Source organism: Alosa pseudoharengus, unplaced genomic scaffold (genome assembly GCF_046254945.1).
Source record: "Alosa pseudoharengus isolate Yale_2024_CS ecotype anadromous, Long Island Sound unplaced genomic scaffold, YU_APseudo_1.1 YU_APseudo_1.1_scf_8, whole genome shotgun sequence".
NCBI lineage: Eukaryota > Metazoa > Chordata > Actinopteri > Clupeiformes > Clupeidae > Alosa > Alosa pseudoharengus.
Window position 1 is genome coordinate 34,128,110 of NW_027468870.1, and position 286,248 is coordinate 34,414,357.

The 286,248-nt window shown below is 43.1% G+C and overlaps 16 protein-coding genes and 3 long non-coding RNA genes across 28 annotated transcripts; 12 read left to right on the plus strand and 7 right to left on the minus strand.

The window, feature by feature from the left end:
• Positions 1–1,317: 1,317 nt before the first annotated feature.
• On the minus strand, positions 1,318–16,562 carry nherf4b (NHERF family PDZ scaffold protein 4b). The gene is made up of 10 exons (XM_076274342.1): positions 16,481–16,562; positions 15,277–15,304; positions 14,712–14,776; positions 14,167–14,378; positions 13,452–13,656; positions 13,134–13,270; positions 12,837–13,038; positions 12,182–12,378; positions 11,551–11,766; positions 1,318–2,030 (listed from the first exon to the last, which is right to left on the minus strand). The coding sequence occupies exons 2-10, from the start codon at positions 15,288–15,290 to the stop codon at positions 1,806–1,808; spliced, it is 1,473 nt and encodes a 490-aa protein (XP_076130457.1). The 5' UTR covers positions 15,291–15,304; positions 16,481–16,562; the 3' UTR covers positions 1,318–1,805.
• On the plus strand, positions 8,049–10,342 carry LOC143112094 (uncharacterized). The gene is made up of 4 exons (XR_012984670.1): positions 8,049–8,172; positions 9,182–9,383; positions 9,922–10,012; positions 10,160–10,342. It is a non-coding gene; the product is annotated as an uncharacterized LOC143112094 (long non-coding RNA).
• Positions 16,563–17,515: 953 nt separating the features above from the next.
• abcg4a (ATP-binding cassette, sub-family G (WHITE), member 4a) lies at positions 17,516–48,798 on the minus strand. The gene is made up of 16 exons (XM_076273520.1): positions 48,742–48,798; positions 48,355–48,637; positions 40,772–41,024; positions 33,445–33,562; positions 27,881–28,013; positions 27,657–27,707; positions 27,295–27,440; positions 26,666–26,789; positions 26,218–26,332; positions 25,793–25,938; positions 24,732–24,830; positions 24,216–24,384; positions 23,415–23,515; positions 22,942–23,100; positions 22,383–22,501; positions 17,516–20,810 (listed from the first exon to the last, which is right to left on the minus strand). The coding sequence occupies exons 3-16, from the start codon at positions 41,013–41,015 to the stop codon at positions 20,573–20,575; spliced, it is 1,962 nt and encodes a 653-aa protein (XP_076129635.1). The 5' UTR covers positions 41,016–41,024; positions 48,355–48,637; positions 48,742–48,798; the 3' UTR covers positions 17,516–20,572.
• Positions 28,459–30,886, plus strand: LOC143112433 (uncharacterized). Its single transcript, XR_012984743.1, has 4 exons — positions 28,459–28,733; positions 29,854–29,919; positions 30,105–30,279; positions 30,660–30,886. It is a non-coding gene; the product is annotated as an uncharacterized LOC143112433 (long non-coding RNA).
• A 1,860-nt stretch (positions 48,799–50,658) lies between the features above and the next one.
• On the plus strand, positions 50,659–52,477 carry LOC143112752 (cobalamin binding intrinsic factor-like). Its single transcript, XM_076275019.1, has 4 exons — positions 50,659–50,968; positions 51,310–51,454; positions 51,676–51,809; positions 52,310–52,477. The coding sequence occupies exons 1-4, from the start codon at positions 50,896–50,898 to the stop codon at positions 52,369–52,371; spliced, it is 414 nt and encodes a 137-aa protein (XP_076131134.1). The 5' UTR covers positions 50,659–50,895; the 3' UTR covers positions 52,372–52,477.
• Positions 52,478–53,678: 1,201 nt separating this feature from the next.
• On the plus strand, positions 53,679–57,310 carry LOC143111489 (cobalamin binding intrinsic factor-like). The gene is made up of 4 exons (XM_076273737.1): positions 53,679–53,866; positions 54,775–54,919; positions 55,146–55,279; positions 55,673–57,310. The coding sequence occupies exons 1-4, from the start codon at positions 53,707–53,709 to the stop codon at positions 55,732–55,734; spliced, it is 501 nt and encodes a 166-aa protein (XP_076129852.1). The 5' UTR covers positions 53,679–53,706; the 3' UTR covers positions 55,735–57,310.
• Positions 57,311–66,075: 8,765 nt separating this feature from the next.
• On the minus strand, positions 66,076–72,057 carry hinfp (histone H4 transcription factor). The gene is made up of 11 exons (XM_076274453.1): positions 71,987–72,057; positions 71,455–71,502; positions 71,106–71,273; positions 70,778–71,004; positions 69,823–69,934; positions 69,570–69,722; positions 69,315–69,392; positions 68,859–68,979; positions 68,631–68,769; positions 68,152–68,276; positions 66,076–67,622 (listed from the first exon to the last, which is right to left on the minus strand). The coding sequence occupies exons 1-11, from the start codon at positions 71,997–71,999 to the stop codon at positions 67,262–67,264; spliced, it is 1,545 nt and encodes a 514-aa protein (XP_076130568.1). The 5' UTR covers positions 72,000–72,057; the 3' UTR covers positions 66,076–67,261.
• An 878-nt stretch (positions 72,058–72,935) lies between these two features.
• Positions 72,936–79,443, minus strand: dpagt1 (dolichyl-phosphate (UDP-N-acetylglucosamine) N-acetylglucosaminephosphotransferase 1 (GlcNAc-1-P transferase)). The gene is made up of 9 exons (XM_076274417.1): positions 78,623–79,443; positions 78,134–78,254; positions 77,557–77,770; positions 76,632–76,778; positions 76,025–76,109; positions 75,224–75,412; positions 75,030–75,117; positions 73,751–73,906; positions 72,936–73,421 (listed from the first exon to the last, which is right to left on the minus strand). The coding sequence occupies exons 1-9, from the start codon at positions 78,775–78,777 to the stop codon at positions 73,356–73,358; spliced, it is 1,221 nt and encodes a 406-aa protein (XP_076130532.1). The 5' UTR covers positions 78,778–79,443; the 3' UTR covers positions 72,936–73,355.
• A 615-nt stretch (positions 79,444–80,058) lies between these two features.
• Positions 80,059–98,766, plus strand: c2cd2l (c2cd2 like). Its single transcript, XM_076274008.1, has 15 exons — positions 80,059–80,391; positions 81,069–81,500; positions 89,943–90,038; positions 90,201–90,320; positions 90,603–90,713; positions 91,084–91,197; positions 91,376–91,481; positions 91,732–91,864; positions 92,193–92,257; positions 92,468–92,589; positions 92,821–92,980; positions 93,244–93,345; positions 94,089–94,222; positions 95,448–95,688; positions 96,752–98,766. The coding sequence occupies exons 1-15, from the start codon at positions 80,356–80,358 to the stop codon at positions 97,000–97,002; spliced, it is 2,223 nt and encodes a 740-aa protein (XP_076130123.1). The 5' UTR covers positions 80,059–80,355; the 3' UTR covers positions 97,003–98,766.
• A 1,128-nt stretch (positions 98,767–99,894) lies between these two features.
• On the plus strand, positions 99,895–100,552 carry h2ax (H2A.X variant histone). The gene has a single exon (XM_076273635.1). The coding sequence runs from the start codon at positions 99,984–99,986 to the stop codon at positions 100,410–100,412; it is 429 nt and encodes a 142-aa protein (XP_076129750.1). The 5' UTR covers positions 99,895–99,983; the 3' UTR covers positions 100,413–100,552.
• A 572-nt stretch (positions 100,553–101,124) lies between these two features.
• Positions 101,125–108,969, minus strand: hmbsa (hydroxymethylbilane synthase a). The gene is made up of 14 exons (XM_076273634.1): positions 108,776–108,969; positions 106,571–106,624; positions 105,926–105,998; positions 105,339–105,388; positions 105,109–105,164; positions 104,800–104,877; positions 104,603–104,680; positions 104,038–104,113; positions 103,770–103,883; positions 103,116–103,154; positions 102,544–102,663; positions 102,376–102,429; positions 102,192–102,278; positions 101,125–102,037 (listed from the first exon to the last, which is right to left on the minus strand). Exons 1-14 carry the CDS (start codon positions 108,806–108,808, stop codon positions 101,867–101,869), a joined length of 1,083 nt encoding a protein of 360 aa, XP_076129749.1. The 5' UTR covers positions 108,809–108,969; the 3' UTR covers positions 101,125–101,866.
• Positions 108,970–109,413: 444 nt separating this feature from the next.
• arcn1a (archain 1a) lies at positions 109,414–120,819 on the plus strand. The gene is made up of 10 exons (XM_076274205.1): positions 109,414–109,589; positions 112,097–112,360; positions 114,603–114,782; positions 116,269–116,474; positions 116,588–116,752; positions 117,692–117,857; positions 118,052–118,199; positions 118,485–118,593; positions 118,724–118,928; positions 119,053–120,819. The coding sequence occupies exons 1-10, from the start codon at positions 109,587–109,589 to the stop codon at positions 119,140–119,142; spliced, it is 1,536 nt and encodes a 511-aa protein (XP_076130320.1). The 5' UTR covers positions 109,414–109,586; the 3' UTR covers positions 119,143–120,819.
• A 134-nt stretch (positions 120,820–120,953) lies between these two features.
• Positions 120,954–165,056, plus strand: phldb1a (pleckstrin homology-like domain, family B, member 1a). 7 transcript variants are annotated; one of them, XM_076274198.1, is made up of 23 exons: positions 120,954–121,193; positions 122,046–122,210; positions 132,934–133,038; positions 135,140–135,263; positions 136,885–137,055; positions 141,041–141,169; positions 145,218–146,560; positions 151,183–151,428; positions 151,668–151,814; positions 152,028–152,165; positions 152,891–153,019; positions 153,889–154,044; positions 154,328–154,438; positions 154,653–154,742; positions 157,062–157,205; positions 157,472–157,594; positions 157,755–157,854; positions 158,664–158,952; positions 159,504–159,594; positions 160,381–160,527; positions 161,541–161,760; positions 162,944–163,029; positions 163,191–165,056. In XM_076274198.1, the coding sequence occupies exons 2-23, from the start codon at positions 122,184–122,186 to the stop codon at positions 163,329–163,331; spliced, it is 4,257 nt and encodes a 1,418-aa protein (XP_076130313.1). In that variant the 5' UTR covers positions 120,954–121,193; positions 122,046–122,183; the 3' UTR covers positions 163,332–165,056. The 7 variants fall into 7 exon arrangements, with proteins under 7 accessions (XP_076130313.1, XP_076130314.1, XP_076130312.1 ...); XM_076274199.1 differs by lacking the exons at positions 120,954–121,193; positions 122,046–122,210 and adding an exon at positions 124,836–125,102; XM_076274197.1 differs by lacking the exons at positions 120,954–121,193; positions 122,046–122,210 and adding an exon at positions 131,878–131,923.
• On the minus strand, positions 161,662–191,251 carry stk36 (serine/threonine kinase 36 (fused homolog, Drosophila)). The gene is made up of 21 exons (XM_076274204.1): positions 190,515–191,251; positions 190,288–190,428; positions 190,038–190,115; positions 189,513–189,643; positions 189,003–189,252; positions 188,788–188,881; positions 188,497–188,663; positions 187,597–187,730; positions 187,176–187,317; positions 186,702–186,824; positions 183,898–184,071; positions 183,675–183,766; positions 182,974–183,037; positions 182,646–182,756; positions 182,390–182,464; positions 182,171–182,285; positions 181,933–182,059; positions 181,572–181,749; positions 179,990–181,372; positions 178,028–178,125; positions 161,662–161,749 (listed from the first exon to the last, which is right to left on the minus strand). Exons 1-20 carry the CDS (start codon positions 190,596–190,598, stop codon positions 178,057–178,059), a joined length of 3,732 nt encoding a protein of 1,243 aa, XP_076130319.1. The 5' UTR covers positions 190,599–191,251; the 3' UTR covers positions 161,662–161,749; positions 178,028–178,056.
• atf5a (activating transcription factor 5a) lies at positions 169,509–175,535 on the plus strand. 2 transcript variants are annotated; one of them, XM_076274515.1, is made up of 4 exons: positions 169,509–169,853; positions 171,532–171,777; positions 172,111–173,341; positions 173,623–175,534. In XM_076274515.1, exons 2-4 carry the CDS (start codon positions 171,636–171,638, stop codon positions 173,807–173,809), a joined length of 1,560 nt encoding a protein of 519 aa, XP_076130630.1. In that variant the 5' UTR covers positions 169,509–169,853; positions 171,532–171,635; the 3' UTR covers positions 173,810–175,534. The 2 variants fall into 2 exon arrangements, with proteins under 2 accessions (XP_076130630.1, XP_076130631.1); XM_076274516.1 differs by lacking the exon at positions 169,509–169,853 and having other exon boundaries at positions 171,741–171,859; positions 173,623–175,535.
• A 561-nt stretch (positions 191,252–191,812) lies between the features above and the next one.
• LOC143111663 (POU class 2 homeobox associating-factor 2) lies at positions 191,813–196,875 on the minus strand. 2 transcript variants are annotated; one of them, XM_076273926.1, is made up of 5 exons: positions 196,768–196,875; positions 194,543–194,643; positions 193,254–193,296; positions 192,810–193,096; positions 191,813–192,455 (listed from the first exon to the last, which is right to left on the minus strand). In XM_076273926.1, exons 1-5 carry the CDS (start codon positions 196,814–196,816, stop codon positions 192,039–192,041), a joined length of 897 nt encoding a protein of 298 aa, XP_076130041.1. In that variant the 5' UTR covers positions 196,817–196,875; the 3' UTR covers positions 191,813–192,038. The 2 variants fall into 2 exon arrangements, with proteins under 2 accessions (XP_076130041.1, XP_076130040.1); XM_076273925.1 differs by having other exon boundaries at positions 191,813–192,479.
• Positions 196,876–199,676: 2,801 nt separating this feature from the next.
• On the plus strand, positions 199,677–200,676 carry gig2o (grass carp reovirus (GCRV)-induced gene 2o). Its single transcript, XM_076274158.1, has 2 exons — positions 199,677–199,794; positions 199,911–200,676. Exon 2 carries the CDS (start codon positions 199,916–199,918, stop codon positions 200,540–200,542), a length of 627 nt encoding a protein of 208 aa, XP_076130273.1. The 5' UTR covers positions 199,677–199,794; positions 199,911–199,915; the 3' UTR covers positions 200,543–200,676.
• A 134-nt stretch (positions 200,677–200,810) lies between these two features.
• Positions 200,811–220,334, plus strand: snx19a (sorting nexin 19a). Of its 2 annotated transcripts, none has more exons than XM_076274156.1 (11): positions 200,811–203,266; positions 203,437–203,575; positions 204,565–204,665; positions 205,198–205,314; positions 205,408–205,532; positions 206,613–206,706; positions 207,137–207,305; positions 207,845–207,968; positions 217,938–218,122; positions 219,160–219,247; positions 219,629–220,334. In XM_076274156.1, exons 1-11 carry the CDS (start codon positions 201,710–201,712, stop codon positions 219,756–219,758), a joined length of 2,829 nt encoding a protein of 942 aa, XP_076130271.1. In that variant the 5' UTR covers positions 200,811–201,709; the 3' UTR covers positions 219,759–220,334. The 2 variants fall into 2 exon arrangements, with proteins under 2 accessions (XP_076130271.1, XP_076130272.1); XM_076274157.1 differs by having other exon boundaries at positions 219,582–219,686.
• A 37,191-nt stretch (positions 220,335–257,525) lies between these two features.
• On the plus strand, positions 257,526–261,177 carry LOC143111848 (uncharacterized). The gene is made up of 5 exons (XR_012984621.1): positions 257,526–257,570; positions 258,568–258,638; positions 258,769–258,852; positions 259,203–259,292; positions 260,444–261,177. It is a non-coding gene; the product is annotated as an uncharacterized LOC143111848 (long non-coding RNA).
• Positions 261,178–286,248: the final 25,071 nt, after the last annotated feature.

A 286,248-nucleotide genomic window follows, 5' to 3' on the forward strand; every position in this document is an offset into this window, starting at 1 on the left:
AGGCTGTAGTAGTGTGATGAAATGATGTAAGAAATAGCAGTGATGAGGGAGACGGTTGTGATCATCAATAAGACAATTGTGTCTTTACACGATAGGGTCTATCGCAGCCACCACACTTGGCAGGAGTTACATCCTACTCCTTATGTGAGGTGGCTGGCATAGAAGTCGCTCCCCTCAGACGTCTTCAACTGAGGGCAGAGCTGCATGATTCAGACCTGTTGACTTCACTGGGTCTTCAAGTGGGCACCCCACTTCACCGGTGTTTCGTCAACTAGCCCACGACACCTCAATGGGGCTTGACAGCAGAACCAGCCTCCTGGAACTATTCCCTTGGCCATTCAGGACTTCACCACTCAGCTCTGACCCCCACCCTCTCTGCCAGCCTGGTTTAGCCATCGCTCACTCCTTTAGCCACAGCCATCTGGATGCTGTCTCTGCCTGTTTTGAAATGTTGTTTACCAGGTTCTTGCGGGTTGCCCCTTTCACCCCAAGCACCCCCAATGCTCTCCAAAGTGACTGACCCGGGAACCCCCTGCAACCCACCTCCATCGGTAGATTCCAGGCTCTCCAACCCCTCTGCTGACTCTCAGAGATGAGGGACTGATACTTCCCCAGCTTGCGTTCATGTGCTTCCTCAATCCTTTCCTCCCATGGTACCATCAGCTCTATTAGGGCCACCTGCCTTGTTGCTTAGGACCAGAGCCCAATATCTGGTCGGAGGCTGGTGACGGCAATCTCCTCTTGAAACTTGAGTTTCCTTCCAAGGTCAACTCTCATTTCCCAGTCCACTGCCGTACCAAGGATCCCTGAACATCTGTCCTACTTGCCTGCCTTTTAATCTTCTAAAGCTCAGTATTTATAGCAGACTAGAAAACAGTCGTAGGTTATTTATGCCGCTATATATTGTGTGTTATTTTATGTAAAAACACTTCAGTGGCTAAACTTGTCATTGAATGTTGTTCGCCTATTTTCAATCAGTCAGTGCAGCAAAGTTCTGGAGAAAAAAGAAGCCATCTGAATAGCCTATTCAATAATAAATACTAGAGCGCCCATACATTTAAGTCTATATAAAAAGCAAGATAATCAGGACTACTGGGCTGGGACATATTTAATGTAGGATAGGTTCAAACCAAATCAAACATGTTTGGCTATTAGCCCACAGGAAAGATACCAAGACAATGTAAACAGAACATAATATCTATTGGGAGAAGGTATTCTAAACATAAACATTTAATTAAAACAACATTGAAACTTTAAATGCAGTAGTAATATACAGATACATGTAGGCTATATGAAAAGAGGGGGGGGGGGGGGGGTATAACCAACCATAATTATCTTTGAAACATTTCAGACCAATAAAACACACTTGGTATTTTAATCAACTGGAGATTGTGTTTTATCAAAAATACTGATGAGGTTAGAATCTATTTGTATTTTGAAATATTACAATGGAACTTAGCCTACTTCTTGAAGCAGGCAACAATCTAGTGCATCAACATCTGCAAATGTGCAACATCTATGATATGGAGTGATACATACTATAGTTCTAAATTCAATTTATTTCTAAATTATGTGCTGTGCAAATTCAGGCAGTCTTGAAACAAGGACTCTTTAACTTTAGCATAGCATAAACCGTTCTGAAAGGTATGAAATATGGCTACCGAGTCCTTTGAATGTGCAGACTTCGTTCAGAATGTCAGAGGAAACATACCTTATGACTCAAAGTATGAACACATTTTTTAAAACCAACTGTCTCGTTAAAAATATAATAACTGTAGGGTGCATACTTAATTAGTGCATGTTAATTAAGAGCCATTAGCTGTCTGTTCGGCTGTGACGACATTCCTGCTCTGCAGCAGCTTCTCGTATCCCAGGGGCTCCACGACCAGCAGAGAGAGAGAATCACCAGCCTCTTTAATAAGCACGATCACATCCTCCAGATACTCCTCCTCCACGTTTGTTCCATTCACCTCCATCACCACATCCCCTTTCAGCAGCCCAGCTTTCCCCCCAGGTCCCTCTGCCGCTACCTGCAGGGAACAAGACAGGGGATACTGCATTGTCAGAAAATGTTCAACACATATTAATGACTTTTATAAGTTTGTAAAATTAGTTTAGACATTTAAACATTTTTCCATCTTTTGCCAGTTGAAGTGTGCAGTATAAATTATGGGGGCTCCGCTAGGCAGCTTGCAGTGGCTCACTAAGGTTGCCATCCATGTAAGCTTCCATACACTGAAAAAAGTGATTTTGATATGTAGTAATTTTTTCTTAAATGAAACTGTATTTATATACTCAATTTGTTTGTGTTTTGCAAAAACTCATTTCAGATAAGTAATATCTGCAAGAAAAAAAGGGGTTTGCTTCAGATTTGTTTGTGTTTTACAAAAAACTAATTTCAGTTAAGTAATATCTGCAAGAAAAAAGGGTTCTATTTCATAGTTACAGACCGCCAGAGGCGATGAAAACATAGTGGAAGAGATCATGCGCTCGCGCATTGGCTACGAGAACTTATTGATTGGTTGTCATCTGGTGACATCATGACGCTACAATATATAAGCCTACAGATTCGTCATGATCTTTCTCTTTTTCATTCTCGCCTGGCTGAGAACTGTTTTTGACTTGAACTTGGGTTGAGTAGTACATGCTCCCCCATTAGCTGTTGTTTATCAACACAATCAGATTCGGAATCTTCGCGTCTCCCGACGGATAGCCTACCCTCAGCTTCCAGGATCTGGTTGGAGACGTTAACGTTACCGGCTTGTGGATATACAGTAGCAGTGACTGAACTTTTCTCTGGTAAGTACACTATTTCGGCCAGCGAGTACCTATTGGTATCCAGGGTTCCCTCGCTTGGTTTTTCACTGCTATTCCCAACGAATACCCTTGGTGTCCAGGGTCACTTCGTTTGTTGACAGTAGTAGCTAACTTATGACCAGTGCTAGCTGCAACGAAGGTGAGTAAGCTAGCTACATTATCGGGCAAGCCAACAATTACTTCTATTCCAACGAACACCCTTGGTTTCCAGGGTTCCTTTGTTGGTGTAGATAATAGCTCACAGCTATTACATCTGCTATTAGTTGCTAGCCCCGCCTAGCTTCAGTGGATATTGTGAATTAAGTTAGCTCGACTCTTGATTACCCGCCGTGTCAGCGCTGAACCTCCGTGACATGGAGCACTCTGCCTTTTGCACACAATGCTTTGCTGGAATGGACATGTTGGATGGCCATGACCGCTGTCCATCCTGTTTGGGCATGGAGCATCTTATGGAGGCGCTATCTAACCCCTGCCCTGAGTGTAGCATGATGCCCCTTGAACAACGGCAAATCCGGTTGTCAGTTGCCTATCCAAAGGCATCGGAGATTTCGCTTAAAGCTGCAGGCAATATGCGTGGTGTCAAACGTAAACATTCTGAAGACCTGGAGCAAACGACATCCAAGCGCAGATCTTCTTCTGCTAAGTTAGAAAAGCGAATGGATGAGCTTGCTACTACTGTTCTGAAATTGCAGGCACTCCTATCGGATCCTGTCATCAAAGCCGCTGAAGACCACACCGATCAGACTGGCGGTGTAGCACAGCATAGTGCCCACACTCTCCCATTGCTTAATGATTCCTTTCACCGGCAGCCACAAGAAGTGGATGTTATGTCGGTGGCAGCCTCAGAATCTCTCTTTATTGATCCCAATGGTCAGCCACCCACTGACACACCGCTAACGCCATCACAGCGGTCCTCATTGCACTCAGCGAGTGGCAGTGAGTATGAAAGTGACACATCTTCCGTACACTTATCAATCCGTGACAACATCAAAATGGCGCTTGCCAGGTTGAAACTGGACTTGCCCCAGGCCCCAGTGGGCCCTACCAACCTCCTGTGCCGCTCAGTGCCAGGGCCAAAGGACGTGCAAGTGCCTCACTGCAAAGACTTCACTGAAGTTGTGTCTTCAGCATTTCAGTCAGCTTTGAATTTTCGGCCTGATCGTGCTGCTCGCACGTTGGCGGCCATGAGCGCGCCAGATACCATCGGTCTTGGATCAATGCCGGCATTGGAGCCCTGTGTAGCCTCTCTCATCGTGTCGCCCGATGAAGCCCTACGCCAGGATGTGCGATGCCCCAACAAGGAATGCAGGCGCACTGATGGCATGCTGGTTAAAACCTACAACACGGTTGCAAGACTTGGACGTGTGGGCAACTCAATGGGGCATTTGCTCCTGGCCTTACATTCTACTTTGGACACAGCCACTCCAGACGTTGCTACGTCTGGTCTGCTTGATGTCTCTCTACAGGCACTTGGTGCAATGGCCAGCGAATGCGGGCGAGCTCTGGGTCTCCTTGTCCATGCGAGACGACAGGTCTGGCTAGCACAGTCACCCCTGCCAGAAGTGTGTCGGAACAACTTGCGCCAGTTACCGCTGTTGCCTGGCCACCTGTTTGGGCCAGCTGCGCAGGAGGCATTGGAAAGGAGGACGCGGGTGACCGAGTCGCGTTCGCAACATGTTCAGCGCCGGCCGCCCTTCAAGGAGCCACAGGTAGGCATATCAGCACCCCACCAGATGCCTACTAAGCGGCGTGCACCAATGCACAATCTTGGCCGGCACCCCTATGGCCAACACCGCAGGTCCGCCCCGCCGCCACCCCGTGCAGCTATGGGCGCACGACCACAACCACCGCCTGCAAGGCAGCCGCCCTTTCGGCGCCCCCCCAAGGCCAATGAATCCACAGGTAGACGCTACTGACTGCTCAAGGTCGGCGGTGGCTTGTTTTTCAACACTTCAGCTGCAATGCTGGAGGGCAATAACAACAAACAGTTGGCTGCTCGAGACTCTCGAGAAGGGCTACCGCCTGCAGTTTCGCCGCCGACCTACACCGTGTGTTCATGTTCGTCCCACCATAGTGAAGGACCCTCTTCAAGTTCTTGCCCTTACTGCGGAAGTTCAGCAGCTGTTACAGAAGGGTGCGATAGAGGAAGTAGACCCTCAGGTTCATATGGAGGGATTCTACTCCCATTATTTTCTGGTTCCAAAAAAGGATGGGGGGTTCAGACCCATCCTGGATTTGAGACGCTTGAACATGTTCCTCAAGCGCTTGCCGTTCCGCATGTTGCGAACAGCAGATGTGATTCGAGCCATAGAACCAGGTGCATGGTTCATCACAATAGATTTAGAGGAGGCCTATTTTCATGTGCCCATTGCGGGGGAGCACCGGCAGTTTCTTCGGTTCAGTTTTCTGCAAAAAACGTATCAGTTCAAAGTACTCCCCTTCGGGCTTTCCCTTGCGCCCCGTGTCTTTACAAAGTTCATCCAGGTGGCTCTAGAACCCTTACAACAGGAAGGCATCTTAGTGCTACCGTACCTGGACGACTGGCTACTGTGTGCAGCAACCCCAGAGCAGGCGACAGCCAATGCCAATCGCCTTTTACGCCATGTCACAGCCCTAGGCCTCAGGGTCAATTGGGAGAAAAGTTGCCTTGTTCCTTCCCAATCGGTGAATTTTGTGGGCATGCACCTGGATTCCAGGACAATGCGGGCCACTCTCACCAGAACCAGACTGGATTCAATTCAACATGCCCTTACAAGAATCCGCACAGGATGCAGGATACCTTACCTTCAACTACTGAGACTGGCAGGACTGCTCACAGCAGCAACCGCAGTCATTCAGCTGGGACTACTGCACTTACGACCTTTTCAACGGTGGCTGATTGCGCTACGCCTGTCTGCAGTGCACAACAAGCAGACCTTGGTACGAGTGACAGAAAGTTGCAGCTCATGTCTACTTCGCTGGCGTCGGGAGGACTTCCTGCTGTCTGGAGTGACTATGGGCCCACCTCCTGCACGCAGGGAGGTAATCACGACGGACGCCTCCCTCATGGGCTGGGGCGGTGTGTGGCAGCATCGAGGAGTGAGCGGTCAGTGGGGTCCTCACATGAAACGATGCCATATCAACTTTCTGGAATTACAGGCAGTCTTCCTGACTCTGAAACATTTCGAGCATGTTCTGGTGGGAAAGCATGTGTTGGTCAGGACAGACAACACTTCAGTAGTGTTTCATATAAATCATCAGGGCGGCACGAGGTCCCTCCCCTCCCTTCAGCTGACACTGGCACTTCTGACTTGGGCGGAGACACGATTTCTCTCTCTGCGTGCGAGACACCTTCCCGGCCGCCTCAACACCGTGGCAGACACTCTGTCCCGGGGGGGCCCGAGGCCAGCGGATTGGTGTTTACACAAAGGGGTGGTGAAAATGATCTGGAACACTTACGGTGCAGCAGCAGTGGACCTGTTCGCCTCGAAACAGACCACACACTGTCCCCTGTGGTATGGGGAACAATTAGAGTCTCTGGGCAGGGATGCTCTGGCCCACGAGTGGCCGAACCTCCTGCTTTATGCCTTCCCTCCGATACCACTGATCTGGGCAGTGTTGAGTCGTGTCCAGGAAACAGGCCACAGGGTGCTTTTGATAGCTCCCAGGTGGCCGAGCATGCCATGGTTTCACTTGTTGCAAAAGTTAACAATGGGACCACCGAGTCCTCTGCCCTTGAGGAAGGACTTATTGTCTCAGATGGAGGGCTCTCTGTGGCACCCCTGCCCGGACAGGCTAAAACTTTGGGTCTGGCCGCTAGGGGGAACCAGAGCATCATGGATTGTTCAGAAGGGGTTCAACACACTGTTCTAAATGCTCGTGCTCAGTCCACGAGGGTAATGTATGCTAGCAGGTGGAAGCTTTTCAGTGCTTGGTGCGCGGCTCACAATCTAAGCCCTGCTGAGTGTTCTGTGGCAGCAGTGCTTGAGTTCTTACAACACCTCCTGGATGAAGGACGGACTCCAGCCACGTTGAAGGTGTATGTCGCTGCATTGTCAGCCCATAGGGCTCCTATAGACGGGGCTTCCTTAGGCGCTCACAAATTAGTGGTGGCCTTCTTGAAAGGCGCACAAAGATTGCACCCACGGCCGAGAGTTGCCATTGCCTCCTGGGACTTGCACACTGTTCTCAACGGTCTATGTTTGCCTCCATTTGAGCCGCTGGAACATGCTGACATTAAATGGATCTCATTGAAAACAGCCTTTTTATTGGCAATCACATCTGCCAAAAGAGTTGGGGAACTTCACGCCCTCTCAGTAAGTGCTCTGTGCATGCGATGGGGACCAGATGACAACCAGGTTACTCTGTGGCCTAACCCTGCTTTTTTGCCTAAGGTGCTGTCCCCGCAGTTTGCCAATCAGCCTATTACTTTGGCTGCATTTCAGCCTGATGAAGGATCACGCTTACCATTGTGTCCAGTGCGAGCCTTACGGCTGTATCTTTCAGTGACTGCGCAGTGGCGCACGACAGACCAACTGTTTGTGCGCTTCGGGGCCTGTCAGAAAGGGGCGGCCATTTCGAGACAGAGGCTGGCGCACTGGGTGTCGGACGCTATCGTTTCTGCGCATCATTCTGCTGGCAAAACGGCTCCCACATCTGTGAGGTGCCACTCGACGCGTGCTATCGCGACCTCTTGGGCAGCTCTGAAGGGCATAACTCTTGCCGACATCTGTTCTGCGGCTGCTTGGTCTACACCCTGCACTTTTTCAAGGTTTTACCGGTTGAACGTGGTTCCGCTTCCTCCGGTCTCTGCAGCAGTACTCCCTAGTGAGGACTAGGATTGTTGCGTTAACCTGTGTGCTTTAAATAAAGTTGTTGAACTGAACTGTGATGCTTGTGGGTCTTTATTCCTCGTGACTTGGTGGTATAAGTCTTCCACTATGTTTTCATCGCCTCTGGCGGTCTGTAACTATGAAATAGAACGCTGGTTACAACTGTAACCGTGGTTCTATGAATAGTGGAAGACCGCCAGAGTCCTTGGTCACTCGGATGGCGAGAATGACCTTGGAGAAAGATCATGACGAATCTGTAGGCTTATATATTGTAGCGTCATGATGTCACCAGATGACAACCAATCAATAAGTTCTCGTAGCCAATGCGCGAGCGCATGATCTCTTCCACTATGTTTTCATCGCCTCTGGCGGTCTTCCACTATTCATAGAACCACGGTTACAGTTGTAACCAGCGTTTTGCTTCAGAGGCAGTGCTGCGCATGCGTTTATTTGGCTGCCAAAAGATGATTGTCCTCCATTTTGCAAACGGTTCCGTTGGCTTGAAGGGATCTGCACTTGAAATCTTCGCTTTTGACTTTTAACGGTAAGTGGTATATTATTAAACGTCATTTGACAGTCAGTTTACCATTACAAATTTGGAGTGTCTTTAATTGCCTTATTTGACACGATAGAGCTGTTTTCTTGAATATTTAAGAAATCGTCTAGCATCCCTTTACCTAGCTGCTAGCAGTTCTACTCCAATATAATGTTAACTGGGCTAACAAGTTCATCTTACTTTTATTACCTCCTCGACGTAATTGATTGAATAACTTCAAAATGAATATATACCTTAATGTTAGACAATTTAGGTCGTTGAAACTCAGTGGACCCATTAAAGTTTGTACAGTTAACATTAGCTGCTAACTGAATTGGAACACAGATCTTGCCTGAAATATGGTTGACCTTAACGTTGCTAGTTAGCTAACCGAACACGTTATGCAGCAGACCAAACACGTTTTCACCGACCTCTGTGGAGTCAACTGACACTTAACTTGAGCAATGCCGAGTTTGCAAAATACATTTGTTTGGAGACTCAGAATGCAGGCCAAGGTACATGTAAAAAGGAAAGAAATAGGACGCATGTTTTGTGAGTGATTAGGTTAGGTCATAACTCGGACAATGTTGGGCAAAAGCCACATTTACGCTAGGTTTAGAAACGTGTTTATTTATTCTGTCAGTAATGGAGTACCACTATTTCATGTCATCGCCAGCGCTGAATATGCATGGTGGTGGTGGTGGCATTTCTCAAACTCAACAGCAGTGCAAGATCTGGACAGGCTGATGCTACGCACCTGTTAAGCAGATATTGCTTGAACATTTTATTTGTTCCATGGTGTTGAAATTCGAAATGTTTTCCCTTCAAGGGGACAGTCAGACCAACAAGCAGGGCTGTGTAGCTATTGTTGGTAGATTGTAAGATAATGTGTCAAATGTCAATTAAATGAAGTGTCAAAATCGTTTGATTAACTAGTACCATTTGTGTATGTATTAAATAAGTATATTTCATAAATGTATACTTTATATTTATATTATAAATGTGTTTCTATCTTTAGTTACAGGTATTGAGAAATGTCCTTGCTTGATGACTGGATCAGGAAATGCCTGTGATGCTTGGGTATTCAGGCAAGCTACAGGTCAAAGATGCGTAACCTTGGATGTCCAGTGACCGCCGTTTTCCAGAAGAAGAAGGTCATAAGTTCCAGAAGAAGGTTTAAAGGACATAAAATGACCAAACATTTGAGGATTTTGCAAGGTGTAAGTTTGTATTACTATTATTGTTTACTTCTCTTACATATTACATACAATGATCACATTGGATCTGTTTCTGCTATTTGCAACTGCCATCACTTATAGTCACCCTACTCACACATTGCTCTTATGTTCCTTATTACAACATAGCGACAGATAGAGGCATTATAATTTTGTGTCTAACTATAACTGGACTCCTCAGGGTTGATACGACTACATGAGTCGTCATACATTTACCCACTCACTCATTTTCCCGTTGCTCACATTGTTCCTTCCCCAACTGGTACACTCACTTATTAGCCTGATGTCGTTATACTCAATTCCTGTCAGAATTTAAGTCTGGCGCTGCTTCGTTGGGATGTGATTATGGGGTGTGTTTCAACCAATACAGGGGAAAGAAATGCTTGCCAAATGCCTGTTTTCTGTTGCAAAGCACTCTGAACTGAATCTTCCGTATTAAAAGTGCTTTATAAATAGAGGTTATTATTATTTAGAGTATTGATTGTATTTTCACAAAATAATTAATATCCCTGTATCTGAACAGACAGAGACTGTACATCTGAGGAGGGAGGCAGCCATCAAGACCCCGTGCCTTTATTTTGGTGAAGATGATGATTCTCTCATACATGTACATGGTAAGTAACACTAACCAAGGGCATGTTGAAATTGCAATAAAAATTGCATTTTTATGCCAATTTTTAAGCCAAAAACCTTTAAGCCAGCTCCCAGCTCGTACCTTTTCTCAAGCGTCAACCTAAAGCAGCTTTTTAAATTTTGTACAGGATATCCATGGCAAGGAGGTGTCAAGAGAAAACCACCCCTTGGAACATGAGGACATCGGCATCGTTGTGGATGGAGGCATCATTTTGGAGGAACCTTGGTCTGTTGCACAAGGCTGTGCAGTGAAGCCAGAGACTTTCTAATGAGGAGACACAGCACTCAAAAAATCCTCCAATCATGTGTTGTGAACTGCTGGAGTAAGGTTGGTGTCGTGAAGCCTTGCGCACGCGCATTTCTGCCAAATAGGATGCCCGATGAGTGCCAAAAAAGCATTGCATTATGGCTGCCGAGTGCAGGGACTTGCCTAAAAGGACTTTGGTGAAGCTAGGGGTCATATACACATTGAATCAATGTTGAACTCTTCAATACTATTACAAATTCATGCAAAAAGTTGTCATTCAGATGGATGGTGATAAGCTCCTACCCAAGGTTCTCAATCTTAAGAACCAAATCATTAGATGGGCAAGTGGGCCTCTTCTCTCTCTTCCCTGCTGTCTCTCTCTTTCTCTCTCTCTCTTTATCGTTCGTCCTCTCTCTCTGCACACTTTTACACACACACACAGTCATGATTGACTTGATTTGAAAGATTCAATAAATGGTTGTGAACCTTTCTTTCTTTCTCACTGTCTTTCTCTCATTCTTTCTTTCTCACTGTCTTTCTGTCATTCTATCTCGGCACATTTACTTACACACGCACGCACACACACACACACACACACACAATCTTTCACTGGTAAGGTGTTTGGCTTTGGTCAAAGGTTCACAACCATTTATTGAATCTTTCTTTCTCTCTTTTGGTGCTCACACTCTCTCTCTTTGGCACTACTGCCTTTGCTTTTGCTTTGGTTTGAGAGCGGGAAAATTATTATTTTTTAGAGCAAAGGGTCACAATGTGTGTTCATATGTGTGTTTCTGTGTTGAACATTTGTTTTAATAAAGACAGTTATACCATTTCTGTTTGAGATTTAAGTTAATACTATTTAACCTGAATTTGAAGTTTAACTTAATTTTTACCAATGAAATTACATACAAATATTAAGCAAATTCAACTAAATCTATATGGCTGGATGTAGCTAAATTAAATTGAGTGCAAATGGTTACCTAAAAAAAATTAAGTAATTCTTGCATTAGAGAATATTAAGCAAATTGGTTACCTAATACTAATTTTTACTCAAAATATTTGATTGGAGTTTGCTTGGCTTGATTTAGTTGTAACTACTCAATTTAGTTTAGCTTTAATTGCAAGAAAATATTAAGCAAATTCAACTAAATCTATATGGCTGGATGTAGCTAAATTAAATTGAGTGCAAATGGTTACCTAAATAAAATTAAGTAATTCTTGCATGTCATTTTTTTCAGTGTAGTTTTGTGTGGGTCTGGATCAGTGCAGTACCTGGCTGATGTAGGTTCCCGGTTTCTGGAAAATGCATCCCAAGTGAAAGCCATAGCCGCTGGGACCCTTACTGAGGACACAGACCCTGGGCTTGGGAGGCTCGTCTGCTGGGGCACACTGAGGGTCAGTGCAGTGGTCAGCAGTCTGTTGGAGTTCAGCACTTTCACTCGGCTCAGCAGATGTGTCTTCATAAAAGAGTAATGGTGAAAGACCGAGCTGTGGAGAGAAAGACGCAGAATAAGTGTTGTAATGGTCTGTCTATCTGTCTGTCTGTATCTAAATATCTTTGACGTAAAGACAAAACATAACATTTGAGGTTATCATCTTGGGCTTTTGGAAGCACTGATCAACATTTGCTCACCATTTTATTGATGCAACTAATCAATTAATCAAGAAAATAATTGACAGATTAATCGGCTATGAAAGTAATCTTTAGTTACAGGTCATATACTTCAAATGACCAGACAAGGTCGAGGGTCACCATATCTTGGTCCTACATCCTAATTCAGATCTGGCTGTTTTTGGTTTGATTTTGCTCTAAGGTCAAGGTCTGCTCTGCAGTGGCCTGCCTGGCCTGGTTTTTCTTTGGGTCTTTCCTTTCAGTGCATCAGATCAATATTATGGTGCCTACCCTTGTAAAGAAATCCTGTCCTTGTAGGCTAATGATGGTCAGTGTGACCTGCTGGCCACTCTGACGTATCCTGTTGACGACATCATTGTGCTTCAAATTTGTGATGAGTTCCTCATTGACCTCCAGCAGTATCTCCCCTTCCTGTATCCCTGCTCGCTCTGCTGGGCTGTCAGGGTCCACCTCACGCAGCACATGTACTGTGAACCGTCATGCATGCAGGTTGCAGGTTAAATAAAGATTGATTTCAGTACATAGACATGACAGACAGACAAACAGCAAGCAATTACATTTTAGTTCAATTCTATAGATTTATATTATAGTATAATATTAACAATAGACACAGGGCCCTAATTTGTTTAGTACAAAGGCTGTAAGCAAGTACTCGCACATGAAATACATAATGTGAGCATTGAGCTGACTCATCAATGTTTGCGCATCAATATCTTGCCCGTGGTGTTAAACTAGCAAATATATTTTGTCTAGTTATTAAATTAGCTTTAGTTAGACTTAAGACTTTCCACTTTGCCCATCTGATCAATCAAATTAAGGCCCACAGTCTCAAAGCACTTTGAAAGTCCTAGGTCTGAACCTTGACATGAAGCTTGTCTTGGTGTTGTGCTGTCCAAATGTGTTTGCTTGGTGCTGTGTTCCTTACTGTTGTGTTTGGAGGGCGTTTTCTCCAGTCTCAGCAGGAAGCCGTATCCTTCAGGGGCCTGGACAAGGTGCAACTTTCGGGGCTTGTGTGGCAGATTGTGAGGGACGGCCATCGAGGGGAGAATGGGCATCCGGCGCCTCACGTAGGTCTGCTCACTTTTGCTGTCAATCACCAGGACTGTCATTTGATCACATTTCTTCACCTGGCAGCATGGGGTGAAAGGTCACCATAGAACACATTTACTGTATATACAGTGGACTGAAACGTCCATTTTTGATGCCCCAAACCAGGTCTTACCATCTTGCTGATGGCTGAGTGAGAGAGTTCAGACACGGTGGCGCCGTCCAGCCAAATCAGGTGGTCACCCTTGCGCACGCCCGCCTTTTCAGCCGGACCCCCACTGGATGGGCTCATAGAAAACTTCCCCTTCTCCCCTTCACAGCAATAGAAATGATAATAGAAATGGTAGAAATCACCACATGAAGGACACCCAAAGTGTCCTAATACTATTCCTTCAAATGAGCTGTAAGCATATCTATCTCTGTCTGTGATTACAGCTGCACACGCCAGAGGTACAGAGATCAAGGCCTCTATTAGCTAGTATGTGGGTCCTACCCTCTATGGGGAGAATCCTGAGCCCAAGGCCCTGATTGGAGTCTCTGGCGATGTGGCAGAGACGGGGTGGGTCCCAGTCCTCTCCTCGCTGGGCTCTGGCCAGTGCTTTGAGGTCACAGCCCTGAGCCACGGCCTGATCGTACGCCTTCCCATCCAACAGCAGGAGACACAACTGTGTCCCGCTTATGTGGATCTTCCTTGCCACCTTATTAGGAGAGGGGGGAAATGGACAGCCAGGATAAAATCAGGAAGGGAGTTAATGGGTTTCACTGACCTCTGAAGACTGGAATCAGTCCCCACCACTATTGTTTGATCAGGTTTCATAGGAACTTCTGTCCTCCACTGACACAGCTTCCACTTCTCTATCGGTCTCTCTCTCTCTCTCTCTAATGCAGGGGTTTCCAACCTTTTCTGTCAGGTGACCCTATTTTGATGTCACAAAACGTTGGCGACCCCAATCATTCACATGTTACATGCAACTCATCTCTGCTGTAACAGGCAGTCTTGATTTTCAAGCATGATTACATCAATCAAAGGCTGTCTAAGTTCATTTATTACGTAGCTAGATTGTAATGAAGGATCCATATTAGTTTCATGAGGTTTTTAATATTTGTTTTATTTAATGTATTGCAATGTAATGGTCAATTTTAAGATAATTTTAAGACCTCCCACCACCTTCTCTCTCTCTCTATCTCTCTCTCTCTCTCTCTCTCACCTCAGTATGTTTTGCGTCATCCAAGAAGCTCTCGTTGACCTCCAGAAGCCGGTCCCCATCTTTCACCCCGTTCCGCTCGGCCACCCCCCACGGGGTCACCTGCCGGACCACGTGACCCAGGAGGCCCCTCTCCACACGCAGGCGGAAGGCGAAGCTCTCCCTCTCCTCCCGTTTCAAAATACACAAGCGGGGCGTCGGGGTTACAACAGCCTCTGAAGGAAAAGTGACGAGAATTCTGTGGATTTGTCTAACTTCATGTGGTTTGTTTTTGGTCATGTAGTGCATGAGGCGATTTAAAGAGGACACAGATCTGCCGTCAGGAGGGTTCATATGGTGCAACTGACCACCCAAGGGTCCAGGGAGGGGGCGCTCATGGAAAGGTCTGTGTTCTACTGGTTGTGCTGGAGTGTGTATGGATAAGGGGCCTAATTTGCTATTTTGTCCATCCATAATTTGTAGCAGCTGGTTTAGGAGGGAGTAAGTTATAAAAGATATGAAATCCCAATGAATCTGTTTCATGTGCTTGCACTCAACCCTGCACGTACCTGACTCAGCCACTTCAGTCATTGCTGGGTTGTCAATTCCCTCCTTTGGGTTGAAGGTGAATTTGCTGAAAGAGAGTTTATGGATTTCACGTGTGTCCAATTCTTTGAAACATTTTCAGTAAATGTACTGTACTGGTGAGACAACATACAGTAATGAATAAGCATAATAATCAGCATTTTTACACCTACAGATTATGTTTATAACCTTGTGCTAAAGTTACTCAAAAGACTTGGGGACTTTATGTTACTGATCTTCAATGGAACAACAAAGTACAAGGCAGATAATGGTTGTGCTTGATCCAGCACGTGGAGTCTTATCACTACGATTTGGGTGCTCAACCAATAGCGTTAGCACTGGTCAAAGATAGCCGAACCAGATAGCCAGGCCATGGGAGGTTTCTCAGGACTTTGGCCAGGTGTTCCGTTGTATAATTGTCTGTTATGTTCCAATAAGTTTTCACTATTGTATCAATATCATTTCAGTCTTTCTCATATGTATGAACACAGAAGCAGCAATAGCAACGAGATTCAAATTTCAAGAATATAAAATTTCACTGACACTTACTCAGTCACTTCCATGGTATCTGTCCACTCTGTTGAAACAAAGACATTTCAATGAAAGACGTTCGACGTAGTGAAAGGAACTCTTCAAGTTGGACTAGTATGAAACAGACGAGTCAAACATATCAGATACTATCACACACAGGCTGCTATGAGACCGGTGCTGGCTTACTACATCAAGCAGTCTCAAGGTAGGCCTAGTCTTTGTCCTCCCATAAATCAACTAATTAACCATGACCAAAAGTTAATCAGACATACATTTTTTCTGATTATGCCCCTTTAACTTTCATCATCTGATGAAAAGGCAAGCCTTATATTTGTTGATTTGAAATGCTATTGTAGTAAAAAAATGGTATGTTTATTTAGAGTGTCTGTAAACAACAAAGCATTCCACCCATCCGCCAGGCTTGTCTGTGTGCATCTCACTGGTTTGGTTTGGTTTGATATGCCCCCACCCCATCAGTGAGAACAGCAGTAGGATCACAGGACCGTGGGCAGTTTTGATTGCACTAATCATGAGGACATTCCTCAGGCCAGAGGTGATGGCTTTCACAGTGTAAACACCCTTTAGCCAATAGTAACAATTGTGGGCTTGGAGATCCTGTCTCTCTGGGTGTCGCAATCAGGGGAACACGCCCCCTATTCAATGTCAGGTTGTGTAAAAATAAAGTAAGAAGCAAAATGACCTCATTAGGTAAAAAGTTGAACTCTGCCATTACAGAGCAGTTGTAAAAACAAGGTTAACAGCCTCTGAGGAGCATATGTCAAAGAGCCATGGCAGATGCCATGATTGTTTAGCATCAGGTTAGCTTGTGTTTACTTTTCCTCTCCATAAACCTGCAGGACCAAGTCACAAAGCTAATATAGTGGTATAAATAAAGCTCTGACATGGTTTGAACAGCTCTTGCTGCAGGGAAACAGGACTATCCGACCACAACAGAGAACAATGAGGACAACAGACGAGAGTATACGTTGTATGTGAGTTGCTATGCCCTAAGAAACAGACAGGGTAAACTATTTACAGTTTCATGGCATCTGAGGATTTAAGGTGTGAACACATGAAGATACTGTGCTCACAGAAAGAGAAAATGCAAGAGACAACAGGCACTGTTATGAAGAGGAAGTGAAACGGCATTGAAGTGTCCAATTGATAATACAGAGAGAGAGAGAGAGAGAGAGAGAGAGAGAGAGAGGGCGAGAGACTGTACCTGGAGTGTCATTGCAGGCCTCTTTGCTGGCTCCTCTGTCTGTGTGTGTGTGTGGGTGTGCGTATGTGTCTGTGTGTGGGTGTGTGTGTGAAGGGCAGGGGCAGTGAGTGTTATGAGGCTAAGATAGCAGGAGTAACATTTCAGGCCTCAGATAGGCGGGCCCCCTCTCTCCGTCACCTCCACTGATCTAACCCCTCCTCCTTCCTCCTCTCTCTCTCCTTATGTAGAAAAAAACCCTGCACAGGTTTAATGTTTAATCTGTGCTATTTGGGAGAGACTTATCACGTCTTCCCAACACACTCCCCTTGTGCCCACAAACTGACCCCCCCCCCACACACACACACCTTACACAACCTTATGAAACTTTATAGCTTATCCTCAGAGAATCTCTACAAATGAAACATTGCTCAAGGCCTTCCAGACCAAAGTCAGGTCATGCGCCTGTTCAGCTCAGTTAGAGCAAGGCAGAGGCCCTCTACTGTTGTTACTTCCCATCTTCAAAGTATGATATATATATCAGTCATGAACGGTGGAGTACAGAAGAGCAAGGTGATTAAAATAACTAGAAGCCACACACCACTGTAACAAAACACCTACGTTTGGGAGCGAGAGGCTATCAAAATCACAGCTCAATGCAAGTCATTTGCTATGTAGTCAATCCAAATGGACATTTGTTTTACTGTATCATGTCTCCTTACACAACTTGCAACAGGGGCTCAAAATCGCCACCAGAGGTCACCCTTACTCAGTGGTAAATTAATTGATCAGACACACTTGTTTTTGTAATCTTATATTGATTCCTTTGGCTGAAAACAACAAACCACAAGTTATCTTCCCTTGTACGTTTTTAAAGAAAGAAACATGACATGAAATAAATACATAATCAGGCCTTTTGGTAAGGCTGGTCAATAGATTATATATAAATGCATTTATTGTAATAATTTAACATATGTAAATACATAGAACTTTTTTTTATTTATTTGATGAAACAAATATATCTTAAATGAAATGAAAGGAAAAGCAAGAGGAAAGCAATGTCAGGACATGAGAGACTGCTGGGAAATAAAGCTTGTGTAAAAGCTTACCGCTGTGTAGACAGCTTTTAATAGAGAATGATCTATACAGTTCAGTGTATCTGTCAAATATTACAACAATCCATAATCTGCAGCATTTGCAATCATACATACGTGAGGAAAGTTTTGAAGGCTTTTAATATTTGTAAGGCATGCATACTGCATTGCTCAAATAGTGAACCAGATTTCTGGAGGAAACCAGGTGGAGTAAGAGTAATCTCGAGCAGAACCTCAAAGAATCTCAAATAGAAAAAATCTCTCGAATTCACAGCCACACAGGAGTTCCTTTTTGAGCCCCCAAAACCTGGTGTCAAAATACCAGTTTCCCAATACTTGTATTACACACATACAGTTTGAAGGGGGGAAAACATGTATATAGAATTGAAAACAGAGGACAATCAACATTATAGTTGTGAAATGTCTGACCACCACAGGACACAGAAGTATTCGGTTATAACATACAATAACACTCTCTAGGCACAGTACTTTACTATTGCTATTAGAAACAGATATTATCCTATTCTCTAACAGACAGCTGTCATCCACTTATGTCACTTGAGCCATCCAAATGTCTGTCCTGATTCGGATACTTCAGTCAAATCCTCCCTCGTGTGAGTTGTTAGACTATCGCTCCAAAACTGTAACCGCATCCCGTTATTGCACTATGGTCCTTGCCTAACCTTGGCGTGGTTTTACACAAGTGGAAAGACCAGCCCTTGTCTTTGGGAAAATACATGAATCAGAGCTGTTTCAGCTGTTCCATACAGATCTACCAACTGTGATGTGGGTCACTAAATGGCTTTCAGCCAGCACTTAATATCATTGGGTAAAACACTACTTTTCTGAATACCTGCATACAAAAATTACAGAAATTCGAATTCGAAATGATTGAAAAGCATGGGCTCCTTGTGACATCGTTTTTTTTTTTGCTTCCGAGATCATGCTGTCCCCAGTTCCAGACTCAACTAAGCAGTACCCTCCATATTCATATAAAAATAAAAATAAATACAAATTAATCCAAAATCATTTGAGAAACATTAACAAAAGTGCATATATGTACATACATTTTTGTTTACGCATCACACATCTACTGTCATTGTGTATATAGTCAAGGTTATTATTAGTAGTATTATAGGACAAACTAAGTAGCAGAGTCAAGAATCATCAGAGATATTTTCATAGTTTCAACATTTTTTCATTATAAACAAAGATCTTTGCATTGCACTGTTGTCAAGAGGAGCCTCCCTGGAGTGTACAGCATATGGGTGAGATATATAGGTGCAAATCATAAGCATCGGAGTTTACTACTGCAGTCACAGTAAACCAAACTGGCCGTGAGACAAATGATTGGCCAACCTAGCATTTCAAGTATCCAACAGTGTGGCTAACGACACTGGACATCTGACAATCCTTACGAAAATGACACATAAAATAGTTGCACACAAAGCCCATCCACCAAGAAAGTCATGTCGTGAACACAGGTAGACTGGAGCGTTTCCTGGACTAAGAGAATACGGATTCATGGAAACATTTTCAGTGAATACTGTAACTGTGAAAATAAATGCAACTACTCAGTAGAAGTAGAAGGTTCAACTGATGACACAATGGCATTCACTAGGCTTTGGAACATTGTGTCGAAGGTTCAACCTCTTCTTGTAACTACAACTAAACACAGGTATTCTATACAGTGAGATGTTATGGTATCACTTTAGAGAGACATTTTTATCAACTGCAAGGTTCAGTCTGTAACAGTCTACATTTATAGAAAATGATTGGAAATGTTGAGCAGGGAATTGAACCAAGAAAAAATCATTGCTGTTGTTGTTGACACAATCTCTCCAGGTTAGTCACCAAGTGTTAAAAAAGGAACACATTTTTGCAGATGCAAACCTTTCCTAATGAATCAGTCATGCTCCTGGGGAAACGGTGGATATGCTGGGTGATCCCGTTGCTGGGACAAGCTTAGTTAATGGTTAGTAATGATGGGGATGAGGCGTTGCATGGCGTCCCATGACAACTGAGAGCTCACCTCTTCCAGGGTATGCACCTATTCACACTCACAGCCACAGACGAATAAGGTGGAGGTGTCCTCTTTTTCATTCTCTCTCTCACATTGATGAACTAGATCAGACATCCACTGTGCAAGTCCATCCATTTCGGTGCAAACTGGGCCACTGGACAAGCAGTTCATGTTATCAATGTTGGAATAAAGAAAACAATGAAAGCCTGTGAAGTGTGGAATACATTGTAGTCCCCACATCAGGTGCCACTGACGTTTCTGTCCGAAATGCAAACCATGAGAGTCCAAAAGAGGCATTCGAGAGTGACTCTTATTCCAAGTACACACCAAAAACCACGCAAAAACGTTTGAGTACATACTTACATGGCCGCAGTGCCATCTGTTAGGGGCATAACTTACATCCCTCGTGTTCTGTTGAGAGTCCTGGTCTTTAGGGCAAAGGGCTAGCGGCCAGTCCACATGCTACTGAAGGGCATACATTTGTTTTTTTCCATTGACAGAGACAGTGCATCCAACCCCTTCCATAGAGAATCATGCGTCGCGAATCAGTTCCCAATGTATTTACACTGTGTTAAGTGATGATACACAATGATTATATAAAAAGGTAGATTTGACTGAGAAACTAAAGGTAGAGACTTTTAAAAAAATAAATGCAGTGAATAAAAAGTAAACAAAACACTTCATCGTCTGAAGATAACAGAAAGGACAATACCTTCAAACAAAACATTTTAGTCATGTATTGAAAAAAATACATGGAAAAGTTTTCAAATTAATTCAAGTCTGATTGTTCAAGTCTAAGATTTATACGAGGTACAAAACAGATTCAAAAGTAATTTGCATTGGTTGGTGTAAATGTGTAGTGTGTGTGAACGTGAGTGTGTTTGTGTATGTCAGAATGTGTGTGTTTACTTTGTATGTGTGTCTCTTTGTACAACATCCATTCATGTACGTTGCAGTGCCTATTATCAAAGAGTGATTCTGTCGGAGCACTGACCGCGGTCAGCGTTCAGACTTCACTTTGTAGCGCAGCACAAAGTAGGTGGCCAGTCTGAGAATCACGAAGAAGGCTCCGAGCACCATGAAGTCCACATAGAGCTTGGCGTCCTCCACGTCCAGCAGTTGGAGCACCTCCTCCGGCTTCTGGAACTTGCAGAAGCCAGAGGGCATGGTCCCGGGGCAGGCCAGCTCTGACCGGTTCATCCCGTAAATGGACAGAATGACTCCCTCGAAGCCATACCTGAGAACGAGATCAAAGGAGATCTCAGTGCCAGGTGGCCTTCAAATACATTCCAAAAATACATACTGTACAGATGTAGGGTTTCATATTTAACTATATCATATTTAAAGGACAGGTTCGGTATTTTACACTTCAAGCCCTGTTTTCAGATAGTTTATGATTAAATAGAACGTTTAAGATTGAAATTTGGACACATGCTGCTGTCCTGAGAATTTTCGGTTTCTGTGGTAGCGCCCCCCCTCCTCCAGAACGATGCATAGGTGCACTGGAACAATCCTTCCTAAAACGCATTAAACTTTCGTTTACAAAGACGTGAAACTCACCGAGTGGTCAGGGGTGTTCACTGATATGCTCACACAAAAATCGTTGCAAAAGATTCTTTCCAACAGGTTTTATCGTAGTTTTTGTCCAACTCCATTGACTTGTATTGGATGTGCTGTGAGGTACGGTATTACTCCGCTGCCGGAAACGGATATGGGGTTGTTTGTTTTCTTTCTGTAGTCTTATGCAGTCGCGGTATCGTAGGCTACTACGCTATCCAAATTATTGTCACGTCCAACCGTGGCTAATGCTAAAATGTCTTGGAACTTGCACGATGTGAATGATAGCCTACGTGAATCATTACGTTTTCATCATGAAAGTTCCACAGCCAAAAAAATAGTAAACGTACAAAATTATGTAGCCAAATTATTCATGTAGGCTAGGGTTAGTGTGAACATGACAGGTTATGGACATAACAAATAAGTTCTTACCCCAAGTTCTTCCAACTCTGTCGTCCCAGGAGGTAATGTGGGAACCGCTGTATTTCTCAGGCAAAAGAGCTTTTTGGGCGATTTCTTTTGACCTCCAGCGAAGTTCAGTAAAATGCAGACACGGTGATCAGCTTTCTGCAGATTCTCAACAGGTGTGCTCACATCCAACCCCAGAAATTCCAGCCACAACTTTAGCCTTTCTGGATCGTTGAAAGGAAGTCTGTGACAACTTTTTTTGCCACAAATTTTCCCGCTATTCGGAACTGCATAAATCGCCTCATTTTTAGCTGTCTGTTGCAAAATACTTCAAGACAGCGATATTCTGCTTCTTCTGTGTATTCAATGAAATGCCAGTGGTTTGCTTGTAATTGGCAAGACGGTGTAAGGTGCATTATCGCCACCAACTGGGCTGGAGTGTCTATTATTCGGAAGAATGTACGGGTGTGAGGCGTTTGGAAAAATAGCTCCACAGTTTTACAACATGGTAATAACCTGTTGGAAAGCGTCTTTTGCAGCGATTTTTGTGTGAACATATCAGCGAACACCCCTGACCACTCGGTGAGTTTCACGTCTTTGTAAACGAAAGTTTAATGCATTTTAGGAAGGATTGTTCCAGTGCACCTATGCATCGTTCTGGAGGAGGGGGGGCGCTACCACAGAAACCGAAAATTCTCAGGACAGCAGCATGTGTCCAAATTTCAATCTTAAACGTTCTATTTAATCATAAACTATCTGAAAACAGGGCTTTAAGTGTAAAATACCGAACCTGTCCTTTAATGGCTATTTTCAGTAGCATTTTTGTCTTTTCCAGTGGACACACCTGACATAAGACACATAGGAGCTCCATTGCAGGTACTTGGGGATGGTGTCAAAATTCACAAAGAAGCCAGAGAACAAAAGCACAGGGATGGCGGTGACTGGACCCACGAATGTGGCCACCTACGGGCAGAGCACAACAGTCAACAGTCATAAGGCAATGAAAAAGCACACGGTACTGTAGACACAATAGGGTTCTTTGTCTTTGGCTCGTGGAGGAACCACTACAGGCCCCAGCATTCAGCTGGTATGGTTACACCAAAGTGTTTAGACTGTTGTTATACAGAACCATGAATGGGCTTTGGGGAGGTTTTTCAGTTCTCATATACAAGGAGTACACAGGCTTCTCCAAAACGGCTTCTCCAAAGTTAAAAACTGCTTACAATTCTTCAGCAAAGTATTCTACAAAAAAGATTCCTGCCAAAGAGGACAAGGGTGTGTGTGTGTGTGTGTACGTGTGTGTGTGTGTGTACGTGTGTATGCACACATGTGTGTGTGTGTGAGCGTGTGCATGTGTGTGTGTGTGTATGTGTGTTTGTGTGTGTGCACCCTGCACCCTGTACCTGCAGGGACGTGGACGCAGCTCCGATAAGGAGGCCGAGCGACTGGGCCACTAGAGCAGTGGAGGTGGACAGGGCCATGAAGAGCAGATACCTGGCCGCCTCCGGGGGCTGCTCGGTCATCCAGTACACGATACTGCAGTACATGATCGGACAGATGATCTGAGATGGGAGAGAGAGGGTGAGAGAGAGAGAGAGAGAGTGAAAGACAGAGAGACAGAGAGAGAGGGTGAGAGAGACAGAGAGAGAGAAAGAGACAGACAGACAGATTGTCCAGTTAGTGTTAGAGGCAAGACTTGAGACAGAGATATCACTATGAACTTGACTATATTGTATCCATTGAAACAGCAAGGTACAACTAATGAAAGAGGAAAAGGATGACTGGAACAATTCAAATGAAAATGAAACTGGGTGTCTCCAGTAATTAGGGCCTTCTAAGGAATCATACAAATAAGAAGGAACTTAAGATGACCAACCTGGAATGGTATGTCTGCCATGGTCTTGGCAAGGTAGTAGGCCTTCAGGCTGTACCAGTAGTTCAGGTGTTCTCTAAGAAAAACGGACATCTCCAGGGGAACTGTTACAAAATGACACACACACACAAACACACACACACACACACACACACACACACACACACACACACAGACACAGACACACACACACACACACACACACACACACACACACACACACAAAACATCTCAACATCAACCATGTTGTTCATCCTATATCGTTGTCGATCCTCTATAAATAAAACACCTCTTTTGTCAGCTCATTAGTGTAAACAAAGCTCGCTTTCAGACACATCACATTGGACATAAATTTCCACTCGTTCTGGGACTGCAGTGCTGTCCGTCCACACCTGCACAAACAGAGTCACTTAGCGGTGGCCACAGCACAGGCTATCAGGAGTGGATATATCGGAATGTTTCCTGCAGGGTTCCCACCAAATCTTACTGACAACATATCAAAACCTTTCCATGACTTTTCAATGACCTTGAATGAAAATTACATGAATTTCACAGCCTATATGTATAAAATTGCTTACTCTATGCCACAGGTTGGGGCTTATGAAATGCGACTTTGACAACAAGATTGGATAAAATGTGTTCTCTCCCCTACCATTATATATCTATGAAAGAAGCAATCAAATCCTGTGATATACGCTATCCCTACCAACATCCCTTGTATGACTATGAGTATTCAGCGACTTTTCCAGGTTTTCCATAACTGTGGAAACCCTGTTCCTGGTGCATAACCAGGTGAGTACTCACAGGTAAGTACGGTGGGCATGAGGGCGGCGAACATGAGGAAGAGCATGGAGAAGAAGAGGAAGCCGGTGTTATTGAACACCTTGCTGGCGTCGTTCCCAATGTTCAAGTACAGGAGACCAATCAGAACGCCTATGCAGATGTGGGACATCACCCTCAGGTGGGTCAGTACCTGTTAAAACAAAAGACACTTTCTCTGTAATGGAGATACATATGGCAAATTACAAAAAAATAACTAAATCCATAAATTCCATGGCTATGCAGCATTTTAAGCCCCTATAGAATTTTACAATATTTAACATAATGTTATTATAGAGACCTACATAGTATACATACAATGGGCACATAAAATGATTGAATCTCTTCTGTACTCCCATGTCTCCTATCTGAATCCCTGATGTGGTTACCACCCACATCTGGCTGAGTTATTGTTTAATACTGTACCCTCACTCTCTTAACCCACTTCATTCAACACAGGAAGGAGAGTATGGGAAGTTTTGGAATCAGCAGCAGGCTTACCGTGTCCCGACATATTGTGATGAAGGTCCTCTTGAAGAGAATGCAGAACTGATTCAGGGTACTCGTGGCAAAGGTGTGCTTCTCAATGTGTCCTGCATCCTGAATGTGCCAATGCACAGTGGAAACGGAGGAGATCAGAGAATAAAACATATTCATACACACTACTGCAATATATTACTGTTAATACACTGCATTTATCTATATTATTTTTAATACTCTTATAATGTTACTGCTACTACACTGAACATATCTGTACATGTTGTTCATACTGCATATCCATATCTATATTCTGCTCTTATAAGGTTACTACTAATACACTGCACATATTTCTAGTTAATTTATATTACTGTAAACCATTCCAGCTTCTTAACTGTATACTATTGTCTACACTGCACAATATATCTTATACTCTATGCACCACCTGCGTATACTGTGTATACGGTGTATGTCACATTGCACTTTTTTGCACTTCTGGTTAGACGCAAACTGCATTTTGTAGTCTCTGTACTTGTACTCTGCATAATGACAATAAAGTTGAATCTAATCTAAAACAACACTGCCTTGCCAAATCTCTTGTGAGTGATATGCAACTAACAGACAGGCTACACCAGGCTCACATCTGAAGCGTTCTGTTCACATAGCGTAAAAATAATTATAGAAGGCTGGTCTAATTTGTTTGAGTATAGGCACCGCTATCATGTCTGGTGTAGCCAGTTCCATTGATGATAGCTGAAGCTAATTGTTGCAGCAGATGCTGCGTGAACAGAACGCTTCAGTTACGTTCCTGGTGTAGCCTGCCTCTAAGAGTCACACTACTTTTTTAGTTCTTTCACAACAGGGACTACTGAGGATGGGATTAGACTGAGACATCCGCCTCTCTGTTTATTTTCATCAGTCTTTACACTCTTTGGCCTCTTGCTGATCAGTGTAAAACAGTTTTTTTAGCATCAGTCTCTGTTTGCAGATTCTTTCATCTGTTCACCTGATCTACAGTTTTGGGTTTCACGCACCAGGGGGAGACATCTGCACGCTAGACCTACGTGTGACGGAGGCCAACTTACGGTGTGACATTGAGAAGGACAGGAGGAAGCCGGGTCGTTCTTGTCGCTGGAGTTCTTCTTCCCCTCCTCAGTGCAGAGTCCTCCCTGCACGGCCTCGAAGAGGACAGGATTGAGGTCCCCGTACTCTCCACTGGCCACCTCGATAACTGCAGGGGGGTAAAGAGGTGAGTGACACTCTATTGAATATGCTGCTCGCACCCGCTGTTTAGCTTCCAAAATCCGCTCGCTGGCAAAATACCTGTGGCTGTGGTCAGCACAATTTGATACCCTGTCTGCCTCATTTACACCCGGAGATAACCAACACACTCACAAACGCACACATTATCTCTCTCTCTCTCATACACATATACATACATTTACACAACAAAAACAATACACACTAGTACTTCCATATGAACCACACGCTCTCACTGTGAAACACTCACTGAAGTCTGCAGGATTGTGGTAGGTGGGGCAGTGCAGGCCCAGGTTCTTCAGGTAGGGGATGAGGTAGGTGACAGTGCCCTTGTATATGCACTGGCCTTGGCTCAAAATGTACAGCTGGAGAGAGGACACATACATCATTATGGCGCCTCAAAGGCAGAGTAAAGCAGACGTAAACACAACTTACTGCCACCAAAAATTACAGTGCATATACATAATTTTTGCCTCTCTTATATATTATATCAGGCATGGCTAAATCAGTTCATATGTTAAGCACAACTGGTAACACTACCACACAATTCAAACAAATATGATTCAAAGTGATGACAATTACGAGTTGTAAAATACAGAAAATATCACCAAATCCATCTCTTCAGCCAAAACCCGGACTATGACTGTTGGAAGTGTATAGCTACACGACTGCCAAATTTATGGACCAGGGTCACTGACCTTATCGAACATCTCGAAGAGCTTGGCGCTCGGCTGGTGGATGGTGCAGATGATGGTCCTGCCCCCCTGTGCCAGTGACTTCATTAGGGAGACCACTTGGAAACAGGAGGAGCTGTCCAGGCCACTGTCACAACACCACAACAAACTCACATCAATCCTGAGATGCACATCGCCGCTAACAACAACGCGAGAGGTCAACTGATCTGCCCCGGTCAAGAGGTGCACAGATTAAGCTGATAATCGTGGCCGACTGGTGCTAGATGTGAAGAGCGATACGTCACGATTAAGAGACATATACCTGAGGGACGCTGTCTAGGGCCTTACATGGTTTTTCTTCTGTCGACAAAAGCTGGTTAAATTAAAAGCTTCGCTAGACGAGGTACTTCCTAAATGGCTGATGTCACACACAACACACCACTTTCATCTTTCAACAGGGCAATCAGTTACATTAATCAACTCTCTGCTGATGGAATTGAAACACCACTTTCTAGATTTTTTTCGCACGATTTACACTCGGTCCAAATGAGAAAGCTTCCCCCCCCCCCCTCCTCTTCTCTCCTGCCCTCTCTGACTCGGACTGAGATGTCCCATCTGATGCTTTATTTGGATCCTGTCTGGACGCAGCGTACCTCGTGGGCTCGTCAAAAAACATGACGGGCGGGTTGTTGACAAGCTCCAGGGCGATGGCCAGCCTCTTGCACTGACCCCCGGACAGAGAATGGGTTCGAGTCTGGGCACACTCCTGCAGGCCCAGAGCTGTCAGGATCTCATTCACCTGTCACACACACACACACACACACACACACACACACACACACACACACACACACACACACACACACACACACACACACCACACACACACACATAATAAGCATATGCATATGTATACAATATATATGTATATATATTGTATGCAGTAAATAGATGCAGTATCCATTACAAATAAACATAAACATTTGTAAGAACTTAAAAAGTGCCTACAACATACCAGCTCTTTTTTCACCTCCATACTTTCATTGAGCTTAAGGTTTGCTGACACCTGTATGGCCAAAGAAACAACCAAGTGGGATCAGTGGTAAGGTGATAACCGTCATGAAATGTGATATACAGTGGTTGTGATTGATGTATAGCTGCTGAATGTGTTTCAGTGGGTGACATGATATCATGACGGACATTTTAAAAATTCATGAGTCCATCACAGGTTGACCTTACCATCATGGCCTCCCGGGTGGTGAGGTTTGGCAGCAGCATGTCGTCCTGCATGATGTAGCAGGACATCTTCCGGAAGGTGCGCAGGTCCCGGGGCTTCCCATTCACCAGGATCTGTCCCTTCATCCCCGTTTCCCTGGAACCACATGAGAGAGAGAGAGAGAGAGAGAGACAGAGAAAAGGTGAGACCCTTTGAGACCCTTTTTAGTATGCCGCGTGGCAATGCCTGGCTCTTTCACTGCAGTGGTGAGATGCTAACCACAGGTTGGAGCGTCCACTCTGCCTGCATGAGCAGCGCTGCGCGGAAGCCCAGGAGCACTGCGGAGGCAGCGGCTGCATCTCGAGTTTTGGCGCCGGGTCTTCTACTCAGTACCACACGCGCTGATCTCAGCAAAACCACCGGAACAATACACTGTTCATAGTTATACTGACACCATTCCAGCAGCACTTATATAACACTCTTTGCCTCAGCCGCTGCACAATATACATTCCACACACAAAAATGATACTATATTATATTTTGTAATTACTTATGAACGCAGAAAACGTCCCCAGTAATACACGCTTTTCATTGCAACTACACTGTAAAAAGTTTCTGTAAATTTACACCCAGATTCCAACATTATTCACCGGTTTTCTTTAATAAACAGGACTTTCCGGTCATTAGTAAGACAAATATGTAAAATCAGGCTCCAACACTGTTATTTACCACGCCCGTAATGTTTATTCTGGAACACACGTACTTCCTGTTATCTATTAACGTTACCTTCGTTCTGGTGATGGGAAGCTGTCTGCTGAGAGAAGACGATACGTTGGAATCATACCCAAACCCATCGAAAGCTATCAACACAATAAGGTGAGTTTATCTGTCACCTTTGACCAGAAATACAACGTTTGAAAGCACACTGGTCATGTTTATATTAAGTTGTATAATACAACATCTCTGAATGTTACCCTGCTGAAACGAAGTTAGTAGCAGTGCTATTCAGCTAGCCAAGACCGCGCTTTCGCCCTTCTTAAGCCATGCGTTATCGTTATCACTACACTTGTCGATCAAATTTTACGTTTCTTCATTGCAATCTGGAGCCATCTAAATGTATTGGTATGTGTAGGGTATGCGTAGTTTTTGAAAGTTTAACTCGCGGGATTTACCTGCTATAACACGTGCTTGCTAGCTAAGTCTGCTTAGCATCATCAGTTTAATAAACCAGTGGCCAAATAAACAATATGGCACAAACGGATCAGTGTTGACTGCTGCTTTCAGTGTTTACTTGTATGCATGGATTTCGCCCGTGCTGGTAATTACTTAAAGTTGTGTTAAGTTCTTCAGTTTAGAAAGCTAATGATAGTTAGTAGCCTAGCAAGCACTCCATAGCAGAGGTGGTTGCATGACATGCGTATGGTATTCCTCCCAAGTTCATTTGAGCTAGCAGCATGCAACAGGAAGATGTTTACATGTCAGATATGTGGGCATCAGTCCACTGCGTCTATTTATGTGAGCCATACCTAAATTCATGACAATATACCCAATATAGACCTTCCCTGCTGTGTTCCAGATTGCCAAATAAAATTTAAGAGACATGCAGGTCTTGGATTTCCCCTGGGGATCAATAAAGTATCTATCTATCTATCTATCTATCTATTTATCTATCTAGGTCTTTAGACGCACATGTATAGTAACCATAAACAATGTGGTTTTGATAAGACGGACACTATTTCAAAAGCAAGCCCCCTTACTTTGCACACACATTCCTCACACAAACATCTTATCACACCCGCCTCATCACTTTTAATCATTCAACGGCAGACACACACACACACACACCTTTCATACTCACCTTGCGGACAACTCACATTCACTCACTCCTTACATACATACACACACACACACTCAGAGATTACATTCACTTTCTCACTCACACACACACACACACATCACGAAGAGTTGTTGAGTGCCTTTCTTTTCTTTTGCTAAGGGATGTGCGACCGTAGCTGATGTTGTCTTCCAAGCCTACCTGTGACGCCTCGCCTGATATTACTAGGTATGTTTGTTTTCATTCACTAGAGTAATAATGATCAACATATACATATTTAAATCAACTTTTGAACACTAAATGTTTTTTTTTCTGTATTGAATTTTGTTTGGACAAAATCCTAAAATGAATCTAATCATAGTTGACATGTGGATCTATATCTTAAATTGAATATGATAAATTATTTTTTTCAGGTGAACTACAAGGTAATCATCAAAAGTGGATGGTCAGCATTGAATCCTTAATCGTTTGTGAAGGGTCCAACCTCGCCACATTTCTAACAGGCCTTGCGACATGTTTCTCCACCTTCTACATTCTGAATCTGCAGTATCAGTAGGAGGCAGCGTGCACCCTTGAATTCATCCAGAGGTAAGTTCATGTCACACTTTCGAACCAGAATTTGTTTTATGTGTGGTATGTATTGGGGGGGTTGTGTAGTAGTCTACTATGTAGTTATAAGCACTACTATGCAGGATTACACCCTCTGTAGAGAGCAATCATGCATAGTACTGCTGTAATAACCACAGAACACTATACTTCTACTTCATACAACTGATTCAATCAAATATAAATGCAGTTACAGTAAGTAATAAATGTCAGTTAATTTCATTGTGAGAAAAGTGTGTTAACGTTACAAATTCACATCCGATTCATTCACTTTGGCACAATTTTCCTCTACATGAATCCTAGTGTACCCTATCAGTTTTTGTAACACTCTCTTTCTCTCTCTCTCTTTCTCTCTCTCACAGAAAAAAGGCCCAGAAGAAGCCTAAGAACAATCACTAATAAGTAAAGTGAATGTTATACTTGATTTCTCATGAATGTTACTTGATTTCCTCCCTGATTATCATTTATACTCATCTCTGTACTTTAAATTCTTCTGGACATAATCTGTCAGTTTATTCATTCTCACATGTACACAAGCCCAATGCGATGCAATGATATTGATAATTATCTGTGATAATTATTCTGTATCTTATTTCATTTTGAAATAGTACTACTGTAGATAACATGTCTACATTTTACATACATATGTGATTCACAAGCCTAATGCGATGTTTTTATTTTCCATGATAATTCTTTTGTACCTTATTCCCGATTTTTGAAATTCAACTAGATCACGTGTTTACATTCATACGTGATACACGAGCCTAATGCGATGTTTTTGTTTTTCATGATAATTCTTTTGTACTTTATTCCTTGTTTTTTGAAATACGATTTTCAAAATACAACTAGATAGCGTGTCTACATTTTAAACGGGCCTAATGAAATGTTTTTGTTTTCCATTGTAATTCCTCTGTGTCTTATTGCCTGTTCTTTGAAATCCGATTTTCAAAATACTACTATGTATCTACATTTTACATTCATACATGATACACGAGCCTAATGCGATGTTTTTATTTTCCATGATCATTCTTCTGTGTCTTATTCCCTGATACTGAAATACGATTATAGTCAGTCTACATTTTCCAAAATTACTATCTTGCTTCATGTCCCTTCATCTTTCAAAAAGATTACTTTACTGTTAGACTGTCAAGTAAGTGCTGTGAAATAAAATATCTGTTAAATTACAAATAAGTAACTGATGTGAAAACATGGATTTTTATCTTTAAAATGTTGATTTGAGAGTGGATGAACTCAATATATGGCACTTGTTTCCTGTAATTGTAAAAAAATAAAGACCTGTTGTGTAACTAACGCGAAGATCACATTTTTTTCTTGTTACCCAACATGAAAATTATGTTATACAGGAATTTAATGTTATGGTAGTCTGCCGTTAAACAACGGGAAGCTCCTGGAAATCCTGCCAGTTGTTTCCTGTTAATTTACAGGAAATTAATGTTGTTATTTTACATTAACTTAATGTTAAACCAGGGCACCGTTAAATAACAGGAATCTCCTGGAAACTCTGCTGCCAGTTGATTCCTGTTTTTTTACGGGAAAATTTCTTACAGTGTATAGTTTGTCATGGTCTACAACTCATAACCATTCTATGATAATAAAGCAATATACAAATCAATTCATTTGCTGTATGGCACCATTGATCTATTCCCAACATGTGCGAACAGGAAGTACCACACACAGCTGTGTCACACGTGGCATGGAGAGACAACTGCAACATGGAGTCAGTGGGAACACTCAACAAAGGCAAAGAATGGCATTATGATTACATGCACCTAATGACTCCCTCTTGCTACTGAAGCCAACAGACATTCGCTCTGTCATCGGCTATGAGGGGCTCTTGTGAAATCTTTACTCCAGTACTTTAACATAATTATTTGGTTTTGGAAATTGTAAGGTTTGCTATGCCATACAATTACAAACATGTCTGCCTGTATGCTTTACTTTGACTGATGCTTTTCACACATGAACTTCTTTAACCCATTCACTGCCACAGCCATCTCCAGCCCCACCTTTGCCAACACAGGGGGTGTGAGTTTGACAGCGTATTTTGCCGAGAGTGCATGTGCACTGTGGCCAAAGCGAAGTCAGACGCACAAAGTGGGCCGGCCTAAGTCAATTAATAAAAGATAGATAGATAGATCAGAATTGAACACTGGTTGCCTGTGATTTGGTTTGTTCAATTTCACTTCATGAAAGGTCTTCATGTTCCCGCCTTGTCGTAGATTTCCGCCACCTATATCGCCCCACGAACTCGGGCCCAAAGACTGTGATTGTTTTTATGTCCCGTGGTACGAATCTAAGATCACTAACAGTCGAAAGAGAGTGGCATTCTATGAGATCAATGGAATTATTTTTGTAAAGTTACCATGGCTTACTGTAAGTTCTACTATAATTGGCCCTGGTCCACTGTATGTCGAAAAAAAGTTGTAAAATAAGAGAGTAGGCTACAAGACAGGAGACATGGAGGAGGTGTAAGAGGTATGTGCTGCTGGGTAACTAGGGGGCTTTGCCTGGTCTTGTCTTTGGGCTGTGTGGGACTAGACATGTCATAAAACAAACAAGAGTTAGGCAAGACACGAGAGAGACAGACAGACAGAGAGAGGGGGAGGGAGATGAGAAAGAGAGAGAGAGAGAGAGAGAGAGAGAGAGAGAGAGAAATGAGAAAGAGACAGAGAAAGGAAATTACAGAGCATGGAATAGACAGATGGATGGCAGTGGAAGAACACAGCTGCAAATTTGTATAACAATGGCCTCCAGGTGCCGTTCCAACCTCTGACTTACTACAGAGGAACAATGCAGACCCCTTCAGGGTATTGCTACTTTCATCTCCTGTTTTTTTTGTCTTTTTTGTGTCTCCATTCATCTTTTTCTCATTTTTCTCAATTTGTTTTACACCGGCCACTCTCTCTCTCACACACACACACACACACGCGCACACACACACACACACACACACACACACACACACACACACACACACACACACACACACACACACACTCACACACACTCACAAACACACACATACTGTACACACATACACACATAGACATACAGAAAATCCATCATGTCATTGCATAACAGCACAAGTGTAAAATGCTGCACATTTACAGCAGGAATGTCGCTCACCTGTAGCCTGCAAGGATGTTCATCAGGGTGGACTTGCCCGCTCCTGACGGGCCCATGATGCCGATTAGCTCTCGGCTGCAGAACTTCCCCGACAGACACTTCAGTAGGGCCTTGTATCCTGGACACAACATTAACAACATGATGCATATTCAAACCTTATTGGTTATCACTCATATAACACATATAAAACAAGTATGTAGCGCTACACAACTAGCTCTAGGTTGCAAGCTGGCAATTTTATTTAAAATAACAGCTTTGGTGTGCAGTGTTTTAAATCAAGTGTTTCAGTCCTAAAACACATATGTTGTTGAGCTCAATGAACACCATAGAATGAAATTATAAAATTACATTTCACAACATAACAGCAATGAATATCTACAATGCTATATAATGACAATGTAAGGGTATGTGTTGTGATATTATGTGCTATAGAAATGACAAAATAGATGACTGCTATAATTTGTCATGGCTTAGTACCATGTTTCTTCCTCTAGATGGTTGGGGAATTTAATAAGAAACCCTGCTTTCATGTATACACATACAAAGGCAGCACTATGTGGCAAGTCTTTACAGAAACCTCTACGGTATGCACTAGTTCAGACCGAGATGCCTTAGGGAATTAAGTTCCAATATCATGTCTGCAGAGAGCGGGGGTACAACATGTGCTGTATACAGTATATGAAAATGCAAGTTTAAAAAAATCTCTCCAATATAGTGCACCTGTGACTGTTGCCTGAACTTATACACAGATTATGTGACTCAGAGACTAGCGGAGGCAAACACTCAATGAGGGTAACCTTATAAATAAATGAGAGAATCTTGACCAAGGTCCGTGGAAAACAGCAGTGGCAACGGATGAGTGGGGATGAGAGGGGAGCCCGAGAGCTGAGCTACAGAGGAGCTGCAGGGGAGCCGTGTGGACACAAGACAGGCAGAGTGCTAGGTGAAGGAAAGGATCAATACAGAGACTGGAATGCAGAATCTCCCGTGTGGGGAACTGTGTGGGGAAGCTGATGACAAGATTTAAACAACTATAGCCACTGTCATCTGCATCTGCAGCGGAGAAAAATTAGCTCTTCTCCGTTGAATGAGAAACAGCCTTCAGTGTGTTATACCTAAAAATGACATCCTTTTGACATCTTGTGACTATATCTGGTGAGAATGTTGCTTATTGTCTAGCTGAATCATTCCATATATCACATTTCTCAAACATTTCTGAGGCTTTAGAAATAACCCCCACATTTGCACTGCAACACATGCAAGCCTATTTCTGTACGCTGGTAAGACGGGACTCCTTTTCTTTGACTCTGATACAGTATATTGACTTTTTCAGGGGGGATCCTCTCCTTCTTGCATTGAAGCAGTCTGGAGCCAAGGAGAGAGAGAGAAAGAAAGAGAGAGAGAGAGAGAGAGAGAGAGAGAGATGGAGAGAAGGGTGGGTGGGAGGCGGGTATCTCAGGTTCCTTAATTAGACACTCTTCTGTCGGCCTGCCAGCACCTCCTCATGATGGCCATTACAGTAGCTCTCGGTTCTAGAAGCTCTCATCTCCCTTCCTCCTCTCCTCCTCCTCCGCTGTCTCTTGAACGCCCCTCACCGTGCGGCGATGCCTCCATCCAGCACTGAGATAGACAGGGGCGCGGCCTCGCTCATAAGAGCCCATGCGCTGCGTTACATACTGATGAATCACCCCCCTGGGAGGCGCGTGGCGCATACTGATGACACGGGCCCCCGCACTGCCACTCTTGCATTCGGATGCGTCCCCATCAGATAAGCCCAAGTTAAATCAGTGTCTCATGCTGATGATGCAAGCCTGCCATGGTCTGTGTCAAAGTCACACATGACGAGCAGCGCTTATGTCACCCACTCCTAAAAATACACCACCCAAAGTGATCCTTCAAGGCAACTGTTGATTTGAAGTGTCAGTGGGTGATTTGCTCCACTGCAGAAGACCCGGTCATGACGGGAGGTTAGTCCATGGTGGATATCTAGAACTTTCTGTCACCATAAGACAGGGATAAGAGAGAGAGAGAGAGTACAAGTCTACAAAGGGAACATAGACATCTGGACATCTGTGGTCAAGAGCTCTAGCACAGCCTCAACACAGTGGCACCCACTGTAGACAAAGATGGTGATATACACAAACCTAATAACTTGCAATCACCCTTGTATCTCCATCATCGCTGAGAAAGCTCAGTGGAATATAATGCACTTATTTTTGCTGAATGGTGTGGAGTCAGCATATTGTGTGTCATGTCTGTGCATCTGCAAGCGAAGCCCATTTTTACAATTTACAAAACCACAATAAGTGCTCTGGACTCTGAGGAAGACACAGTAGTGTCGAAACGTCAGTCAAGTGTTTGTTTGCACTGAAATAAAAAACTGCAAGCTATCAGTGTGCTCCAGCTTCCTCTCTTCATGAGAAGTGCTTCTTATTGGTGGACTTTAAGATGCATTAAACTGGTTTCTAGCAGAAGCACATCAGTCTGATGAAAAAGTAGACCTTACAGGACTGGTGGAAACAAGAGCGAAATGAGACGGGCCATTTTTCAGTGCGGCACTGCAATGACATATCTGTCAGAAAGCATTAATGTAACTCTTAATGGAACCACATTCAATCAGAGTACAGCAGGTCAGTCAAGAGAAGATTTGATTTGGCTTTGTATTAAGAAATACATTCTTTGTATTCAATGGCAAGGTGACCAGTGGGGAAGATATCACATGAAATGCCTTACACATCTCTCCCATGAGGATCAGTTTTGTGAAATATCGGTAACTAAAAGCCTTTCGTTATTACGAATAACATACTCAACGCTCCAATTTAAAAGGCTTAGGTGGTAGTAGCCCAGAAGGCCCATAATACATTAAAATGGCAGAGAGGACAGTAGAGGGGTGAGCTGGGAAGGGGGAGAGACTTCCCGCTTGCCTCATGACATAAAGCCTCTCTCTCTTTATCTGTCTCTCTCTCTCTATCTCTCTCTCTCTCTCTCCCACACACACACGTAATGGTTCTTGCTTCACCCTGAGTCAGAGGCTCGAATGAGAGTGAGCCATTAAAGCTGCCCCGGAGATTTATACCCCGGCACGTGACGCTCGGCCGTGGAGCCACCCCGTTCCCGCTGACACTGTGTCCCCCATTCAGGAGCCGCGGGGTCAGGGAGACGGGGGGGGGGGGGGGATGTGTGACGTGGACGAGCATGTGAGGTGGAGGTGGAGGTGGAGGTTGGGGGAGGGGTGTAGGGAGATACTTCAGCTTCAGAGCTTCCCTGGGCTATCGACCTTTATTTCCTCTCAATCTTTCATTCCATGCACGTCACACCCTTGTCCACTGATCAGAATCAAACTCCATTTGGAACAGGATGTATTGCTACTACTGATATAGGGAGGCTAACCTACAGTGACAAGGTTTGCGTTGTACCTTGAATGAGAGTAACTTTAGATAAAAGCATCTGTGAAATGAATGAATGCAAATAGTTGTAAGAGACAGACATACTGTATGTATAGCTCTCTGAATGAGCTACATGTATCTATCTACACATCGGAACAACCCAAAACATACCTGCAGATTGGCATAAAGGCAACATGCTGTAACAGATGCAGAGTTAAGGGCAAAAATGTACCACCCCTTCCCCCCACCCCTCACCCGAATGCCCCCTACGCCCCCCACTTTTCCCATATCTCCTTACTTCTGGTCTGACGCTGCATACGTGGCAGTTAAATATCTCCATCATAGATCTCCCCACCTTTGCAAAATTCGCCTTGGAGGATGTCGTCACCGCTAAACGCCATCTCTGGAGCAGAGTGAGCCTCTCTGTGCATTCCTCATCTCTCACCACAGCGCTGGTCTCTCTCCAACCCCCCCCCCCCCCCCCCCTCCCTCTCTCTTTCTTTTTTCGACCTCACCCTGGATGAGACCCACTTGTTCTCTCACTGAGGAGACAAGACCAGGCAGAACCCCGGCGTTTTATCTATGGTACATTCCGAAGTCTGTGACATCCACCCTCTCCTAGTTCCTGCCGGTGACAGATACATGGCATACAGGCCCTCCAGGTATGGAGAGACAGTCGCCTACCTGTTTTTTTCTTTTGTCAAAATGTCAAGTACCTGTTCGCAGAGAGAGCCCCTGTCTGCTTGTTTCTGGGGGCTGTCTGCCTACTCATCTGGAGTGAATATCAGTGAACTGGGGAGGGGGGAAAAATCTATAAAAAGCTCTCCCACTCGCCAGGTGGCAAGACAACAACACATCGCTCATCCGCGAGACCAAAACAAACAAACAAACCAAACAAAAACAACAGCAACAACAAAACAAACAGAGCATAAAGCGCAGTGTCATAAAAGGCACAGTCCATTTATTAATTAGGTGGGGAGGGCACGAGATGGCACTTAATATTTCATGAGCGGCTCGGCCCAGAGAATGCCCCGGCCGCCCCGGCCGCTCCATCCGACTCCTCAGCCTCCGCCACACAGACCCGGTAGCAGACAGCAGAGCCCCTGGCCCGGGCCTGACTGCTGAATTATTTACTACGTCTAAAATCTGCTGAGCACAGCAGACCCAGGGCCAAGCCCAGCAAGAGCACAGGCACCGCTGTGCGCGAGTGTGTGTGTGTGTGTGTGTGTGTGTGTGTGTGTGTGTGTGCCCTATGAGTGGGTGGGGGGTGGGTCAGGCCAGGGAGAGAAGGAGACACGGCGTGAGAGAGAGAGAGAGAGCGAGAGAGGGTTTCTGGATGTAAGAAATACGACCAAAATCATTGCAGCTATTGATTCCAACAGAGCGACAGGGCTAACATTTCCTTTGCAGCGTGTCACAGAGACAAGATTTCCAAACGCCCACTCCTCTCCCGACACCGAGCATCAGCTCTCACTAGCGCAGTGCAGGTTCATGCCAGAAAATATCAAAGGATGATTCATTATCTTGTGAGTGTGTGCCTGCTGTGCGTAAGTGTCTGTAGAGAGGGACAGTGTGTGTGGTGTGTGTGTGTTGTGTGTGTGTGTCTGTGTGTGGGTGTGTGTGTGTGTGTGTGTGTGTCTGTGTCTGTGTGTGTGTGTGTGTGTGTGTGTGTGTGTGTGGGTGTGTGTGTGTGTGTGTGTGTGTGTGTGTCTGTGTGTGTGTGTGTGTGTGTGTGTGTGTCTGTGTGTGTGTGTGTGTGTGTGTGTGTGTGTGTGTGTGTCTGTGTCTGTGTCTGTGTGTGTGAGTCAGAGTGATTGAGAGAGATGACGGATACAAATGACAGTGCTGAGACTCTGAACTTCCTTTGTTATTTCTCGTGAGATATTTTCAATGAAATCTTGTTGTGATGAGGTGACATTGAGCCTTTCCCTTGTTTCTCTTGTGTAAGACGAGAGACAGACAGGAACAAAAAGGTGTACAGCACAAGTGTGACATCCAACATGCAACAGCTAACACGATTTGCTTGCAATAACAACCATCACTCTCTAGCATACGGGGAGGTTAAAGCAACACCAAAGAGTTTTTTGTACCTTAAAATAATGTTTCCAAAATCGTTTCAGTGGTTCATCAACTCGTAACAGGGTGAACGGCACTTCTGCATTCGCTTCGCGGCACTCATCGACTATAACCGCACTATGTAAGTTTGCCAGATCGGGTAGCGGATCTGTAGTTCGATGTAATGAGACATAAGAAACTACAAATTTGACTTGCATCTGATGTCGCAATACATCGTACTTTCATAAAATCATGCAACATATTCTACCTTGTCTGTGGACATCGTTATTTCCAAAGCCGGTGCTGGATAAACAAATAGTGCGTGCGACAGAGGAAAAGTTATTTGGTGTTGCTTTAAGCCAACTAAAATTGTGTGCAGGCACAATTACAGTGATGGGGGTTGAAGAAAATAATAACGAAGCAATAATCTTAAACTAAAACTAGTCATATTCCAAAACTTTAAACTCTAACTTAAGTCTTCAGTGGGCAAAACTCCACTGGTGTACAGCATAAGTGTGATGTCCAATATTATCTGATTGCAATATAACACAATTGGTTACAATATAACAGTAACCAGAGCAGCATATAGAGAGAGTTTGGCCAACTAGGGAATCGAATGGTCTGAGCTATCCTGTTATGCGATTGGTTCCGAGGTGGTCATTTGGTTCATGGACGCCATGTTAGATACCAACATTCATCAGATCCCCATTAGTGCAGACAATACGGTAAAAAATATAATAAATTGTTACAAAATAACATAAATTATTGACAAAATGCCCAACTGTTGCGTGTCTGGCTGCAGTGCAAGTCCGGGAAGCGGGAAACGATTGTTCCCCCGTGACCCAAAAAGGACAAAAATATGGGAGCAGAAGGTCAAAAGAACTGGAGGGCAAATATTCAATTACTCAATGTTGTGTGAGGTAAATGTCAATTTCTCTCTTCAACTTATGATGATAAATTACATTGGAAAAATATTATAACACCATCATTAATGTATACCATGCTTTTTGGCCTAGGTCCAATCACTAGCGATCAGATCATCGGAATCACATAACGTCTTAGGCTATGTTATCGGAAGGGCTTATTGATAAAGATAATAGCCTACTGATAATGCAATTAAAGTTACAGTTACAATTTTTGCCATTGAGTACGTTTAACCTGTCCTTGGCGATGGATGACCTATGAAAGGTTACGTCAGGACTTGGGAGACTGAAGAGGAAAAGAAAGGTAAACACTGCTCTGAGACTGATTAGGCCACGTGGTCACTCATTTTACAGGCACATTTAAAGGTGCTCTAAGCGATTTTAGGCTAAAACATTTTATGTCACTTACTGCAAACATCACCTAACCAACCGCTAGCTGTCTGTGTCCTGAATACACTGTAAAAAAAATGCAATCTCTATGGACAGCCCAGGCTCCAAAAACAGCAACAAAAACAACCTGGGCAAACCTAGCCCATGAAAACATAACAAACTGTTCCAGCAAATCACAGACGAGATGCCTGTTTAGGAGAGTTTCAATTGCACGGAAGCAGCACGGGAGGGAGGGGGAGGAAGTAGCGAGCTAGCTCTCTGTTTTGTCAACAGAGTCAACAGAAGTGATGTTGCCCAGCATCGCTTAGAGCACCTTTAAAATAAGGTAAATATACACTGCAATATTTCTGTAAGGGCCTTTTACATATTGACAAACGATGATGATAGTAGTATTTATATGCCTGTTAATGGTAAATATAAGCCATTTAGCATAGGCTACATATCATAGCATATTCACCCCATAGGGTCACACTGTAGTATATTCTGACGTTGGTCTCCAACATGGCGCCCATGATTTGAGTTGGTCAAACTCTCTCTCTATATGGCTCTGACAGAGACCAGTGGCCAGCATACCTCTCCTCCTCCAGCAGGGGCCCTCGCGGATAATGTAGGAGACCTCCTTGAACTCCAGGTCCACCGCGGAGCGTCGGGGCAGGTGGGAGAAGCGCTGGGCCTCGGTGATGTGGTTCTCCACCTTCTTCAGGTGTGTGAGCAGGGCAGCGTCCGTCGGCGCAGCAGGCGGCAGCACTCCGGCCGGCTTATTGGTCTCCACCATGGGGATGGAGACGGCGACCGCATCCCCAGGCCTCTCCGCCATGCCGGCAGTCTGGAGAGAGAAAAAGGGAGACAGAGAGAGAGTGAGTGAGGGGAGGAGGGAGAGATAGTGAGAGAGGGGGAGAGAGAGTGAGAGAGAAGACAGAGAGAGGGAGAGAGAGATTTTAACATTCAGCCCAGCACTCCACCTCAGGCTCACTGTGCAACATTTTAAAACAGAATAAAAAGGCATGCCCAAACAGGACACAGAATATACTGTATCACATTTGAGTTTTTTTTTTTATTTAAATGGAGCTCTGAGTATTGTTTTTTTGTTGTTTTATTACTTTTATCCATATGAGTCAACATTTCTATTTCCCTGTGAGCACAGCACATGGGTGAGAGGGGAGATAATGGTGCCTGTGAATGGAGGCTCGTATGGGACATTTGCCAAGAAGATTCAAGGATGAATTGAATCAAAGGCCGACACTGCTTTTGCTGCTCAATTGCGCCTTTCTGAAGAGACAGGTGGGAGGCTGCACTATGAAGAGAACCATAGCATGCTGTTCATGCACAGCTTTAACGCTATAGTGATTACTGTCACTATACAGACATTCTGCACTAGAGAGCAACAGTGAGGCTTGTGTTATATGAGATACAACACATTTTATAGTTTGTTCAGTTTGACACAATTCAGTGTAATGTCATCACATCTTCTTTACCTGCTGCTGATTTCCTTTGGCTAATACAATGTGTTTCAATCCCATGGTTGGTTTTCAGAAGGTCTTCTTCTGGATTGACGAATGCTTCTCCTACGGCTCTAATGCTGCCCCTTTACATTCTCATCATCATGACAACACAACGTCTTTTGAAATACCACACAACCACACAACCACACAATAAATCTACAGTACAAAAGAATCTACAGTACTTGCACAATAAAAAGGTAAAGACTGATGAGGACTGATTGTAATGCCATGTCTTTGATTTCAACTGTTCTTCCTAACCCAGGAAAGTCTCAGGTAATATGGCTATCCTTTGCTATATGGCAAAACCTCCTATGCAATGCCTCTAGACCTTTTATATCATTATTATTATTTATACATTCCCCTTCTTCTTTTCTTTCTATTTATTATTATTATTATTATTATTATTATTATTATTATTATTATTATTTGCCTTTTGTATCTTTTATTGTTCTTGTTTTGTTATTTTGATTATTGTTGTTGTATGTTTTGTAACTCAGGGCATTGCTGTAAAAGAGCTTGATGCTCAGTCAATTTCTCCCTGAATAAAAAATGGTTGATGATTACAGAAATATTGTTTGGAAATACCATGCAACTGATCTATCTAACTGATCTATTGTCTACTCTGGTAGAATAGTTTTGTAGCATATCCTTTGGCTTCTCCATATCCACCTAGTGCTGCCATTTCTTCAATTATACTTCTATCTTAACAACCTGTCTTGCTGGCTTTGAAAGGGAAGATGAATAATTAAGCATTCTGCAGGACTGTTATCTTGCTAAGGGCTACAGTAGATAAGGTCTAGAGGACCTCGAGATTCACATAGAGCAAAGAGGCTTAACTATAGTTAAGGATACTCTCCTTATCTCTTGAAAAATAAATAAATGAATACATGCATTATTTACACAAAATCCTGTTGGTGTCTTGTAAATGGTTCAACTGCTGAAAGAATTAGATTCCACGGCTATTTGTACCTAAATACAATCAGAAATAATTGTCTCGGCCCATTGAATTACCTGGTATTTGAATGACACTTCACAAAGCAGCATAGAGAGCAATCCAGGTAAACATTCCATCAGAAATTAACATTCCATAATCAAGTTTGAGAGAACGTACCATGAGAACATGCAAATACAAATTCCACTCTGCCAAGAAGAATCCCTCGCTTGATGCCTGAGATTAGGAGAGTCCTTGAGTCTGGAGTGCAATCTATTTTAAGAATGAGCACAATTTAGATGCGTAACACATATGGATTGTCTGCTCTATCTTTTTCTCCACTGCCACTGGAGTTGAACGAGGGCCAATCATTCCAGGAACCTTCAGAGGTAGAAGGCCCACAAATGCCACAGGGATTTGAATCACCTGAGAGGTAGGGCCTTCCTCAGAGCCCCACGCATAGTCTCTCATGGGGCCCAACATAACTGCCCACTCCCCCTAGTCAAACTGGTGGCCTTTGTGTTGCTCTGAGTTATGGTGTTAGTGAGGGCAAGAGAGAACTTGCCCTCAATTCAGACACACACACACACACACACACACACACACATACACACACACACACACACACACACACTATAGGCTACAGCAGACACCCAGTGCATTGGGGGTGATCTCAATGAGCATCACAGGATACATCAGTGGAGGGAGAATCGGTGGGCAGATGCAGAGGATGAGTCATTGTCTTATATCACCGAAAATGTTGCTGCTACAATACAGCAACCCCCCTCTCTCGCCCGCCTAGGAGTAAACTACAGAGCTGGATTCGGATGCGGAATATTAAAGCATGGTCTCTGTGTCGGCCCTGGGTCTTTAGCCACTGAGGGCAGGTATGCGTGAGGCAGCCGTGATCTGATTGTAGAGGCCAGACATGCAGAGTGAATATCAACTTACGTCCCAGAGGCGGCATGCTGGGGATACTGCTGATTCACAGGAACATTCCAGATAAGAGAAAATACATAATGGCTCATGTACACGCGAGTGCGTACGTACACAAGTACACACACACACACACACACACACACACACACACACACACACACACACACACACACACACACACACACACACCCACACACAAATCCTCTGTGGACAGCGACCAGCATATAAGAAGCTCAGTTTCTGCCTGAAGCAAAGGCATTTAAAGGCCACCAATGTGACAAAATCCTGACCCAAATATAACAACAAATCCCAGGTTGGATCTGTCAGTCTGAGTGTATTATCAAGTGATACGCTTGACTGCACGCATTTGACACTTAACAATACTGTCAAAGACTTTACAGTTCCTGGTAAATAGCACAATGTAAATAAATATGAACCGAAAAAACAGAACTGAAATAATTTTCATGGTGAAGCTTGACAAATTTCACGTTTCCCAAATTATGCTTTAGTTCTTTGGTCCTATTTTTGTGCTCATAGTGCAGTGTAGGAGCAGCAGTAACAAAACCACCATCAACAAGTCACAACTAAACTATAAACATGAAAAGTAGCCTAGAGCGTGTTATTATGTGAAAAATGGAATCATCATGCGCAATCCTGAATACTGTCTACTCAAGCTCCGGATGTTTCTCTAAACCCTGGATTCCCATCCTGCGCAACCTGAATGGGCTGCACGTCAACAGAGTCGACTTCATTTTAACAGCAGAGAGTGTCTTTTTTTCAGACTGCACTTCAAGTCCATTAGGAACATCCTCTCCAATCTACGCACCTTGTGATGTCTAATAGAATGGCAACATGATCTGTGATCTTTTGCTCAGGAAGCCAGTAGACCAAACAACACAGTGACTCCTAGTCCTGGGCAGTACAGAGTCGTAGAAAAGAGCTGACCACACGCAACAGGGGGGCACCTTGTTAAGTCACATGAGAGCAGAGTAAAGACACTATGGGGCAGTTTGTGTCTGTGAGTAACACGCTTGGTCAAGCGAACGGGAAGAGAAAGACGAGTCTGGCCCTATTGATTGACCTCCCATTAGTGGATTTCCATTACTGCTCTGCCTGGGGGGCTCCAGAATGCAACATTTGAAATGCTGTGAAATCTTTCGTGGTAGGCCCCTCACTGCCCCACCACCACCACCACCCTCCTCCACCCGCCTCCACGTCTCGTTTCCTGCACAATGGCGACAAACAAGGCCATTTTGCTGACAGACGATGTCTTCTATGGCCGTGTAGCATGTGATAGTAGCACACACGGGACAAAAATAATACACAAACTCCTCTTCGACTGAGATCACACCTGTGTTGACGTGTCTTAATAACAGAGAGGTGAGCGACTTGACCTCTCTAGCTTCTAATGTCATCCACTTCATGAAATGAGAGGCTTATGAGAGCAAGTCGGGGTGAAGCCTCCCAGAAACCAAAGCAATTTCATTCCTGAATGGTGTTACGACCCTGTGGTCATATACAGTACATATATAAAATATCTGTTCCTTGTGGCTTGTGGCTTCCTTGTTCATTTTTGTCTTGCAGATTGCCTCTTTGCCAGTTTGCTGATTGCCAGTGCAGCTTAATTAACCAATCCCAGTCATTGGATGTTTCAGGCTGCTGGCCCTTTAAAAGTTCAGCCATGACGTCAGCAGGGGCGCGCTCTTCTGACTTTCTTTGAGACGCCTGCCACGCCACTCCTCGCCACCTTCGGGCCCAGCCTCGGGCCAGAGTTGTTTTTTGTTCTGCCGCTTCGGCCACTCCCGGGGTGAGTGGCCGGGAAGTGAACTGCGGCCTGTTCAGGCCTACTTTGGAGGCCTGGTGATTTTACATTTGTTTGCCGTACTTTTTCATTAACCTTAAAATTGAGCCTTAGTTCCCTAACTTATTGTATTTTTCTTATTAATAAATATAATTAACTTTATATCTTTTGTCTGCCCGTTATTGCTCTTTGTTATTTCCCTAAGCCCTAGACAATGGACATAACAACGGTTTATTAAAGACATTTGTCTACAAACCCAAAATCTCTAAAACTCTCCAAACCAGAGTTCTTTGAATACAATATGAGGTCATACACAGGTAGCCTATTTAAAGTAAAAGACACTTCCACCATCTTCTTGTACATTAGGAGGCAAAAAAAAATTGAGATGTACAGATAGGGATGACTCTCACGCCATTAAAGAAGATGAAAGCAGAGACATACTCCTAGCAGTCACAGTGGCCCAATGGCCTCAGTCTTCCTGCAAAGGAAGGAAACGGAATCTATTTCTCTATGGCCACAACATCCTTACATCAGGAAACAGCCGAAAGCTCTCCAGTTTTCAGGATTCTTCCATAGAAAACACTCTTTACTGTTAGCAAAAGAGTTGAGCATTTAGCAATGGTATATGCGCACACAGATGATTTTCCACACCCACACCCCACACAACTGCATCTGACAAACTATGATGGAAAATACAGATTAGTGCAGAGGAGACACAACCTCCTTAAACTAGAGGACAGATTATCACTGAGCAATGCATAGAGAGATCTTTCATATCAGTGCCATTCTCCTTATTAGAGGTAAACTCCATATAGAATCAAAAGCATCAGTGAATCAAAAGCATCAGTCAAAGTCATAAAAGTCTGATGTGTGCCTTAATGAATCATCTGCGTAAAGACCGATTGGGACGCTGGGACCTCCAGAGTGACGCTTGGGAAGGAAATGAATTAACCTTACATTTGAATGGACCCCACCCCCACCCCAAGGCTGGACAATCTGTTTCATTTCTACAGCTGATAACTGCACACTTCCTCCTTCAAGGAGGCACGGAGGCAAACACCCTCCCACCATGCTAGGACATACGCTGTGATAGGACATATGCTGTTTCTGTGCACAGTGTTCCTCAATCATCAAAGTGGTTCAGGCCCTGTCCTGTTAGGAATCTTGTCATTTGACAAATAGGCCCAATAGAAAATTACTGTCTAATCTGTCGGTGTTCTCACTTTCACAGCTACACTGAACGTAAAGTAAAACAGCCAGAGAGAGAGAGAGAGAGACAGAGGGAGAGGGAGGGAGAGAGAATAAGATGTCGGGAACTGAGATGGTGTCAGAAAAACATGTAAAAGCAGCTTGCAAAACAACGAAAGTAAAATCTATAAAGAGGCCAGCATAAATAGACCATGACCAGTAAGTATAAGTATAGTATAAGTATATATACTCTTTTGATCCCGTGAGGGAAATTTGGTCTCTGCATTTATCCCAATCCGTGAATTAGTGAAACACACACAGCACACAGTGTACACACAGTGAGGTGAAGCACACACTAATCCCGGTGCAGTGAGCTGCCTGCATCAACAGCGGCGCTCGGGGAGCAGTAAGGGGTTAGGTGCCTTGCTCAAGGGCACTTCAGCCGTGCCTACTGGTTGGGGTTCGAACCAGCAACCCTCCGGTTACAGGTCCGAAGACGAAGTGCTAACCAGTAGGCCACGGCTGCCCCAATAGGAAGGGCAGTGATGTTATTTCCAACAGTGAACCACCACTAGTCACTTTTTAAGGCAGTAAAATATTTCAAATGTGCCTCCGACTTTTTGTTGATTGCTCCCTTTTTATAAGTGGTTTAGGGTAAAAGTGTCAGCTAAATACTACATGTAAATGTAATGAAGGGATTCAGTCCAGTTCCGTTTGATTTAGAAGCTCAAACAACAATCATGCTTAAAACATCCTGATGGGTCCTTGGGAAAGATGAAAGATATCTGAAAATGCTGAATTATCTTTTCTTAAATCACATTCCAGGACATTATGATGAAACAGGAATAATACAGTTTGATATTACTTTTCAGCAACCAGAAATCTAACATGAAATGAAATCCAACATTATTTGACACCGAGAACTCGAAGGGATGCAGCAGAACATAGGTAAAGTAATGGAAACAGGGAACTTAAAGTGTTTAGAGCCAAGCATTCAGAAATCCTCCTCCTATTCCTAAGGTGCCTATGGTGCACTGCCTATGTAAACATATTAGAAGATGAATGGAAATGGTTGTGTAAGTTATAGAAAACACCAGAATGTAGGAAAAGTGCAGATGCAGATATGCAATACTTAAATTGATTACTACTGTGCCCCCCCCCCCCCCCCTCTATTTATCTATCTCTCTGACACACACAAAATGAGAGATTTTTCCTACTAGAACTTCATAGGTCTATTTTCCCAGACAGATTCAACTACAGCATTTTTTGGTGTGCGAGGGAGTGTCTCAGAATTGCCTATGGACAAATGTGTTGGATAGATATGGAAATGTGCTTAATAAGGATATTCCTGGCCTACAATAACACAATTTCATACTGTCACAAAAGATGGAAAGATTGCTGCTTTTTAAAATGGTATTCCAAATGGTCAATGGATTTACTCTACACACACATACTCACACAGTAAAAGTAAACCTATGTTATTTTCAGATCGGCCTGCTACAAAAACAATGTGGGATTTTAGTTGTATTTTGTCCATTTCCGGACCACAAATAAAATATATTAAACCTCTTATACAAATGGATTATGAAATGTCCATTGTAATCAGATGTATCTGATGTATTTTCTCTAAACTTCACCCCTCGAGGTGGCCGTTTTACTATGGGTTAGGCTATCTAAAGGTAGACCACCACTACCGACCGACCACACACACACACACACACACACCAACAGTCTGCATATAAATCTGTCAACAAATAGATGTGTAATGGCGTCAAGATAAAAGAAAACATCTTACTTTTATATGATTAGAAATTCAGATGACAGTAGTTCTGGACCACTCCTGGACACCGTTTTTCAGGGCGACGTCCGTTTCATCTTTAGGCTAAAATCACCCAATAATTCAGCAACAGGAGAAGGGCCCAGAACCGTGGCTTGTAAAATGATGTGCACAGAGTGTCAGGGTCCATTGAACGCACAATCCCGTTTAACAACGAAGGAGCCGTTTTCCTCCGAGAAATCTCCTGTTCCAAGGGGCATAGCGTCCATAAAGATTACAATAATTCCAGAAGAATGAACCCCTGTCCGAAACAAGTATGACAGTTATGAATTATTTAACAAATGCAGCATCCTAATTGCCGAGTTCATTTAGGAATGGTTCAAATAGGACTCTAAAATCACTTACATGCAGGATCCAATTGTCTAGTTTCGGTCCCGTGTTCCCATGTTGACGACCAGTCTCCTCTTTTCCTGTCATGCACCGCAGTAGTTCGATAGCACGCAGTGCCGTTTCACCGGTCAGTGCATCTCTGACACGCCCGCCGGTCTGGGTATGGGGCGTTACTGTAGGGTTTCGTTAGAAAGATGGTCCGCATACCCGAGTTGAATGAGCACAATGAAAAGAAAATGGGTAAACAGTGCCTTATTCTCGCATCATACGGAACATTCATGAGCAAGTCTGTCTGTTAATGTTAATTATGCTGTGTTCGCCACCAACTCCACACTGCCATGGACCACGTCTGTGAGAGGTTTGGCAACATGCCAACACATCATCTCTGAGGAGGCTAGGATCTTAAGTTTAAGTTCTCCCTGATTCTCACATGCTTGAGGGCTGGTCCAGTCACAATGACCTCCCCCAGAAATTACATCACTATGCCTACCATGAACTCACAGGGTGGTCCGTGCTGTACATGATACAGGGGCTTCACTGTGTAGCCTGAAATATGCTTACAGCTTCTTGCGCAAAATATTTTTGGCAAGTGGTCGTGTGATGCGCACGGCATTACGAGCTCTTTAGTACGTCGGAATTTGAAAACACTCAGGATAATTATCTGCTGTGTTTGTCATACCAATACCCATTGCCTAAAATCTAGATTGCACAAAGACGTTTATTTTAAAGGCCTGTCTCTTTAAAATCCGCACCTGCGCATCCGGTGCTGCTGATGCTGCAGTGCCCGGGTTATTTTCGGTGAAATTGTCGGGGTTACTAGCGTTCATACGACGCCCTACATCATGAAGCAAAATAAAAAATCTTGATTTTACACTTTCTGTTTATTCTCATGTCTCTTTCCATTCCATTTCAGAAAGCCAAAAAAAGCCACAATGAAGCAATGAACAATGAACAATGAGACTGCCACTGCGCTCACGTAGCCAATGTAGCTTAGTGTCCTTTCAACTTACAGTAGCCTATATCCTAAGCTAGCCTAGCAGTCCATGCAGCAAACAAGGATGTTTGACTCTCTAAAGTCAAGTCAGCTGGAAATATGAAAGAAGTGTGATATTTCTCAAAGGTCTCATCACAGCCTTTTACCTTTTTTTGGGAATATCTTCTTTTGTCAAGTTAAAACCACATGTGATTGCAGGAACAGAACATTGGATTCAATGGGGGGGGGGGGGGGGGGGGGGGGGGGCATATTGTTATCTTCTTATGCTAGACTGGCTGTCACTCTTGCCTGTTCTATGAATAGTGCAATTCTAGCGGCGCCCAGTGGCCATGTAGACAAGAAAGCCCTGTCCTGCATGTTAAAACTATAAACATTGCGATATTTAAATTTTTAGCTGTGACTGTACAATGGTCATGTGGTTTTGCAAAACCATGATATATCAAACTACAACATCTTTTCTACCATTCTTTTATACTGTTGAAGGCAGTAGGCTGTGGTCATTTTCACATAGGCTATTGTACACATCTACACAAATCCTAAAAAAGACATAATGTTCCATGCTAATCAAGCATCAGTTTTTGAGTCAAGTGTTCAAACTCTTTTCATTTTGTTAAATACAGCGGCCCTAAACGTAGTCAGGTTAATCTAAAGGTGCGGCCTGTGAGGGGTCATGTAGTTCACCTTTTCATGTTGTGTTTGTCTCCACCTATATATTTCCAGCTAAGTATCACTGAGTAATGGGTGAACTTTCTGCATGTTTCACACTCTATTGTGCACAGACAAGTCTTATTTTATTCTCAAGAGAACATTAGGTCAGAAGGCCAAGGTAGATGATCAAAGCACTAAGCCGCGGCACACAGCGTTTGTTTACCCTCAGCTCTGAAGAAGGCGTTATGAAAGCTAGACGAGGAAAAAAAGGGGAGGCACAAGATCAAAGGAATACATTCATCTTGTTTCAATCTCTCTAATAGTGCTCTAATATTCTTGGAAAGTTCTCTGCTGCATTTCAAAACTTTGCACAAGGATCCAGCTTGTATTGATTACTTGACAAACACTGATTGAGTGGTAGGCTACATTGTTATGGGCAGGGCAGCAGTGTATAAAGGAGAGAGCCCTCTGTGGATGTAGATGCAGGGGGAGAGCACAGGTGAGCTAAGCTCCTACGGCGGTGCAGAATGGCTCTGAGACTCGACTCTGCTCTCTGCTGGGCAGTTCTGGTGCAGCTGCTCGGTCTGCAGATCCTGGCAGGTGAGTGATTGCTGCTGATGCCAAACATCTCACTCTCCTTTATACTCCGCTTTATAAATATCATACGGGCTGGCAAGCTCAAGAATGTGTGAAGTTTGGTACACAGGCAAATGATGATCTAAGTATAACAGTGTGAAAAGCATCAAAACCAGTAATCATGGTGATGGAATTAAGTGTGAATTTTGGTGTCAGTCTTACAGTGTTGTGTACCAAAAAAACACTACATGTATTGTTTTAACCTTTATTTAGCACCCAGTAACTTCTAGTTGGTAACATTTGGTCTACTCTCCCTCTCATCCTCTATTCACTAATTGGGTTGACCTTCCACCTTTCTCATTAAGAGCCCTTGAAGGAGGCACCAATTAGGCTCTCTGTGGTCAGCGATGTCTCCAACGAGGCTCCACAGCTTTACCACACCTCAGCTCTGCCCCGCGGTTCGCTCCTGGGGGCTTTGAGAAGACTACAGGACGCAAGCAGTGATTTCAAGTAGGTCTCTTACAGCTATAGGACACGTTACATAGGACGTCGCAGACTGGACTAGACTTAAATTGGAAATATGATTCTATAGTTACCTTGTATACTTTTTCTAGTATAACCAGATAGGACTATTGCTTATGATCACGACAGCAACAGTATTGACAGTAATGATAAAAGATTTTTACTCTTTAGCTTGAAGCCCATTTTTGCCTCAATGTCTTTGTCTACAGATTTACTGTGACGGAGGATCCTGACTATGGTTTTTACCTGGAAAGCGTGAACGGTGTGGCTGGAAGTGAATCTGACCACACCTTCTGGCAAATACTGACCGATGTCCATGGAAGCCCGACCCCTATAGATGTTGGTCAGTAGCCTACCTTGAGATCCTTTGTTTAGACAACTAAAGAATATCTATTCTCTGATGAGGTAAAGGTAAATGTAGATATGGCTTACAGAAAAATCTCTGTTTTGCTGTAAGCCATACTCGAATTTCCTTACAAAAACTAGTAGTGTTAATGTCTGTAGTGTATAGTATCTTAGGGTTAATGTCTGTAGTGTATAGTATCTTAGGGTTAATGTCTGTAGTGTATAGTATCTTAGGGTTAATGTCTGTAGTGTATAGTATCTTGGGGTTAATGTCTGTAGTGTATAGTATCTTGGGGTTAATGTCTGTAGTGTATAGTATCTTAGGGCTAATGTCTGTTGCGTATAGTGGTTAATGTCTGTAGCGTATAGTATCATACGTAATGTGAAAACATAGAATAGGTATCTTTGGTGTGAAAATTGATGTATTTTATCTCTAGTGATGCCATACTATTATTTTATATAATATGATGCAATTTAATGTATTTATTATTTCTGCAGGAGTTGGTTGCTATACCCCAAAACCTTATGAACACATCATTCTGAAGTTAACAACTTGGTGAACAAGAAGTATGAGATGACTCAAGAGTCAAGACGTGATAGCCTATTCAAATAAACGTCCTGCTTACTATAAATAAAAGTGATTGAACAAAATGCATCATTACAGAATAAAAGCAAATTGTGCAGTGTCATTGAATCTTGTGTCATGCTGTGTGAAGTGAAATAGGCCTGGTTGTTGATTGACCACTGTGAGAAAATTACTACCTTTTTAAGAAGTTAACACATTTCCTGTGTATGTTTGAAATTACTTCCTTTCAATCATTGTGAAACAAAGAGACTTTGTGATATATTGCCATTTCTAACCTTCCTCATTCTCTCCATGAGGAAAAGGTTTAACAAAATAAATACTTCTGGGTAGCAGTCATTTATCTCTTTATCCATATGCAAACAGGTTTGTTGAGTACTTACTCTTTTTTAGGTTGTGTGTATCTTACATTATTACATTATTCATCATTTAGCAACTTACAGTGAACTAACTTCAGTCCTCTTGGAGTAACTTGGTGTTCAGTGTGTCTTTGTTAGGGTTTTATGTTATTTCAATTCAACAAACATTTCAAGATATAAATTGATATGGAGGTATTGAAAGACTTTGGAACGGTGTGTGCATCCAGGTTTCACATTGTGAATAGAATTTAAAACATTTTTTAATCCCTCACATCTTGTGTATATACAGTATAACCATATCTGTCTTGTGTAATAAGATTAATAGATCAGTTTCTATTATTTGTCTATTTTTGCATTCAAAAACAAATTGTGAATTCATATATTACTTGTTCATTCATCTGCACCTTCTAGCTTACCTCTGCATCTCAGTCACAGTGCTGGGCCCCAAGTGCTCCTCCTGAGACCTTATCCTAGAGTTGGGTGACCCCTGACAAGGTTCACACATTGTAAGTCTGTAAAGACATAAGGTGGATAAATGAGACACATACCTTTAAATACTTATTGAAGAGTCCTATCAGAGAACTGTTAAAGTGCTTCTTTGGACCCATATTTTAAAATGCTGGTTGCAACCTTTATACTGTATCTGAAACCTGTCAGTTCAAATGAAGGTTTTGAGGTTTTTGAGGGCCAAAAGTGGCAAACGTGTGCTTTATAAACATAAATGTTGTTCACTCACTTTTAAAAGTTGAGAATTCTAAAGTTTATAACTTGGAATGCAATTGAGATGTCTTAGCACCTGGTTTTAAAGGTGTCATTGTTTGAAAGATTCCCAGGGCACACTTTTAAGGATTGAGGAACACGGAAGTGCGTATAAAGGAACTATGTAATGTAACTGGAGCTGATAGAAAAACATTTGACCATGTCTCAATGACAGGTCGCAATGATAGATCGCAATGACACTTCCTTACCAACATGTACTTAAGATACACTTGCAAGTGAACGACCTGCACCATTGGGTACTGGGGCACAAATTCACATACAGAATGGCTCTGAGATTCTTCAATGTTATCTGCTTCGTAGTTCTGTTGCAGCTGGGACTCCAGATTACCGCTGGTGAGTAAAATCCTGGATACTGGCGTGTGGGCAGAATGTGTATTTCAGCTATTATTCATTAATTTATGTTAAAAGTAGGGCTCTCAATTGAATAACAAATTTAATCGAATGAATTACAAACTCTGTGATTAATTAATCTAAATTAATCCCATATTTTGCTGTGATAGTATTTTAAATATTTAAATTCAAATGAATCATTATAATCAGCATTAGTGACATTAAAGTTTAAAAACTCTTTTATTATTATTTTCACTGTTCAAATAATGGCCATAATAATCTATAATATGACCTAATATGCTGAGGAAATAAATTCAAAAGTGCTTCGGGAAGAAGTTTTTTTTTCCACATATAAGGCATTTCGGGCCACAGATATAACTAGGGGACACAATGAAAATAAATGAACACTCCCGACTTTAGAGTTGACGAACTCTGGTGATATGCAAATTCCTGGCTGCAGACATTGCAGAGGGCTTTATTTTAATCAACACTCTATTTTTACCAACACCATCAGGCCGTTTTTTTAAAGTAAATGTTCCAATCAATGATCTAGCAGCACATTTTCTGCTCTCTCCTTCATTTTACAGTCTAATGATTACTGACTAGAACGGCTCGGGGTCTAAGGTCATATGGAATCGATTAATCTGCGCTATTTTTTTTAATCAGTTATTTTTTCTCAAATTAATTAATCGAAATTAATCAGTTATTTTGACAGCCCTAGTTAAAAGTGTATTTTTAAAAGGGTTTTATCGACAATTTTGTCAAAGCTAATTTAAGGTGAAAACATTGTTTCATTATATGCTTAATATGTTGAAAAGTAGGCTAATGTCTTCAGACCCAGTACTTAACCTTATAGGCTATCAAAACATTTCTTTGATTTTTATGATGACTTCTCCTGATGTTTTTTAAAGATGCTTTCCAGGAGGAACCAATCAGACTCTCTGTCATAAATCACATCAACCAGCAATGTCCAAAAGAGTACAATGCTATAGCAAAGCCAGGCGGTGTGCTCCTGGGTGCCATGAGAAGACTACAGCGAACTAACCAGGACTTCAAGTAAGCATGTTGTGATATGGTGTACAGAGTTTAGAGTTTGATAAGACAGCACAGATGTGAATGATAAAATGGAATCGGTGTTTGGAAGCTGTGCCTAATTGCATTTGCATTCCTCTGTCTAATATGATAATGCCACGTTGTGCTACAGTAAATGCTGCGCTGTAATATATTTTGCTTCAATGTTATCTTAGCAGAAGTCCAAATGTCTACTAAAATATGTCTATAGCTTCACTGCGTCAGAGAATCCTGACTATGGGTATTACCTTGAGAGTGTGAACGGAGTGGCTGGAAACAATACTCATCGCACCTACTGGCAGATTCTGTCCGACTCTGATGGAACACCAACCCCTACAGCTGTGGGTGAGTACACTGGCATCCACTTATGTTTGTGTTATCATGCTAACAGCCCGTTGAAAATGATTCACAGCAAACATCTCATTACAGCAACATTACATTTTTATCATTACATATTTTTGTAAAGAAAATATTGTATATTGTAAAATATTGATTGTAGCTATGCTATGTTTATGGTAAGAAGTGATATTCCTTTTCATTCATGTATTTTTTTATTTGTAATATTAATGTCTTTTTACACTTACTAGACCATCAATATGTGTAAATAAGACGTTTATTTCAATGTCTTGCCTAAAATAAAGTTTGAAATAATAACAATAAAAAGATTAAATATCAATTGAATGATCTAGTGACTGCAGATATTTCACAGGCAATGACAACTTATTTCTTATTTTGCAGGAGTTGGCTGTTACATTCCAAAGAAAAATGAGCACATCATCTTCAACTTCACCACTTGGTGAACAGAAATATAGAAATACATATCCATGAGTGCAATCTTTCCAACTTGAGCAAGGATATAAGGATACAAGGAAGTTTATTCATAGTTCATATGAGCACCATCTATGTCTGGGCCCCTTCTGTCCTACTTGCCAGTAGTCCTGTGAAAGGCTTAAATATCACATTAGCTGTTTTTAATCCAAAACAAATCTGTATTTCTTATTCCTATTTCCAGACAGTTGTATCTACACTAACATCAAATCATTAAATCATTGCATCCTAAGTCAGTCTTTATTGTTTAGTCATGTTATAGTCTGTGTTACTTTCAGTGCATGTTGTTTTGAAATGGTGACAATGGTTCACTCTCTCCCACGTCCTAAAACAGGTGAAAGTCACATTCAATAGTCTTTTTTGCTACCGAGTTATAAATCAAGAGTTTCAGCTATTAAAGCACACGTGACCATTGGTGATGTACTTGGGCTCCCTTATGTGGGGCAGGAGGTGAAAGACCCTTCCAGGTCCCTCTTCAGTTCCACACCCCCTCACCCCTGAGAAAAGGACCCAAAGAGAGGAAAAGCCATATTAAAGCAGCAAATGCAATTCTTTTACCTTACAATAAAGGCTTCAACCTCATTTAGATGCTGCAATGACTCATAATAAGCTATGGCATGTTGCTGGGAATGCTGAGCTTGCTGAGATCAGCATCAGTCACAATAGTAAACATCGCAATGAGCTCATAATGTATGAATTAGAAAATTGAGGTTTTTTTATTCTCTTGTTGAACAACACTGTTGTTACAAAGGAGCTAAACACACAAGGACACACCTCCTCTTCCCACTAAAGAAGACATGATTAAAGACATGGCTGTAAAAATTCCAGAATGCCCTATTGGTTGATGATTGGCTGAAGTGTGGCAGTTCAGATGGGAGCCACTTGAGGGAGACAGAGCTCATCTTAACCTACACAGCCATTTTGATCGCACCACAACTCTAAAAATCCAGAACTTTTCTTAATAATGGCACAATACACATGTCTCTGTTTTCTTGTTTTTGTTTTCCTCTTCGTTTTCTGAGATGGTTTCTGTCATATTTTCAAATGTTAGCTGTTTTACACCACAGCATCATGACCCTAGAAGAGGCCGATAGCCTCTGAGAGAAAATGGAATTGAACATTATGTCCAATACTTTAATATGTTGGTTTAATGTGCAGCATTGGGCCCAATATTCAGTATGTGGTTTAATGTTCTGCATTTCTCACTAGTGGGTCACTTTGACACTAAAAGTATGATTCTACGTCTGCATCATGACCCTGTGTGATATCTGTACTGTTCTTTTAAACATGATAATGTAAGGCGCCAGAGTGGATATCACTTGTTGTTGTCTATTCTGCGTCAACAGTCATTTTCGTCATTGATTAAGGTAGACTGAATGTCTCCTGCCGTTGCCACAGTCACTGTATGATTATCTATTTCTTACTGTCAGGTACTTAAACCCTGGATGATTCTGTGTCAAGTCAGAGACGCATATTCTGGAGTACGCTGTGCTACGGGTGTGCCTCTCTCCTGTATACAGCCTAATAAACCTTGCATCTTCATTTGTACTTCTTCGTGACTGGATCTCATATTTCACTTTGGTATATAACATTTTACCAACACCTCTGAGCTAACCACTGAACCCCAGAAGCATCACCATGTACATGATGGCTACTCAAACACACAGACACCGACTTAAAGGAACCGTATGTAAAAAAAATATTTCAATTAATCATAAAATAGCCCTGATATGTCACTAGACATTAATAAATCATGTTTATTTCAAATACTTATATCACTGACAACAGTAGTCCGGCCAGGATATTGTCATTTTAAAAGTGAAGTTGCAGCCCTCAACTGATGTTGATGTTGTGTTCTGTCATGTCATGTTGTGTTTTGGCCTGATGCGCCACCCTCCACCTATCTACTAATCACAAAGTCAGTAGTGTTTCGCCATCCGGGTTGGCAACCTCGTGTCAGGGGGGAGGGGGAGGGGATACACCGCTCTTCAGTATTTTGAAAGTGATTGCAGTACCAGTTTTGGCCACAATCTTACATATGGTTCCTTTAATTTCTGTTTGACAAAGAAACACCTCTGTGTGTTTCTTACCTGAATACACTGAACACAGACCAGAGCTACTATCACAGAGTGAATAGGTTTCTGCTGCAATGTGAACTGACATAGGGCCATGGCAGATATTTTTAAAAGCGCCTGAATGTCCAGAGACAATAGGGGATAAGACAGAAAGGTAATTTCAGCAGGGCTTTTCTGGCTGAATATAGCATTATTTTTTGTTTGCTCTGGGAGTTTCATCCAAATGCCTTGAGACTGTCAGCTTCACATTGACCTACACCATTTTAAACATTTCTAGGATATTATGTGACCGTTTGTCATTGTTTCTAACCTGTGGGCAAAGACCTGAAAACACCCATGAGTGAGTGACCTGTCTGCTGGGGAGGGGAGGAATTTCTGCTATTCAATCTGTTAAAATTTCATATGGCTACCTAATACATTTCTTAGCTAAATTTACATTTTTAGTTTTCAGTTTGTATAGAAAAGTAGCCCTTTCTGCCCTTACTGCCTTGATTTCACTTGCCATTACTGCATTCTGCCTTGGTTTCACTTGCCCTTACTCTAATAGGCTGTGTGTGTGTGTGTGTGTGTGTGTGTGTGTGTGTGTGTGTGTTTGTGTACAGGGACAGACTGGGACTAAAAAAAGGCCGTGGACTTTCTTCTAAAAAGGCACACTACCATTCGCACTCACACACACATTAGGTGTCTATCATGATAGTCTCACAATCAGATTTTACAAAAACACAGTCAGATTTTACAAAAAGTAATTAACATATACTTTAAACAAATATAAGCAGCAGTGTGCAAAGGTGTCAAAGGTTAGGTTTTGGTGTGCAGCAATGCAATATTGCTTGACATGAAAGTCTACAAGAATACCCGATTGATTTTGTTCCATTTTTACATAAATGCTTATAAATGACAGAGTTGTGCCATTGTTAAAGCATCAAGCAGCATATCTTCACTAACAATGTACAGTAGTAAGTACCTCCTCAATTAATATAAAAACTGAGTGATTATGATCACTTGCTACACTTACTGCAAAATGTTATTGTATGGCCATGTAAGTATAAGCAGTAATGCAAAGGCAAAGTGCAGTATAGCCTATAAAACTACCAAATTTTGCCTAAATGTCAAAAAATAAAATGTTTAATATTCACCTCACTTTGACCTATCTAATTATACCCCTTGTTGTTGAATAGAATTTGATGCTTATACTTGGTGTAAGAAAAACACAAAAAGCTGTTTTTCTCAGTTTGGCATTTTTGCAGATACTGCTCTGGCTTTGTAGGGCTAGGACACAGCTTGTCTGTGGTTTCTTAGATGTTTTGACTAGTTTGTTATGTGGAATGTCTGGAAATCTAGGGTTCTAGCATTTGATTCCAGATGTTCTCACAATTGCTGAATACTGACTGCACCCCCCTACAAACCGAGCAGCCCCCGGAGACCGCCAGGTATCTGCTCTTCATGGCCCTGTCCACCTCCACTGCTCTAGTGGCCCAGTCGCTCGGCCTCCTCATCGGAGCTGCGTCCACATGGGGAAAGTTAGAGACTTGTTTTTTAAAATATCCTTCCTGGTATTTTTTACTTCCCCATGAATCATGTGGTGTGCAAATTGCTGTGCAAATAAAATGTTGACTTGAATCGATCAAAATGTTAAAAGTGCTAGCTTGTCAGAATCAAGCAAACATCACTGCAGTTGATAACAGCCTGATTCCATGCATAGATATTTTACACAAGACCTGCTACTACACACTTCATTATGGTGCTACACAAGTAAAATGTTTATTTTTAAAATTAAAAAAATTAAGATTAAAGATTAATCTACAGATCAACCTGTAGAGGTAGTGGGCTCATATAAATACCTGGGAAGCATAATTGATGACAGGCTAAATTTTAATCTTAACACAGAGAATATCTGCAAGAAAGGCCAACAGCGACTCTTTTGCCTCCGTAAAATGGCAAAATTCAGTGTGGATAAAACCATTATGAGAATATTTTATAAATTATACATTGAATCTGTTTTATCTTTTTCTATTATATGCTGGTATGGAAATCTGAATGTAAAGGATAAAGCCTCACTCGCCAAAATAGTGAAGGTCAGTGGCAAAATCATAGGTTCTAAGCAAAGCAGCCTATCAGACCTGTACAGTAGATTTGTCCAAAAAAAGGCAGAATCTATTTTATCAGCAAATGGTCATCCTCTTCACCCTGAGTTTCAGCTGCTACCTTCTAAGTCACACTTCAGATTCCCTGCAGTTAAAACCAATAGATATAGACATTCATTTGTTCCCAGTGCCATTTCTCTATTGAATTCAGATCTTGGAGCTCTGGGCTGACATCATGATGTTTTTGGTGCACAGTGTGAGGTATGATTTCCTGCTGTATGAAGGTACTCCATGGAGAGCAGAAAGTGTTTCCTGTTCTTATAGTATTCTATTTATTTATTTTTTATTTTTTGCCTGTACACACACTGCACTGCCTATCTGCATGTACTGTATGCTTTTCTTGACCCATTGGGTGTTCTTGTTGTACTTTTTGTCCTATGTTGTCTATGGATGTCTTGCTGCAAACCAAATCGCCCTTAGGGGACAATAAAAGCTTTAAGGAAGTAAGTAAGTAAGTAAGATTAAGCTTGTCAGAATCAAGCAAACAACACTGAAGTTGATAAAAGGGCCTGGTTCTGACATTGACAAAAGGACAGATTGCTAAGTCATTGTGTTGATTACGAATGTGTATATAAGGCAGCACACACCAAGAGTACGCCCTAGATATTTGGGATCTTTTGCTACAGGGGAAACGCTGGAATACAGCTGCAAGTGAAAGAACAGCACCAGTAAAGACTATTGATAAACAGGATGGCTCTGAGACTCTTCACTGTTCTCTGCTTCACAGCTCTGGTGCAGCTTCTGGGGCTCCAGATTAGAGCTGGTGAGTGAAAGCTTGTGGTAGAAATACTTCTCATAAAAGCCCAATACATTACCAGGTGTCGGGGGTCATGGAATTATATCTGTTTATGAATTTATTTGAAATATAACTGTATTCTTGAAAAGGTTTGGGCTTGCATCTTGAAAGCATTTGAAAAAGCAATTTTATGTTCTTACACATGCAATACTGGCATAAAATAACAAACACGTTCATGGTGATACTCCTGAAGGACCATGGAGGGAATTATCTGTGGGAATTTATTGTTAGAGCACCCTTTGCGTTCTCTCGCAATACTTTTGTGTTCCCACCAAATACCATTGACTTTGTGAGGAAGTGCAAACGTTTGTGAGGGAATGCAAAAGTATTGCAAGGAACACAAAAGGGACTCTAAAAATAAATACCGTACCCACCTCTAAAAAATAATAATTCCCACCATGGTCTTTCGGGGGCTCCGTAAAATACAGTTACATTACAAAAAAAAAATATTTTGAGCACTGTCAATTGTCTTGGCACTCAGTATTCCATTTAACGTTGACACTATGGTACTGAATTTAAATGGCAACAATGATTTAACTTTACATAACATTATTTCCTACAAACTAACCATATATTATTATGATGACTTTTTTTTCTTTAGAGCAATACCCGGATATAGAAATCCATATCACTGTCCAAGACAAGATCAGCAATGAACATGTACAGGGGAATTATAAAACCTTGATGAGGCCAGGTGGTGTTCTCCTGGGTGCTATGAAAAGACTAACGGAATGTAACCAGAACTTCAAGTAAGTCGAAACAAGACATGGTCTATAATTCAGGACGGGATTAGACAAGTCATGACCTTAATAAACAAGATAACAAAAAAAGTTTCTCTTTGTTCACTGAATGCCAAAATGTAGCCTATTGTAATGAAATCTAACGCTATCTATTACTATGATATTGCATCATGCTGAATGCAGGTGTACCCTGGTTTGGTTAAATCTCCCGTCTGTCCCTTTGTTTTTGTTCATAGGTACACTGTGACATACAATAATGACTACGGGTATTACCTTGAGAGTGTGAACGGTGTGGCTGGAAACGATGCTGATCACACCTACTGGCAGATTCTGTCCAACAGTAGTGGAAAGCTAAACCCAACAGATGTGGGTGAGTACACCGAAACGCACCTGTGAGGATCAGCATATCCCAGTTAACAGCCATTTATTATCCAGAATTAAAACGTACCATTTATGTTTCGGTTTATGTTTACTTATAGTTCATTAATTAATCAAAGCAATGGCATCCCATACATACAGTCATAGATATGTTAAATGATGTAACAAATGTACCTTGTGCATAATTTAGTGAAAACATCTTTATAGTCAGCTTCAGCTGTCTTGTAATACAGGGGAAAAAATCAACACTAACTCACAAGAGAGGCTTTCATAGATGAATCACTCACAGACCTGAAACAAAATCTGACAATGTATCTGACATTTTAAATGACACTGGCATTGAGTTCTATTCATGAGCAATGACGGCAAATAATAACATGTCTTTTTAATTTTTGCAGGAGTTGGCTGTTATATTCCAAAGGCATATGAAACCATTGTCTTTAATTTCACCAAATGGTAATGGCAAGATGGAGTAAACTTCAGGCATCAGTAACCATCATCTAACCCCATCTGAAAAACACCTAGTAATATTTTCTCCACATTGTAGGCCCCCCTTTTACACAACACCCTCACTCGCGGCCAGTCCTGTGAAAGGGTGTAACAAGATTAAAGTTTCAGATTAGCTGTCTTTAATCCACACAGAAACTCTGAGCAAATTGAGAACTCACAATCTCACAGACGTCCCGGGATTTCTAAGGTTTCCTGCTCCTTGATGATCATGCCTGTGGTGTACCATATAGCATAAGAGAAATTCCTCCAATCTAAAAATGAATGATTCAGTCCATGTAGATCCCATGTGGGAAGAGTTCTAGATTGTCGAGTTACACCATCGGATCGATTACACAAATCCCATGACCCAAAGAGTAGAATGCAAAGAAGCTTCCCATGTGTTAACATCCAGTCAAGAGTCTTGATTCATGCTGGAGATATATCCCAGTGCATCATGTTGAATAAAATGCAGTAGTCAAGCCTTTGTCCATTTTATAGTCTGTATTGCTTGTAAACCGAGTCAATCTATGTGGTTTTTAAGGTGGTGACAATGATCCATCCTCTACCCCACTGTTGCTAAAAGAAGTGAAAACCATTTTGCAAAGTAAAGAAAATTAACTTCTACATTTATATACATATTACTTGCCATAAATTTTGTTGATGAAAGAATTATAATAATAAACGTCAAGGTTATTCAAAACAAAATGACTGTAAGTCAAGGAATAACAGGGGCAGTTAGCCCACTGAGGTCTGTGAGGAGACATCACTCACCACAGGAGATGAAGCAGTCGCACTGGCAGGTGTCACAGCCGGTGAACCAGCGCTTCCAGCCCGACTCCTTCTTCTGGCAGTCGGTGATGCGGCTGCAGCCTCGCTTGGGCTCGCCCTCGTAGGACTTGGTGGCGCAGGAGGAGGTGCAGGTCCCGTCCAGCTCCCGCTCACTCACCTCCACCCGCCCGCGCCTACAAACCCCTGAGACATGACAGGACAGGGACACAACAAGCAGTATGGTAGAATGGAGGGGGGGGGGGGGGGGGGGGGTGGCAAAATTATACCCATGTATAGAAAAAAAATACATGGGCAAAATTATACCCATCTATAGGCCATACTTATATAAATATTACATAAATATTAACCACACACCCACGCTTCCAAACCCCTGAGACATGAAAAACCATAGCCATGTATAGTCACACTTATAAGTATAAACTACAGGCCTGCAGTTTACAATATCAATGTAGTAACCACGATTAACAGTGGAGAAATTACAGTAATGGTAGCAGAACCACTGAAGCAATAGAATTGCTCCATCCTTCCTTAACTTGTTAGGTACAACAGTCAGTACCTTCAAATGGACACTGCTACATATTAAAGAAATCATGCCGTTCCAGGTCATGTCTTGGTAATATGGTAATACCGCTATGTCTATGAGGTGGGTGGGATTTGTTGAATTGACAAAAGGATGCCTCAATAATAAGAGATAGACTTGTTCCAATTTATTGTTTCAAATATCATACAAGAAATATATATCAAAAAAGGCAATGTATACGGCAATGAAAAAGGTTATAAAAGAGATTTTCAAACTGCATAAAGTTAAAAGCTTGATGACAAATGTGTTACTGATGGTGTGACACACCATTATATCTAAAATACAGCTCACTGAGAGGAAAACACACATGCACGTCTATGCAAGTCATTTCTGTGAGTGGGAGCTCCTTGCCCTTGAGCTCTAGATATCTGGCTTACTGAGGCAGGAGGGTTTGGCCGTCCACTTCCCGTTTGACTGGCAGGCCCGTGCAGGGTCACCGATGAGCATGAAGCCAGGTCGGCAGACGTACCGCACCACAGAGTCCACCCACCAGTCATTCCCATAGACAAAGCCATTCACGTCCACATCAGGCTGACCACAGTTTACTGCATAGCAGGACACAGGACACCCAGGGCAGGGATGAGCAGTGGCAGGTGTCAATGTATAGACAAGACAGATATAAAATGTCTTGAATGTGGCTATATTCACAGTGGGCATATGTTGGTAGCACCGAGCTGACATCTTAGCCACTTACATGATTGTCATTTGCATGTCTAATGTCTAATTATAGTAAACATTACAATGAGCTAATATACACACTGGGGATGTTACGGATGTAGCTTTGTACTCTATAGTTATACTCACAGTATCATAATATCATTAAAAACTGAAGCACAAACATACAGTATTTTTTTGCATTTATTGTATGTTAAACTCAGTACCTCGGCAGAAAGATTTGTATCCAAACCAGCAGCAGTCGGAGTTGCCACAGGGATCCCTCTTCAGCTCGCGATGTCTTCCCTTACATCCTCCCACACACACCGGAGCAGTGCCTGACCAGTAGGTATCGGCCACAATCTCTGGCTCTACACCTGAGTTACGGCATTAATTTAACAGCTGTGTCACACAGTAGACATACTCCCAACCATACCTCCTTACTAAAACTCTGACATATGACTGCTATCCACACATAGGACTTTACTACGTACGAAATATTCATCAGTTGATTGATAAAGCTAACTGTAAATATTGATTGGTAAATATTCTTCAGTTGATTGGATATTAAATATTCATCAGTTTATTGGTAAAGCTGACAGTGCATGTTGCTTCATAGACTTTTAAGATACAGATGCAGTGTACACATTCTCATATCATTATTGCCTTTAGATGAAATATACAGCTGCTGCATACTTGTGGTGGTTACAAATGTCATATCTTACCACTGCCTTGTTCTGCTTCCTCCTCTGCTTCTGCATCAAGAAGGGACACCTGGGTGACCACTCCATATGAAGAGCCCAACAGCAAGAGAAGAAGTGCAGTCAGCCTCATAGTGCCCGATCGTAGCGTCACTGCGAGAGGGCAACCTCACTCGTCAACTCTTCATCCTGGCACATGGCTTGTTTTTTAGTCTCTGTGAAGTGTGGTGAAACCGGCTCTAAGAACATTAGATTATCATCCAAAGAGAACGGATTGAAAAATGAGTTTGAAAATCCCTTGTTGAGGTCACCAGATCACAAGCCAAAAACAGTTAATGTGGTGATTTAAGGTGTTTATTTTCCTCAGGAATTCTCCCGCTTGGGATTTGTGGGAATGATCTCTCCAACATGGAGAGAGGGCTATTTACACTAAGCCCCAAGGCCTGGCTAATCCTTTCCTCCAGCGACAACACCACCGGCATAACCGGCAGACAACTGGAACAAGGCAGCTAAACAGAATGACTCTCAAGAGATTACTGTTACTTCAACTTCAAGACCTGCATGAGCAGAACAATAGAAAGGAATGTAAAGGCAACAACAATAACATTCCAATTATTAGGAAAATGTTTTATGAATGCTCCTCCTGCATTTCAAGCTCCTATGCAATTCAAGCTATTCTGAAAAATAGTCTTCAATGCTAAATGATATAATATTTCCTAAGACTAAAGACAGATACAAGGCCTGGGGAGAAGACCTGAGTGCCACTCTGTTGACCTAGTGGTACAGATCATCGATTGGATTAGTGTCAGTATTAAAGCGTCCTCGCTTGCTCTTACACTCCCTCACTGTTGTTTGTCCAGCCAAATCATCCTCACATCCGTGCCAATCCATCTGACACTGATGACCTGGTGGACTCTTCTAATGAAATGAAATGAAATGAAATGAAATGAAACAGGGGTAATGACAGTTAGTTCAAGATAGAGTTTATTCAAAACAACTCCATCTCCTCTGAGGCTGATGTGGTTCTCAGAAAGTTATTTTAGCACAAAATAAATAAATAAACAAATACTTCCACATAACGGTGATGTAATAACTGTATTATACATTGAGCAAAAACCAAAACACCTCATCAGTAACAGATGTTGGAGGCATACATGGCCAGATTCACATTATCATTTCGTCACAGTGGAGTTAAAACATAAATGAGTTTGAGTCCCACTATAACCTTTACTCTATGGTCTTCCACTTTTGACTGGGGGGAATTAAATGGAATTGGAACCAATTCAACCAAACATCAAACACTGTTTAAAAAATCAGAAAATGGCTGAAAATCACTTCAAGTGCACACAAATCGCTTATTCTCTTGTATAAGTGCAATTTTCTTCAACATATTTACACATCAAACCCATGCCAACCAAGTGCCTTTGGAAAACTGCTGGCTTATAATTGCCAAGAACATTAGCTAAAAAAGCTAAAAAAAATGAACAATTTAGAACAATAGGAACTAGTGTCACTTCAAACAGTCCATCAATAAGTATTCTTCTGTGAGAGAGGCAAAAGGAAGAATTGATAAACTCATCAAGAACTGACGAAAGCTGTGGAAGCTATGAGCTGAGTAAGCTGCTGAGGACCAGAGCTTCAGATGCTGCGCCCTACTGGAACCATTAACTCTTACAGAAGACCTGAGCTTCCATGGGAGCAGAATGTCTTCAGTCAATTAAGTCAAGCACCTTTTTCACCAAAAAAAAGGACAAAGAAGCAGTTGGACATTCCAGATTCTGACTGCTGATAATGCAACCTCTGCATCCCAGAGAAGTGAGGAGCCGATACTTCCCATGAGCCTTCCTTATTGAGCCTTGGAACAGTGGTCCTAGCTTGGGACTGCCAAACCCGAATCTCAACTCTGTGTCTGTAGAGATCATATTATAGTCACTCACCTCACCAGAGAAAAGCTCAGTCTGCATGCTCTGGCCAGCAAATCAGTCATCTATAGTTGTAGTCTAGTGATTGATCCAACTGCTTTCAATAGAATTTGCATCACTCACTCACTTGCCACTTCAAGTGGAGATCAAACCATCTGGACAAATCCAAAAAAGGCAATGACCACAGTGAAACGCTGGGTCTGCCGCCTTCATAACCCAGCCTCCGGCACCTCACACCACCTCCATGCCCAGCTGCTGTGCTGTGTCCTGCAGCCGCCTCATCACCGTGTCCTCCTCCGCTGCCTGGGCCTCCGGAGAGCTTCCCTTCAGCATGACCAGGAGCACGTTGTCCCCCTCCTCCGGCCTCACCCTCTCCTCCGCCCCACAGTCCCCCTCCTCTTCCTCCTCTTCGTCAGATACATCCTCTCCGCCCGCGGAAGACTGCGGGCCACTCCCGTCGCCCTCGTTCTGGGCGGGCTGGTCGGAGCAGTCCCCCTCGGCCGGCCTCTCCCTCATCAGTTGCTCGGTCAGCTCCACACTCTCGTAGCGAATCAACTGCAGTCGCATGAAGCCGTCCTCGTGCTCCTTGTACCTTTGAGAAGAGAGGGCAAGATGAAACAAAGTGATATTTCACAGGAGATGACACAGACACAAAAACACCCATATCATCCCAAAAATCCATTTAAACTCTAGGACTAATGTCATTCATTAAAGAACCTGTAAACCAAAATGGGAGACTTTAACCATTTAGACCATTAAACGGGACATCAGAATTTAAAGATTAGTAACACAGTTGAGTGAACACAGTTGAGTGAACAGGTGGACAAATCCCAGAAAGTAAAAGCAGAGATTCTCATATGGAGGATATAGCAATTTTAGCAGTTTTCCCATTGACAAAAATGTATCAGCTAACTAGCTTTAGCTTAGGTCACATGTTACCAATTAAATCAATTCCTCAATGACACCTAGTCTTAGCTTACATAGACAACCCTTACAAAAAATAATTTAAGTGTCATAAGTGCAAGTTTTGACGAATTCCCTGCAGTTAATAAGCAGCAATACAGTATTTGGGACCCGATTGGGACAGATTTGTTAGCATTACACAGAGATGTTAAGAGAACCTGAATCTGGGGTGTCCTGATGGCCATTTGAACTGGTGTTTCTTGCGCAGGTGGGCTGTGAGGTTGTTGCCTCTCGTGAAGCACTGCTCACACACATGGCACTTGTAGCGTGGAGCAACATCACCCTACAGAAGACAAAACCAAAATCAGATGCTGTATTGTCCTTTAAAGAGGAAGTCTTTTATAAATGTCAGTAATTTCAGATGCTGTATTGTCCTTTAAAGAGTCTTTCATAAATGACAGTTATTTCAGATGCTGTATTGTCCTTCAAAGAGGTAGTCTTTCATAAATTACAGTTATTTCAGATGCTGTATTGTCCTTTAAAGAGGTAGTCTTTTATAAATTACAGTAATTTCCAATATTTGCTTCATGGCAGTTTTTTACCATGTTGTCTGAAAGCATAATAAGAAAAATTCAGCATATTGTAAATCTATGCTCTCTGTGTAAATGCACCAAATGAACATCATTATGTGTCTGACCTCGTGCACTCTTTTGTAGTGCGACTTAATGGACTGCATGGAGCGGGTGGCGTAGTCACAGTCCTCATAGTCGCACTGATAGGCTGGCACACTACTGTGTGTATCAAAATGTTTCCGCAGGTCGATCAGGTTCTTACAGCTAAAACATAAACACAGAGCACAAAGGCAAGATCAAGCCATGCTCTGTCAGCCATTCTGTGGTAATGCTAATCTCTTCACCAGACTGACCTGTACTCGCAGTAGTCACAGCGGTAGGGTTTCTCGTTGCTGTGGCGGAACTTGATATGGTTTCTGAGTGAGGACGGTGAGGGGCAGGTCATGTCACAAAAAGGACATTTGTAATGGTTCACTGAGAGGGGGGAAACAGAAGCCATTACCCCCTGAAATTTGTTTATCTAGGACTTCCTAAATCTCTGCTATGACGAACCAAAAAGTTTCATTCATGACATCGTAAAACCTGCTGCAGCCTTTGGAAACATGGTTTACATTGTCTATAAAGTTCCAGGTGCTACTTGATTTACAGCAGTGCAAAATTGTGAAATACAATAATGTTATTAGTAATCCCTGCTCAATATTGTTGATGAAGAAACAGGAACAGGAGGTTTTTGCTTGAGTAATTCCTTCCTACACACATTACTAATAATGGTTAATGTCATTTGATTCATATGGTAATGCAGATCTTACCATGGTTTCTCATGTGGTCTCGGAGAAGTCTCTCGGTAGCAAAGCGCTTAGAACAATGAGAACACTGGAATCTCTGGCCTGCAAAGGTTATTATACTCCACATAAGCAGTAAGTAGGCAGAGTTCAATGAACCTCCATTTCCAAGAAGTAATAGAGCAAATGGCTAAAAAAGGGTCTTAGAATCTTAGAAAGAGTTAACTTATGGTTAACTTATACTACTGATGGCTAGCCAGTGGTCAATAGTTCTGCTCATACCCTCAATAGTTGTTTGCCGCCGGATGTGGTCAAAGAACTTGGTGTTGTTAGCAAACATCCCCCCACAGGTCGGGCACGAGACTATCTTCTCCTGGGTGTGACTCCGCAGGTGCTCTCGCAACTTAAAGCGTCCCTTGAAGGTGGCCTCACAATCTAGAAAGAAAAAGAACCATGGGGATTGATAGTAGTTGAATTTGGTAGTCATCATATTATCCATTTGTGTAATATGATATCCTGTATATATGTTGCTAACCTTTCCAGCCACAGCAGAGAACATTCTCTTCCTTTCCATTGGACTTCATGTCCAGGGACAAGGCATGGTTCTCCACATGGCGATAGAACCACTCGGGATTGTCCATAGAGGCCTGCAAACAGAGTCAGATCAACACAGTGAAACGACATGGAAGACGACATGAACAATGGCAGAATCAAATGACATGTAGGCCTACAACATCACTTTCAAACCACAGGAAAGTCGACATAATTAACAGCAGAATCAAACGACAGGGAAGACGACATGCGCAACAGCAGAATCAAACGATACAATAGGGCACAAACTGATCAACAGTTTTTGAGATTAAAAATGAGGTGGAATTAAAACTTGACACAGACGATCGTTTTGTCAGGTGAGAAATGACATAGCGTAGACTTGAGCGTTTTGTCACGTCTGTCATGAAGGGAATGTTGCATAGGCAGACAAATGTTAGGTCACATCTTCAGTGGACATAAGCGGTTGACAAAATAAATAATTATGGCACAAATGGATTGCCATAGATGAAAGGCAACATTTTGTTTTTGTAGGTTTTTGTCCTTTTGTCGTACAGTCACTCATGTGCACTTTAAACTGTACCATTAAGGTGGGGCAGCCGTGGCCTACTGGTTAGCGCTTCGGACTTGTAACCGGAGGGTTGCCGGTTCGAACCCCGACCAGTAGGAACGGCTGAAGTGCCCTTGAGCAAGGCACCTAACCCCTCACTGCTCCCCGAGCCCTGCTGTTGTAGCAGGCAGCTCACTGCGCCAGGATGTGCTTCACCTCACTGTGTGTTCACTGTGTGCTGAGTGTGTTTCACTAATTCACGGGTTGGGATAAATGCAGAGACCAAATTTGGAGGCCCACGGAACAAGTGCCCTCACAGGATCAAAAGAGTATATATACTTGTACTTAAAATGTTCTCTGTTTGAAAAAGGACAAAATCCTACGAGCTCACCTCACAATGCTCCCAGGAGCAAATAAAGTTGTCAGTGATCTCGGGTATTATGTTGCGGTTGTGGAGGCCCACGGAACAAGTGCCCATGTCAGGGTGAGCCTGAAGGATATTGAGTCCCCACTGCTTCAGCTTGGTGTGGTAGCAGTGGAAGAACAAATGTCTCTGTAACTCTGCCGCACTCTCCACTGAACAGAAGCCACAGTCTCTCCACTGACACACATGCTCATCTGCATTAAACACAAAAAGTATGAACAAATCAATGTATTGTCTAAAATGCCAATGAAACTGTACTTGTGGGAGGGAGAGTGGCCTATCCATGTTTCCTTACCCACATCGTCTTCAGTGTCCATGTCCTCTGTTGACATTGCGTGGTGTTTCTCCACGTGCTTGCAAAACTCTTGCATTTGAGTGAAGGTCTCTTTGCAGGATGCCCACTCGCACGTGAGCACCAAAGAGGAGTCCTCTCTGCGAGTGCGTTTGTTGGAAGGGGCCATGACTGGAATCATGATGAAAACACATGATGAAGGCACAGAAGATGCAGCTACATCAGTTGTAACATCAGCTAAGTCTGGTGGAGACTTTGAAACAATGGTTCGTTGGGAGCTAAAGGGATAGATTATTTGATCGTGTCTTTAGACGCAACGCATCATATTCAGCAATCACTTTTGATTACTCACCTTGGTCTGTGAAGATTTGCTCAAAGTTGTTGGCGATTTCTGGTGGATCTATTGCAGTCAGTAACGTTAACGTTAGTAATGAGTCTTCAGTGTTTCTCTGCTAGTACCACACTGATGTACTATGCCGCTATTACATCCTCACGATAACACATAAGACACATGAGGCTACTTGAAGTGAGATCAAATACAACATCAAGGAAATTATAATTTGATATTTTCCCTTCAGTTCAGAGCAAGCTTGTTGATACGTATTTAAGTTACACAGTAACAGGAGCCAATTAGACTAATACATAATGGTAGATACATATTATTCGTGTTCACAACCTGTGAGTCATGTTCATAATATTGTTAGCTATCCTAGATTTCCTTGTATTTTTGTCCACAACAGCAGCACCATAACGTTAGCTAAAGACTGAACCGTCAAAAATGGGTTGAAATAGAACACACTTTACTGACTTGACCAACTTTATTACGGTCATTAATCACACATTTCGTACTAACAATGTTATGAACACTGCCTTTGCAAAGTTACCTTTTCTTAGCATTAAAATAACTGTTTTGGTTTAGCCTTCAGGTTTGTTTTACTGGTCGTAAAGACTGCCGTAAAGCATCGATATAGTACAGTACCCTGCTAAGGACAAATATAGTTTACTTAGTCGCGTTTTCTGATTCTAGCCCACTCTGTGCAGTGTAATGTATGTCAGTGCATGACACTGTCAGGTCCAGATCACCGTAGAATTGATCATTCAGGAAAACTGATTTCCCTTATTTTAGTGGCAAAGCTTGTGAAACGGTCCTTAAACACATGTAAATGTCTATGCTTTGCAAGTTATATGGGATAAAACATTGACTGTCATCCGTTGTCCAGTTCTATACAGTCAGGGATAAAAAGCCATCATTGTGGGTGTCAAGGCTGTATTTTCTGCTGTTTCATGTTTCATATTGTGAAAGAGAAACAAAATATTATGACATAGGAAGTCATAATTATGACATTATTGGGATTTCAATGAGATGGTACCTCATTATGATGTGCCTGAAAATCATTCTTATGACATAATAAACCATAATTATGACATAGGCCTATACAAAGTCATTATTGTGACCTAGAAAATATAAAAGTATGAGGTAGACAATCAGTAATTCTTATTACATAATGAGTCACAATTATCTCATGGTCATTAATGATTAATAAACATGAGGTCATGAGATGTTCATGTTATTTTGACCAATTATTTTTACCTTTACCACTGATTGTTTAACTGTCCATCCACTTGACAGTTCTAGTTGCATGTTCATGCACAGTATAACCAATAGCCTATTCACTGCATTAGGGATGGAATGAGAGATGTTTCTGGAATTATCTGTCTATTCTATGTCAATTTGTATTCCCCTTGAATCAAATTTTACCACTGGCTACATGAGACAAAGCTACGTTTGAATATGATAAGCAATGATCGATAAATATGAAATAAAATTTGAAATTATATTGTTCAGAGCACATTTATTTGGTTTGGAAGTTGTATTTACATCCCAACAGGCAAATTCCTCCAGTGTCAAATTGTCAAACCCCTACATATAAAGGGGGTTCAGACACCTTTGAGAAAATCCATATACATTTTCAGTGTATTTTGAGATAACAAATCGCTTAAAAGAAATATAATTTTCTTTACAAAAGCGTTTTCCCACTTCATGTTTTATGCATGTTCCCACCTTCACTGACTTGTTATACTGCATGGCTAATTTCACTAAATGCCACACTGCCATTGTTCACCAGGCTGGTTCTTAGAATTGCTATTTCTCAGTTCTTCTTTGAATCAAAACAAAAGCATCCAGAGAGGCCTTTGTGGGATGACTGCTGTCCTCATAGTCCATAGTGTCCACAATTTCAATTGCGCCGACATCTAAACATCGTAGAACAGCCGAACCAAGTGATAACGAATTCCAAATGCTGTAATACTTCCCAATACCTGTTTGGAGGGAAGACACAAATAACTTCATTTGGTATTAGCTAGACAACAGCCACACAGAATAGCTACCACTGGTGTGGAAATCCACATGCAGTCAACATTTGTGACTTTGGGACTTTGTGAAATTTGACACAATAACATTAACATAGCAACCCAGTGGGCAACAGAGGCAGTTCCCTCCACTATGTGTGTGTGTGAGAGTGTGTGTGTGTGTGTGAGTGTGTGTGTGAGGGAGAGACAGAGAGAGACAGGACATTCAGACAGCTCCGGCAACGTACGCTCATATAAATAGAGATTTTAGAGGCCCACATCCCAATTTGAGTACACACCTGTATCAGTAACATTATGGCAGTGAGATTCCTCTCATGGGTTGGCCCCAGGATCTTCAGCACCAGATTAATCAGAGTCATGTTGTTACACTCAATAAACTCGTCATCACCATCTGAGGAGTGCTGCACATCCAGTAACCATAACATCTCTGCCACCTACAGGAGGAGGAAAAAAATACAACTAATTTAGCACCACTAACTGGAAGATGTACAGTATATTGTACTGAATCAGTAGCCTGACGTAGTCATACTCAATTCTAGTCAGAATATGAGTCTGATACTGCTCCATTGGGACGTAATTATGGGGCGTGTTTCAACCGATACAGGGGGGGAATGCCTCTGCACTCAATTGGATAGACCTAACCAATCAGAGCAACAAAATAGCTTACCGTGAGGTGTAGGAAGAAAACACACGAACCATCCTTCTTCTCCTATATCCCCTCCGTTTTTTAAAATAATTTTGTTGAACAGTGATATGCTACAAACATGTTAAACAGCTGGGAAAGGCTGTCGCAAATCCCTCGAACAGGTGGTCAATCAGAGATTTCAAACGAACGAGGGAACATGTCGCAATGCAACAGCGCTGTTTTGAAACCAGTTTTTCCACATCTCAACTTTGGCCAAAGTTTTCAGAAATAATCGTTTTCATTACATTACATTACATTTAGCAGACACTTCTTGACCAAAGTGACTTGTGACTTGACAGCTATATTACAAGAGATTACATTGTCCCCGGAGCAACTTGGGGTTAAGTGCCTTGCTCAAGGGCACAACAGTGGAAGCCGGGAATTGAACCGACAACTTTCAGGCTACTGCACGCTAGCCCAGCTCCTTAACCACTACACTACCACCGCCAGTTTTCAGTGATACAACCTCATTAAATAATATTAATTTTCCATATAGGGTCTTAAAAACCATGTATCCTTCTAGCCACAGTGTTTTTGTTTCAAACATAAGCCTAATCAAAGCGTACTCAGATGACGTGATAGACCAGGCGCTGTTGCTCACCTGTCCATCATCGTAAAGCCTGATTTGATTGGTCCGCCCGATATAGGGCGAGCATACTTCCACCACAATGGAACAATGCCAGACCGAACTTCCCGACCTCAAATGTTGTGGGCGGGACTAAGTTCGGAATGGCACCCAGGCTACTGAATCAGTGTAACCTTTTTGAAGTATTGGGATTATGATAACAATGTAAAGTAATGTTCCTGGACTTCAGTTCACAGCTAGGATCCTTAGTAATGAAATTATGTTAATACAAGCAGGTGAAGATTACCTTGACAATCAACTGTCCTAATTTGGAGAGGTCCTTCTTTTTGAATTTTGAGTAGCTCATTCCAAGCTTCCCTGTGTCTTGATTCAGCCTACCAAGAAGATCAAGTCAGATAAGGCAAATAAGAGAGCGATCAGTACTTGAACATTTGAGAATAAATTAATTAGAGGCTGAAATGAACAGTGCAGCTCTGTCACCTGGGGAGCCGGTGTCGTGGGCAGGGCACTATGTGAAAGAGCTGAGGCAGGGAATAAATGAAGTTGATGACCTGGGGGATAAAGAAGAGCAGCATGGTCTTGCTGAAGTGACCCAGGATGCCCACCACTGCAAACGTCATCCCGGCAAAGTAACAAAATGTGTCTCCAACAAACACGGATGAGGGGTACCTGGGAAACAACAACATAAGGAACCCGTGATAAACATATGACACAAACCACTCAGGACATTTAGTTTATAGACCCTTTCAACTGCATAAACAAACATGCGAGTTCCTAAGGCATTTCCTGTGGCACTAAAAACAATAGTAAGCTAATGGTAACTTTTTGACAAACAACATTTTAAAAAACAAGTTTTAAAGTCAACATTATGTATAGTATTACGCTAAAGTCTGATTCATTTTCATTTGAAAGTATCTGCAGTGGTTTTGAACATTCCAACCGGAAATCCTCTGGGAACAGATTGAAAGGGTCTATGCAGGGCTAAAATGGATTCTCGTGTCCAGTGGTACCTTCTCAGGTAAACACAACTGTGGCAACGACAAGCCAAAGTCATATTGAATTCATAAGGACAGGGTTAATTGTTAATACTCATTTATTGGTGCTGTAAAGAAGTTCTTGGAAATGTTCCTAGTTTAGTGCACCCAGCGAAACCACACATTATGATGGCTGTTCCGTCTCTCATGGCCATGCCTTCAGAATCTGATTTGATGATGTTATTCTGAGTCATATACTGCTAAGAGCTGCCTTAAGTTGGGTTGTGGAAAATCAAAGCAGGCTTACCAGTTGTGGTAGAAAAGTGCCAATGTGGTGAAGAAGAAAGGAATCATGAAATACAGGGAGAAAACATGGTCATCTTGGTAGTCTCCTGAGAGAAAGAAAAATCACCTACAATTATGGTAGATTAAGATTCTTTTCTCATTCAAATAGTACAAATACATACATGCATGTATTTAACCTTTAGTATAGTATAGTATAGTATAGTATAGTATAGTATAGTATATACTCTTTTGATCCCTTGAGGGAAATTTGGTCTCTGCATTTATCCCAATCCGTGAATTAGTGAAACACACTCAGCACACAGTGAAAACACAGTGAAAACACAGTGAGGTGAAGCACACACTAATCCCAGCGCAGTGAGCTGCCTGCAACAACAGCGGCGCTCGGGGAGCAGTGAGGGGTTAGTTGCCTTGCTCAAGGGCACTTCAGCCGCTTTTCTACTGGTTGGGGTTTGAACCGGCAACCCTCCAGTCACAAGTCCGAAGCGCTAACCAGTAGGCCACGGCTGCCCCCATTTCTTTTCACTTTACCATTCACACACAAATTAATGATCTGGAGGTTTCAGATATTCCCAATGATTGCTATGAAAATAAGGAAAACACTTGCTAACCATTGAGTTCTAACAAGTTAAATATGATGATGGACCCAGAGATGAAGAGGGCCTGTCCTGATTCTATTCCGTTGATCCCAGCCAGGATGTTGATGGCGTTGGTACAAAATACAGCCAGCATGCCCATGTATACATAGTATAGAATCCCTGTGCACAAACATACAAAAACAAAATTATATATAATATATGCATATTCTTCATGAAAACAAATCACAGAATAGCATTATAAGGCACATAGCATCCTGTCATCTTCATCAATGTCCTGTGCTCTAGTAGTGTTTCTTAACTGGTGGGTCGGGACCCAAAAGTGGGTGGTTAAAGAAAAAATAATCACCCATTTAAAATGCTACCCTATCAGATCTGATGTCGGACCATTATTTTAATAGACTTTATTAATATGCCAGTCGTTGCCATTGACATAGACAATCATTATGTGACAGGTCATGTTAGACATCATTTTAGCTGTAAAATGACCCTGCATATATGAAGAATGTATTCACTTATGTTGAGGACAAAAACCCCAGTGTGTGGTGTGCAGTGAATTGCTGGCAGCATGAAACCATCAAATAAAAAACGGCACATGGAAACAAAGCATCCTACTGTCAAAGACAAACCTGTTGAGTACTTTGAAAGGCTACACAGGAGTTCAGAACTTCATAAATGTGCCTAACATCAGCACGTTCCAAACAAGTACAGGCACTTTGCGCATCTTACCACAGCTCACCACATCAGTTGGCTTGAACACTAAAATATGGGTCGCGACTTAATGTCCATGGGAAGTTAAATGGGTCCCAAAGCCAGACCAGTTAAGAAACTGTTCCAGTGAATACAGCAGTACAGGGCAATAACTTGGCCATCCAAATAGCCTGATAGAGACAGAGACCAGCCATTCTGGAATAGAAAGTGACCACAAGCAGAAACTAACCCAGATCCAGATGCAACCCCAGCAAGACTCGGAAGGGCTTGGGCACGACAATCACAGTGTTGCCAAAGTTGGTGAAATAGACCATGAGGAGAGGCAGAGAGGCCATCGTAGGCAGCAGGAGCTTGTGTCGCCATCGTAGATTCAGTACATCATCAGCAAAGCCCAGGAATATCATGCAGCATATGGCCAAGAGCGCACCGATAAACTGCACAAACTGATCCAGGAAAGACACAAAGACAACAGTGTGAATTCACTTGTCTAAGACATTAGAGTTACAATCAGAACTGTACTGAACAATCAGAAAATGTACTGATTACAGTGACAGTAGGGTTTACAAATATATTAATAAAACGAGAAATAAAAATAATCAATGAAGTTGGTTAAGTTGGATCGTCAACAAACTGAGGAGTCATCCATGTACAATAGTTTATGTTTTTTGGCACTTTTTGGCCATCTCCTCACTCCTCCTTTCCATGCATTCCTCCCTCTGACCACATAATAGGTATAGGTGCAGCAGATATGTATAGATTCAGCAGTCTTGGATTGAAATATTCCACTTCTGTTAAACGTAGCTCACCTCGTTGTGTGGAAAGCCTTGACACTTCTCCCCAACGAAGCAGCTGAGGAAGGGCACTGGGATGAAGCAGAAAGAGATGATGAGGAAGACCGTCCCACTGATCACACCTTGGGACTCTGGGCTGAGGGGGAGATGGATGACAATCTATTTCAGACATAGCAAAATATTTAACCTGAGCAACAGGACACCACACACCACACAACGACATTGCAAGGTCATCCAATCCAGCATAGATGACAGTAGGTGTTGTCATCTCATGACACAGATCAAAAAAGACACAAGTCCTTTAGAAATGGCTTAAGGCTTAAGTTTACCCTATTTAAACAAGTAGCCTATTGCTCGTTTTAAGACCAAACGAAATGTTTCAATGTCTTTCATGTGTTCAATGTATTCTGCGCACAACATTACTATTATAAACCGTTAGTCATTAATGGGAGAAGAATGTCAATGAATAGCCTACGTGTTTTGCTACCATGATGAGACACTCACACTTCCTTTTTTACGACTTTGTTCAGGTCCATTCCATACAGCCTGGCTCCGATGAAATGTTCCTTGAATGCTGGAATTAGCTTAAGTGTTGCCATGCAGCCCAGCGCAGACATGCAACAGTTGATGACCAGAGGGATTACTGGTATAGGAGACATTCTCTACTACTAAGGTATTGAGGTATTTAGGCTAAAAAGGTTTTATTTTAGCTATAACTGTGAAGAATTACGTTGGAGAACGAGCCAAGGAAGACACGACGTTGTTCTTCACAGTCAGATTACTTCACGTGCTAGTCACACATTTTCTCAAGAAAAGAACAAAGCCTAGGGAAACACTGAACAACATCTGTACCCCTGTATTATCATTGCTATTACTTGCAGCGCTTTTTTGTAGGTCATTAGCAAGTTGTCAGATAATTTGTAACATAGCTAGACGAAACCCACCACGTTTATCTGACTGAAACTGAAACGACGGCGATTGTATAACCTTCCCTAATGGAAAATCCCAACGCAGCCTCATTTATGAGCTTTCCGGTTAAATGACATTATTACTCATGTTAATGACACTTTATCGAAACGTTACGGTGAGTAGGAAAGGAAATGAATGGCAATGTAGGTAACGTCGATGTGTAGGAACGTTACGTTAAACGTTTGATAAAACGAGTTAGTTTGCTATCTAATATTTAACAAACCGAACTGTATGGCAATGGCTACATGTTACAAAAAACTTTTACAACAAACTAATTATCAATAACAGACAATCTGTTTGACAGCATTGTGTTTCTATCCCAACTCGTCGTGAACCAGGACAAAGTTCCACGTCTACTTCCGTCAACATTTTGGATGACTTCCGCTTATTCAAACATTTCATAATAAATGTCGAATCAATGTGGGTGTTAGAAGGACTGTAGCCTATTTGAGGTTGCAAGAGCGGTCCGTACGTGAAAGTGGAGATACTGAAACCCACTTCTGCACAGTCATATCCTAACGTTAGGGTACATTTTTTAAAAATGGGACTTTTATTTCCCCTTGAGGTGCATTCGATTGCCAAGTAGGCTAGGCCTTGTTAGCAGTGTTATTATTTGCACAACCATTAATTTATAGCCACTATATATAAATTGAATATTTATATTATATATTGCCATTGGAAACAAGGAATGATTGTGCAAGTCAGCCTCTGTGCAAACATGCTATGCTATGCTATATCATTCAAAACCCTAAGGCCTGTTTAAACCCCAGGACAACTGATATAGCCTACCTGACACAGTATAAGTAATCTTTTATAAAAACGTCGGGTGTGAATTACATTAAGCGACGGGTGTCCTTGATGCGAGATATGCAATGAGTTGCATGGCCCTTTAAAAGCCAATGTTGTAGCCTATGCGTGCGGTAGGCTACGTTTTGACAGTTCTGTTCCTGCGCATTACCGACTTTGTTCAGGGGCGAAGGTAGGAGGGGGAATGGAATCGCTTGTCCGGAGACTGAGACTGGTGGACTGTATGGGCAACCATCCGATAACAGACATGAGTTCTCGCCGGCAATTACATTAAAATCGATTTACCGTAGAAGTCATTTCAAATCGCTCTACCGTTTCTCGCTAAAGGTGCGAGGGAACAATGAAGACGCGCAACCATAATTTGATTATGGACACAATGTAGCCACGGATCTATTTGTCTTGGGCTAACCTAACAGGCTACACGTTACCGACGTCTTGGTGTTGATTCCTTCACTGACTTCATGCTTTCAGACGAGCCAGATCTTTCTCCCCAAACGGTACAGTAATTACATAATTTCAGTGATTTAGCCTACATTTCATGTTTTCACAATCACACTGCTATTTAACATGTGCGTATCCAAATATACAGCGCCAGTATCGCAATGAATGGGTAGGTAGGTAGGCTAGCCTAAATAGTGAAAGTATCAGCTGGCGCAGCAATTACATAAATGCCACCGATTCATGTGGACAAGACGTCTGCGTAAAATAAGATTTCTGCTAAATCATGTTGACGCACGCAAACGCCACATTTTTCTGTTTCGTATTGTGGAATAATGAATTAGGAGAACGTCGCTGATGTTGAACAGATTGCATTAAACATTTTCATGAAACTGCGAAGGAGGCGAAGATTAGTGGGGGAAACCCCTGACAGCACCCTCCTCCTCTTCGAAAAATATGAAACCGACAGTGAAAGGGTTCCCTCGGAGGGGAAGTCTTAGACAGGTAGCCTGAAAAAAAAAAGCCATAATTCTTTTAGCCGTTCTGTTTCTTATTGTTTTTCAACATATAACCTCAAACTTCAGACCTAATTCTTCATCATAAATATTTCTAACACCCCTGGCTAAATTTAGACGTGAAATTTTCATTGTTTAAGACATCTCATTCGCCTATTATGAAGTGCTGTATCTTAATTGCACATTTACTCACACATCATGTCAACTTGTTTTTCTCACAGGATCCAGCCCAGGACGGCGGTTCGTTGGCGGTGGGAGATGAGACGGAGACCCCCATGAGCTCTGAGTTGATGGATGGCCAGGACTGGAGTTGGCTGCTCCTTGTGGCTCTGTTCCTGGCCTCCCTGCTGGTCGTGCTGACTTGGCTGGTGCAGTACTCTCTGGCCATCCTTCGTCCGAGGAGGTCAGGGTCCAGAACCCAGGGCAGGTCGGATGCACACTGGCAGTTACCGCTCAACTTAACGCACCAGACCCTGACGGGGGGTGTGTGGGGATCCCTCCTCAGGCTGAGGTTTGGTCGCGGAGTGGGGGCCAGCGAGACAGAGGCAGGGGTCAAGGGGCTCCTGACTTCGCTGTTCTCCTTCAAGTCATTCAGGGAACACTGGCAGAGAGCTTGGGTTCGAGCCCTCAACGAACAAGCCAGCAGACAAGGGGTGAGTTTGAGCCAGTTAATTAAGACCATTTATTGCCACTCATGTTGTCAACTACTCTCCTTTTATAAAGACCCAGAACTACTTCAAAATCCCCTGAGAAATCCTCCGGGTTGCCATGGTTACCATTGTAGTAGTTGATAAGATAATTGAAGTGTGTTCAGCACCTTTTGAATCAAAAACTGAACAGAAAATTCTTCAGCTGAATCCTTTCAGATAGAGAAGAAAATCACTATGAAATTCTAGAGGACTGGTACACAGGCATTTACCAGGCAAATCAATCATTGGAATGCTTAATTTTGCCTATATTTGTATGGCTGAACATGAATGTAGGTATGTATGTAGATGTGGTCCCAAGTATGTGTAGGCACAGCGTGTTAGACTAGACCATCCATCAGTGGGAGTTGAGAGGCAGGAGAGGAGGGACAGAGGTGGGTTCTTGTGTAACTCCTCTCTCTGTCAACATATGAACATGGTTAGACTAGTGTGTTATATTTCCTTATTTTCAGTTACACTGGCCTGTTTGTTTGTGGGTGTGAGAATGCCCCCGAGGTTTGAAGTGTTGTCAAATACACTTTCATATTGTGTGTGGTGAGGGCTCCACCCAAGTCTGTCATCGTTGCTCACCTTTGAGACTTTGCTGACTCCTTTGTTGACTCCTCAGTGTTTTGTTGACGTTTTCTCCCTGAAATGTTAGTGATATTTATCACTCCTGACACTCCATGTGCACTGTATGTAGGTCATTTAAAATGTATGGTGTTTGAGAAAAGAGGCTCAGTGCGTGTGGCATGCCCCGTGCCTCATTGAACCTTTGGGGTTTGATCTGTGTGGGCGTCCGTGCTGCCTGCAGAGAGAGAGGGCCCTGCGGACTCCAAATGAAAGAGCCGGCGATGCTTCCCTCAGGAGTGAGCGAGGTCAGGCCTCCACGTGTGTAGTTTATGGTGAACAGAGTGGATGGCACATTTAGTCCGTAGCAGGGCTCTCTGTGCTCAGAAGGTCAGCTCGCGACGCACACAACATGTTTTCATCTCGGTAGCATGGAAGAAACAGAGCTGTAAACAGTTGGTTTACTCTGGTTTTAAATTTCTTGTGTGACCCCCCACATTAAGGTTATTTTTATTCACAGCCGTGGCGATGTTTTAGATTTATCCATGCCAATAGTAAGTGAATTCTGAATGCTACTCTTTGAGGTTTTTCACTTGTTGTGTTGTATGTGTAGTGGCTAATATTTTAAGTGCATGGTGCAGTTCAAACTTGGCAGAGTAGACCCTTTGCAGACAGGCCGTATGCCAAGTTTTACATCAGTTTGTCTGCATTCTCGGAAAGGCTACCGGACATTGGGCCTAGACATCACGCTTGTCGGCTTTCTCATATTTATAGCTTGTAAAGGGGCTGGGTGAGGGTAGTACTTGGAGAATGAAAGCAAGCATCTTTACTTCCATGGATTCTCTAGTTTCTGTCCCTGTTGTGAGCTAGGGAATAATAATACTCTCGGACAGAGATTGGATTTGCATGGACATTTATGATGTGCCTCTGACTGAAATGTGCTGTCCTCAGGTGACAAGTGAATTTAGCACATTTGTAAGAGTTTCACTGATATTTTACCAGGGATAATAAAATGCAGACAGCCTTTAGGCATGCATAGTATTATTGAATAAAAGCTGACATTGCTAAGTTATGCATACCCCGCATTCCATTTGGCGAATTCAATCAACCATTTAACTTTAGGCGGGACAAATTACCATGTGAGGATTTTTTGGTCTCGATATAATTGTTTGCAAGTTCAGTGACCCAGATTTAGTCCAGCTAGTCAAGGAGGCTCAAAGCGAAGTTACATAATGTGTTGCTCAAATTCCCCCCGTGGTCAGTGACTACACTGGGATTCAGGAAAGGAATTAGACACAAAAAGCTGGCCTGCCGTTTAATAGGAGTAGTGGATCGGCTCCAAATGCCAGGGCAGCACCTAACGTTTTAATTCTGTCGATGCCCTTTCTCTCAAAGAATCTGCAGCGTGTGCTGGCTGCCACTCTGTGATCTCTACCATCAGGGTGTTTTCGCTCTCTTAACTAATGAATGTTTCCTTTTAAATCATCTGAGCCTGCTTATGTACCTCAGAAGAAATTAGGCGTATTGTTTAAACTGAGGTCGATGAAGGAGTCAGAGTTCAAGCAGGAGGCTTAGTTTTAGCAGCAGCTTGGAGGTAATAATGAAATTGAAAAATAGATGTTAAAATGAAAAATAGATGTTGAAATGATATCTGAAACGTTTTTTTCTGTCAGGGATTGCCAGAATCAGAACCCTTTAACATCTTGCCTGTTGCCTCAAACTTGTACTTGACTAGTTTTGCTATAATCATTGTTTTTATATCCAGTGTTGTCAGTGATGACCTAGGTCAGATCAGTGAGTCTCAAATTAAGGCTTTTCTCATGCTATATTTTCTATTTGTTCTGACTCTAGTGTTTTCGGTCCTCCTTTGGAAAAAGGGGCAGATTATTTCCTCTCTTTGTCTCGTGGCAGTGCAGAGTTACTAAATGTCAGTCCATCAGTGGCACTCGAATGCCTGACCGGAAAAACCTGCTGATGGAGTTGCAGCCATTTGCCCTCGCCTGTGTGCAAACTGAGGTCGCGAGCGAAAGTGATCCCTCAAATAAGACACTGTCCCTTTAATGTAGACACTGGCCACCTGTTGTTGTGGCTACATGAAAATGGACACCTTGGCAGCAGCCCTAAGCCATGGCAACCACCTCTTACATTCGGTTCTACTGTACTGAAGTCTTGGCGTAGTGTTACACACAAGTGGGTTTACCAGAAAAAGAAAGCAACCAAAAGCATTAAAGGAAAATGATTGGGACTTAGGCCCACTGTCTCCTCTGAGACAGTCCAATCATACGGACATTATCAAGTGAACATGTGTTTTCTTTGATGTCCATCGTGCAATTATCTTGTAATCCTATTGAAAAAAGACAGATGAATCACTCCTCCAGAATGTAGCATTCCCTCAAAGATAATTTGCACAGTCACAGCAATTATATGTGACGACGCCCCCCTCCTCATAATTCATTGTGGTGGGTTCTACACTTTTTCATACAATGGGTTTCATGATGTTTGAGAGATGCTTGCAGTCATTTGTGAAGAAGAGAGGGGACACAGTCAGGGTACAAGGGAGACAGAAAAAACCCCATCATGTCTTCATGTGCTGCTGGCAACCAGCCTGTCTAACCAATCATCCCAGACATGACCACTGTGAAGATATTAACTCTGACAGTTAGAGGAGGTTAAGCAGTCACAGACTTGTGTGTGTGTGTGAGTGTGAGAGAGAGAGAGAGAACACTCTTGCGTGAACAAAAAGAAAGTCTTTAACAGAGCAAGATTACCACCAGCCATGACACAGCTGTCTGTGAGAGATCATGCGGGGACCAGACCCGATGCCTCCCTCTCCTCTCTTCCTACACACAGCAGTGGGTTCAGCCGTATAGCCACTCATCCGAAGATGTCAAAATTAAAACCAAAAAATAAATAAATAGTGGAAGACAGTTAATCTTCTCTGCTTAATTCCACAGTCTAGTTTTAATCAGATTATGGCAATGATGGCAGTGAAAAGGATTGGTAGTTTGAATGTATGGGGTGAGAGTGAATGAATGGAGAGGCAGAGAACAGATAGAGCCAGACAGAGAGAACAGGAAGCAGAATTATTTTACTGCCACATCTTAGGGCTGACGGACATCTATTCTCAAACTAACTTCTTTTGCATTCTTTTCAGCCGCTGTGTCAAATGAGAGCTCAGCTTGGCCTTAGGGAGGTTTTTATATGCTTTACACTCATTTCATTTGATGTCTTGGTCACGCTGGGATACTGCAGAGGTAGACCAGTGTGACTATAAGAGATGTTATGGTGCATGAGCTATGACCATGGTCTTCCCCACACTGTTTGTGTTGGAAGGTTCAAGCCCAGGCGTCCAAAGCTAGGATGTGAGGGGTCGCTAAGAAGCTTTCCCATTTCTCTACCTCTATATCTCTCTCTCTCCTCCACTCTGTCTCTCTATCTCTCTCTCCCCAACACTCTCCCTCTATCTCGCTGTAATCCAGGGATTTGGCAGAGGGGAATCTGCACAGCTGGTTACGTTGGTGATGTCAACAAAAGGACGTCCTCTGAGAACGTTTATACACAGTCGCGGGCGCATAAACACACATAGACTTGTGTAAAGGGGCTGGGTGAGGGTATCACCTGCGTTCATAGGGCTTCCATTATACATTAAATCTCACTAGATATATAACAAGTGAGCAGAGATTTTTTACATGAGTACATTGTGGATACATCTATTTTCCACTGTCACACTGTAATATTGTATATCTATAAATATGTTTTATAGCATACTTTAAACAAGAGAGAAGTGCACTCTCACCTCTGTCTCTTCTGTCACTTGTTCAAAACAGACTTGATCACAACACAGCAAGTCACCTGACCTTCAAACAGCCATGATGTTTTGGCACTGGAATAACCCTGCTCTGTGTCTTTCATTAATAATTCCTTGCATTTTAAGAATGATGAGGAACAAATTCATATCAAGCAGCAAATAAGACTAGATCTAAAATGGCATACCTCAGCATACCTTTCAATGACATACAGATCGTTGTCTGAAGTGTTTGTTATGCTTTTGTTGTCTCCCTGACGGGTGCTATAGGAACTGTGGAGTGCCACTCCCCAGTCACCTCTACTCTAGATTAGATTGGTAGAGCCGATACAGACACTACACTGGTACTGCTGTGTTTCCTCCCTTTTCTATTGTGATAGCATCACAGCTTGAAAGCCTCATAGCTGCATAAATATATCTTCTTGAATTCCCAGACAAGTGTATCTGGCTTGTAATGCTGCTCAGTCTGTCGGACAAAGATAGCCCGCCGTGTGAAATACCGCCACCAGTTTTGGCAGTGCCAGATGTTTGAGTCCCCAGGTATCCATTCAGTATCCCCGGGTCTGGTACTTAGTGATATTATGGATTTCTTGGCCCGGTTCCATTTGCTCCGCAGTTGCCATTGTTCTCTATTTGTCCTCGTTTGGGGGCCAGAACAGTGTATATTTTCAGCAGTTGTCAGCACCATGTGCACTGCCCCTGGGGATGTTGGGAAGCAGCACTGGCTCGGGCGGCTGTCGGCCACAGTTAGGTGGGGAAAGGATATTTCTGGTCAGGCCTGAACGCTGGTGAGTGTTTGTGAGAAGGCCAGAGGGGGAGATGTTTGCACTGACTCAGATGTAGAAAAGGACATCAGAGGCAAACCCAGGAACACACTCACACACGCACATTCATCATGCACATCCTAATGTTATAGTACACACACTCATTATGCACATCCTAATGTTATAGGATGCAAAGTTATATAATTTACATACAAAATATGAAATTTACACACTACACGCATACTCGAATACACGAATATCAAAAACACAGCAACTGGCATATCAAGATATGATTTGGGTTTTGTTCTAAAGCACATAATCCAGTACTGGACTTGAACCTGCAGCCACCACATGGAAAGCAGGTTAGTGTCCGTGTCTCCTAAGGCAACGGAGAGAGAGGTTTACACACAAAAACAAATTCTGTAGCCACTGTACCTGCACTACACTGCACCTGTGTGACGGAGGCAAGGAGTGATTCAGTGGCAAGAAATGTGGAGTACACAGCCTGGGAGGCTTAAGTTGGCCCTTTGTTTTGTTTGTGTGGAAGTGATAATGAAATCAGGCCTGCTGATACATGACTACATGAGGTGGTCTGGTCTTTAGCTCGTCCTTAGTGGTCAGATCAGAAGGGCCGTCTGCTCGTGGCATTCTCATTTCGTCAGCAGCATCCTTACGTATGTTCTCACAGAGGTCAGACACCAAAACCCACAGTTGGGCAGGTTGCTGAGTCATGAGCAACAAAACGAACGCCTCAAGCAAATATGGTCAGGTCATATTTTTCATATTTAGCATTTTGTCATCTTCCCAATGTCCCACAACATATGGATTCACACTGCCTGATGTCATTTGGAAGTGAGTTCCATAGCTTTGGGGCTGTGTGGGAGAACGCTCTCTCTCCCATGGTGCTGAGGTTCATCTTGGGCACCTTGAGCAGACCAGCTGATGAGGATCGCAGCCAGCGGGAAGGGGTGTAGCTCTTCAAGAGGTCGGTGATGTAGTTGGGAGCAAAGTTATGCAGGGCCTTATATGTCAACAATAGGATCTTAAACTGGACTCTCTGGGTAACTGGTAACCAGTGTAGCTGTAACAGTACATGTGTTATATGGCTTGTGGACTTTGTGCCTGTTACTATCCTATTTACTAAGATATCCTGTTACTATAGGGAGAAGAGCACCAGTCCGCTACAAAACCATTGTTCTTATCAGCATGGATATTAAAGCTGATATCATACAGTGACAACACAAATGATAACAAAATGATGAGCAAGCTATGAAATAAGCTGATCTTTCCCATGCCAAGCAGACACTGTGGCATGAAGATGATATTACGCCTCCCATATCATCAATAAATAAAGACCGATCTCTCTTCCATAGAGTTGGAAGCACACATGCACAAAACCACGCATTACCAAGCGCTATCCACCACCGCACTACTCCCTTCCGGACCTGTGTGTGATGCTTATTGGACTAAGGAGATGAGGAACATATGCCATGACAATAGGGGATGTGTGTCTCCCCCCTTCCTACTCTCTCTCTCTGTGCAGCTCAGGATCTGAGCAAGTTAAAGCTGCCCACTGCAGCAGGCAGAGTAATCCCAGAGTAATACTGTCAGTCATGCTTTGTTTAACTATAAATGCACACCTAAAACATAACTCACAGTGTTCTAGTGCTTTTTAGCACTGTGCATCCTTACAGAAGTGAATAGCTGATGTGTTTGGGAGCCGTTTAATTGAAAAGAGCCGCTGGGTTCAAGCTCGATGTGTTTACGTTTCCTCCGTTCTGTAGTCTAACTTTAGAAGTATGTGGATACATATGGGTGGAGTGGACACACTAATGCCATGTTGCCACCTTCAAAGTATAGCCCACTCTGTGATGCCACCTTGCCTTTAAACCGCTGTTGACACATGTAAACACTGACGTGCTCAATGTTTCACAACACCTTTAAACCGCTGTTGACACGTGTAAACGCTGACATGCTCAATGTTTCACAACACCACGTGGCCTATACATCAAAACAATGTAGTAGCAGCAGTGCAATAATTAGTATATCAGTGGATCAGCATCTTCCTAAGCTGGATAACAGTAAGAGAATTCCTCAACACCTGTGTCCTGATCTGCTTACGTGGGATTACCTGCACCGCTGCTTAGAGGGATAATGGGAGTTTTGAAACCCGCCGATGAAATGAAGTGACCGCCTGTTTCATATGTGATGGTGCAGCAGACACCCATGTGTGTCTAGTGGCTAAGGAGCTGGGCTAGCATACAGTAGCCTGAAAAGTTGTGTGTTCAATTCCTGGCTTCCACTGTTGTACCCCAAATTGCTCTGAGGACAATGGCCCCTGTAGCCTAATATACTTGACATAATAAGTTGCTTTGGATGAAAGTGTCTGCTAACTGAATAAATGTAAATATAAATGTCTGCTCTCTCTCTCTCTCGTTCTCTCTCTCTCTCTCTCTCTCTCTCTCTCTGCACAGCTAGCCTAGCCATTGCCCTGGCCTCTGGTCATGCCAGATAGTAGGAATACGTTCTGGATATTCCAGCAGTGTTTTTCGAAACCGCGTGCCTTTCGCTGACAAGCGCAGTCATCACCGTCAGCCAGCCACTGTCATGCTTGGCCCGAAACCTCGAGCTTACTCATCTTCATTGGCGTTGGAAATGCCAAGAACTGGCAGCGACGCCAAACGGGCCTGCTGTCATGGCAGGCAGCCATTTTTTGAGGGAACAAAACTGATGTCATATCCTCTCATATGATTTTGTTCTCAGCTACACTTGTTCTGGCTAAAGAAGAGAGCATGTGTTGTCTTGTTTAGTTCACCTGATTTCAACTCCAAGAGAGAGAGAGAGAGAGAGAGAGAGAGAGAGAGGATGCAACAGCAGTATTTATTTTTTATTGGTACCTATAGATCTCCTACTTCCACTGAACAGCTCAAAGAAACTAAATGTGAGTGGATTTACTAGCCCATGTGTAGATAGATGGGAGAAAACTCCTTACGTAGAGGAAATGCTAACCAAGTCGAAATTGCCTCAGTAGATGCTACTAATGGCCAGCTTCTCACTTGGAACCACATGTCCCATGTCCACTAATCTGCATCTCCAACTGGCCTTGCCTGCTGGTTTGTCCTGGTCCAGGCTGACCTCAATGGCCTTACTGTATGGCAGTGTTACCATTTCATTTACTAAGGTCAATAAGGTGAATGGTAACATTATTATTTTAATAACAAGAACCATGTTTTCACAGTCTGCATGTGTGTGTGTTCCTGTTCCTAACAGAGCTCAATTCAGATCACCTTCAGTGAAAATCTCCAGCTCCCCTCCTCTGCCTCCATTGATCGTGTGACTTGTACAGACCAGTCAGCCCACAGCATGGTGAGTACGGCACACATTTAAAACTTGTACAATTCAATCAACCCACCCCTCTCCATTGGGATACCATGAAGATGTTACAGGCGTCCAGAGTATGAGACTAGTATGTTCCCGGATAGTACTAACTGTACCCTCCTACCCCCCACCCCCTTCTGGACCATGCAGGTGTTGCAGTGCGTTTGTTCCGTTGACACAGTCATGTTTCCAGTGACGGTCACTCAGCAGTCACCTGCAGCTGTATCCATGGACACCTACCAGATTACCATAGAGCTGGCGGATGCTCAGGTAGAACACAAATCTTTTGGGATTTGAGATTTGCATTCACTTTTGTTTTGTGCTTCGGCCATAGGCTGTTTTCCTAACAACAATCATAGCAACTGTTATTGTAACCAGACCTTAAAGAGAAACATTATTAAATGGTTTAATGTAAACCTCAGTTATTACCACAAGAAATAAAGAGTTATTAATTTAATTGAAATGTACTAAAGAATATTATGGTTGCCACTAGTAAATAGCACAATCTACAATTGAACTGCAAGATAGTAAAGTTGGATCTGCTCTCTCTAGCTGGTGGTCTCGTTGGAGGAGGTGGAGGAGGAGGGTCTCTTGGTGTCCTGGACCTTTTCCCAGCCACCTCACCTGTCAGTCAATGTGTCCTCGATGCGGGTCCAGAGAGAGGTGAGAGAGGGCATGCTGCACTGCGCCAGGCACCTTTGCCCTCCAGTGCACTCCCCTGCTGCCCTCCAGTGCACTCCCCTGCTGCCAGTGTCCCACCAGCCTCCTCCCTCAGTACACACGCTGTAAAAGCAGCCTGATGACTGGTGTTATACATGTCATTGTATACCCATCAAACATGGAACAAAACTCTCATTTTGTGGTATAGCTGCCAGCCTGCCTGCCTACCAGCCTGCCAAGATTTCCACTGACATATTGAACTTTTCCCTTGAAGTTGCCACCACAATACTATGTGGATAACACTGATATGCTGACAGGCTGGTTGTGCAGCAGTGCGGTCTCTCATGTTTAATCTCCCCTCTGTTTGGTTTAGGACTCTGACCCCGAGGTGGACCTGGACATGATCAGGGACCTGGTGGAGGACACCTTGTACAGCACACAGCCCGCCATGATTCTCAACCTGAGGGCATGTGTCTCCAGTCCAGCGGTGAGAGCGCCCCCTACTGCCGGCCCCAATCGAAACATTTCAAGGGGTTATATTGCACTCGATTAATCAAGTTTATTCATCATCTATAAATCGACACTTCAATGATGAAACTATTAGATGTTTTACTAGATATAATTATAGCGTCTTTTAACTCACTGCTTGTGTCTCTTTAACACAGTTCCCTAGAGATAAGCTGATGCCTGGGACCAACTCTCTGTCACTGGGACAACCAGCAACTCCGAGACTCTTGGTCCGCCAGCTCAAAGCAACCGGCGTCCGAAAAGGTTAGTGTGAGAGTGAGCTCTCAGCTAAAGCCCACTGAAGGGAACACAGACAGCAGGTTGCACTGATAGGAACTAGAATCTGCTGATTATACGCACAACACACAAGAGCTTTGACCGTGTTGACCGTGTAATAAACGTCAATCATGACGCAGGCCAAGGACTTGTGTTGGATATGTTGTGCGTGATTAGCTGCTGTTCGCACAGTTTAATAAGCCATAAGGGTGAGACACTACTTGTTTTATATTTCCAGTGGAGTCCTCATGCTTACGGGAGCTGTGCTGTTCTCTATGCTTGGACACCCCAGTCCTGGAGAAAAGGACCCGTTTCCTGACCCCTTCGTCCAGCAGTGGAGCCACGCTTGACTGGAGTGAAGACATTATCCTGTAAGCTATCCCAGTGTCTTTGGTTCTTCATGTAGCATTCAAGCAGCTTTGTGGTTTTCAAAATAGTAAACATGCTGTAAGATTGAGGCAACCATTTTGTGTGCACTGAGGTTGTTCAACAAGTAGATCCTCCACCGTAATGTCCTACATTAGCAAGACCCAGGGCCTTTTTGTTCTCTTAAACCGTGTTGCTCAGTATAACAGCCTTGCACTTGAGAAATCACACTCTCGTTGTGCATCTTACGCGTGTAGAGCCATTATCTCATATTCTGGAAGGGCCTGTTATGGTTGAACAGCCTAATATAACGCTTTTTACTGCTTTTACCAGGGACCTGCGCCCAGACACCAAAGAGCTCCAAATAAGACTGCTGGAGCGAAACAGCAAGGGAGAATGTGAGTCATCTCCAATAATGGAATACGTTGATTCCCCTGTATACGCACAGTGGTTTTTCTGTTGTTTTGTTTTGAAAATGTTGCAAAGTAAAAACAAAAACTGTCCTCTGGAGGCTGTTCTCTGATTATGAGAGGCTTATGTAACTCAGAGTATTTGTGCTACGTGGTTGAGACTTTATTTGTGTGTTTTGGGTGTTTGTTTGTTGTCAGACTTCTCCCTCGGTCAGACCTCACTGCTGCTGGATATCTCCAGCAGAATTCCCGCAGGCCAGCATGTCCTCTCCATCAGTCCTGGCCATGGGCTCTCGTCACCAGCTTCCGTCACCTTAGAGGTAAGAGCAGACATTTCACACAAGCACAGGAGTAAAGGGAAGGCTCCCAGAACTGTACATAGGAAATCCAACATTTAGTTGATAGAGATGGCCACTACATCAGTGGTAACCAAGGATTTCCTAAACCATAGGATTTACCTGGGTTTATGTAAATGAAGGCTATGGCTGGAAATGACGTATATCAGTTTTAGTGGACAGCTTAACTTTTAATCTGTGGGACTTTCTCTGCAGTTGCAATACATGGAGTCAGCTGGTTCTATTGCCACACCACTGCGCTCTTCACATACCCCCACCAAAAAGGTGGATGTTGACCGCACCATCATGCCGGATGGAACCATCGTCACCACTGTGACCACCATTCAGACAAGACCAAAGTTGGACCGGAAACTCGGTGAGGCATTCCATTGAGCTTTTTTGCAGTACACTTTACTAGTGTGAAATCCTACTATAGAACATACCATCAGCAACACACAACACACAAGTGCCTTCTTTAAACTAGTGAAGTGAATGAAAGAGTGTTCCAGTAGAGTGTTCCAGTAAACTGCCCTACGTCATCCTACTCCAGAACTCCATAGTGCTCATAGTGCACTCCCAGCACCCAGCCTTCACATTGAAATACTGCTGTAATAAATCCTGTCTCCTTCCCTCTCAAAGGAGACTCCCCGTCGAGATCTCCTTCCAAGGTGGAGGTGACGGAGAAGAGGCCGACCGTGCTGATGGATGTTCCAGGAGCCAGCCTCAGCTCCACACCAAGTAGTAAGTCCTGGCAAACAAATGCTCTCGTCATAGAAGCTCGTATGAAGCTGGATATTTCAAATTTCAAAGATGCTGGTCATTTTGTTGTTTCATTTTATTGTCTACTTTCAGAGTATGAATTTCAATTTCAATTCAATTTAATTTCAATTATAGAGCGCCAAAACAAACCAAAAATGGTGTTTAAAGCCACTTGAGGTGTATGTTACAAAAGGTGGGATGGTTACATGTCTGGTATGATAATGCATGAATCCTATTTAGTGTCAGAAAGTTCAAATAGTCCAGTGTAAGAAATGGAATTGTCCAGGGGGATTAGGAGTTATCATAGGGCAAGTGTTGGGTCGCTAGGCTGTACGGGCCAGAAATCCGGGCAGGGGGGACTGTAATAGGCGATGATAAGGCAGTCGCAGGAATGGGACTTCAGGTGAGATGAGTGAGATGAGGGCGAAACACACGGATGGCTGATGACTGGTGATGGTGTACCTCACAAGTGAGGTAAGGGGGAAGAAAAAGAGATGTAGAGTGGGTAAGTATTACTATAAATCAAAATGGTTAATATCAATGGTACTATGTGGTGTTATACCATAGTTATACCATAGTGAGAATAGGCAAGAGAGGGAGAGAGAGAGGGAGAGTATGCATTCCATTCATTTTATTCTGTGTGTGTGTGTGTGTGTGTGTGTGTGTGTGTGTGTGTGTGCCTGTGCCTGCGTGTCTGCGTGCGTACGTGTGTGTGTGTATCTAAGCTGAGAGTTCCCTGTCTAACGGGCTGGATCCCGTAGCTGAGACAGCTATTCGGCAGCTGACTGAGTCATCAACCAAAGTGGCCAAGAAGACCCCCACTAAAAGGAGCACGCTTATTATCTCTGGAGTCTCGAAGGTTAGTGTCAGCAAGATCCACTGACACGCCGCAACAGCGCTACTCTAGGCAATCCACAGTGATTTATGTCTGTTAGATTAGCTGTAGGATTGAATTAAACTGCTATGAAAGCAGTATATGAATTCACTACTAAGTAGACAGTACATACCCAGTGAATGGACTAAATCAGTGAATATATTATTGGTATGTTTTTTTGTGTTCTTTGTAAATGTGCTTTTTTGAAGTGTAGTATGTTGTTTGTGTAGTATGTAGTATTTCCTTTCAGTGCCATCACAATCTGAATGGAGACTACTGTTGAATGAAACTGCTCAGCTGACGTGATCTAATTAGGATAGTTCCTGCAGTCAGTGGTGTAATCATCATCAGATTAGAGATTAGATCTACACCCGTAGTGTTTCTTGCGCCAAGGAATGATTGAATAATGAATGGTGGCCATCAATTAAAAATGGGAACTGGACTGGCCAGTTGAGAACCACTTCAAGCAAAGTGACGCCTCATTAGCATCAGAAGCAGTCCACATGTAAACAGGACAAATGGCCAATCAGCCCAGCTGATCGCTACAGTCAGGAAGTTATAGAGCAGGAAATTGGAGAGGCAGGATTGATTTCATCCTCAGCCCATATGACTCCGGAGAGCTCCGTTAGTCAGTGAATGATGGAGGGCTATATTCAAACAGTCAGCAAGAAAAAAAAGCTGGAATGAGCACAGTTATAATGTCCTGCTCTATCACATGATACCTCCAGCAGCAGTCCTTTGAACTAATTAACTCCTTCAAGTGAAGTCTGAAAGCACCATCTCTTTTTTCATACTAACTTTAATAGACAGAATACAGTTTTGAGATTTCCCAGTTATATTCTATTTGTAATTTAAAACCATTACCAGGTGATGCAGAACTAATTTACTATAAAAGCTAAATTAATTTTAATAATACATTTATTTACTAACTAACTAACTAATTTAATATAAAAAGTATCGATATAGTATAAAAGTATCAATATATATATATATATATATATATATATATATATATATATATATATATATATATATATATATATATTGCAGATTCATATTCAAATTATACTCGATACTTTTATCTACAATTAGAGGGAAAAGACTGGTTAAGGGTTGAGTAGTGCCGTTTTCATCTTATTCACACAGGGCAGGCCATATCATCCTAATGTGTGTGTAATATAACAGAGTCCTGTCTTGTGTTTCCCCTCAGGTCCCCATCTCTGAGGATGACTGTGCGCTGTCTGTGGGCTACGCTGCAGCCATGGACGCTGCCCTGCAGGGGGAGCACTCTCCCGGTGGCGGCCACAACCACTGTGGGGCTACTACCCCCCATCCCGACGCGGACGAGACCACGCCGTCGGACGTGTCGGAGCGGCCGTCTGTGGACGATGTGGAGTCAGAGACCGGTTCTACCGGAGCCCTGGAGACGCGTAGCCTCAAAGACCACAAAGGTGAGTGAGTCAACACAGCCTGCTGTATGAGACTCTCTGTAACGACGCCCAATGTGCACGTTGACGCTTTGCATGGCAGCCATCGCCATCAGTATGTGTGAATGTGACTGTGAATGTGTCTGTGAATGTGTCTGTGAATGTGTTTGTGATGAATGTGTATGTGAATGGGTAAACTGTGAGGCTTTATTGGAGAAGTGCATTTAGGTCTCTGCAGAATAGAATAATCTGTATAAATGCAGTATATTTACCATTTAACCATTCATCAAATCTACTCTCATCCATTCAGACACCTGCTTCCAGCTTTTACTATGGCATTTAAGCAGAATTAAAACATGATGCTGATGAAAAAACCCTACTGTCTGCAGTGCTTAAGTTTCACCAGACGGGGGCAGAAAGCTTTGTAACTGACAGCTCAACTGCATTATTATACAACAGTTAGGTGCGGTCAAATTATTTATTAGTTTCTGATTGGATGAGAGGCATTCCATGAATGGTGATATTTCAAGACAGGAGATGCCAAGAGTAAGATTGAAACTATTTTGGGGGACAGAGGATGAATGAACAAAAAATAAATAAACAATAGAAAACACCATTTAAATCCTTAAACTCGATTAGTTGGTAGAAAAACTGTTGTATAAAAGCAATATGACATGAGAGGGAGTGGCTTTGATATGGCCATGGCTGTGACTACCTGGGACACTCGACCTCCGGCCACGTGCCTATGTCTGAATCACAACCATGGCGATATCTGCAACCAAAAAAATACTTTGACAATCTGCACACTTCTTAATCTTTCCTTTTTTGTGTTTTATTTTGTCTTGAGCCTTGACAAAATAGAACACACAAAAAAGTAAAGATTCACAAAGTGTGCAGACTTTTTAAGTATTTATTGACAGTTTTTTTTGTCCTGCACCTGAGATGTGCACAATTACCTCTTTTAACTGATAACTGCAATGGAAGCCACTCTCACTCGTGCCATATTGCTTCAGTTAAATGTAGTCCTGCACATCTGTAACCTCTGTAAATGCAGTAGTGTATTGTGCATCTATCCCCTCTATTCCAGTGGGGTTCCTCCGCAGCGGTACCAAGCTCCTGTTCCGCCGGAGGAACCGGCAGAAGGACCCGAGCTTTAGCCAGTCCCACGAGGACGTGTCCAACCTGGACAACGACTCAGCCTCCTCGAGCTCCGCCAGCGTGCGGAAGAAGTCCGGGAGTTTCTCGCGCCGTCTCATCAAGCGCTTCTCCTTCCGCTCGTCCAAGTCGAAGGGCAAGTCCAGCGCCACCAATGGAGGGGCCAGCGTGACTGATAACTGAGGATCTTGCCCCCGGATGATGAAGGGGACACCGGCAAGCGCTGCTCGAGAGGGAGTCTCTAAGGGGAAAAGGGAAGCGTGGGTTTCTATAGGCTCAAACACTGGAGAGAAAGGAAAACATGATGTCACATTGTGTGTCAACCCAACGTGGTCTTCAGAAGGAGCAATGACTAGTTTTCAAGATTTCCTTTCCTCCATTTTGGACTGCCTTTATATATATATTATATATTATATATATATAAGAAATGTGACTGGTTGCCTTTTAGGATAGCCCACCTGCAATTTCACAGTCCCTCTGTTAATTGAACATCACACGATGTTGAGGAAGCGAATGGTGTTTGAGAGACCTATTGATTGTTGTGTCCAGTTTATTGAGATGACAAGCTGTCTATGGGAGGTAACCACAACAATGTTGGAAACCTTTTTGTGGACACGAGTGGTTAAACTAGTGTACAGTATGCTAAGCACAAGGGAGAAATAGAATGACTTGAGAATGATTTACCACCTCCTGTGTATGTTTGTTTTTATTTATTGGAGAAATTGCACTTTGGACTTTTGAATTGTTTACAATGCTAGAGAGCTTCTAGATTTTATGATTTTGTATTGTTTACTATCGCAAAACACTAAATTATTACCCATGTTGTCTACCAAATCTTCGGTTTCCAACCCCAGTGTGTTTGACAGTAGATTTCATTAGATATTCTACTGAACAAATATCCAGCCTTTGAATGAACTAAAAATTATATTGCTGGTTTTCTTTGTGGCTTATGAACACTTTCTTGGATAATGTTGTTTCTGTTTGTCAAAAAAGAACACAAGTACATACAAATCCCTTATATGTTTGTGTGTTTGTATTTAGGTTGTAAAGAAATTGGTTAGAGTTTAAAGGGAAGTATTTAAGTATAAATAGGTATGAAGTGTATATATATATATTCTTAAATATTTTTATTTATATAAATAAGAACACCATTAAATCATCTTGTCGATTTGGAATGAACATTCGGGGGTGATATAAATGCGGACACAACCCCCGAATCAATGGAAACTGTTGTTGTTGTTGTTCTCATTTACCTCAGGTGAAATATGTTAATGAATGTTATAGTAGCCATGTTGTTGTTTTTTTTACTTTAAAAATATCCATACATCAAAATTCACAGGTTTTAAATTTCCCATTGCCATTGACCATCATATCGCAATAATCCTGTTTCCAGTGCATGCATGACACAGTTCTTCCCACACGTGTACATAAATTAATTTGAGAAAAAAAAAATATTGTCTTGCTATATTTGGGATGGGGTCGTTTTTCTTTGTAAGACTAAGTGGAGCCTTGCGGTTGTTGGTCGTTGGTCCTCTTGCAATTGTCCTTCCCCAACCACACCTCCTTTGATGCAGGTATTCCATTGTTTTACTTACAGACTGTGTTGGGCTGTGTGCTCTACTTGTCAGAGAAAGTGCTGATGATCACGCTTCACATTTTCACAGTTTTTTCAGGTGAATTAAATCAGGTTTTGCATGGCTACTGTGCTTGGATTCAAATATCTAGCATAAACTTTTGCTCTTCAAAAATGTTCTGCTTGTAACTTAAAAGATGGAAAGCTGATTTATAAATAGCCCTCTAAAATAGTTCCTGCTCTGAATGTTAGTGAAAAAGGCCAAAACATACTGAGAAGAGCTATTGCCCAGCTGTAAATGTTAATACTTTATATTACAATGTGGTAATTTTGATGTTTAATTTATGGAAAATAAATTATTTTTTAAAAACTCATCATACAGTGTATATGCAAAATGCCACCTTGTCTTGCCTCGCCTTCGTTTAGGCCTATTTGTTAACTCATATACAGTGTTTCACTAATATGCTCTGTCCAAACGTTTATTAATTGGCATACTTTAAAGAGGCTTTGACACACACACACACACACACTGAAGCGCTTCTGTGGCCACGATAGCAGCCACACCCCTGGTGGCCTAATGTGTGCACGGGTGCCTAAGGCAGGGGAAAAGTAGGGACAATTCCAAGGGTATTGAATTATGAAATACTACTCTGTTTTTGTGTGGTGCTCATAGAAATACATACTCAACAATGTAGACAATGCTGAAAAAAAATACCAACAATCTATCACCAACAGGACAATCATTTTGAAAGAGCAAGCACCCAAAGCAACAAAATGACTAGAGTCTGCAACATGTTTTGTATCCACCAGGGGGAAGTATTACATCGCAGTGTTTGGACCAGGTTTGCACTCGGAGAGGAAGCTTGTAGTGATCATGTGAAGTAAAAAAAAAGAATGTCATGTCTTAAGTAGAAGTAACAGAGTAGCTGGTAAGCTGACTTGGCAGCATATGAAAGCCATATTTTTTTGTCTCAGTCAAATATTATTGTTGTTGAAATCCAAAGGTTTATATTTTAATCTCATTTGAATGGAGATTATGGAGTTTGGAGGCAGATGAGTCCACCAGCAACAGCCAATTATAGATTATAAAGATTATATAGATAATAATATGTTGAAATGCAGTCTTTGTACTTTGCTGAATGAAATCATTCTATCTTCTGTTAAGCCTAGGCTCCTTATTCATGTTATATCAAATAAAAAGGATAGGCAGGCAACGAATTCCTGGCTAGTAGATGGTAAACAAACAAAAAACGTTGCTTTGAATTTTTGAGGGAAGGCGTTCCATTGGTTTAAATTTAGCGCTCAAATTGATTGACCACAGTCTAATCCAGTCAGTGTCGTCCTTCGTGCTGTTGTGGTGTTGTGATTAGTGCGAGTGTATGGATCAACTTTCTCAGAAGCCAATGAGGGATGTTTACTAGGGCGTACACCTTTTTCCAAGAACCAATCGAAGTTCACTACCCCAACCTTCAGAAATTCAGCCGGGCGTAAAGGATCTCTATAAATACATCACTGCACTCCTTCCGGGTAACACGGAGACAAGCACCCCAGCAACGAACCTACGGCCACTAAGGGTTGAATAACTTTGAACATGTCTGGAAGAGGCAAAACTGGAGGAAAGGCCCGCGCTAAGGCCAAGACCAGGAGTTCCCGGGCTGGACTGCAGTTCCCTGTCGGTCGTGTTCATCGTCTGCTTAGGAAGGGGAATTATGCTGAACGTGTTGGCGCCGGTGCTCCCGTCTACCTTGCTGCTGTCCTCGAATACCTGACTGCTGAGATCCTCGAGTTGGCTGGAAACGCTGCCAGAGACAACAAGAAAACCCGTATCATCCCCCGTCATTTACAGCTGGCTGTTAGAAACGACGAGGAGTTGAACAAGTTGCTCGGCGGCGTGACCATCGCACAGGGCGGCGTGCTCCCCAACATTCAAGCCGTGCTGCTTCCCAAGAAAACTGGACAGGCTGCCCCAAGCTCAGGGAAGGCTGGCAAGAAGGGTGCTTCTCAGTCTCAAGAATATTAGACAGCGTGGCCTGACTCTGGACTCTGAATCCTTAAAGGCCTGCTTGGTGCCTGATCATGTTTCTCTGTTTCTTGTTGCTTTTGTGTTTGTGATGGCGCTTTTATATTCTGTGAACATTAAACACGCGAGGTTTTTTAAAATCTGTGTGTGCGTGATTCGTTATGCGTGGTGGGCGACCACTCATCGCGCCCTTTCTAGCTAAATGCATGCAGGTTTAGAAACTATTGCCATGCAAGTCGAGGTCTCCTGTTGTTTAGATGATAGTTTGTTCATATGCCTACATCTACTCTGTAATGGACCGGGAGAGTCAGGGTTGCGTAAAAGTGGCATTTCGCCTCTTGTTTCAATGACTTACCTCTGTGCTAAACGAATATAAAGCTATAAAGGATCGAGTGGGGGCGGGGTAACCTCTAACTCCTGGTCGGGTATATTTAAACATGTGTCATTTTATCAAGTGATTTTAATAAGTATACAGCGGTCTTAATTCCTTCATTACATGTGAGATGGTCAGCATATTGATGTATCCGCTAAAAAGGTGGACGTCCTATGTGGGCAATATAGTGTAAAAAAAAAAATCCCAAAACCTAACGTAACTCGGGTGCAACAATTTAAAGTTAAAGTAAAACATGTAAACACATTCCTGTAGTATACTAAATGATTTTCGTTTCAGAATAATTCTGAAGCTAACATGTTACTACAATAAATCAAGACCTTCAATTAACCTTGTTTTATTTAAAAATTGTACATAGGGTTATCCATATAAGCACATATAATGGTTTAAGGCTGTTGATCATGAAAGGCACATGAACAGTATGTAAATGCAGTGCTAAAATAATATTGCCCTGATTTTTGTTACTGCCTCTCATTTACATATATACAAGGGTACACCCCATTGACAATATTCCAAGAATACAGCCACCACATCTTAAAAGTCATAAATAAGACCCTAAAATACCGTAAAATAGTTATTGTTTTTTTTCCCGACAATTTGAAAATACTTTGACAATCATGTAGTCAGTCAGTAAGAATGTCTATGAAGCAGGCTTTTCTCATTCAAAATCGACAAAAGAATGATATGACCATATGGGTTTAAATGACATCAATAAATTATTTTTTAAAGACTGCTCTCCACAATATGTTTTTGATACATTTCTTGTTACACATAGGGAGAAAACATGCTTGCGTGATATTTCCTGCCGTGTGTCAAAGTGGTTGATTTATCAAAATGAAATTCAGTGTTGACTATAGTTTAAAGCTTGGAGGGTACTGAGTCGTGACTTATCTCTACCTACTACAACTACCAACTTCCTCATCTGCAATTCTTTCTCTTTTCAAAAGTTCGAAATTACACTATATTTATAACTGAGAACTACAGCAAATAAGTTGTGGGTAGGTGTAGAGGAGACCAACATATGGCCAGAACACAGAATTTCCTGACAGCACAGGTGGACGACTCATCGAGCGTCGTTGAGCTGCCGTGCAGTGGTCAGAATGTCCTTGGCTCCTTTGCTCAGCAGAAGAGCTGCCAGGTCCACCCCGAGCTTCTCAGCAGCAGCCAGGGAGAACTCGGGTATGTTACAAGCAGTGACCCCAACATGGGAACAGTCGTCTGCAGATTGGACCACCTGATTTAAAATTAAATGAGTTTAAAATCTTCAATTCCAAACTCAACATTCCCTCTAAAACAAAAACATGTGTGCAGCAAACTGAAATGAGAGACAAAGTAGAAAAAAGTGCATAGGTGAAGTTCAATCCTTGTGTTAGATAGAAGTATCTAACCTCATTGTCTGGGAGAACACTAGTCTGCATGGTCTCCTTCAAGCTGTCAGAACCGTCCAGACTGTATACTGCTCCTGTTAGATAGAGCTGACATAACATAGGACATGAAACATTCCTCCTAGTGTTGTCTATTCAGTGAGTCGAACATGAAATGGTTAGATTATATTAAGGACATAGTGATTACCAGGGAGTCTTTCACTTCAGTGTGGACAGCAACTGGTACACTGCAGCCACCCTCCTGATGCAACAAAGATCAAAGTCAAAAGATCAAGAGGATGTATGGCAGCTGTATGTCTTATAAGTTGGTGGCTTAATACAATTTCAGCCTGTTTGTATGTGCGAATTAACTTGCCAGCTGTCGAAGAAAAGCCCTCTCTGCAACGCAGCGTAGCACCGTGTCGTGATGGTGGAGAATAGACACCATGTTTAGTATGTCTCTGTCTCGTGCACGAACCTCCACCGCCAAAGCTCCCTGGGATAAGCAGGTTACCAGGACACCATGAATTACACCACGGTGCAACCTACATTACTTTTCTGTTGACATCTGTTGCTGATTACACCTCATACACAACCATGCCAAAACGCATTGGAGGAATAGATGCCAGTGGTACACTATGCACTGCTACAAGGGAAAGAGAGTCTTATTGTGTTCTGACTTGAACATGCAAAGCAAATTGTTTTCCCCTATCTATGGCTAAGTACCAAACTCATTCAGACATATACATTTTCACATCCACTTAGCATTGCATGCACGCATTACTGCAACGGTTAACACAGCTGAATTCACAGGTGCTTCCTTTAAACTGAAAACACTGCCAGTTTAATACCTACCACATTAAGAACAGATTAGCAGTGCTGCTTGAAAACAAAAAGTGAGCCAAAACAACTCTGCACACACTAAGAAAACATGAACAGGTCACTCACCTGACCCACAGCATACATACAATCAGATGGCTCAAGGATCTGAGAGGAATCAGGGCAAAAACAAAAGAAATGTGGGATCGGTTTATATGTAATATTTCAAAATACAATATATTCTCTGAAAACATTAGGGGCCCTAATTTCAACAAAGCTGGCAACATGCACAGTAAATACGCCACATGTGAGGTAAAGCTGATGAACAGGAGCAAGTTCCTAAGCTCTGTGCAATGTTGGCCTGTGTCCACCCTGTGGCATGGGAGTCCAGTGTATAAATGGCTTCTTTCACAGAAAGACCTTTTCAGTGACGATTGGAAATGATTTTGGGTTGGGCAGACCTGCACAGAAACCACTGTCCACTCTATGGAATACTGCTCCGCTCAGAACGGAAATGTTGTTGTTTTCTCCATTGTAGAACAATGAGAACTGAGCTTAGTGTGACTGGTTTTATATTATGACAGGCAGATAAAGAATGACTTCATCGCTGAATTCACTAATTACTCAACTCTTTTCTGCATGACTGCAGCCAGCATTGTGTCAATCAAATGAGGAAATGTAGATATCCCCGCCTATTCTCATTGTTCCTGCTATGTGAAGCCATTTGCGGTGCCTGTTGCTCTATGGCGTTAGGGCCCCAGGTGTGTCTGGTGTGTCCCATACCTGGCTGACGCGACTCTCCCAGCCCATTCTCTTGAGTCCTGCCGCAGCAAGGATGATTGCTGCATAGTCCTCCTTCTCATCCAGCTTTTTCAGTCGAGTGTTCAGGTTACCTCTCTAAGTACCATGTTAAGTAAAAACAAAAAGGCATATCGACACGCACTGTGTTCAGACATAAAGGAAGTGACTACGTCAAGTGCACTGACACAAATACTTTATGTGTGAAGCACGGACTTGTGCCCACTTCAAGCTTCTTCTTCGTTAAGGATACAATATTCTCAAACTCCAGATGAGGGAATCTTTTCTTCAATTGAGCAGCTCGGCGCAGGGAACTTGTGCCAATCACACTATGGAGTCAAACAAAAACAGGTCAACCCAAGCTAAAGTGAAACACAATACCCAGGTAATGTGCAGTAATGGATGCAAAACCAATGTGCAGTAATGGATGCAAAATTGAAACTGTTCAAATATGTGCCAAAACATTGGAGAGCAAACGAGAAACCACATCTTTTAATTGTTAGTTATCTAGACATCTAGATTCTGGATACTCCTGTGTCAGATTCTAATTTACAGGTTAAGTGAAGCTCCTGGACCAATCAGCTGCCTGAAAAACTGTCAGCAGTCCTTCTGGCATCTTCATGGCCTGTGCTGCACTCTCTCTGATATGTTGTTCATCTTATTTCACACAGAAAGCTCATTGAGAGTGCTTTATTTTCAGATCATATGAAAAATATATTGAGTGAAACATACATCAAATGTTCAGTGTGTATTGAGGGATGTCCCCTATGGCATAAATACACTGATGTGCAATCCATAATTCAATGAGAAGTGTATACCTTTTTTCTGGCAGCACGTCTAGTGAACGTCCTGCATGTTTAGGGTGAAGAACCACAGCATCATAAGGACTTTCACGTCTGAGAAAAGAACATGAACACAAACACAATGTAACCCTACACCAAGAGCAGTATAAACTAAATCAGTATATTGGTGCCCCACATACTAATGGGAAAAAAGGAATAGAGTAGACACTCACTCTAGTACAGCTCCAATAGTGAACCCAGGGGGTAATGAAGTAGGCAGGTCTTTCAAGGAGTGTACAACAATATCGACCCTGTGGACAGAGTAAGAAGTGATGTCTGGTGCCTATCCTCCAGTTTTTATTTTTGTTCATTACTTAACATAATACATTTGACCACTAGAGGGTGAACTACAGCAGAAAAAAAGATCTGAACAATCTATGTTCCTCTCTACATTCATGTTTAGCCTTTTCCTAAACGCTATTAATGTTCACTAATGCTATTATTACAAAGAGTTGGTTTTAAAATTGGGGTTGAAAACTTACTCATTCTTTTCAAGGGCGTTCTCAAGTTCTTTGGTGAAAAGACTCTTCTCGCCAATCTAAAACACAGCCATAGCAAACTTGGGAAACTATGGGATTCTAAATGCATATAACATGGTGCACGAACACACATAAACAAACATCCATGTATAACTTTCTTTAAGACATACAATCATCTATTATTCAGTTCATCGTTCATATGTGTACATACGAAAACATGCAAACTGTTGTACCTTTGACAAAGCACGGTCCAGGATTTGGTCTCCAATTGTGGACATGGCAACTAGAAAGAGCAGACAGTATACATTTCAGTGGGAACAGAACTCATTGAGTCCATTTCTGACATCATCGATAATCTCACTTTGCCCAGACAGCCAAAGTGCTGTCTGTGCCACCGCACAATGATGAATACATCATTGTCTCTGTTGTCCTGAGGGAGACGAGGCGGAAGTATAGAATCAGGGGAATAGAATCGGAGACAGCAGGAGACGGAGAGCGAAGAAAACCAGAGAGAGATGCACTAAAGAGGGAGAGGAGGATGCGAGCCAGCCAGAGAACAGAATGAGCAGACGAGTGGGACAGAAGATTCTAGAGCTTCTAGAATGAGCAGACGAGTGGGACAGATCAGAGCAGTACAGATATAGATATCTCTCTATGGGGCTCTGGGACAGATGATTCTAGAGCTTTTAGAATGAGTAGACGAGTGGGACAGATCAGAGCAGTACAGATATAGATATCTTTCTATGGGTTCTGGGACAGATGATTCTAGAGCTTCTAGAATGAGGAACCAAGTGGGACAGACGATTCTAGAGCTTCTCACCTATCTGCAGGTCGACATCCGGATAAAGCTCCTTGAGCTTGTCTCTAACAAAGTCAGTCTGGATCCGGGCCAACTGTAAAAATGAACAATAAATGACCAAACTGAAAGTCTTGAACATATTATTAACAATGAAGACATTACTTTCTGTTCTGAAACATCCTATGAAAGGGCTTCTTATTCTGTTTCAGCTAGCTGGGATTTAGATGAACGTGTGTATCAGATAAATAAGAGAATATCTATAGTGCTACTACACCGTTACCAAGTTTCATGAGAGGGTCCAGGTGTCATAACACCATTCATTCTCCACACCATAACCTACGACTGTGGCTGCTTCTTGGTATCTTCACTGACACATGAGGGACCTGCCCTAATCAGACTACTACACCCTCAAAGTCACACCCTTCTCAATTAACGTATCCTTCTTTAGCCTTCAACTGTTACATATAAAACTGATGATTCAAAAAGATATCTGGACAATATGACCCGAATAGGACCGAATTCCAACGGTATATCAAGTGACAAGTCAAGTGACATAGTGATACAAAAGTAATGAGATAAGCACGTGAAGTATCACTCATATGTAACACTATGTTACAGACAAATGTAAAAAAAATGAGAAATAAATGAATTATAGATGCTCCATACCTGACTTTTTCTGGTTCCCATCCGGATAACACGGCCAGCCTTTCCATTTCCTTCCTAAAAAAACAAAGATTGTTAATGACAATACATTTGACCTTTTATATTCACATAGATTCAGTTAAGATACGTTAACAGACAAGGGGTTACTCAAAACACACTTCTATGCAACTGTTCAGCCTGTTTTCCATAGCTGGAGGTATTGCGGTCTAAATGTAAGCTGTGAACTGAACCTATTGCAGCTGCAGATGCTACTGGCGATTTGAGACAGAAAGCCCAGAGGAGGATGACTTTTCTCTCTCTCACCCTCCCTCCAGCCCACCCAAAACCCTGGACACTACTGATAAACTGAGAATGCTAATTCATTCTTTGTCTGTTAAGTGTGACAGAGGTGTGTGCATGTGTGTGTGTGTGTGTGTGTGTGTTGAGAAAGAGGAGGAAGAGATACCATACTATACCACAATTTAGTAATCATAGGGTTCCCAGCCATTTTCACTGACAAAATTCTGAAACCTTTTCAATGACTTTGAATGAAATTTCCATGACTTTTCATGGCCTCTAAGTACAAAATTGCTGACTTTACGCCACAGGTGATGGCTAATTATGAAGTGCTACATCGGATTCATGTGTTCTCCCGCACTGTTCTTTATCTATTCTTTTCTGTGACATGATGTATGCTATATTCTACCAATATCTCTGGTATGACAAAATGTAATTTCATGACTTTTCCAAAACTTTCAATGAATTTACTGAATTCCATGATCTCTCCAGTCCTGGGAAATGGAATTTTACAATGTTGTGACTTTTCAAGGTTTTCCATGACTGTGGGAACCATGTAATAAAATGACTGCATTTGATACTGCAAACAGTGTGGATATTCACCCGCTATGACATTCATTTTTTTTATCCCCGTTAGGAAAACCACTAATGTCACACATCACATATCTAATGCTCCATCTAACATCGCACACATACAGTTCTAGCAACAGAAGACCAATGTTGACAGCATGTATTCAGTAAGACAATTTGGACGTCTTCATGAAGAAAGTAAGCTCACATATTGGGTTGAAGAAAAGGGGTAGTGTTGACGGATGGACCAACCAAAAACCTGATTCATTAAACAACGTTATTTAACTGAGCTGACTGAAGCCAGTAGCAACAGCAACATTATTAGATCTTGGTCAAAATCACATACATGTATATCATGCCACAAATTCACAGACATCATGCTACAAATAGGCCAGAGGCACAGGACAGACTCAGATTCATTTAAAAGCATCCAATTGCACAGGCCATTGCCATCTTTTATGAGTGAAGACTGCAGAGTGACAATGAATGTGGTGTACAGACTAGCAACAGGACATGATCATTGACATCATTGGACGAGCCTTTGGCATACATATAATACCTCTTTATGGTGACTTGTCACTGACATACTTTTGTCAATGGCCACCAAAAGTGGACTAATGGCTCCACAAGAGCAGGGAAAGTACCAGCCCTTAAGTATGAGTTCAGTATCATGACCATCCTCACTTCCTGCTGTGCAGATACACAAACAAGGAATACTTCCTCCAACAGTTCTAAGAACTCTGAAAAAGTTAATGGGATCAAAATGTAGCAATTGACGTAGCAAAAATGGATCCCACCCTAGTCCTAGTCCTAGTTCTACGAATCCTGACTTGTCAAAATTGATGCTTGCTTAAGTTACTGCTCAACACAAACATAGTACAATCTCTTAAGTAATAGTACGGAGGTCTGAAATGCCCGTAGTGTGTCTATGTCTCGGACTGCCCGGTTTGCCAAACATCTTTGGCATGGTCTAATGCCACTCTGTCTTTGACAATACTGTAGCGAAATTATTTTTTGTCAAGTGCTGTTGTTGGAAATACAGTGACTAAAGTGCGTGGTCTGTTAATACAGCTCCACGCACACCAGACGTCTCCAGTGGATGTTCGATCTTATTAGTGAGCACTTTGGAATGTTAATCATGGTTGTTACTAGCTATGTAACAAGCTACTGTCGCTCCCACATGTGTCCTCTCAGCTTGAAAGCTTAAGCCCACTAATTTACCAATGGCCTAGCCTGTACATAATATTGTCTGAACTATCAACCAATCGCCATAGTGGATACAGCTCCAGACTTCTTGTGCCGCTCAGTGCTCCCATACATAGCATTACATAGCATAGCTAACTGGCTAGCTAAGTTACTTACCGAGGAATTTTGAGCTTCCTCAGACTGTTCCATCTCTCCGCCAGCCGTCTGGTGATGCCGTACTATAAGTGTATCACTACCACTAATAATTTGTTCAGATAAAGCTCACAATTTGCATTAGGAAATGATTGAATGGACAACTCCGCCGGTCACCCATCATATGAAGACACTCATAGTGGTGTGACCTAGTCCTAGACGACAATTTCACTTCCGCCTGTGATGCATTTCGGGGCATGTCCTTCAACAAAGTGGTGTTGATATGCTACAGTGTAGTTTCCAAGGCAATGCAACTATAATTTTGCAGTCATATTGTCCGAGGCCGATGGCACATATAACATGAGTGTATCGTGTATTGTTTCCCATTGTTCAATTACTTTACATATTTGGATAGTGAGTGAAAATAACAAATTCTGCAATATATTGTGATAATAAGGCCACACATCACATTTTAACATGTGTTTGACACAGTTGAGTGGTAGTTAGTGGTGTTGTGATACACTTTATCCCTATTGGCATTCGAGTGCAAATGCCATTCTTGTATTTAGACAGTAACGTTACAACGTGAGTGTTCTGTGTGCTGATGCTGAAACTTCCACATGTTCAGTTTTGGAACCTGCCCTTTTACCTTGCTGCCTGGCTTCTTCCGGTTGGAGACGTGGCTTAGAGGCGCTGCCATATTGAGCTGCGGATAAGCAGTCGAGGGAGAAGAACCGCAGATATTTTTCCTTAGTTTTCGGAGAAGTTGCGTAGAATTTTAAAGAGACCGACAACATCGGACATTTTATATCATAAGCGATCACACACACGGAAAATGGTGAGCAAAATGTTTTGTATTTTTGATGAATGTGTCGCTGAAATATGTTCCGGTTTTTCAGCTAACGCCAACGAAGTAGTTAGCTAGCTAACACCTGCTATCGCTTGATTGTAGGCTATTTTATACGACCAGCTGCATACACTTTTCAACATATAAGTGACAGGACATCAACGTTAAGTGAGCTTGAGTTTGCATGCAGAACAACTGTGCGTCATGCATTTTGCGTGGTATTATTATGAGTTGTGTTAAAGGTACATAACAGGATAACGTTATGTTCAGCTAACGTCAGCTGTCCATTCAGTGCTGGTGTCACGTCTGCTCTAACAAACCTCAATCGTAGGCCTCACTTACAAAGCTAACTACTTTCCAGTATGTCTTTTGGTCATAGTCAGCTTCATGTCCACCAGAGATTATTATTATTATTATTATGCAATATCCCGTAAGTCGCTATCTTTGTATCTTTCTTTTGACAAACTGCTTGGCCAATATATGTCCGTAAACTTGTAGCTAGCATAGTTGGCTAAATTGATTAGCGGAGACACTTAGCTGGCTTCATCAGGAAAAATTGTCCATATTTCACAAAGATGGGCTGTAACGTTAGTCATATTTACAACTATTATGAAAAATACCTTTCTTTTGGGGCGTTTTGTTCCCTTACACAGATTGCTTACAACGCGTCTCTCACGGAATGTCAAGTTGGGAAGCAACCCAAGCTGAATCGTACCAACTCGTTTGGTAACATTATGTTCAGACTTTCATCAAACGTCTTGCTAAGATGCCTTTTCTTTTAGAAAGAGCGTTAGTTGTAGGTTATCTTATCAAGGCATAATGTCAATCTTTGAATGTCCCACAGGTTGACCATTGCATACTGACACGGTGTCATTTATTTAGCAGTGTCCTGTTTCTCGTCATCAGTCATGACCGAGCATAACTATGGGCTGTGCTTTATTGTATTTCATGTTGTCATGTAATGGCTGTCATTTCTTTAAAAACAGTATGATTTTGAAGCTGAACATGACACCGTAAAATTAAAAATGTAGCTGAGGTTTTAAACACGTTTACAGAATTAGTATTTTTGACAATATCCTGTTATGCACTAGCATATTCTTCACAGCCTTATGCTGAAAACTGGTTTTGACGCTGGGAATGTAGATTGGAAGCAGGTAATTCATTAATTCACAGAGGCCTCTTAATGTCTTCAGAAGAATAAATGAAAACATTGCCAGTCCATTGTTCTATTATCAAACTGAAATACCCTGATACCCTGATAATTGTCAATCCTAGTTTCTGATCTTTTCAGGAAGAACTGATGTCCACCCCATTAGAAATTCTGATTTTTTTATACAAGAGAGAGGATATAACATTGAGGAATATGTATAATTGAATAAATATAGTAGTTTGGGGTGGTAATTAGGCCTATTTACTGTCAAAAAAAAAACATAATTTGTCAAAACAGGAATTCCTTTCTGATGCAGAAATGTCATGCAAAAGAACCACCATGTTTAGGAGATTAGTATTGGTAATTAATGTATCTGTAAATACATTTCAGAATGGAATGTGGACCTTTGCTGTCAGCCTCTACTTGCTGCTTGAGCAGAATTACACGAATGGTTAAATAAAGGAAATCATTGTCATGCAAAGAGTACATTTGATTCCACAAACTGACAAACGTAGCTTTTAAAACTTTAGGCAAACAAACTGTAGTTGGTAAGCAAATATTTGTGCTCATGGTAAACACTGACTACTTTAGGGAAAAAATATAAAGTGTCAGGCTATGGAGGATACTCTATGTTGATCTTTTATCGAATATCTAGTTTATCAGTCTGCATGAACTTAGAGACCATGGAGGTTGCAATAACCATGTTCAGAACTAGTCCATTCAGCATCTTTTTTGTAAGGTATGTCTCTAGATGTTATGAACAGTGACGGACAATTCACTACGGAAAATGTTGGACTTGACTGAGTGAGAGTATGTTATTACAAACACATCATTAGCGACACATTTCGAGTAAAATGGTACTGCTAGGGACCACTGTCCAGTTGCCTGAGTCATGTTAAGAATTGACCATTGCCTACCTCTAAATGTACTTGTATAGGAGAAAAAGAATGTGTCAATTTTATCACATTGTGCAGTAAAGTTTAATATAGTTTGTAGTTATGTAGTTTAATGTTCTCCACTTTATCTAAACCAGTTTACCTCCTGGAATCCCACTTGCTAGAGACCCTGAGAGACCCTTTTCTGCTGTGTCTATTTATTTGTGTGTTGAGATCTGTGCGTAGTGTATTGCATCTGGAACCCCAACAGAAAACTACATTTGGCCATCAGTTTAGAAATTACAGTGTGTCTAATAGATTGTTTGTCACCACCATAGGAGTCAGCAGTTTTATTAAATGGGGAAAAGTAACTGCTGAGAAGTGACTCCCCTCTTTCCACAGTTGCTGATGTATGGATTTGTTTTCATTTGTTCCATTTTTCACCACGTTGTCATGTTTCACCCATTTCTCAGGTGCTGTTGGCAGCGGCGGTTTGCACCAAGGCTGGCAAGGCCATCGTGTCACGTCAGTTTGTGGAGATGACGCGGACCCGAGTGGAGGGGCTGCTCGCCGCCTTCCCCAAGCTAATGAACACAGGCAAGCAGCACACGTTTGTGGAGACGGAGAGCGTGCGCTACGTCTACCAGCCCCTGGAGAAGCTCTACATGGTGCTCATCACCACCAAGAACAGCAACATCCTGGAGGACCTGGAAACGCTGCGGCTCTTCTCACGTGTGGTAAGAGAAGAAGTCGCACCGATATGACATTTGTCGTGGTATTGCAGACAAGCAAGCTAAATAATATATGAAAGTAAATATAATTCAAAATATATTTATGTAGTATGCTTTTCGAGTTGGAAAAAGCGTGTGGCAAATACTTTAAATTTAAAGATAAGCTGTAAGCACATTTCTAAGTGTGGCAGAGAGCTATGTGATGTGACGGGAGAAAAGTGTATATTCACTATTAGTTCTGTGACGCTCCGGGGAGGAAATGACCCAGCTAATTTTTTAGTTCTTTTTTGACTGAACATTGAACATTTAAAGGTGCCATGTGTAAGAATTGAGGTAAAAATATCCAAAAAATGAGCTACACGCATCAAAAGAATGAGAAGAAATTAGGGCGATGATGTCATTTAAAAAATGACGAGGTATAGTGCTGCAGAGATATGAACCTGAATTAGCATGCTAAATTACTAGCCACAGCCCGACAGGTGTCATAATACCAGTTTCGGCCATGGGAGGCGGTATGCGAGCAACATAACCACCAGCCAAACTGCAATACACGTGTCTCGGTTGTTACTCTAGGGTAGACCAACTCACTTTCTGGAGGTATTCTGCCCCCATCTTTTATGGAATGTGGAGTATGAATTGATTTTTTGGCGGACATTACACATGGCACCTTTAAGCACCTGGTTTGGCCATGATTAGATGAGAGCTTACTGTTTGAGCACCTTTCCCCTTTTTTTTTTTATCATTTAATGATGTTGGTGGTCGTAATTCAGCCATTTGTCACCTCAGAATGTTACTTGACAAGTGTAGAGTAAATTACTACGAGCAAGGCTTTGACAATTTATCTCAAGTATATTTGCATTTTGGGACACAAGGCATGCAAATGAAGATGTAAAAAAAATTGCATTGTACTTAAAGATTTCATCATTACCCTTGACATTGTATGCCTATTTCCATCACATTTTGCCATGATGTCTGTAATATGCAAAAAATATTTTTAAAAAAATATTTGCAAAAAAGACATTAAGGAGCATATCCCATTCATTGCAATGTTGTCACATGCATGTGCATAGTATAATAGCCAATACTGCTGGTACTGATACTTATTTGCGCCAAGCAAGGCAGAAAAAATTGACATTTACACACACACACACACACACACACACACACACACACACACACACACACACACACACACACACACACACACAAACTCTGTCTAATTAAGCAATAGGGAAGGACCCAGAGCAGCCCTAGTGCAGCCTTTCACTTCGGAAGTCTTGCCTTAATCTTAATCACACTTCCTTCCTGCAATACTGTAGAGGGGTGCCATAAATGTACATTTTACATTGTTTTATGGTAATGAAGCTAGTCTCAAGGTTTACCCATGTTTTTTTTTTTTTAATTTTTTATTAAAGGCTGAAGAACGCTCATTATGCCAATTTTGTAGTATGCCCTTGTCAGTGAAGCAGATTTCATTTTGTTGTTCTAGATAACGATTTTATTCTCAAAGTACTCTGGAAAACACCAAAAATATATATAAAAATATAATTTTTTTCCATCTCTAAATATACTAATTTCTCATTTTTTGCCATGCGGCAGCCAAAGATGCTGATATGGCATTCAACAAAAGAAATACTGCTACAACTACTACTAATGAAACTAGTCATAGTCTGCCTAAGTGGTCAAAATGTAGTAGTAACGTCAGTAGCAATAAGTGTATAAGTGTGAAATAAATTGGCTGGCAGTGCAGTATTTGCAAATCTGCTGATGAATCCAGACTGGCAACACTTAAGAAGTCCTTTTGGATTTATCTCACACAGTGGCTCAGATGTTTTATGAGAAGAAAGAGACCTTTCAAAAAGTTGTGAGTCTTGATATGTGATCTTGCTTAATTCAGGCATTTCCACACAATACTTTGGACTACTATTACCTTCCTTAATAACCTGGAGCAATGTTAATCAAGAAGCCTACATCTATAGGAATGTTAAATATCAAGCTGTCCGTTTCTCTACTCTGCTAGTGGGAATTGTTGCCTGTATTACGAGAAAAGAAAATGGAAGATGTGGTCAACATTGGATAAGCAGCAACGATGTTTGTACAACATGTTCTACAAATGTGCTGATGTCCCCTCTTTCTCTTTTAAGTCCTCCACTGTTCCTAGCCAATGCAGGATTCCTTTGTAAGTCGCTTTGGACAAAAAATGTCCTCTAAATACCTGACCTTTTCTTTTCCCCTCTTCTGCCTGCAGATTCCTGAGTACTGCCGTGTTCTCGAGGAGAGCGAGATCTCCGAGCACTGCTTCGACCTCATCTTTGCTTTTGACGAGATTGTGGCCCTGGGCTACCGGGAGAACGTCAACCTGGCACAGATCCGCACCTTCACCGAGATGGACTCGCATGAGGAGAAGGTGTTCCGTGCTGTTCGAGAGGTGAGGAGCTCTTTTTGCTAACCAAAGCACATGATGGAGGTCATGAGAATTTTTGTTTTTTCAATGTGGCTAGATTGCTGCTGAGTACATCTATTACACTTACATTGACGCATTTGGTGCAGCAGAATCACTGGGCTGGATGATATGTCCTAAAAATGTAATCTATATTTACCTCAGTGACTTACAATTGTACAATTAATACATTAATAACTAATATTATAACAATGCACTTCAGGCGAAGAACATGATCTGTTGAAGTCAATGATGTTGTTATTCATTTTGGTGAATTGTTGGTAAGAGAGTTGACATGAATCTGTAAATGTTCAGCCCCATCAACAATGTTCTGGGTTTTCACAGAGCAGTTGCATTCAAAGGCTGGAGTTTGGGCAGCTCCGCCCCCTCTGTACCTGGTGTGTTTGTTTTGTCGGGTGAAAGGAGAGATGGGCGTGGGCTGTGTAGTTGTGTTACGTGGTTTTTGTTTGTGGTTAGGAAGAACACGTTTTATTGCAGTACAGAAACACATTGTCAAAAGTTGCAACTGCAATTTCAAAAACAACTGCTGACCCCACTAGATAGTTAGTAGGCTAAACTACAATAAGGATTAAAATGCAGCATTTGGTCGATTGATTTATTGCCTGCATTGCGATTATTTATGTAAGATGAGAAATGTGCCTATGTTTAAACACTTGAGCACTACTACAATACTAATGTTACACCCTTTTGTTGGGGTGGGGTGGGGGGGGGGGCAGCCTTTGAGGCCCTGCTCTACCTGGACAACTGGATTTTCTGAATGAAGCTGTTGATAAGACATGATCCTGCACTAAGGCTGAGAGTTAGCTGTGGGCTAGTTTAATGGTAATTCTATATAAGTATACTTTGACCAGGAAGTAAGCTATCTCATCTATAGAGGCCCCTTTCCCTCTCGAGATGTAGGTGCCAGAGTGATAAGAAGGCATTTACAATATACTCCGAGCTTGCGTAATCACTAACAGGCCAACACTGATCCAGTTTTGTGTCACTACTTACTCTGATAAGGGTCATTCCACGTCAGTTCAACCAGGGCCCACGCACTTAGGTCTCAAAAAATTCTGAATTGACGTGGAATGACCCATAAGACAACTCATAATAAATATGTTTTTTTTTTTTTTTAAATCAAATCAATATGATAAGATATAGCGTATCTATCACTTATCTGCTAATATCCATGCTAATGAAGATCATACTTGAATTTGATTCCTGACAGAACATGGTTGTTTCAGTTCAACACAAGTAGCCTTGTGTTAGGAGTTAGGCTCTGATTGTAGCGTTTAAGACTCTCTTGGTTGGGAAGTCTGCACTCAACTGGTTAAGTATATCAGGGCAATGTCCTAAAGATAAAGATACAAGGGCAAGTTTTCATGGTCACTAATATCTGAGTATTAAAGACCAGGAGAATGAGCAATGGCTAACTGTCTACTCTTCTGTTGTCTCTTACCAACACTTCTAGACTCAAGAGCGTGAGGCCAAAGCAGAGATGCGCAGGAAGGCAAAAGAGCTGCAGCAGGCCAGACGGGACGCGGAACGCGCCGGAAAGAAAACGCCAGGCTTCGGCGGCTTTGGAAGCTCCGGCATGAGTAGCGGTAACTCTGCTACGGTCATCCAAGACACTCTCATCGAGCCCGAGAAGCCTAAGCCTGCCCCGGCCCCTGTCAGGTACTCACTCAGTTGTCCTGCTCTGTCTCTGTGTGAGTGTATATGCAGTTCATACGCCCTAGTACAACCTCACATTCTTGTCCTTGTGTGCATGTGTGTGTGTGGTTCCTCAGGGCTAGCGGTCCCAGTAAGGCCCTGAAGTTGGGTGCCAGAGGAAAGGAGGTGGACGACTTTGTGGACAAACTCAAATCAGAGGGCGAGAACATCATCCTGCCCAGCACAGGGAAAAGGCCCTCAGAGGTGTCCAAAGCGCTGCCTGCTCCTGTCAATACAGAGAGGTAGGTAGACAGCACACCCTCTGAGATGAGATGAATCTACATTACAGCAGTTGGGCGGAAAAAGAAAATGTTTCCTACAAGGAAGTTTCCGTGACATTGAGGTGTGATTGTCATTACTGAAATGGGTGTCATCAGGGTTCTATTGTGCTGGGATAGCAACTCTGTCGTATTTCCTTTTGTTATCCTAGTTTACCCTGTTTACTCCTTTTCTGAAAATCCTGACAAAGAGGACCTGATATTTTTCTTGTGTATGTATCATTTGACTCGATTTCTTCTATCCCCAAATCTAAATGCTTCTATAGTGGTAGTTATAACATAGTGGTAGTTATAACTTCTATAGTGGTAGTTATAACATTAAGTAGGCCTCCATTGTTACAATATACAGATATGTGCAGTAAGAAGAATTTCAGAAGAAAGAGTTCATGTATGGTTATGTATGTTTAAAAAGGCTTATCTTGGATGCAGCATCTGTTTGGATGTTGTGAATGTTTTTTCAAACTGTTACTCACAAGGATGTTACTCACAAGAAGACAGGACTCGGTGCTGTCTGTCAAAAGTGAATTTTGCAATATGTTGTTGTTGCCCTATAGCGCCCCACAGTGTCCAATAGGAAAAGTTCAGCCTCAGGGGATTCATTTCAGGGGATCCAATGCCCTGTAATGTATTTTGCTGACAGGATGAAAGATGAAATGCTTCTTGTTATGACTAGAGAATACCTTCTTCCGATAAGACGTGAGGCCTTTAGTTTTAAATATTTTGCAGAGCATGTCTATATGGGGGAATGAGAACCTGTGTCTTAGCATGGAGTTCTTACCAAGGCCAGGGAGCTCCACGCCTCTGTTTGGCTCTCACATGGTGGTAATATCTCTCTTTCTTTCTCTCTCTCTCTCTCTCTCTCTCTCTCTCTCTCTCTCTCTCTCTCTCTCTCTCTCTCTCCAGTGTGCATTTGAGAGTGGAGGAGAAGATTACTCTAACTTGTGGGCGGGACGGGGGCCTCCAGAACATGGAGATCCTGGGCATGGTGACACTCCGAGTGGCCGACGACAAGAACGGCCGTATCAGGATAGTCTTAAATAACAACGATAAGAAAGGGGTTCAGCTGCAGGTGAGCAAATAACAGTCGCCCAAGACAAACTGAATATACTGTATGTAGATATATAGGTATTGGAAAGATTGGGCTGTACAGACCGCCTTAATAAAATGTAAACACATCATTACCTGTGCAACTACTTTCAATGGTGTTGCTGTGTTGAGAGCTGGTTTGGGCTCGACAGCATATTAAACCCTCCTCTTTTCCAGACTCATCCCAATGTGGATAAGAAGCTCTTCACATCAGAGTCCATCATTGGTCTGAAAAACCCAGACAAGTCATTCCCCCTGAACAGTGATGTTGGCGTGCTAAAATGGAGGCTACAAACCACAGACGAGTCTCTCATACCACTAACAAGTACGTAAAAAGAAACATGTGTCCCTGTGAGCAGCATTCTTGTGTTGGTGCTGAAGTGCATCTGTTGTTAATTAGACATTTTCTTTCATGTATTCAGTGTTGCTGGTTTCTCAAAGTTTAGCTAAGATGTTTGTTGTTAAGATTGTTAGGAATTTAAAAACTGTAACCATTGAGAAGAAAACAAATATTCTTAAAATACAACCCTTGAATTCTGATGAATGAAAGAAGGCTGCCTATAAATCTAGATCACTTCAGCAAGATGAACTATCCATGTTGTGTCTACAGTAAACTGCTGGCCATCAGAAAGTGGCACAGGATGTGATGTCAACATTGAGTACGAGCTGCAGGAAGACGCACTGGAACTCAATGATTTGGTCATCACCATCCCCATACCGTGAGTTCCGAATCGACACTCTGACATAAACTCAGAAGACCCCTCACCTCACTCTGTTCATATATTTAATTGAAGATAGACGCATGTTTATTACATCCAAGTCATAATATGGTGAAACTCGGTTTTGCAGGTCTGGAGTTGGTGCACCTGTGATTGGAGATCTTGATGGGGAGTATCGCCATGACAGCCGACGTAACGTTCTGGAGTGGTGTCTGCCTGTGGTGGATGTCAAGAACAAGACGGGCAGCCTTGAGTTTAGTGTAGCGGGCCAGCCAAACGACTTCTTCCCCGTCACCGTTTCATTTGTTTCCAAGAGCAACTATTGTGACATGCAGGTAAGAATGAACCCAGTATGGACATTTGCACCCTTTCCTCTTCTTGTACATATTTGTAGCATTATGTGATATTGCTATGGAGAGGAGGAATTGATGGTCATTTATTTTGTTTGTTTCTTGTCAGGTCGCCAAGGTGACACATGTGGATGGAGATGCTCCAGTGAGGTTCTCTACGGAAACCTCTTTTGTTGTCGACAAATACGAGATACTGTAAAGGAACATCCATGTAAAGAAAGCAACTATCATCAGAGAAAAAAAAACAAGATCATTGGATATGGAAATGTATAAAAACACAACGCAGAGAGCTGCAAATCGGAAAAGGTTCATACTGACCTGTTTCTTCAACAGCAGTCTAATAACAGGACATCCTTTTCAAAAACAAAGCCCTTTTGACCTTGGTTTGCGATAATTGCTGTATTTGTACCTTTATAAGAGAGTGACAACACACGTCTCCAAAGGGATCTTTAAGTGTATAATAAGAGACTGGCAAGGCTGGACAGTGGGAGTTGAAGGAGGAATCGGTCACACGTTTGGCTGAGAAGGGCCAAGAGGAGTGGGGAAGGGTCGTCACAAGCCTTCGCTTCTCAAAACTAGGTCTCAATAACAGACTCATCGGTGACCGGAGGGGGGGGGGGGGGGGCATTGAATGAGTGTACGTTTTCTTTTTTGCCTGTACTGTGTTCAGCTTTTAGTATGTGCATTCATACACACACACACACACGCACACACACACACACACACACACACACACACACATGCAAAAGCTGGTCTTCAAAATTTGAAGTGATGACAACGTCTCTTAAAACACTAGATTTAAAAAAAGAATCACTGGTACTCGGGCCAGGAAGTACTTTATTATTTCCCCTTAAGTGGAGTTTTGACTGAAACTTTGAAGGACCATGCGATGTCAGAACCGGAACTGTGCAAATTCTCTCCATTTTGTCCTGTCTACTCTGTCCTGTCTACTCTGTCATGTTACTGCCTTTTTTGTTTTAATCTGTAATCACGTTCAAGAAAAGTTTCTCTTCTCGTTTCAACCTCAGAACTTGGCATTACTGTGTTCACAGTCATCGGAACCAGTCACACATTATTCCCCATCAGCGGTCAGATTCTACTAGCGTCACGTCTGGACATTTGACCACTTCTTCTCCTAGGTATATAAATCGAGGCACGTGGGACGTAGCTTGCAGTGCATTATATCCAGATTATCATTTGAGTTTTTGACTGAACACTGATGCAGTTCCACAGACTCTCGGGGCTTTTCTGGACTGTCCATCTACCTGTCTCTCACTGACCCGCTGGGGAATTGATGCCATAGAGACTTAGCCAGCACAGCCATGTATGTTGTGGAATCGCTGTGGCAGACTGTAGTCGAATCACCCCGCAACCCCCCTATCATACCCCACCCCCGGCATGTTGCTTCACATACTGTCACATTGAGCGTGCCAGCTCTTTGAGATGAGTTTTTATCGTCTGAGATCTCTGCTGGCTGCTGGGGTCCTCCCATCTTCTCCCCACTGGTTATCTGAATGCCCCCCACCCTTTCCTTTCTCAGAGAATCCCACTTCATGTTGAATGCCAGATTTACTTATGTCTCTGTTTAAGAATGACCAATGTTTGTTTTTTTTCGTTTGTTTTCTTTTTTTCTTTTTTTGCCTTGATTCTCTAAATAGTGTGAAGAGGGAATAGGTATACATGTCTGTTTTTTTTCTCTGTCTGTCTGTATCAGAGTTTTGTCTGAATCACATTGTGGGTGTGGGAGATGGAAATTAAAAAGATTTTGTAACCCTGTAAAATATGAACTGAGGCATAATTACAAATGACATTCCAATGTAAACTTAAAAGGAGAAAACAACAAGATTAAAGTGTACAAAAGGCCCCAGTGAAATGATCATACTGTGTTCCTGTGTTTGTATTTAAAAATTGTATTGAAGTTTTGAAATGCATAAGTAATGTTATGATTTTTACGAGCAAGAACAAAGAACACATGACGGGAAAAGAGTAATGTACAAGCATTGTTGAGTATACCGGTACGTTGTATTGTACTATTGAGAATAAGCTTGGTGATTTTTGAAGACATTGATTCACACCATCTAGGCCTACAGTAGAACTATCACCATCCACTTGTTTCCCTAGAATGTGAGATTTGGACATCTTCAAGCACACTTTGGCTTGCCTACTGTGTTGTACTAAAGGGACCACAGTCCTGCTGAGAGCACTTGTAGCCCTGTAACATCAGGCTCCTGCGTGTGCCGTGTGGATCAGGTAAGGGTTGCAGCTCTGTACCACAGGACTCCGCACAAGGCTGGAAATTGCCACATAGAATCTGGACTTGTTTTAAAAGAAGTGTAATTGTTTTCAGAATTGAATTGAATTCCACAAGCGCCCTGATTAGTAGGAGTATGTCTAATGATGCTGACTCTCCTCCGCTCTGCATCCAGTCCCCTTATAAATTACAAACCCCCACATAGGGTCATGTCATGTTATGTTCTTAAACTGAGATATTAAAAGAATACAGAAATAGCTGACATTTCTAATTTCAGATTTGTCCTTTCCTTACCCATTTTCTTACTATAGAGATTTTGTTACGTCTTAGAATGTGATGGTGGATATACATAAACCAAGGTAATTCTATGTCCATGCCCTTGACTGGTTTTAATTGTTTTACAGTTTGGAACTCGAAATAATATATTTGAGACCGAGGCAGAGACATCGAGACATGACATTATGAAAATTATCATGTATTATCTGGCAGGATATCTATGGGTTATGGGGGCACCCTGAGCACTCTTTCATCTAGCCTAAACAAACAGTGTCATGGGGTAGTTAAGCGGGGGCTTGCAGAGGCGGCAGGGAATGGCCTTATTTGGATTGGGGAGGGCTTTTAGCATGGGTGTGCATTTCCTTTGGATTCTCCCCGGCTCTGAATGAACAGATGTACAGTTCAGTACACAAGACCTCTCAGGCAAGGAAAAGCACAGTAAAAAGTTACTGACTAAACCAGTCCGGTCTTTAAAACAGCCTTTCATTTCAGTTGAGGAGTTTACAGTGGGAGACTCCATCAGACATGTGATTTTTTTGTTTTTCTTTGTATTTTTCCTGTGTGGGAGAGAGCAGGATGAGGTGATCTGGACTGACAGAAAAGATACATGGAACTCTCCCAGTTTACTGGACCTAACAGGAGATAACTTCAGGGAACCTCAATCACACTAACAGCACTTTGGCAGCCGTCAAGGACCTACACAGTATCTAACAATGGCACAGAAGAGGGTCAGGTTCCAGGTAAGGTGACATAATGGACAACAACCATAAGGCTAGAGTTGATTAACTACTAATATATTTTTATTGTACTTTTATTATTAGTGGATACTGGAGGTATGTAGCGCAATTTATTTTAAAAAGTCTCCCTTCAACTGAGGTGGAGAATATTTACACAGGCACTGGTCTGAGTAGTCTGTTGGTAGAAGTCCCCAGCCTGTCATAAAGAGCCCATTCACAAGCTGGTATGAACTAACTCTCTCTCTCTCTCTCTCTCTCTCTCTCTCTCTCTCTCTCTCTCTCTCTCTCTCTCTCATATAGTCAGAAAGGAAGAATTACTCTTCAAACAAAAATCAATAATCTGATACCTGTAATCATTTCTGAAAGTCGCCTGCTGTGTGGCTTGTCAGTCTTCAAAATGTTTCTTGGTATCCCATGAAAAATGTCCCTCATAAAAATAGTATGATAGCACAGTAAGAAATGTCCATACATTAAATAGTTCAAGAGTCCAATATCCTCTCTAAGTTGTGATAGGGATAAACACCCTGTTATTGTCAGATAACAATTTGAAAGCTATTTTAAAGTTGGCCAGTAGAGGTCTTCATTGGAACATTGGAATACTGCTCTCCATGCATCCCCTTCATATATTTAACAAAACCTTATTCTAAGCTACGAAGGACAATCTAAACGCTAAAGGGCATAGACTATGTGTCTTATCTAATGTAATGTGTAATTATTTAATACACATTTGAATTAAACATTTAGGTTCATTTGATTTAATTTACACACACTGCCATTGCTTTACTTCCCTTACAGCACCATGCTGTGTGGTGCCAATTAGGTCCAGCTCCGACCTGTAAGAAAAATCCTGCCACCTCAGACAATCATTTCCCCTTGCATGTACCTTTCTTTCATGTTTTTTAACGAGAGCCTTCACTCTTTTATTCCCTTCACGCTGGGAAAGAGCGAGCGAGCTGGCAGGTTGAAATTAAGACGCCCCAGGTTAAATGGCTTCTCCACAAGATGAAAGCAGGATCCTAGCCTGCTTAGCCTCTTAGCTTGTCCTTTCATTAGGAGAATGCCTCTGTGCGTTCGCACAGCTGGAGGAGGCTGAGTAGCAGCTTCAGTCGGGCTGTTCAGAAATCTGATTCTGAGCTTCAGACACTTGGTCTGTTCAAGGCTACAACCTGTGCATCATGACTGTGTTAAACAGCAATATTTGAAACTATGTTTACAACCTGTGCATTATGACTGTGTTCAACAGTATTTTTTGTTTTTTATTTTCCGCATTGACACTGCATTTAGGTCCCCTCCTCAGGCATCTGATGTAGGCCTAGGCTAGAATTCATGTTATTTAGTGTTCTAGTAAGGAACATTATTTAACAGTACGCCTGTACATTCTGACTGGCCTTTGGTGCTTTGGTGGCACTGAACATGTTTAGTGGACCAGCCTCTGTGAGTTCAGTTCCATAACCCAGGTCTGTTTGGCAGCATGCAGTAGTACGTGTAACAGTGTTAGCAGTAGATCTTTGCAGCTGTTGCTCTAGTCTTGTTTGATATTACAACAATGAATGCTGGTTGGTTGTTGTTGCCACAGTTGAGTATTTTGTTCCAGCTGATTCCCACCAAAGTTGACCACTTAGTACATCCCACGCACTGTGCACTGCAGACAGCAGTGGGTGGAACATCCCATAACTCACTCGGCAAAAGGGGTGTGCCGGCATTTTTGTTTGGGTCTGTTTGGGGCATTTTATACGTGGCAAAAGCAGCGTGACACATTCGGAAAGAGCACCAAGCCCAGGCCAGATTGAATCCATTACAGGCAGCCGAGGCTACCCATCCAAAAGCAACAGCAGTCATTCATTTCCCTCACGGACGGAAAAAAAGTTGTTTCATAGTGCTCTTTGGCTGGGGCCAACCCTCTCTCCCTCTTTTTTATTGACCATTTTTAACGTAATTGAATATAATCTGGTGTTTAGTGTTACCTCTACAGTGGCTTACCATGATGTGTATTTCAAATGTGTCTGTCCATGCGCTGAAACACAGCGGGTTTGAAATATATCTGGGGGAAAAAATGGTGAGCTTGCACTGTCCTTACAAAACTTTAAATTGGACCTGCAGCGAAGCAGGGGAAAGTCCTCTAGATGGCCACTAGTGGGTGTCCCCTGAAAGGTTCTCAACACCTGGGAATGGCAGAAAAAAAAACTTTTCTTCAGCTACCTCTTTCTGGCACTGGCTGGGTGTTCTGTTCCAGAGTCTGAACAAGTGAAGACCTCTTTAGTCTCTGCATAAAAGACTGCCTTGTGACTGCCCAGAGTGTATGTGTGCGTGCGTGTGTGTGTGTGTGCATGTGTGTGTGTGTGTGTGTGTGTGCGTGTCAGTGAGGGAGACTGGAAAAGCTGAGTGGGTCAGAGCAGAGAGGGAGGAAGAGAAAGAGAGAGAGAGAAAGAGATAGAGAGAGCATGGTGAAATAGTCAGTGGTTACAATTATAAAAAAAGGAAGAAGCCAGTACATACTTTTAAAAAGACAGAGAGAAGACTGGAGAAAGAGAGAGGAGGGAGAGAGAGAGAGAGAGAGAGGAGGGAGAGCGAGGGAGACAGGGAGAGTGGGCGGAGGTAAAGTATGAAGGGGGGGGACCGGAGAAGGCTGTGTCCCATCAGCAGTCCACAGTGGCTGTCCTCATCACTGTTCTCAAGTACAGTGTACAGTACGTGTGCTGGAGGAACAGCAGGGAGAGAGACAGAAGGAAGGGGGCTTGTGCTGTGCTGGCATTAGGGCCACTTTACACTGGATTTCATCTGCTCGTCAGCCTGGGATTTGTGCTCTTCACCTCCTAGTATGGGGAACTCTGACAGGATCTGAGAGGATCAGCTCACATCACTAGCATCCATGACAGAAGTCTGAAACCTGGCCAGGTTTGTGTTGTTTTTTTGCTGTGTGTGTGTGTGTCTGTGTGTGTGTGTGTGTGTGTGTGTGTGTGTGTGTGTGTGTGTGTGTCTGTGTGTGTGTGTGTTTGTGTGTGTGTGTGTGTGTGTGCGTGCGCGTGTGTTTGTGCGTGTGTGTGTGTGTGTGTGTGCGCGTGTGTTTGTGCGCGTGTGTTTGTGCGTGTGTGTGTGTGCGCGTGTGTGTGTGTGTGTGTGTGTGTGTGTGTGTGTGTGTGTGTGTGTGTGTGTGTGTGTGTGTGTTTTAGCATATGTCATAGTTTGTATCATTTTGTATCATGGCGTAGTTTATATCATTATGTGGCCAAAATGCACCTGTGGACTATATTCAAAGTATGCAACTAGCTGAAGGTCCTCTTTTTCAAGAAAGTAAAAATCAACAGTTGTCAAACACTTAACACAGAAGTCACTTAATGGCTTCTTGATCTTCTGTTTCTCTACATGTGTACATGTTCACACTGTGTTTATATATTTATATATCAACTCCACTTGAATTGCCTCCCGTCAAATGAGAAATGACACAGAGGGTTGAGTGACACATATTTTCCCTGCTGGCAGCGTCAGGGAGAACTGGACTACACTGGACCTCTGAGGCCAGAGCAGCCTGGGAAGTATGTCCTGACCTCAGCGTCCACAAAAGAGTTATTGTCCCTGTGGAGACAGCGCTGCAGATCTCTCTCTCTCTCTCTCTCTCTCTCTCTCTCTCTCTCTCTCTCTCTCTCTCTGTGTGTGTGTGTGTGTGGAGTGTGTATCAGGAGGTCTCAGTACTAGAGTGAGCTGCACACTTGCTGTATTCTGCCAATAATGACGTGCAGTAGGTCTCATCAGTGGATTGGGCCACTGACACACTTATCTATAGGTTCCCGAGAGAGAGAGAGAGAGAGAGAGAGAGAGAGAGAGAGAGAGAGAGAGAGAGAGAGCATATGAACAGCTTTGCCTCCATCAGATTTCATTTGAAAAATATGTTAATGGTCTAATCCCAGGAAGCGATGTGTTCCCGTGGAGACTATGAGTACAACACAGCAGCGCGGACTGCCCTGTCATGGCATGACATGGCCCGGACACGCGCGCCCGTCACTGACCACTGACAGAGAGACAGTCAGCCGAGGTGACACACATGTTGAACATTGATAAGCCAAGTTCCACGCTGCCACTAAGCTCCTTTGAAGGGAACAGGATGTGAGGGGTGAAAATGATTTGGTCCCGGGCTGGGGGATTTGGATAGAGCAGCAGCAGAAGGCATGGGTCGATGGTGGACCGAACACACACACACACACACACACACACACACACACACACACACACACACACACACACACACACACACACACACACACACACAGAGAGCTGGTGTTGTGAATGGATGCTTTCATACACGGGAGATCAGAGTTGTTATGAGCCACATAAGCACTCAGTTAATGTAGACCAGCTTTGAGCTGTATAATGAATTATTGTTTTTCCTGTGCTACGATACAATAGTTTATTTGTGTGTTTGTGTGTGTGTGCACTTGCAGGCGACTGTTGCGTGTTTATGTGCGTGGGTAAGAGAGAGAGAGTGTGTGTGTGTGTGTGTGTGACAGAGAGTGAGTGGAAAAGGAATGAAGGAATGGCGAAGAGAGAGAGAGAGAGAGAGGGAGATGGTGTGTGTGTGTGTGTGTGTGTGTGTGTGTGTGTGTGTGTGTGTGTGTGTGTGTGTGTGTGTGTGTGTGTGTGTGTTAGAGCTTCTGAATGCTTTTTGGCCATTGCGTGCTGGTTAGTGTGGGACGCCTGGTTCTGTGTACACCTCCAGTGCACCTGACCTGGGCTCACGTTGCAGGAGGCGGCCGGGCAGAGAACAGAGAGTGAGGGTCAGAGCGGGGCGAGAAGAAAGGAGACGTTAACGCCCAGAGATGAATGAGAGAGCCAGAGAGGATTTGGTGACACTGGCTCTCATTCCGCACATTTTTTTTCTGGTGGAGGATTTTGTTCTAGACTGCTATTCTGTGGTCACGCCACTAAGGCAGAAGGCGGTGATTTGCTGAAATGCTGCATTCTTGTCTTGCTGTAGTTGAAGCTTGAATTACATTTCTCTCACATACAATGTTTAGAGTAATACTTATTGTAATATAAATATATACATTTCTTTCATAAATTGTGTCATTTGAGGAGAGACTTTTCTAAATGAGTACTGAAGGTATTCCATTGGATTATGAGGAGCCAACAAGTAAATATTCTGTGTATGAAAGTTTTACTGTATTTGTCTGATTAGAAACTGACTAACAATTCAATTAGTATACACAGGTATTATATTCCATATAAATAATTTCTCCTGACTTGTTTCTAAATCTTACAATTTACTGCTGCTCATTTAAGAATGTATCATCCCTCCAGCAGCCAGAATATGTAAAAAAAAAAAAAAAAGAAATGTCCTCTTTTTTCCCGCTGGGCAGATCCTGGATGTGAGCGCAGATGTTGCACCAGATTGGAGTCGTATATCAGGAGACATCTCAAATCTCTCCCCGTCTAATTAGAAGCAGCGCTCAGGACAGGAGGTTGTGCAGCATCCAGCACCTCTCAGCCAGTCCGTCTATTAGGGTCCAGACATCTTGGACTAGGCTCTCTGCTGAGACTGCAAGTCAGGCAGACGTTACCATTTCTCTTATTTTTAACCGTCTTGGTCATCCCAGTTGTTATGATGAGGTAGTGTGGACAGCAGAGCTGCAAAGCCCGGCTAAGCCCTGTGAATGCGCCCTATCTGGAATCAGCTGAACTGCTGGACATGAATGAGACCACTGTACTGCTCTAACACTGCCCTCTCTCTCTCACTCACTCTCTTTGTCACTCACTGACTTGCTGTGTGTGTGTGTGCGCGCGTGACTGTGTGTTTTCAGAGCAGGTGCAGGTGCACAAAGGAATTCTAGGTTCAAGTTTAGCCCAGGAGTGTATCCCTCCTGCAAAGACTTTTCATTGCCAAGTTTGTTCAGTGTGTGTGTGTGTGTGTGTGTGTGTGTGTGTGTGTGTGTGTGTGTGTGTGTGTGTGTGTGTGTGTGTGTGTGTGTGTTCAGCTTCTTTTGGTGTCTTCATACCAATCTAGTTGAATTAGAACACTCTCTCAGTGAGAGAGTAGGGAAAGAGATGAGTAGTGTGAGTGCGTGAGAGAGAGAGAGTGTGAGAGAGAGAGAGAGAGAGAGAGAGAGAGAGAGGTGGTCAAACGTAATCCAGAGAGAGAGAGAGAGAGAGCGCAGAAAGACTGACTCACTCGGCTCCTGGGGAGAGGCGGTGTATTGGACTGCAGACGTGCCGCAGGCGGACAAGAGAGAGAGAGAGAGTCCATGTGGAAAGTCGTAATCTCACTGGGATGCCCCCACTCCACCCCCCCCAATCTCCTCGCTCTGTGTTGAGTCTCGTCCAAGCGACAGCCTGTATCAGGAGATATGCTGAGAAACCTGGGAAATGGCAGCCGACTCCGTGCCTGCCGCCTCTAAGCCTCGCTCGTTCTGGAGGGCCAGTTATTAGCACTGTGCGGTTTTAATTCCGCAATAGTGAGCCAGCGCTACACTCTTCACATTCTTACGTGATTATTGGTGGACTGACCAGCTTTTCCACTCATGGGGAGGCCACTAAACCTGCCTGTCGCTCAACGATAGCTGTATCATCATCATTACCATGTTGCTCACACAGTATCAAGCTGTGCTGTCTTTTCCATAAAGTATCACCCTTATCGTAGAGGTCAACATCACAGACTAATTTGCTGAAAAGTGTTCAGACTGTGACGGTTAGTGAGGTAGTGTGCTGGCAAATGGAAGTGATGGGGATTTATCTTCAGACCACTGCGTTGTTTTGCTTGAGCATGTCACTAAGAGAGTTTTTGGATTGAAGATGAGAGGAGGTCTTCCCAAGTTTGTGGGCGGACAGCTGTGTTTCAAGTCCCTCCCCGCTCCCCCCAAGAGGGTGCTCTTTCCCAGGGTCAGCGCACAGGAAATGCCCCTGCTCTGTAGGCCTCACTGGAGGACCCTTAGAACCTCCATCTGGTTGCTTGGTTCCTGTGACTTTGTTTGTACTTAGTTTTTTATTTGTTTGGATTCTCAGAAATGTGCATTCCCTTCCACTGGCATAAACCACGGAAAAATGCATGAAATGATCCTTCTTTTCTTGTCAAATCCTTGGAGATCGTTCCATCATCTTGAAACCCCATATGGTTCTCAGCACAGCTTCCCCTTTCAACCTGTTTTTCGTTAAAGAGTTTTTTTGCTTTTAATGGCTTCATCCAGGGGATTTTCAAGTTCAGGAGTCTTTGTCAACAATGTAATTTGTATCTACCAGTGCTTTTGTTGCTGTTCAGTTGTCTTGTGCAAAATGCAAAGTTCCAGCCTTGAAAGCTCCTTAGGTTTAGAGTGAACAACTCTAGTCTCCAGAAACCATTTCTATTCTCTGCTTTGTCAATGCAGATTCCACTCTTGAATAACAACAATGTCATTTGTATCTGCCAGTGCTCGTGTTGCTGTTCAGTTGGCAAGTTCCAGCCTTGGAAGCCTCCTTAGGTTTATTGACTAACTTGGTCTCCAGAAATCCTTTCCATTCCCTGTGTTGTCAATACTGATTCCACTCTTCTAATCCTTACATGCCATTCTCATCTGTAGGACACCCAGAAGGAGCGGACAGTTCAAGTTCATGGGCCCCTTTGAAATGACTTGCCCTTGGCATGGTGAATATTTACTGCAGATGTTTTGACGATAAGGCTTTAAATCCTAATTTTAGCCTCCTGTGACTTGAAGGACGCTGAGACACTTTGAAAAGGAGACCTCAAGATGGCGCACAGCAGTTACACCTCTGACCCGCTCTTAGACCTATTTTTGTGGGGACCCCCCTGACTGTGTAGTTCTCTTCGTTAGGCTCTCCCTCTCTCTCTCTCTCTCTCTCTCACACACTCCCTCTCTTTCCCTCTCTCTCTCTCTCTCTCTCTCTCTCTCTCTCTCTCTCTCTCTCTCTCTCTGCCTGTTGCAACAGAAACTCTGCACGTTCCGGCTTATGAATGCCCAGTGAGGGAGAGAGAGGGCAGAGAGGGGAACATACAGCCATGACAAACAAACGCCCAGAGTTGTTTACTGTATACAGGAGCTTGTGGGAAGCCAACAGATTGTAGCAGAGAAAAGAGCAGAGCTCGGGGCTGCACAGAGGACATGGTGAGTGGCAGCCATGTTTTTTTCTCGGTCAGATTTATTTTACTCACAGTTCAGTTACTTAGTACAGTTCAGTTCATTCTCCGCATTGCCTATAAGTCAGCTGGCTTTGATTGGCAGGTTGGCCTGCATGGTTGTCATTTACTGTAGTAGCATGGAGTGTTGGCCAAACTTGTGTGTGTGAAGTCACTTATAACTGAACAGTTGTCCAGCCTAGTTGACCTCAGTCTTTCAAGACAACATCCTTTCACTGTTTACTGATTGATGCAAGTTCTCAGGATCTCAAAGCTTACTGAAAGAAAGTAAACTATCAAAACAAGAGAGCCTCGCTGCCGTTGAGCGTCTTCATATTCCAGAGAGCTTGGTGTGCCTGGCTTAGTTTGAGCCTCAATGCTATATTTTCCCCCGTGCGGTTCTCTCCGCGGCCTGACGTTTGCTCTCCGGTGAGCCCAACGGGTATCATTTATCCCCGGCGAGCGGAACTCCCTCCAGCCGACTCTGCGGCCGGCCACGGCTATTTTCTGCTACTGGTGGCAGGAGCCGGGGCATAATTGCGAGGCTTTAATGACACGTTTCGGAGGCATGCCCTCCACTTTACCAGCAAAGAGAGACCTCGCTCCCAGTACGGGTGTGTACACACAAGGCTCTGAGGGGTGTGTGAAGCCCTTCTGTGTGTGTCTCTGAGAGGGTGGTGGAGGGACGGTGTGTGTGTGGAGGGAGGGTGTGTGTGTGGGTGGGGAGCGAGAGGCATTCCACACCACTGTGTTCTCTCTGGGTTGTTTTTTTCTGTTGCGTGGGTCTGTTAGATTACCAGCATGGACGCCTGACTGAGATAACCCTGGAGATCTGTGGTCTAGCCTGTGTTTGGCTGTAACTGTGTGTGTGTGTGTGTGTGTGTGTGTGTGTGTGTGTGTGTGTGTGTGTGTGTGTGTGTGTGTGTGTGTGTTTATGTGTGTGTCTGTGTCTGTGTCTGTGTCTGTGTGTCTGTATATCTGCATGTATGCAAATGCCTGTGTGTATTTATGAATGTGTTTATAAGTCAGTTTCAAGTATTTGTAAGTGAGTTTCTCTGTCTGTTAAAAGACATAGCATTTGACCCATGTCTCCACGGAAACCAGTCTCTTCCCTGCCACCGCACCATGTCTGTGTCTGTGTGTCCCCCTGCTCTGGTCGTGGTGAGTGAGAACATCCTCTCTGGCCTCTGCAGTAACACACACAGGGCTACTCTGTTCCCGGGGACACTCAAACAGTGGGTGTAATTGTCAGGTTGAACCATGTGGCATTACCCAGCTGCCTTTGCTCAGATGAAGTCATTATGGCGAGAGAGAGAAAGAGAGTGAAGCAGAGAGGCATTACAGAATGAGAGAGAATTGGGATATAAAAAGCTCTACATAGCTGTGGGCTATACATGGTGCCATATCCTTCATTAGCTTTGTATTTCCATTTATATTCATGCAATCAACCTGTCTTTGCTTGCTCTCATGAGCAAATCTTGGCATACCATTGGCTTTAGCTGATGGGGCATGTCACTTCTCTCACAGCTGTTTGCCTGAAAGACCAGCGTTGTTTCTTGACTTTTCTTGTTAGGCTTTTGTCATGGATGCAGTGAATACCATGGACAACTGGAAAAATAAGGTAATATCATTCATGTATATCTGTGAAAGGTTGCCTGTATCTTGTTCGATTGTTTTATGTTGAGGAAACATATTGAACTGACGTGGCATGGAAGTGCTGTTGACAGTTATGGATGTGACATAGATATAGGAGACATTTGTAGTTATTTCTGTCACATTCATTCCGAATGGTTTATTTTCACATGGCCAACATTGCTGTGTACAAAAGAGTTGTTTGTAGACTACACACACTTTATCCACACCAGTTAGCCTGAGACTGGCTAGCATTAAAAAGGCTTTGTGTGTAATTGCTCCACACAGGCACAAACATGCCTCCGCTAGCTGTTCGGTATCCCTCGAGTGTAGTCTGGTACTTTCCTCTGTTTTGACCCCGCGTTGTCAGACAGCGCTGGGGTACTGGAGGGGGCTTTCCGACTCGGACGGACATGATTCATCAGCGCTGCTGTGTCTACAGAGGTGTTATGTCCGGGGGCCAATCTCCTTTCCTGCTCACCCACCTTTGCTGTTGTGAGCCAGGGTCCAGTGTAAATAATCAGCCACATCTGTGTGGCCCTCGAGTATCTGCTTGTGAGTCATATTGACGTGTGTGTGTGTGTGTGTGTGTGTCTAGGGACGTGTATGTGGGTGTGTATAAAAGTGTGACAGAGGGGTGGGTAATAAAAGGAGGAGAGAGAGAGAGAAAGAGAGAGAGAGAAAGAACTTATCAGGCTATGTGTCATATCGCTTCATTGTCGTCTGTCTCAGGTGCCTGTCATGGTTTCAGCGCACACAGTGTCTCTGTCTTAAGCCTCCCTTCCCCCTGTCTTTTATTGCCCAGGTAGGACGTTACCAGGTATTTTAGAATTGCGTTGTGATTACTCACACGGTTGAACCTTTGAAGTTCCACTTTGAAGTGTGCGTTGCTCCACGTGCTGTGTACTTTTACACACAGATGATGGACTTCCTTCCTCGCTGTTTATGTGTTTCCTGCGAGTGCTCATCTCCCCCGCTGTTTGTTGGGTGTTTTTACAGGACCCCCATATGATTGATGAAGTGACTGACAACCATCAAGACATCATGGACAGCCTGAACAGGAATGTGCCGGAACATGGCAGGCAGACGCACCAGGTGCTGCAGGTGAGACAGAACATAACAGCTCACCGCTGCTGTGGGTGGACCTCGGCCAGCATTCCATTCTCTTTCATTTGGATCCGCACTGTACTTAATGCTACCAGAGTCATCTCACAGTTGACTTTAGGCTTCATTGGGAATTTTAAAAAGAGCTCCATCAATCATTGTATTAAACTTCACCAAGTAATGATAGTGATTAACTTAAAATAAAATTCATAGTAAGAACATAAAAATAAATGGTGTTTGAAATGACAAAAGCAGCGATGAGAAATGTAATTTGCTCTTGAAGTGGGTTCCCGCAGAATATGTGCTAGAATTATATGCAGTGTATTCAATGGTTGATGTTTAGAACTCTTGACTCTTTGTCAAGTCAACCGTCTTTCTCTCGAGTAAACAATCTCTCAACAAGTCAACCTCAGCTGATGCTATCGAGTTCACCCACATACCCAAAGGGTCTTTGAAGGCCAAGACTGTGGTAGATCACTGGAAAACCTAGCCGGGGAACAAATCTGCATGAATATCCCTCCTCTGAAGCGTTTCACAAGAAGGATTCGTGTACATAATAATTTTGTGGTGGGAAATTTTGATCGTTATTAGAGTGCTGAGTGTGCAGACTCGATTCACAAAAAATGCCCCAAGGCAACTAATCTGCCTTTATGGCAGCATCTCCACAGGAGAGCACGTAACACAACACAAAGCTCACATGCATCCACACACGTGTGTTGGAGACCGGAAAGCATTCATTATTAATCAGTCACAGTACATTCTCACCTTCTTTATTGAAAGGTTTATAGCTCATAGGTTATGGATATCAATAAAAAAAGTGATTTTCAATGGAACTGGTAAATAGATTACTTTGAACAGAATGTTTATTTTAGCTTAGCTGGAAGATTAAATGGTTGAAAGTATATAAAACATTAAATTAGAGGAACAGGCAATCCTTGAGAGAGACATGAGGAAAATTGAAAGAACAAAAGTTACATATTAAAATAAAAAGTTATTGAAAATGGTGTAATTGAAAAATGACAGCTGGGTTTCTTAGGAAAGCATAGGAAAACAATACTTAAGCAACTTTGGATGGAAATAAAGTAAAGCAAATACAGTTGCAGGACTGAGTGCAAATGATAAACCAGAATGGAAAGATGGTGAGAATGCAGTCAGGCGGTTAGGGAATCTTTAAGTGGTTTTAAGAGAGGGGGAGGTGGCCAGATATGAAAGGGATGAAGGGATATGCATTTTTTCGAAGCACTTCCATCATTACTTTTTGTTTACTTTTTTGTTAAATAAAAATATTAAGAATTAACCGATAATAGCAGAACTGGTAACAGTGCAGTTCTGTGGGAGACTGGTCACAACAAATCACAACATAAGATGGAAGAGCTATGGTTTAAAATACTGGTATGTTATTATGATTGTATTAGTTGATAATAACATCATTGTTGTAAACTAAACAATACAAATGTGTCTATGTTGTAAACTAAACGATACAAAAATGTCTAAACAACAGATAGTTGTGGCTTAAAATTGCAAACAAGCGGCAGTGCATCCTAGTAGTAGGGGAGATACACACACACTTTGTTTTGTGTATCCCACTAACTTGCAGTCTGTGTTGAGGGCCAAGTGACTTTGATACACTTTGACCTTATTCTGTTCACCAGCTCTGTCTGCGGGTGTTATCCCCTTAGCCAAATCCTTTTAGCCTCTTGGCTCTCTCGTGCGGTACCTGATAAGGCTAAACCTATTCAGCCTCTCAGCCTCTCCTACTTTACCGCTCAGTCCTAACTGGCAGCCTGTAATCCTGTTTGGAAGGCTATCGGCAGCTATCTGCTAAGAGCAAACCTGTTTGAATGGGATCTGATGGCATATGATGAATGTTATTTATACTATGAATGATATAGGCCTAGAGCAGAGCGTAGGCTCTTGAAACGGATACAGTGGCACTCTCAGGAGACCGTCACCGTAAGAACACATTAAGAATATGGTTCTATAGTGACATGTATCTGGGAAAAGTAAAGAAATATTTTCTGACTGTTAACCTTTTTTTTTGCTCATCTCATTGCTGTGGCTGTCATGCCATTGCTAATTGTTTTGTGTTTGGATGTTGCAGGGAACTCCTCTGGACCTGATAGAGACGGGGAAGACGTTAAAGGTCCAGGCAGATCGTCCCCATCTGGTCAGCTTGGGGAGTGGCCGTCTGAGCACGGCCATCACGCTGCTTCCTCTGTCAGAGGGTGAGTGCCTGTGGTTCCAATACAGTAATTCTTTACAGCATCTTGGCAGCCTAATTAAATTATTACATTGATTCTAATGGGGTATCAGAGACAACTCTCTCTTCTTGTGGCCATGACCTTTGTGTGCTGCCTCTCTGTGAAGGACATGTTGGGATAAACTCATGACTGCACCATTTACAGCCGTTGTTATTGAATCAGCATCTGGCCGGTATCCATGGAGATAACATCATCCATTTATGTTTGTTTTGACACAAGGCCAAGTGGTAGATGAAATGGATGCCATCCCTAAGTGGGGGCGAGATGGTTGCGGGTTAATGAAAGTGGCGTTGCGGGAGGTACCTGCCTTGTGTCCGTGGCCTGGATGGCAGTATCTCATCATACAGAGAATGACAAACAGAGGACTTTTCTCCCCTCACAGTAGAAGAGAGGAATGCAGTTATCTCTCATAGAGCGTCTCAGAGGAAGCTCTTCCCTCATTCCATCACTGTGAAGCCCTAGAGAGGAGTTTGGGTGCTATATATAGGCCCATAGTACTGCCAATAATTAGCTCCTCAAGCCAAGGCTTTGTGTTTGAACTGAGTATACTTTTGGGCACTGCGTGGTCTGTGTGTATAGCTCTAATTGATGGGTTTTAAATGGTTTCCCTCTAATTGAGTTCAGCTACATATCAGACACTATTTGAGATGTTTTTATTGTGCTGAGGTTTTGAGGACTAAAACTGTAAACCATTGTGACTGTGGGTAGCATGGATTTCCATAAAAAGGGGACTGACTAAAGAACCTCACCAGCAATGTCATAATTGTGTCCACATAATTTGCAGCATCATGGCATTTTGACAGAGAAGGCCAAATTGTTTGCTAAAAAATAGATTTAGTCTATGCTAGGGGAACAGAATTAGTTGAGAGATCAGTTGTATTATGTTCAGGCTGTGATTTGTTGTATGTTTTGATGCCAGTTGCATTTATGTATTTGTCACATTGTTGTTTAAAGAGTAAGCAAAAAGTAGTGCAGTTACAATTTTCAGACATCTCAATAATAAGGCGTTTATTATTTACCAACAAATTTCAGTTTGTATATTGGAACCAACTGCAGAGTAAAACAGACAGAGACCTTTCCTTGTGAAACAGGCATCCAACAGACCACGACCTGACCCTGACCTCAATATGTGTGTGTCTGTATGTTTTGTGGGTCTCTGTCTCTGTGTGTGTGTGTGTGTGTGTGTGTGTGTGTGTGTCACTGCCACAAGGCTCACCCGGCGCCACTGTCCTCTCTCACAAAAGACTTGAGTTATTACTCCTTTATTCCCATCTGTCAGTCTGTGCAGTACGCCAGACGCTGAGAGAGACTAGAGTGTGTAAAAAAGTCAGGAAAGGGAGCGGGAACATCTCGGCACTCACCCAGTCCCATGGAGCTGAAAGAAAGGACTCTATCACAGATAGACATTCTGGCATTCTGTATACACATAGTTATGATGAAGAAGAGATGGATGTGCTTTGTATGTAGGCTACCATATTGTTTTTTTTTATGATGGAAGCTAAACAGAGCTAAACAAATCTTTTATAAATGACTTACTGGTTCTAGGAATGTACAATGAACTATAAACTGTGTGTGTGTTTGACAGGAAAGACCACACTTGGACATGGGAACACCGACATCAACATTCAGGGCCCTGGTGTGGCAGCCCAGCACTGCTACATTGAGAACAAGGGAGGCATCATCATGTTATACCCCTGTGGAAACCTGTGCTCCATGGATGGCCTACATATCACCAAACCCACGAGACTTTCACAAGGTACATAGACCATAGTACTGCACTTCCAAATCCACATGAGAAAGTGACTGTGTTGTTTTAAACTTTAAAGCTGCCCATACAGTATATACAAAGGGTTTCAGTGAATATAGCCATGCTAGTACCATGCAATTACAATACATTTTTAGAGTGTACAAAAAAGCACATTTTGATTCTGCCTCATGGGGGGCAATGTGATTCTTCATCTCTTTGACACAAAGCATACCTTATGCCCACCTGGTCTTTTGAGCTTTACGGTGGACTTGACTTCACAAAGACATAACATGATTTGATCTCTCCATTGGTGTGGGTAAAATGGACTCTGGCATGACTCACAGCACAAAGCAGCCCAGGCTGTCAGGGCAGATTATTGATGAAATCAAAGCAGAAAATCAAATCAGGCAAAGGCTGGAATTCCAGTCCACTGTGCAGGTCTGTAGAGCTGTAGACTGAAGGAGCAGTCAACCATGTCAACTGTTGTCTGTAAAAGATGGATCCTTGAAGAGGCAGTATGTAACAATATGCCACTTTTGAAGCTTATTTCTCGAGCCAACTAGTACATCTTCTAATATTACACTTATTTTCATGTGATATTTGTCAAAAGAACACAGACACTGTCTTTATAACTACACACATAGGCTAGGTTCTGCCTAATAGGAATTTCAGTGAGTCAGAACCCCCTCAAAAGTAAAAAAAAAAAAGACTTAGACTACCTTTTTCAGTCGTTGGACTGTTCATTTTAGACCAAAACTCTTTATACCTAGCTGTGTTAAAGGAGTAATAATCTAAGTGTCATTCTTGGCACAATCTTTATTAGGCCTGTATCCCGTTCTCACGTCAGCATGATCTAAAGTTGTGTTTTCATGACCTGTGTCTATTGTGCAGGTATGCTCGCTTGGACTGGCCTGCCTGACATTTATTACTTGTGCCCAAATACCAGGAGGTGAAGTCGAACTGTGTTGCCATGATAACCTTGCACATTTGTTTGAACTTCCCTAAGGGAAAGAACTTGCCCTTGCTCCATTCTCTGTGGCTATTTTAGGGTCTCCAGTTTGGAGTGCCATTAGCTTAGACACTGCATAACAATGAAAGTAAGGCACACTTATAGTTTAGTTAGTGCCTTCTCATGCCAGTTAAGTGGCTACTATACTCAGTTTTGACGACCGTTACATCCAGCGAGCATTCTGTAATGTAGCCTAATAAATGACAATCATTTCTGGACTGAGGCATAAGGTAGGCCTGCTGTATTAAAGGATTGGTAAAAAATAAGTTTACACAATTTTATGTTCAATGTGGGTCTAGGCTGTCTCGTTAGATTTATAAATGCAGCAAACTAAACAATTTCAGCATAGTAAACTAAGAAGCCAAACCTTTCAACTTCATTCACTTTTCTTCCTCCCTGGGCTGCACATTGACTGTCTAGGCTATGACTGTCTACACTTCAACTTCTCAAAACGGTAAGCTGCAACAAATGATGGAGGAAAACAAATGAAATATCACTTAACTAAGCCCAGTTTCAAAATGTCAGTGTGGACTGCCCCGCCCCCTCCTCCCACGGCTTGCAGAATATCTCCTGCTGGAAACAGCCGGTGCAGGGACAGCTGTCCGGCGTGCTGTCGAGTCGCTGTTTGAATCAATACTATCGTGAGTCGCGTTGCGTATTTTTTGACCACCGATGGAAGCCAACGCTCCGAGGTGGCCATACGATTGGATGTTTGTTCTCTGGAAAGTACAATTGAATTAATTGTTTTGATTTTCTTTGAATTAGTAGTGGAGATATTGCTAAAACATTTTTTTCTGGGTGAACGCTCCTTTTAAGACGTTGTATAACAATTAGCCAGGTGGACATCTGCGCCCCTATTGTGTGCCACTAGCCTAGACAGTCAATGTGCAGCCCGGGAGGAAGAAAAGTGGATGAAATTATCATCACAAAGGAATTGATCGGTGGCACACGCAAGCAAGCGCTGCCCTCATCGCTCCGACCAAACACACACGACCAAGGAGAAGAAAGAGTCAAACTCGGACTAGTAGGACGTTTGCAATGAAGCGCTAATGGGTACCTTCTATTAAGTGGATATATGTAAGTTCACATTACATTTGCTGTTGCTTCAGTCCACTATTGGCCTACAATTAGACTATGTTAGTTATTATTTAGCCTAGGCTAAAATATTGAAGTGTTATTTCCTTCTTCTTAGTTATTATGACGTGGGTCTTTAAATTGACACATTTTAAGGATATAACTTTTAAATGTCTATTCGTCAATTTACGCGCGTAAAGATAAGCAGAATTGTTGATTCATAATGTTTCACAGAATCGTTTGTCGCCATTAGTTACACTCCTCTCTTGCTTGAAGACTTTGTAGAGAGAATTCCTGTTATTGATGTTAAATATGACTAAGTCCTCAATATGTCATCCTCTGTTTAAAAATACTATCTCTTTGAGATGTTTGTTATGCAATACAATACACTGGATGTTGAACATATTCATTTAAAAGTAGTCTACTGCATGATATACTTAGTAGTGCACTTCTCCTTATACTAAGTATTTCATGCATCAGCAAAACAGGCACTACTTTCGGAAGTATGACAAATGCATTTTCCCTGTACTTCAGCACAGTTTGATTGCCCAATTCCCTAAAAACCCATTACATCAGTGCCTAAGGGGACTTAGGGGAGCATTTGTCACCTTGCTCTCTGTCTTTGACACAACAAGCAATGAATAACAGGATGTTTCATCTATGTCTATGGCAACCAGTGTGTCATTATGTTGTTAACTGGACCAACACATGGGCCTGTGGTGTGTACGCGTGGTCTCATCTGAGACATGCTTGCCTTGCCTCACTGTGTGGCTTGACGTGTGTTCTGCTTGTCATTCCCTATCTGCCCTCTGATGGAAGACGCTGTGGCCAGCTTTTCATTATGAAATGGATCTGACTCATAACTCACTGGCTGCCAACACTGACCCAGCACTGGTCAATCATGCCTCCTCCAGCAGCGGCAGCAGGAGCGGCATCTTGTCTGTGTGTGTGTGTGTGTGTGCGTGTGTGTTTGAGATAATAAGGTTATCACTATTCATGAATGTATTGGAATACAATCTAGTTTTGGAAACATAGGAGGTCAGTATAGTTCAGGTCACAGCATTTGGTCAGCTGGGAACACATTAAGGTTCTTTATACACAGACAGCCCATGTTCTTGAAAAGTGGCAGTAAAGTGGCTGTCTACTTTAAACCTCTGTAAGAAATCACTGTATCTGACATTTAATTCTACCCCTAGTTTCAATCATGTAATTAAAGCCAGGAAGCTGAAATGGTCAAGAAAATGATGGTGCCCTTGTATCACCTAATCAATGATTTCTAATGAGAAAATGGTTCAAGTGGGTGTTAAGCTGTTAGCTTTCAGCTCTAAAGATGTCCCTGTTCCTGCTGCACGTATCGCTCGCTGCAGCTCTTTGTCTTGATGGCTGTCAGAGGTGTTGAGTTATGGCGCCCGGTGTCATGGGCGACCAGATTCTAAAGATTTCATTAGCGGCCACGGTGAATAGTGACTCTGTGAGCAAGATTGGTGTTATCAGACACGCCGGCCAAGCCACGCACAGCCACAAAAGGGCATCTGCTGCTTGTGTTTTCACAACACGCGTGTGTTGACTGAAGCCAGTTTCCATGTACCCTTTACCTGCGCACGTCGCTCCTTATCTCCCCGCCGTGTTAATGGAAGTCCATTCAGGTTGGCTCCCCCAATGAGAGCTCAAGCTGTTACCCAAGTTTGTTTTCCACACTCTCCCTTGTGCTTTACCTTTAAAGATCTTACAGTTACCATTCTCTATCCACAATGAATGTCAGGGTCTAAACTGGGATAAATAGGAATTAACTGCTGCAATAAACTTGTGTAGTCTCTAGGTATTGACGGTTCCAGAACATAACAGTGCTCATAGGCTGAAATGTCCTCTATGGCATGCTAGCTCTGCTGACCTCCTGTGTCTGTGTGACAGGGTGCATGCTGTGCTTCGGTCAGTCCGCCTTTTTCCGCTTCAACCACCCAGAGGAGGCCCTCAGGATGAAGAACATGATGCCAGGAGGAGGAAGCCACGGCCCCACCAGCAGTTACAGGACCCACACAGGTAAAAAAACTACACTACCTTACACTACATGACACTACACTATATTGCACTACAGCTACAGGGCCCACACAGGTAAAAAAACTACACTACCCTACACTACATGACACTACACTATATTGCACTACAGCTACAGGGCCCACACAGGTCAAAACACACTACATACACTACACTATACTACACTACACTACACTACATACACTATACTACACTACACTATACTACAGCTACAGGGCCCACACAGGTCAAAACACACTACACTAGATACACTACACTACACTACATATACTACACTACACTACACTACACTACACTACACTACACTACACTACACTACACACACTACACTACACTATACTGCATATACTACACTACACTACACTACACTACACTACACTACATGACACTGCACTATACTACGCTATACTACACTATACTACACTACACATACTACACTACATATACTACACTACACTACACACACTACATTATACTACACTGCACTACACTACACTACGCTACACTACACTACACTGCACACACTATGCTACACTACACTATGCTACACTACACTATACTACACTACACTACACTACACTACACTACACTACACTACACACACTACGCTACACTACACTACACTACACTACACTACACTACAGCACACTACACTACACTCACACTCCCTCATAACCGTATAATTAAGCATGTAATTTGTATTCTCTGAAGTTGTATTCATCATGTTTTTTTGGCAGATGTGCAACTTCGTCTTTTGTCAGTTTTGGATTTTGTATCCCTTGACAACATGGACTGACTCAAACATTTCTACACATCAGCTAGCTGGCTAACAAATAAGCCAAGTTAAGCAGAATGGTTCTTTATGACCTAAGTTTTATGGGTGAAAAGGGGACCCCACTTTGAGAACCACTGCACTACACTACAGCTACACTATGCTACGGTATACTATACTGTACTACAATACACTACACACACTACGCTACGCTACACTACACTACAGCACTACACTACACTACACTACACTACACTGTATTATACTACACACACTACACTACACTACACTACACTATACTACACTACATACACTAGACCCTGTCACAGGGTGAGGATTGGAACCAAATGTATGACAAAACACAGTTTAAACTCAAGAGAATTTCTACTTACTCTAGAATCTTTACTTACTTGAGTGTTTATTTACTTGAGGATCTTTACGTACTCCTATTGGTTAACTCAGTGTAACAGTGACAGTCTTCAGAAATGAAAGGATGTCATCAACCTTGTAGTGCTGTTGGTGTAATTAGAGACCAGATACAAGAAATCCTTTCTTTCTGTCTTTTATCTTTAAACAGTTTGAACATAGCATATAAACAACAGACGTGTTTGATTTAATAACTAAACCAGAACTCCACTCATCTATTGCATGTCGTGTTTGGAAGTAGTTAATTGACCAAAGCTAATAGCTCAGTAGCTGCTTTGGACGGAGGCCATGTTTATAGTCCAGACAGCGCATACCTGACCAAGCCAAGCGTTCTTCATCAGGAATGCTGAGACGTCAGCGGCCCTGGGCTTTACTTTTAGTTGGAGTTCTGTTCTGTTTCTTACTTTGACACCAGCTAAGCGTTTAAAAAAGCACCATAAACAATTGTGTTTAAAAAAGCACCATAAACAATTATATCATGTGTAGTCATGCTCATACACAAATGGAAATACAAAACTGAGTTTGTGAATAATAGTGGCTGTACAGATGATAGCTCTGGGCAGAAATCTCAACTGAGAAAAGACTACTGTAAATATCAGCATGGCCCAATTATGGGCAATCCAAGGCTGAAAATAAATTCGGAATGGCATTTACGCTACATTCTCTCTGAATGCAGAAACCTGCTGTTTTTCCTCTGAAGCTGATCATTTTAGTAGGAGTACCTATTCATCAAGCTAAATTGTTTTGACAAGTGGAGCTCTGCGCCACCCACAGAAGCATGCAAGCATCTCTGCTTCTGCACATTCTGCTCTCAATCACTGAGTGAGCCACTTTGCCCATTTACTGGGGCTTGTATCAGTGAGCCAGCAAGTGTAGGTAGTCTGCAGCAGGCAAATATTTCTCCTTTTGCTTCTGAATTGTATATATTGTTTCACTCATATTTGCTGAAATGGGTCAGTGAACCAGCCTGCAGTAGCCATCACAGTTATTGCTCTACTATTGTGTTTGAAATCTGATGTGATGTAGCTAGCATTCTCAACTTTGTCTGTGGATAAATTAGAGATACGAATGTGTTCAAATGTGTCTACATGCAGACACACTGGAAATAGTGTGCATAGACTAACTTGCTGTCCTTTGAGATAATATCAATAATATAGCTATTATAGCTTGACACAATTTCAAGCCTAGTCCTAAGAAGTGCCAAGAAGCTAAGAAGCTAAGAGTCCATTGTGGCAAAAATTAGTGTAAATCTGCTTCTAATTAGTGTAAATCTCTCTTTTTTTGCTGCATGAGACTTGCCATTAGACTTATGTTTGATTAGCTTTGTCCGTGACCCAGAATGTATTCCATTGATTAGACATTGATATATTATGACTTTGTACCTAGTGGTAAATACCTCACAGTGTCTCAATCATGAATATACCGGTTTCTTGGGTCAAGGTTCAGAACTCTCTGTTTGGAAACACTTTTGGTCAGACCCGCACCCAGACAGGCACCCACTTGCATTCAGTCATGACTAACAATTACAGTTTGAAGTATTTATGCAGATATTACTACACTCATTCACCAGATGTTGTGGTCTGTTATATATCAGAATATTTTCAGGTAATGGGGATTAGTTTGGAATTAAAAGTTTCTTTTGGCAGACATGTGGTGTGTGTGAGTCTGTGTGTGTGTGTGTGCGTGTCTGTGTGTTTGTGCGTGTGTGTGTGTGTGCCTGTGCCTGTGCGCGCGCGTGTGTGTGCCTGTGCGTGTGCGTGTGTGTTTGTGTGTGTGTGTGCCTGTGCGTGTGTGTGTGCGTGTGCATGTGCCTGTGTGTGTGTGAGTGTGTGTGTGCACCAGACTTATCCATTCCAGTAAGCATGAGCTTCTAACTAAATCAAGCTGCTGGCTAGAGATATAACTTTTTGATAGTCACACACATTGGTCTTCCATCAGTCCAGTATAGTGACAGACATAAACAACATCACTGCAGAATGAAAAAAGCCTGAAACTGCTCATCATTAGATCCACCTGAAAATAGACTCACAGATGCTTGACCAGTCTTAAAGCACAGGTAGCTTTGAAGGGACTGGCAGGCATATTTGCCCTGCTCAGGGGGGCTGTGTAGCGTGCGGTAGATAGCCTAAGGTCAGACCTTGCACTGCATTTGTAAGACTGAGCGGAGAACAGTTGGAGAGGCTGTCTGGTGCCGGGTTCACGCTGTTAGTCATTATGGGCAGAGCGTATGTCTGGAAGTGACTCATGCAATGCTCTGGGCCCCATTCTCCTCAGTGGCTCTGACCTTTGTGCTGTGGAGTGCGGAGGGGAAGTCTGTTCCCTCTCTCTCTCTCTCTCTCTCTCTCTCTGCTATATGCCACACCCTGCACTGTGTGTGTGTGTGTGTGTGTGTAAGCCCCCCTTAAATAGGGTGGAGTACGTAACTAGTGCAAGTGAAGTGTGGAACTAGAGATTTTATAATTAGCACCAGATCCCCATAGGGATTTCAGCACAGTGTGAAAACATGTCAGTAGAGAGGATTTCATAATGGAACTATTCTGAAACCTCATTTCAGAACCGCTGGTGTGTGGCAATTCATTTTTGGCTTCTTAGATTCTTAAGATTGATGTATTGATGTTCATGTTAGCTATTTAGTAGTGTACAAGTGTCTTTACCAAAAAGTGTTTACAGTCATGTTTTACTGGCTTTACAAAAATTCCGGATTTAAATGTTGCAATGATGTCCTGATGAAGACTAAAAGGTGAAACGCGTAGGCATGTAGCCAGTATTTAATAAAGGCTTTTTAGTTTTCATACAAGAAAGTCTGCCTCAATTCTTTTTTTTTTTGCCATACAGAATCACACTCCATGCTAAACGGGAACCATCAGCCGGGTGGGCGTGGGGGGGGTCGCCCGGGTCAAGGCACCCTCGTCCGTTCCATTGAGCAGGACCTCCAGGACATCATGGATTCTCTGGTTATGGACGATGCCCAGTCATCCACCTCCGCCGAGTCCCGAAAACTGGCCCATAACCCCATCCCCCAGTCCCCGCTGTCCCCCGTGACGAATGGAGGCGGCCGCTTCCCCGCGTCCTCCCCCACCAGCCCCGGGGCCATGTCGGTGGGCTCCAGCTACGAGAACAACTCCCCGCCCTTCTCGCCCCTCTCCTCGCCCTCGGTGACCAGCAGTCCGGGAGGCCTGCAGGAGATGGCCAACCCCCCGGTGCCAGCTCGCACCTCCAGCTTTAGCCACAACACTCAGCCCCCTGTGCCCCAGCCACGGTCCTCCGTGCCCAAGAGCGGCAGCGCCTTGGGGCATAAGGTCCAGGAGAGCCCCAGGCTTCACAGGAAGGCCTTGGTGGAAGCGCCACCGAGTCCATCATCTGCACGCAGGGATCCTACTCAAGCTCGAGGGTCCTCCTCCATCCCTGTCCCCATGGTTTCTGGGGACAGACAGGCTAACTCCAGACTGACCCCCAAGTCGACCCCGACATCGTCCTCTCCTGCCTCGTCCAGCCCGCGGTCTAGTGTGGGCTCCTCGGTGCAGGAGTGCCCTCCGAGCCCCATGCGACAGCAGGACTTTGCCCGCTCCTCCAGCCCATCCAAGCAGCCCAGCCAGATCCCCCGTCTGGCCCCGTCCTCGCTGGACAGCCCTCTCCACGCGGTCCAGCCCCAGCCTCGCTCGCTGCCCCCGGGGAGCCCGCAGACGGCTCGGCGCACCCTCCCGCCTCCCAGCCCGTCCACCGCCCGCAGAGGGGTGCCCGTCCTCCCGGGGGCACTGCCCGGCGTCCCCCTCACCCCGCGCACGCCGCTGACCAAAACGGTCCCCGAGAGCCCCAGGCAGCAGCGCAGGGTCACCTCCGCGGGGGAGGAGGAGGGGGGGGGCTCAGCGGGGGGGAGGGGTCTGAGAGCGCGCAGCCCGTCCCCCTCTCGGCACAGGGACCACCCCAGTGGGCGGCAGAAGGGCGGGCCCGGTGCCGCCCTCGCCCCCTCCGCTTTGGGCACGCAGCCAGGGGTGTCGCCCCTCACCAGCCCGCGGGCCCAGAGGAAGGCTGGCCGGGATGGCCGGATGGCGGCGGCCCCGTTCGCCCGCGAGCGCAAAAACAGCATCTCGGAGATCAGTGACAACGAGGACGAGCTGCTGGAATACCATCGACGGCAGAGAGAGGAGAGGCTCCGGGAGCAGGAAATGGAGAGGCTGGTGAGTTCAAGTGTGTGTGTCTATGTGTGTGTGTGTGTGTGTGTGTGTATGCATGTGTTTCTGTCAGTCTATTTTCGTGTGTGTGTGTGTTGGCCTCTTCCTACCTTCACGGTCACATTTCTTGCTTGTTAATTTTTATTTTTATGTTATTTTATTTCTGTTTGCCTTCAAAAAACAAACTCTCAGTTGTCAAAATGTTTGTGACATGCTGTGTAAAGGAACCAGTGTAACGTTTTTATTCCAATCTGGGAATGACTGAGCTAAGAATGGGCCGGTGTGGGTGTGTGTGGTTGGATGGGGGTCTCGCCGTCTCTGCCCGAGGTCTGGCTCAGTGTATAGCGACACTCATGTGAATTCCTGTGGGAGTTTTAAAGGGTTATGGAGTGAGGGTGTGTCTGTCTGAAGGCTATATTTACCCAACACAGAGGCCTGGAACCGACCACCTCCAATCCCACAAGCCCCTGCAAACTCATTCCCACTTCAGTCCTCACTGATACTGCACACAGCGCACAGCACACCCATCGCCTGGCCTTCACTCCCAGGCTAATTTAACAACATTGTCCCAGTTCATTTACTTCAATGCCTCCAAACCTCATACTGTATATACATCACATAAATGAGCACATTCAAATTGTCACTTGGCAGCATCCAAAGTTTGTGATGCTTGGCTTGCATCGCGAAGGTATATATTCTACCATATGAGCAGCTCTCTTGGCCTGGGAATACCTTGTAGACATTTGTTATAGCATTTTACAGCAGCTGTCCACACTGAGGGGCCATTCACATAATTCAGTTCCTGCCTTTTACTCGCCACTTACCTGAGCCAGGCCTCACAAACCTTTGGCCACTTGTAAAACCCTTAACGCTCTCCAACTCTCCCGTCCCCCCACCTCAAACCTCCAGACAGCTGCGAGTATCACAGAGGGTAAACATTCCACACTGCCCCTTCAGGAAAGCTATTTAAGGAGCCCCATTTTCACAGTGCCATCCCGTAAACAAACACAAACAGGAAGTCGCGTTTGAATCGGTGGTCCAGGAAGAAGTCATGGAGGTTTGAAAACCTTATCACTAACATAATTGATGACTGTAATGGACACAGTTTGGATTCCTCAGTCCACATACTTTAACAGCAGGATCAAAAAGATAGAGATAGAATCTGTGATGTTAGGATCAGAACAGGATTTTTTTTCCGGCTCTTCCCTTGCGTTCCTCCCTTGATCATATAAACATTTAAAATCTGTGGACAGCAGTCTAAATGCACCTGGCTCTGCTGTCGGCTCCACAAATGACCTCAAGCCTGCATGAGCTCACCGGCTGGGCATGCATGCAGGCGAGGATGACTTGTGTTTGCTGTTGTGCCGCCGGGTCTTGTACATGATAGCTATTGGTGTCTGCTGGTGTGTTGGATGAATTATGGAAATGAGGTTCTGTTCACTCCTCGCCACGGGAGACAAGGGCAGAGAGACAGGGAGCAGATTTCCCCTGCCACTATCTGTCTCTTATGTGGGTCGAACTCTAATGTCTTTCTTTCCTTTCCCTCTCTCTTTTCCTCTTTCTTCCTCTCTCTGTCTCCCTCACTTTTCACACACACACACACACACACACACACACGTACACACACATTATGTGTATTGTAATAATGGATAAGGCACTTACAGTTCTGGGACTTGGCCTACTTGGCATGGTGCCACTCTTCAGTGCTGCTGCTGAACCACAGAGCTGCTATGCCCCTCCAGTCTTATCACTGAGCTAACCCTCCTCCCATCACACACACACACACACACACACACACACACACACACACACACACACACACACACACACACACACACATAGATAGATAGAGCATGTGTGTGTGAGAGAAATAAATATATACAGAAGGGGGTGGGGAGTTGTTGAATATTTAATGCTCACCTGTTGTGAAACAGTGAGCATTGTCAAGGGAAGGGAGTTGTAGTGAAGATTGAATCCACTAGGGGGCGAGCTAACCTTATTTGATGGGGCTGTAGAACAAGTGGTGGAAAATATGGACAACATGTGGAAAAGAATCAGACAAGACATAGTGTATATGTAGCTGTTTTCCATTACAGATTCTTACACATTTCATAACCTTTATTTCTTTCTCTTTTTGCCTAGTGCCTTGATGTAAGAGAGGGCACTGTTGTTACTATGAATGTCTCAGATGCTATCCTTCTCATCAGAATTTATACAGTTTATCTCTCATTTGGTCATATATCTGTGGTCTAAATATTTTGTCTACATTTTTATCTGTGGTCTAAATATTTTGTCTATTTTTTTTATTAGACAGCTACAAAAACACTGTGAAACTGAGCCAGATTCCTCTGACCTAAAAACTCAAAGCTAGAGTGACAGTAGCTAATTAAACACAGCACCACACCCTCATTCGCTGCCATTCATTCATGGGAGCCTTGAATTAACCTGTGATGTGACAGGGTACTTTCAGCTCGTCACAGTTCTATTTAGATAGATAGATTACTTTTAAAGGTCATATCTAGGCATCTTGCTTTTAATGACATCTCACTGTACTTGTTTAGTGACAATCATCTATCTGTCTATCTATTTATCTATTCATTTTTGGTTCAGATCAGTGATTTTGTTTGTTGTTGGGGGCTTGTAGGGGCTATAAGTCTTCCGAGACAGCCTTTTGTGTGTGTGCTGGTCAGTCCCTCCTGCTGCCCACCCCCGGTGCTGCCTGGCCTGTGTGGCATGGGGAGTGGGCTGGAGCCCAGTGTTTGTCCATCTGTTTGTTTAGAGTGTTTGCATGCCTACAGCCTGCTCCCCCTCCATACCCGGGCCGCCTGGGATGACTCGCTCACTTCACCCCTTCACCGCTTCCCAGACCTGGGATAGAAACATTCTCTGTCTGTCTGTCATGTAATTCCGTGTGAGGGCTCCAAAAGAGGAAATTGCCCCAGATTGTGCCATTAAGGATCCTTTCATGGCAAAGTCTTCAGCTGTCATCAAGAGCTGGTCAGGACATTGAGTGGGTATGTACTTTTGTGTACAGAAAATCTTGAACAGAATAGCTGAGAGACAAATTCAGTGAAACTTTATTTGTGCAAGGCTGTGGAACAAGGCTGTGGCTGTAGAATTTGTTTTGTCACCTGCCTGTTGTCTGAGTAGCTTAGTAGCCTAATACTGCTTTCACCTGAGAGTTGACGTAATTTGCCTTACCTTAGTTTTGAAATCAGTTTAGTTGAAAACCACATTTGTTCCCTCTTCATTCTGACTGCGCGGAAGATGTAAGGGTATCACACCATCAATGCCCTATGACACCAAAGCACCCTGGACAGCCACTGTACAGAGCCATGTATTCTGCCTGCTTGCTGAGATAGAGTTGTCTGTCCATGCTGTTTGAATATTAAAACGTTGTTCAGTTGATCTGACCTAATCAGAGGAGCTGGGAGCACGTCTGGTGGTTAATTATACACGTGTAAATAGCCAGCTGATCCCTTTGACTTACTTTATTTACTGCGCTCCGTTCGTCCAGTCTCATGTACTTTATTTACCGCGCTCCATTCGTCCAGTCTCATGTACCCCATCAACGCACCACTGTTCCTCCCGTACGGCTACACCACAAGGCCGTGTTATTTTGGTCGGCATCATGCAATGATAAGCTGCCGTCATTTGACTTGGACGCTCTGGCTCGGTAATTGTCAGCTGTGCGCGTATGACAAGCCCCGTCCGTTTGGATGGCACCTAAGTTCCCGCAGAGTTTTGCTGCAAGGGGCCCCAGAGCTGTGTGTGCAGACTAGAGAGAGAGAGACAGAGAGAGAGAGAGAGAGAGAGAGAGAGAGAGAGAGTGGGACAGTCGGGAACGGTGCTGATACTCAGCAATTTCGGCCTGTCTTCACGTCCCATGAGGGCCTGAATGGCAGGAACATTTGGAGAGAGGAGGTGAGAGGTCAGTAGGGGTCAGTGGATGGGTGGGTGGGTTGTAAAATCAGGAGGGGTCTATGGAGAATATTGGGCTGGGGGGGGGGGGGCTCGTGAGAGGGAAAGGCTTCCAGCAGCTGCTGCTATAGACTGGGTGTCTTTCATATGTGTTTGAACTGGGGTATGCGTGGGAGTGTCTCACTTGTATGTCTGCATGTGTGTGTGTGTGTGTTTTGGTGAGTCTATGGCAATAGAGTTGGCTTGTGCTCGTCAGATGTGGCTCCGTGACCCTGGTGGGTTGAATGGGGCACGCACGCACGCATGCTTATTTTGTCGGCTCTCCGGGTGTCAGATTGCGGCCAGCTGAGAGTGCCACACGGGCACGCGGGCCGCATTGCAGTACCTGAACCCTCTGTGCCAGCATGGCAGCTCACTGGGCCTCTCCACCCATTCAGACTGGACCACAGAGCTCACTGGGCCTCTCCACCCATTCAGACCGGACCACAGAGCTCACTGGGCCTCTCCACCCATTCAGACTGGACCACAGAGGCCTCATGTTTATCTCACTCACGTCTCCTACTATTTGGATGAGAAATAGTTAGGATGCTGTATACTACAAACACCTTACATTGTTGCATTGTTTGTCATATAACTGACACAGATTGTCTCAATCACTTTGTGATGTGTGTGTGTGTTTGTGTGTGTGTGTGTGTGTGTGTGATCAGGAGAGACAGAGGTTAGAGACGATCCTGAGTTTGTGTGCGGAATACAACAAGGGCGACGGCCCCTGTCCAGCCGGCGAGGTGGGCAAGACGGGCCTCTTCCCTGGGATGGAGGAGGGGGCCGTCCAGCGCCCCGGAGCTGACCCTGCAGGCGGGGCCTCCCAGCAGGGGCGGGGCCAGAGGCAGAGGGAGAGTGACGAGGAGAACCTCACCGAGGAGTGCAGCAGCACCGAGAGCCAGCACCAGGATGTAAGAGAGGGCACATACGGACACACACACACACACACACACACACACCCTCGTTCTTTTACTCACACACTCACCCTCGTTCTTTTACTCACACACACACACAGACACATCCATGTACCCACACACACATTTTCTCACTCACTTTGACACAAGCAAACATTATATTATTCTAACTGTTCTGCAGCTGGTCTAGTACTACTGACCAACTTAACACCTCTCCCCCGCTGGTCTCCTCACAGCACGAGGACTCTGGTCGGACAGGTGTGGCCTCTCAGCAGGAGCTGCCCTATCTGGAGGAGGAGCGCGTCCGCATTCTGGCCCGAGTGGACGAGCTCAAGGCTCGCGTGACTGAGCTGGAGCAACAACTTCAAGAGTCCAGGCAGGAGGTGAGTTTGGCCAATCATACCCGACTAATATATCAATTCACATTGAAGTTATGCACTATACATTCTAAGACTAAGGTGCTTTTTGCCAATGTACTTGGCATGTGTTGGCTGCCTGCAAACTAGATAATCTGGTAAATAAGTCTGCATTCCTGTTATTATAATGGCAGAATATGTTTATAGTACACATTGTTTTTTCCTGTGGTGTTGCACTAGGCTGAAATGGAGCGGGCCCTGCTACAGGGTGAGCGGAGGGCGGAGCTTGATCAGGTGGAGGCGGAGTTTGAGATCATTAACCAGCTGCAGTACAAGCTCAGTGAACTAGACAGCGCCACCCAGAGGGAGAAAGACAAGGTACCGCTCACTGTCACACTGTCCACTCCTCTTGTCTCCTCACTCTTTCGCCATCGGTTGGTCCAGTTATGCTTTGTTATGCTTTGTTCTCTTTAGTATTTTTCTGTTGTTTTATTTCAGCCTTTAATCTGCTTTCCTACTTCTAACACTCACGCTGCTAACTCACTCATTAGAAAGACTGTTCACACTGGGAACTGCGTTTGCTACAGGGAACTGCTGGTGATAAGATTTGAAGTCACTTGAGCTTGGTGTTTATGACTCTGTTTCTGATGACTTTAGTGCCTTTTTTTTAGTTGGCATTGGTGTCAAATCTTCATACTGGCATGATTTGAGAAAAAATGTTATCCTATTGTAGTGTATATTATCCACTTATTCTGGTTCACTTTATATTCTGGTTAAATCACAGCGTAGTTTAGTTTTTTTAGATGATTGCACTCTGTGAATGTTTTCTATGTTTCTCACCATTTTAGACCTACAATGTCTTCATTTAGCGGACACAAATATCTGACTATCCTCCCCACAATTGAGCTTTACTAATACACGTAACACGGAAACGTCCGCATGGCTTGGATTTGAGCAGTGTGTGTTGTGTGTGTTTGTGTGTGTGTGTGTGCACCCCTCCCCCTCGTTCCTACCCTGGGACTGTACGTTGTTCCTGTTTGTGTATGGTGTATGCACGTGTGTGTGTGTGTGTGTGTGCGTGCGTGTGTGTGCATTTTTTGTAGGGGAGGGCTAATGTGTCGGCCGAGCGGGACATCCTGGAGAGGCTGCGGGCTGGGTACAATGAGCTGAAGAGCCAGCTTGATAAGTGCCCAGAGTCCCTGAGGGAGCAGTTACAGGAACAGCTGACAAGGGTCAGTCGGTCTTCAGTCCTCACCAGTCACCAGCCCTACTGCGTACATTGTGCTTAGAGATGCTTTAAACACACACACACACATACACACACACACGCATACATACACACACACACACACACACACACACACACACACACACACACACACACACACACACACACACACACACAAAATAGACACACACACAAAAACCAAAATAGCAAAAAAGAACTGCTTCCGAAAACCGTCAGAACCTCAGGAATTCTTCCGTCTTCCGGGATTAAAACTTTGTGTAAAAAACTAAATGACTTGCATCGTAGTTTGGTTGTGAAAAAACAAAACCTCTGCTATGTCCTAGTTCCTTTATAGCCTTCCTCGTAGTCTCTCTGTCTCTCTGCCTGTTGAATCTTTTCTTAGAATGGAGTATTAGCGTGTATCATATGTCAATTAGTGGACTTATGAATGCTTTGGGGTGCTGCTGTGGCCTCTGGGAGCTAATAGGGATTGTTGTCTGTGCTCTTTGCATGAGCTTGGTGTGTGTCAGTGTGGCACTTTATGGTCTTTTCTGTTGTTTTTTACAAAAAACTATTTCTTTCTTTTTGAAATCCCATTTGTTACATCTATTAAAATAACAATATAACAGCTCACTAACCCATTAATACAAGCTAATCCTTATTTCCCCCCTTCTGGAAGTTTCCTGAATCTGAAATAATTTAAGGGGCTCTAAAACGTTTTGATGTGTTGTACATTTGTAATTTTTTTGTCTGTGAACCTGTTTGTGTCTGTGTGCCTGCCTGTTGGTCTGTATGTCTGTCTGTGTGTGTCTGTCTGTCTGTCTGTCCATCCGTCCACTGCTGTGCGGTGCTTTGGCCCTGGCGCGTGCTCAGAAAGCGGAGGCTCTGGAGTCGGGGTCCAAGCGATTCGAGGACCTGGAGTTCCGTCAGCTGGAGCGCGAGAGCGGCCTGGAGGAGGAGAAGGAGACGGTCAGCCGCCAGCTGCTGCAGGAGAAGGCCGACTACCACCACAGCGTGGCCAAGAGGAAGGTGAGCGCACGAGCCAGCCCACGAGCCAAACAGAACAGAACATTCTAGAAGACAGCGCCAGCTCCATGCTGTAGACAGGACTCCCATGGCCTCTCCATACCACTATTATTCCACAACAGCTCTAATATCACCCAGAAGTCATCAAGCCAGTGTTAAAGGAAAGTTTGAGTAAATGTGTATGTGGTATCTGAGGCTGCGTCTCCCGTGTGTGTGTGTGTGTTTGTGTGTGTGTGTGTGTGTGTGTGTGTGTGTGTGTGTGTGTGTGTGTATGTGTGTGTGTCAGGAGAGGATGGCTGCACTGGAGATGCAGGCCAACCAGCTGGGCCTGCAGGCTGCGCAGGAATGCGAGAGGATGGCCAAGGACCGAACGCTGGCGCTGCAGATGCTCCAGAAGGTTGGTTCCAGCCGCACATAAAACCGACGAATCTTTCCAACACTCATCAACCCATCTGTCAGTCTCCCTCTCCAGGGTCACGGAAAGATCCCCTGGTTTATCCCCAAGATTTCCATTGTGTTTTAGACATAGTAATACATAACATAGTAATACAATCTACAAGCAATCTACTTCTGTAAGTGCTTATTACGTTTTGTTTTGTGCGTGTTTGCAGGAGAGAGAGCAGCTGTCGAGCATAGAGAAGCGCTATCATGACCTGACCGGAGGGAGAACTTTCCCAAAGCCCTCCAGCACCATGAAGGAGGTGAGACTCTTTTTATCAACACCACCTGTTCCCATTCTTCCACCACCTCTGTGTATTTATGGTCCTCCGCCTGTGTGTGTGTGTGTGTGTGTGTGTGTGTGTGTGTGTGTGTGTGTGTGTGTGTGTGTGTGTGTGTGTGTACACTGGTGGCTATCCAACAAAGGGCAAAGCGCATAACACTGACGTGTCTGACTTTTTAAAACGCACTTTTGACACAGGAAGTGCTTCATATCAGCGAGCCTGACCTCGTAGAAGAGGTCTTTCCCCAGCCGCAGCCCCTCGGCCACCCTCCTGCGTCCTACTGTCAGAGCCTTTCCCCTCACATAAATCCTCTCAGGCCCCAGGAGGTAAACACTCTCACTTGCCACTGCTCGTGGGCCCTTAACAGCTGATCTCAGACCAGGCTTTGGAGTTGTGTGGGGAAAACTTTTGGATTGAATGAATTGATCCCGGATCAGTTTTTAAAGGCCTGAAGTTCCCAAAGCGAAGCATGGTGTTTGATCAGTGTGAACTGCGAGGTTGTCTCATCAAAAACATCACAGCATGGTGTATGGTGTTGTGTCTGTTGTGGTAAAAGCAGTGGAGTTGCACTTCTGTTGTGGTTTTACAAAGCTTTTCTTTTGTTCCAGTTGCAACGTAGCAAAAGATTTGTTATGTTTGTTTTGGCCAGAAGCCTTTTGGGCAGGATTGCGAGCTGCATGCATGCACATACTGCTACTTGATTTGTCTGGCAAAGTCATCATCTTGATGCGTCTGAGTGTGTGTGTGTGTGTGTGTGTGTGTGTGTGTGTGTGTGTGTGTGTGTGTTTGTTTTTGCTCTCCATTTAAATTCTCCTCAGGGCATTTGCAATGGGGTTTTTTGTCCTGCTAGTTCCTGTGCTGTGTTTTTCACATTGGTATCACTTTGATGTTGTGAGTGCTCACATGTGTGTTGTGTTCATGCTTTGCCATTGCACTGAAAACTGAGTCTTGGACGTTGTGGTCATAAAAGAACACCGTAGAAAGTATTAATATTAATAATTACAATATAGTGTTAAATGAAGATGCCTAATCTATTTGTTGCACATCTATGCATATGTGTGTGAGTGTGTCTTTTGGGGTTGAGAGAGTGGCCTTTAATTTCCTCTCTTCCTTGTGTGTGTGTGTGTGTGTCCATGTCCATGTGATTTGGATGCTCAGGAGTATCTGAGGCTTTCTGATGTCTATAAGATGTATGGGGCCAGCTGTGTCCAGACCCACACTACCTCCTCTGCACCCCTCAGCTACTCCTCTGATCTCCCTCTAATTCCAGACTCCCCTCGCGAGGTACTTGCTCTCTCTCTCTGTGCTTTTCTCTGTCAGCTGATTCCCTCACTTCATCTTCTCTCTCTCTATCTCTCAATCTATCTATCTGTCTATCTATCTCTTTATCTATCTATCTATCTATCTATCTTTTTCATGCATTTTCATCTGTTGGATACACTTATTCCTTGTCTGATCCTGCTTCATTACTGTAAATGCTTTATTGACTGGACCTACAGTGTGGTCACTTTCCCCTTGACCAATGCTCCTTCTCTCCTCCCCACCTGCTTCTCTTGCTCCGGCCCTCCTCATCTATCCATCCCTTATGTCTGCTCTTGCTGGCCTGTTTCGTTGGGGATCAGTACATTACTGTCGGTCAGTTAAACAAGCTCTACGGGATGCCCAAGGTGGATCCCTCCCCCACGTCTCCCATCCAGTCATTCCAACAGTTAGTCCCTGAGCCCCCTCCCACCAGCTACAGGTCGCTGTATGGCTCGTCCCGCTCTCTTGCGTCCGAGGTGAATACCTTTCGCTCTAGCATGGTAGTAGTGCTGACGTGTGATGTCCTCCATGCATGACTGTCGGATGTCCATCGAGCGTCCGTAGTAGTCTTTGGTTAGACTCTGAGGAGGCATCAGGTCGATGAAGTTGAGACCAGTTGGCCTCGATTACTGTAAAACTGCATGCACCTGTTTTCCTTGTTTCGTTTTAGCTCTTTTTATCTCGTTTTGTTTTACTCATAATTTATTCATTATGCTTTAACTGTATCAGTGTTGTGTATGTGCATGGTGTGTGTGTGCATTAGGTTTGTTTAGATATTACAGTGAGTATGGTGTTCATTTACTAGGCCTTTAATCTTGTGTTAATGAACTGGATACATCTGGTAATATTTGCTTGAGAAATGGCTGATATCACTTCAACTCTTCCAATAACTTCTTTTCCTCCTTTTATTCTTCTCTCTGCTCCACTGTTCCTTTCTCTCCCTCCTCTCATCCTTTCCTCCTCTCTGCTTTGCCTGGCTACTCTGCTCCTGTAAAGAGCCAGCCTGAGCTGAGCCGGCCTCATGCCCCCAGGCTTGATTTAGAGCACTGGTACCAGGACTTAATGTCTGCTGGGGAGCCCAGCCAGCCATGCCCTCCCCCTCTACCGGCTAAGTCGCACTCCGGTCGCCGACCCATGCAGGTAAACACGCCATGTGAACACGCAGCTTTCTTCACACTGCTTGTCGCTCAACTGCTTGTTTTTTTTTGTTTTTTTCTGTTGCTCTGTCCACTCCCACCTCTGGACGAATGACTTTTTTAATTTGATAAGCGAGGAGGCCATTTTGGTTGTCCCCGCTGAAATATCTGCGGTCAGTAGGCTGAAGAGGTTGACGTGGATTAATGGCGAAGGTGTCTCTCGGTTGGGATGTGTCCAAAGGACTGGACTGATGGTAGTTCCCTTCACAGGTGTACCGCGGCAAGATTGACGGAGAGGGGGGACAGATGACCCTCACACGGGGGAACACCAATGGGACGGCCACTCCTCCGCAGTCCAGGGCTGCCCTGCCGGGGAGGGAGACGCCAACAAAGGTGAAGCACTCCATCATCTTGAATGTCCAGTCCAGTCCATGAATGTCCATATTGTTTTCTCTTTGATACCACTCCCTGTGCTCCACGGCGCCCCCTGTGGCTGCTGGATGTGCATTTGTCATGATTTGACCTATCTGGTCTCTTCTCTGACTTCCTACAGATGCTCGGCCATTCCTCCAGCCTCTCCAAGGAGCTGTCGGAGCTCTCCCTCACCCATCTGGACCTGGAGACCAAGAGACAGCTGGCCATGCAAGGCAAAGGTGATTCTTTACAGAGACTTGACCACTCAAAGAGACTCATGTGTCTCGTTGCTTCATTATGACTACAGAAAGAGACTGTGATGAGAGTTAATTGCTGGGTCTCCATTTAGCTCATTTGCATTCTATGCACATTCATGAAAGTTCAGCTAAAGAAAATGTGCATTTGCGTGTATTTCTGTCCACTGTGTTCCGCAAATTAACATTCTCCTAATCGAGGGAAAAGTTTAGATCAGCTGTGGGATCAAAACATAAGGTTGTCTGTTTACAGTAAGATGTTGGTAGAAATGCAACAAATGCGAACATAATAAAATAAATATAATACAATTTATTTATATAGCACTTTTCAAGCACAAAGTGCTTTACAGACAAACAAACAAACAAAACAAAAACAAAACAATAGTAATGATAACAATAATAATAATAATAAACATATGTGAATAAACTGTATACATCAACTTTAATCACATTATAATTTATGCAAATCGAGAGTTAATCCACCCCCCCAGCAAGTGACATTTTTATGCACATTAGAAGATTAAATGCAAATATAAAGTGTCAGGATTTCTTATTTGAATGGTCAAAATGTGTGTGAAAATGTTGAATGGAAACCCAGCTAATGCAAACAGGCTTTTTTTCAGCCAAGAAATATTTCAGTGTAGTTAGTACATTTACTGTGGATTCCAGATACTGTTCACTGTTCAGGTACTGTGGTCAGGTATCTGTGGTAATCTGGATGTATTGAAGACATGTATAACATTCGTATCTCTCTTTCTCTCTGTCTATCTCTCTCTCGCTCTCTGTGATCACAGGCCAGTCGTTGGATGAACAGAGGGGTCGTCCGGGGGAGCTGAAGCAGAGACCTGCAGTGGAGCTGCAGAACCACTGGGGGGTGCTGCAGGGCTCCCAATCTCAGCTCAACATGTCATTCCCCTCGTTTGGCAACAGCGGCGGCCCTGCCATGGTGCACCACTCCATCCTCCACCACCAGGCCCCGCCTCCCGGCGGAGAGCAGGCTTTTGACACCCTCAGCCTGGAGAGCTCCGACAGTGTGGAAACCAGCGTCTCCACGGGCAACAACTCTGCCTGTTCCCCGGAGAGGTGAGAGGAGACAGAGAAACTTTGAGACAGTTTCCATGGGAACATTCCGCTCTGCCCTGTTCCCCTGACAACGGGTCATCCTTGCTTGATCCTCCCCTTAAATTTTTTTCTTCCCGCTCTTTTTTTTTTTTTTGTCTGTCTTTTTCCTCATGACAGCAGGCAACCCTGCCTGTTACCATGACAACTTCTACAAGCCAAAGACAAAAAGCTCACCTGTTCAAAGTTGTATTCTGCCCAGATGCACAACATGCCCTATTGTCACATTATATATTCCGCAACCACCGTGTCACTAGAGGTGCTCTGACAGTCATCAAGCTAGGAGAGAGATAGAGGGAGAGATAGAGAGAGGGAGAGAGATATATATAGAGAGAGATACCTCTTGTTTTAAAGGCCAAGTGACTGTGGTGGACATGATATCACACTCACTAAGTGCACAGTATGAGTGTGTGTGTGTGTGAGAGAGAGAGAGAGAGAGAGAGAGATTGAATGAGTGAGTGTGTGTGTGGTGTGTGTGAGTGAGTGAGTTTAACTTGTGTGTTGTTCCTGCGCAGTGGCATCGGCATGGCGGGCCTGAGGCTGGAGGAGATGGAGAAGATGCTGAAGGAGGCGCAGCAGGAGAAGGCCAGACTGGTGGAGAGCAGAGTACGTAACCACACACACACACACACGCGCGCGCGCGGCCCGATCCCCCTACAGGGATTAAGCCTAGGCCTGGACTAAAAGACAGCTTCTATGGAAATCTCCATTGAAAAAAGCCTTTAGTGTGAGACTAGGTGTTATCTATGTACGGGAAACCGTCTTCAACGCATTTTAGTCTGATTTACTGCATTTCTCATGTTATAAATGTTCATTGCGTATCTGCCATGGAGGAATCTGTAATCAACTTTCATGGCTATGTTTCTGATTTTAATATACTGTATAATCTAATCTGTAGTGCGAGTGTGAGTCTGTGTCTTTCTTTTGTTTTATATCCTTGAGGGCATTATTTCCTCTTAGACTCTTTGAACCTGAGGAACTCTGCCATGAACAGAGCTGTCACTCTGCTCAGCTGTCACGCTGCCTAAGCCTGTCACTCATTCACACACATGTGGGCTTCCATAGTGGCCTCTATAGGGTACTTCTTTCACCTTCAAGTGACAGAATCTCTATAGACATATTTTAACACACAAAAAAAAGTGGCCATCTCAACAAAGAATCTTTCACCATAACACGTCACTTAAAATATCTTAACTTGTTTTAGGTGTCAGGATTTCTATAACAACAACATATTTTAACTCATTCACTCTTTAGCCGCTTCAAAATCTCTGCTTGCACTGTGTGAAATCAAAGAGCAAAGATTTGTTTGTGGATGAACCCAATTAGCCCAGTGTGTGTTTAGCTAATGTTCTGCCGACTGCCACCGATGTGGCCTCCTCCTCTGCCTCTCAGGAGAGGGAGGCGCAGGCTCGGCGCCAGATGCTCGAGGAGGAGCGCAGGAGGCGCGAGGAGGTGGAGAGGAGGCTGCAGGAGGAGACGGCGCACAGGCAGCGTCTGGTCGAGGAGGAGGTGAAGCTGAGGGAGAAACACTGCTCTCAGGTCAGTGGGTTAAAGAGGAGCGGCTCGTCTCGGGCCCCCTGTGGACACGCGCATGTCCCAGAATCTTAAATGAGAATTGCAGAAGTCGGTCTGTGTGTTTTTGTTGTTATTCTTTTTTTTTTTTTTTTTTTTTTTTCCATTTTCAACTTTTGGTCTGGGTCTGTCTTTGCTTGTGAAGTCGTTACCTATGTTTTACTGATAGTAAGTGTTACGAATTCATGTTCAGAACCGAAAAACTAGAAATGGGAAATGAACAAAAAGTCGGCGCCAAGGTTTTAGTCGACAGATGATATCGCGCCCTATCACAACTTAGCACCTTTTATTGTGTCGGAAGCCTCTTTTCTTCAAATTTGGTTCTGCTACTCTTAGATTGCCGAACATTTGTTACGCACAGCGAGTAAATGCATGACGCCCTCGAGGTGAAAGAAATGAAATGCTGAATAGAAAAACACAAAAACAAGGATGGAAAAAGAATTGGCTGGGAGAGAGATGTGAGAGGGAGTGGATTTGGAAGGATGGCGAGAGTGAGGGAATGCGGGAAGAAAAAGAGAAAAAAAAAGAACTTGAAAGATGAAAGAAAGGCGTCCAGCGAGGCAGCCTACGAGGAGATAAAAAAGCAGGAGGACACTGCTGTTTGCCCATCAGAAACCTCATTTGAATTATCCACAGTGAAGAATATATTTTTAATATTTCCCCAGTAGGTCTTAAAAAATTAAAGAGTCGAGGCAGCGGTGAAAAACATACATTCTGAGCTTTTATGGACAGAGCAGAGCCAAATATGGTCTGTTTTTGCACCAGCGCTTACTAGATACTGTACATGAAACAGAAACATACATTTTTAAACTACTTATACAGTAACACTTGTTTCATCACAAGTTAATATAATAATATAATCATATAATATAATATATACAGAATTATATAGAAATTCATTTGATCTCAATTAGTATAATGTAGGAAGCACTGAAGTATTTTTTTCAAATGACAGTTATCAACAATTTTTTTCTTTCCAGGCTCGTCCGATGACCCGGTATCTGCCAATCAGAAAGGAGGAGTTTGACCTCCGCTCCCATGTGGAGTCGTCTGGCCACTGCGTGGACACCTGTCCTTATGTCATCGTGAGCGAAAAGATGTGCAAGGGGCATCTTGTTAAAATGGGCGGCAAGATCAAGTCCTGGAAGAAGCGCTGGTTTGTCTTCGATCGGCTGAAGAGAACCTTCTCCTATTACATAGGTGAGAAAAGCAGAAGCATTTGGCCGTTAGTCATGGCCTTCCACAGTAGGCGCTTTGAATTTGTTATTTGTTTTTGTTCTCGTCATTTGTTGTTGATAATTTGATTTTCCACTGGCAACATGACAGGATCCATCTATCCATCAAATCATACAATTTCCCATTTTTCTAATTCAAAAGAATTGATGCGATAATGATAAAATGATTGAAATTGATAATGATAATGATTAAATTTGGTCATTTTGTCACTTTAACTAATTGCTTTACCCTTTTTTTCTTAGTTACTATTTCTTTATTTTGTTCTCAGTTGTAGGAATTACCAGTGACTGAATCTCACTTGATTGTCCAATACCATCTGTAAATAAGCTGCTCTTGAGAAGGGCTATTTAGATGTGAGAATTTTCTGACCCCTTTCTTTAGCAAGACAAGACCAAAAAAAGAAAGAAAGAAGGGGGCCGTGTGATTCACCCTCTCATTCCTTTCACTTGCTCTCTTTCTCACTCTTTGCTTCAGAGTGCAGCCTTTTCACCCTCTCACTCCCCATGTTAGTAGTGATGATGATGATGAAACAAACTGCAATACTTTCTCCAACACGGAATTTATAAGGGGGGTGGGAGTTTTTACCCCTGGCTCAGTCGTGACTACCACAACCAGGCTCACAACTCCTCTTCTGAAAAAAAAAAAAGAAAAAAAAAACAAGAACCCAATAAACAACAACACCCATCCCATTACTAAGCAAATTTAGATAATGACCAAAGACAGGATTGTAAAAACAAATGGAGAGGCCTCGGAAGGACGAGGGATGCGGCACGTGCACTGAGACATTTTACCCCAGGCACAGTGTTTATAGTGAACCACCACTGGTGGAGTTAATGAATTTGAACAGATGAGCATTTTGCTTTGCGTTAAAGCAAGGCTAATGGAATGAAGGATATCAACAGAGAGCCGTGGTTTATGGTGTGGTTTCAGAGCCTTCAGTGCTTATATAAAAGTGATTTCCCATGAGTTCCACTTATTAGACATTTATATACAAGTGACCCATAATTATATTTTATAGTGATAATGTTTTCCTAATTGCATATTTTTAATTGAATTGCTTTTAATGTAAACTTTTCAATCAAAGAATTAATCTTTTAATTGTTAATATGCACACAAATTACTCTGTGTTCATGTTCTCCATCAACAGACAAACATGAGACCAAGCTGAAGGGAGTCATCTACTTCCAGGCAATCGAGGAAGTTTACTATGATCATCTTCGTAGTGCTACCAAGGTACAACATGTGTCTCCTAATCAAGTGATTAAACTTAACAACCATGTCAACTTATTTAGCTGATTGTGTTAACATCTGGGAAAAACTAACACATTGAAATTGTTTATAAAATGACTTTCACCTCCTCCATGTGTTTCTCTCACTTACTCCCGTTCTCTTAGAGCCCGAATCCTACCCTGACGTTCTGCGTCAAGACTCACGACCGCCTCTACTTCATGGTGGCTCCCTCGGCCGAGGCCATGCGCATTTGGATGGACGTCATAGTGACCGGGGCCGAGGGCTACACGCAGTTTATGACCTGAGCGAGTTCAGAGCCCACGGAGGGTCGTTTAAGTGAAGAGCGAGAGAGAGAGAGAGAGAGAGAGTGAGAGCGAGAGAGAGAGAGTGAGAGAGACAGTGAGAGAGAGAGAGAGAGAGAGAGCGAGAGAGAGAGAGTGGTCAGGTCTGGTCGGGCACTGCGGGGGCAGCACTGAGGGGGCAGCACCGCGGGGGCAGCACTGAGGGGGCAGTATGGGGAGTCTCCAATGCCCCCTCAGTCTGGTGCTCACACTCCCACCCTGTCTCAGCTGGTGTGGAAACGTGGACATGGGCGCCAACACACGCCACCAGCTGCTAAGACAAAAACAAAACTGCTAAGAGCTCAAAGAGATGCTCACTTTGTACTCATATAAACTGTACTTCATCGTAAGAAAGAATCATCGGGGAGATTCCTTTGTGTACTTACTGACTTGTATGATTTTTGTGCGTTAAAAACGTGTAGTCTGCATCTCCTGGAGTGTATTTCGTTGGTTGCATTTCACATTAATGCATGAATAAATGAATGGTGCTCAGATGCTGTCGGGGTGGCTGTCCCTTTCGCCACGCCACTGCCCAGCCGTCAGTTGAAGCAGTCTCCACACGTCCACTCACTCCGTTTAACAAGGAGGCTGAGTGGCGAATACTGAGGTAACTGTTCCCCTCGTGAATTCCTATTCACCCACATGTATTTGCCAGTTCATTTTTATAAGTTCTACACCAGCATTTTCACTTTACTGCCTTGGGATCTTTAAAGGGAGATTTTTATGTACAGATATTTCTGACTGTTTGCTGTAAATATGACCAATGAAACTTTTCCAAAGGTCTAAGATTAAGAAAAAGCTTTTCTTGCTATTTTTTATTTTATTTTAGTAACTGCAAACTTAGCTTGTAGACACCTTTTATATAGGTTTACAGGACATCCATAGGTTTATTATGAGTTCAAACCACCAGAGTTGACATGAACTGAAAGATAGCTGGGACATGGCCTGTCCATGCTTAAGAGAGTATATTATGTCAACAAATTGCCCATTACCTTAGCATGTATAGAAATATTGAAAAGAGTAGATTTCATATTATGCTGCTCAGTTTTAAAAGAAAACATGAAGATTTATTTAAATCTGTTATTAGATTGTTTTTGATATAACAAAGAGACAAATAAGCTTTTATCATAATGTCATATACATTTCATATTTATGTTTGTACTCTGGTCCATCTCAAATTAAAATCTTTTCATTGCTTTTGTACATCTGAATGTAATGGTTTTATACTAGGGAAATACTTAAAATATTGTGATTCTTTAATATTACATTGTGGGTACACTATACGACTGCTTGGACCCTTCACATATATAGAGATGACATTGACGATCCATAATCTGCCGCACTAATCTGTCATATCCATTAGCCACATACTATACCATATACGGAAAACATAGACTGATGACAAGATGCTGAGCACTACTGTGGTGATGACACGTGCCTTTCTTATACTTTTCATTATTTTGGCTTACGCTGTTTGCAAACAGGCCGAACACCAGTGCTCTTGTTTATACACGTGAGAAATATTGATTTTTTTATTTACATTGCAACATTTCCTCTTAATTCAGTACATATAACAACTATATATGGACTTCTGTAGTTACTAACCATATACATGTCTGTTACTTTTCACTGGAAACAGATTATTATTGACATAAACCTCTGGGCCAAATAAAGAGTGTCATGAAAAGAGTCACCTGAATCTGTTTATTTAAATACTTTTCAACTCTTCTTTCATACTTGAATGATGAGAGGTGTTCAAAATGTGCGAAAGTGCCAAGAATCATAAATGAACCTTCTCTGGTGCTTAAATATCCATTAAGTGCACTTAGGTGGCAGGCAAGCCTATTTCCTCAGTACAGGTTTCATGAGTGACATGGATGCTCCCTCAGTCTGTCATACCTAGTCTCATTAATCTCATAAAAACATGTTGGGCATGCTTTTTGATAAAGACATCTCCATGCATACAGACACAGACACTCGCACGTAATGTGAATGTAGCCTACCTATTTTGATCCCCCTCTAGTTGGAAATGTACCTGTGCAGCACATTAGTAGTCAGACATGGCTTTTCACATACTTAGACGTGATGTTTTGACAGCTTTATACAATATTTATGATCATAAAAGGGGAATATTAACCCCCAGCCGCGTAAATAATTCTGCTGTTGCTCTTATCTCCAAGTTTAAAGGTGAGGCAGAGTGAGGGTAAGGACTTCCTATCAAGACGACGCTAATGGTGCTCTCTGTGCCGTGTGACGAGGATGATAAACAGAAAACAGTCCGCTTTGACATTTAAGTCAGCCAAGCACCTCAGCAGAGAAAGTTAAATATGAATTTAAGATTGACACTTAGGTGTTCAATTATTCAGATAGAGGGCTTTAGATATCCTTTCGATTTTTATGGCTGCTGCAACTGACAAAAGTGCTCAGCAGTAGTGGTTAAACGCATACAAGTGAGGCACCTGTTAAAACCATTCAGTTGTCTCCGTGTAGTTTAAATCTTCACACCAACAGACCTCGTTACACCAAACATAACGTTATTGTTGGCGTGATACAGGCGAAAATTAACTTTATAAAGTTCTACATAGCTTTGATAGCCCATGCCTGTCCCATTCCCAAAAAAATAACTGCAGTCCCACGCGTGTCCAGAAGATGACAGCCTTTGCCAAAATAGTTGTCCTACTTCTCACAATGTAATTAATTTGTTTACATGGAATTCCCAAAGCCAGTAGTCTTTTCTGATTCGGAAACTTTCCGTATGTTATAATTACGCATCTTGGGCTATTTAAAACAATGTGCGCGATTTGTGAGACGCACAAGCGACAGCATTATATTCCATTTAGTAATTTAAAAAGTTATACAAACTCAGGATTATATTCCTAATTTCCATTATATCACAAGTCCACCAGTTATTCAAATGTCTCTTTGGATTTACAAATAACTTCATTATAGTTAAGTACAGTATTAAACAGACTGATGTCGTTGACTTTTAGGACCACAAATAGCCAATGTCTTCGAGGACGCATGATCCTAACTCCACCACGTGTATAGTAGACTATTCATGGTGACATGCGTAAATACATAGCCTATACTGATGCCTCATTTTCCCAACCTCATTCTCAAAGCTTGTCTTGACAAATCTATGTTTGGAATGCAAGAAACCCACTGTGCAAGAAACACTTCGGAGTCTCAAAGGATGAGCAGCACAAATTGACTCACTCAAAGAAAACCAAACAGCTTTAAATCTGCTTTGTTCCCTCTAGAGACCTGTAAAATCACTCAGTATTCTGCATGCATAGAAGATTCACCGGGCTATTGTGCAGTTTTAGATTAACAGTTGATGGACATTTTACTGCTTATAAACAACAGTCTATACGTTTGGGTAAGGCAGCTAGGCCTATGTGTGGGCCAACCTACCAAATAAGCTTTTAAAGAACGATAAAGTAGGCTATCCTAATAAAGTATCACTCAGCTGTGTTAATATCTTAGTGTTATGTACAAGCAAGTAAGGAAGTTGGAAACAACAATGAATTCCAAGAGAGATGGTGATGAAATGGTGATGTAACTGTAACTAATGTAGGCTACCATACATGAACTTGGCATGCTGTTCTTGCTCTCTCCCCCCATCTATGTCTGTCTTTCTCCCTGTCGAGCATACACACACATGTGCGCGCGCCGGCAAAGACAAGAAACTCCCTGTTGGACTCGTAGATCAGAAACACACAGACAACCTCACCACATCTAGAGAAGACAGTGAGCACAATGATTTAAGCTATGTGCACTAACATATGAATGAAAGATAGACATCACAGTAACATAAGGCCATTTTATCATTTTCATTAACTACAGCAAGATAGTAATGAAAGCAGTGAAATCCAATATTAAACATAATAGGCCTACAACCAACAGGTGCTTAATTAACGGTTATACACACAGTGCAGGTTCCTCGAGGAACAATGAATATGGCAGCTGAAATAAATTCTGCTCATATCTCAGAATGATATTATTAAAGTCAAATTTAAGAGATGTTACACGGGGACTATGTTCAGGCACCATATGTGCCGTGCTGGTTTTCTCTCACGCTCTTTACAAACAGGGCGCCCCCATGGACCAATTAACGATGAGCGAGTAGGGATAGTCAGCGCTTTCCTGGGAGAGATTCCGGACTTCAACAACCATTATTATCGCACCCCAGTCTCCGTTACGATCGCGGTCATGAAGATTGCATCAGGTCGCACTTCTGCAGTTCTTCGCCCGAACCGTCACATGAGTTGTATTACAGTAGCCTATCACATAGCGTATGAAACGCTTTGATCCTCAAAGCAAAAGTAGGCCTAGGTGGAAACAGAAGTTCATCTCATAGAGCTATAATGTAAATAATCCAATTTCCTTTGGGGATATACACTCCAACCGGTGTAAATGCATAATCCATCAAAGCAGTTATTCTTACTGTAGAGGGACACGGGCCTGTTGTTGATCGTACATGCTGCCTAATTTGTGCAAGAGTTAAATTTATAAGGATAGAAGTAAAAGAAAACAGTTCATATGTAATGACAGGCATATTCCCTGTGGATATGATCATAAAACTGAAAGCTTGGCAAGATGATATTAGGTATAACTGGCTATGCGAGTTTTATTTCCATAAATCCTTGTGAGTGGTTGCTTATATTGAGGAAATCACTAGGCTGTATGAGCAACTTGATGGAGAGATACTGACAAGGTGGGCTGGTGTACTGAACCTATGAGCACAAAGTTATGAATTAAGTGTATTTATTCATATTTCAAACTAACAATTGGTTTAAAACAAAATAGCATCAGTGGCAACCCATTCCATCTACGTGGGCAAACATGGACCAGAGTGTGTGGTAGTGAAAGAGCAAGCATCGCAAATCCCATGGCAACAGCAACCAGAAAACATGTCTAAAATAGGGGGCAGTGTTCGCTATTACTATAGCAACAGGGAGACGGCTCCTTCAATCAGCTTTAGGATTTGCTGAAAGCGGAAAAACAAAGCGTGGTCCTTTGCATAACAGTTGATAAAATAAATTATTGCGCTATGGATAAGCACATAATAGTCTGATCCTGGTGATACTATCCTTTAATAAGCCATATTCTTACTTCTTTACAGACAATAGGTTCGCCTACTATTTTGCTATCATCATGCTATAAAGCAAACAAAGCAAGTTTTCACTGTGATCCATAGGAGGTCACAACCTACTAAACTATTCTGTCTAGACATTCCATCACCGCACACCAATGCACACTGTTGAATGAATGATAGGCCTACTGAAAAATATCTACAATAGGTTACTTTGCAAGTGTATTTCAATTACGAGTTTTAGACTAGTCTTATCAATAGGAATAATTTATATATATATATATATATATATATATATAGTAATTATGCAGCATGTACTATCAACAACAGGCCCGTGTCCCTCTACAGTAAAAAAAATTGTCTTATAAATAGACAGGAACATGTCATTTTTAAAGAATATGAAAGTTTGGTATATCTATGAGACCATAATAATAACAAGCTGCTATTAACCCACAGTCTGACATAATGCATTGATTCAATCTGATTACGAAGTAACATGAAGATTTTAGCTTAGCCTATAACACAATGACATTGTCACACGATACAGCTGACAAGCAGGCGTTGCAGAAAATCTTCTGCCTTTGCGTTTTTACTCCCGGGATGTTTACGTAGAACATGTGCACGGAGAGCGGTAAACTAAAAACTCGGTTTGGTGCAACGTCTATCACCACATAGCCAATGGGAAGATCAGACAGTCTTTGTCCGGCCAATTACGACGCGGCAGGTTCAGGCGATCCAACGAATCTGCTTCTTGCTTAGAGCGCTGATGCAACTGAACTGCAATAGCGGCCATGTATCTCATAGGGTGCAAAAAGTGTTCCTCCTCGGTATTTGATATGAAATAGTTCCCCGAAACAATAACAGAGCATTCTTTTGTTATCTAGGGGACTCGATATATAGGAGCAATCAGACGTTTTCACCCCTAATATTTCTCACATCGCCCAGAAACCACGCGCCCTCATTCTTCCATTCACGCATGGACAGTTCTCATTCATCAACAATCCCCTCTGTTGTGATAGCTATTGGTCACCCTTGACTTTCTTGGGTTTGTATTTATAGTTCAGGATCTTGATAGGTTACAATTATTGTTAGGTGGCGTGACCCTTGTTGAGGGCATCTGACAATTACATTGTGGGCGGAGGAATCTAAGGTATAATGGTGACCGCGTGACGCAGCTGGTTGCTAGGTGTGGATGACCTGATGCTTTCGCTCAATTAGTCGCCTCTCAGTCATCAACTTCATCACAACAAAGCAACAGCTCAGCCGCACTTCTGTCCTGCACACTCCGAAGGAGCAATGGCTTTTTAATTTCAAAGACTTGTCGACTCTCAGGGACCAACGTGCTTTGCTTTTGCAACGCACTCAAAACTTACATTTCCAGCAAGAATGGAGTAAGTGAAAACTTGATACCATTTGAACTTTCTTTGTCCGTCTTGCTGGGTCTTTGTGTTTTATGGGTGGTCTTTTTTGGTTAATATTTGTATCTGTTCATACATTGTGCATGTCTATGCAGTGTATAACGTCAGACTTTCGCCTACACTCAAAGTTTTAGACACAATGTGTGCAACTGTTGCTTGCGCGGAGGCAAGATTTAGCCAAAGCTGTTATTGGTGTACACACTTCTTTGTTGTGTAGCAGGCTAAGTATTACTTACAGCTATTAATTAGCTCAACAGTTTATTATGCAGTGTATTGTCATGTATGACCATCAGGTGACATTCAGAACAGCTAACGACCATAAACCAAAGTCTGGAAACAATGGCTAGTGCCGTGCGTAATACTGCGGACATTCTAAAACATGTTTTTACGAAGAGAGCAGTGTTTACCCACGACCCATAGCCCGCATGACAGTTACTGAATTGCATGTTTTGATGGGTTGAGTACACTACCTGAGTATTTTTAGTCGTCTAACAGTTTCTGAAATTGAAATCTAAGCTTGTTTTCCATGTGCTGAATTAATGTAGTAGGGCGACACTGCATAGTCTACTCAAGATCGCGAACAATAGACCTGGGTCATTCCAAAAGTACTGCCAACTGTTGTGCATTACGTCATTGGCAGAAGCTATACCACGTGTGTGCCTAGCATCTCGAGATCATCTGCTTATGCACTTGCCTTATGCTTTGGGCGCTTAATCTATTATCCGCGGGATTCAATTATGTGGGTCTTCTGGCCACCCCTTCTGTCAAATTTTTAATAGTGTGCCAAGTAGTAGGACAACTTTGTTTTCATTCTAAGCCAGAGTGAATCCAGTTGCAGCGCTGTAACAAGGTTTAGTTCATCCGAAGGCAGCAACTTTCTCTTTTCCTGTGACTGTACATCACAGTGGGTAAACACAGCATACAAGCTGTAGTACAGACATACAGTTAACTCTTTGGTGGGGTGTTATTGTGCACCACAAATGTCGGCAGATAGAATCGTATTTTCTGTTTTCTGTTAGTATTATATTCTTAATCTCGCATTCAGGAAATTTAATTTAATTATAATAAGGAAGGGTTATTTTTTTTTCAAATCGTCTGCATACGCGTGCTCTCTTGTGGAGTCAGATGTTTTGTTGTGCCTGTTTTCACGCGCGAGACTGGACTTAACAAACAGCTGGTAAACCCTGCCTTGGGCTTACACCCAGCAGCTCACATAGGGAGTTCTACTGAGTTTCCTAACTGGGCACTAGAGATTTTCTGAGAGGAACATTGGAGGTTGGTAAATTGGTCCCATGGTGATTGCAATACTGTGTTGAATGAAAATGAGATGTCTGATCACTTTTTGGCAACTGGGATTAGGCTATTAAGCTTGTGAGTTTTTTTTTTTTGGCTAGTGTATTTGTAAGTGCTCTGGTAAGTCTCTAATTAAAACAAATCATGTTTATAATTTGTCAATTAATTTAAACTTGTTATTTTAAACCTGTTGAGTCTAGTGTTGTGAAAAAGGGCTTTCTTTTTTTTCTTATTGCTTGGTTGTTTTCGTTTTTATTTTGTTGATATAAGCAAAAGTGAAAACATGATCAGATCTGACTATGTGTGATATGGTTCTATTGGAGCTGATGAAGTTTTACACCTGCTGTTTTTTCCCCAGGTTTCATAATGCTCACCCAGCCCTTTTTTCTGTGGCTCATCACTCGAACTTCACAAACTCGAAGCGTGCACTCGGACCTCTAAACTGTAAGGCAAACGGACAAGATGATGGCAGTGTCGGCACCTATTTGGAAGGCTTTACTCGCCTGCCCGGCAGAACCCCTCGCTCTCTCTCACCCACAGGCTAACCACAGCCAATCGGAGGGACGCAGGGGGGAGGGGCCTGAGGAGAGCCAGCACTTAATTGGTGAGTTGCAGTGAATACAGTTTTTTATTTTTCTCAGTTTCAGGTGGGCACCGCACTGCAGCACATTCGTTCTCCTTGAACAGTGAGTAAAATACTGATCGATCTCCTCTTAGAGCATTCTTTAGAACGACTTTGAATGTTGTTTCGCTTGATTATGCGCTTTAATCTTAAGTACTGTGGTATTTTTTTGTATTTGTTTGTGTTCTTCAAAAAAAAAAAAAAAACCATAAATGCTCAACTAATGAAACGATTCAGAAAATACTTTAATATGTTACTACAAATACTATGCTTGAGTGCTTGCTTGAGAATTAATGATCTTCTCTCTTGCAATAGGTGATGGTCTCACTGACTGGATGACGGAAGAAGTGGATTTCTCCTCTTACCTCCCAACCCCTCACTCCTCACCCTCCCCAAATGCCTCCCTTCCCCCCTCACCCCTCCAACATGACATCCAGGTGCCCTCGGATTTGGAGGTCATGACCTCTCTGCTGCAAGAAGAGCTCGCTCAACTAGAGGATTACTTCCTGTCCGACCCACTTCCTGAGAAAGCCTCGAAACTGGGCAAATGTGACAAGGGTCCGACGCCAGTGGGGCCCCCGTCATACTACCAGTTGCCCTATGCGTCATACGCCACCTCAAACCAACCGGAATCCGGCCCTCTTCTTGTTACCCTAGCAACTGGGGAACTCGACCTGCTGAGCTTTTGTGGCAGCCCAATAGGCCGATCCAAGATCCCGAGACACGCCCCATACAGTTGCAGTCGCCCCAACAACAACAACAATGGCTGCGGCCGAAAGCGAGTTTCCGACGGGCTAAGGGTGGGCGAGGGCTACGAGAATAGCATCTGGAATTCCAAAGGAAATAGCTCAGGTAACCCAGCGGTGGCACTTAGTGGCAGTAGTTACAGCTGTGTCGAAGATGAGAGGGTGGTGGGCAAAGGGTACTGCTTGGGCAGTGCGGTTGAGATCAGAAGGTGTGCCATTTTACCAAAGGAAGAGAAAAATTGCCGTTATACAGAGGAAACCATGGGTGGAGGCAAACTTATTGGCAATGGGTATAGCTTCAATGGGCCTCTTGAAGGCCCACATAAGAAAGAAGAAATGTTGATGTATGGTGTAAGGGAAGTTACCATTAGTGGTATAGGCGTAAGCAATGAAGTAGCAATGATGAGTGAAAGCAAGGGCAGTGGTGAAGTTGCCAAGGCCAACAACATCCCTTGGAAGTCAGAGTCCAGTGATGGATGCTTCCTCCAGGGCTCAACCCAAATGGAGGCCTACCACAGCTTCCTAGGTGCTATGAGTGAACCACTGAAAGCAGAAGGCATGCCAATGGGGCATCGCCAACATAGCGAATTCCACTGTGGCTTTTTAGAGGGACAGGGGTCCGAGTGTTTGGTTGGGGACAGGCAGGGATCCGACATGGGATCGCCAGGCCCAAGGGTGGTTTGTGGGCTGAAGGAGGACTCATGTTCTCTGAAGTCTGAACTAGACGACCTACCAATGGAAGTGCATCACGGAGAACGCAGGCAGAAGAAGCGGGACCAGAACAAGACAGCTGCTCATAGGTATGATACCAGCTGAAGTAATGTACATTATAATGTATGGTTGTAATCCCTATTGTTGAGATTTTTTTTTTTAATGCAGCAGATCAAATTACATGTTAAATACTACCTGTTATACCAGTGCTAATAAATCAAGGATGTAGGCATCATACTTTACTTTACAGCTTATGTTAGTTACGAGCCATTTTTAATGTTACTGTTCATTTTTGTTTTCTCTAATTTCATTTTTTGAATAAAATAAAAATTAACAAAATGTATTTAATTTTTTTGTTAAAACCATGAAGATACCGCCAGAGGAAGCGAGCAGAACTGGACTGCTTGGAGGAACAGCTGCACGGCCTGGAAGGAAAGAACCGGGAACTCCGAGACAAGGCGGAGTCGGTGGAGCGTGAGATCCAGTATGTCAAAGATCTCCTGATCGAGGTGTACAAGGCCCGCAGCCAGCGCCTTAAACAGGAGGCCAGCGCTTGAACCCCTGCACCAAACCCCTGATGCCAAGCGCCCGTTAACCGAAGCCCCTGCAAGTAGATCCGAGAGCGATATAACAGGGAATACGATTTGAGTTAGAATGTTTTCAAGAGCGTTGAATGTTTTTTTCTAAGAAAAGGGATAGGGGTTTTGCACGTTATTAGTGTTTGTTATTTTTATTTTTAATTTTGTTGTTACAAACTGACAAATTCCACCAGCTGCAGCACAAATTCCCCTATATGAGCTCCGCTTGAACTCCCAACTAAGTCAGCACTGTGATCCTGTCATGTCTTAGGTGACAATCAGCTTTCCGCATCCATGGGTATCCTCTCTCCAAGACTACCAATTAAAGCGGGTCATTGTTTTATATATATATATATGATCAATTTTAATTTAGTCTTAAGAATAGCACATATACTTTAGTTAGCAAAGGTGATGAAAACCACCTACTGTTTTTGTTTTTAATGTTTGATTGAGTTATGAGCTGAACTATAAAAAGGATGTGCACTAAGCAAGAAAGGAAGTTCTTGTCCATGATATATGTTCCAAAATTGTATTCCCTCAGGAAAATGAGCTAAACGAAGTTTTATTCCCTACTAAGTAAGTTCTGCAGCTCAGGTTTATACATGTCCAAAGGTCTGGAGGTATGTCAGTTTGTAACTTGTGTGTGCTACAAGCTCTATGTGTGTTGGTCATTTTTTTCCTCTCCTCTGCATGGCAAAGACTTCATGGCTTCTCATGTATTTTTTGTTTTCTTGTTCCTGACAGACTGTATAGCACACCACCAGTGCACAAGTTCAGAGTGCTAAGTCCCTCATTTCCAGCAAGGAAAATGCCAGTGTCTCACTCCTTGCCCAGTCATTTCATGTAACAGTGATGTGAATGGGTATTTTAATTCACAAACTACTGCTTGGCCCAATGTCACTGCTGTATTTGCGAGAACAATCAGGGTTTGTGATTTTATAAGGCTCGAATGCTCTGATTTCTATCTTTGAATTGTTTCTTGAGTGAGAGAAAAAAAGACATTTATAGTTATACAGCTTTTTATATTTTTCACTAGAGTGTTTGTGTAGCATTTGATGTCCATACATACAGCATAGGGTGCCATGTCTCTGCTTTTAGCAATATTTCATCAACATTTAAATCAATGTTATGGTTTTGAAAACAGATTATTTTTAAGTCAGGTAAATGAGTTTAGTTGAACAGAATAAGTGGGCATGAGGACACAAATGCCTGAACTACTGAAATGTGAATCTTTATGAGTTGTTTATTATTTTAGTTCATGCACCTTAAATGATATAGCAATAGAGGCCAATGTTTCCTTTCCATAATTTGTATTTCTTCTATAGGCTACAGATTATTGATGACAGATATTTTACAGTTTGGCGATTTACAATCATGTTTATGAAATATAGCTAACAGTGCAATGTGATTTCTGTCATTTTTGTGGTTTAGATGTGTGTTTCAATTATGGGGCTACACGCAGTTGAGCTTTCACTATTTTGATATTTTACACCAGCTGAAATACCAACAGTAGCCATTTTGTAGGAGACATGTCGATGTGTCATCATATTTGCTTTGTGCTTCATGTCATTCCTCTTACCCAAATAAAGTGATTTGTGACCGCAGTAATACATTTTGAAGCTGGTGTGTTGTAAAATATTTCGGAGATTTGGCTGTATGGATAGATTATAATTCTTGGCACGGTAGCAAAATTCAGCTTTAAAAGCAGGATTTGCGTTCTGATACTTTGTTTTCTTTATTGAGTCACGAATTACAATTAACCGGAGATTACTAGTGTAGAGAGGAAAATCGCATTTCAAACAAAGGGTCTGCATTAGCATAAAGCGCAAGGGCTATTTGTCCTGCACAAATATTTGCGTAGGAAAATGTCTCCAAGAGGAGAGCCATGCGTGTCACCTTTAGGGTAACCCTTAAAATCGATCAGGCTATTTGATGAATCTGTTAGTAAGGCCAGTTGAGCAGACTTGTGCAAAACACGTGGTTTAGGCTATTCTATGTTGTGGCAGGACATGTGAGCTTTGAACTCTGGGTGATATTTTGTTTTCACAATTACGAAAAAAAATGCGCGGTGCTGGAGGATATCGGTGCCAGAGAAGCATCCAAGAGAGTGTGCGCATGTGTTGGCTAAAATAGACTGAAAGGCATCAAAAGACTCACAAGGGTAAAATGTTTATTTATAGCATAGTAAGTGTGCGTGTGGGGAAAGAGAGGGTGTGTGTGTGTGTGTGGCGTGGGGTGGGGTGTCTTGGTCTCAAATGAAATATATTTCGGTCACCAAGTTGTATTCATTTCATTCACCACCACACAAACAGCATGCTGACCTTTCCACGAACTGAGATTCTAGGCTTCCCATCCACCCACAAGGCTGATATATGTTGCTGTCCACGTTGAAATAAACGAAGAATGTTACACGTTTATATAAATATCACAGAAAGCTAATTGTATTAACTTAAAATAGTAAAACAATAATCGTCTATTTACCGCATTCACAGAAGTCTAGTGTTGCCAGTAACTGATAAAAAAAAAAAAAATACACGGCAATTACGTTATCAAATTGTAGTGACGACCTCAGAAACACTTTATTTCTGACTGAGACGATAACTCAGTCTATTAGGTATGCAGAGCACCAAGATGCGATAATGAATTAATTTTTAATTATTTCTCTCAGTGCTGATCGGCCTGTCGCTGTATTAAGCCGTAGTACACATTCTGTGCGGGAATATTGGGCCCTTGTGGATAAAACTAATCTATTTTATATTTCGAAACGAGACCACCCAGACCTTAACACAATACACACATTTGCCTGTATATATCTTTTTTAATATAGAAAAATAAAATAAATACGGTATGTAGATAGAAATAATTACGATACGTAGGCCAACGCGTAATTACGCATTTTAAAGGAAATAATTGCACATAATAATTCACAACATTGACAACCCCGATTGACAGTGCCAATGGCTATGTCAGGTTATGTAACAATTACTGGAATTGATGAAGAAAAATAATCATAACTGGTCAATGAAAAACATGTAAATTGTTACGTTGAGCTTTTGAAATAACATTAAAACCCTCATCAAACCCCATTCATATTTTTGTAGACTCGAATCAAGGAAAAACATGCTTTGCCCATTATGATTTGCAAAATATGCCCTATGCTTTGCAAAAAAAAATAAAAAAAATCATCCTATAGGACAATTCACATTTTGTGGAAAAAAATAAATAAATATCGGATATATTAATGTGCTTGTCTTCAGTTCTGCTATATTTTGAAAGGGTCCAATTTTATCAGAGAATAAGACAATTCAAGCTTGAATCAAACCTACACCTGAGAGTCTTTTAACAGGAATTTTAAATATTACATACCAACACGCTTTTCCCACAATTTTCTGGATATTAAGAGTGTTACAAACTTACTCTTTTTGTTTAACTTAAAACGTGTGAGCTGTAGCGGAGAAACTCCTATTCACACATTTCGCAAATGTATGTGACATGCAATTGTTTTGGCGCGCTTCATGCATTTGGGTAGATTTTGGCTGATCATCTGTGACATCGTGGTGTAAATGCGCTCTAAAACGTTGTTTTAAATTGGCCGACAGGTAAACCACACGTTAACTCAAATGAGTCATGCTATTTCTGCGGAGATGACAGGACCTGCTACCTAATCCCGGCCCGTTGGCACAAACAGATACGCGGGCTGTCCAAACTGAATCACCAGATGTCATGTTTGGCGCAAACGTTTTCTCATGATGTCTTCAAATCAGCTTGTTTTTCATCCACTCATCCCCTAAAGCCATGTTTTGACAAGCATAGAATTGGGCTATTAGCATAAAAATAAGAACTACCTTTTCTTTGATTTAGCATTTTCTTAATTACTCTATGTTGTGATCCATTGATAAACATGAATTTAGGATAACACGTCTCGAGGAAAAGGTGGCATTTTGATGAACTGTTCGAACAACAATACCCCTCTTCAAGCGATCAGATGGAAATTATCAGACATTTTACTGCATTTAATTTCGAATCTATTTAGCTAACTTTTGCTTTAGGTCTAAACACATATATGTACAAAGCATTTAATTTCGTTGCAGCTGCAAACACACTGACACAAGTTGGCGTTCATAATGAAGGTGAAATAAAACTGAAGTAACATTTCAAGAACGCATCATTATTTGGAAAATGTACATCATTTGTTACCATTCTCAACATGCAGTCAGTGATCGTGATCATCTAGTGGCGGGGCAGTCTGAGGCCGCGTGGCAAAGGATGTTGCAGGCATGCAGGGATTTCACAGCCTTGTGAAAGATTGAGAGCGAAGGAGAGAGAGAAGGGGGGGGGGGGGCAAGTGTTCATGACATTATAATCAAAGAAAGACCACCATACAATGATAAACATATAGTCACATAGGTATCAGCAACTCCAATGCAAGGCAAAGTTATAGGCAACCATTTAATCATGTGGCACAAACCCTGGGCCTTACATTCTTTTCAGATCTCTAACTGAATTGCATGGGGTTTTATGCAGTCCCTTAATTATTTCAGGACACATAATCCATAAGAGCAGTGGGGCGTCCTTCAATGTAAATCACTGCAATCCAATAATTGGCCCCTTCATACACTAAACAACCATCTCTGGATAAACTACAGCAAAGCATCATAGCATGCCCCATATGCTGATGGGGACACATATACATTCCTTCCAAAACAACTTTATTCCATGAGATTGCTAGCGTGATACTCTGCCTTTTACCATACTGATTGCCTGAGTTGTGGAAGATTTTTTCCACTAATGTCTAGACAGCTGGTGTTGCGGCCCTCTGTTTCTCAAGCCCATTTGGTAAGCCCTATTATGCTGCTTCCTAATATCCCCCAATTTAATATGTTTTGCTCTGGCTGAGAAACATGTTGTGATCAGAACGTAAATCAGGCCATTTTGCCCCCCAAAGCCACAGGCCTCTAATACCACAGCAAAACAAACTAATGTCAAACTTGGCTCTGTATCGAAAGGAACATTTCAACTGCACTGTCCTCAATCCTCCAATGTATCATTACACATGTAAATATTTACATGAAATGATAAACACGGAGAGATATGGAATGACAAACAACATAATCCATGCAATAAACAGTGGGAGAAATATGGCACTTTTTTGTACGCATATCTTTTGATTTTTGTGAAGCTGGTTAGTGTTGGCTACTTTTCTTAGCAAGCAAGAGATGTAAATGTAGGGGTTTTCTGTCTGTCATATGCATCTCACACTGAGTGGGAACAGGGTGGGGCACTCTGTGCTGTACGCTAGGCATGGCGTTGGACTGTTTCTAGTGTCTGTTTCCACTGACGTGGATTAATTCTGCTTCAGAAAGTGTCTCTGAATGCAGGCGTCTGATGATTAATGAGCTCATTCAAACAGAGCTCCCGCCGAGTTGTCCTGAATTTAATGACTCCCCGATACAAGCAGAAATGCTGGAGCACCATTAATGTAATCAACGTATGCTGGGGCTTTGGTGTTTCCGCATACTCGGCAAGATGCGTCTCGTGCTGTGAAAATATGTTTTCAGTGACGGAGCAAGATATGGGGATTGATGTTGATGATGACTTTGGGTACTCAGCCATGACATGTGAAATTAATTGGGCTTGACACCATCTCATCTTGATTTAAGCACATGAAAGGTTTGTGGTATGTTTTATTCTTTTTATTCCAATTCACAAACCAAATGATAGATTTCATCTTTACATTGTCTGTCACTGTTGGCGGGCCTTGACTCAACAAAATTACTAAATAATTATGAGAGAAAAAGCATCCCATCCATCCATTGGAACGACATCTCAGATTAAACTGTTTTATTCCACTTGCTACAGGTGACTTCAGACACATTGCGAGGGAATGTGTATAGTATATGTCAATAGTATACCTACAATAAGATCTAACACAAACATTTGGGGAAAGTGTGCTTTGTGTGCTGGGGTAAGAGATTTTATGTGCCACATTATTAATTTCACTATTTAGACCAGACTGTTGAGAACACGATGTATCATTTTGGTGGCTCAGCATTCTTAGATCTGTGCGAACACTCCCAGTTCTATTCAGTTTGTAGGACAGTTGTGCTTTTGAGACACTGTGTGTCATGTACCGACACTCTGTCCACCACACCCCCTCACCTGCTGCTGCTGTGTGTCCTGCTGTTCAAACAAGCACAGGGCTGCGGCCGCCGCTCGCTGCACTGCATGCTGGGAGTCGGCCTGGGCCGCATGCAGGAGCAGGCGCTGGGCATCGGCGTCCAGCAGCGCGGTCCTCCCCCCGCGGAGGCCAGCAGCATTGCCCAGCGCTGAGCAGCTGTGCTGGCGCGTCAGGGAGTCCGGGTCACGGAGCAGCGACGCCAGCGGTGCCACCGCGCCCAGCGCCACCTCCATCCATCCCTCAACCCCGTCCCGTCCCCCCCCAGTGACTGTGCCTGTGCTGCCCCGTCTGTCCACTCTCCCCCTCGCTCGGGCCAGGGAGCTGCCACCTGAAGCGCCTGCATTTCTGCCCAGTTTCAGCTCGTGGGACTGGCCTAGCGTCCCTTCTCCCGGCCCCGCCAGCGCGATCAGCCCCAGCCACGTCCCGACCGCCCGGCACGCCCTCTTCCTCACGGACGGAGACGGGTCGCGCAAGCAGCTGACCAGGTCCTCCAGGAGGACAGGCGGCGCGGCCAAACCCAGGCGGGCGTCCGCGTCCGACGTGGACCACCCCACCAGGGGGTCCAGATTACCCAGCAGGCTGCAGGCGGCGGCCCGCACGCTGTCCTCCGGGTGGCCCAGGGCGGTGCGCAGCGTGGCGGGCTCCAGGGGGAGGAGGAGCAGGGAGGAGCGGATGGAGCTGCGGGCCACCTGCGACAGCAGGGAGAGGAGCTCGGCCGCGCAGCCCGACAGGGACACCTCCTCCAGGAGGAGCAGCAGGAGAGCGCTGGCTGTCCGGACCCGAGCGGGCTCCGTGGGCTGGTCTCCTGCCCCCACGGCACTAGCTTGGCTGGGCTTCCCTGTGGGCTGATCTACGGTTCTGGACTGGTTTAAACCAACTCTGGATTGGGTCTGGGTCCTCTTAACCTGGGCTCTGTGCTCACTGAGTAGGTTGGAGCTCTCTAAACTGTCCATAATCTCCTCTACATGGGCACTGTGCTGGTCAAGGCTGTCTTTGATGGACACACCCTCTCCTCCCCACATTTGCTCTGCCCTCCCCATGGCCTGCTGTGTCCTGTCTTTTGACTGGTGGTGACCACCGTTTCCCCTCATCCTGCTGTCCTTTGACGGATCCTCGCTGCTCTCTGTGGGGAGCGGGTTGCGTGTGGACCGGCCCGCTCCACTCCCTGACCACTGTGACTGTGACCGGTCGTGGCTCTGCTCGGTCCTCGCCGGTCCAGCGTCCCCGGGCAGGGAGAAGAAGCCTCGGTCCCAGGCCGCGGCTGTGAAGCTGGGCACGGAGCGCTGAGGGTCGCACAGCGACAGACGGCACAGCAAGGTGAGGGGCAGCTCCAGCAGGGAGGACGGGGGCAAGGACTGGATGACCTAGCCAGGCAAACAGACAACAACAAGACAAAGACTAAGTGACCGCTCCCACTTCACACACTAAACCGTGCGGGCAGAGGAATCAACATTTATAAAAGCACATTTCTCTTAGTGGGGCGATTAACAGGATGCAGCAATGCATTCAGTTCAAAAGATGTTACAGGAAGAAACTGCAGAAGGGTGTAAATATGTGCTGCACCTGCACAAGACCCTTGACGACGCTGGCGCTGTGATAGGATTGGAGGAGCTGTGCCATCTTCTCGGGAGACAACTCGAGGGCAAAGGGGAAGCAGAGCAGGTGGCAGCTCATCACAGGGAGGTTGCTGGCGCCCGCGCCGCCCCAGAGCTCGCCGCCTCTGCTGCCAGTCAGCTCGCCGCTGTTGACGTAAGAGAGGAAGCACAAAGGCGTATAATCTCACGCCAACGCATCTGTAACAACCTATGCCATGAATGCAATAGCGGCACGCTGGTTGCTGTTGCTGTGTCTACTTGTGTGCTGCTGATGCTGCTGCTTGTCTGTTGTGTTTGTGAGATGCGTTAAAGGACAGATGTCCACGGACCGGCGAGCGTCCAGCAGATGGCTCAGGGTGGACACGCAGGCGGTCGAGCTGTCGGAGAGCAGAGGGACACAGCTGTACGGCTCGTGGCTGAAGGCAAGCGTGGCCAGAGACAGGAGATCGTGCAGTCCTAACGGGGATGAAGGGGCAGCAGATTACACCGAGGAAAGAGCAAGTATACATACAAACATCTGCTCATCAAACAGGTCATTTCAGAGAAAAAGAAAGAAAGAATCTGTACCATTGTGCGACACAAAGTTCCTCTTTGTTGTTTTTTCCAGTGAGGTTCCAACTTTTACCCATAGATGGCACCAAACATCAGAGTCCAACAGGCCAGACAAAGAGTCTACTTCACCCTGGTACAGGTAACACAAGTGAACAATGTTTCAGACAGTCGCATCCCCTTATGAAATCAGACGTACGGGATAAAATAAAAATACAGAAACATATGTTAAATGACCTCTGAGACTGTATAGAGCAACAGTGAGAGTAACCCATCACAGATGCCCCAGTGGGGGGGTGGGAGGTGGTAAAACTGTGGACAGAGAATCAATTTTTGCATCCATCAGTTTGGTGTGCATCACACAGTTTGGTGTGATCAAAAGGACAGATTTCTATAATGTTTATATATGTATATCGATTATATTTTAAATACAAAAAATATATATTATATTAAATGTAATCAATGTCATTTTATATAGAGGATACAGACATACCTCTTCAGGGTCTGTCAGCAAATGTTTCAACATGAGCATCAGCCTGTCCATCCCAACCTCCACATGCACACCACGGTGTGTGAAAAGGGTCAGAACTGAGGCTGATAGAGGCTGCAACACACACACACACACACACACACACACACACACACACACACACACACACAAACAAACAAGTGGGCTCAGACATGCAGTACAGAGCGCCTGGGCTCATTTTAACATGCCGCAGGGGTGCAGGCCGTGCTAGCTGCTCATCTAGCCGTCTCATGAATATTGATAGAAACATCTGTTGTGGGAGCGGCTGTCAGAAGGGTGCTAACACACATACCACCAGAGGGTGCGGGCAGGGACGCAGCAACACTGGGAGGAACAGCTTGGAGAGATCTTCCAGTCTGTTCAAGGGAACACGTCATTGTGATCAGTTTTATCCTATCATATACAGGAAAAATACTATTTGAACTAGTGTGTATTTGTATGGGGATTTGCATGTTGTATATATTATGGTAAAGATTTAAAAAGAACCTTTCTCAAACGAGCTACAGGATATGTATAAAACCGTGATGATTTTTTCTATGGAGAGAAACTACTCTGCATCTTTTGGAGTGATTTATTATATCACGTTTAAGTACAGCTACTGTGCTTGTGTAACTCAACTGGTTGAACAGGATGTTGGCCAATGCCAAGATTTTGGATTTGTTTATCACAGTGAACACCTGCTGACAGGGACTTTCCACACACAGCGAACGTCTTTGGTGGCTGCCAACATTAAATATCTGGATGCCAAAGCCGTAATCCAGCCCCAATATTTGTTAAGTCTGAGCAGATATCTTAATCATGTCTGCTGCTACGGCACAAGCAAATGTGCCAGCAGTCCCTTTCTCAATGTTTTTGGCTACATACAATCGAACTGCTGCCCTCCAAATGACTAAAAGTGTCTGTCAAATAAGTATATGCAAATGTAAAGATTTTCTTTCCATAGATTCAAACCACAAAAGTGCAGGAAAAAGAGAGAGAGGAGTGGACATATACCTCCTGCCTGTGACTTCCCAGTCCGGATCTCTTTCCCAGTACACCAGCAGCACAGTCATCAGGTCTCCCAAGACTGCTCCACTCCAGGCCTGCTACAGAGATGAAGCCCCAGAGACAATACACAATTAGATCATCTACTCCTCATTTGAATAGTACCGAACCTCAATACAGTCTCAGTGAATGCAGATAGCTGATAGAAGCTGATGTTTGTTGGCTGTTTTACCTGCAGGACTACTGTGTTGCCAAGAACATCCTCAATGAGATCAAACAGGAAGTGTGGCAGACCAACTTCCTGACAAACATGGCGGGCTTGCTCCGGGTCAGAGATCAAAACATTTCTCAGAACCTGAAGGGGTTCCCGAATCTGACTCGCACCTTCCAACATGCCATCCAGCAGCTAGTGAACAAACGGGGTAGATATCAGGCAGAGCTCTGGGCCTCACTTTAAACGATGGGCAAAGGGAAAGTCTAATGTCTAATTAAAGCTAACTTAATCACTTGGCAAAGTCTATTTGCCCATTAAATACCAAGATCAAACATTGGCAGGTCAGTTCGATGCTCCCACACGTCACACAGTAGCTTTAGCTCATGCATGACATTTGTTCTTGCACTTCGCCAATCCTTTATTAGGGCCCCTACCGTAATTTGTGTGTTTAAGCAACTATGAAAATAATTACCTAATTTAAGTTTTGCAATATCACATCTCTGACAAAGTCTCTCTAAGAGGAATAATGGAAACAATGTCCTGTCTATCCCTCTTCTCTACATCCCTTGACTTAACTTGACTCTGAAGGGCCATCCTTGATTTTTATGTAAAGTAGTAATTTTTGTTCCAAAAATGTCTGTAATTCACACTGTACCTTGATTGTGCTATTTTTTTAAATCACTTTTTTTTTTTAATCACTTTGGACAAACATATAATCTAAATAAATAAATTAAAATATACAGGTGCTGGTCATATAATTAGAATATCATCAAAAAGTTGATTTATTTCAGTAATTACATTCAAAAAGTGAAACTTATATATTATATTCATTTATTACACACAGACTGATATATTTCAAATTTTTATTTCTTTTAATTTTGATAATTATAACTGACAACTAATGAAAATCCCAAATTGACAACTAATGAAAATCCCAAATTCAGTATCTCAGAAAATTACTTAAGACCAATACAAATAAAGGATTTTTAGAAATGTGTTGGCCAACTGAAAAGTATGAACATGAAAAGTAGGAGCATGTACAGCACTCAATACTTAGTTGGGGCTCCTTTTGCCTGAATTACTGCAGCAATGCGGCGTGGCATGGAGTCGATCAGTCTGTAGCACTGCTCAGGTGTTATGAGAGCCCAGGTTGCTCTGATAGTGGCCTTCAGCTCTTCTGCATTGTTGGGTCTAGCGTATCGCATCTTCCTCTACACAATAAGTCATAGATTTTCAATGGGGTTAAGGTCAGGCGAGTTTGCTGGCCAATTAAGAACAGTGATACCATGGTCCTTAAACCAGGTACTGGTAGCTTTGGCACTGTGTGCAGGTGCCAAGTCCTGTTGGAAAATGAAATCTGCATCTCCATAAAGTTGATCAGCAGCAGGAAGCATGATGTGCTCTAAAACTTCCTGGTAGACGGCTACATTGACCTAACCTGGCCCTAGCCAGATGAATTTCGCTCCGCCTAGCTCCACTCATCCATCTGGAACCGATCCATTGAAGTGTTGCTTCAGAAGGCTGGACCTAATCAAAAAATGCTTGCATATGATTGAATAAGCCACTTGTCCGTCATCTATTGACGTGCTACTTCAACCACTCACATCGAAGCCAACCCGTGACGCTGATAACAGTCTCACAGTCGCTTCTACACTATGTCACATCTATGAAACTCCCGCCCTGCGTCCTGATTGGCTAAACCATAAAGTTGGTTGGAGAAATCACTCTCAATGGAAGAGGTTCCAGATGGATGTGAGTGAAGCTAGGCGGAGCTAAGCGGAACGACATTCATCTGGCTAGGGCCAGGTTAACATTGACCCTGGACCTCAGAAAACACAGTGGACCAACACCAGCAGATGACATGGCACCCCAAACCATCACTGACTGGAAACTTTACACTGGACTTCAAGCAACGTGGATTCTGTGCCTCTCCTCTTACCTCTTCCTCCAGACTCTGGGACCTTGATTTCCAACGGAAATACAAAATTTACATAACTTTGGACCACTCAGCAGCAGTCCAGTCCTTTTTGTCTTTAGCCCAGGTGAGACGCTTCTGACGCTGTCTCTTGTTCAAGAGTGGCTTGACACAAGGAAAGCGACAGCTGAAACCCATGTCTTGCATACGTCTGTGCTTGGTGGTTCTTGAAGCACTGACTCCAGCTGTAGTCCACTCCTCTGAATCTCCCCCACATTTTTGAATGGGTTTTGTTTCACAATCCTCTCCAGGGTGCGGTTATCCCTATTGCTTGTACACTTTTTTCTACCACATCTTTTCCTTCTCTAATGTGCTTGGACACAGAGCTCTGTGAACAGCCAGCCTCTTTAGCAATGACCTTTTGTGCCTTGCCCTCCTTGTGCAAGGTGTCAATGGTCGTCTTTTGGACAACTGTCAAGTCAGCAGTCTTCCCCATGATTGTGTAGCCTACAGAACTAGACTGAGAGACCATTTAAAGGCCTTTGCAGGTGTTTTGAGCTAATTAGCTGATTAGAGTGTGGCACCAGGTGTCTTCAATATTGAACCTTTTCGCAATATTCTAATTTTCTGAGATACTGAATTTAGGGTTTTCATTAGTTGTCAGTTATAATCATAAAATTAAAATAAATGAACACTTGAAATATATCAGTCTGTGTGGAATGAATGTATACATTATACAAGTTTCACTTTTTGAATGGAATTACTGACATAAATCACTTTATGATGATATTCTAATTATATGACCAGCACCCAGGTGTAAATGCAATAGCCTGGACACAATGACAGCATGGAGTAAACTTTACAGAAACTGATGACAATATACTTTACAAAACTGAGCACTTCTTACCTTTTCTTTGGAAGCAAGCAGTTTTCCCTTCAGGCGGGATAAAATATTTGAGTCGGCCAAAACCTGACATGTCCAATCCGTCACTTCAGCAAACTTCTGCCATTCTTCATCACTGTCAATGTCCTACAGGAAGACATAATTATGGTGCATTGCAAAAACTGGACAATGAGAAGTCTGCTTGACTGATGCAGCAGTTGTGATCTTCCTGTTCACTGTCACGTTGTTCTTGCACTGATGTGATGTGTAATGGAGTTGTACAACATACAATTTAATACATACGTAGTAAATGATACATTTTATTATTCTAACTCTCTCTCTTCAGAAAATTCTGCCTCACTTTTGCACACCTCTACTTCTTAACTTATTCCATCTTTTTCAACATGCAGACATGACAGACTGGCTCTTCCCAGTGGTCCCTGACTTCCAGCTCTCCCCAGGCACATCACTGGGAGATGTTGTGACGGTGCTCTTTACCTCACTGTCCATCCGCACGGAGCCCAGGTTGCTTTGTTTTGACCCGGAGCACTTCAGCAGTTGCCTGGGGCCGACCTCCACCGAGGGGAACTCCCGATCGTAGTCCCTGCTGATCTGACCTTTACTCGGAGCCGAATGCACCCTGCAGGCCCAGCCAGACATGAGCACTTGCACTATGCCTCGTCCCAGTGCATATGCCATGTATGTCAGTGTATATTTCAATATATGTCAGTGTATATTTCAATTTATGTCAGCGTATATTTTAACACATACTGTCAAAGCTACTTTCACTATATTTACTTCTGTTACGGTTCCCCACAGGAAAACCGTAACAACTTCTATAGTGGATTTTTTTGTCTTTTGTGTGCGTGTGCATGTGTGTGTGTCTGTTGGTGGGTGGGTTTAACAGACAGTAGGTTACCTTATGACCCTTGTGCTATTTGCTTGTGACTGGGGGCAGGCGGTGGTGGAGTTGTCAGAGGAGGTTTTCCCAGCTGGTGCAGTTCTGGAGCGGGTCTGATTTGGTGGAACCACTTTAGACGTTCCCATCTGATCCTTGTCAGCGGAATGGAAAGAACAACAGTCAATGAAGTCCATGTGGAAATATTACTTATGTAAAAGGACTTGAAAAGTCCATCAATTTTACAAGACTGAAGGCACCACTATTCTGCTCCTCCTCTCTATAGCTACCTTTATCCATTAACATTTTTCCCAGTTAAACCTTTATTTTCTCCTTTTGGACTATTCATTCTTTTAGGAAACAGAGTTTTAACTTTCATTTTCAGGCAAAATTTCATCATTAAACACAAGGCGAGAACTCAAAAGCAGGGAAAAAGAAGAGATATCCGCACACTGTCTTATGGCCTCCTTACACCAAGCAACTTTGACAACATTTGGGAAAGATTCTTGAAAGATTGTAGTCTTTTGAGTATAGCTTGAATGGGGGGCACTAGTTAAAAGACTCCAATCTTTCAAGAATCTTTCCCAAATCTTGTCAAAGTTGTTTGGTGTAAGGAGGCCATTACCTGCTCCCATTTTTAATGGTGCAACGTTTCGACCACTCAGGTCCTCGTCAGACCTTAAATGGTCGAAACGTTGTTTCTTCCTTGTATTCTTTTTCCTTGTATTGGCTACAATCCAGCACCTGTTGAATTTTATAGATGTGATTGTGCGTACATCCATACACTACTAGAACTCAAAAGCATCCACAGAATAGTGTGATTTTACTGATCTTTTCTTATCATTTAGTCACTACTAGAATACATCACTATGACTTTTGCTATGTGACTTCATGGTTGCACTTACACTGTGCTGCTCTCACCTGTCTGACTCGCCTCTCCTTGTCCCTCTGCTCCCTGGCTTTGCGCAGCAGCTTGCTCTCCCCAGCGGAGGGAGCCGTCCTCTCGGCAGTCTGCAGCTGCTTCTGGGCCTGCACATCTGGACTGGGAGTGACCGTCAGTGGACTGGATGAACCCTCGTCCGAGAGCACTACCAAAACCCAAACCCACCAAACCATTAGGCAAGGTTTGTGGAAAATATGCTGTAATGTGAATGTTATACATATCTCGATTTAGGGTCAAATAAAACACAGCGCCACAACAGTGAAACTCACCTAGAACTTCATCAGCAACAAACGGGTGCTGAAGGAGGTGAGGCCATGACAGCCTTCTCTGGGGATCCTTCGTCAACAAACCTTGTAAGAAGTTCTACCCAGTAAAACAAACAAACAAACAAACAAACAGTCAAAGCTGTCAACATTAACTGAAACAAAAAACATTTCCTGTGTAAACATGTGGACCGACCAATGACCACGCAGCATTTCAGTACCGTGCAGCCCGGGCTCATGGTCTCCGGCCACTTCACGGGGTCCTTGACGATCAGCTGCACCAGCTGGAAGATGGAGTTGGTGTAGAAAGGGGGCACTCCAGTGTGGAGCTCATACAGGATGCAGCCCAGGGACCAGAGGTCAGCCGTGTGGTCATAGGGCTTCTCCTCCACCAGCTCCGGGGACATGTAGAGTGGCGTTCCCTTTATGGAGGTTAGCACCAGAGTGGACACACTCATAGCACGGGCAAAGCTGGGAAATCAAGAGGGTTCATATGTAAGGAAAACATTGCTGAATACATTTTAGCATGCATGGTTAACGTCATGCATGTCCTTTGTTAATGAAATTTCCATTTTGTACACTAATGCATAAACGGTTTTAAAGAACACATGCACACCTCTGCCACTGTCTTGACACAAGATTACGAAATCTTGGTGAGTATAAAAACATTACACACAAATAGAAATGTACTAATACAAATTAGCTTAGAGTGTGGAAGAGAATAGACATACCCGAAATCGCACAGCTTCACAACTCCTCCTTTCCCGAGTAGGATGTTTTGCGGCTTCATGTCTCGATGAAGAATCCGATGGGAGTGCAAGTAGTACAGGGCAGACACCAACTGGCAGGCAATTGCACGTACCTACATACACAAGAGTTTGCAGTATAGCACTAGCTCAGTCACCATAATCATGAGGCCTAAAGTATGTTTACAGGTTTAGATTCGATGGATCAGCTGCTGAGCTTATAAGTTTAAGACGGATAACGCATAATCAAGCAGTACTATAACAGCTGATCTAGTTGACATAGCTGACATAAATTTTACTCTAATATGGCTTAACATACTCATATTCATATTCATTTTAGAGTTAAGTCATTAAGAGCTTAAGTTGAAAGCTGCTTGTGTAACTGCCAGCAAAGCCCTTCTGAGCAATATGGGTAAGTTTAATGGGTTATATGCAGCTGTTCCATGTTGATCTGAAAAAAAAAGTCTTGCATTGAAAAGATGACAAATATCAAGTTCTCGTGTAGTCTACCTGGCTCTCAGGTAAGCTGCCATCATCCTCCAGTATTTGGAACAGCTCCCCTTCAGCATATTCTGTAACTACAACCACCTACAAGAAGCGTCGGTCAGTCAAACATTCATTTATTCACACACAAGTTCAGTGTAAAATCTAAACCTGTTTTCATGTAATGTCAAAATTGTCTGTTTAACATACAAATGAATTGCCATTTTAGGAATAGGGCATGCTGTACAGTAAGATAGGATATAATAGTTTCTCCCACCTCCCTGTCAGTCTCGAAGCTGTCCAAGAGCAATACTATGTTGGGATGTCTTAATCCTCTCATGATTTCAATCTCTCTTTTGAGGCTGCGAAGCTCCTTCTCTGAGCGACCCACTTTTGGTATGAACTTGAGCGCCACCGCCTGTACAATGTTAGGAGAAAGAAGATGTCAAAAACCATACATTTCCACTAGCCTGAACAGATTTCGAATAACCATGTCAAGCTTACCTGCCCGCTGTACTTTCGGCGACCTTTGTAAACTCGACCAAAGGAGCCCTCTCCTATCATCTCCAATACATGGTACAGTTCCATGGTTTGGCATTAGCTGTAAGTTTGACTTTGAATTGTTTGTCAATCCCAAAGGTTTTGCTGTAGCTTCAGGTTAATATAAACAGTGCGAAGTGCTACTTACGAAGACTAAATACACGTTATTGCTTGTTAAGCCTGTTAAACGTGAAATAACGTTACTGTTTGTAACCTGGTGATGTAACGTTAGCCATCATCACTCACATACATTTCCATAACGTTAACTGTAGCTTCTATAACTTACAGTAGTGCTAGAAAGCAAGAGTGTATCTTTACTGCTTTCAAGCAGTCCTTGTCTGACCATGAAAACCAACGTTGGTAGGTAATGTAATGTTACCGACTCAACGGACGCTACCCTAGATATGCTAACATTAGTTGATTCAAGTTAGATATTACATCCAACAGCTAGGATAAGAAACTAGCAGTTGATAGGCTAAATAGCATATGGACGAAAACTTCTGTAACGTTGTTATTCCCCTCCACTGTGCAACATTGTATTGTAATAATGTATCTCATGATAAATTAAGAAGCTTCTCCGAATATATAACTAAACACAACAACAAATCAAATATATCTAGCTCCCGTATTTAGATACAACTAACTTAATTTAGCCAGCGTAGTAAAAAGTTGATCCACAAAAAGTTTAGATGCTAGCACGCTTGACATATCTGTAACATCAGGAATGAAAACAAAAGGCGCCTAGCAACTTCATGGTTGAGAAACACATGCCTCTTCGAAAACTCATATAACGTAATCTTATGTTTAAGCGGTAATCCAAAACTAACACGAGGACTGAAACACTCATACATTATTTAAAACAATGATGCAAACCTATTATAACTTGTAGCTAGTTTTTAAACTTTAAGCACCAAATCTATCCCTATCGATGCAGGCGAAACCTTGAACAGCTATTGTCAGTTAAACGCTAATGGGGCCTGAACATAACAACACCTTTGCGTCTTAGCAACCATATGCCAAGCCTGTCCGTCCTTCGCACAAACTCATCAAGAAAGGAAATAGCCTCGTCTAATGAATAATATAATGTATGCATTTTCTTAGTGTAAAACTAACGACATTTATCCTAATTATTTGTAGGCACAACAAACATTCTCCAAGGAGGTTAGCTAAGGCAAAGTCTTTGGGGTTTGCCTAGTTATTTGGACGTTTCTGTGCTGCATGTTTTTCTAACGTTAATGACATTAAGTTACACCTTCGAGAAATCCGTGGTTTGCTTGTTTTATTAAGGTATCGTATCGCTAGTATACAACAGCACAACACAACCACACGGATACTAATAAAAACAGACAAAAAATAAGATAGCGTTAGTGTCCTTCATGTTGTTAATGCATGTCATGAAAAAAATCCATTTGAAAAATATTCTCGTGCAGAGTCAAATTTCTTCGGGCTGCTGTAGGCCTATGTTAATAAGTTCAGTAAGAGGACCCATCAAAAAGCCCTTCTAGTCTCATAAGACAGCCAGGAACCATTGCCGTCATCCTTGGCCCAGGTGGATGTGTCACTCTGGGCCACTGAGCCATCGCCAGTTTCCTCTGAAGACATGGTTGGCATCTTTGCCACAGCAAGGTCTCCAGGAACAGTCATGTATGGGGTAAGGGAGAAGTTGGACACAGGAGCGTATGACGTGGCAGGATAGGGAACCTCTTCCAGGGGCTGCACAGGATATGGCTGGGAGCTGGACGACATTGATCCACCAGTGCGTGAAGTGGGCATGCGGTATGTTGAGGCACTCTCAGAATCTTGGGTAGCCATGGAAGGAGATCCGGTCACAGGAGTGGTCCCCTCGGGACACAACACATCTGGCTGACTCACTGGGACTTCAGTTGGCTGATCCCATGTGTCTCTCTGTAGGGTGTGGCACAGCCAAGGCTTTAGGATGAGTGGAATAGAATACAATAGAGATAATGCATGTGTCCTAGTGTCAAGTCTGTAAGCTTTTTTTGGTGTGAAACTTATAAATGGCTTATATAATGGCCTCTGAAAAATGGCCACCCTTCATGCATACTATAGCTTACAGCCCGTTGCTCATTATAATTTAGTGGGGAAAAAAGAAGTCATTTAGTGAACAGTTTTAATTTCACATTTAATTCTCACATCAGCAGATAACCTCTTAAATTACTCCTAGAAAACTACCATTGAGCAGGCCAATGCTGTAGCCTTTAACAACCCCACCATTAGCTGCAGTGAAAGCATATCTACCAAAAGAAGGTGCGACGTAGATGACTCTGCAGACATGGGTGGCAACAGAGGTGGTAATGACGACGGTGGGAATAGAGACCCTCCACTTGTGCTGTATGTCGAAGCAGTGCGGTAATCGCCAAAAGAGTCGCTCGGGTAGTAGCTGTCAATGAAGGGGTAGCTGGAGGGGTGGTCATAAGAGAAAGCCTTGCCCCCAAGGCTAGAGGAGTATGTGTCTGTGGAGTACTGCTTCATAGGATGGCAGAGCTCAGAGTCTTGGAGGAATGGTCTCCGCATGCTGTAGTAACCTGGAAGAACATGTGAGACTGTAAGAGGGGAATGGATTTTTTTTCTGAATTTGGCCCCTTTGCTCTTGTCAGTGTATCTAAAGATCCTTTTCAGTAGTACTCTTATTTTTACAGTGTTATGGTTTGCGATGAACGTATAGAAATATTGAGAATTCACCTGGCATCTGAACAAATGCTGCTTGTGAGGGATTGGTCCCTGCCTGTGAACCAGAAAAGAAAAAAATAATTTCTATACTATTTATTTTATAACCTTTGTCCTGTGCCCAGACACCACATACTGCATGAGATTTCTTTATTTTGTTTTTATGATCCATTATCACCCACCCATTTAGCATGCTGGCTTTTTCACTCCACTAGCTACAATTTAATCTCACTACGTTGAAATTAGTAAAAAAGAAAAGGATTGAAATTTGTAACACATTACTGCTGATCCCATACAATGAGAGACATGGAGCTAAAATATACATCCTAGAAAAAAACTAAAATAAGGACTGAGGCAACTAGATGACAGGCACATTTTGTGGGTGGATATTTGAATGTGATTTGCCCATGTCACAATGGAGGCGCACCCACAGCTCTTCCGTTTGCGTGTCTGGACCTTTTGCGTGCTCTTCCCAGAGTTAATACGTGAACTGATGACTTGTGAGGTATCCCACCTGCCATTCTGATCAAGGAGAGACCTACGCCATTTCAAAGGGAACTTTGAAAGTTACTCTAGTTGACATAATTGGATCACAATTGTGTTACCTTGTCAGAGCATGCACTAGCTTGTAACATATTTTGTTAAGGATTTTTTTCTACTTCTAGCTTTCAATGATAGTGGTAAAAGAAAAACAGCTGTTGTAAACATATTGGGATCACAAAGAATCAGCAAGTCATGCTTTTGCTGTTAATTTATAAGTGAAATCTCCAGAGTTGACAGAGTTAGCTTCTTAATACCAGCAACAGTATACTGCCTTGAACTCTTCTATTGTCTCAGATAGAGGCCTTTTCTGATTAACTTGCTACCAGCTGAGCTAACCGCCTCTAGAACAACGGCCCATTGATATTAGGACGGGAAGGTACAGGAAGGTTGTGGTTTTGGCAGGCACAGTCTGATGTCAATCTCATAGTGTCCAGCAACTTAGGATAGAGTACTTCGTTGTTACGTTCAGCCATAATAACCGGTATGTGTCATGATACCATTGACACTAACTGCTGAAAGTTTTGAAGTCCATTAGAGGATTCACAATACTAAGAGAACAGTACTTTGATTAGCCACAGAGTACATGAGCATATGGGTGTTCTAATTTGCTTATATGGACAAACCGGATTTTGTCTTCTATGAGGTTTTAGCATGGGTGTTACACATAAAATGAAATCATAGAATATATCTGAATCATTTTTATAATAGTGGAAGAATAAAACAGGACAAAACAGGTAAATGTAAATGGATGCACAACTCACATTAAACCGGGGAACGTTAGTCTGCCTTGATCGTTTTTCTGCAAGGAGATCTTTAACAGTATGTTTGACTCTGACACCCTGGTAGACTCTTTTGGAATAATCTGCACATACAAGGATTGAAACAATAATCACAAGTGAGTGATCTATACACGCGCCTGAGAAATATATGGAAAACAATAATATTCCAGAGGTAAAAGAACCCCCCCCCCCCACTCACACACACACACACTCACATACACCACACACACTCACACTCCTGCCCCCCAAAATAATAGCTTATCCTATGATCATATTTAGGCCTATTTGCACAAGTCAAAGATTAGTATTACTTGGCAAAAATGCCAAGATCATGCCACAACATCCTGCAATTTATTAACATTTGATGCACTTGTATCCACAGGTTTCACAGTAATAAGCAGGTTACTTACAGTCACCTTCATTTAGAATTAGCTGGTTGTTCAGAGTTAGTTAATATGATGTGTATGCCTATATTGAATTATTTGCAAATACACTATATTGCCAAAAGTATTGGGTCACCTTGACTCGCATATGAAGTGAAGTGACATTCTTAATCCATAGAGTTTAATATGACGTCGGACCACCCTTTTGCAGCTATAGCAGCTTCAATTCTTCTGGGAAGGCTTTCCACAAGGTTTAGGAGGAATTTTTGACCATTCTTCCAGAAGAGCATTTCTGAGAACACACACTGATGTTGGATGAGAAAGCCTGGTTTTCAGTCTCTGCTCTAATCCATCCCAAAGGTGTTCTATAGGGTTGAGGTCAGGACTCTGTGCAGGCCAGTCAAGTTCATCCACACCAAACTCTGTCGTACTTCAATGGGATGTCACTTAAGTTTATATGCGAGTCAAGGCAGGTGACCCAATACTTTTGGCAATATAGTGTTGTTCAATATTCAGGGGTGCATACATTTCCTGTTAACACATTCCACATTAAACGTTGCCTTTCCTAGCACTTAACCTCACACACTCCTAGCACTTACCACACTCTTCCCCCTCTTCCCTCCTCCCTCTCCACTTCCCTCTCTACCTCCTTTTCTACCTCTTCTCATCCTCCATACTTTTAATAGTACTTAATACGCAGGCACTCCTATCCTCTACTATTAGTTTTGATGCTGTGGTAATTCCTAGGTAGCTATAACTTTGTAGTTTAAAAGTTGAAATGTTAAAAGGCTTAAATGTTAGCTTAAATGTTATTCTATTGCTGTAGTTGTAGCTCTGTGCCTTAAATTTTAAAATGCTTAAATGTTAATAGCTTAAATGTTCCATTGCTATAAATCGCTTTGGATAAACGCGTCCGCCAAATTAATAAATGTAAATGTAAATGTTTGTCTCTGGCAGAAACAATATATAAAGTATATAGGCCTACTCTTTTGATCCCGTGAGCGAAATTTGGTCTCCGCATTTATCTCAATCCATGAATTAGTGAAACACACACAGCACACAGTGAGGTGAAGCACACACTAATCCCGGCGCAGTGAGCTGCCTGCATCAACAGCGGCGCTCGGGGAGCAGTGAGGGGTGCTCAAGGGCACTTCAGCTGCCGACTGGTCGGGGTTGAAACCGGCAACCCTCCGGTTACAGGTCCGAAGTGCTAACCAGTAGGCCACGGCTGCCCCTTAATTTTTTGGAAATGTAATGTTTTTACTTTATTTACTTTATCTTTTGGCCTAATCATGTATAAGCATGTATGTAAGATTATTTACAGAATTACTTAAAATGTTGCGCATGCTACCTGGAACAACGAGCATTGTGTTACGCACAGTGTTACGCACGCATGAAAACAAGACTTTGAGAATCGTTGAGAAAACAACGCTTTGAGCATCTTCCTTGTAGACCGGCCCCAGGGGTTAAGTTCTAGACTACACTGAAGCCTATTTGTTCTTGTTTAATTGTGTTTAATTTCCAATCATATTAATCATGTCAATTGTGACACAAAATGTATGGCTGTTTAAACATGTCTATAATTGTTTCACTTTAATCTAAGCAACGCAATAGGGTTGAAGGCGATTTTACATTATTTCAGAACACGTTCCTCGTAAATTAGACCATAACTTCTTCCACAACGTTTTAATCTGAATAAAAGTAGATTATAGTTTACAGAAATTAGGGAAAGAATGTTTGCGATAACCTACCCTATCACTATCAGACAGCCTAAACATATTGTAGGTTAAATTGTATATTAATCTATTCAGCAACCAAACATACCTGTTTCCATGGCGTTGGTGTTGTTCCAGGCGTTTGGGGAAATAGACATGTGAATTATTCACTCCAGTTAATGTTTCATTTAGTCATTATATCAAGCAGAAGGACAAATCTTTGCCTTTGGCCTTATGAGGATGTGGTGTGGATCATTCAACCTATATACCCACACAGTGTGCCTTGCGAGTCAATTTTAATAAATGCAAATTATTGGCTGAAAGACGTTTCACAATCATTTGCATCAACATTCTAGATTAGAGGAACTATGGACCATGCTAATGGAAAATATGACAGGCTCTCTGCTGTGATGACAGCAAAGGGGTGATGAAGGACTATGTCCAGAAAGGATGATTAGACTGCTGTCATGATGAAAGTATTGGTTGTGTGTGTGTATTCTCTGTTGATGGGGTTTCCCCACGTACTCAACGGCTGTACTCCTCTACTCCCCTGGATGTCTTCAATGAAGCCACGGAAATAATATCACACGTATATATTATGTTTCTATCTTACACTGGACATATGTCAACTGATTCTCCTCATCCTATTGTATATATAGACTACTGTAAATGTATGTAGGCCTATGTATGTAGGCTATGTATGAATGGTGCTAAATAAGGTGCTGTTGATAAGGCCTACATTCTTATCCCGTCTTGTTGTTTGGTGTTGTATAAAAAATGCAAATAAACCGTACAATATTGCCGTAGTTGAATGTCTCAAGACTCAGTAGGATATGAAACCAAATTCTATTCACATGGACTTTGGCCTGCCAGCACAAAACTCTGATAACTCTGTGTGCTACTCTCTGTAATTAATGAAACATGAGTCATTGAGCACTATAAGTGAGCACAGAGTACAGAGTAGCCTACAGAGGCCTAAAGTGACACGAAGCAACTTCAATATCACAGTGTAAATGTCTTTTTTTTTTGCATCTCACAACCTCAGGGATGCTCACACACACACACACACACACACACACACACACACACACAAACAGACACACATGCCTACTGACACATAAATACCTTAAGGTCAGTCATTACACTACACTTTATCAACACTTTGTCTTAATTTACAATTTGATATTTTACCCCTGGAATTTATCCCATTTGCAAGCTGTTGCTGGTTGCCTAACCGTACAGTTCAGTGCTTTTGAATGATTAACAGTGGTTCACAAATGGGGGTACGCGTACCCCTGGGGGTACGTGAAGGCACTCCAGGGGTTACGTGAGATTTTAACCCTTAGAAGCCGATTACGCAAAGTGCGTCAAAAAACACACCCTTTCTTCTGTTACATTGCTCCGCAACTGTTCATACTCAGCGAGAAGCCTTTATTGTGTGACAGAGCAGAAGTGAGGCTTTCCAACGAGACCACGCACTTGTCTGTACGTTAAAGTATGAAGATTAAAAAAATCATGAAATTAAATCATTTTGCATCATATTTACAGTCTCTGCGTTCACCTGCGCACCCATTACCCTCGTTTGAATTACTCACGACCCCGTGAATGCATGGCAAGCATGGCAAGCATATCATATGAGACACAGGGCAATCTATTGGTAATGGATTCCATTGTAATCCATTGGTATCCATCCAAGTATGTCGATCCTTCTGGCTTATGAAAACAGATGAAGTGACTGCAAAATAATAATGTCATGTACAAAAACCAACTGCACACCCATTACTCTCGTTTGAATTACTTGCGGACCTGTGATCGGATAGATATGCCACACATGTCAGATGAAAGATGAGACACAGAGCTATCATTTGATACCAAGTACATCCTTCTGGGTTATAAAACAGACGAAGTGACAGCAAAATAATAACTTCATATAGCTCGACTTACCTCACGTTTTTGTCTGTTTTTGTGGAAAAGCATGTTTATAATCCAACGCTATTGTGTTTCTCTATGGCAAAGAATGTTCATAATCCGGTTTTGAGATCCTAGCAAATTCCTGCATGGCATTCAACTCAAGGCTCACATTGCATCCCAATTTGTTCGACAAAGAAACACCTTTTTTGCCTTTACTTTGTTCATGGCAACGCAGTAAAAAGTTGTAGAGAATAATGAGTGCAGATAGGCACACACACGTAAACTCAAGTCAGGTCAGATCAGTTCGTGTTCCAGATATGGAGCGCAGAAAGGTAATTTTTAATCACTAAATTAAAAAAATGTCATTTATTTCTGTAAGGCGCACACCACATACTGTATGCCTGTAAATTGCTCAGCCCCAGAGAATCCCTCCACCGTGGCAATGATATTGCCAGATTCAGGACAGTCTGCCCTACACACACATGAAATACATGTAGAGCTATGAGCTTGCTGTGGTGAGATACATGTCAAAATATAAGATTTTTATAATACGCTTTTTATATTTTAATTATTTAAAAATCAAAATAAAATCAATGCTAGTACTAATACATGAAATGATGGCAGATCTGGATAGCCTCGACTCTGCCGGAAAAAAACAATATATAATATGTGTGTGTGGCACTTACAATGACCAGAATAAATCCTTATTAATAAAGGTAGTGAAAATGCCCTAAAAAAACTAAGGGATAAAATATTCATATATTTAAAAAGTAGAATCTATGCAAAATACTTAAAAAACAATTATTTAATAAATATTTCAGTAAAATATAAGTTGTATGTGTATGTGTATGTGTTTATTAGTTCCAAAGTTTAATAAATTAGACACTGATTTTTCTCAACTAAAAATGCTTTGAGCTGGTTAGGGGGTACTTGGCTAAAAAAATATTTCACAGGGGGTACATCACTGAAAAAAGGTTGAGAACCACTGCTATGGAAAATAGGAACAATTACTCATTTTCAACTATTCAAAATTAAGTTAGGGGTTTAAAAAAATCATCAGTAGACAAGCGCACGAAAACGCATGCGCAGTGGCTGAGAAGGGTTTTCATTTGTCTAAATCGAAAACGAAAGTCACTTAACACAACACTATTTTAGTCTTGGTTGTCTTTCTCCTAACAAGTGCAATTCCATGAAACGACACCAAACAACAAGACGGGATAAGAAGGTAGGCCTTATCAACACCTTATTTAGCACCATTCATACATAGCCTACATACATAGGCCTACATACTTTTACAGTAGTCTATTTCAGCAATGCATTTAACCGAAAATTCTCCTGTAGGGATAATGGACGATGCGATAACTTTCTCGGGTTGGGAGGCTGTTTCGGATAACACTCTGTCAACCGACGAGGACCCAAAATCTGGACGTACCTACACGATGTACCATGGCACACACCTGCGCATCGCAAAGACAATAGTCACCAATGGTTTCCAACAATCTAAGGACGGAATGCTAGGTGCTGGGGTGTATGTCAGCCGTAACATTGACAAAGCTAAATGTTACCCACTAAATACCGACAAAAAGGAAAAAGTTGTGTTTAAGCTGAAGGTACGTGTTGGCAAGGTCAAAAAGATTGACCGTGACAACCATCCGATGCAAAAAACTTGGCACCAGAATGGATTTGATTGCGCCTGGGTGCCCCCCAACTCCAGTATTAGCGCCATCAGGACAGGACGAGAAGAGGACTGTGTGTGGGATCCCAAAAGAATCACGGTGGTTGACGTGGCTTGCTGTATGGATGATGCCAAACGCAAGGATCTCCGTAAAATGATACATCGCCAGAATGGCACAGATGATATGTGCAGTCGCTGTCATCAAAATAAACCAGCTGGTCGGCACGACATCCAGCCCTGCTGGGACTGTGGGGAGAACATTTGCCCCTTCCAACGCAAACATGCATGCCATCCATAGTGCACCTGTAGTAGCCTATTATGTTTTGTCGCTGTATTTTGTTTACTCTGTGCTATTTGAACATTCCAATATATTGGGCCTTGGCCTGTGTAATTTAACCATCACTGAAATAAAAACATGTAGGCCATTCTTTATTTGTAGTGTGGTGCATGTGGTTATCATTGTAGGGCTAATTATTTGAACAACGAACACTCAAGGAAAAACAATCATTAATTTAATTAATCTGTCCTTTTGTAGCTCAAATCTCAAATCCTCTTAAATGTGTTGGTATCAGAAGACATCATCAGACTCTTATCACTGACATGCTTTAAGCTACTTAGCACAACTTTTTTTCTTAGAAGTTACCTGAACAATAAATAATAATAACAATAGTATAATAACAGTTTGACGTCATGCAGAACAGCAGAGGGCAGCAGGCTTTATAAACAGAATCGTGTCCACTGCTGTTGGACAAAGAGGAAGTCATCACCATGGCAAGCACAGGTGGGATGGGGATGTACCAGACCGGCAAAGTGGATTAGTGTTAGTAATCGCATCGCATGCAACGCCAAGAAATGCCTGACGAAGTAGCCTACACGGATGGTTCGTGCTATCTTTTTTGAAATAGTATATTCGGTGAGAAATATAATATGGTGTTCATGTTAGAACTTTAAATAGCTAAATTGTCCATGTATGTTTACGCCGGTTTACAGTACTTGGTCTGGGTAGCCTACAGTTTATTACCCTTTCATTAATCGTAAAACGAATGTCTGACTTTCTGCCAATTAACCTCGTATGTGATTCATTACAAAAATAAAAGAGGCATAAAATATATACTGCTGTCTGCAGTCTGACATTTGTGAGATCAAACGTACTGTAAATCTAAATGAATCTAACGTTCTAATCTACTATTGAATTCAACGTTACTGTAAATCTAACAAGCCTACTTTACTGTAGGCTTAGTGAGCTACCATGACATCAGAAGAGCAGGACCATTCACTGTGCTCTTGTAAATGTTTAGCCTATAGGCTACTAAGGAATAAGTAGGCTTCTTAGGTAGGCTTTTGCCTAATCATAATTGTTCTATGAGTGGGCTATTAGAAATATACTAATAGTCATCCAATTCTTTAATTACAGATATAGCTGCCTGACTAGTTTATCCACACACTCTTGTCAGCTTGAAAAGGGATGCCGGCCACCAACATACTGGCCCAGAGGAAGGTGCTGGGATGTGGGGTGTTTCTGGCCTGGCTGGTCCTCTTTCATCTGCTGGTAAACGTATGGCTCCTGTGCGTTTTCACCAGCCTGCTGGTGGTGCTCGGAGGCTGGCTTGGGTCCCGGGTCATGCTGGATGGCAACAGCCTCCTCCACCTGGAGCACTTCCTGCCGCTGTACCAGTCGCCCCCGGCCCAGCCTGCCGTGGACAGCGAGCGGCGGCTCGACTGGGAGATCCACAGCGCGGTGAGCAAAGCCGTGCGTGACTTCGTTTCCTCGTGGTACCGCACCCTGGTGGCTGAAGAGGAGGGTGAGTTTGAGTGGGTGGTGCGGGACGCCATGCTGGCATCGGCGGCCGAGCTGAAGCGGCGGGCGCGCCACGTGGACAGGCGGGCACTGGCGCAGCGGGCCCTGGAGCTATGCGGCTGCCACCTCCAGAGCTATAGCCGCGCACGGCAGCAACACCAGCAGCAGCAGGCCCAGGCGCGGCCCAATCCCGGCCCAGAGCCGCATGCGCGGGGCGGTGGCGAGGTCCTGGACCTGTGGCAGCTGTACAGCCAGGCGTTCAACCCCCACCCAGCCCTGGCGAGTGGCGCGGCCGAGCTCAGCTACTCCAGGTCCGTGGTGGACCTTCTCATGCACGCGCTGGTGCCGTACCCTCTCCTAGAGACCCGGACGGGCCGATTCATGGTGGTCGAGCTCATCACTTGCAACGTCCTCCTGCCACTTGTGGCCAGAGTGTCCAGTCCCGACTGGCTCAACCTCACCATCGTCGACGTTTTCACAAAGCCCAGCTCGCCAGGAGATGAGGCAGAGACGCAGGAAGCATTTTATGAGGCCCAGCAGGATTCCTGGAGCTGTGGTCTCGACTCCACAATGATGTGGAGGACGCCGGAAATGTCCAGCGTCACGCTGACCGAAGCCTCCTCGTACTCCTCAGTGGGCCCGACCAGCACAGAGAGCAGTGCCCACAGCCTTTCCTCGTTGGAGGAACCCACACAGTGCGGCGGGACCGGGCGGCTCTTCTCGGGACGCGTCGGCCCAGCCAGACCTCCCACGGACCTCCTCCGCCTGATTCGAAGCTCCCGCTGGGACCAGGAGGCCGACTCCTCCGACCTGGAGTCCCCGTCCTCGGACAGCAAGAAGATCTCCTACGATTCCCTGAACTTCGAGGAGGACAAGACGGACCGCTTCTGCGACTGCGTGTCCACCACCGATTTCTGCGGACTCGTGTGCCTGGAGGAAGAGCCCTTTGGCTTCCTCAGCTCGGGGAAGCGCTCGGCGCCGAAGGTCAGGGTATCCGGTCAGCACTCCTGGCCCGAGAGCCCGGTGGAGGAGATGCCGGCCTCGCTCCACCAGGGCAGCTCGGCGACGGCCCCCGGGAGCCTCTGTCTGCCCCCCTTCAAGTTCGAACCTCTTGGCAGCCCCGAGGGGCCTGTGGTCATCCAGAATCTGCACATCACTGGGACGGTCACAGCCAAGGAGCACAGAGGCAGCAGCACACACCCGTACACACTCTACACTGTGAAGGTAATGCCATGTCGGTGTGCTCTTGATGCTTTGTACGGGGTGCTATTTTTATCCTCAAAAATCTCCTCTACACTAAAATTAAAACTCTCTCTCTCTCTCTCTCTTTCTTTCTCTCTCTGACTCTCTTTCTGTGCCACTCACTCTCTGTTTCTCTGTGTGAACGTATGCAGTATGAGACTGTTACAGATTCGTACGGCTCGGGAACAGACCAGTCTGTTGCGTATCACACTGTGAACCGCCGCTATAGTGAGTTCCTCAACCTACAGACTCGACTGGAAGAGAAGCCAGAACTCCGCAAGGTGGTGAAAAGTAAGCCACCTGTCATTCTACAGTATGCTAGTACAGTTGTGCTCATAAATGTACATAATGTTCTTTGTGAATGAATGAATAATGTATCGTAAATAAATAAATAAATAAATGTTCTTCTGTATGGTGAAGGGTATGCGATGATGTGGGGCTATTTTAATTCCAAAGGCCAAGGGAACTTAACAGGATGCATAGTATCCTGGATCCATGAAATAACTGGCCTTTAAAAATAAAAATCTGCCTGCCTCTATGGGAATTTAACATATGGGTATGTATACTTATGAGCACCTGTATTTTAAGGAAGAGCATTTATTTATTTACGATACATTATTCATTCACAAAGAAAATTGGTGTCCTTAAAGGTTGGATTCTTTCTCATTTTTTAAATTAAGACTTTAAGATCAATTTTCAAAAGATGATTTTTTATTCCTCTTTTTAGTCAACTTTAGCATGTGTATGCTAAGGGTATGTAAACTTCTGGTTTCAATTGTATGTGTCAGGGATGTAACCTGCTCACCTTTTAGATGAGACTATCTGATACCAAAATGGGTCACTTAGGTGATTCATGCACTTCCCAACCCCCCCCCCCCCCCCCCCCCTTTCCCCTCTCACTTGTTTGCATCCCTGAAGTGTGTAAATATGGGCGCTGGTAGCGCAGTGGTTAAGAAGCTGGGCCAGCATGCAGTAGCCAAAAAGTTCAATTCCTGGTTTCCACCGTTGTGCCCTTGAGCAAGGCACTTTACCCCGAGTTGCTACCCTGCTTTGTATATAAATGAATACATGTAAATGGTTATGGGATTTGGTTATGGGATTTGGCAGACGCTTTTGACATACAAATACAAAACAATACTTAAATTTAACAGGGAACAATTTAAGATGTTGGTCAGACTATATTGTTATAACATGTAACAGTATGTAATATAGTAAATATGTCAAATTGCTCCAAAAGTGTGGATGTTTGCCTTGATTGTGATGATCAACTGTCATTACAGATGTGAAAGGCCCCAAGAGACTCTTCCTGGATCTTCCCTTTGGGAATGCTGATGTAGATAAGGTGGAGGCTCGGAAAGGCCAGCTGGAGACATATCTCAAAGTAACCCCCTGCCTTAATGTTACGGAATTATGGGCTGTGTCCGAAACGGAGGGCAGCTGCCGGCTGCCTCACTGCCTTCAACTGTCTAACGAGTTACTTGCCATAGCAGGTATCAAAGTAGCAGCTATGAACTTTCGGACGGTCTAGCAAGATAGCATCCGTTGCCAGGATACTGGACAGGATACTAAAGAATGTTGGTTGAAGGCAGCACGAAGGAGGCATACACGCTGCCTTCAAAATTCGGCAAAACAAAGAAGGGAGCATTTTATAGAAAAATTTGATTCAGACATGCCTTGATGCCTCACTGTCACCGAATGCTATTATAGAAGACAGGATTTTTTCAGTTTCGGACACAGCCATGGTCATCGGGCCTTGGTCATTTTGAATTGCAAAAAGGTCTGGAATTGCATGAAGGCATTTGTTCATTGATGTTGTTGTTGTGTGTGTGTGTGTGTGTGTGTGTGTGTGTGTGTGTGTGTGTGTGTGTGTGTGTGTGTGTGTGTGTGTGTGTGTGTGTGTGTCTGCTTGGCAGCAACTCTGCACCATCCCTGAGACTGCCAACAGTGATGAGGTGCAGGAATTCCTGGGTCTCAACACAGATGCCAGAATGACATTTGAGAAGAAGCCAAGCATTTCACGGATCGACAAGGTCAGCTACATATTTTTTCATGAAAAATATTGATGCCAAGATGACAGTTTGGGTCATTGTTGACATTTCCTCTGTTTGACTGTTTGGTGGCAGTTGGTAGTGAATGCCATAGTGGACACACTGAAGACAGCGTTCCCTCGCTCGGAACCACAAAGCCCCACCGAAGAGGCTGAGGGAGACTGTGATGGACGGAACCAACCAGATGGCAAGAAGATCAGGTAAGGGGCGGTGGTAGCGTAGTGGATAAGGAGCTGGTGTAGCATGTAATAGCCTGAAAAGTTGTGGGTTCAATTCCCTGCTTCCACCATTGTGCCCTTGATCAAGGCACTTAACCCCAAGTTGCTCCGGGGACAATAGCCCTTGTAATATAATTGACATATATGCTTTGGAAAAAAGCGTCTTCTAAATGAATAAATGTGAATGTAAGGGGCATTCCTGAGTGCCAGCACACTTACTGGATGACTATTACAGGGTTCCCACAGGTCATGGAATTTCTGGAATATCATGGAATTTTGGAAAGTCTATTCCAGACATGGAAAGTCATAGCCTGGGTGTTCCCATGCTGCCTTGCGCGCGATTTGATTCACGCTGCTAAGGCAGCCTGGAGACCATGGAGCAAATTTTCGCCTGAGATAGGGGACCAATCACAGAACAAGGGGGAAAGCAAGATGATGATGAGCTATGCACAGATGCATTTGATAGACATCCGTGGCACCCAATAAACGGATCTGGGCTTTTTTTTCAAATACGAGAAAATTAACGTTTGGTTCCCAGACCACGTCTCATTGAGAAGTGGTGGCGCTAGCCAGGCTAGGAAAGTCAGGGAATTTGATCATTTTTTGTCATGGAATATCAGGGGATTTTGTTGTAGCAGTTTAAAAGTTACTTGCCAAAATACATTAATACAAATATTTCCATGCTGAATTGGTGTATATCTAGTTATTCGCTTTACTGCTTGGTTGAGTAGCACAACTTTGTTTATTCAATGCCCATTCATTCATCTCCCGCTCTAAAAAAGATTCTTGAACACTACGCAGCTGCTCTAAAAATCATTGGTCGGACGGTATATAGTACCATTCATAGTAAGTCATGTAATTTTTTATTTTGTCAGGGTAAGTCAGGGAAAAGTCATGGAATTTTACATTTGACTTAGAGTGGGAACCCTGCTATTAAACTGAATAATGAGCACAATCATATAAAAATGGCATTGTTCATGTTTCTGCTCAGTGACTGATATTTATTAACATTCTATACACACATACACACACATAAACTCACACTTGAATGTCTCTTTGCAGATCTCGCCTGAGATTTTCAAGCAAGATTGCGCCAAGCCTCAATATTCCTGACATGCAACCCAAAGTCATGTACACATTCAGCGAGGGGAGCACTGTAAGTAAACTGTAAAGTTTTTAGTCTGTGTCGCACTTATGTTCTTTGCATAGCTGCTGTATTTGAGCTTCTTTTCACAGTAATTAACCTTTAATAAACAATTGTATGTGACAACATTGTACAACAATATACAAAGTACCCATATTTTCTGGACTATAAGTCGCACCGGAGTATAAGTCAAAAAATGTGTCATGAAGAGGAAAAAAACATATATATAAATATATATATGTGTTGCACCTGAGCCGCAGGACCAGCCAAACTATGAAAAAAGTGCGACTTATAGTCCGGAAAATACGGTATATATAAAGTATAACACCAGTCTGAAGTGACAATAAGATGGATATGCATCAAGGATGGATATATGCATTCCATTTGCCATATAGCTCATATGGTATGTAATGGACATAATGTCTCATGTTCGTCCTGCTAGGTGCTGCAGGGTCTTTCCATTACAGGTCTGGAGGGTCTCATTCGGGAGCAGGAGCGGGTGCTGTGTGGCCCGCAGAAGATGTCCTCTGAGGAGGGCCAAGCCGTCGGAGTGGACCAGAGAGGAGGACGGGAGCGCTCCAGAACTCTGGAGAGAAGATCAAGATCGACAGGTAGCCTCTTGAAAACCTTTGCCCAAATGTTTTTGTCAGAAGGGTTGGCTGATATTTGAATACTCATGAGTTTCGAATTTGCAAAACAAACCAGAATGGAGTCAGTGGGATTAGAGTAAGACATCAGGTATTAACGGATGGCACGGCACCCAAATAAGATGGATCCTCAAACAAAGAAGACAACCGAAGTAAACCGTTAGTTCCGTTTGATCTCAAGTGTCACCTCAGTTTTGGCCAAACACTGACTCATTTTTTGCATCCTTTGCATGGAGACATCAAACAGCCACTAGGAGGCAGTATCACTCCACCACGCAGTCAGAAGGGTTTAATTGTGTGTGTGTGTGTGTGTGTGTGTGTGTGTGTGTGTGTGTGTGTGTGTGTGTGTGTGTGTGTGTGTGTGTGTGTGTGTGTGTGTGTTTGTGTGCGTGTGTGTGTGTGTGCGTGCGTGTGCATGTGCATGAGTGCGTGCATGTGTGTGTGTGTCTGTAAATGAGTGTGATTGCTTGTATGTGCACTCTAACGTGTTTTTGCGTTGGCAGACACTGCGCTGGCTGACGTGGCCTTGAACATCCTCTGTCTGCTGATGAAAGACCAGTGGAGCTGGTTGTGCACAGAGAATATCCAGAAGACCATCAGACTGCTGTTTGGCACCTTCATCGAAAGGTAACAGTGTATTTGCCATCAACACTGAGGGGTTCAGCGTAGATGTTAATTTCTAAAGACAGGTTTAGCCAATGTGGAACAAAATCACTGAAATTAAAATATGTGTAAAATCATTTATGTTACTCCCATTGAATCATTCCCTTTACTTTTCTACCACAACTCTAACCAACAATGACAAACTAGTTTGTTGATGAATAATGAATGATTATAGATGCACAGTGTCTCATTTCCACTGCTGTATCAAAGAGTCACACTGTTTATATTAATGATACATAGCCATGTTTTTTGCACTACCAGGAAAATGAATCCGACTTTGATAAGTTCCAGAGCTTTGATAACAGACACTGTATCTTTGTTGGACAGCATCAAGTCCTGGGCCAAGAATAGTCAGTGTCCTCAACTGACTTACCGACTTCCCATTGTTGCAACACGCAGGCACAAGTGTTTTCAAGAGACATCACACCATGTAGGGAGTATCATGTTGTGGAATTACATAATCGCATATTATACTTTAACGCTAAACACAACTCTAAACAACCTGCTGCAGTACTGTCCCGGCACTGATGTCTATCTGTGAAGGGAAAATTCAGAGCAGGGAAAATTCAGAAGGCCTGTAAAACTTTAAGATCATGCTAATATTTTTCATGCTCTGTCAATTTGGGTATTTGGGTATTTGTAAGTATGTGAGGGAAACACTGTGGGGAGAAAAGTGCATCCAGAACCATTTATGGACTTGGAGAGTTGGATCAAGGGCTTCAGTTTATACACACAGTGTTGCCCACAGAGTGCACTTGTGGTCCTGCTAAACAAAACTTGTTTAGTCTTGTTTTATTAGTGTGTTGGCCAGTCCATGTCTTATAGCCGGGGTCAAATAGCACATGATAGACACGTCCGCAGTGTGTAATGAATTGGCTTGTCAGCTGCCTAGACAGCATGCTTCCAGGAATGGCTGAGTGAGATCTTGACTGGGCCATTTGTGACCATAGAATAATGAACGATAGCTGTCGAGGTCTGTTCCAAAAACAACAGTGCTCAACAAGCAGATGTGATTAAATGGGCTTGTTGCATAATATTCCGATTTATTTATTTAAATAATGGGTCTTTGGATGAATCTGTGTTCATTTAAAAGGCTAATTTTATTTATATAGTGGGCAAAGGGCTATTATAAAATGTATGCTGCTGAGACTGGACGCTGATAGCCGAGCTTGGTGAAATGTCAGCGAATCAGGCCAAGCGAGGGTGAACAGACTTTCCCGTATAACATTTCTGCTGTGGAGCGAACAGTCACGGCCAGGGAGGCAAGAGAACGAAACGATTATGGGGTTCATCACAAACAAGCCGTTTCTGAGATTAAACGTAATTGATTTTCTCCAGAGGCCCAGTTTACAGAGAGAAATGGATTCCTCTTGTTTTATTTCTGAGGGGAAATTATTAACCGTTGAAAGCACATGCTAAAAGAAACATCTGGCAGGTGTTTTCTGAGCGCTTGACGTCAGGCGGCGATAAAAAGAGGTGAATGCTCTGACAACTCCTTGTGGGATAAACATGCTAGATTCTTCAGAGAGACCTGAGCAGGGTGGGAGACTGCCCCGAGTGGCCAGTGCTGACCCAACATGGAAGCAGAGAATAGCTGATTTAGGGAAGTAGGGGTTGCATCCATCCTATCTGGCCCAGATAGTAATGGGCTTGTCGTGTCAGTCCAGCCAAATGTTCCCACTCTCCGCTTTCAATTGGTAATGTTTATTTGCACGCACAGAAAGCATTCCTTCAGGCCCAGCCTAAGTCTCTCTGCTATGGAATGCTGAACTTTGGCAGTAGATCATTTTTTCTCCCTGTGCATTCAATTATCTTGTGGCGTGCTATTGCTTATTAAGTATGAACGTCATAAAAGAGGTGATAATATTAAAAAATGTTGCCCTTACAAAACATGCATAAAAGCGAAGCCTAGTTAAACAGCTAGATGGCGGGGTTTAATAGCAGAAATGCATACAAGCATCGTAAAGCTTCTTAGAAAATGATTTTCTTTTTTTTTCTTAATGTTTAGATTAAGCAGACCTTGTGTCAGCAGGGTTTTCGTTTCTAAAAAAAAACTAATTGTAAACAGGAGCAGTGAGTTCTTTTCTTAGTGTGAAATGATCCACCCACAACCCACCAGACAAGTGTAGCGTGTTTGTGTGTGTAGTACTACTGATGCGGCTGTGCCCTGTGAGTGATGACACGTTGTTGTGGTGATACCCAATCCCCTGCTGCCTGCGCCTGATTCTGTGCTGATGTCATTATTGGGTGCGGATATGTGTCAGTGGGGACTAGTCTATAAGAAGACCTCAAAGTGTCAGGCCTGGCACAGTTGCCTGCGAGTGCTATATGCTGCCCCATGACAGAGCCCGCTAGCACTTGAATGTGGGAATAATTATAGAGATTGTTTTACCCGCTTAATGTGCCTAATGTGACCGGGGGTGTTGATGGGTTTGGGGGAGTGAAGACGGTAAGTGATAGCGCGTATAGTTAGCTCATCCCGGACTAAAACAGGACCCCCACCCGTGGTGAGTCTGCCCGTAAAGTTGTGTCTGGGGCACGGAATGTTCCGGGGCCTAGTGTGAAGAGCCCCTGGCTCTCTGGGCTGGACCGGCAAGCGGGCTTCAGAGCTACGACTGCATGAGGAACGTGGGGTCAGTGTCCTGAAAACTCTGCCATGTTCTGCACAGAGCTCAGGTCGGCCATAAAGATGGATTGCACCATCACAGACAGGTGCGTGATAACACCTGACATTCGATATTCACCACAGATAGAGGTTGCTTCCATTTTGTATCTTGATTTGCAGTTGCACACCTTACGCATTTCCAGTGGAGCTAAATTCCAGAGCATAAGGTTTGTCATTGTGGATTTCATAAACTCCTGAAAAGTGTCACAAAAACATGGCATGGGGGAGGCCAGAGGTTGCACAGTCGGCCAACCAGAAAGCTCTCCATGTACCCAGTGTCCACTGTGCTGGTGCATTACTTATGGGTGAGTATGTCGAGGGGAGCGCCTGTAAGATGAGAACCACAACTCCTGTCTTAATTTCCTCTTGCGTACTTCCACCCTCAAAAACAGGTCAATCATCCTGACCATAACTCATTCTTTCAGTCGTAGGGGGAAACAAAGGTGGGAGTGTAGACACAGGTTCCTGAAATTTTGGGCAAAATCCAAAGAAAGGAAGTCAAGAAGTTGAGTGAAGACAACGAGAAGGTTGTGCGGTTCCTTGGTCTGGGTTTTAGTTTTATTTTTTTACATTTTTTAATGGATTAACGGAGAGTCAGACACCGAGACCTCTGGTTCTAACCCCATCTGGCAAAGGCCCTCTTTATCAGTGACGAGCATTCCTCTCCAGGCATGTCGAAGAACTTAGGAAATTTCTAATGAGTTGGAGCAGGACGAAACTATTCGACCTCCTTGACCCCGTCTGCATCTGTCCCACTGCACAAGCCAGCTCTCTGCCGGCCAGACGCTCCGGACTGATACAGCAACGTGGTAAAAGGTGCAGGCACTTTGGAAAAATTATAAATTATGGTCTCTCTCTCTCTCTCTATCTCTCTGCAATTGCCATTTTAAGAGTTTGAGGGCTCGAGTTTGACATAAAAGGTGTGAGTGGAGCTCGGAGGAGCGATGTTACTGCGGGGAGAGGGCGCTCGGCGAGTGCAGGCATTTCTTACGAGGTCTGAACCTCACTGTCACTCCGTGGGTGGGTTGGTTATGTTTCCAAGTCCGTGTGCGTTTGTGTGTCCATCTGGCTGTGTATGATGTGGTGTGTGTGGTGGTGGTGTGTGTGTGTGTCCGTCTGTCTGTCTGTCTGTGAGTGTGTGTGTGTGTGTGTGTGAGTGTGTGTGTGTGTGTGTGTGTGTGTGTGTGTGTGTATGTTTGGAGGGGGAGTCAGCTCTGTTTGTCCCATTGAGTTATGAGTCCCTAAATAGGGGTTCTGCTTTGGATTTGAGAGCAGTTCTGTATAATCTGATTTTGAAACCCCCTTGGCTTTTCACCATGAGCATTGGCACTTGCCTGTTATTGCCCATAATTCCCTACTTTGAGAGACTTCTTTACCAGTTTTCCTATGGTTGGACAAATATCTCGCTGCAGGAGCGCAGTCTGGGAGCCCTGATCTGGTTTTCACAGTTTAACGCATATCTTGGCATGACTGAGATGGAACGCCTTTAAACAGACTTATTACACAATGGTCTCGATCCATTTGACTCGCGTCTCCCTCTCTCAACATGAGGTGTTCCCTGTTCATAGAACAGACTGTTCTGGATTTGAATGAAGTCTCAGGAACTTAAAACAGGGCATTGTTGATTAACACGTGACACTTCAAATGAAAGGAAACTCTTGTCGAAGCACAAACTCACACACACAAACACAGGCACACATGCACACACTATTGCCATAAAAGCTAATTACACAAATGTGATGTCCAAATAAGCTCTGGACACCACCAGGCGGTATCGTAATGTGTCTAATTGAGACCATGACTGCACAACCCAAATGTGGGCATGGTATGCAAGTAATGATCCCATCCTAACATGTAAACAGACAGAGATACAAAAGTCTTGCCGTTTAGCATTGAACACTGTACAGAAGAGGTTTTAATCGTACATGAAGGGCTTGTGCAGCAGTGCATTGTGCACATCTGTCCCTGTATGTGTCTGCGTGTATTGGCATGCAGATGTATGACCACTTGTTTCCAACTAGACTGGACCGGGTCACAGTTACACCTAGGTCGTGCCAGGACAGTCTGTCCTAGCTGTGGTCGTTTAGAGCTCAGGAGCAAATATATGTAATGGCATATATGGCCTGCAGCTGATGTTGCATGCATGCATGCAGCCAAGCGTATTTAATAATAATCCAACATTAAACTGCTGCTAATAAGCAATGCTCACCTTTGTTTTTCCAATTCAGAGTTTTTGCAACACGTGTTATTCAGTGTTGCTTATATGCAAGAAAATGCAACTGAAATGCATCTGCAGTTGGACATCCAGGCCTGAAAAGTCAGGAAGCTGTTTGACATTGTCTTGCCTTTGATAAAAGGGTGGAGGGTGAGATCATCGGTCTGTTAAAAAATCAGTTTGGCCCGCAAGCATTCCCGCCGCAGGCTTACATGGCCGTGCCGCGCGTACCACCAGACGCCACTGCGCTGGCGTGAAACTGGAGAGTGAGCGGGAGCGAAGCATCCTCCCCAGGTGTGCCAGGTGCCAACAGCAGGGGGCACACTAGTGCATGACTGATGAGAGAGGTCGTCTGTTTCTGATTCTGTTTCTGCTCTCAGTGAAAACACTGCCGAGAAAATCACTTCACTCAGATCTGCGTGTTGGGACCAAATGCAAATTGATTGGTGGTTGTTAAAAAGCATTTCATTTTTCCATCATTTTTTAAATATTTTTCCACCATCATCGCACGGTTATACAGTCAAGTTAATTTACAGGGCTTACAAACATATTTCCACAAATATTGGAATGTGGTTTATTAAACCACTTAGTGTGTCACTTCATATTTTGCCTGATATGATGTTAGATAAATGTTCTCTGTTTTTGTGGAAAAAGATAAATTACCAGCATGGTGGTAATATTTTTCAGAAACAAACTGGGAGGATGGGGGGTAGGGGGTTACCACAATAACAAGAATATGATGATATATGATGCAAACTGCAAATGTATAGCTGCAATCTTCCTATATTCTGGCAGGCAGACAACCCTGTCTGTCAGGAACGGGGCACATAATGGGTCTCACCACAGGCCCAGTCTCTCGTCAGTGCCTTCTCTGTGCGTCCTCTATCCACTTATGCCCGTGACGGATGAGTTGGTGCCAAGACCTATTCAGGAGTTGCTAGCAAGCCCCTCCGCAAGCAGCCTTCTGGGAAAGGCCCTCTGATCCATGGCGATGAGCTGGCGCGGTGTGTGGGAGGCCCGGCTTAATCAAAGCCTCACCCGGAGCCCACTGCCGCTGCCGCGCTGGTGTGTGATCCCGTTTTAACCTTGAGCGCGGTGGGATGTGCGGCCGATGACGAGGGTCCCTTCTCAGACAGACACCCGGCACAGAACGCTCCGCTTTCTTTTGTTTTCTCCTCATCGTGCCAGTCAGAGCGTTTGCGTGATTAGATCAAGGCTCGGGTCACTTGGTAACACAACACATAACAGCACATGAGAATGGAGCACAGGGCAGTGCAAAGCCAACCACAACACAGTGAGGGTAGCCTATTCACTTTGAAATAAGTATTATTCAGGAAAGGTAGGTATTGTTCTCAAGAATATGGTTTAGCTTAGGGCGTAGCTTAGTAAGGCTAAATGCTCATCTAAAGGACACTGGGATCTAGAAACTCAAAAGTTTAAATTTAAAAAAACGCTTTTTTCCAGTTAATTGTGAGCACATAACAAAGACACTATAAAAGCCTCACAATAGCTAAGTAGATTTATTGCTTATGTTTGTCCAGTTCAAACTATTTTTTCAAAAAAGCATATAGATAAACTTTTGGCAATTGCTGAATGTGTGGTAAGGTCATATTTTATTATTTCTCTATTTATACTTGTACTAGAACATGCTTATGCAACTTGATTCCTAGACAGTTTTTTTTTCAGGTCTGGTGCCAAGCCATATTTTCTTTTATGTGATTGGCAAAAGCGTGGTTTTTCATGGACTTAACTCAACAGCGTGTTTCTACTTAGTCGCCCTAGAGGCACTTCACGTTTTTCCTATGCCTCAGTGCTCGAAGTGCGACTGGGCCCAGGCGATCTGAGCCAGCATCAGGTCATTTGGAGTCACGGCTGTGCCGAACGACCGACGCTGTCCGCTAACAGATGGGGGAAAAGTCCCAGTCATCCACCATGGCCACAACATTACACTTCTGCAGACAGAGAGGAGAAGAGGAGAGGAGAGGAAAGGAGGAGAGAAGAGGAGAGGAGAGAGGGGCCCAGGCCGTTATCACGTCTTAACTGCCCATCAATAACCCATCATCATTGATCTTAGTGAGCATTCCTGTGAGGGTTAGCTAACAGTAAAGTGAGCCTCACGCTTTGTCCCATTGCCTGGAAATCGCTCAACATTTTGACCTCTCCTTTTAAAGGTTGAAATTGGTGTGTTCACAAAAGCTGTGAGGTGTTTATTTTCCAGGAACACCCGATCTCCACAGGGTCTTTTGTGGCACACTCTCGACGGTGACCTCTGGGCAGCTCAAGTTGCACCAAAGTCAGGAATGGGACACACACACACACACACACACACACACACACACACACACACACACAGGAATAACACTGGATTTAGTCTAGTCTGAAACCATTTAGACTCAATGAGGATAGAGGTAGCTAAAGCATGGCATCAGCTTCTAAACTAACCGAATGATATCACTGTTCAGACAGGGGAGGAGGAGGAGAGGGAGAGGGAGGCGAGCTGCATGAAGGAGTCGAGGGCGCAGGTGCAGGTGCGGATCTGGAGAGTTTTCCGCGAAGGCCTTGGGAATTCTGGGAAAGGCGGGGGATGTCTGGTGTCTGTAGGCCTGATGAGGGGTGTCCTGTTTTCCTTCCTTTTGTGCCGGAGGCCTGCACAGGAGTCGCTCTTGTTTAGTCTGCAGACAGACACACACGTGTGTGTGCGTGCGGGCGGGCATGCCTGTGTCTGTGTGTGTGCCTGTGTGTGTTTGTGTGTGTGTGTGTGTGTGTGTGTGTGTGTGTATTTGTGCGTGCGTGACCCTGATGGCTCACAAAAATAAATGCCCTCTATCCATCCTGCTATTTCTGCTGCACAAATGACCTCCCTCCCTCTCTCCATCTATTCTGGTGAATGTGATATCAGCATGGTCTGGCCACCTCCAGAACTGTGCAAAACACGCCGTAGTGGAAAATAAACATGTGTGGAGCTTTGCCACAAGCTTTTACCAGAGCATCATCTGAGCTCTCGGTGCGTTTCGGGGAAACGTTTTCCCTCTCTCATCGGCTGATGGCTTATATGTTTCATACTTCACAGCCAGTCCGTCTCCGTAAAAGCTGCGTGCGACTTGATTCAGTTGAGAGACATGTTGAGACTAAAGTTCTGGGGCAGTGGAGACAGCGAGACCGCAGCAGCGCGACGTAGCCGGGGTTCAAAGAGCCGCAGCGAGCGGCGAGTCTCCATCCAGGCGTGTCATGCCAAATTGCCTTGTTAGATGTGTCAAACAGAATTTTAGCGCGCGCTGAAGTGTTGATCCACACTGACTGCTTTTTCTTTTTGAAATAGGTTGAGATTTGCATCAGTCCCGGTGCCATTGCTCTGCAGGCCATTTCGCCATTGACTGTGTCAATGCGTCTGGATCCCGCTCTGGATACCAGAATGTTGGCTGCGTGCATGAGATGCACATGGGGGACTGGTGAAAGCAGCTACGTGAATGAAACACTTACACAGTCTCACATGGCGCCAGCGTTGATCCTTGTTGATGGGCTCTAGTAGGGGGTGGGGGCCAGAGAGGAGGCAGGGGGGTAGTGGAGAGGTGGGGGCAGAGAAACCCCCAGTCCAACAGTTAGTCCAACTTCTCTCATAGGCCTTGAAGTGCAGATGCCTGAGGTTAGCTAAGCTAGGGGGCTGAGGTTAGCTAAGCTAGGGACGCTCCCACAGCGTAGCCTGAAAGAGCTTCAGCCCACCGCAGCCGTGGCAGTAAGTGCACACAGTGGACCAGAAGGTGAACGTCCCTCTGTCTGACCCAATCTCTCAGACGCGGCACAGCAATGCCTGCCCAGATGATGTCTGGACGCTTGTGGTTGATCGTAACCGTCTGGCCGAGCTGTGTGTTCGTTGGAAGCCTCCGTCACGTCGTATGAATAAAAGTGAACAAAGTGAGCAAAGCAAAAAAAGCAAAAAAAAAACAAAAAAAACAACAGCCTCCCAATGGATATATAAACAGAGTGATGTCCACACTTTCCATTTCTTCTCTCTGTTCTGTCTGTTTTTTCCCTCCTTTTTTCCTCTTTTCTGCGCCCCTGAAAGAGCAGCTGCAGCTTTGTGCAAGTCTCGGCCCAAAAACCAGGAAGTCAAAACAGTTTAAAAGGCTAATTAGATTAGACGCACAGAAATGCACGGAGTAGTCGGGTGAGAGCGGGCAAAAAAAATTGTGATTGAAGGAGACGGACCCATGTTGTAATTTTCTAGTGATTTTCAAGGAATTCTCAGCGTTGCATAACAACATCTGTAATACGTTATTTTAATGTTCATTGGTCTTGTCTTGCCTCTATCAGATTTGATGGATTGTGAATGTTAAATCTTGCATAAGCCTTTTGTAAAAGCAGCGAGAGTTCAGGGATGCACTGTATGCACAGTGTACGTGAACTTACTTTTGTGTGCCGCTAAATTGGATTTACGAGTCCACAGTGGTCTTTACTGCTTTGTTCTATTGTTCCCTCCATGAAAGTGTCCATCTACATTCCCGTAAGCGCACTGTGTACGCACAGCTCTGAAGATGTCCAGGCGAAATTTCCGCACTCGACATCATGCGATCGGGGTGAGGCCCAGGCACTCTACGTGAACACAGATCTGTGTTATGTATCATCCTGTCGGTGTCGGTGACCCCTCTCTGTGTGTGTTTGTGTGTGCAAGTCTGGATGTGTGTCTACGTGTGTGTGTGTTTATGTGTTGAGGTATGTGGGTCAACACTTAAAACGATCATTCCCCAAAACCCATAGGGCTAAAGACCCCCCCCCCCCCCTCCACCCCCCGCTGTTTGTCTGTCTGAGAGGGTGAACTCGAGGTCGACTCCACGCGTCTAGGACGTCACTCCGATGTGCACATGCTTGCACCCCCCCCCTACACCAGGGCGCTGTGAAACTTGCCGGTCAAAACAAACGAACTCATGCAGTGCCTGTTCGCTCTCACAGGCTGTCAGGGAGAATGATGTGAGAAGTTAAGAGGGATTACCAGTTAATTAACAGCATGTGTTTTTCTACGCCCTGCCCAATTCCAACCCCCCCCCCCCACTTCCAGGTGGCTGGACGTGGGCATCAGACACCTGACCAGCGCCCCGTGCTGGGTGATCTATCTGCGGGTGCTGCAGGAGGCGGTGTGGCCTGGCGGGGAGCTGCCGGCCGAGCAGCAGCCGGAGCGAAGCCCCGAGCAGCGCGAGGAGACGCGGCAGCACTGCCTTGACTGCCTCACCCAGATGCTGCCAGGTCAGCCATGCCATGCCATGCCAGCCCACCCACCCAACCCTCACCTCCATCACCCCCTGCGCCTCCAGACCACAACACAGCCAGCTACGTCTGTGTCTGGAGGATTTAGAGTTGCGATCTCACATTGTTTTGTCCTCATTCCAAAGCACCAGCCTGTGTAAAGACAGTTTTATACGTTTTGGGGAGTGTACAAAATATGCACACGCTTTCATGCTGTGCTTGTTAAACTGTATCTCTTTAATGACTTGGGAGAGCGGAGCCAGATTTACCAGTCAGTCTGTGTCAGATATTAGCATTAATGTGGCTATATTGAGTAATGCTGTCAGTCAGTACAACAACATGCCATTAAGGCAACAAAAAGATATATCAGTAGGCCATATGTGCAAATAATCTTAAACGACTGATTGGTGCTATTAAGCCTGTTGATAGCTCAGAGGAATGTCACTCTCTAGTTGGCTGATTTTGGTGAATGTTTTTAAGATGTAACATTTCTGTGGCTGTTTTTTCCCCTCAAGACTTTGACAGTATTAACATTTCTAGAGTTGCAGAGGACTTAATTTTTTTTAATACATTTTGTATTTGAAAACAGACAGTCATTAGACACATATGAATGTCATTTGTAGAGGATTGTTTTCCTAATATGGGTTTAAAAACGGTGGTTTTCATATTTATTGGGCTTTTTGTAGGGCTGAAAGATTAATTGAAATAGAATTGCAATAGAATCTAAATCACTAACGGTATTTGATTTAATGCAATAAGCAAATCGCAAAGGCTTCAATTAAATTCATTCATTACATTTTTTTTAAATTCATGTCGTCTTTGTGTGACAGACAGTCATGCTCACAAATCAAATCAAATCGCAATATCAGTTAGAAAAACTGCAAAAAGTGTGTTTTTTTAAGTTGTTTAGCCCTTAGCATTTCGGAATACATTGGCAAAGTTATTAAAAGCCCAACAATACCACCATCTAATGCAATGCATCAGTGTCTTGAATTCACATCAGTGTCTTTTGTATGAGCCTGTGTGTGTGTGTGTAGATTTCATCTCGGAGATGCTGGGCTCTGAGAAGTACAGACTGAGCTGGGAGCATATGCTTGGATCCCTGCAGGACCCCAACATCAACAGGTAATCCACTCAGTCATACGCAGATACGCACATTTTCTAGCCAGTGCCACAGGTCTCCACGGTGAACTCCGTTGCATAACAGAGACCACACTTTCAGTGCAAAATGAACTCGCATCCAGTTTCTATTTGCACTTAATGCTCACGTAAAACGCCATGATGAATGTGCTTTTGTCACATCAGGGAGGTATGTAGGATGTCTGGTATAGTGGAAAGATCAGCCTCTTTTTGAGCCTTCATGGGATTTGGAATATGTGCTCATTATGGTACTGTGTGTGTGTGTGTGTGTGTGTGTGTGTGTGTGTGTGTCTGTCTGTGTGTGTAACTGACGGCCCAGGTGGGTGTCAGTCTATTCACCCCTTTGACATCTCGTCATATGTTCAGGCACCTGGTGTACTGCATCTTTGATCTGCTGCTGGAGTTTCTGATTCCAGAGTCCTCGGAGGAGGCATTTCAGAAATCCCTTCTGCAAAGTCTTTCCCGAGATGTGGAGAGAACCGCAACATCTCCATGAACCCTCTCCCTCTCTCCACACTTTTGTTGATGTGAGATGTCCTTTGAGCCACTGCTCTGTATAGCATTTTTGTTCAAATTCAAGAACTTTAAATGGTTATATGGTTGGTCTGGAACGTAGATTTAAAATGTCAGTGTTGCAAATGTATTCGTTCTCAATAGCAAATGGCAAATCAGGTTTGTTTAACAGATGGAAAGGTTTTAATTGAAAATGGGTCTGGATATGACTGTGTGACTACTAGTGTGGATACAGTTTTGACCAAGACCAAGATGTGATGTTGGCATATTAAATCAACTAATGAGTTTTAGGAATCACTTCCTGTTAGTATCTGAGTTGTAAATATGTGTTTGTTTTTGTACCAGTATCTGTTAAACTGTATATTTACTGTAACATAGAGCAAGTTTTTATAGACCAGTTTAACATATTTGTATACCACATTTGTCTGTTATGTTAGTACTGCATAACATGTGGTGAACCCATACTGTATATGTCACATGCAAGCTTATCATTGCTTGATTGGTGTTGTTAAACCTGTTTTTGTAATTATATCAAAAAATGAAAACAGATAAAAACTTAGTCTCATATTCATTTGAACTTTCAGATGTGATTCCTATATAAGTTTAAATTATTCATGCATGCACTGTACAAGATCAATGTCATTAATTCCATGTACATCACCATTATATTGTAGTGACCATTGCTTAAGTAGGTTGCCTACTTACAGTATATTCTCACCGTGCTGATTGTATGTCTGACCATTTGCCGCAGGTCTCATAGAGAATTGCCCTACTCAACACATCTTTCTAGGTCTCTGTGTCCTTTTTTTGCATCAGAGAGCTGAAGACTGATCCATGGAGACTTACACACCCACAGTCAGACAGGTGCGCACTGACACAAGTACATGAACAATGTTTCCAAGTTTCTTCCAAGATTTTGCATGCACATTTATGTTTGTCAAGCACCAGTCATCACAACGCCTGTGGCCTACTTTTTCAAATCAATTCGAGGCAAGCGTAGTGATACTGGAGACATAACAAAAACAAAGGTCTGTTGGGTGACGTAGGTTAACTGGCCAGGAGTTGTTTCTCATTCAGATGATAGAGGTGCTGTAATAGGCCTCTTGCCCTCTACAGTATCTGAAATAAATCAAACCTGCGGTTTATATTTGAACAATCCCTCAGAGTGGACTACATGACCCTTGTTAATAGATGTCTAGGTAAGACTATGTGCAGGATTAAAGAGGGAGTGCTCAGAGCACAAAGGTATTTTTGACGTTGCAAAACAGACTTTGGAACAAAAAAAATAATTTCCTTGTCCAATGCCTTGAAGGACAGATTGATGTTTATTTTGTGCTTTTGTGCCGTTCTCGGTTGAGTTGTAAACAAAAGATGCAATTTCACCTGCACATGGATATCCCTATCCAGTAGTGCACCCTGTGCGTGTTTAAACACTTCACATGGAGTCCACTTTCTTTTTACCATCAGGAATACAGCTGCTTTGATGACCATTTTCGTATGCATGTGTTTGGGAAAAAGTCCTCAGTGAAGTGAGGAATGCAAGGCCGTGTACATTTTTAAATGATGTGTAATTTTTTCTTCCATGCTCCAATTTTTTCCATTTCATTGCGTAACCAGTCAGGCCACTCGTTTTTATGATTGCTACTGTTGTGTCGTCGCTGAATCAGATAAAAGAGCCATCTACAGATGGCCAATATCTTGATGATCTGTTCGTCTAATAGCCTCTCAGGCAAAAAGTAGTCTTCTGATGTCCACATTGTCCAGATGTACTAAAGGTCCAGACTCGGACAGTCTGAGATGTCTGTCAAATGCAGGGGTTAAGCCAAATTGGCAAAATAATCAAATGGAACAAAATTATATTAAGTTTTATTATTATTTTTTATTTTTTATGCATAACCATCAAATGTTTGAAGGAGTAATCAGATCCATGTGTTTTTCCCCTGTGTGTGTAGACAGACATATAGAACCCACACAAACACACAACTTGCACATATACTTCAAAAACCAGATCCTATAGTCTTCGTCCAACCACTCATTTAGTCATATGGAATGTGTTTTGTCATAAAAGTGTACGCCGTATTTTGTTTTCGTCAATGTCTGCTTTTATATTGGCTATATTATGTTTACAGAGTAGTGCCTTTTTTTAGGAAAAACATTTAAATATTTATTTCTGCTGATGCATTTCCATATGCATGAAGCCCCTTTTTTAGAAAAGTAGTACAAAGTGCTGATGTATGAACAGCAAGAGTAACATTGTTCCTTCTACCTTATCGGCATTCTGGCTTCAAAGTAACATGATACATAAGTCCATTCTCTTTGCTTTGAGGATTTGTTGTTCTCTGAGAGGAATAAGTCTTGCTGATTTGGCTTGTTGCGTCTCTCAAAGGCAACCCTGGCACTGGTTCTCTCGTTTGTTGTTGTGTGCTTAAGGGCACTAGAAAATGTTTATCCATTCTCACTCTTGTCTTCTCTCTCTCTCTCTCTAGCTGTCTGTTCTTTTCCCTCTCTGTCCTGTCTCCTATTCCTTTCTTCCTTTGTTTCTCTCTCTCTCTCCCTTTCTCTCTCTTTGTGTGCTTGTGTTTAAATGTATTTTCTTTGTTGCATATGTTTTCCTTATAGTGGTGAAGGCAGCAGAACGTGAGCTGCTTTCAGTTGGTACGCTGATATGTACTTTACTGATGCAGGCTGGCTGCGCTGCGAACATCTTATTGCAGATACTCATGCAATCAGCCTATGCTCTTGCTCTCTTTGAAAGGTTTTAGATTTTCAGTTTATCACTACAACACACTCAGCTTAATTATACCTCCTATCAAAAGATGAACCTGACTTTATAGATATGTCACTTCAGATTATGTATCCAGTAATTACCTGTTCTAACAGTTAATAACCAATGTTATTACATGCTATAACAGATGTCACATGTTAACAAGCTGCAATTGGCTTCAACAAATGAGACCTATCATACCTGGTTCAAGTAGAAGTAATTAGAAATGATTCCTCATAGAAAATCATGGCAGTGTGCACCACCTGGCCATGGCTTTAATGGCTTTTGGGCTGAAGCCATGTGTTACCGTGTTATGGTTCCATTGTTAATTGTGACCAAGATGTGTTGCAGTCGCAGTGGAAAAGTAGGAGGACCAGAGGTCTTGGACCAGACGGTGTTCCTGGCAGCAGCTGCGGCCGTGGCAGACAAGTGTGTTTCGCAGTGGTTTTAATCAAAGCTTTCTGGACTTATAAAGAAATAATCAGACAAGGTCAGAGATGTTCCCGTGTGCGTGACGATAAGGGAGGGGAACAGTGATGATGAAGCACATCTTCAATCTGAGTCTACGCCTTGAACAAGTTCCAACACTGTGGAAGACATCATGTCTCACCCCTGTCCCTAAAAAGCCACATCTTAGTGAGCTTAATGACTACAGACCTGTCGCTCTAACATCACATGTGATGAAGACAATGGAGCGTTTGGTCTTAGGTGCTCAGACCCCAGGTACGCCATGCACTAGACCCGTTACAGTTTGCATACCAGGAGAAAGTGGGCGTGGACGATCACTTATCTTCTACACAGGACACATTCTCACCTAGACAAGGGGAAAAGTGCTGTGAGAATCATGTTCTTTGATTTCTCAACCCCTCAGACTGGGAGACAAGCTCTTGCAGATGGGTGTGGACGCTCATCTGGTAACCTGGATTACAGATTACCTGACTGAGCGACCACAGTTCGTCAGACTGAAGAACTGTCTCTCTGACACTGTGATCAGCAGCACCGGAGCGCCACAGGGAACTGGGCTCTCTCCAGTCCTGTTCACCCTGTACACATCTGACTTCTGCTACAACACTGAGTCATGCCAGATGCAGAAGTTTTCTGACGATACTGCAATTGTGGGGTGTATCAGGAACGGGCAGGAGGAGGAGTACAGGAGCCTGGTGGAGGCTCTGCAACTCAACACTTCAAAGACCAAGGAGATGGTGGTGGATTTCCGCAGGTCTAAGCCCACTCTGCTACCAGTCTCCATTGATGGGGTCAATGTCGAGGTGGTAAGCACTTACAAGTACCTGGGTCTCCACCTGGACAATAAACTGGACTGGTCAGCCAACACTGACGCACTCTACAAGAAAGGGCAGAGCAGGCTGTACTTTCTGAGGAGGCTGCGCTCCTTCAATGTGTGCAGCAAGCTCCTCAGGATGTTCTATCAGTCTCTTGTTGCCAGCGTTCTCTTCTATGCAGTGGTATGCTGGGGAGGAAGCACAAAGAAGAAGGATGCGGGGCGACTTGACAGGCTGGTAAGGAAAGCTGGCTCTGTAGTGGGAGCTGAACTGGAGTGCATCACTTCAATATCTGACAAAAGGACCCTGAACAAACTGATCAACATCTTGGACAATAAGTGTCATCCACTCCACAACACTATTGTTAAGCCGAAGAGCCTGATCAGCTGGAGACTTCGCTCACTGCCTTGCACAACAGACAGACTGAGGAAGTCATTCATCCCCAGGGCCATTGAACTGTTCAATGCTTCACTTAAGGGAAGAGGAGAAATAGACTTCTTTGTCTGCCTCTTCACCACCTCCATGTCTTGAACTGTCTGTCCACTAGCCACTTTTTACCACTGTCTTCTGCCTCACTGTTTGCGTGCTATATTAGCACATATGCACAACCCCTCCCTCCACGCCACAGCCGAACTGTGACCACATTTATACCTTCCTTAATATAGTTATATATATATATATAGATATATATTTATTTATTCTTGCACTGTTGCACTGTTTGACTTACTCATTTGCACCATCACCATGACACTCATTCACACAGAGCACATTACCTTACCTTACCTTATGCACAGAGAATCACAGGCTCAGTCCCTGCCTCAGTCATTGCAAGCGCATCTTGTTTGATTAATCACCCACTATGTGGATACTGTTTTTTTTAGAATTGTGTTATTTAGTATAATTTGTATTTTAGTATATTTAGTATATATTTATCTTCTACTGTCCTTATTGCTTAGTTGTGTTTTTTATATTATATACTTTTAATTACTTTCTGCTGTTAGTGAATGTGTGTGTGTGTTGTCTGTATGCTACTGTGACCTTGAATTTCCCCTGGGGATCAATAAAGTATATATCTATCTATCTATCTATCTATCTATGATGATAAAAGCTGCGGTGTAGTGGCATTACTCAAGTCGTGTGCAGCGCTTCTGTTTTTGTTTTTAAGCGTGCGTGTGAAAAATGCTCTGGGCTTTTGAAGTGACAATGAAAAGAAATGGCTGCTCTCATAACAATGGCTGAGCAACTAATGAGGATGGATGTCCGCACGGACGTGTACTTGGAGCTTTTGATTTTGTTGATGCAAAGGAACTCAGGAAGGGCAAGATGAATTGACCGATTATCGTCTCCACGTTTGTCCACTGTTCAAACGCTTGGTTGTCCAGGCGATAGTCGATGACAGGTTGCTTTTACGTAAGCCCGAGAGGGCAGCACCTTTCAGGCGGATGATGGATGATCAGCTTTGCACACTGACATTGTGATGGTCCACTGTAACCTGGAACATCTGAAGTGGCTTCCTCTTCCATGGCAAGTTCCAGTTCTCCTGTCAGGCAGTTTTAACATATTTTGTAGAGACCCCAAATGCTTTCTTACCTGTTGCTGGTGTTCAAGCTTGGTTGTCTGCAGCCATTGTAATATTTTAAATTATAACCCTTTTAACTGTGATCCAAGCTGACATTCAAGCTTATAATCCTTTAGAATTTTCTTTTAGATTCGTCGGATCACATTTCCGTTTGTGAAGCTCATGCCATCTTCCTGTGTAGATTTGGCCAAAAATCCCAGTCATGTGTGTTCAGATTTATGCGTTATTGCACACGATGTGAGCGCTCTCCGAGCTACATGTGTTGGAATCAGCACAGCTGTTTTGCAACATGTGGACAAGTGAGAGGGAAAGAGAAGTGCTCGGTGCTCAGAGATTGCCTCCAGGTTCCCCAGCAGAGCCCATGGCCAACATCAACAGAGAGGAGGATTATGGGGAAGCCTGCGTCCTCTGTAGGATCGGCGATAATTAAGATCAGATCGGAATCTAAGGGCGCTCTGATGGGCCCGGGGATAACAGAGAGGCTGAATCTGGCAGGGTGACTGTTTGTGTTAGCCTGAAGGATAATGTGCTGGAGATGAGACGCTGCTAGCGCAGAACGCCGTCTCAGGCATAATTGCCCGCGTCCGTCACCGTCCAAGACGTCCTGGAGGTTACATAAAGTGCTCTGCAAACTCTGAAATGCTAGAAACCACTGTACGTGGCCGGCTCTTATGTAAGGCTGTTGCCGGAATGGCATGTCAGTAATCGCTGTCAGATGAGAGGAGAATTTTGAGTATTTTACACAGCACACGTGCAGCCAGGTTAACAGTATAGTCTGACACACATACGCGCACACACACACACACACACATGGCCACAGAATTATAGACTTTGACCCCTTTCAATGACCAAATCAGGAATGGAGATAGAGTCCATTCCTGTGTGATGTATAAATTTAATATAGGCTGCATTCCTTCCATAAAGATGTCAAATATTTGCCACTTGACTGCTGCCCTTATTTTATTCTTAGGGGAAAAGCCTTATATGGAGTTCAATGACTCCCTAATGCTGCTAGCAGAGAGTCAGTGCAGAAATGACTAGCAAGCCAACCATTCCCCTCATAAAAGAATATGCTGGTCTGCCCAGATCCATATTTTATCCGGCATTGTCACAGAATGGCGAACAGTATGCATTTCAACGAATAAGACCGTTTGAAAGATCCAGACACAATAGTCCCTCAAATTTCTCAATCTTTAGTTCAATTATTTATTACCATCAATTTATCTCATCTAATGGTTGTTTTATTGCAGCTTGATCTGAAGAAAATCCACAATCATCATTGTCATCAACGTAACGTTTTTAAATCACTTTTACCCTGAGATGTCTATATCTATCTATTATGCACAATACACTGAGTATCAATCACAAAAGAGCATCTGTGCTTCCTTCACTCATCATCAAGATAATTGGACATGTCAGATAAAGGAGGTTCATTGAATTTATTGCTGTACACTTTTGTTGCCAAGGGTGCAAGTTCAGTTACCATAAAATGGGAGAGAGCTTTGTATTCGGCCTCATGATGCGATGACTGGACTGCGGGGAGGAGATGACCTCACACAGGGTAACCCTGGGGTTCTAATTCTATTGGAATGGTGGCCATCATTCTGTTTCTGTGGTTACCCAGCAGGTGACCGTTCAATATGGAGGTTCTGTTCTGTTCTGTGGAGTGTTTGGATGACCCAGTCCTCAGTTCCAGTAATATCCCAGTCAGCAGTGAAGGTGCCATAGCAACCAGGCCACAGTCTGTTCACACTAAGGGGGGAAACAGACATAAGAGGTGTTTGGGACATTTCCCGCTAGAGGCTGACTGTGGACTTGCGCACACGTCTTTGATAATTACACTTGACTGTCTTCCGGGGGGGCAGGGGCCTCCATAGTCAATTGAAAGCTGCCAAGTGTCTGAAGGACACAAACTCAGAGTGGGAGAGAAAGGGGTGGGTTGTGACAGGAAAGGGTCAACTTGTGTCAGCCTCTGACATTTTAAACCACTGATTAATGCCGCTTAGCCGCTCTAGTATGTGTGAGATGGTTGCTCCTGAAGGGATAACAGTAAGGAGAAGAGAGGGATCGGCGCACTTTTGAAAAGTTGTTTGTTTCCAGAAGAACTCTTAATTGCAAATCCTCTCCTCTCACCCCCCCATCCCTCCCCAAGCATTCCCTGGGTGGCTCGCCATGTGTGACGGCAGGCCTCAGTGACAGCTCTACATCTGGCTGCTTTCCCAGGTGTCAGATATTTGGATAACTTGTTACTGTTTTAACAGGCCACACAAGATTAACGGCCGTGTTGGTGAGATGACTTATCGCGAGCCTGTCCAAGTCCCAGTCTTCCCTTGCGTGGTCGCTGGCCAGTGCATGGAAAAGCCATGTCCCTCTTCAGTCAGGTTACGTAAGTGGCATGCTTTTAACCCCCCCCCCCCCTCCCCCCCCACACACACACACATACTCCCTTTTGAATCCCATTTTGACATACTCTTGGTTCCAAAGATGGGGAGTTAAAATGCTGAGTTAATTTCATTTATTGTTCTCATTGTTTTCTTTTCTCTCTTTTTTGTCTTGTTCTTGCTTGCCTCCTTCCCTTGGCTTGCGTAACACTTAACAATAACGTGAGGCAAACTCATGCTTTTTACCCTGCATTCTGTCTGTCTGTCGAAATGGACAGCTCCCAGGCATTGCACATTCTCCTGTTGCAGGTCTCAACCTCTCACCTTTCCAGTGCTGTGGTCATGTTACCCACAAGCACACGTCCACATTTGACAAAATGAAATTAAAAAAAAGAAAAGAGACAAGGCAATTGATTTTCCCTCCGGTTGTGTTCCCAGTGTTGCACATGCCTCCATGCCTGGCCTGGACTTTCCCTCCCAAACATTCCACATCAAGGCCCCATGTCACGTGCAGATGTTTTCAGGAAGTTGTAGGTCGCCCAGGGGTCAGACAAAATTTACAATCTAATGCCGTGTTGGTTTGTTTTGTCCAAATCTGGACAACACTGGATGGTAAGCGGGTGCTGATTTGTTAGGCACAAGCAGTGAGTTAGATCATCGGATGTTCTCCTCAACAGTTTCTGTATTTCCCATTTGAGGATATGTTGTGCACTAAACATCAGACATTTCCCCACAGTGTGTCAGTGAGTATTACATAAATGCAGTACAGTTTAAACCAAAACATTCTACTTTTCAACTATTTCTGTTGTATGAACACAACCATTGCTGTTATGTTCATAATGTTAGTCAAAAATCCAATTCATGTGCATATTGGAAGCAAGTCTAAATAGCCAAAAACTCACATTCCATTCATATTTGTATTTGTATTTCTGTGTGGTTTGAAATGGAAATCCATTTATGTGACTGCTTCGAATTCAAAGTGTTTGTCTATATCAAATTTTGGATTCAGTAGAAATATTCATGTGTAGGCCTGCATCACACAACTTGCTATTTTGGTGGCAGAGGGAGTTGTGCAGGGAAGCCATATCCTCAGTCTCTGAAGCTGTCTAATTAAGACTTGCATGAATCCTACACTGCAGCTGCACAATTACATTGGGGTCAATTAGTTCATTTCCCTTCATGTTGGTTTTATTACCTCTACCACGGAGGTTACGTTTTCGGTACAGCTTGTCTGTCTGTGCGGAGAAGGATTATGCAAAAACTACTGGAACGCTTTTCATGAAACTTCATGGAGAAGTGCAGCATGGACCAAGGAAGAATGCATCAAATTTTGGAGTGTGTCCGACTCATGGGGCAGTTTGACTGATGTTGTAAGATATGGCACTTGGCCTGGGCTTTTGGAGGTCTGACCGTTCTCTCCGAGTGCCCTACAAGTTTAATGTCTGCATTACTTCCAGGTGCACTACCATTACTATAGCAACCAAGGTAGATCAAGACCCGAACATGAGATTGGCACCCGGACACAGAGATCAGATCTGATCACTTAAAATATATAATGAGGACAGTCAGTCCATCGGGAAGATCAGATTCAGACCGGACATGCCAAAGAACGGATTTGGACTGACAGTCCGAACCTCGCCTTGAAAATTCCATGTCTGGCCAGTGCAGCTCTTCTCATTGTGGGGGGTCAGGGTGATTGATGGTCCGCCCCTGCACATGCTGTGTTAGAGGCACAGTGGGGTACGACACTCACTACTTGAAGCGCTCTCTCTCTCTATCTCTTTCTCTCTCTTTCCTTTCTCTTCTATATCTATCTATCTCTTTCCTTGGACTCTGTCACAGCACTTCCAGGTGTGCTGTTACTCACCTGTTACCTGGAGACCTTTTGCTCATAAAATCACACGTTTAGCACTTGAAAAGCATCCGCTTGTCATAGTTTGTGAGATTAGTCATGGGCTATGCGAATGCATCACACCACCAGAAATATATGTAGTGGTGAAAGACACGTCGTGCTCAGGGCCTTATTCCTTGCACCCGCCGGGCCCTTGGCATGTGTAGACAGAGTGTCTTAGGAAATCTCTTTGAGAGGGAACATGTCATTCACCTTATGCTGTGCAGATGAAGGATTTATTGTTGCCAGCCCTCTCGGTTACAGTTGCAGGATGATGAAATATGTCACAGCGCTGCAATCTAGCCTCTCGGCACCAAGGGGGCGCTGCTAGCTCATTCTTCAAAAACGGTCCACTCTGTGAGAGAGATTGCGTCGAACAGGAGGTGGCAGTATGAGTCTAAATCTTGGCCACCAGTCACCTGTTTGTATATTATGCAGTGGGTCATATTGCCATACAAGATAAAATATATAATCACTATGATTACAATCATCACTATTATATTCATAAAGATATGTATTTCCATAGATGTGCAGAAACACCCACTCTATCACAATAAATAGAACTTTATTTATATAGCTCATTTCATGCAAACTTGCAACACAAGGTGCTTAACAGCATTACGGCAAACACAAAAGCATGTAAAGCATGTAAAAAGCAGAAAGATCTGGCAGAATAAATATTCCGTTTAGGAAGCCTACGAAAGCCTACAGGCCATTTATGATATATGTGTACATTGGTCATGTATGATCAGCTTTCCCTACCTAACTTTGGCACTTTGTTTATAGAGACTTTGTGTAAACAATGGTGAGGTGTATGGCAGAATGGATATCGTGTCCATAATTCATAGCCTAGCGGGTACATAAATTCCAGTATCTCTGTATTGTTTAGCTGAAGAAATCTCTGAACAATGTTGAGGCGTATTTTCTGTGTACTGTAATCTCTTGCATGACCATCTGTCTGTCTGTCTGTCCGTCCGTCCGTCCGTCTGTCTGTCCATCCATATCTATAGCATTAATATACAGTATACTGTAAACAATTACATACTTTATGTCTATACTTGTCAGTATGTTTTGCTTGCAATTCAAGCAAAGAGGCAAATGAGTGCTTGTTGCTCCTGGTTATTGACGCTGAGCACTAGTTCCTCTGTGCAGGGCTTATCATTACTGTAAGTAATTTCTCCAAGGAGTGCTTTGACTCTGTCTGACATCGACTTGTGTGCATTTTGAGAATGTCCTGTTATGCGGCTGACCTCACCTCGCTTAGGAAGGCTGAATGATGGAGCCATAAATGTCTCGCTGAGAGAGACCCGCGAATTAAGCCACGTCCAAAATTACATTTCCTCAAGAAAGCGGGCTGAGTGCATAATTGTCCATTACAGAGTCTCCCAAATGAGTTGTACACGCCCAAATCCAATTCTCAGTGTAGATTACTGCATTCAGGCATGTACGGTTAAGCCTGCCAGGCAGTGTGAATGTTTAGTCGCATAATTGTGGATGCATTGCTCTGTCAGCTATGCTATTGCATGAGCATTTGTATGGAGAGAACGACCTCCATTTGTTGGCAACTTGTAGAAAATAGATTTGTGAAAAACTGGGCCCTCTCTCGCCTCTGATATAAACTGAGCTGTTTCTCACAACTGGAGCCAAAGGGTGGGGTCTTACAGAAGACAGGACTGATTAGCAACACAACTGGTCGATGTGGTCTGAGAATGTTTTATTTTGGCCAAAACACTCGACGAGGGACAAAAATGGACGTGCACAAACTGCATGTTGTTAGAAACAGCTTTCACGACTCCTGCGAAAAACATAGTTATCTTTCCCCGACATGTTTTTGTGTGTGCTCACACTCCAGAGTTGACGGAATGGTGGGAAAGCCAGGCGCATTGGAAATCAGGAATGTTGGATCACCTCGGGATGAAGGAGTTGTTCCGGAGCGAGTTTGTGGTCTGTGGTGATATCACTTACATTTCAGCTGACATGGGGATTTCACAATCTGACGAATTGTAAACCAATGCCAGCTCACTGTAAGAATTGATTTTGTGGTCAAATGTGTGTGTGTGTGTGTGTGTGTGTGTGTGTGTGTGTGTGTGAAGCAGTTCCTGGACAACACCTGCAGTGAGAGGAAGACATCCTGAAGTATCTGAATAATGTTACATGACGACAACAATCATTTCAGGTATATCTTTATGGTAATTCTCTCCTCCGTCTCATTTCAAGTATATCTTTATGGTATTTCTCTTCTCTGTCTCATTTACAGTAAACATACTGACCATTAAGCCACCTTTTGGGTTTCGTTTGTCTCTCATTTTACAAAGTTTCTCTTGGCCTGTAATCAGTCACTATTCATTGACATGTCCAAGCCCCTATTTAAGGCAAGTTATTCTTTTCAATCCTTGTACAAATTTTAATATACCTCATAGTCCCTCGATGTCAACAGCTCCTTAATTTTTCATTTGCAGTGCTATCATTCCACCCCATATTTGTGCTATGAAATTAAGTGTCCTTTTATAAGGAGATCCCTTCTGTATGGTTCCAGTCAGAGTCAAATTAGGGATGATCTAAGGATGAGGGCCATGTTGGTATTACGACATGGATGATTGGTCATTCTCCATTGCTCTTTCTCCCTGCATGCCAGCATCTTTCCCAGGGTTTCCATTACAAAGGCTGACCAGGCCCTTACCTCTAGTCCGCTCTGACGGGGCCTGCATGGATGTTAGCCGTAGTGCTGACATGCTGAAGGATCGACGTGGACATTGCCAACGTTACTAAGGGAGTTGGAAGACACCCTTTGAAGCCAAACTGTGGATGACACAAGCGCATACTGAACAGTGTTTTTTTCCCTCATGATTAAAATCATTCAGAGAAATGAATTTTGGCGTAAGGCAGAAAAAAACATGTTCTTCTGTTGAAGGGCGTCTTCTTAACACTGACAAAGGTTATAGGCCAGACAGTAGTTCAGTCATCCTCGGGAAACGTCTGGTAAGATGTGTGCTGTGTTTTCGGCATGCTTTTTACATCACTGGCTCCAGCCATTCCCTTTTCTCCCCCTCTTTTTTGTTTTCTTTTTTTACTGTCCCCCGTTCCTCTCGTTTGACCCCCGTGCGTGCGTCATGTCTGGAGGAGTGGAGCGGTGGGGAGCTGAAGCTGTCTTTTCCATTGAAGAGGATGCAGTGGGTGGGTGTCCAGCTCATCTGACACCATTTTCAGGGAGCTGAGTCATTGGGACAACGGGACACCAGGCACTATGGCTACTGGACAGCTATGTGGACAGAGACACAAGGGGAGAGTGTATTACAACGAGTGGGGTGTTGGAGAGAGGGGCAGTGAGATGGAGAGACAGAGAAGAACCAAGAGGAAGATGAGAGATGAGATCGTGAGAGAAGAAAGGGAACGGACTGAGAGATAAGAGTGAGAGATAGAGAGAAAAGAAAGGGAACGGACTGAGAGATAAGAGTGAGAGATAGAGAGAAAAGAAAGGGAACGGACTGAGAGATAAGAGAGAGAGATAGAGAGAAAAGAAAGGGAACGGACTGAGAGATAAGAGAGAGAGATAGAGAGAAAAGAAAGGGAACGGACTGAGAAGAGAGCCGAAGAGAAGACAAGACAAGACATGTCTTTTTTCTTTTTTTCTCCTCAGCTTTTTTTTTTTTTTTACCTGCATTGCATGTGAATGTAACACTGTCCAGCTCCGCAGACTTCCCAAGGCAGTCCGTTTGGCCGCAACCCCCCGGTCTGTTGCCTCCTCTGCTTATCTTTAATCAGAATGTAATGTTTCATCTCCATCTGTGCCTCGGCCCAAGAAGCTGTCAGTAAGATACACTCACCAGCATCATAGGAGACGATTTAGGGGAAATGTGCCTTTAATATTAAAGCTGCACAAAAGCTCCATCTGCGGGAGGGGAGAGCTGACCCATTTAGTTCGGCATGGATCTGTGATACATCATATCAGCGAAGGGCGTTCCGATGGCCAAGAATTTCGATGTCGTCTATCTGTGATTCAATGCTGGAGCAGCGTTTCTGTTGTTCTGCTGATTTCTATCAGTTGATTGGAGCTGAGAGGTGGCTGCTAGCGAGCATGTTCGTCTGTAAACGGATATCTGCAGCATACCTTGGTCATGTCCTCACAGACTAACCTGCGAGGAAACATTTTAGTCTGGAAGGAATTTTGATGAATGAAATGAACCTGATCTTTTTGATGGATCAAAAGAGAGTGCAAAGCTGAATGCGCAAGCATGTGGAATAGCCTTGTTAGCGATCCCGCTAATAAGAATCCAATCATGTGCATCTCGCTGTGGGAGGTCAGAGGTCGGAGGGCCGCAGCACCAGGAGGTCACGAGCGAGTGCAAGGCCGGATCTGGGCACGCACAAGGCGGCGAGTCTGGCAGGCTGCCTCTCGCTCCTCCTCACTGCCATGCACGCACACACGCACACACGCACGCACACACACACACATGCACGCATGCACGCACACACACACACATGCACACACGCACATATGCACGCACACACACACACATGCACACACACACACATGCACACACACACGCACGCACACACACACACATGCACACACGCGCGCACACACACACACACGCACACACGCACACACACACACATGCACACACGCACATGCACGCACACACACACATGCACACACGCACACATACACACACACAAACACATGAACACACACACACACACACACATAGGCCGAACATCTTGGAAACAGATGATGGTCCTCCATTTTGTCTCTGCAGCACACACACTGAACTACACAGAAAGCAGGTGGAGTCCTCCTCGTGTGATGTCTCTGAACATGCTGGCCGAGACTCCCGGCTGAGATGATGCAACACCTGAAGTGCGGAGAAGGTTTGTGTGTTTCATCATGGTCCCTTGAGGTGCATCACGATTAGATCAGTATATCAAGGTGTTGCATCGGTTCCTCTTGGGTTTTCAGGATTAGGAAGTTCCTTTTGAAATTTTTATTTGGCAGCACATTGTATTTCCTCAAATGCATACTATAGATATATATAACACATCGTAAAAGTACAGTCTTTCATGAACAGCCAGGGACCAATTGTTTGGGATGACATGGCTGGATTTATAAATGGAGCTCTCTAGCTGGACTCTAGCTGGACGAAGTCCGATCGCAGCTATACAACTTCCAATTACAAGCCTGACTGGATCCTGTCCAGATGCTATCCATATCAGCTTTCTCTGTCCAACATTATGTATGATATTATACAGGATACATCCATCACAGCTGTTTTCACACCATAACCCAGGCCAAAACGAGCAATGGATGAGGAAAAAGAGAAAGAGAGTGAATGAGAGAGAGAGAGAGAGAGAGAGAGAGAGAGAGAGAGAGTAATATAATTGGATAAAGGCATTTTGTAATTAAAATATGTGTCCTTGGTTTCCCAGACATCCTGGACAGAACAAACACTTTTTTTTAACTCCAATGTAAGCAGTTGAAATTAGGGCAGAGAGGAGGGGGACAAAGGGGGGTGGAGAGCTGGGGGGGGGGGCCTGTCTCCAGTGGACCTCTAGGGCCCCACTCTCCCCTCACGTCCACAGCCCAAGACGGGACCCCGCTAACATGAACCAGATGCATCTGGCGGCTGTATCTAATGGCCTCCTGCACACATCGTTTGTGTTCAGCACTGAGGCATCAGATGAATGGCTTGAGCTGAAAATGTTTTTTTTTTTTTTTTTGTCCATTTGTTGTTGGGAGTGCAGGGATGAAGCATCACTCTGCAAGCTGTCAGTAAGCAGAGCGTCACTCTGCAAGCTGTTCATAAACAGTTTGTTGTGTTACTTTGTACCAAAGCTCATCCGTTTCAACAGGCATGGACTGCAGATTGCAGTGGGTGTCTGCAGTGAATCAGAGGATCACTCCAAACAAGCAGCGGGCCAGACTTTGGACAAGTATACACAGTGGTTTGTATAGCTGACTTCTGTGGCTATTATAATAGTCTAGAAGTTTCTAAAAGTTCTGAGACAAACAAAGCTCTGTGCAGACTTGTGAGCGCATTAACATGAATGTCGAGCAGCATTGCATCCTGTCGCTTGGTGGAATGAATAAAGGATGCATGGAAGACTGTAATGGATGGATGGGGATCTCTGTTTCTTTGCGTGAGATCGCAGTGCTTTCAAGTCTTCTGAGTGTTTGTCTCTCTGTTTAAGTGGTCTCCGTAGTGCTGGTGTGATGCTGCGCCCAGACTGTCCAGCTGTTTCTCCGGTGTGGGTCCTAATGCTTGGCAGAGTTGCTCTGTGGAATCCTCCTTCTCAGCTGTCGTCCTCTTGGTCCTGTGTGCTTGGAGCTGACGGGCTTGTTGTTGCTGTCGAGTTGTGGACATGAAGGCATGCATAGTTGAGGGTTCACTTCACTGAGCATGCATACACATAACTGTCCTTGTCTCTGTTTTGTTCTGCTTCGGTACCACAAATGAGTTTGTTTGTGCATGCGCTCATGGGCGTGTGTGACCTGCAGTGTGGGCCTTATGTATGTGCGCGTGTGTGTGTGTGTGTGTGTGTGTGCGCATATGCATGTGCACACTTGTGCCCCGTATTGTGAAGTGCGTGGGCACATCTGATCACATGCATCAGTGACTTTGGTAAGCGCGGCCGTGGGCGTGTGTCATCACACATTTTCACACGGTGGCTTTTTTTCCCCCGGCCCCTGCATGCGATGGCTCGCTCGCTGTCCATGGAAATCCCCTCTCTGAACACGTAAGTGAGCGTGTGTGTGTGCGTGTGTGTGTGCGTGTGTGTGTGTGTGTGCGTGTTGGAGGTTGATCTCGGGTGACTGACTATGCCGCAGCTGTGGCCCCAGCTTCTCCCCGGGCCCTCGTGTGATGTGCAGCTGGCTGGGCCTGTCAGCCAGGGCCCTGCGTTTCACTAGACCCCGTCGCCGCGCTCCACGGTCAGTTTAGGGCCCCTTTTCTGGCTCATCCACACCCCCACCCTGCCTCCTCCTCCTACACCTCCACCTCCTTCTCATCCACCTCCCGCTCCCTCATACTTGGTGGATGAAGCCGCTGGAGGTTGGCCAGGTCCTGAGGAGTTCAGGAGAAATTCATGTGAACAGTGCAATCACAATAAACGTATCAGAGAGAGAGGGAGAGAGAGAGAGAGAGAGAGAGAGAGAGAGAGAGAGTGTGGGAGGCTCGTTCTGGTTCACGTCCTCCGTGGGTTCCGCGAGTCACCACTGAGTGGACTGTGAGGCACTGGCGTAGCACGTCCGCCCGTCTTTATCGCCAGCGGAGTGTGAGTGAGAAAGATTAGATGTGACACATAACACAAATGTGTTTGTGGGCAGTTCAGACAGTTCACTCCGTCGTTTCCCCCAAGGCCCAAACGCGGGCCAAGATTTAGCATTTCCTCTGACCAGTCAACCCAGTTCGATAACTGAGCTTCGCGCGTGGACTTGCTTGCTGTGTCATTAACCAGTGCACTCCCTAATCTCTCGGCCTCTAATTTGTTTTTCCAACGTCTGTTGAAGAGTTATATGACCTCCACTCCTACGCAGCTCAGAGTTGTTTAGTTTCATTTCTTGGGCGAAGTGTTCTGTTGTTTTAGTCATTCTGTTGAACTCTTGGGCTTGGAAATAATAGGAAAGGCAGCAATTTGGTTTTGAAAAAGGATTGATGCCTGTTTATTTGGCCTTTCTCACTAAGGGATACACCACAATTGGGTCAGAAATGTGCTACACATCTTGCCTGATGGAACTGGTCATTCATTTTTTGTGCAGAAAGTCTGTCAGGTCTGCTTTGGCTGGGATCTTGAGCACGGAGCGCGTATGGAAACCATTCGTTTGACCCATATGGCTTGTATTTATTGGGTTGGTTATCTCCAAGTCCAGTGGCCCAGACTGCAACATCAGACCGAGCCTCGTTGGGCCGCCCCGGCTGCGTCCTCCTCTTTTTCCTGCCTCGTGGTGGACAGCTAGGCCAGGATGCAGCTGCCCATAACCGAAGGGAGCTCTAACGAGCCTGTGGCCAGAAGCAAACGAGGATCGAGTTGGACCAAAACAAGCATTAGCGCCACGACCAGCCACCTGCTGGGGATGAATCACAGCTTAGCTTAGCTTAGCAGCACTACTGGACACACATCTGACAAAATGATGTGCTAGACTTCACGGAAAGAGAGAGAGAGAGAGACTGCACACAAAAAACAAGACAGTTCAGCTTCAATGGATTATATCCACTCCGAATGAATTATTAGAAAAAAGGCAATGGCACACAAACAACACACATAATGGCTGCCGAGCGGGTAACTACGGAAGCTCTTAGTGGATGAAAATAGATGGTTACTGCATCAGTAAGTGCATGCCACCAGAGGCTACAAGATTGACTGTGCACTCCCATCCCCGTGCAAGTGGCATTTTGCGAGTATTTATATAGATGAGTGTGTTTGAATGCAGGTCAGAGGCATATGATTAGTTGGTTGGTTTGGGCTGGGTCAAAGTTTGGTTATGTCTTCAGCGTGTGCCCCTTATGTGGTGGGCTGGCTTGAAACCACCTAATGGCTACTTGCCGTGGTAAAAATGTCACTCCTGCCAGTCATTGGTAATTACAGATGTTGGCGTATATGTGCATTCCTTTAGTGTACACAAGTGCAGAAGAGACAGGAAAGAGTTGATCCCTTAACAACAGGGCAGCAGTGCCTCTTCCTTAGTGTGTCCTGCTTTTGAGAGCATGTGGCAATTCTGAAATGAAATACTACCAATGTCAAAGGGTTGGTTTCTTGAAAGAGTTGCTATTTTGTCAACAAATTAGTATTGAACTTATGAAGTATTGAACAGTTTATGAAATATGGAAGCGGTCATGATATTTTCACAAAGACATCTGTTGCTGACTATGCTGAGAAAGTCTGCAAATGACCATTAAGTCAACCCTATCACAGCATAGGATCATGGAAACAGACAGACAAGGACAGTACTGTGAATACGCTTCATGCATGTTTTGATATTGTCTTCATCTCCGATCATTTTTTCCATGACCCGGACGTTGTGCCACATTCAGCTGCTGGAGGTTTTTTTACAGGCTTCATCCCAGTAGGACGTGTTGTAACAGTGTGACATTCTAATTTTACACTTTTCACTTTGCTATCAAGACTGCTGGGTGTGGATGGAAAAAAACAAAGAGAGAGAGCTTTAAGTTCTCTCTCTCTCTCTGTTTTTGTGAAACGTGTGGGCCACCGTCAGCGAGGCCTATGTTTCTGTTCAGTTTCCCCCTCTCCCATGGCACAGGGTTAGAGAGGGGGGGTGGGGGGTGGGCAGGGTTGGAGAGGGAAGGAGGGGGGGCTGGTTCACAGTCCATGATATCATGGGAAAGGAAGCAAGCCACACAAAACATTCCTGGGATCCAATTTATGGCGTGTTTAGGTTGGATTTTCAGCGAATCCTGCGAGTGAAAGAGAAGGCAGGGCACTTGGAGACAATCGATGAGCTACTCTATTGTTCCAGTGAGGGTGCTGGACAGCTTCGAAAAGGGAGGGGCAGGATTCTCTCACCCTTTCTCAGACGATTACTTTCTCATCATCTCTTTGTCTAACTCTCTCTCCCCTCTCTCTCGCCTCTCACTGTGTCTCCAAAACACATGACGTGATGAGAAAAAATCGGGATTCCCCTCTCTTTACACTCAGTTTATTACCAATTCATACAAGGGATTAGCTAAATATTTTCCATGGGGATGTTGTCATGCAACCGGTAAGTGCTGTTATGATGCACATGGCACCTTCCCGGTCCAGGAATAAAGCCGTCACTCTAGCTTTAGCTAATCGAACCAAAGCAGTGATGTCATAGGAAAGGGACACGTTGCTGTATTTGCAGGGATTTCTGAGACAGAGGAAGGTCTCCTTTGAACCATACCGGGCAGCCAGGCGCAGTACAATGTGTCTCTGTTCACGTCAATGTTGATTCCATGATTCCATTCTTTACTATCACGCCAACGTTTTTGAAAAGTGGAAACTCATTTTGGAAGCATTGGAAACTGTTTGTGATCAAAGCATTGCTACGATCCTAACATCTGTTCGGATGGGCACCAAAGACGTTTGTACAGTGAGAGAAGACAAACTGACACATGAGTTGACATGCTGAGGATTAGCAGTGAATTGTTTTGTGAATGAAAGGCAACAGTACAGTACTTGCCACCTGATGACCAGCTTGCTTTGTCTCCCTTACAGGTGCCTGCACCTGCCATCCTGCAGTGACGACAGGAGGGCGTTTGTTTTGGCAGCCGTCTGGAGTGGAGTGGTGCAGAGTGGTGTGTAGTGGTGTTGTGTGTAGTGGAGTGGTGCGGAGTGATGTGGTGTGTAGTGGTGTGGTGTGTGGTGGTGTTGTGTGGAGTGATGTGGTGTGTAGTGGTGTGTTGTGGAGTGGAGTTGTGTGCAGTGGAGTGGTGTAGAGTGGTGTGTAGTGGTGTGGTGTGTAGTGGTGTGGTGTGTAATGGTGTGGTGTGGAGTTTTGTCGTGTGGTGTGGAGTGGTGTTGTGTGGAGTGATGTGGTGTGTAGTGGAGTGGTGTTGTGTGGTGTGGAGTGGTGTGGTGTTGTGTGGTGTGGAGTGGAGTGGTGTGGTGTTGTGTGGAGTGGTGTGGTGTTGTGTGGAGTGGTGTGGTGTTGTGTGGAGTGTAGTGGTGTTGTGTGGAGTGGTGTGGTGTTGTGTAGTGTTGTGTGGAGTGTAGTGGTGTTGTGTGGTGTGGTGTGGTGTTGTGTGGTGTGGAGTGGTGTTGTGTGGTGTTGTGTGGTGTGGAGTGGTGTGGTGTGGAGTGGTGTTGTGTGGTGTGGTGTTGAGTGGTGTTGTGTGGTGTGGAGTGGTGTGGTGTGGAGTGGTGTTGTGTGGTGTGGAGTTGTGTGGTGTGGTGTGGAGTGGAGTGGAGTGGTGTGGAGTGGCCGGCATAGCTGCTGTGCCAACTCTGGATTAGAGTGGCTCTTTTCGGGTGAGGTCATCTTGGACGGAAACAGTCTGTAGTCACCTGGGCAGTGTGCCGGGGGCCTGCTGTAATGCAGGGCCGGGGTGGGGTGTGTGTGTGTGTGTGTGTGTGTGTGTTGGGGGGAGCACAGCTCATTATCCTGTCAGAGTGCTGCCAAGCACCTATTACCATGTTTCACTGGCTTACTACATCTCATGCATGCATGCATGCAAAGCGCTGCATTCTGTAGGGTTTGGAAATACAGACTTCTCGAGTTGGACGATTCGCCGGCAGGACAGAGATTGTATGGAGAAGAGATGAGGAGGGAAGGGAAGGGAAGGGGGGGACGAAGGCTCTTCCTGAACGTCCATCCTCGTGTCCGAACAAGGATGGAAAGAGCAGAGCAAAATAAAAGTGGGCCAGTCTCTGGTCTGGTCAATCCACAGGAGACGCATAGCTGTCAGTATATAACACAAACAGCAGCTGAGTTCTCCACGCCCTACTCCACCAGCCAAATGTCAGAGAGGCTACGAAACCAAGCACGAGAGAAAGAGGGAGACGGGGTGCAGAGGGAAGAGAGAGAGAGGGGGAGACAGAGGAAGAGAGGGAGCAAGAAAGGAGGGAGAGAGAGAGAGAGAAAAAGAGGGAGCTAGACTGGAGGGGGGAGAGAAGACAGAGAAGGAACGTTAATGGTTGGAATGGGATATCAGAGACCCTAATGGACAGCTCCGCGCCCCACTCCCTCTCCCACTACTATTCCCTGAGCCCCCTGATGAGGGTGGGACTGTAATGGACTGCACCTGCCCCATGTCCTCCCCTCTGCTGCAGCTCCACCACGGATATCGGCCTCCTTTTCGCTCTGTTGTGAAATCGCTCAAGCAGCACAATGCTCAGCCAGACTGTTATTGCAATTTCTCTTCCTCCCCCCCACCAAATCTGACAAATATTCATTGACTCATTGTGAGATTCTTCATTTCACAATGTGGGAAAGCTGTTATTTTTTTATTTATTTTTTTCGTCAACTCCGATCCATATGGAGCTTCATGTACTCTGAGTCACTGAGCACACGCCATGTCTCCCTCAATACCCTTCGAGTGGTCAGATGGCTGCCCATGTCGTGGTTATGTAATGATCGGTTTATTTTATATGCAGTTGCACTGTAACAGAACACCATGACTGCATGCATGTTCGATCTGCGTTGGAATGCTTTGGGCAAATGTGGAGCCATGCGAACATCTGAATGGCAGCATGTTCATCATCATAGCTCATGAAAATGTAACAGGAAATCATTCCAGTTCCCCTGATGTTTGTCGAGGGGGCAAGTATCCAGGCCTTACGAATCGCTGGCTCGCCTGTGGGTTTATGAAATGTCAGGAAATATAATGGCCAAGACACTAATTGCCCCCATTTTGTGTGTGGGGGTGGGGTGATTAGCTTGGAAAGTTGGACCAAAACAAATGGCACCTGTTTGCACGTGGTGAGTAAGTTGGATTTAAAGAGCTTTGTTTCAACTCAGGGATTCTCTTGGACCCGCTTTCAGGATCCTTATCCAAATGGACACGGCCACTATTAGTTTAAGTTTAAATAGTAATTACTCTCTTTCACTGGTTTGAAGGGCACCAATTACCAGATCCATATTATTTTTCTTTCTTTGTTCGACGGCAGTGCCCCTCTAACCCACCTCACCACCAAGAACATTCATCACTGCCTAGTGGTCAGTGTGTCGAAACGGCTGTATTTTCATAGCTGTCTGAAGGACCAGGCCAAGCCAACCTCTTCAACAGCAGTATGTTCCGTAGACCTGTCCAGCTTTGCAGTGAGAAATGACTCCTGTCTCTGTGAGGACAAAATAACACATTGTGTAGCAGAGCTCAGAAATTGTTCATAGAAACCTGTAATCCTCCGGAGAGCAATTCACTCGAGGGATGGTTCATTGTGCTGGAGTGAAGACGAGTTAGGTGACGATGGAGCTGGAAATAAACAATCTATCTTCATGGCTCCCACTGAAAACAGTAAATCAAATGATGCTGTAAATCTTAGAAATGTCCAAATGTGTGTTATGAGTGTCAAGACTTCAGTGGAATGAGACATGGATTTTGCTGTATCAACTCTCCATTATCTGACTCAAAATACACTGCATTGTTTTCCTGCAATAGTACATTTAATGAAACCTCAGTCAAACAGCAGAGTGAGTTCTTGACTAATTGACATCTGTCTAGACTTAGAGAAGCGTCAGATATGGGAACACACTGAGCCTGTAAAGAAGAAACCTTGGTAAAGGGATAGAAATAGAAAACGCTGGCAGAAGGGACAGAGGGAAAGAAGAGATAATCACACACTTTAGTGGATACGACATATAAGCACAAATGTAGCACATGTGCTATACATGATATAGTGGTACATGATTTCATGAAACATAAAGGAAGGTATGCGTGATATAATATTACTTGTGGGAAAAATTGAGAGAGGGAATAAAGAAGAGGCTTTATGTAAGTAGATTGGGTAGAAGAGCTGCCACAGTATCACAGAGTTGGAGTAGCAGAAAAAAGACAAAGCAAGGGACAGAGGGGGGTCTTGAAGAACAATGGTATCATGGCCATCAGTATTTGTAGGTTAAGGTCCTACAATTTGGCAGAGACAGATTTTTCTTTTCAATGTACACCCACAACTCTAAAATAACAAAGCACCAACTGAAGGACATGACATGACAGACTGCTTTACTTTACACCACCATGAGGAAGTAGAGCTACAAGAGATATCAAGATAAGGAAAAATGTCCTAATCACAGTGACTGGCTAGCTATCACTCTGTTTTCATCTCCTCAGTCCCTTTGTTTACATGCTCAGATAACAAGGAAAGCTTCCCCAGACTGCAGTAGAGACAGTCAAACATTAACATGATTTTAGGTTTGTTAAGATTAGGTTGTAGATTAACATTTTCAAGTAGTTACAATTTTATGATGAATTGCTGCATCACTTCAACAACAACACATTGCAGTTATATAGCGCTTTATCAAAGCATCCAAAGCACTTCCAATGCTTCCAGTGCATATCAAATAGCATCACTATCTCTTCAATGGTCTGAGACATTTAGAGCACTTAAGGAATGACGTTGACAGAAATATCTGGTTCTAAATCGCGCTATACCTGTGGGTCATGCTTGTTGACCTCGGTGACCTTACAGCTCATATTTGCTGTAAAAGGAATTGGTAAAAAAAGACTTCTTAAGACTAAGACACACATGCCAGAGAGTAGAGGTAATTCTTAGTAAGGAGAGAAAAAAAAGAAGAGAGAGAGAGAGAGGAATGACTTGAAGGGACCTAGCTCTGCAACGCCTCCCAGTTGGTTTTATGTTTCTCATTAATCTGGCAGAGAAAAAAAGACAGAAAAGAGAGAGAAAAAAAGGAAGCAGCTTGATGGATTGTGTCATCTGTTTTCATTCTGATTAAGTGTGCACCCACAAATGCCTAGAATGTTCTGAGCATCCACTTTATCTTGCTGTTAATTCTGCGAGAGAGACGTGGTGTGGTTTGTTGACTTGCTGAAGTAAAATTTAAACTGGGCTCTAGTAGTAGTTGGGTGGTAGTCAAATGGCATTGAAACATTGTATTTAGACCAACTTCTCTGTCATCTGTGTCTCACCTTTCAGTATAGTTGGTTGTTTTACCCTCAGTTAACGTAAAATAGGGACTAGCTTAGAATCATTATAGCAGTGTGGATACAATTACTGCTTGATTTGTTGTGTGAGGAGTTTTCTCTGAAGTGAATTTTGGGTTTCTCTCTTTTCTGTGAATTTTTGGATTCCTGATTATGCTTGCCACGAGCAGATGGTGTAGCTCTCTCTCCTTCCCTCTCTCCCACTTCCTCTCCCTCCATCTCTCTCTTTCTCCTTCTCTCCCTCATTCTCACTCTCTGAGCACAGCTGCCTCCTTTCCCTCTAAGTTCATTTCTTGTTTGGTGAAAAACTGGCCTTTTATAAGTCTGCAGAGACATCAAAGTCAACACTGATGTTTATTAAGTCAACACCAACGGTTTCGACATTCCTCGGTCTTGGACCACAAATATTCATACTAACAGTCATGTGTTGTTCTTAGACATGAAGTACGAGATCATTTGGACTATGAATTATATTTGCACTTTATTTCATGTTTTTGTTTGAATCCTATACAATTTCATATGGATTCCAGACTGTATCCTACTTCAAACAGACCTGCATAGGTGATACTTAACTGACATTGTTGGGTTGTCTTGTCTGTTTAGGTATTTTTAGCCCAGCTTTCTCAGTCATTTGACGTGTACACCATAGACATAAATAGACACTGACTGTTACATGTGTCTGAAATTTTTGAATTTCTCCTTTAATTATGTCTTTATGAGATTTGTTGCCAAGGCCTTTCATGTAAGATGTATTGACTCCACTAGTGGCCTTATCATAAGAGGGGCAAGCACGGCTTAATCCACTGAAGTCACGCACAAAGAGGATTAATATTAATTAGTCGAATAATGTTTGTGAGCAACCTGCTGGACATGCCATGAATCAGATGGCGTCAGCCGTCCTTTAATGTTGTCAAAGTGTTCTGTGAACGTTTTCTGAATGTCTCCCGCCCTCAGTGCTTCCTCAGTGGGATACTGACTCTGACACGGATTCCGCTGGGGAGATTGAGAGCTGAGGGGATCGTTCAAGCGTTCTTGGACATCGTGGTAATTGGTGTCGGAGGTAGTGAAGTGACTGCCTTTCCTGTGACTCCAGTTCCGTCACTTAAGTCTCCAGCAGTGCTTTTTTCTCTGAATGCATGCACCTGAGCAGAAAGCTCAATGTCACGCAGATGAAAAGGAAACACCTTTTTCTTGTGGTATTCCAGTTGCTTGCAGAGGAGCCTGACAGAAGCAACAGTACTGATCGCAAGAGAAAGCATGCACTGTGGGATCTGACTAACTTCATGTCTACTCATGTCTCTCTACACACACACACAGATGGGAAAAAGCTCTTTGTATATGAGGAATTAGACCTCTTACATGTCAGGAGCATGTGTCAGTGAAAGCACTCAGTTTTGAATTATGCAGTTATGTTCATATCCCTGAGGCACATGGCGATATAATGATAGACCATGGAACTTTCCTTGACGTGTCTGGACTGCCTAACGGGAACCCGTAGCGTGAACAACATCCCACATCTAACAGAGCTGTGGGGAGAGACAACGACAACATCAACAACGAGGACTTACAACAACAGCAACAGCACCATGAGAGCATTTGCGACTGGTCACAAACATCTTGGATATCTCTTCAAGAGGCATTGCATATTCATCTAGTCACACCACAGATTTTTTCCTTGTGGTTGCATCCCGATACTTATTTACATCTTGTTTGTCTCTGCGTCAGAGAGGGAGGTGAGTGGTTGGGGTCAGTATGGAAAAGCTTGGGCCCATGAATCAACCCTCTCGTACCCAGCGTTGCGTTGGAACGGTCGACGATGTGAACGACGTGTTGCAGCCGAACATGTTTGAGTTGGACAAGGGGAGCGCTAGCACTGGTCTCTGTCCAGCAAGGCATGCCATAAATCTACAGATATGCTGTGGACAGGCCGGAATATGACCTGTCAAGGCATGGAGAGGAAAGGCTGCTTGATTGTTTACGCTCGGGCCATCTGAGAGTTAGCCAAGGACAGAGTGCCGTTTCAGCTGGCCACCATGAAGGCTTTAAATCAATTAGTCTCTTGGACGAACAGAAGGATTATTTTTAAAGAAACGGTGTGGTTCTCTGAATTTATCTTTGCTGTTTGGCTTCCACTTCGCATATCTGAGGAAGGAGAAGATTGTTTCTGTGCCTCTACTTTGTGTACTTCTGACAGTGTTTGCCATGTCTGTCAGGAACAGTAGTTAACTTTTAACCTTTGTTTGAATTTGCATGGGACGCTTTGTGTTTCTTTCCACTTCAACTATCTTGCGCCTCTAGGCTGCCCCCTTCACCTTTGCCCACTGTGCAGAGCACACTGTGCATTGCTGAGGGTCTGGCACAAACCGAGGGGTCAGTCGACAGTTGTTTTTCACTGCGTCCAGGCACGAGTCTGGTAATGTGAGTTAGGGATGTTTACTGTGCCGCAGTGAGATATAAAAGGCCTGCGCAAAAGTGAGGTCAGCTTTCCTCTCGTCCTGTCAGCCCGGCTGCAGGTGAAACTGATTTAGTCATTACGCTAAATGTCCCTTTGAAGGCCCCCCCCCCCCGCCCCTCTCTGGTGTTAAGATCGTCCATTGCCACGTGACTTTTATGAATACCAGACCTGTCGGGGCGCTGGGGACACCGATGGAGCGAGCAGATGGACACGGGGACTGGCCGACAAGTCACGCCTGAGGAATGTGGATCTAGAAGGACAGGCTCCTCTCCATTCATACTTGAAATATTTTCTAATATTCTATAAGTTCGCAGAGGAAAATACTCTGCCTGTGAATGTCACCGAAAATAAATTGCTTTTGTCTTGGCAATGAAGGGCTGTTAGATTATAATTTAATACAAAGACTTTGTAACAAAACCCTCAAGGCTTAACAACATTTTAATTAGATTGTCATGGGAGCTGTTGAACAATCAAATACAAGCAGATTGCGTGTCAATTTTTCATCAGGAACATTATAATATCTCGGTTTCACATACAAGAAATTAAAAAAAGAAACCATCTCCTCACACAGCCTTTCTCTGAACTAACATGCTGTATATTTTATCCAAACACATAAAATGACACACTTGACTTTACTACTGCACTGTAGGCAGACATTTAGCATAACATGGCGATTAACGTTCCCCATGAACATGCGGCCACATGGCATGTGTGTACATGTGTGTGTGTGTGTGTGTGTGTGTGTGTGTGTGTGCGTGTGTGTGTTCCCAAACAAAATGGGGGTTGACTCAGTCTGGAGTGAATCAGTGCAAATGAATTACATTGCTATTCATTCCAAAGGTCCAAGCTAGAACACACACTTTCCATACGTCAGTGCATGACGTGCCCTGAGCGGGTCAGGTGTGCAACACACTGACGCAGGGCTTGCGGTGGGCCTGAACAGGGCCGCGGGGACCTTGTTTGGAACGTGATACTGCCGAGAGCTCTGGGCCGTGTTGGCTTAACTAGCCACACTGTGAGCTTTGGGCCCTCCAGGGGCAGGTTTGCCAATGGCCTGTCAGGTTGTGTTACCTACAAATCCTACATCAGGTAAAGGAGAGGGGTGCTCGTGGCTTGAAAGGGATTTTGCACAGTTTTTACATTTTAATTTTCCTCAGCACATGGATCTAATAGAGGTTCTAATGGATTGAAATGATGTATAAAAGTGTGTGTGTTTGGTGGTGGTGGTGGGGCGGGGGGGGGTACCAAAGGAGGCAGCTGAGTGGACAGGGGGCTTCTAGTTTCTCTCTCTTTTATAGCCCCCCTCTTTCTGTTAGTCTCTCTCTCTCTCTCTCTTCCCCTCTCTCCGTGTTAGCCCCATCCTTTTTCTCTCCCTCTCTCTCTCTCCCCCCTCTCTCTCTTCCCCCTCTCTCCCTGTTAGCCCCATCCTCTCTCTCTCTTAGTCCATCTTTTGTTCTCTCTTACTTCATTACGGTCTAAAATACAATATACTACAGTCCACAGAATCCCTTATTTACTATTGTCGATAGATTACAAAAAAGAAAAAATGTTTCACTGAGTGATCTTAGACAATCTATCAGGCCCATAATGCTGGCTGGGAAAACATCACAGATGTGAGACTAACTTACTTCACGTATCAAGCTGAATTTTTGGACTGACAGCGATAAGAAGCAGTTGTTCATAGCCCTCTCGTTAAGACAGATGTTAAAGGTCGGAACACACCGTTCCGCTGTCAGACAGACAGACAGACAGACCTCCCCACACACTCCTACTCTTAACTCATCTCATCCGCCATTGATCTGCCAGCAAACTTGTTGTTTTGAAATAAGAACATCCATGAGGGGTTTTTGTCTGGTCCGCTGCAGCTGCTCCTATGCTGTTTCTCTAAAGCCAAATAAGTAAAGTCCTGACCTCTAGGATTAGACCTGTGTTGGTGCCCCCTAAATTCAGGCTAATTTAGAGCGCTGTTGCTTTTGCAGCTTTACGACTTTCCTCTCAGGATCACAAATCACAACATTTCCTCGAAACAGATGAAAAACAATGCTGATGAAGTACAGCCTCTTTTACTGTTACGTAAAGCCAATCTTTTTTTTTTTTTGCTTTTAGGAAATTGATTAATGTTGATTAAGAAAATCAACATGCGATACATATATGATGGGCCAAGCTTCTTAAGCAACAGTAGTTTGATTTCACATCAACAAATCGAGGTGATCATCTGCAAAGTCATAGCAAGAAAATTACGTTATCTTTTGATGGGACACAAACTCCAATTGATCCACCTACGTTAACATTCACTGTGTGGTGGCCAGGCTTCATAGGATCCATCTCCATAGCTCCAGTTATGTAATGGATGTTTCCATGAGCTCATTCCCTTGGCACAGGTCTATGCTCAGTTGTGAAGGGGTAGGCACACGTTGCCAGAGGCCTTACGTGGAGATATAACTTACAGTACAAGCGCAATGTTGATCCTGGTGCACAGACACCTATTTATTTTCTTACGCTGTTTTACTTTGTTTAAGTAGGCTCGTATTTGTGCCCATAAAACTCCTTGGCACGACCTTGGGTGGCGCTTAATCATGCCCCCCTGTCAGAGAAGTTTATCATACCAATGTGTTTGAAGAATGAAACTCTCTAAAATACACATGTTTTTTTTCTCTCACAGACAGGAAATGTGAAGTCTGATCATGCCCATATCTTGAAGAAAATGCGACCAATTACTTCATAGTATTATTATTAAATGGAAGTATTAGGCTTGATTTTAAGCCAGTTCACATTGATTGATGTGCTGTTTGGGCCACCAATGTAGAGTGTGTGCACTCTCTCTCTCTTTCTCTCTCAAATAGCCTATGTTCAGCTGAAGAAAAGAAAGTGTGATGTTAAACTGTAACATTGTTGACGATTGAACAGTCTCTCAGTACTGAGATGTCACCGGTCCTCCACGGTTGTGTGTGTATGTGTGTGTGTGTGTGTGTGTGCGTGTGTGCATAAGTGTGCATATGTGTATATGTGAAAGACAAAGAGTGAGATCTGGTGAAGAAAAACCATGATGAAAGAGGTGTTAGGTTTTTGAATCAAATTGCAGTGTATGTGTTAAGCAGTGTTTGTTCACCATTTGTCATTTCTCTGGTTGTTAGTGGGTTTTATTTGAACACTAACTCTCGAGCCAAAAGATCACTGGACGACAGTGATTGAGAGGATCGATGACAGGAAGTGAGAATGAGAAGAGAAGTAGAAATACATGATGAGAGGTAACATCATCGTATTGCTCTCCGACTCTCGCCTTTCTTTCTCTCTTCTCATAATCATGAACGTCTGTCTTTGCACACAAGGCTGATTTTGGACCAAGCCAATCTCTTAAGGTGACTGTGGACCAAGCCAATCTCTTAAGGTGACTGTGGACCAAGCCAATCTCTTAAGGTGACTGTGGACCAAGCCAATCTCTTAAGGTGACTGTGTATCTGTCTGCACTTCACCAAACTACCAAACTTACCAACCAACTCTTTAACCAGAAACTCGATTCAGACCCCACTGAGAAATTAAAAAAATGTATTCATAACATCTTATCCAGCTTTTTGGAAAGTGGTGATATCACCAAAAAAGAGTATGATTTAAGGAAAATAGATTTTCCAATTACACCAGTGATAATACACTCAGCTTAAAATACATAAAAATTTAGAACAACCACCGGGTAGACCCATCATATCTGGTATTGGTTCTTTAACAGAGAAAATATCTACATATGTTGATTATTTTTTAAAACCACATGTTACTACTTTGCCTTCATTTGTACGAGACACTATCGACATGGTCAGTATCCTAAAATGTATTGATTTCCCTGTAGAAAATATGCTATTAGTTATACTTGATGTAGAATCATTGTATACTAATATACCACACGAGGGAGGTATTGAGGCAGTTGATTTCTATTTACGACCTTTTCATTTGGATATTAAACCTAGCATCTCTTGCATTAAAGAACTTGTTAATTTGGTGCTCACTAAGAACATGTTTATGTATAAAGATGCACATTATCTACAGGTAAAGGGGACCGCTATGGGTAGCACCATGGCCCCAAATTATGCTTCTTTATATGTTGGTTTCTTTGAGCATGAGTTTGTTTTCAATACGTCACACAATTATTTTTTTCAACACATCGGCCTTTGGCGAAGGTACATTGACGACATATTTCTTTTGTGGTCTTGCACCCTAAACGAATTATTAGATTTTGTCAACTTTCTCAATGTTAGCAGTAGTCATCTTAAATTCACAGTGAATTATGACTATCGACAAATTAATTTTCTAGACATTTTGATCGTTAAAGAACAAAACAAACTATCTACAGATCTATACAGAAAACCAACAGATAGGAATACTATCCTGCATGGCAAAAGTTTCCACCCAACTGCTCTCAAAAGAAGCCTTCCAATCAGTCAATTCAACAGGATACGTTGTATCTGTAGCTCAGAGGACTCTTATGCCAAACACTTAATGATATGGTGGAAAGATTCAGGGAAAGGCAGTATCAAGAAGATTGGGTTCAAAATGCAGTTGAACAATTTAAAAATGTTAACCAAAGTGATTGCCTCAATAAGAGGAGAACTAAGTCTGATGGTGGAGGGCCCCTATGTGCTATACAGTACTCCCCGTTGGGAAACTCGTTTAAAGACATTGTTCAACAACATTGGCATATCTTAAAATCTGACCCCAACCTTAAAGTAGCATTTAACGATCCTCCACGCATTGTGTACAAACGTGCTCCTAACATACAAGATCAAATTGTTAGAGCGGATTTGCCACCCAAACAACCCTCCCACTTCTTATCTACTATTCCATCTGGTAACTACAAGTGTGGAAATTGTGCACAATGTGGTTTTACATTTAAATGTCACTACTATAGGCTACCCATCCACACTCTGGGAAAAAAAATGATATTAAGGGCATAATTTCTTGTAACACTAAAAATGTAATCTACATGATTAAATGTCCTTGTGGATTGGCATACATAGGTAAAACAACACGTTGTCTGAAAACTCGAATTTCTGAACACAGAAGTAGTATACGCACAAATGATATAAAAAATCCTGTAGCTGTACATTTTAATTCTGTGAAGCATAATCTATCCACACTGCGATATATTGGAATTGAACATGTAAAAGCCCCTAGAAGGGGAGGGGACATTACAGTAATAACATCCTTTTGAGAAGAGAAGCATTTTATATCTTTTCTCTCAACACCTTATCACCCAAGGGCCTTAATCTAGATTTTGACCTAAAACCTTTTTTGTAATTCTTTTTGTTTTCTTTGTATTTACTTTATATTTGTATATATTTGTTGTCTCTGTCTTTGTTTGTAATGCCTAGTCTATTGGTGTTCAGAGGCGGGACTCTATGATTATCAACTTCACCTGTAGGTGTACTTTGTATGCCAATGTTGGTGTTGCCCTGCCCTTAAATGGGCGTACCCATGCCAATTGCTTAATAGCCTAATATACCTGATTGACATTGTCCTAATTATCTGTACAGGCCATTTTGTGCTTACAGTATATACTGGCAGTGCTTTTTTATTCATTAAGATGCCTGAAGAAGATCGTAAGATCGAAACGTTGTGTCTTTTTTCTATTAAAAGTTGAGTCGTTCAAAGGCAGTGTGCAAGTCTTTTTCACTTGTATGCACTTCACCAAACCCCATTGCAAGCACCTATAAGAAGCAGTGACAGTGTCTCACAAACTTCTCCCAGGAAAATAGTTGAGCTTAAACCCATGATTCAGTTCATCTCCTCCAGGGCCAAAGCAACTTGACATAGACTCTTCCACTTCCCTCTCCCTGCAATTTATCAAATGGACCATTCCTCTCGAAAACTCTGCCAGATTCTTTATGTGTTGCTCTGGATAGATTGAATACAATCCATGGTCCTGACGAAGAGATTGAATTACAGAGTTGGAGCGATATAGCCTTCCCCCTACACTGCTCCCCTTCCCCCTAATCCAAGAAGAACATCTACGACCGTAATTGGGTATAGAAGACTGCAGCCTAAACATAGTTCTGACCTACTTTTTTGACGAACAATGAATCAACTTAGCATTTCTCTTAGATAACGTTCTGCAAGTGAAAAGTTCAGTCTGCTGCCACAACAAATGCAACGCTCACAATAGCAGTGGACGTTGCAGGAACACCAGGCCTCTGGACGGAACAGATGTGAAAACCGAAGTCCTTGTCTGTCGAGGTTTACCGGGGCGGATGCAGCAGAGCCTGGGCAGTCTTTCACACCCACCCACGCACGCTTACCTCGCAGGCCATCTCCATTTACTGGAGCCCTAGCGTCTGCACCCGCGGGCCGGATGAGAAGACGTCATCCGCCCCTTCGGATGCTTCCTTGACTGGCCGGGCTAAAATGGCTGGTGATTGTCACCCCCCCCCCCACACACACACACACACCTCTCCTTCCTGTGTTCCCCTGGGTGTTTTCGCTCCAGTGGGATGCCCCCCCCCCCACACACCTCTTACCCAAGAGATGCCCCCCTCCAATCTCTCTCTCTCTCTCTCTTTCCTTCTCCAGGCCTCCCGGGTTATCGACACTCTCTTGTGGGCTGATAATACCGGTGATTTATTGCCCAGGTGTTGGGAGACATTTTGTCAGCGGTCTTTTTTGGCCATAAAACAACCGCTGGGACACGTGGGGAAGAGGACGAGTGGAATGGATGGTGCGGAACATGTATGTGCAATACGCAAAGGGGCCCAAAGTGTCTCCGAACCCGAAAAAAATGAATTACAGAAGAACTATATCGCTTCAGTGTTGGTATAGGGGTTTGTTTTGGCTTTTGGCCAGGCAGAACACAGACTATCACACAGATCTGCAGAAGATCAGTTACATTTTGCTTGCTTTTATTTTCTTCACTGCTTATAATTTATAGAACAATACTGCCATGTACTTAGCTGTTTTTGGAATACCACAAATGCACCTGCACAGATGAAACACCACAGTCAGAAATACTGAAGGCTCAACTTCGCATTTTTGATTCTGATTTCAAAGCACCATGATAAAAATGGCTTTAAAGCTTACCTTGCCAAAGAAAAAATCTCTTAAATCATTCACAACGATGCCTTATTATCTAACATGTTGAAAGGGAAAAATAAACTTATTGCTGGGGATTGATCTTTCATTATGCTGCGCCTTGCATCCCAACAGCCAAATTTAGCCTGAGGCTATCGCTCTTCAGGTAACGGAAATATTTTCTTCTTACTTCTTACTGTATCACATTTTCAGACTTTCTCTCTCTCTCTGCATGCATTTCAACTTCAGTTCTCAATTTGTGTGAGCTTGACGAGTTCCTGACTTGACAGCGCTGTTCACTTGAGAATTTGCTTTAAAAGACTCCACTGAGATATTGGTGTGGATACAGCAACTCGTCAGTTCCAATGTCCTCAACCCTCGCCTGTTTCTTGCTCCTGAAGCGGGAGGGGTCAGGAGAGGAAGGTTACTGATGCGATGTAAATCACCACTGTGAGCCACACACTGGCATTTTCTACTCCATCCCGTGTCTGCTGTGCACACACTGATCCTCTTGCACGTGTTTCACAGCCTTGTAAGCGTTTAGGCCAGGAATTGATGTTGTCAGCCAAATAAGGCAATTTTACAGCAACTCCCCAGGGCTTGCTCTTTTTTTCCAACCGTTTCTAACATTTATCCGCAATTTTTATGGAGTCGTTGTAGCTTTAATATGTCAAACTCTTCCCCAGGAGGGAGGAAGAGAGAAAGAGAGAGAGAGAGAGAGAGAGAGGGAGGCGCATTTCTTTCGTGCCATCCAGCCCTGATTGGACCAGCAAGGACGGCCAAAGTTGCCATGGGGAATTTACGTCCGGGAGCTTTAAGGGTCCGCAGACGCTGAGTCTGTTTGCGATTACGTCCTCGGCCATTGCAGTCGTGTGTCATACTAATTTGGGCAAACAGACGTAGGCCTGCTCGTGGGCACTTGCTTCCTTCTGAGTGATGAGATTTGGTTCCTCTCCAGGCAAGCTGATGGTGGATGGGGAGCGCTTGACGTGTGAGAGCATTGTTCTGGAATGTTGTGGAGGATTTACAGTTGGTTCAAACGCTCTCTGAATGGCCAACGCTCTTGAGAAGCAGAAAACAAACACTGATCTCCATATGTCCCTCTGTCCCCCCTGTTGCCCTTCGCTGGCTTCCCTCATCAGTGGTTGCATCGCCTGTCACAACACTGTTCAGTCGATGTCAGCACAACAGTTATCAACTCGCTCTTTTGGAAAGCTTGAAAGCATCAGAGTCTGACTGAGATCATTGTTGAATAAGTTTGTCTCCAGTGATATTTTTCATTTCCTTGTTTTAGCAACGCACAAACACACATGCATATAACAGACCCTCCATGAACACATACAAACATACACACACATCAGCTCAAAGGGCAAAACAAGGTCTTGTCTACAAGCATGGACTGCCATGTTTATTTACCAAATGTCCACAAGACTGCGAACATGACAAACATCTGTGCATGCTGACACATTTCTCCAGCTTGTCCTAAAAATACCCAGCGCAGAGCTGTGGCTTGTTCCAGAGCTTTAAACAGCCTTGTTCTTGTCAGAGCTTCAAAGTTTTTGCAGGTAAGTGCCACATTTAAAGACACAAATGCACAACAGCTGAGTGTTAACAACAGAGAAAAACGAAGACCTAGAGTGCACCAAGGGAAATGGGAACAGTTAATAAGCCTTCCACAAGCCTTCCTTTTTTAAAACTGACAAAGCCGTCTCTATGAATGTGGATCGAACTTGTTTATTCATGGAGTTGATCATCAGCTGCACACACACACACACATTCCTCTGCAAATTTTACACAGCTTTACAGGCCCTCTGCAGCAGTTTGGATGACAAAGCCCTCTCTGTGCCTCGTCCACATTACACACAGTAAGCACCACAAAAGCTAAGCCTTGTGACCGTATGCTAACAAGTGAGGTAACTGTCATTAGCAAAAGTATGCGATCAAAATAAAGCACCCCCCCAAACTCCTCCATTTTTTCCCTTCTATTAACTCAAGTGCTTAGACACTTGAAAGTGATATGCTGTCTGGAATGACATGATCTAATTGTCTCCTAGTTACAGTAACTGTTTTGGCTGTTGCTAGTGCTGACTCGTCTTGTGATAGTCCTCTGGCTAAACCTGAAAATAACGCTGGCTTAACCAGTCTTTGTTGAGATTTTTAAGAGAGAGAAAAAACATAATAAATAAAAATCCCCTTTTTACTGGCATTGCTCACAGTCAGTTGATCCCCCTAGGCCCTCCGACCGCATAGATCACTCTTCTAAGACGAGAGCGAAATGAGAGAAAAATTAAGATTTGAACCAGGGGGGATGTCAGCAGGTTCCAGCGTGAGCAGTCATGGCTCTTACCAGAATCCCATTTTTCCTCCCCGTCTCCGAGGAGTTTCTGCACTTGTGTGTCCCTACTGTATAAACTCTTGTAAAGGTCTGCGCTGGAACTGAGAATAACGCAACTCTCTCATGATGTTAAAATATCCCTCAGTTTTGTTCCAATTCCCCCCTCGGTCTGTCTCTATCAGGTTTTTTGGCACGGTGCTATCTGGAACCCACATTCCCAGGCCCTCGCTCTCTGCTGTGGACCTAACCAGTCAACAGTTTCCCACAGGCATCTCTCTGTTACTTTTAACTGTGCCTTTTCTGCATTTCCGTTTCTATTCAGAATCATAGCCAGGGGATTGGTCACGTGTTGTTAAAGTCTAGTTAGTTCTCCTTTCTTTGCAACAGGCTGACATCTTCCTGTCATCCTGTGTTCACTTTTATTAAAGTGTTTTTCTTTACATCCCCGTCTTTAGCCCGCAAGCATGTCCACATAATGACCAGGTGCCAGACACACTACAGATGTAAGTGTGTTTGGCAACATAGTTTCACGTAATTTCATCATTCATCTCTGGGTTCGTTACTTTCTGTCCTGTATCCCATGTACCGCCTGAGATTGTTGTTTGCAGGTTGTCACGGCAACAGGGGCATAACTGAGTTTTTACCCTTACACTGGAGCTGTGATGGTTCATTGGCTTGTCAAAACTGATATGCCTCACTGTGACAGACTCCATCCATGGTACCTGCATAATGATAAGAGCTTCTTTCCTGTCCAAGGCTTTTTTTGTTGTTTGGTTTCTTTGGGGCTCCGTGGTTCCTGTAACAGGAGCTTCTCATTACACCCTTCAGAGCTGTCAGCTCTTCAGTGCAATTTTGATGTGTATTTGTGTATTTAAGCATGTTCTCTCAGTGTGTGTGTGTGTCTATGTGTAAAGTATGTGTGCGTGTGTATGTCTGTGTATGTGTGTGTGTGTGTGTGTGTATGTATGTCTGTGTGTGTGTGTATGTCTGTGTCTGTGTGTGTCTGTCTGTATGTTTGTGTGTCTGTCTGTGTGTGTGTTTGTCTTGTCTGTCTGTGTGTTAAGGCTTCAGCAAACAGTTATTGTGTACACATGCACCTTCTGGCAGGTGCAGGACAAAAGAAAACTGCCTGAAGAAGACCCAGCAGCACTCAAAAAAATGAAATCTCACTATTGTTCATCTTAATAAATCCTCTTTCATTGGATTTACAGAACAAAATTAGGTTTCTAAGGTGAAATTGAGTTAGTTGTTATTTCAAATCAATAATGCGTTTTTGCTGATTAACTTAACATGTTTGCATTGGATCTACACAACTTTCTTGAACAAAACGCATTAGATTAGGAAATTTGTCCCTCTATGGTTGCCGTAACATTATTTCACAATTTATGAGGACCATGGTGAGGACTCCGCCAGAGACGGTTGAGAAAGTGAAGGTCTGCCATTTTTTCCTCGCTTGCTCATGGAACATTTTTGGATCCTGTAATTGCAAGGTATGTATTTGTTGCTGTTCATAGTGTTTTTGTTTTGAGTTTAGCGAGTTTGTCGTAACAACAACTTGAATAATCATTTTAGTAGATATTATGTGTAAGTGTAATGTGTTACTAAACTCGAGCAGCTAATGTTAGCTACTAGCTGCTAAATCTGTCATGGTGGCTGGCGAGCTAAGTCATCTCAGGCTAGAATTCTATCATGTTTCCCAGGTTAGTTTTGCTCCCTACTGATGATAGACAGGGATGGTGCCTTGATGGGGTTATTTCATATAAATCACAATTGAATGTTCATAGAAGTGCCAAGGTCAGGACGACTTCATGTATTTAACTGCTAAGATAAAATAGCAGCTAACGTTAGCCCCATACAAACCCTGCCTGGGTTTATGTGAATACTAATAGTTGGATCAGTATCTGAAAAGTTTAATGTTTAAACGTAGGTGCACCCCACTCTGACCAAATTATCTTTCTGTGTCATGAACAATTTCCTAGCATTGATGCAGACTCTAAAGTCCGTCAAGAAACATTTGAATCATTTTAACGTTTGTGTAGCAAACTCTGCCATCTTGCCTAGTCTCTCTGTAACATTAGCCACGTGTAGCTGCAACAGCAGTTGCAGGAACATCAGACTTGTCATTATTTTTGTATTGCTATCATAGGCTACTTGGCTCTCATCCGGCTTATATAAAAGAGCAAAGCAAATGGCAGTTTCTTGCATGGAAACTTGTCCATTTTAAGCACACACATTTGTTGTCAACCCCTATATTCGGGAGGTAAATAATTTTACATTTTTCATGCTAGAGGCTGCCTACTCTTCAGTGTTTGAATGATTTGTTAATCACAAACAAGTAATTAATTAAATCACAAACAAGCCAATCTAATTAAAGGTTTTCTTCCTAGTTCAATTCTATTAAAATTCTCAATTGATTCTGTGATCTCATATTATTATAGTTTTACACAAATTTGTTGAGTTTGATATACTTTCTCTTTCTCCCCACAGGCCTTTATGTGGCAGTGCAAAGAGCGCAAGACCGGAGTGTCATCAAGGTCTCATTTATTGAAGTATTACAGGTTAGCACATGGTCACTTTGGTCGCAGACACCCATACCATATGCTAATTGTAATTCTTTCTGTATTTCCAAATGCTGGGTTGTATTGTTAGTTGTTCTTTCTATCTCCTCTCCCCTCATAACGTTGTCAGAATGTCAGAACTCGACATCATCTGCTCCAGGCTGTCTGCTGTGTGTGCGTAGGAAGGGAGGAGATCATGGCTGCCATTGACCAGGTTAGTGAGTTGTTACCAAGTTGTTTTGTGCCTCCCACTTTGAAAACCTGTGATCCAATATTAGGCCATTAGCTACCGGACCTTGCCATGCACCTGCTAACTTTTTTTTAAAGGTCTTACCTTGCTGACATGACATGAATTTGAAAGTTAACATTGACATATTTGGGGTGCACTGCCTGTTTCAACCCCATGAATAGATTTACATTGAAGATCAGTGCGTTCCAAAAATCTCTTTTAACATTTAACATTTTAACATTTAACAAAGGGGGTTGCATGGTAAGGCATGGTAAACATTAAGATGCTTAATTTGTAAATGTAAGTAAAGTAGTGTTCATTTCCCTATTTTGCAGAATTATACCATTGGCTTGTTGAGAGCTTGCAACCTGAAAGCACTTGTGTACTTAAATGAAGGCTCTGAGAAACTCATAAAGGAATACCTGGTAAGTGTAAATGAATATCAAAAAAACAGTAAAGCATTACAGCAGCGAGAGTAGCAGTGGTACGTCTAGTGGGAAGATGGTTATGAATGAATATGGCTTCTTATATTATTTTAGTACCCATGGACATTTCCTTGTTCATGTTTCGGTGCTTGTAATGTTTTGTTAAGGCTGTCTATATGCATGTTAAAGCAGAATGCATGTTACAGCAGAACAAGTCACCATTGGTCTGTTTGACCACGCATAAACCCTTTACAGACAAAGCTTCCTAGTCTGTGTTGATAAAATGTCACCCAAAGTTTTAATCTTTGGTTAACTAGCTTTTGAGTTAAAAGAAATCATAGACATTTTGGAGAGCAGAGAGTCTAAAGCAATGGTTCGGAGTGAATTTCACCAGAAGTGTAATGTCCGGAATATTACCAAACTTCTACAGTAGTACAAAAAGGGTCTGTACTCATAAACAACACCTACTGCAACGCTACGTCGACGTCATTTCGTGATTTGGTAAAAGCCTGTAAAAGTCCTGGCAGAAAGCAATGCATAAGTTTTATAAATGCTTGTATTTTCAGGTCAACACTTATTGACCTGAAAATACAATTTTAAATATCATCCAGTTATCAATATATGACTGGAGTGTTTAATTCACTAGCTTATCTCTTACACTTGTGAGTTTTGCAAAGGACTTTTACGGGCTTTTCACAAATCACGGAAGTGATGTAGACGTAGCGGTAGCAGCAGAGAGTAGAAGCTATCAGGCAAGTGTTATTTAAATAAGCTCCTGGTGTAGGCTACTTACAAACTTTCCAATGCCTCGTTTAATGAGTACAGACCCTTTTTTGTACTACTGTAGAAGTTTAGTGATATTTCGGACATTATTATGGGGTAATTTACGAGATACACTTTTGGTTTTGGCAAGCCATTGGGCTGATACATAGACTGACAGCGCAAACTCGACCAATGTCTTGGGGGGGGGGTTGGCACTCGCGATGATCATGCAAATGACCCAAGGGTGAAATTCACTCAGAACCATTGCTTTAATTTAAAGGAGATGGGAGATGCGAGGTTAATCCACTGAATTCAAACATATCTAAAAACATATACTTTTGTTTGAAAAGTCATCAATTATTTTTTTTTTTTTTTTGTCTGTGGTAAAGGACGCGGACTGATGCCCAGAGCCAGATGGAAAAAACCACCATCGGGATCTTTGCAATCAAACATGAGGGTGCCAATGCCTCCACTTGAAGATGTAGACATTATAGTTGAATCACTAACAATGTAACAAAACTACACATGCCGTGTTTAGCAGAGATATTTTTCAGTTCATTGCATTTCTATTTTACTAAAAAATGTCCCTGATGGATTGATGAGAATGGAGACAAAGGTTGCTGCTAAATAAATGCAGATTTGTTTTGAAGACCGTGTGTCTGTTTGCTATTTCAACACATTTGTTCAATTTTAGACATTTTATTTTATTTAGAAATGTTATGCAGAACAAATTCAACTTGTTTACTTTGGATTTACTTAAGAACTTTATGTTTAGGATGAGTTTACTTAAGAAAGTTTTGTCAAGTGTGGTTCCACGTAACTGTATCACTTAAACGTAACTTAATGTGGATGTGTGCTAGATATCTTTTTAACTTAAATTAATTGAACATAACAATGTGACTTTGATTGAACAGAACAGTATTAAGTTGAGTCAATGTAAGAATGCTGAATTAATTGAACATAACAGCATTAAGTTGGTTGAACACAGCCATATTAAGTTGAGTCAATGTAAGAATGCTGAATTAATTGAACAAAACAGCATTAAGTTGGTTGAACACAGCCATATTAAGTTGGTTCAATGTAAGAATACTAAATAAAAATAAAGGAATTCAATTACTTACCATCTACTTTATTCACTCTTGTTCAGTTAATGTTATTTATTTGAGTCAATCATAAAGAATATAGTATCTTTAGAGTTATTTAATACAGTTTCGTGGAACCACTTGACAAAACATTTTCAATTAAATCCAACAAGATAGGGTCGAAACGTTGCCTGTTGTGCATTAAATAATTGGGAGTCAAAAGCAGTGTTGCGGACATTATATTTTTTCAACTGTGTTAAGGCTTCACATAAAAACAGACCCCAGTCTGGTCATCCATCTTCTCTAAGCGTGTGTTATGAAAACAAAAGTACTGTTTACTTTAGTTCCTCTCAAATTAGCCCTCTCACTAGGACACCAAGCTTAGGGCCCTACACATGAACACATACAGTATACAAACATGCTCATCAATACAGAGTTCACAGCAAAAAGATTTTCAGCTGTACATTTACTATTTTGTTTGAAATTGAATGTTTTAGTTGAGGTAGTGTTGTCACGATACCAAAATTATGACTTCGATACGATACCTGCCATAAATATCACGATGCTCGATACTAAAACGATACTACAGCGAAATCCTAAGATATCTGGAGAAGAAAGGACTCATACCTCCTCCAAGTGTATTGAGTCATTTGTGTTAAATTTGGTGCACTTTTGTAGGTCAATTCTGGGTTCTAAACTTCCTACATAATTTTTTTTTTTATAGTCAGTAAAATAGTAGGCCTACTTTGTGTGATTAAGTCCTTTATTGTTTGTTATAGTTAATTTACATTGTGTTGTGTTTTGGCAATAAAGTAGCTTTAAATAGCCAAACTAGGCTAGATCAAGGTCAGTGTTAAAATTACTGCATGCAAATCACTGAATGCTATGCAGAGGGGCCTAATCTTTAGGCCATCTGATGTACAGTATAGGCTACCCTAGGCCTTCCCGTGTTCATGGGATTTCTTTGACAGTTGCAAAGGGGGAAATGTGAGGATAGTCTTCTTTGCGCCCAGTGTACAAGTACGACGTTCCAACCACTCAGGTCTTCGTCAGATAGGCCTACACCGTTACCTGTTGCAATATATCTGTGTGCATTCCTACATTACGTCTATTTCTTTGATAACATGATTTGCTACCACGTAAAAGCCGCTATTATTAGGACTCAACACGTTTGGTGGTATTATGCTGTGGGCTTTAATTAGCGCATTTCGGGTAGCCTATCCTACATCTGGACAATAATTATTGAACAAATTGCAGTCTACATGCCATGACAAATATTACCAGTAGTAGGCTACTGACCGAACATGAAATAGATCGTTTACAAGTTATGGTAGGCTAATGTTATTCTGGCGTGAACATTGCGCTTTCATCACGTTAGCACCCTATGATTACAGCTCGTTATGTCTCGTCAAAATGATTACAGCTCGTTATGTCCTATTTTTTGCAGTCTATGGTTATGTCTCGTCAAAATTCATGGATGAAGGAAGGTTCGCTTTATCCCAGATAACCATACTCGTTTTCGCTAGACTAAAACATAAGAAAAGAACTGGGCACTAACCATGTAGTCGTGTTCTCTATAGCATATTCGTTAACCTGTCGTTATTTGAACTCTTTAAAAATGTTGGGATATGTCTGCGAGGTGTTTAGCCAAGTTCCATGCGTAGCCTACTGCTTTTAAATTACTTTGTGTACCTGATGGCTTGCCTTCACTATTCGTGATGTATCCGAAATAGTTGCAGATTTCACTGCACCTTTTGTTTTATCCTCAAGGCCTAGAACTGTCGGCAAAGAACTGTTGACGTTGGCTGCGCACTCACTCACTCAGAGCTGCCTGCTTGACACGCCCACTTGCCTAGATGCGTGCAAGGAGCAGTGAGAGCAGCAGTTCACACAGACACAGAACGTTATTATTTTAATAAAGTATCGATTCTAAAAACGTCTGAAATCGTATCGTTTTTTGCGTGAAGGCATCGCGATACCTTTTTAGTATCGATACACCGTGCAACACTAAGTTGAGGTGGATTACCTTTCACCATGTGTAACTTTGGATACAGTTCAAACGTACATACATTTGTAAGATTTTCAGCTGTAAATTTACGACTTTGTTAGAAATTTGAATGTTTTAGTTGATGTTGACTTGATGATTACCTTTTTCCGTTTCTACCGGTATTTAGAATCATAGCCAGGGGAAGACATGGGCAGTAATAGAGTACAGTAGCCATGTGGCCAGTAGCCATGTGGCTTTAAGTGGCTTTCTTAATCTATTTAAATCTTTTACAAATTTTTTACACTGTAGGAATCACATACTACATACATATTCGTTAGCCTGACGTTGTCATACTCAAATTCTAGTCAGAATATGAGTCTGATACTGCTCCATTGGGACGTAATTATGGGGCGTGTTTCAACCGATACAGGGGGGGAATGCCTCTGTACTCAACTGGATAGTCCTAACCAATCAGAGCAACAAAATAGCTTACCGTGAGGTGTAGGAAGAAAACACACGAACCATCCTTCTGCTCCTATATCCCCTCCATTAAAAATAATTCTGTTGAACAGTGATATGCTACAAACATGTTAAACAGCTGGGAAAGGCTGTCGCAAATCCCTCGAACAGGTGGTCAATCAGAGATTTCAAACGAACAAGGGAACATGTCACAATGCAACAGTGCTGTTTTCCCTTGATGAAAGTGAAACCACCAGTTTCACACCAATCTCAACTTTGGCCAAAGTTTTCAGAAATAATCGTTTTCAGTGATACAAACTCATTAAATAATATGAATTTTCCATATGGGGTCTTAAAAGCCATGTATCCTTCTAGCCACAGCGTTTTTGTTTCAAACATAAGCCTAATCCAGTGTTTCTCAAACTTTTTTTCTGGGGACCCACTTTTTAAAAATGACAGACTATCGCGACCCAACTCGTGACTGTGGTAGTTAACAAACTAGATCAGTGGTTCTCACACTTTTTCTTTCATTCCCCACTTTGAGGGGGCATTCTCGAGCCCCACCTGTCCCTCATCGCTCTAAGAAAGTGGTAGGTCGAAGCTTAAAATTGTCATATTTATTGAAATAATGACAAGTTCTAAATATATCCTCTTCAACAGAGTTAAAATCAGCTGGTGCTGCAGATATAATAATAAATAAATACATAACACACATGCATATTTCTGTTTTCCAGCAACATATTAGGAAGCATAGGCCATTATACAGCATTGTAAAATATATTCAATGAAATGCCAACATGTTGCATTAAATGGATCCATAATCCAGTCATACTGAGCACTGCTGGTTGGGAAATATTTTTGAAATAAACTTTGCAGGGATGTGATGTAGGCCTACTGTTGAATACATGGGATCACAAGAGTGCCTCCCAATCAGACGTGTCAGCGATTTCGCTCAGAAATCTCAAAGGCATAATACTGTCGCGATCGAGGCGCCTGTCCCATACTCAAGTTTTTTTGGTGAATGCAGTAATCTTATTTGCTAGGTGAGGTAGGTGCTTGTCTTTGCCTTGTAACTGGACATTTAACTCAAATGTATCGCTAAGATATATCAAATATATCGCTAAGATAGGCCAGCTTCGTCAAGAAATGTTAATTAATGAACGTGCTTGCAGATTCAAACATGCGCTCTTCCTCCAGAGGCGACTCGGAGCTCAAACACGCGCGACAGCACTTTACCTTGGGAAAGCCACCTTGCCTCGCTGTGAAACAGTACAGCCTTTTGGTCAGCTACCATCTCTTCGCAAAGTGTGGAGAATAGACGCGCTTTTAAGGGCCGGGTTTTGATGAAATTCACCACTCTCAACAACGTTCAAAATCTCATGTAGGTCGGGACTAACTAAGCTGCCTTGACACGAGCGCTTCCCTGTGAATATCACAGTGCGTCCGTTGCGCATCGGGTGCTACCTGGGCCCAGGCTACAGATAAAAAAAAAACAAAATAAAAATGTTTTTCACGTCAGTTCGCGCCCCACCTGGCATGTCTCCGGCGACCCACAGTTTGAGAAACGCTGGCCTAATCTAAGCGTGCTCAGATGACGTGATAGACCAGGCGCTGTTGCTCACCTGTCCATCATCGTAAAGCCTGATTTGATTGGTCCGCCCGATTTAGGGCGAGCATACTTGCCCCACAATGGAGCAATGCCAGACCGAACTTCCCGTGGGGCGGGACTAAGTTCGGAATGGCACCCAGGCTACATATTCGTACCAACACGATCAAATTCGTGATTACAGAGTTTTGTTTTAGTATGGGTTTCTTCCGTAAAAGAGACTAGCATTTAACTTCACAGTCTTAACAGCGTCACTAAACGTCACTCTTAACAGCCGCCACTCTTTGATAAGACGTGAAATATCCACTGGAATTTTGTTTCTTTCTATTACACCTGCCAGGGAATCTGTGTTATGTTGCTAAGCTGCTCACTAGCAAACACATTTAAATGGCTATAGCCTACATTTAAAACAATTTATTAGCTAGAAATGATGCCACGTCATGTCTACCCAGGTAAAAAAAAAAAACTATTAAAAGTATACTTTTTGAAAGTGTACTAAGTACCGTTTGTACTTTTTTCGTCAAATCCAAGTGTAATTAAGTGTATTGAATTATGTATTAAGTTCAACTTAATACCAACTTGACTATACTTTGAGTGTAATTAGTGTGCTAAAAAACTTTTTTCAAACTTTAAGTGTTCTTAAGTACATTATACAAAAATATATTTTATGAGCATTCGAAACACAGTCGCAGTACAATTTTGTAACATCCCAAGTGTATTGGAAATGTACTTAAAAGGCATTACAGTATAACTAATAATAGTGTAGTAGTGTATTTTGAATACACTCTTATCATCCTCATTTCTATTCATGTGGCATGCTTCTGTAATATTTTAAATTAACTTCAAATGTACAATAAGTGCCTTGAAAGTTTGCAGTTATGTTAATAAAAGTATAGTCTTAAGATACTTTAGGCATTATAAAGGCATACAATTTAAGTATAATATTAGTGTGATTTAAAATTGTACTATTAGTACTCTCCTACCTATTCTGTTACATGACAAATTACACTTTGATTATGATAAAAACATTTTATTGACATGAATGAAAACAAAACATAATATTCATCCATAACAAAAGTAAAACATTTTTCTGAAAGTTATGGATCTCTTGAGCATGTCTTTTCAAGTTGAATGTGGTAACGCGATAAAACATGCATTTGGGCGTATTATATTATTTCACATGCATAGATTTTTCGAGTGGCTGTTTGGAGCGCTGGTCAGATTCCTCCTCGCTCGCAGCATTTTCTTCCATGCTTGGGGAGCAGTTTCCTCTGAGTGCGCACACGCAGAGAGAATTTGTGCGCACACATTTAATATCTACGTGTGTGAAATAATATATAATATAATACACCCGAATGCATGTTTCATCGCGCAAGTGCTTTTTGCCACTATTGTGTCGCGATACTCTACAGCCTCATTGGTAGACCATCAATTCAAAATGCAGATTTCATGAAAAACAAAAGTTGTTTACCCTCCTAGGTGAGAGAATTTGCCCTCTAAGCTTGAAATTGTTTACTGGACACCCAGCCTACAAGCCAACAACTTAACAGTCTAACATGGCTAAATTTGTAATGCATGATCATTTATTGCTTATTTGTTTGCAAAGTCTTCTGGCCCAGAAAGAAAACCATGGTGGTTACGGATCATGGCTGAGGAGGAAAGGTACAGCTGGTAGAGTTGTGCAGTGAGTGAACTTCCCTCCCAACACTGAGATGTGGTGGCAAAAGCTGTGGTAGCTAGCTTCCTTACTAGCACACCATCTTCCAGTTAGGGATGTAACGATTACCGGTATAATGGTAAACCGCGATAAAAATGTTGACGATAACAATTACTGTTTTCTTTTGAAATATCATAATTATCACAGTTGATTACCGCGGTGTTGAAACCGTGTGTTTAATTCTTCTCAGCTTCATCTGAGCCTGCTTTTTGACATACAGTAGGCCTGGTACAATGAAACAAAACTGGTAGCCTACCCTACTGATTCTGATATCTAATTTATGGATTTAACTGAGATTCGGATTAGGCTACACCTGATTTTAAAAGGTGGAACATTTTCACTGCAAAACGTGCTCTGTATCATTTAGCCACTGCGTCTTTTTATGTTTTCGTCCACATTAAATCCATTCCGCTCACCTTATCAGGAGAACACAGTAGCCTAAAGTTTTATTTTGAACGCTTACTTTGGTCTCACTCATTAGACACAAATAACAGAAATAGCAAACTCCAAGTCATGGTAGGGCAAGTTAAGCTATAAGCACATAAGCAATAATAACAATTAAACATGAAAAAGTGAAAGGGACACAAACTATTTCAGCTTGACTACTTGACTACACTTTTAAAATACCGTGATAATACCGAAAACCGTGATAATTTTGGTCACTATAACCGTGAGGTTAAATTTTCGTACCGTTACATCCCTACTTCCAGTCCAAGATGCATAGAGTTTTCGGTGGCAACCCGGGGCTGGACAGCAGTCAAATGCATTGACCTTGGTATTAGAGAATTTGTCTCTGTGAAAAGAAAGAAGATGGACAACATTTTACAACATAAACAATATTTTACACAGAAATCCATTGGCAATGATGAGATTAATACAGATTATCTGTACCTATTTGCCATTTACTTTTTATGGGTCAAACTGGTATTGACACCATCTGTTTGCCATCCTGGTATGGGTAGACCTGGCCAGGTAGTCTTTCCTTAAAGCGTTGTGCACTTTGGCACCAATATGAGTGCAACCACCCTGTTTTCTGCATTTGATTACCTTAGATTCCTTTGTTTCCAATACAACCGTATTCTCGTTTTCGGGTCAAATGGCATTTTAAATGGGAGTCGTAGGGGCACTAGCCTATTATTTTGATGCATGAATCAAAATCATCATGTATCAAAATAGTTTTGCCCCTACGACTCCCATTCAAAATGGCATTTGACCCAGAAACGACAATACAGTCAAGCTTAATGGTGGCGCTTCTGACTTAATTATGCTTTCAAACGAAAGGTTGCATTTTGGCTTGCGTTATGCTTTAAGAGTAATGGGACAAGGTCCTGGATGAAGAATATTTACCTTTACTATATTTAACTCGTCTTATCCTGTAGACTACTTTTTCAGATTATTCTACATCTGCTGCTATTGGAGGGCGCAGCCAGCCAGAAGCAGATGGGCTCCCCCTATTAAGTCAGGTTCTGCTCAAGGTTTCTTCCTGGAATATGGGAGTTTTTCCTTGCCACAGTTGCCATATGGCGTGCTTGTGGGGGGTAAGAGGGTTAAGGCTGCCAGTCTTATGACATGTCATTTTCTATATTTTTGATATGTTGCTGAGTGGATCGATCATAAACGGCCCCAGCAATGAAGAAATGTGATTGATAATGACTGACTGACTATTATTTTGTTACATGCTTCAAATGTAAAGCACTTTGAGCTGCATTCTGTGTATGAAAGGTGCTATACAAATAAAGCTTATTATTATTATATTATTATTTACTGCTGATTATTTGAGGCGTTCAGACATCTCGGTTTCAAAACTGTCCAGGAACACCTGTAAAAACATAGTTAGGCTACAGATTAAAACTAGGTAAATTACAAACACTACCATGAAATGAACTTGAACGCTCTGTCAAACACAAATAATTAAAAAAATCTAAATCTATCGCATAAACCAAGGCATAATATCAATCATGTAGCCTAAGCTTCATAGCAGAACACCACTTAGTAGAACACCAGGTTTTATTCCCCCTCTAATATTAATGGTGGAAAAAAACGTTCTACTTCATAAAATGCATGTAATTTGTCCTGTCTTTTAAAAGATGTCTCCACGATTAAAGAAAATAACAGCTACAATGTCATTAGCATGCCTAATGAATGTGAAGTGTGACTAGCCTAGCACCATCCTCCTTTCTGTGAGTTAACTTAGGCTACACTATAATATTAAAGAACATTGGTGAACTTTAGGCAAGCGTTGCTTAATAAAGAACACACTTTCTTCCATCATAGTTTGTCTAATGTTAGTGCTAGCCAACGCTTGTCAATAATCCCACAAACACAAAGCAGGCTAATTTTCTTCTTGATAGGGATCTGGTCAACATTTATGACGTTAACGTTAGCTAAATTAGCTAACGTGATCTGGCATTGCTAGCTTGTACTAGCGAGGATAAAAACAAACTCTTGAAAGATTGCTAAGCCATCAATTTAACTTCTCCAAAGACTACCAAAGGTCATAAAGAGTAAGCTACATCAGAATCATTTAACAATATACTTTGGGACTCACCTGATAACGAATAACTTGGCACTTCAGATCCAACTGGCTTCAGCCCTTGTTATCTCATATGATGAGTCCTTCTGGCTCTGTAGGACCAACGTCTCCGGCATGACTAGAATTTATGGTATCTTTAATTTGGACAAACCTGTAACCTTATACGGACCGTAAACGTATGCATTTTCTGGTCTCTACAGTCCATCTGTCTTGCAAATAAAGTTACAAGCATAGACTGTATAAAATAATGCTAATGTTTGCTCACACCATGTTTTGCTCGAAAGCTGCACAGATCCGCCCACTTTCAAATTCAAACAACCATGTTATTGGTCAACTGGACTGCCTATACATTTAACTGTGTTGCCTATAAATTAAAAAAAAAATGCCACATTCATCCTCTCACAACCTCTACTACATCACAAACGTATAGGCTACTACCTTGCACAAAATCAAGACACAAAATCAACAAAAGAAAAAAATATTATTTGATGACCAAAACTGATAGATCAGTGTGTCTAGGCTAGGTTATTGCACATTGCCATCCATGCGGCTGACATATCAGGCCTAAAAGCTACACACATTAGTATTTTATTAAAGGTGAGATGACTATGAAACTATGCAAACAATGTATTAGGCCTACCAAAAAAATATACTTTCCATAAGTAGACTATATTACAACTCTAAGTATTAGCAATGTAATACACTTAAACTAAATAAACTTCTTTACCATTTAAAATACACTAACAACAAAGTACACTTTTAAAAAGTACATTACAAAAACACTTTGAATATTGCACAATAAGTATATTTAATTTTAGTACACTGAAGTTGAACTTAATACTATGACTATGAAACTATACAAACAATGTATTAGGCCTACCAAAAATATACTTTCCATAAGTAGACTATATTACAACTCTAAGTATTAGCAATTTACGTAATACACTTAAACTAAAGAAACTTCTTTACCATTTAAAATACACTAACAACAAAGTACACTTTTAAAAAGTACATTACAAAAACACTTTGAATATTGCACAATAAGTATATTTAATTTTAGTACACTGAAGTTGAACTTAATAACATCTACTTTGAAGTATACTTTCTAAAAGTACACATTAAACATACTTTACATAAAGTACAAAAAGTGTAAGAATACTTGCTTTATACTTCATGTACTTTAATCATATTTCTAACACACTAAAGTATACTACTTTTTTACCTGGGTACATTCAATGGTTTTGAAGCTACTTCGAAAGTTGTTTAGATCCAGTGACACTGCCATCATGGAAACGGAATGTCACACTTCGGTACTCTATTGTATTTGAAATACATATTTAATCACTTTAGCGTATTTTGTCATTTGTATTTTGCAGGATTGGCAAAAATCAAATGTAGTTTGTAACAAAATACTTTGAAGGATTGTATTTTGGTGATCCTGGTTTTGTTGGTTAAAGTTTTTTTCTTTACTGTTTCTTGTTGCCTAGGGGTTACTCAATAAGGCCACATTTACACATAGCCGGGTATTTAGAGAAACAAATATTTTCCCCCCTCCGTTTTCAATAATAACATTGTGCACACAAAAAAACTTGTCATTTACATCAACCCGCATAAATACGCTGTCGAGCGCCATAATAACTATGCCAAACCTATGGGTGGCAGTGTAGGGAAAGGAATAAAGCCATGCTGGCCAATCAAAATCCTCAGAATCGACACCAACGACTAACACGAGCGACTTCCGGTTCCTTTCAAAACATGGCGCGAGGTTCGTTTGTATGGACAGACAGCGAAGTAGAGTTACTCCTTCGTGTAGCATTAATTTTGCACAAAAGTAAGAATTAGTAGCACCTTAACAGCATCCATGATAATCCTGATCAGTAGCCAAAGAAACTGTAAACATCAGGCGCTCACATGACGTTAAGGATTTTCTGGCGCATAATGTGACGTTTAAGAAGCTAAAATGCCGTTTATCCCTGTTGACACGGCAGCACATAACCGGCGTTATCAGAAATCTTGGCCGGAGGTTTTAGAAATAATCGTTTTCTGTGATAAAAACGGGGTTTTGGTGTAAACGAGAGGCCAAACCGCAGGGAAATATCTGCGTTTTCCCTTCGTGTAAACGGGGTCTAAGAATAGGGAGGGTGCCCAGTAATATCCCTTGGGCAATTACATATATATTCAGCTCTAAAGTTGTCCTTTTTCCTTTTTTCCTGCAGTAGTATGCTACATTGTGACCAACTTAAAAATGTTAGATCCAACTTTTTTCTTTTTTACGATCCTCTCTGGACATGTCTGAAGTTGGAAAATTTTTTTAAGAAAAGTCAACTGAGGGAGCCAAAATGGTAGACTTTATCACTCTTCTTCAAGGACAACATGGGGTGTAAAGCATTAGGGGCCCTATTTTAATGGTCTGAAACGGAAGTGTCTTCGCGCAAAACGCAAGTGACTTTGTGGGCGGATCTTGGGCGATGATGCTATTTTACCGGCGGGATATTGACTGTTGCGCCCGACGCAAATCTAAAATGGGGTGGTCTGAAGTAGCTACATTAATCATGGGTGTGGTTTGGGCGTAACGTGCAATAAACCAATCAGAGCGTCATCTCACATTCCCTTTAACAACAGGCACGCTTGTTCCATAGCTGATTGCTATTATGGTGGCGTATTTGCCAGGCGCAGCCAGGAGCATTCATAGCGCCATAATCACTGTTCAGTTGGGAACAGTTAGCTATTGATTTTTCATCTTGACAAAATGTAATAGAGAATTGTCACAAAGACATACTTTCCGATGTTTTGGGATCATTCTCACTGAATCACGAGGTTATGAATGCATGGTGATATATTTGCAATGTACAATGTAATCTAACATTACCTCTCTATGTATGCACAATGACAATGCATATCTTCCGTCAGTTAATCTGGGCATTTGGGTTAAATGGCATCGGCATGCAGTTCAACATCACGTCTCCTTAAGTCTTCTAACATTTCCTAATTTATGTCATCAACACATCAGTGATTCGTGAAAATGTGTACGCTAGATTTATGCCTATTTTTTCACATGGACACCACACTGATTTCCCTCGAGTGGTAATATTTTTCTTTGAAATTATGTATGGTTTACAGAAATGGGAACTACATTGTATAGATGAGAGGAGCTAAGTGTGCGTTGCGCAGCACAGGCGGCCAAGCAAGGGCTTCGTTTAAGTTGACCTAACTTTCAACTCTGCACAGTATCCCATTAACTGCGTGACAGTAGACTATTTACAATATTTTCTGTAAAGCAGAGTTTGTAAACACATTATCATCAACTTAATTCACGCACAACATTTATTTGAGAAGGAGAGAGAATAACAATGAATGGATGCAGCAACTATAGAAATTGTACAGAAATTGTAACCATACTTGCTGCTTTCTTGTACTATCTGTTGCTGGTTAACAGCACATGAAAAGCTGATTTAAGCTAATTCACTAACTCAAGACTTCAAGGCCATCATGGATATAAAACGTTTTTTGAAAATAACGAAAGGATGGAGGGAACATAGCAAAGCTTGGAGTTATTTCAGATGGGCTACAACAAGGTAGGCAAAATTATGGTGCTTAAAACCTTACACAACAGTAAATTGGAACAAAACTAAAAGTAACTTTAGCCTTTATAGGGCTGTAGCCTATAAAGTTGTCCAGATTAATAGGTCGTAATTAGGCGTTGTTGTAAAGATATTGCATGTAGATGTTGTACTTTATAGGCTACTAAATATTTAGGTCACCAATGCACGAACAAAACCGGGAAATGGACAAATATTATCAAGGCTTTGAATGTTTCCGTCTGTGCATGGGGGTGTCTGTAGATTGGTATGCAACGCATTCATTCATGCAGGTATGTGGTCATGCATGCGCCCTTAAAATAGCATCTGCATTTTCGCCACAGACTTTAGACCAGGGAGTTCCTGGTCTGTGGCGGAATTGTTTTATGAAACTGCAAAATATCAACAGTGAACGTTTGCGCCGGAACACGCCCCGTCTTTTCGCTGAACCGCCCCCGTGGGCGCAATCGAATCCCCTAATTTACAGGCATGTACCTGTGGAGGGAAAATTCCAATATGCGCTGACTGCAAAATAGGAAAGACAAACGCGCGAGTATACAAAGTCAATTGCGCCGGGACGGAAAATAGAGCCCTAGATCTGTCTTTTCTTTTTTATCATCCCTTTAGAACATGTCTGAAAGTTTATTTTTATTTTTATTTTTTAAAGTAACTAACTTCAGGAGCTTGAATTGTCAGGTGTATCAAGTGCTAAAATATTCAAATTTGAAAACAATACAGATAAAGATACTGGGGGAGAACATTAGGACATGGACCCCATATGACCATGAACTTTGACCCCATGACCTTGAGTACCTAATAGCTGAACCTCATTCTCACTACAGGACAATATTTAAACCACTTAATGGATCTGATATGAGGATTTATGTAAGGGATAACATCTGCCAAGATGTCCTGATATGTGGAAATAATGGAGGACACGGAGGCAAAGACCTCCCTGATGCAAAACAGAGTGGAGTTTTCTCCACCAAGTTTCATTAATTCCGTTTATATCGGGACACCTTACAGGATATTGTCCCCCATGTTGCCAGTCATGTATGTAGGCAATGGGCATGCATTTATAGCACCAAAAGGGATGTGGAGTTCAGTTTAAAAACAGGCCGACTGACCTTTAATTTGTTGTACTACTTTCATTGGTTACGGAAAATGATGGTGGGTAGTTTGCTTTGTCACAATTGATTCCACTGTTGCGAAGCCTGCTTGTTGGCCGTTCAATCACCGTTTACATTGAAATGGGAAGGTGATTGGATTTTTTTTTACCAGATCTACTTTATAGGAGCCCCAAATGTACAAAATGAATAACCCCCTGCCAGCCAATTAGAAAGTAGTATTTCTTGTCTGTTGGGGATACACCTTGTAATCTTTTTAAAAGTTGGAATACCATGATTATTGCGTGGCCATTTTTTGTATTTTTAAATGACTAATTACTTGTATTTTAAAATAAATTTTTCACATCAGTATTTTGTATTTTATTTTGTTACATGTCATGAGCCAGTATTTGTAGTTAGTAACAAAATAGTTGTTGATGTATTTGTGCCCACCTCTGGCCAGGGGATTGGTCACATGTTAAGTAGAGTTCTCTTTTCTTAGTAGTGGTTGATTACCTTTTGACTTTGGGTACGGTTCAAGGTTACATACTCTCTGAGTGTACACGCACCATCTTGCTTCAAGCACAAACCAAGAAACTTTACTCCCAAATTTTGAATTGTTTTATGGGAGTGAAACAGTCACACAGTTTCAGAGGACATGAAGCATTCTTAGCAAGAGTTGGGCAACACTGCATTACACATGCTTGCTTGCTGGGCTGCCAGCAACCTATCCACGGTAACTCTATAGCCTAGTCTTTTTGGCGATCTCTCGTGTTTCTCTGGATGTGATGTCATGGGATCATGTTGACTAAGAGGTGGTGAGCTCCAGGTTTTGGTGCGTCAGGAGAGCATGTTCAAGCAGCTGATGACAAATTAAAAGGGATGATATCAGCCTGCTTTTGATAGAGGACACAGATGCGAGTGCTGCCGACAGGCCTTCTCTCTGAGAACTGAATTGGTGCCAGCGTATGACATCTGCTCACCAATCCACCTTGTAACATCTGGCATAATGGACGTGCATGAAAATAGATGCTAACAATAACAGGAAGTGTCGTTTTAACTGGAAATGAACACAGTATTCTCATGTGACACAGTACATCTTTGAGAACATTTGGTGTATGAATTAGTACAAACAACTGAAAAGAAAAGGTAAAAAAAGCCCCATCATAACGGTTTGAGAACATCTAAGCAGCAGTGCAAAAACACAGAACCTGACAGGCCGCTTGTACTGAACTATCTATTCCCTCAGAATCCTAGTTTATCCCTCATTAAAGACAATATGATTGATGTTTGTTGGTCCAGTCACTTTCCTGCTGACTCATCGGATCCAATGCCTTTAAGCGCAAACAAAACAATTATGCCCCAGTAGGGCCTGACAAGTAATGACTGACGGGAATAAACAGCAGGCTACTTACAATGGAGCCAGTGGATGGATTAGAAGGTTGATGGGAAAAGATAATTGAGTCTGTTGTGAAGTGGTTGTTTTGGCTGTGATGACCTCTGTTTATTTCTCCGTCTTTTAAAAACAAGTACTTCAGTACTTTTACTTAAGTAGACATCTGACTGTTGTACTTTTACTTGTACTTAAGTAAAAATTTAGCAAATCTGTACTTTTACTCAAGTAATGAAGCTGTGTACTCTGTCCGCCTCTGTTTAGTTGGGATATTTGAAATCCAAACAAAGTTTGTCCAGGTCTCACGCTTGTGTCACCTGACAGTTACAATCAGCTGATCAGAGCTAAGACGTACAACAGAATTCAAATGGGCTACAGACTTACATAATATGGAAAAATAGAACGGAGAACACTTTTATGTTGGTTATCATTTCATAACACAGCAGACATCCCAAGTCTCCCGGAAGTTCCGGGAGTCTCCCGCATATTGATATCGGCTCCCTGACGCCCGCAAATTAGATCAAATCTCCCGGAATCTGGAGCGAGCGATCAAGAGCGCACACGTGAGAGGGAGACCTAAAATCGCGTGTGCATTTGAGTGTAGCGCGCACACGACAGGTGAGAGAGAGAGGGGTGGTGCGTGTGTGTCTGAGGGCATCCAAGACAGAGAGCATCCTGATTGGCCTGTTTCGCTAAATCAACCAATCAGTTTTCAGTGTAGGCGGGCTTTTTATCTCTTTTCTCCCGAACTAAATCAGTTCAGTGTAGGCCTATCTAGGAACAGGAGAGTCACGGCAGAGTCAGTGCCCCCCAAAAAGGAAAATGTAAGACCCATTTCAAAGTGTACCCTTGTTTATAAGAGTAAAAAATAATGATAGGCCTAGTCTTGCATGCTGCACTGTTTGTAACAGTGTTAGCATTGCCCATGGTGGGTTAAATGATTGCAAAACTAGTGTCAATTCATGTGCATACGAAAAGACCAAACTGCAAGATCTACATATTTTATTTTCACAATTACTTATTTGGTGTACTGAATTTTTTGTGTTTATTTATTTTATTTATTATATATATATATATATTTTTTTTTTCTTTTTTTTTTTTCGTGATACCTCCCTGAAATTACTTTTTGCAGGTTGAGATGTCTGACACAGACTGAAGAAAAGTGAATCCTAAAATAATGTGGTAGTGCTACAGAACTAGAGTGGTGGACACCGAAATTTTGAAAGACTACAACCGTAAACAGACCCCCTTTCTGTTTCCGATAGCGCAGTGATATCAAGGAGCAATGAGTCTTCCAACAGAAATCAATGGAATTTTACAAAATGGCAAAAAAAAACACGACAGAAACAGTATTTCGCTACTCTACTTGTTATGGAACATCAACGAACATCAATAACCACTCGGTGAGTTGCACAGTTTTAAAAAACGAACGTTAAGGGTTGTTTTAAGGACATGTTTGTGCATGCCCATAGCCAGCCACTCTGAAACAGTCAAAGGCGATTCAAAACGACCCATCGTCAAGGACCCATCGTTAAAATTTCGGTGTCCACCACTCTAGTTCATCCAAAACAAACCAGCAAAGGGAATCAAAGTGCTAAATACTGGAATTATCCTTTAAATGTATTAAAATTGTAAGAGATGAACATAATACTTGTTCTGCATATACTCTGTAGCAAGTGTTACGTAATGCAGTAATTTAATATGATTAGCTCCAGTAGGTGACTTAAACAAGAACACATAATTCTCCCTCTCTGGAACTCAAGTGTTCTTTATTCAACACAGATGACTGTGGAGTTGTAATAAGTGTCTCTCAGCAATGACTTGGGGGAAATCCTCAGCATGGACCTCACGCTGCGGGTATGACTAAAGTGCAGCCGCTTAATAAATGTGTCCCTGTGCATAATGTCTTACATGTGCGGGCACATACACGGGTTTGTGTGCTAGGCTGAGTGTGTTCGCTGATGGTGAAGTCTTCATGGGTTGTATGTGTGTTGTGAGTGAACCGTCCCCAGAGTTTTTGTGGCAGGGTCAAACGGGAGAAACACGACACTGCCGGTCCCTAATGTGTGGCCGAGGGGATTGATGACTCGATTCTGACTTCTTTCCCTTACCCATACCCCCAAACCTTTGTCTTCCCAGGGAAGTGCTTTGTCTTATTCCCTCGGAGAAGAGGGAGGTCGGGTGGTGGGGTGGTATGGTGTGAGTTTGGGGGTGGGTGGGGATAACCATGAGTGGTGGTGGTTCACTGAGGCCCAATCCCAGAGAGAGGCCTTGCGGTTTTCTTGTTTTGATGGCTGTTTCGTTGCCAAGCCACGAGAACGTGCGGCAGAGTGTGTGTGTGTGTGTGTGTGGGGGGGGGATTGGGTGGATTTGCCGAGCCTACCCCTAGTTTATCTCAAACAAGCCATTGGAGAGTGTATGCGAGCCCCATGCTTGCGGAGTTGGTCCTTCAGGCAAAGTGGATGACGTGATGATTGAGCTGGAAGGCTTCAAAAAGCTGAGAGCTCCAGTGGCTGCGCCCTGTCGGTTGATCCTATTGACTCTTGCACAAATTGGATTTTTAGGAGATGGGCTGACACAACAGTGCTTTTGGCGGGACTCACTAGATGTTTGATGTCATCTATTAACTCAGGTGTCAGATGTTCGTAAGAGGCGGGGAGACAGGACAGTTTTGTTTCTTCCCTGAACTTTATTCACTTGACAGACAAGTGGTCATGAGAATGATCCGACCATTCCAAACAATAACTTGGAATGGTCGGATCATTCTCATGACCACACAAATTTCTCAATTCAATTTAGGATGGTGAACTAAGAGATCCCCACGGTCTTACGTATATATATGTATTTCAAATATGGAAATATGGAATTTTTTTAAATCTTGCTCAAGAGCAGAGTATTTCTTAAGCTTGATGAGTGCATGGCAAAGGACATTCTGATTGAATTGCACATGACTAGTCATAAAAGCAGAACGGTACACACTGTACTGGGAAAAAAATCCTAGTTTGTCATGCTGCAAGTCACTCATGCAAGGAAGCACAGAACAAAGAAATAAGGAGAAATGTGACTGGCTTGACACATCACTGAACAATCATTCTGTTGCCATGGAGATATGCGATGATGTCAGCGGTAAACACAGCTAAACATGACTTGCCATACGTACACCCACAGAATATGTTCTGATTGACTAGATGTATTTTTAATGAGTCATTTTTCTGATCGGAACCAGATGCCTCAGGCCATGGATTGGCTCTCCTCAACTGGATTTTTGTTTGCCTTAGATTTTGCCAGCAGAAGTCCTTATTTACTTTCGCTTGAAAACAAAGGTAAGTTGATGAATTTCTGAAAATGATTTGCTCACACAATTACATTTTATATCGCAGTTAAGAATTATGTTTTTTTTCTCTGTCTCTCTCTCCTTGGTTGTACCATGTAACCTCTGGAGTGACCATTGGTCTTAAAAATCACGGCCTTGGACCAAACAAAACCCTCATCACATGACTTCTCTGTGCCCTCGTCTCGACCCGTGCACCCATCAAAGCCACACAACATAAAACCCACATGGAGCTCCAAGCTTACGCAAGAGCACAGCGGTGTCTCCAGGCTCTGATCCCGTCGAGTTAACGAGAGGCATGGATAATCGCTACAATAAAGCCAGCATTAAATTACCTGATGGATTCAGTCCGGATTGCGTTTAACAGGTTAATTGTGTTACTTTAGTGGATCTGCACGACCATAAGTGACAGGTGTTTGCAATAAAAAGCCCCCTCTGCCTTCTTCCCCCCACGGTTTATGAGTTGGTCTGGTCCGGCCCAGAGCTGACACCCACTTGATTAGGGGGGGCCTCTGGGATCAACCATTGTTTGTTAATACCCAGTGAGCTGTGCTAATGTATACGGGATGTAAAAGGTGTGCCTGATACAGGGGAGTAATAGGGAGATTTATTTGCCTTATGGGACCTATTAATGATAATGTACAGAAAACTCACTCCTTGTGCCAAGTACAAAAGAAATCGTGAAACGTCCCTTCTTGTTGCAGTGTATTTCCAGCAGGCCTATAGGAGCCAAATGTCATCTCTGTTCACGAAGGGAAAAGTTATATGGTCAGAAGAGTGACCACTGCCAGCAGCGCATTACATAATCTTACATGTGTCTTGTGTGCATGACCTAATCAGATCCATGGATTCTGAGCTTGTTGATGTTAAATCACTCTGGGTTGTTGGTGGTCTTTTTTAATACATTCCATCACTTAATGAGAGACATCTATTGGAGAAGTAGGTTAAGGGAAATGCAGAAATAGTCTTCAAAGGTGCATGAGACCCCATGTGGTCAGGAAAATGTTGTGGGCAGGGTTTTCAAGCAGTGGAGTAGAATGGGAAAGGGTGGACGAAAAAAATATCAGAACACATTTTTTTCCAATCACATAAGCCGTGTCTTGTATTTGCACTCACATTCTTAAATTGTGATTTAATCTGTATTCAAAATAACTATTGTGTCTCAAACTCTTAGGAGGTATAGCCTTCTTCATTTAGTGGGCAGCCGTGGCCCACTGGTTAGCACTCTGGACTTGTTGCCGGTTCGAGCCCCGACCTCAAGGCACCTAACCCCTCACTGCTCCCCGAGCGCTGCCGTTGAAGCAGGCAGCTTACTGCGCCGGGATTAGTGTGTGCTTCACTTCACTGTGTGCTGTTTGTGTTTCACTAATTCACCGATAGGGTTAAATGCAGAGACCAAATTTCCCTCACGGGATCAAAAAAGTAAAAAAAGAACAAAGAAAGATTCAGGTTGAAGATTAGTTTTCCATATTCTGAGCTGTTTTGTTATAGCAGACAAGATACAGTGTACATGTATGTGACCAGGGTTGGGTAGTAACGGATTACATGTAATCTGGATTACGTAATCAGATTACAAAAATCAAGTAACTATAATCAGCCCAGATTACAATAAAAAAATTGTGTAATCAGATTACAGTTACATTGTTGGGGATTACCTGATTACATTTTATCATGCAAGCAATGCAACTTTTTAATGATAGCCTAGTTATCTTTTAATTCGACAAGCTTCGGGCTTGCCGGTTCGATCCCCGACCAGTAGAAAAAATGTGGGCGGGAGAAGTGGTTGAGCACTGCTCTCCCATGCCCACATCCACGACTGAAGTGCCCTTGAGTAAGGCACCTAAACCCTCATTGATCCCAGAGCGCCATTGTAGCAGACAGCTCACTGCTACGGGTTGGTGTGTGCTTCACCTCACTGTGTGCTCATTGTGTGCTTCACCTCACTGTGTGTTCACTGTGCTTCACTAATTCGCGGATTGGGAGACCAAATTTCCCTCACGGGATCAAAAGAGTATCTATACTTACTTACTAACTTATTTACTATTGGGGCAGGTCTCTCGGCACACTGCCTGATCTTTTCCTCCTAATCTTAATGTAGCCTCTTGTTTTAGTGTTACCATTTACTTTGAGAAAGTCACCAGGTCCCCCTGGTTGAAAAACATCCCAAAGGAATAATTTTCTCACCCCCACAATTGAAATGGACATGGTGTCATTCAATCTCCCTGGGTCAAAAAAATCCAGCGAAAGCTAAATTCATTGTCCAGGTGTGCCCTTATAAAGGTGCATGTTTGGAGAATAGTGATCCATGATCACATCCATGATGACTAAGGCTACGTTTATACGGTGACGATGAAAAGAGAAGACGCAGAAGTGGCGTCTCGTCTTCATTTTTTTTATTCGCGTTTAGACGAGCATTCTCAGGGGGAAATCTTTGTTTATATGAAGACGCAAGAGTATGTGATATTCGATTGGATATGCATTCCAGACCGCGCAGACATTCTAATTTGACAGGTAATCAAGGATCTTTGGTTTAGCCGTTTAGACGGAGACTCAACCCGGGTCGTCTTCAAAACGCTACACTCTGGAAGGAGTCTTCAGATTTTTGCGTCTTCAAGCCCCGATGGCGGGGGGCCGTGTAAACGAAAGGCACTTATGATAAAATATTTTGTCGTCTTCCTTCGCAATCGTTCTCGTATAAACGGCCCCTAAGTGATCAATTTTGGGGAAAATTTCTACCACCAAAATACCACCCCCAAAGTGGAGAATAGCTATAGAAATGTATTAGTTTTGGGTGTTTTTCAGACAATGGGACCTGGTGAACTTAAAGTAAATGGTAACACTAAAACAAGGGGCTACATTAAGATTTTTGGAGGAAAAGATCAGTTAATTCACACAGGAATGCTTTACTCAGAGCAAAGAGATTTCTTAGATGTAATGAAATAATAAACAGAAAAATAGAATGAGAATTCTTTCATCAATTCAGTGGTGGTGTCTTTTACTTAAGGGACATATTTATTGCAGTAATCTAAAAGTAATCCTAAAGTAATCAGATTACGTTACATGTTTTTGGTAATCCTGATTACGTTACTGATTACAAAAAATGCCATGTAATTTGTAGTCAGTAATGGATTACATTTCAAAGTAATCTGACCCAACCCTGTATGTGACACATACACTGTTTGTCCCTGCTTGCGCAACAGCAGTTATGCAAAGCAACAACACTGACATCAAAGAGAATCTACTCAGTTACAGCCATTGTGTATTGTTCTGGGACACAAGGCACCATGTACTCACAAGGACAGCATCAAGACTTCATTTAGAAGTTCTTTTTGGTCTTAGACACTTCAGGCCCCAAGATGTTATGTTCTTCCTCAAATCCCCTATTAAACTATTAGACTGCAGGGGGAAAACAAAGTCTCAAAAAGGACTGCCCAAGTGCTGATTTTATGCGATTGGCATCAGTTGTGTGGTTTAAGCGCCTTGTAAACAGATGAAAACAAATGGTTTTTACGAGAAAGTTGTGTGCTCTGCTGCACTTAAAAAAAAACAAATACTGTGATGCAATCCAAAGTGTTAGGACCAATTAGCACGAAACCAGAGTACAGTATGTGTAGCATAATGTTTTAAACAACATTTTAATGGAATCACTAAGGAAGTGATGCAACCCTTTAGCCTTTAACACAGGTCACACAAATGACGCAGACACTGACTCTTGTCCTTGGGTTCCCTTATGGACAACTTTCCTTTTTTTAAGCGACCACATTATGTGTTTTTGTGTTCTGTTTTGTACACTAACTGTAGGCTAATGTGGTTTGATAATGTTGTGCTGTTAAAATTGAGGGCAGAATCACTTGTCACTCATTTGAGCGCTCTGTTATTGCCCACAAAGCCAACTCACTTACCACTCCTTCTAATGGACTCCTATGAGGGGTCTGGGTTTCCTGCTCCACTAGCGGTGGCATGCACAGGGTTAGTATGTGCTTGGGCACCTCTGGAGTGGGACAGGCATGTTCCAGAGACAAATGCTCCAGACGTGTGTGTGTTTCCTGTGGTTCTGGCTCTGAAGAAACACAGCTTCCTCTCCGGGCTCACTCAACACCTGAGGCTCTGGTGTGTCACGCACTGCCCCCGGTCTCCGCTCGCCGGGTGGCGCAGCCCCGACAGGATGTGCCTGGGAAAGGTATCTGGGTCAGGGCGCATCCGCGATGGGTGGAGCTGGAGCTGGCCGGAGGTGGTGGTGGTGGCATGTGTACAACCGCCAGCACTACTGGTGTTTGGGCCCAGTCGGTGCGGTTTCCACAACTTCGGTTCCATACTGGACACTGGCTCGGCTGTGACCTGAAACCGACGTCAGCTTCTTAAAATGTACAAAGGCGGTTTATGTCAACGAGTCCACGTGCTGGCTTGTTTGCAAACAGTGTTACTGATTTGTTTGGTTTGACTGATTGCATTATTTTGTGTGTGAAAACAAAACAGAGCTTAAAGCGTTAAGTGCAACCGTGGAGCGTGGAGTGAGGAATGTGATGTGGGATTTATTTTGTGTTTTGTTGGGTGTGAGGGGTGGTGCCTGGGGTGGTGCGAGTTTCACAAGGCTCTGTAGCAGAATGTGGCCATGCGTTCTGGCCCAAATGGGTTCTGTGGTGCGATTGATTGGGATACAAGGTGGTGCGGTGGGTTTAGGGAAGGGGAAACATTTCTGGCTACTGGTGTCAACTTTTGAGCAGAACACGACTGCTAAAAGCGGAGAAACATGGGCGTGAGGGAGATGTGGGATTGTTGTGCAGTGGGCTGTTTCATGGAATGTGGTTTTTGCGAAGGGGTGGAGGTGGCGTGTTTTGTCTCTGGCCATCATTCGGTGAGGGATGATCTCACCTCAGTCAACCTCCCAGAGAACTTCAGATTTATGAGCGGCTGCCTGCCACCCAGCGGCTCACAGCGCATCTGATGAATGTTATCTGATGCCCTCGTGTGTTTTTCACTGTTACTGTGTAGTACAGCCCTGTATCAGCTCCCAGCCAAAAGCACTATAGCATTTAAAAATCTTGATTTTGAATTTAAACTTAAACTTGAGAATGAAAGAAAATTAAGTTTATTTTAGTGTAAAGCTGTACATAATGTTGCAGACATTTCAACTCTTGAACATACAGAATGCATAACCTTCACCAGAGCTCACAGAATGAACTACTGACTTACAAAAAAAAAACCTACTATACCATCTATAGTCCATTCCATTTATTCACTTAATGTTTGCAAAAGGTATACAAGTCAAATGTGAAAATGGAAACACCTCATTTTACCAGGGAACTGAAATTGGCCTTTCATTCAGACCCCTCCACACACACTAAGTCACTCAATTCTCATAAAACTTTTCTGACATGGATTCCAATTAACACACACAGGCGTGCATGTGAGCAAACCAGAGGAGTTTTCATCCTGAGGATTGTTAATGTATTGCACTAACCCCACAACTGAATGGCAAGGCAAGCAGATGGTGCGATCATCATCAGAGACTACAAGGACACTTGTTAAATCAACACATCCAAAAGCAATCTGTCAGGCCTTCAGGGCCGAGCAAAGAGGCTGACAACATTAACAACAAGCCAGCCACTCTCCACAGAGGACCTGCTGGCTCTTAACCGAGCCCTGTGGAATTCTCCTGAGCAGCTCAAGTCAAGCACCAAACATAACTAGGGGCCGTAACAGCCCCGGGGCTTTCCGCCATTACCCATAAATCCCCACCTGAACATGTGTGTGGGGGCCAACCTCTCCCTGGCGCAGGTAGTGACGGGGTCAGGGGTCACTCTGTATCTGCAGTGGCTTACAGGGAATGCTGCTCTGTTGAATCACAGCGAGCTCTGGCAGCCCCCCGGGGGGCCTTCCAGGTGAGCTCTGACCTTCATGTAGGAATGATGTGATTAATGCATTTGGGTGCGTCACATGGCCACGGCTCTCCCTCCCAGTGTGTTAAACAATCCAAGTTAAAATAATAGCCATGTCCTCCTCCTCTCCCACCGTAGGCTCCTCTTTTGTTTTTCCCAGAGCACCGTGATGGGTGATGTCATGTGGGTTTACATAGTTTTCCTCTGTCTCTCTCTCTTTTACAAGCAAGCACAGACATACATGTATACACACACATATACATGTACACATACACATACACACTCACACACTGTGTCAATAAATGGTAAATTCAGTTGGATGACTCAGTTGTGGTGTTGGACCATGCAGGCCGAATGCCTTTCACGATGAAAGCATGAAGCCGCAAGGATGAAGACACAACAGAAAGGTTAAAGTTGCAAGCCTAATGTGTAAATATTCCCAAGAGGATTCACTCTTTTGTCGTCAAACATAGTACATCATTGTGAAGGCCCTATCACAAGGGGATGCATCTTACTAAAATAACGTGTAGTCAGTTTGTGAAATTGTATAGGACAATCCTCATTCTCCCCTGCATTTACATTATTGCATGTCAGTCACATTTTTGTTTAAGTTACTACTGTAAAAAGACCCTCATCTGACACACAATGTGGTTACGAAAGTGACTGTAACCATGGTTTCCCAAAATACACAGTTCATGCCCTTGTTAAAAAAACAACACTCCCTACTTTCTTAGAAAACTCAACAAAAAAAGCCTCCCGAATACGAAAACAACACCTGTGTTCTCTTCCTGACTTGTGAGGACGACTAATTAAAACATCTTGTGGTGTACGCAGGTGATCCATCACTGAGGTCTGCCTCCACAGCAAAGTTATGTGTGAGGAATTTTTAGGGAGGTGTGCGGAAGATAAATGAACTACCTGGCAACCATGACTGCCCTTGTTATTTTTTGTTCTCTCTCTCTCTCTCTCTCTCTCTCTCTCTCTCTCTCTTCCTCTCCTTTGGGACCAAACAAAAATGTTTTACACACACAGATAATATGCAAGGTGTCACACGTGTTAATCAACTTGGCAAAGTAAATACAGTAATCTTTCTTCATCTAATAGGCAATGTGAATAAAACTGCTGTCCCTATGCGTCAAAGCACCTTTTAATTAGTCAGAAATTAAATTCAGTACATTTTTAATGTGCATGTTATAATATAAGGGCTAGTCCACACGTACGAAACCGATTTTTTTTCCCTCCGTCTTCCCTGAAACCGCATCAAGAATATTTGCGTCCAAACGGATCCAGGCAGGTCTGCCTGACAACGACGGACACAGCCTGTCGCGACACCACGCCAAATGCGTTAGCAGTCTTTCGTAGTCGTCCTTCGTCGCTCAGGTAGTAGAGTGTCAACGCAACCCTTTTGACCGCCTCAATTGGTACTCGCATGGCTGTTGTTTGCCTTTCGATGAATGGATGGAGTTCTTCGCTCAGGGCGACGAGAGATGCTCTGGACATGCGAAAGTTCCCCTTCCATTCTT

Bases quoted from the DNA above. Each gene is read 5' to 3' on its own strand.
- nherf4b (XM_076274342.1), bottom strand. The intron at 13,039-13,133 runs GTAAGACCTGGT...CCATGCTGCCAG, and splicing joins ACTCAGCCATCAGCAAGATG to GTGAAGAAATGTGATCAAAT. The intron at 12,379-12,836 runs GTAAGGAACACA...GACGGTTCACAG, and splicing joins AACGCCCTCCAAACACAACA to TACATGTGCTGCGTGAGGTG.
- abcg4a (XM_076273520.1), bottom strand. From the start codon at position 41,015: ATGGCGGAGAGGCCTGGGGATGCGGTCGCCGTCTCCATCCCCATGGTG. The intron at 26,790-27,294 runs GTACGCTGCGTC...GTGTTGTGACAG, and splicing joins TTTTTTGACGAGCCCACGAG to TGGCCTGGACAGCTCCTCCT. The intron at 24,831-25,792 runs GTAAGTTGGCCT...TGGCACATTCAG, and splicing joins GTCCTTCTCAATGTCACACC to GATGCAGGACACATTGAGAA.
- LOC143112752 (XM_076275019.1), top strand. From the start codon at position 50,896: ATGGCTCTGAGACTCGACTCTGCTCTCTGCTGGGCAGTTCTGGTGCAG. The intron at 50,969-51,309 runs GTGAGTGATTGC...TTTCTCATTAAG, and splicing joins CGGTCTGCAGATCCTGGCAG to AGCCCTTGAAGGAGGCACCA. The intron at 51,455-51,675 runs GTAGGTCTCTTA...CTTTGTCTACAG, and splicing joins GACGCAAGCAGTGATTTCAA to ATTTACTGTGACGGAGGATC.
- LOC143111489 (XM_076273737.1), top strand. From the start codon at position 53,707: ATGACACTTCCTTACCAACATGTACTTAAGATACACTTGCAAGTGAAC. The intron at 53,867-54,774 runs GTGAGTAAAATC...TGTTTTTTAAAG, and splicing joins GGGACTCCAGATTACCGCTG to ATGCTTTCCAGGAGGAACCA. The intron at 54,920-55,145 runs GTAAGCATGTTG...ATATGTCTATAG, and splicing joins CGAACTAACCAGGACTTCAA to CTTCACTGCGTCAGAGAATC.
- hinfp (XM_076274453.1), bottom strand. The intron at 71,274-71,454 runs GTGAGTAATCAA...TCATGATTCCAG, and splicing joins GCAAATCTTCACAGACCAAG to TCATGGCCCCTTCCAACAAA. The intron at 69,935-70,777 runs GTGAGCTCGTAG...CTCTGTTTGCAG, and splicing joins GCTCCTGGGAGCATTGTGAG to GCCTCTATGGACAATCCCGA.
- dpagt1 (XM_076274417.1), bottom strand. From the start codon at position 78,777: ATGTCTCCTATACCAGTAATCCCTCTGGTCATCAACTGTTGCATGTCT. The intron at 77,771-78,133 runs GTGAGCTACGTT...TTCCTGGATCAG, and splicing joins AAGGCTTTCCACACAACGAG to TTTGTGCAGTTTATCGGTGC. The intron at 76,779-77,556 runs GTTAGTTTCTGC...GTTTGTGCACAG, and splicing joins GGGGTTGCATCTGGATCTGG to GGATTCTATACTATGTATAC.
- c2cd2l (XM_076274008.1), top strand. From the start codon at position 80,356: ATGCTTTCAGACGAGCCAGATCTTTCTCCCCAAACG. The intron at 80,392-81,068 runs GTACAGTAATTA...TTTTTCTCACAG, and splicing joins CAGATCTTTCTCCCCAAACG to GATCCAGCCCAGGACGGCGG. The intron at 92,981-93,243 runs GTGAGGCATTCC...TCCCTCTCAAAG, and splicing joins AAAGTTGGACCGGAAACTCG to GAGACTCCCCGTCGAGATCT.
- h2ax (XM_076273635.1), top strand. From the start codon at position 99,984: ATGTCTGGAAGAGGCAAAACTGGAGGAAAGGCCCGCGCTAAGGCCAAG.
- hmbsa (XM_076273634.1), bottom strand. From the start codon at position 108,808: ATGGAACAGTCTGAGGAAGCTCAAAATTCCTCG. The intron at 104,878-105,108 runs GTAAGTTTTCAA...CTCTGTCCACAG, and splicing joins AACGCCCTTGAAAAGAATGA to GGTCGATATTGTTGTACACT. The intron at 102,664-103,115 runs GTGAGTGACCTG...TGCTTATCCCAG, and splicing joins GTATGTATGCTGTGGGTCAG to GGAGCTTTGGCGGTGGAGGT.
- arcn1a (XM_076274205.1), top strand. The intron at 118,200-118,484 runs GTACGTAAAAAG...TTGTGTCTACAG, and splicing joins GTCTCTCATACCACTAACAA to TAAACTGCTGGCCATCAGAA. The intron at 118,929-119,052 runs GTAAGAATGAAC...GTTTCTTGTCAG, and splicing joins GCAACTATTGTGACATGCAG to GTCGCCAAGGTGACACATGT.
- phldb1a (XM_076274197.1), top strand. From the start codon at position 131,885: ATGGATGCAGTGAATACCATGGACAACTGGAAAAATAAG. The intron at 146,561-151,182 runs GTGAGTTCAAGT...GTGTGTGATCAG, and splicing joins AGCAGGAAATGGAGAGGCTG to GAGAGACAGAGGTTAGAGAC. The intron at 161,761-162,943 runs GTGAGAAAAGCA...CTCCATCAACAG, and splicing joins AACCTTCTCCTATTACATAG to ACAAACATGAGACCAAGCTG.
- atf5a (XM_076274515.1), top strand. From the start codon at position 171,636: ATGATGGCAGTGTCGGCACCTATTTGGAAGGCTTTACTCGCCTGCCCG. The intron at 171,778-172,110 runs GTGAGTTGCAGT...CTCTTGCAATAG, and splicing joins GGAGAGCCAGCACTTAATTG to GTGATGGTCTCACTGACTGG. The intron at 173,342-173,622 runs GTATGATACCAG...AAAACCATGAAG, and splicing joins AACAAGACAGCTGCTCATAG to ATACCGCCAGAGGAAGCGAG.
- stk36 (XM_076274204.1), bottom strand. From the start codon at position 190,598: ATGGAACTGTACCATGTATTGGAGATGATAGGAGAGGGCTCCTTTGGT. The intron at 189,253-189,512 runs GTATGTCTATTC...TTGATTTCCCAG, and splicing joins GTGAAGCTGTGCGATTTCGG to CTTTGCCCGTGCTATGAGTG. The intron at 182,060-182,170 runs GTACAGATTCTT...CATCCCCGTTAG, and splicing joins GAACTTTGTGTCGCACAATG to GACTGCACGATCTCCTGTCT.
- LOC143111663 (XM_076273925.1), bottom strand. From the start codon at position 196,816: ATGTCTATTTCCCCAAACGCCTGGAACAACACCAACGCCATGGAAACA. The intron at 193,297-194,542 runs GTGAGTTGTGCA...TCTGGTTCACAG, and splicing joins CTAACGTTCCCCGGTTTAAT to GCAGGGACCAATCCCTCACA. The intron at 193,097-193,253 runs GTGAATTCTCAA...ATGTTCTTCCAG, and splicing joins AGCATTTGTTCAGATGCCAG to GTTACTACAGCATGCGGAGA.
- gig2o (XM_076274158.1), top strand. From the start codon at position 199,916: ATGGACGATGCGATAACTTTCTCGGGTTGGGAGGCTGTTTCGGATAAC.
- snx19a (XM_076274156.1), top strand. From the start codon at position 201,710: ATGCCGGCCACCAACATACTGGCCCAGAGGAAGGTGCTGGGATGTGGG. The intron at 203,267-203,436 runs GTAATGCCATGT...GAACGTATGCAG, and splicing joins ACACACTCTACACTGTGAAG to TATGAGACTGTTACAGATTC. The intron at 207,306-207,844 runs GTAGCCTCTTGA...TTGCGTTGGCAG, and splicing joins GAGAAGATCAAGATCGACAG to ACACTGCGCTGGCTGACGTG.